Genomic DNA, 288,358 nt, shown 5'->3' on the forward strand with positions numbered 1-288,358 from the left:
GCATTATTTTACCCACTGGTCCCCCACAAATGTGATCCTTAACAATTTTCTCAACTGTCTTGCCAAGGATAGAGGTTAGGCTAACTGGCCTATAGTTACCTGGTTCCTCCTTTCTCCCCTTCTTGAAAATAAGGACAACATTGGCCTTTTTCCAGTTTTCAGAGACCTATCTCGAGCACCACAATTGCTCAAATAGTCATGCCAGTGGTTCTGCTATGACTCCATCTAAGTCCCTAAGTACCCTAGGATGAAGATCATCAGGGCCTGTTGACTTAAATATATCTAGCCCCTCCAAGTGCCCCTTTAGTAGGTCAGCGCTAACAGTTGGTGGTATCTCGCACTTACCTGAATTCCAATTGGGATGCATGCTTATATACATATCCAGGAACACAGATGCAAAGAAATCATTTAGGAGCTCCACCTTTGCCATCCTATCTGTTACCAGTTGCCCTAGTCCATCTTGAAGGGGCCCTATGTTAACCTGTGCTTTCTTTTTGCTTCCCATGAATTTAAAGTATGTCTTTTTGTTATCCTTAACGTTTGCTGCCAGCCTAAGCTCCGTATCCACTTCGGCTCTCCTCACTGCTTCCCTGCAAGCTCTCCTTCTTGGTGGCTGCCCCTTGCTTCCAGAGCCTGTAGGCCTCTCTTTTCCCTTCCAGGCGCTCCTGGATTTCCTTGCTCAACCAAGAGGGTTTCTTTGCTCTTTTGCCCCCTTTTAGTGTACTGGGATGGTCCCTTTCTGTGCCTGCAGGATCGGTTCCTTTCTGTGCCTGCAGGATCAGTCCCTTGAGAAATGTCCATCCTTCCTGGACCCCCATCTCTCCAATGCTTTTGCCACACAGTCCCTCCCTAACTAATCTCCTGAGTTTGTTGAAGTTGGCCTTTCTGAAGCCTAGCACTTCAGCCCTACTAGTCATTTTTCCAACATTTTGCCAAATAGTGAACTCTATTAATAGGTGGTCATGATCCCCTAGGTTACTTTGTAACTGCAGATCCCCCACCAAGTCATCCCCTGTGGCCACTGCCAAGTCTAGAAAGGCATTTCTCTTAGTGGGAACATTTATCTCCCGTGTTAGGTGAAGGTCCTGTAAGCAGGTTAGAAACTTACGCGAACGGGCAGGCCTGGCTGCCTCTTCCTCCCAGCAGATGTCTGGGAAGTTTAGGTCACCCATGACAACCAGGTCCTTTGAGTGCACTGCCTCTGAGAGCTGTCTCGAGAATTCTAGGTCTAACTCATTCCCCTGCTGTGGGGGTCTGTAATAGACCCCTACTATCAAGTCCCTTTGTCCCCAACACCCCTGTAATCTGACCCATAATACCTCAATTTGTCCTTCTTCTAGGCCCAATTAACTAATTTTCAGAGATCTCTGCTAGAATACATATCTGTATATTGACAGTTTCTCTACAGCTTTGCATTAGTATTAAAAGAAAGTGGAACTATCATTAAAAAACTGTACAGTATAAGGATCACATGGATGCTTTTTGATTGATGACTAGATGTTTAAATTTATTTCACCAGCATCAGAAAAGATTCACCCACATTTTTGTAAAAAATCCATTTTTATCAGAATTAAATAATCTAGTTTAACATAGGATCTAGTGTATTTTGTGTAATGTAATGTTCTAATTTCTCTATTCAAGATCAATAAAATAAACAAATAATAGAAAGGAGCAAACAATTGGAGGGTGTCTATAGGGAAGAAGTGGCCCAGAAGAGCTATTTTGCTTCACACTCCACATTACTTTTGTAATGGAATCTCTGTATAGCCAAACTTTTAAATTATTCAAACTAAAAGAAGTACTGATATCAAAGAAAGAAAGTTGTTGTTATTTAACATAGTTTGGGGATAAGCTATTAGAAAATAATTTTTATCTGAACTACATTCCTTTCATTATAAAGAGACCTCAGTGCAAAAGGTTTTCACTAGCATAAGCTACAAGGGCAAATAAAGCTTAATAAGTGATGATAACTTTATTTGAATTCAGTAACCTGAATTAAGTGAATTCAGTAACCTGAACAAACACTGAGCAGTCAGCTAAATGTCTGAGTATTTTAAAATGTAGTGATATTTTCTAAAATAACATGTTAGTTATGAGCATTTAATCTTGATCATTTATGACAGATGAGCCGAAGCAAGGTTTATTAGGAAAGTATCTTCCATGACTCTGGTTTCTTATGTTTACCAAACGCTTCTTGTCTCCATGGCAATGACTATTGTCTTCAGCAAAGACTGAAAGAGGTATTGGGAAACAGAATATCTAGGGGTCAATAGGTGGGAATGACTAAAAGTGCTGGCTCTGCTGTAATGATTTCCCAGGCTCCCAGGATCATACAACTGGCTAATTGAGGTCTCCTTGCATTTTACTGACTGTCTCACATGTTTTCAGCCTAGATAACAGAAGATTTTCATTTGTTTTTTTAAAGCAGTCTGAAATGTTTGCCCTCTGTTCTCCATGTAAATAGGGTTTTTTTACAAAATTGATACACATTTTTAAAATATAACACAGAGCTGACTTTTGTGATTGATAGCTGATCTGTTATGTCTGCCATCAAAGTGGGTTTATCCATGTTTTTGTGAAAACACTGATTTTGACACAGAATTCAGAAATCTAGGCTAATATATAAATGATGCAATTACGTCGGGTACCGTGACATTTACTGTGCACTAGGGAATATTCATTTATAGAAATGAAACAAATAGGGGTCAGCCACATCTGCATTTGCTCACACATGTTAAGACTCTGGATACTTTGATATTTTGCTCAAAGTTTTCTCAGCTGCTGCTGTTCTATGTGCAAAAATCTAGATGTTTACACATTTGACATATTTTGTTCAATTGTCATCAAGAGTCTCTATTTCTGTTGAATTATTTTGAATTTTGCTGCTTTTTGTTTGCATGCATCCTTAGAACTACCTTCCATTTCTGTCATTAATAAAAAAAGGTTATTTCTTGATTTCTAATGAGCCTAACTTACGAGCACTTATTACATTACCCTTTTTACCTGTAACTATGTTAACTCTATTTGATATTAAAAGAATATTTATATTAGGAAAAGTGATAATTTTGAAGCAGCATTCTACTTAATTGTTAAATTGTAGTTAATTAACAATCTGGTAAACTGTAGTTAATTTAATTTGTAAAAATACTATATATTTTAATATTTTCATTTTCAGCGATTTCATAGACTTCATAGACGTTAGCGCTGGCAGGGACTTCGGAAGATCATCAAGTCCAGCCCCCTGCACAAGGGGCAGGAAATCAGCTGGAGTCATAGGATCCCAGCAAGATACATATCCAAATTTCTCTAGAAGGTGTTCAACATAGGTGCTTGAACCACCTCCGATGGCAGGCTATTCCAGACCTTGGGGGCTCGGAGAGTAAAGAAATTCTTCCTTATGTCCAGCCTGAAATGGTCTTGAAGTAGTTTATAACCGTTTGACCTTGTCATCCCTTGTGGCGCTCTGGTGAACAATCATTTCCCCAGATCCTGGTGGTCACCATTGATAAATTTATAGGTGGCCATCAGATCACCCCTGAGCCTGCACTTTTCCAGGCTAAACAGCCCCATGGCTCTCAGCCTGTCATCGTAAGGTATGTTTTCCTGACCTCTGATTATGCATGTGGCTCTTCTCTGGACTCTCTCAAGCTTCTCCACATCCTTTTTGAATTGTGGGGCCCAAAACTGGACACAGTACTCCAGCTGTGGCCTCACCAAGGCCGAGTACAAGGGGAGAATGACGTCCTGGGATTTGCTCGAGAAGCATCTATGGATGCAAGCCAGCGTTTTGGTCGCTTTACTAGCCTCAGCATCACATTGCAGGCTCATGTTCATCTTGTGATCAATCATGACCCCCAAGTCCCTTTCATCTGTAATGCTAGCCAGCTTAGCACTGCTGAGCTTATAATGATGCTGCAGGTTTTTCTTCCCAAGGTGGAGAACCTTGCATTTATCGGGTTATTGCATTAAACACCATCAGGTTCTCATCCGCCCATTTCTTGAGCCTGTCAAGATGAGCCTGGATCGCCCTCCTGTCCTCAGGTGTGGATGCTTTACCCCAAGGTTTTGTATCTTCAGAATTTTTTTTCTTTATCCTAAATAAATTGCAATGAATAATAATTAGAGCTTTTGGACTTACTTACCTCTGAAAGGCACAATCACAATCAACATAGACTGCAGTCTTTTTTAATAACTTGTATGTTGCAATTTGTAGGCTGAAATACTGTAAGGCACTTTATTTGGGGTTGTGTTGAGATGAGAGGATTTAAGTTTTATTTAAGAGTCTCAAGGCCTGCTGAATAGGCATTTTAATCTGTCCTCTTAGCATAATCATTTGCTAATAGAAATGTTGAAAGCAGCATTACAATCTCATAGCTAGGAAAATACCTGATTATCAACATACAGACTTAAATGTATCAAATAACAAGTTTGCTGCATCCAGTTATCAAGGATTTGTTCTTGGTACTAAACAGAAAAAACAAAAAACTTGTCTGTGTATGCGGGGGTGGGGGGTCTTACCATGGGATAAATGACATGCATTGGCTGTCCTACTGACAGATCCTAGTGAAGATCAATGCATGAGGCCAATCATAGATTGGACCACAGCATTGACTTCACGTAGCTATGTCATTGTAGAAAACTACTGGTGCCTTGTCTCTACTAGGATTTTTTTTAGGTTAGTTAACATGTGTGATTTATTCCATGGCTAAAAAACCCTTCATCTGAAGTTAGTTCTGTCTGCAAACGCACAAAACAAACAGATGTTTCTATTCCCTCTGTTTTTGCAGTCACAGAGTCATCAATAACTTTGTGCATAGTAGGCAGTTAAAAATGTCATTCTCCCCTTGTACTCAGCCTTGGTGAGGCCTTATCTGGAGTACTGCGTCCAGTTTTGGGCCCCACAATTCAAAAAGGATGTGGAGAAGCTTGAGAGAGTCCAGAGAAGAGCCATGTGTATGATCAGAGGTCAGGAAAACAGACCTTACAACAACAGGCTGAGAGCCATGGGGCTGTTTAGCCTGGAAAAGCGCAGGCTCAGGGGAGATCTGATGGCCACCTATAAGTTTATCGGGGTGCTCACCAGGATCTGGGGAAATGATTGTTCACCAGAGCACCCCCAAGGGATGACAAGGCCGAACGGTCATAAACTATTACAAGACCATTTCAGGCTGGACATAAAGAATTTCTTTACTGTCCGAGCCCCCAAGGTCTGGAATAGCCTGCCATCGGAGGTGATTCAAGCACCTACATTGAACACCTTCAAGAACAAATTAGATGCTTATCTTGCTGGGATCCTATGACCCCAGCTGACTTCCTGCCCTTTGGGTGGGGGGCTGGACTCGATCTTCCAAGGTCCCTTCCAGCCCTAATGTCTATGAAATCTATGAAATGTATGTACTGTGACGCACTACCGAGCAGTATTTTTCAGCTGCTGCACAGTCAGCATCTTCCCAGTCTGTACCAATTTGACCATGTGGTAAAATTTCTTCCTGACCCCAAATATGGTAGGAACGTCTGAGTTTTAGTCCCACTAAAACCACTAGCACAGCCCACTCAAAATCCACACCCTTGGCTGCAGCCAACACTTAAAGCTTCTGAGGAAGGTGAAAGAAATCCAAAACATAAAGCCCCTGAAAGTCTAACAGCAGGAAAGGAAATAATATTCCTTCCTGGCCCCATGCAGCAACCATCAAAGCTGAGAAGAATGGGAAATACCCATAGCGAAGTGTAGGCATAGCTACTGTTAGATCATCCCCGACCACAGGCACTGACCTTTACTTTAGTCAGGGTGGGCATGATGGACATGTGGAAAGATGATGGACATGTGGAAAGTTTTACACATTTCAGGTGACAGCCCTCTTCATGAGGGGGCCAGAGCCCTCGGGCCCCTGTGTACTCGGCGCCTCTGTCCCTGACCAATGCTTATCCAAACTCTTGTTGAACACCTCCAGTGATGGAGATTCCACAACTTCCATAGACAGCCTATTCCACGGCCTCGCTGTTCTAACAGTGAAGAAGTTTTTTTCTGACATCCAATATAAATGTACTTTGCTGCAACTTCAAGCCATGGATCTGTGCCCTACTCTCTGCAGAAAGAAAGAAAAGGTGTTCTTTATTTGAAGACTGCTATCATGTCTCCTTTTAGGCATCTTTTCCACAAGGTCAACATACCTATTTCCTTCAACTTCTTGTATGGCTTACCTTTCAAACCTTTTATCATTTTTGAACCCCACCTCTGGACCCTCTCTAACTTCTCCACATTCTTTTAAAATGTGGAGCCCAAAACGGCACACAGTATTGTAAATGAGGTCTAACCAGTGCCCAGTAAAGAGGTACTATCCCCTCCCATGTCTTGCACCTGATGGTCCTATTGTGTTAGTGATGGGTGTGGGCAGTCAAGAATGGGTGAATTCTGGGACTGGGTTCCCAGACAATTGGAGAGCTCGAGATGCCAGGAGTCAGAAATGGAGCCAGGAGCCAAAGCTGGAGTCAGGATTTGCCAGAAGTGAGAACCAGAACCGAAAACCAAAACCAGAGTCAAATCAGAGACTCAGGAGACTGGCTATTCTGATTGACCCAACAGGACCAGCAGGGCTCATGGCACTATTCTCAACTTGCTGCAAGTAGCACTTGTTCCCCTGAAGCCTCAGGGGGATCAACTGTCCTGATTGAGGCCAGCTGGGCCCAGAGCTCTGATCTAGCCTCATTACATTTTTGATGCAGCCCAATACTACATTTGCTTTTTGTACATGTGTGCCACATGCATATTGACATGACATACAGGGCTGACACAGAAATCTAGCTGAATTTACATCTCAAGAGTTTCTCAACTGGTTTAGCTTAGGTGCTCCAAGAATGAAATCCAGAAATGCATCTTAAGCATCGTCAACTTAAGTTTCCTAATGTGTAGAACTGAAGTTTCTATCACCCTAGGAAGACAATCCAAAGAAACAGAGTTGGATACTCCTCTGCAGTTACTGGGGACATTTGGATCCCTCTCCAGAGGTGATCCACAAAAACATGCACATTGAACAGGAGTTGCCTGAACTAGCCAACTGGTGATCCTGTGAATCACTCCTTAACCTGTGATCCTCTCCTTAACCTAGGAGTGAGCCACAGGATCTCCAGCTCCTTTCTGATTTTAGGCACCTGAATTAGGGTTCCTTAATATATCTTCACACACTTGTGAACCAGAGCATGGAGTCTTCTTCTGAAGGGTAGCTAGGTGATCATATTTTTTCATAGCAGGTGCTAAGGCACTGGATGTGTAATATAACTGCCTGCAGTTTAGCCAGGCAGAGAAAGCTGATTATGAGACAATGCTCAAACAATTTAAGGAGTACTGCACTCCAAAAAAAAGAGAATTTTGAAAGATAACAGCTCTGCATTAGGTCACAAAAAGAGGGAGAATCCTTTGGGGAATTTGCAAAAGATCTCAGACTGCTTAATTAATCCTGTAATTTTTGGAAAAGTCTCAGTCTCCCTGATCAGAGATTAGATAGTACTAGGGATCAAAGTCATGCAGCTCAGGAAAATATTGCTAGAGGATCCTGATCTCAGGCTAGTAAAAGCAATAAACATGTGCAATGCAGTAGAGATCATCCCGTCTAGAATGAAGTCTTTGGAAAGAAAGCCAGATACCAAAATTGTTGACCGAGTAATAAAACCACCCAGAAAAGAACAGAAACAAAACAGATATTGCAAGGGGAGGCCTGATAAAAAAAATCAGGACAAGGTTAAGAATAGTAGCATAAAGAACTATGGTACCAATATAGACAATAGTTATGTCCTGCTTGTGGAAAACACTGCAACAAATGCAAAAAATCATGCCATTTTGCAAGAGTGTCCAGAGGAGAGGACTTCAGGCATAGAAAGGAACAGTGTGCAAATACTGTGCAATGAGGTGAATTGCAACACTGCAAGCAGTGATGAAGTGCTCTATATAAGAATTGTCCAAGATAAAATATCCTCAGAAGACTGGAATATCATGCTGGAAACAAATGGCACTCCTGTGACTTCTAAACTGGGCACTGATGCACAAATCAGTGTTATACCCAACTATATTGTAAAGGGCTTGAAAATGAAAGAAAGTATTGATGGCAAGCAGATAAGGCTCCAAGCTTACTGTGGGGAGCAGATTCCTCCTGTTGGCACAAGTAATCTGGAGATAAAAGAAATATGGTAATGAAAAAAAATCAGTTTGTAGTTGTGCCAGGAAAATATGTACCTATATTAGGTCTAAAGACTTGTCAGGCATTCGGTTTTACATTCAGTGAATATATACCGTAGAGGGGCACAATCAAATTGAAGGTAAGTTTCAAGATGTATTTGAGGGGCTTGGGAAGCTAAATAAATAATACAAGATTGAGCTGTCTGAACCCTATAGTCCTACAATACATGTTCCCAGAAAAATTCCTTTAACTCTCAGACAAAGCCTAAAAGCAGAACTAGAGCACAAAAAAGATCAAACTCTTCACCTTTGCCTGGACTCAGAAGAACATAATAAATGTGTAAAAAATGAACATAATCTCACTTCCACCAGGGAAGAAATCTTTGGAGAGATGGCACAAGCAACATATTTCTCCACAGAAGCATCAGCTGGGTTTTGGCACAATCCATTACAAGAAAATAGCACATTTTGCCCCTTCAATACTCCATATGGAAGATTCTGCTTTCACAGAAGGCCTTTTGGGTTATGATCAGCACCAGAATTATTTCATAAATACACGCAGCAAAGATTTGATAGCATTGAAGGTACCAAAATATGTATAAATGATATTTGAATATGGAAACAAGTGCAGGAAATGTCTACAGATGAAATAAGAACAACCTGCTGCACACCATGAAAGAATAGCAGAATAAACAGTCAGTAGCAAAGAAGACTAAAACATAGACCAAGCAAGACAACTTGGAGACTACAGCACAGACTGATCAAGACAATGCAGAAACTCATGTGATGCCTCACAGATCTGCAATGTTGTGAAAGGCACAGCAAATATACCCAGAGGGTGGTAGTGGATGGGTCCTTCTCAACCTGGAAGGACATGGGCAGTGGGGTCCTGCAGGGCTCGGTCCTCGGGCCCGCATTATTCAACATCTTCATCAGTGACTTGGACGAGGGGGTAAAAAGCACCCTGTTCAAATTTGCTGATGACACTAAGATGTGGGGGGACGTGGGCACACTAGAAGGAAGCAACAGACTGCAATCGGACCTAGACAGGTTACAAGGGTGGGCAGATGAGAATAGGATGGGTTTCAACACAGACAAGTGCAAGGTGATGCACCTCGGGAGGAACAACTGGCACCATACCTACAGGTTGGGGAACTCCCCTCTTGTCAGCACAGAGGCGGAAAGGGATCTGGGGGTCATCATTGACTCCAAGATGAACATGGGCCGGCAGTGTGGAGAGGCAGTCAGGAAGGCCAACCGCACCTTGTCACGCATCCACAGATGCATCTCGAGCAGATCCAAAGAGGTGATCCTCCCCCTCTATACGGCACTGGTCAGGCCGCAGCTGGAGTACTGTGTCCAGTTCTGGGCGCCACACTTCAAGAGGGATGTGGACAGCATGGAGAGGGTCCAGAGGAGGGCCACTCGCATGATCAGGGGACAACAGGGTAGGCCCTATGAGGAGAGGCTACAGGACTGGAACCTGTTCAGCCTCCAAAAGAGAAGGCTGAGGGGGGATCTAGTGGCCTGTTACAAACTAGTCAGAGGGGACCAGCAGGCATGGGGGGAGTCCCTGTTCCCCCGAGCACTGCCAGGAGTGACCAGGAATAACGGTCACAAGCTGGCGGAGGGTAGATTTAGGCTGGATATCAGGAGGCGCTACTTCATGGTCAGGGCGGCTAGGGTCTGGAACCAACTTCCAAGAGAAGTGGTGCAGGCTCCTACCCTGGGGGTTTTTAAGAGGAGGTTAGTTTTTAAGAGGAGGTCGTTTGACCCCAGTACTCTTTCCTGCCATGGCAGGGGGTCGGACTAGATGATCTACTCAGGTCCCTTCTGACCCTAGAAACTATGAAACTATTGAAGATTGTTAGTTCATTAAAAATGTGAATTATTATACATGTATTGCTATTGATTGAAATGGGTTGTGTTTTCTGCTTGGAAAGTGGAGATGTGATACCTCTAAGTCAGGGGCTGTCAACCAGGGGTACACAGACCCCTGGGGTACTTTGAAAGGCCATAGAGGGCACATATGGGCAGGCAGGCAGGCAGGGATGGAGCATGCCCCGGGACATGGCAGCGTGTCCCCCAGTGTGTTCCCATACTTTGCTTCTTACCAGGGGGAGGGAGAAGAAGAGGGGGAGGGGTGCATTGGGTGCTGCCAGCCCCACGCGGCACACCGCAGTGCCTCCTCCCCACACCTCAGCTCACTCTCTGTGCCCGCTTCCAGGAGCAGGGCCAGGGGGGACAAGGGCAGCAGTGCCCTCTGTGGGCTGCCTACATGCCAACCAGCCAGCCGGGGGGGTGGGGGTTCACACACAGCAGCTACCACTGCCACTAAACACCACACCACTTTCCTCTGGCCAGTTGCACATGCGACTCCATAGGCTACTGATGGACAGCGTGCAATTAGCTGGGTGCGAGGCCTGTCAGCAGCCTGAGGAGCCACACATGTGACCAGCCATGGGAAAGAGGTGTGAGGCATGGTGGCAGTGGTGTGGGCCGGTGGGTGGCAGTGGCTGTATGTGAGTCTCCTCTCCCCCATCCAGGTGGCTGTGTGTGTGTGGCCTGCAGAGGGGCACTGCTCCCCTTGCCCACCCCAGCCCTGCTCCTGGGAGTGGGCATAGAGACACATTCCCCCCACTTCCACCATCAGTCTCAATCTGGCCCCCTCCAGGCTCTTCCCTCTCCCCCCCAGTCCCCTCCCCCCACACACTTACCTCCTGGGGGGGGGAGCGTGTATCACTATGTGTTTCTGCATCATAGTATCATAGTAGCTAGAGTTGGAAGGGACCCAAACAGATCATCAAGTCCATCTCCTGCCTTGGGTAGAAACGGATGCTGGGGTCATATGACCACAGTCAGGTGTCTATCCAGCCTCCTCTTAAAGATCACCAAGGTAGAAGCGAGCACCAATTCCCTTGGAAGTTGGTTCCAGGCCCTAGCCGCCCTGACTGTAAAGTAATGCCACCTGATGTCTAGCCTGAACCTGCTGTCTACCAACTTGTGGCTGTTATTCCTAGTTACCCCATGTGGTGCCCAGGGAAACAGGGCATCTCCTATTCCCTGCTGATCCCCCCCGGTGACAGCCACCAGATCCCCCCTCAGCCTTCTCTTGCGGAGGCTGAACAGCTTCAGGTCCTTTAGTCTCTCCTCATATGGCCTGCCCTGCTGCCCCCTGAACATGTGAGTGGCCCCTCTGGACTCTCTCAATGCTAGGCACATCCCTCTTGAAGTGTGGTGCCCAGACCTGGACGCAGTACTCCAGCTGCGGCCTGACCAGTGCCGCATAGAGGGGGAAGATCACTTCCTTGGACCTGCTTGTGATGCAGCTGTGTGAGCACACATGCAGACACACATACATGCAGACACAGACACACACAAATACAGACACACACAAACACAGATACACACATGCAGACACAGACAGACTTACACGTAGATGCAGACACACACACACACATGCAGATGTAGCCTCCCAGGAGAAGGCTTTAACCACCAGGTTTATAGGTGGATCTAGAATTTTGTACAGATGATCACATGCATCATCACATATGAAACAACACATAGTTTTCTCTAGTTAAAAATAAAGTAGAAGCTTTAATGATATGCTAGGAACCTAGGGCTTTATTACTCAGGTTAAGATCGAAGAATAAACAAATATAGCTTTACTGGAATGATTTAAAATAAGCTGCAGGGCAGTGAACTAGGAACTTCACCACCAGAAGCAGTGAACAGACAGCAGAATTGTAGAAAAGGGACAGCTTGATTGATGGAAGGTCAAGGCCATTCAAAGGGAAAGAGGGTCATTAACACCTGTAGGATGAAAAGTTTAGAAGGGATCAGGTGGATTATTATTGGCCATAAAATCCATTGACTTCCTCAGCACTGCCAGACTAGGTGCAACCGCCAGGCAGTGGTTTTAAATTTTGGGTGGTGCAGGATCAAAGAAAAGTTGACCAGTGCAGCCCCCTTCACCCTGTTCCTGATCTGCTCCTGAATAGGCTATATTCTGGGACATGGCAGGAACTGCTGTTGAAGAGGGACCACAGTGCACCCAGGAATGCAAGAATCATTGGATCAGAGAGAGAGCAAGTATTTTATATTAATAGGCACAGGTTAAAAAAAGAAACAGAAATAGACCCGTGGATAGCCACCATGGGCAAAGTGTTTCTCTTACTTCACTATAAGAGGGAGCTGGAGCTTCATTTGTCTTTTTAATTTTATTTTTAAAACTGGTAGGTAATCTGTGAATGAACCAACAAAAGAAAGCATTCAAATACATGAGGAAAAAACAAAGTCAATTCATTGGTAATTAGATTTATTATACTTGCTATCCATTACCACCCCTTACAGGTTCTCTGGCAGACCAAGCCCCTGCAGTATAAACTTCCAGCTGAGATGTGCAAAAACATTCATGATAATTTGTGGAATAATATAAAAGCAATTAGTATGATATTTTGGATAAGAAACTGACAGCTTTTTCATAACCTACTATACCTACTCAGGTGCAAAACAGAATCTCTAAATGAGTCTAATTTTCTTACAGAAAGACTTGATTAAAACTGAATGAATTGCAGTGCCTTTCATTTATTATCTGACACCAAAAAAAGCACTGTAGGACTATGTTACCAGTTAACTCTCTTCTCTGCCAAAGCACTGAAACAAATTAAACCAAGCTCTGCTACATTACAAGTTTGCTGCAAAACTCTTTATGGTAAAGAATCTTTTTGTTAATGCTTTGTGGCAGCCAAGACAAATAGTAACTTGGGAATACTTTGCCAAAGACACAGAAAATCATTTCCTAATTGATCCATAATGTAATTATTTTCAGGATTGGAAGTCGAAGCCTTGTTTTCATAATGAATATGGGCCAGAAAATGACAGCTCTAGAATACAGTCCATAATCAACACAGTTAGCACCATAATAACTGAGCTAACTGGCTATGACTAAAATGCTTTTAATGATGACTCAGTTCTGACTTGGGCTTTTTTCTTTTAATTTGACATTCCCCATAAAGGTTACTCAATTTAAAAAAAACTTATGTTAAAACGTGGTGTTGAATATTAAAAGGCCAGAGGGCCTGGTTTATTGAAAGAGTTACCAATACACAAGAGAGTCTTGTATTACGTATACTTGACCTGGGAAATATGTGGGGTGGGTTTTTTTACCCGCTTTATAAAGTATGGTAGATACTCAGGAGATTTTTAAAGCTTTCTTTCTGCATGCACAAGCAAAGCCAATACTTCATTAAAAGTTTTTGGGTTCAATGCAGCACCAAAAGGGTACGCCCTGTTTAAATGTGCAAATCACACATATTCATCTGGGAAAACAGCAGCAAAAATGAGAGTGCATAAAATGGAGTTGTTGAACAACAGCCAGCCGTAGGCCTTTCTTCTGCAGTGAGACTACCCACAGGCTTGGGGGTCTTGGCTAGCAGATCCCAATTCAAGGTTGGGTCATTAAGGTTTTATGCAACTGTCCGGCATAGTTAGAACTAGCAATATTAACAAAGGCAATATTGGATCCGCCCCCTGTCCACAGTTAGTGAGCAAACATTGTATTTTTATACCTTCTACCAGTAGTGTCACTACAGGGCAATGACCATGGCACCAGCCCCAGGTAGTGACTTGTGGAGGGGGGGAGAAAGAACAGCCATAATGTGCTCATGGCCTGGTCATTGCTGCAAGTGGAAGCTTGGCTACAGCTGCTTGCCTGTGCACTGCTGCTACCCAGGGTGTAGTGCCCTTTACTGTTCATTAAATATAATACTTTTCCTCCCATGTTTTTATTTTACTTTATTTATGGCTACATTTTTTAAAGCACAAACATAGCAAGGAGCCTAAAAATGGGGTTCATAAAAGCCAGTAGGGAGTTACCTACTCTATCCAAAAGGATATGCTGAGCAGAGGAAAGGGGAGTGACTTAAGCCATCAAAGACCTAGGCAGCAAGAATAACCAGCAGCTGAACTGGGATTCTCATGATTTATATCAGTGACTTCCAACAAACCAGAAGTCAAGGGTTGTATAAGGATGAGATCTTTATCACTGTTAACTGTGCAAGCATGATTCACAAAATAAACCCAGAGATTTCACATAGGAATCCATAGTGCTAAAAACAATCTGACCTGCAGTGGTCTTCCTGAGTTCTTTGCAACAGAAAAATTGCTTTACTATTTCCTGTAGTTAAAAAACAAATGAAAGCTAAGAGCTAGGGACTACTTTCTGTTTAACCAGAGCCAAACTTAGGCATGGGTGAACCAAGCAGACAGAAAGGGGGCCTGAAAATGGTAATTATTTTCCATTGTCCGATTATTATTATCATTATCTCTGTCGAAGTGGGACCCAATATTAAAAGTTCACCCAGGGCCCACCAGGAGTCTAGGGAGTCTATTTGTGTCTAACAAAGAGTGCTTGGAGTCTGAACAGTTTGAGCACCACTCATCTATATTTTGAATTTAGGCCCCTAACCAGCAGCAAAATGCAGGTGTGGGGCAACTGAGACAGCAGCCCCAGATGCTGCCTTTTCAGGGAGATGCAAAAATAATCAACAACACAATGGCAACTAACTACACCGCTGTTATCAGTATGCACCCATGCATCTTGGCTGCGCTGGGCACAGAGCTGCTGTGTTATGCCTTTGTCCCTAACTCCTGCCTAACAATTACTTTTGGTGACTTTGTAAACACAGTTGTGGATTGAGGTCCTAGAACTTCCCCCAAAGTCACAAAAGAAGGACATGGCAAAGCTGAGACTCAGGTCTTCTAGATCCCAGGATACTGCTTCAACAATGAGGCCACCTGTAGGAAGGTGGTTTGCCTCTTCAAGAGCCAAGAAGCTAAGGCCAGCTAACCCTGTGTGATTCGCAGATCCAACTGGGAAAGGGTTAAGTCAATTTTATAAATAGTCAAGTTCAACTAGAGGAGAACCAAAGGATGCAAGAGTGTTCCTATGGCGGCTCATGGAGCAGAGCAAACAACAGTGTCCATGACCCTTCAATGAGCTTTGGTCAAGCTTATTTTTGCTTTGAAAATATAACTAGGCCTGAGAAAAAAAGGCTTAATCCAGACTCTGGGTGTGATGCCAGGTTTGTCCCAGTTTAGAGAGACAGGCCCACCAGTGCATATCATCATTCTATGACACTTGCTCCTAGACCTCTTGAAAGAGCTTGTTCTTATCTGATTGCAAAACACTGCTTTTCTTCCATTGCCACCAGCTTCATTTGACTGGCCCCTAACCATGATTGGGATCTCTGGGAGCTAGTCTAGTAGATGTGTTAAATAAAACACAACAGTGGGTCAGACTAGAAGCCTAAGCACCTTCACAGGGTAACAATATGGCATTTTTGGAATACAACTCTCTCTTCAGAAAAAAAAGGAAGTAGCAGCAGCAAATGCTACAGCCAAATGGTATTCAAGTTCTATTGCACATCATGTATTAGCTCTTCCCACCTGTGAATGGAAGGGATGATTGATAATCGTTCCTCGCTATGCTTTGAAGTAGATGGATATTAGAAATCTTCAAATCCTGCAAGTATATCAACCATCATTCATTTAATTAGCCCCACTCATCAATTATAGTCCATATCAAGTTCTCTCTTCTTCTGGGGTTTGTGTTGTGGTTATTCCAAATTGCTTTACCATATTCATTCTGCTTCACTAGGCCTACCCCACTGCATGTGCTATGACAAGCTAGAAGTGTTTCTGATGCATCTCCAGGGAAGCATTTATAGGGGGAAAGGGGAGCTTAATTTTTATTTCCTGTCAGAAAGCACTAACCAGAGCCTCTGGGTTTTCCTGTAAATTCCTGTTAGCACTTTCAAGATGAAATAGATTGCAAAGCTTTTCTCTGAGGCTTATGAAAGTGCTCATGTTTCAGGTATCACACAGCTCTGCTTGAAGAGATGTTTTGATAAGGAGAGACACAACCATCAAGATAAAAACCAAATGCCCCTCTAACTATTGCTACTGTGACACACTTAAAGGATGAAAGTCTTCACTGGGTGTTTACTCATACTTATCATCTTACTGCATAAAATAATAACATTGGGAAAAGGAAGTTTAAGAATTTCTGCAAACATATGCTTTCTTTTAAAATCACAAAACTATGAAACGTTTTGAACGCTCTGAAATTTCAGAATATTTGAAAATATTGTCTTGAAATAAGACTGCTCCTGACACCAGCATTTTGTCAGACTGCAAAATTTGCAAGGGATGGGAATCAACTCCCCAATAAACCCTGGTATTATTAAAAAGCAATAATTGGCCAGGTTTCAGAAATGTTATGGATCATCTGCAAGGTATCTGGAGTTAAAATAATTTGATTGAACAATGTTAGAAACTGAATACCTCTTTTTAAAAAAAAATAATACCACTTAATATCACTTGAGGGCAGCAGAGAGTGAGAATGGGTTTCACAAGAGTTTACACTTCTGATAGCGCTCAGGGGGAAATGAGCACAGAAAAGAAGAGACTCAGCTTTCTCTGCATCAAGATTTTGCATGACAGAGGCAAGTATGTGATGTCATCAAACAGAAATGTAACTTCCTCTGTATTAGTATACTGCTGCCCGGAAGGTATATCATTTATGACCACAGCAAAATATTGACACAGCAGTGAGACAGGTTTATCCAGATCCTTCACCAGAATCCCTACCTCTGTGGCAAGTAAGGCTCTGACTGCCCCGCTGAAAACTAGATCTACCTGCACACAACTATTTTAGATAACTACAATGCAAAAAAAAGAGAAGAGAGTTAAACTCTATACTCAAATCATAAAGTAGCAGCTTAACATTTCTAAAGAGTGCTACAAGCAAGATATATATATTGGTACTATATTTTAAAAAAGCAACTGTTTAGTTGGGAGAGATGCCAACATATTAGCATTTCTAACATCAGTCCCAGCTACACTGTTAGTCAAATAAAAGATTAACAAGAAATCTTGCTTGTCACTTATTCCCCAGGCCAACATCACTAAAACACTACGACTGCCTCTAAAGAGTGGCACTTTGAGAAATCTTGCATGGCTCAGAGGAAATAGTTTAAAATGTCCTAAAATTCCCTAATTTTAAATTATACCATCTGCCCAAAGGATACTGACATCTTCCCAAGTAATTCAAAAGCCCCAGGGCTAACATAAGCCACTCACTTGATTAAAAATTTTGCTCATTCAGTCAAGATGTTAAAACAATATCATGGGTAACTGTTTTTACTGATGTTCAATAGCATGGATTAGTCCGTCTGAGAGTTGCAAAAGGGAATATTTTGGCTTGGACCCAGAATATTTGTTGGGTTGTTCTGAACTGGTGCATTTACACTGGCCCTGATTCAGACAGAAGGTAAAATTCTCTAGACATTAGTGTTTGCCTTAATGTGCTGCAGTTGTTAAATGGAGCTTCTTGGTCAGAGGATGAGCTGTTGTGTACACCTAAATAATCAAACTCACCTCACTGTTAATGGACTCTGGAGGCTACAAATAAGGTGACCATAGCTCCTGCTTTGTAACACTAATTGTTACTGCACAGGTGATAGATACATCATTCATGGCAATTGATTCCTGATATGGTGCAGTGTCCCAGATTTTACATTGTCTCATATAATCACACCACATATGAAGGTCTTGTCAGTTATTCTGCAGAAATCAAGGTTCAGATGGCTCAGGACTGGCTGATGTTGAATCCCAACAATGGTATAATTAAGTGGACGTGAGTCAGAGGATATGTAAGAATAATAGCATGCCCCTTGACTTCCCAATGTCTGCAGTGGAGTTGTTTCAAATAATTATTTCAAGTAGTTGTTCTCAAGCTTTTTAGACTAAAGGCATCCTTCCAGGACTTTTCCAAATTAGTGGTGTCCCACTTCAAAAACCAGTTTATTTATTACAGTATAACTCTTCAGTGGCAAAGAACTCAGGAAGACCACAATAGGTCAGAATGTTCTCGACATTATGGACTGCTATTTGAAACGTCTCTGTTTGTCTTGTGAATCATGTGCAAGTGTTTGCATACCTAACAGTACTAATATTGTGTGGCACTCTGCATCACCCTTAAAAGATTCTTACAGCACCCTATGATGCTGTGGTACCTTGGTTGAAAATTGTTGATTTAGAGTCTAGGCCTAGCTCTTGATCAGAGATAGAGAGAATTGTGCCCAAACACAATTGTGCTGGATACCTGATGTTTTGGTCTGATGAGGCTTTTGAGGCAGTGTAATTTTCTTTAACTATAGGTGCAAAGCTGGAACTGAATGACTACATCACAGCATGTAACCCACTCATTGAACTATAACCTATCTTGGCTTGCAGAATGGCTACAGGCAGACTACAATGTCCTCAAATTTCCTCACCACTAGAATTTACTAAAGGAAACTTGCAAATTATTTTACTCAATAGATTGATCACAGAGAGCTTGCTGATTACTTCTGGTACTTTATACTCTGTCAGGCAGTATTGGTTAGCTATCATTGATCGCATAAGTGACATGATACTATTTTTTGGGTAAATCTGATTATCTTTGATTAGACCAACTGAAATAGTAAGAAAAAATCTTTTTTGCAAGCTTTCTTCAGGAAGAGGGAGCATCTGCAGTTGTTTTGTGCTCTTTCCGGATGAGATAAAAGCCAGCATGCAAGGATGCAGGTCAGTGAAAGCATAAATGTGTGGCAGTGAGGGTTACAGGGGTTGAAAGACAATGGGTGAACAACAGGTGGGGATGAGGGAGGGGGAAGAAAGGAAATGGTGACCTGGAGATGGAATAAAGCTGGTAAATTGTAGAGATGATACCTGGGATATCAAATGATGGGCATGTTATAATGTGCTATAAATCCAATGCTTATATTTAGTCCATGATTTTTTGTATCCAGGAGATTGATGAAGTGATGTTCGTAGGCTTGTCTGCAAAAAGTGTTTTGTAAATTCCCTTTGAGGATTAGACCTGAGATATTGGAGAGAGTGATTATCTTGTGAGAAATTTGCACCCACAGGTAATTGGGTATTTCTGTCTTTGATAGATTTTCAGCATGTGTTCATTCTAGTACACAGTTGTTGTCTGGTTTCTCCTACATATTTTCCATCAGAGCACTTAGTGCACTGGGTGAGATGTACTACATTTCTGGAGGTGCAGGTGTAAGATCCAGGAATGGCAGTGGTTCTGTTGTGGGCTGTGCTTATTGTGGGAGTGATGGAGATGTGGTGGCAGGTTTTACACTTCTTGTCTCAGCATGGTCTGAATCCACTGGGTGTGTTCTGGGCTGTAGGAAGTTTGCTTCTGGTGATGAGGTTGGTGAGGTTTGATGCCTGTTTAAAGGCTATTATGGTGATTCTGGGAGGATCTCTTTAACAACTGGGTCTTCTTCTAGTATGGGTTGCAATTGTTTGAGGATTTTTGTATATGCTCCAGGGAGGGACAGTATGTCATATAACTAATGGCGTGCAATTCATGGGGATATTTTTTTTGTACTGCAGCAATTCTTCACATGGTATCCAGGTGGCTCTTTCAAATGTGTGATCTCTCTCTCTGGAGAAGTGTCCTTGTTGAGTAAAAGCCCTTTTGAGATTTGTGAGATGATGACCACAGGTGTTCTCCTCAGTGCAAATTCATAGATTCATAAATTGTTAGGGGCTGCAAGGGACCTTGTAGATCATTGGGTCCAGTCCCCCTGCATTAGGCAAGAAAAGACAACTGGGGTCAAGTGACCCCAGAGAGGTGACTGTCCAGTCTCCTTTTGAAGATGTTCAGGGTAGGTGACTGCACCACCCCTGGAGGGAGTTTATTCCACAGTGTGGACACCCTGACTGTGAAGGAGTTTTTCCTGCAATCGAGCCTGAAGCGGCCTTCCAGGAGTTTGTATCCATTGCTCCTGGTCTTCTCCAGGGGTGCCCTGGTGAACAGCTGTTCGCCAAGTTCTTGGTGTACTCTTGTGATGTAGCAGTAAGTCACTACCAAGTCCCCTCTCAGCCTTCTCTTCTCTAGGCTGAATAGGCCCAAGTCCCTCAGCCTCTTCTCATAGGGCTTGTCTTGCAAGTCCCTGATCATACGGGTGGCTCTTCTCTGGACCCTTTCAAGTTTTTCCGTGTCCTTGTTGAAGTGCAGCGCCCAGAACTGGACTCAGTATCCAGCTGTGGTGTTATCTGCAAACTTAGCCAGTGAGCTTTTCACCCTCACATCCAAATCATTGATAAAGATGTTGAAAAGCACCAGTCCAAGCACAGACCCTTGAGGGACACCACTGGCCACATCTCAACAAGGACAACACAGATCCGTTCATGAAAACTCTCTGGGTCTTACCATGCAGCCAGTTTTCCACCCACTAAACTGTTGAGCAGTTAAGCCCACAATCTTCCAGTTTTTCCACAAGGATATAATGGGATACTAGATCAAAAGTCTTTTGGAAGTCTAGGTATATAATGTCAACCTTCTCTCCCATGTCCAGCTAGTGAGAGACCTGTTCGTAGAAGGAGATGAGCTTGGTAAGACAAGACCTACCTGAAATGAAGCCATGCTGGCTGTCATTCAGAATCTAACCCTCAATGAGCGCATCCCACATAGATTCTTTAATGAGTTTTCCCAGGATTTTCCCTGGGATGGAGGTTAGACTGATTGGACTATAGTTGCCCGGGTCCTCCCTCTTCCCCTTGTTGAAGATGAGCACAATGTTGGCCCTCTTCCAATCCTCAAGACTCTCCCCCGTGTGCCACGATTTCTGAAAGATTTTTGCCAGGCATTCTGCAATGACCTCAGCCAGCTCCATCAGCACTCTTGGGTAAAGTCCACCTGGTCCTGATGACTTATAAATGTCTAGCTTTTCTAGATGATATTGCACCAGCTCAGCATCCACAGTGGGAAGGCTATCATTCTCACCATGCCCCCTGTGATTCTTATCTATTCAGTGGTATCAGAGGGCTTAGCTGTATATTACAGCTCTCTTGGTGTGTTTAGAGTGATTGCTGGTTTGATGCAGATATGTATGTTGGTCCATGGATTTCTTGTATATGGTAGTTTGTATTTTACCATTCTGGATAGTGACCATAGTGTCTAAAAAGGAAATGTTGATACTGGAGTATTCCAGAAATGGTCTGATCAAGGGGTGATGATTGTTGAATTTCTCATGAAAAACAATCAGAGAGTGCAGGTTTTCAGTCCAAATGATGAAGATGTCATTGATATATCTTAAGTATAGCATGGATTTGATGGTTCAGTCCTTGCAGAATTCTTCTTCCAGGTGGCCCATAAAAAGGTTGGAATATTGTGGAGCCATTTTGGTGCCCATAACTGTGCCCATGGTCTGAAGGAAGTGTTGATTATTGAAAGTGAAGTTGTGTGTGAGGACAAAGTGTATACGTTCAGTAATATTTTTAGGTCTGTACTCTGAGTTGCAGTTTTTCTCTTGTAGATATGTAATACAGTCCTGGATGCCATCCTGGTGTGAGATGTTAGTATATAAGCTGGTGACATCCATGGTGGCTAGGAGGGTGTTGCTGGAAAGGTGGTCTGTATTCTGAAGTTTTCATAGAAAGTCTGTTGTGTGTTCGATAAAACTCGCTCTTTCTGTGACAAGAAGTTTTAGGATGCATTTGATGAAAACTGATATTTCCTCAATTGGGGTTACATGGTTGGATATGATAGGTCTGCCAGGGTTCCCTTGTTAGTGGATTTTAGGGAGTATGTAAAAAGTCCCTGGGTTGGGGGGGTGGGGGGGGTGGAGTCCTCTGCCTGAGGAAGGGTGTTTGTACCCAAAAGCTTGCAAATAATATTTTTCCAACTATTTTAGTTGGTCTTATAAAAGATATCAGATGCCTAACAAAGCAGACCTCTCTCAAATGTAGTGAGTCAATGGTTAGGCACAGATGACAAGGTGACTTAAACTTTAAAAACTTCGATCAAGGTGAGTAAATGAAAGCTGAAGACAGAGACTTTGCCCAGTAGAAGCAGAAAATATAATTTTTTTACAGAGGAAAAAAATGTCCCTTATTTGCCAGTTCTAGGAGGAAAAAACACATCTGGCAAAGAATTATTTGAAATGGTTTCAACCATCCACTTTATATATACCCCAGTTTGGTCATGGTAATAAGTTAGGCCCTGAAATTCAAAACTCATTATGTGTAATCTTTAAAAAAAGGAAAAAAGTGTCAGAGGATGACATTTTCAACAGCACTTACAGCAGTAAGGCACTGAGATGATCCATTGAATGTCAACAGGATCAGAATCCCTAAAGCACTAAGTTGCTTTCAAAACTCCTACATAATATTTATGCAGCACTTTGCTTCTGCACATGGTCATGTTATGCAACAGTAAAACTATGAGAGTTTTGTGACTGAAGTCAATGGGACAACATTATCATTTACTGTCTTGCAAAAATAAAATGATCTTGAAGTGCAAGCTTGAATTATTGAAAATCAAAAATCTAAATGAAAGAGGTGTCATTTTCTCCCACTTTAAGATTATTTTTCTACTTCAGTTTTTTTTCCCCCACTGCAAGTCAAGGAATCTGAACATATGCTTATTGTTATGACACTTTCTCAAGATTCCTTTTTTTTGGCTAGGCCTAAAGGCTAAGGATGTGGTAAATGTAATATTATCCTATTTCAAACATAATTAATAAAATTTGGGGGATTGTCAGTAATTTCTTAAATCTTCTTTTAATTTTACAATCTTTAACAATATATTTATTAGAGCTGAGGAAATCATATTTAATGAACTTACATTTTTTTTTAACTAATGCTATATATTTTCACATAAAATACCAATAAGCAATTGGGTTTTTGCAAAACTATTCATTGTTACTATCATTTTAAAGAATATGAATAAAGATTATAATTGATAGAATGAATAATTCATTATTTTGATTTTTTTAAATGATTTGGGTTGACTATAAATATTTACCACTCTAGCTAAGTCGCTTATCTGTGATAAATGAGGTAAGTCATGGAGCACTGTGTCCACTTTCATTTAGAATACTAGCATGGGTGAATTCAAAAGGGGGTTCCTGGAAATACTTCTGCATGTGACTTACAAATTTGCTTTAAGTAAACATTTTACTAGTACGGTTCAATCTGCTGCAAGAATAAAAAATGAATAGTAAAGAGGTAAGACCAAAGAGAATTAACTGAAAAATCTGACACAGTATTCAGGGAAACTTGTAAGTTGTTCTTTCAGCTCTGAATTCTTTTGAGCAAAAGACATTTTTCTATGCAAGAATTCACCTGTGTTGCTGTTAGGCAAAAATAAAATGCAGAAAGGACTGTTAGGTAGTGATGTTGATTTAAAAATACTGATGGGATATAAATAAGACAGCAGGGGAGACTTGTTGTCCAGCTCTGACCTGGAAAGAAATTTCTGCTGGAGCAATTGAGGTGGCAGTTATGCTATGAAAGCTATGTCTGCAGTGCCTCAAAGTGGATGAGATGTCAGATTCAATGTGGTTATCATTTAGCAATGGCAGGCATGCATGTTATATTTGCAGCAGGAGTCAACGTCTCTGCTGGATGTTTTGAAGACACTGAGATCCACGTGCCCCCCTCTCCCCCAAACTGTCTCTGGGCATGTAATATTCTATAATTTGTGTGGTGTAAAAGATGCCCACCAGGCCCCGTCTGAATGTCTTCCAGGTTGAAAGGAGATCTTCAGCACACTCAAGGCTGACATGAGTCATGTGGCCTAATCTGAGTGTCTGGGAGAGAGAGAAAGTAACAGAGACAAAAAAAAGCCATTTCATGGACTAGAATTACTGCACATAGGCACAAACCGGCTATAACATAATCAGATTCACTGAGACAGTAGCTATAGTGAGCACATAAACACCACTTACATCACTTCTGAAAATGGAGTATACTTTAGCCCTTTATAGACTAGGCAAAGGTTAATGGTTACCATTAAATAATATCAGGATAGCAAGTCATTATCCCAATGACTGCTACAGAGATTGTCTCCATGAACTAAGAATCACTTGTCTCTTATTTGAATGAATAGATGAGAGTTGGTTGAACAGATACTACAGTGGAATGGATAGCTGTTGTTTAGCTATAGCTAGTGCAGAGCCAGGGATAAGAAAATGCTCCCTGTGAAAAAATAAATTAAATTCTGTTCCTGAAGAGCTAGCTGATACTACCAAAGAGAGAAATATTCATAAGGAGAAATCTGAAATTATATTTAGAAAGTCACTGATCTTTCATTCCTTAATAACAATGGTTGAATCAGTTTGGATAAGCATTCAAAACCTGGAGCCTTTCAGACATCATTCAAATGTAGAAAGTCTACAAAACTTTGAGGCAGAACTTGCCAGAAGAGTCTCTCTTATGACACTTTGGGTATTCTCTGTTTCTGGATGAACTAATTCGGGTTCTATCTGATCTCAGGTCAAAAAAGTAAAAGTAATAAAAATGAAAGAAACCCTCCCCCACATATTTTGTACTGCCAAAAAACATTTCATTCAGGTCTAGAGTTTTAGGTCAAAGGTTAAGATCAACTCCTTGTTTTAGCAAAATGAGTTTACTTGCCTTTAGGATTAAGACAAGAAACTCATTAAACTAATCCTACTAAACTACAGCACCAGATCTGACAGCTTCTCTCTCTAATTTTTAACTATTGATTTTGTTCTCCCAGAGTAGACTCTCCTGGAATCCTATCTGATTGACTTCTACTAGGCTGAGAGAAGTAATTTCTTTCTCTTGGGCAAGAGGAACATCCTCAAATACAACTCTGTTCCCTCCACTTCTGTGATGCACGATGCTTCTATTTTCCTTCCTCATTTGTAATCTCAGCTGTGACCCCAAACCTTCCTTCTCCTTCCATATCTCCTATGTGTCTGTCAACATAGGAGCAACACTCCCTGTGTATACTACTGCCATTGAAATCCTTACCCAGTCCTTGCCTTGCAATTGTTTCCACTCCTCTGGAGTAAAACTTTGTGCCCAGCAACCACAGTGTCCAGGGGGCTGAGCTGACTTGCAGGACATGGGAAGTCTAGTGTATCTGCAGACCTTAAGTAATCTGCTACTTTCATTTGGCCCCAATGAAATGAGTAGTCTTGCTCCTATCTTTCTGATCACCACAACAGTCTGTACCTCCCTCCAATATAAATTACGGCATTAAAGAGATGGATGAAAGAAAGCTGACTGGCCATGTCACTTCATTTGCATTCCCACTAGCTGTCTGATGTACAATACAATCTCTTGGAGAGGGCACATTGCTACTTGTAGCCCCATTATTTATGTTGGGCACTAGCTGCTGATCTAATGGGAGCCAGTTCAGAGCTGGCCTTCTTCCCCAAGCAATCTTTCTCCTTCTTGTTCATCTAACATTAGTTCCTAATGATCACCTCGTTTTTTAGTATGGCAGTGTTTTACTATGCTGCTCCTGCTTTCTAGAGCAGCCATCTTGAATCTCTATTCCCAACTCAACCATTGTTATTAAGGAATGAAGGATCAATGACTTCCTAAATATAATTTCAGATTTTGAAATTTTCAGGTCTTTGAAAAGATTATGAAGGATCATATTCATGAGAGTCCAGTGGGAAAAATAATGCATCAGGGAAGCCAGCATGGATTTGTACCAGGTAGATCATGCCTGACCACACTGATTTCATCTTATGACAGGGTGACAAAACGCTTAGACTCAGGAGTTGAGATGGATGTGATTTTCTTGGATTTTAGCAAGAACTTTGATACATTATCTCATCCCATTCTCATAAATAAATTAATAGGCTGTAACATAGATGTTTACATGGTTTGGTGGGTGGCAGGTTGGCTTAGTGGTCCCACCCAGAGAATGGTAGTAGATGGGTTGGTATTGACCTGGAAGTATGTGGGTAGTGTGGTCCCGCAGGGTTTGGTCCTTGGACCTGTACTCTTCAATATCTTCATCAATGACTTGGATGCGGGTGTAAAGTGTACTTTGTCCAAGTTTGCAGAGGATACTAAATTGTTAGGTAAAGTGCACCCTCCACAGGGTAGGAAATGATTGCAGGCAGACCTGGACAGGTTAGAAAAGTGGGCAGATGAACATGAGTCGTCAGTGTGATGAAATCATCAGCAAAGCTAACCACACTTTATCATGCATCAGCAGATGCATGATAAATAGATCCAAGGAGGTGATACTTCCCCTCTATGCAGTATTGGTCAGACTGCAGTTGGGAGTACTGAATCCAGTTTTGGGTGCCGTACTTTAAGAAGGATGTTGATAGACTTGAGAGGGTCCAGAGAAGAGCCACTCATATGGTTAGGGGCTTACAAAACAAGCCCTATGAGGAGAGACTGAGGGACCTGGACCTCTTCAGCCTCCACAAGAGACGGCTGAGAGGTGATCTTGTGGCTGCCTACAAATTCATTAAAGGGATTCAGCAAGGGATTGGAGATGCTCTGTTTACCAGGGTGCAACTTGGGATAACAAGGAACAGTGGTCACAAACTGACAGAGAGCAGATCTAGGCTAGATATCAGGAAAAACCTCTTCATGATAAGAGTAGCCAAAATTTGCAATGGGCTTCCAAGGGAGGTGGTGCTCTCCCCTGCCTTGGGGTTCTTTAAGAGAAGGCTGGATAGGCATCTGGCTGGGGTCATCCGACACCAGCACTCTTTCCTGCCTCGGCAGGGGGTCAGACTTGATGATCTGTTGAGGTTCCTTCTGACCCTAGCATCTATGAATGTATTTTCAAATCTGATCTGAAGATGCACTGTTCCCTTGTTTAGACCTCCTCATTTCATTCTTTCTCTGCTCCTGTTTTTATTTAACTTTGGCCAGGTACAGACATTACAATTTTACTGATATAAGTGATCGGCAACTGGTGTGACCCACTACTCACAAATATGACCTGCTGCTCATCAGTTGGGAAGAACTGCTGGAGGATGTAGAAGTGGATGGCAACTTGGGCAGTGGTGACCACAAGATGATCAAGTTCAGGATCTTGACAAAAGGAAGAAAGGAGAGCAGCAGAGTATGGACCCTAGAATTCAGAAAACCAGACTTTGACTCCCCCAGGGAACTGATGGGCAGGATCCCCTGGGAGGCCAGTCTGATTGGGAGAAGAATCTAGGAAAGCTGGCTGTACTTTAAAGAAACCTTACTGGATTCAGGAACAAATCATCTCAATGTGCAAAAAGAATAGTAAATGTGGCAAGTGACTAGCTTGGCTTAGCAGAGAACTCTTCGATGAGCTTAAACATAAAAAAAGAAGCTTAAATACATGGAAGCTTGGACAGATGAGTAGGGAATAGTATAAGAGTATTGCTCATGATTGCAGGGATGAAATCAGGAAAGCCAAAGCATGATGGGGCTGGGGAACTCCCTTCTCATTAGCACAGAGGCAGAGAAGGATCTTGGAATCACTATTGATTCCAAGATGAACATGAGCTGCCAATGTGGGGACTCAGTCAAGAAGGCCAAACATACCTGGTCAAGCATCCATAGATACATCATGCAGGTCCAAGAAGGTGATCCTCCCCCTCTATGCGACATTGGTCAGGCTGCGGTTGGAGTACTGCATCCAGTTCTGGGTGCCACACTTCAGGAGGGATGTGACAGCATCAAAAGGGTCCAGAGGAGAGCCACTCGCATGATCAGGGAGCAGCAGGGCAGGCCCTACGAGGAGAGGCTATGGGACCTGAACCTGTTCAGCCTCCACAAAAGAAGGCTGAGAGGGGATCTGGTGGCCGTCTATAAAATTGCCAAGGGGGACTAGAAGGCAAGGGGAGAGTCCCTGTTCCTCTGAGCACTACCGGGGGTACCAAGGAACAATGGCCATAAGTTGACTGAGAGTAGATTCAGGCTAGATATCAGGAGGTGCTACTTCACTGTCAGGGTTGCTAGGAGCTGGAACCAACTTCCAAGGGAAGAGGTGCTTGCCCCTACCCTGGGAGTCTTCAAAAGGAGGCTAGACAGCCACCTAGATGGGGTCATTTGACCCCAGCATCCTTTCCTGCCCATGGCAGGGTGTCAGACTAGGTGATCTGCTTAGGTCCCTTCCGACCCTACCAACTATGAAACTATGATTGGAGTTGCAGCTAGCAAGGGACATTAAGAGTAACAAGAAGGGTTTCTACAAGTATGTTAGCAACAAGAAGAAGCTTAAGGAAAGTGTGGGTCCCATACCGAATGGGGGAGGTAACCTAGTGAGAGATGATGAGGTAAAGGCTGAAGTACTCAATGCCTTTTTTACCTCAATCTTCACAGCCAAAGTCAGCTCCCAGACTACTGCACTGCGCAGTGCAGTTTTGGGAGGTGAGAAGCTCTCAATGGTAAAAGAACAGGTTAGGGACTACTTAGAAAAGCTGGACATGTACAAGTCCATGGGGCTGGACTTGATGTATACGAGGGTGCTGAGGGAGTTGGCTGATGTGATTGCAGATCTGCTGGCCATTATCTTTGAAAACTCATGGTGATCAGGGGAGGTCCTGGAGGATTGGAAAAGAGCAAATATAGTGCCCAGGTTTAAGAAAGGGAAGAAAGAGGATCCAAGGGACTATAGACTGATGGATGAAAAAAATGATATTTAGAGAGTTACTTTTAGGAATTGACTTGTAGATAAAGTAGATATTACATGAGAACAACAGTCCAGGGGGACGGCAAGGGTTAATTGGTTTCTGAAAGCCTGTTTGTGGCAAAGTTTCCTTCAAGGCACACTGTGTCTGGAAGCAGCAGACACCGTGTCTAAGACAAATGGACAAGTGGGCATACACAGGCTGGGAAATTGAAGATATTTACTACAGTGTTCCCTGAAAACCCCAAAACAGAGATAAGGGACTCTGCTGTGCTGTCTAGGTCACAGTGAACAGCTGCAGAACCCTTGGGATTTCTGGTTTAGATGGATGGACAGTGGTAAATGCCCAAATTAAGACGTGTGAATGTGATAGATTTGGGAAACAAAGGAATATGTTGACAGAACAGAACATGGACAGTATGATGACCACAGGGAAACAAATCAACCATACCCAGGAATGAAGAGTCATCAGAGGGGAAAAAGAATACAAAAGGTGGGATTTCAGAGCAGCAAAGGGTGCACATGGGCTATACTACCAACGGGGGGGCTCAAACCTCAACCTCCAAGTTGATGATATCTGACATTCAATAAAGAAGCACAGGGTGAAGCTCACATACTGACCAGGCATACCCTTCCTCTGTGAATCCTAGGACTGAAAGATATAGAATTTTTTGCGGGGGAGGGAGGGGCAGTATTGCCTTGCCTGTGTTATTCTTATCTGCTATCACTGTATCAATAAAATTTGCCTATTATCGAATGGAGTTGTGGTCAGTCTGAGGGTTTGGGTCCACCCAGAATAAGGTATCTGGGTCATAAATCTAGTGTCAACACAGGCCAGTCAGCCTCACTTCAATTACTGGAAAAATCATGGAGCAGATCCTCAGGAAAGCCATTTATTGGCACTTGGAAGAGAAGAAAGTGATCTGGAACAGTTAGCATGGATTCACCAAGGGCAAATCATATTTGACCAACCTGACTCTGCCTTCTACAATGTAATGACTGGCTCTATGGATGCAGGGAAAGCAATGGACATGATATACCTCGGCTTTAGCAAGGCTTTTTATATGGTCTCCCACAGCATTCTTGCGAGCAAGCTAAGGAAGTATGGGCTGGATGAATGGACAGTAGGGTAGATAGAAATCTGGATGGAGCATCAGGCTCAGAGGGTAGTAATCAAAGGCTTGTGTCTAGTTGGCAGCCAGTATCAAGTGGAGTGCCCCAGGGGTCAATTCTGGGCCCAGTTTTGTTCAATATCTTCATTAACAATGTGGATGATGGGACAGAGCGCACCCTCAGCAAGTTCACAGATGACATCAAGTTGGGTGGAGCAGTAGATATGTTGGAGGGTAGGGTAAGCATTCAGAGTGACCTAGAGAAATTGGAGGATTGGGCCAAAAGAAATTTCATGAGGTTCAACAATGACAAGTTCAAAGATGGAAAATCCTATACTCTGCTACAGGCTTGTGATCAGGTGGTTAAGCAGCAGCTCAGCAGAAAAGGACCTGAGGGTTACAGTGGACACTAAGTTGGATATCAGTAAACAGTGTGCCCTTATTGCCAAGAAGGCTAACAGCATACTGGGCTGCATTAGTAGGAGTGCTGCCAGCAGAAAGAGAAAAGTAATTATTTCCCTCTGTTTAGCACTGGTGAGGCCACCTCTGGAGTACTGTGTCCAGTTTTGGGCCCTCCAGTATAGAAAGGATATGGACAAGGTGGAGACAATCCAGTGGATGGCAATAAAAATTGTTAGAGGGCTGAGGCACACACTTATGAGGAGAGGCTGAGGAAACTGGGCTTATTTAGTGTGTAGAAGAGAAGACTGAAGTGGGATTTGATAGCAGCCTTTAACTACCAGAAGGATGGATCCAAAGAGGATGGAGCTAGACTGCTCTCAGTGGTGGCAGATGACAGAACAAGGAGCAATGATCTCAAGCTGCAGCAGGGGAAGTTTAGGTTGGATATTAAGAAACACTTTCTCACTAGCAGGGGGTGAAGCACTGGAATTGATTTCCTAGAGAGGTGGTGGAACTTCCATCCTTGGAGGTTTTTAAGACCTGGCTAGACAAAGCCTTGGCTGGGATGATATAGTTGGGGATGGTCTTGCTTTGAGCAGGGGGTTCGACTAGATGAGCTCCTGAGATCCCTTCCAACCCTAATTTTCTATGATTCTAACTTGTAACAGAACAGAAGTTCAGCACACAAAGACTGGTTTAAAAATGGCAGAACCCAGTCTAAGATTTGCACCCCTCCACCAAAGGGTGAATGTGTGCTCTGTTTGCAACCAATATAAACTGTGTCACTTACAAAAAAGCATGTAACTTAGGTCAATTCCACCTCGGGTTTTTTGAATATCTGTACCTAGCTTCTGTTACATAACTCTATTATATGGTTTCTATGAAAGACATCACAAGGAGTAACATTTTATTTGACTCTGGGGACTTGCACTGGGATTCAAGGAGAGAAACACTGTTAAAAGAAGCAACAGATATCCCTGGGGTTCCCTAAGAAAAATCAAGCTAATAAACTTTTTGCACACTATTCTCTAGCACAGGTACTAATAAAGAATTTCCAGCACTGGAAAGTCACCATGGAGGAAGGTCACAATAGTAGGAAGTGCCAATTGCTTCATTAGGGGACCTGGAGTTGTCCAGTGAGACTTCAAAACCAGAGGGGCATGGCCAGGGAGAAGAAAAAACCTAGCTAATTTGAGAATCCTTGGAGTAAGTGTATCACCCAGCACCTTTTCTTGAAGGATGAATTAAAAATTAAAGTTGCTCTCTTCTGACTTAGCCCTTGGGGAGAAGAGCCCAGGGTTACATACCACCTTCTTTACATGGGAGCATCACCCATGTGTACCAGGGGGTGGAGTAAGCATCTCTTCATGCTGGTGGAGGTTTATCACATGCCAATTCTATACACTACTTAACAACTTCTATTGAAAGATTTTGAATTGTGTTTACCTGTCATGGAAGGGAACTCATTGTGTAACCACAGAAAACTGACTCTATATCTTTTGACTCTACACAAATCTGCAAGCAGAGAATAAAATGAACAGAAAATAAATACAGAATGACATTATCTTATTTAAAATAGATTTGATTACTAAAGCAGACCTCCTAAATAAGTTTCCATCAGTATTGTCTGCAAAACAAGCTTACAGGGAAGGTATATTTAGCACCACAATCATATTTAAATACCCCACAGAGTTTCCAAGGAATGCAAATAGCTTAAACCAGGAGACAGTTCCGGCCTGTCTGCCTTTTCTAGAGAAGGCTTCCCCAGTTTTATTACAGAAAAATTTAACCAGAGAATTTCCAAGTTCATTACTGCAAGAGAGGGTGACATTAAAAAGAAACACAGGTTCCCAGTATTTGGGGGGAAAAAATCTTTCTATGTTCTGTCTGGTTTCTTCACGAAAGAATTGTGAAATACCTTTGAGAATTACTAGCTGCTGGTTTAAGGCCCAGCATAATGAATTATACTTTGGATTAAGTATTTACCTTGCAGGGGGGAATAGAAACCTCCCACTGTTTCATAATGTAGCAGTCTGCCCACTGGCTAGCATAGTCTATGGAGAGCACATCATCCTGGTATTTTACTCTGTGATGACTCCCTCTGCAATATATAATCAAATTCAAAGGCCCTCACTGGATTGACCCAGTTTACCTGAAGAGTTGCCTCCTCCTACGTTATGACCATCCAAGGCAGCAACAATGTACTGGTCCAGTGGACCTCCCCATATTGGCAGAGACTGGGGAGGGCTGTAGTAAATAACTGACTGATAAACAAAAAACCTGGTTCATGGTGTCTCTCCATCCCACATTACAGTATGTCCAAATAAGATGTGCCTCTGACAGGCAGACTTCACCCTAGCAAGGCTGGAAGGGAAAGTGTGGCAAATTGGTAGGAGATCAGGGCACTTGTCACTGTTGGCCAGAAGAATGAAAGTGTGACCGCTGGTAGGCACACCACAATTTGAAGCTCATTTTGGGGTGTGGTGGAACAGGTTCAGAGTCTAAGGTGGGGATCACAACAGAAAGGGTGGGTACCAGCAGGGATAGAAGAAAGCAGGGGATTTAATGTGAATATAACATTTTCTCATTCATCATGGGAGATGTAATTCAACTGAAAAGGTAGAGGGATCCAGAAATTCAACTACCATGAGGCACAGTGGGAACTCAGGCTGACATGCAGATTTAATGTCACTCTGACTTGACAGGAGGAAGTGTTGAGACCTTTCCAAAGTCTAATTTTTTCAGGAACTTTTCATTTCATGAAAAGTTACCGTACTTCAACTTCGTGCCTCAGAATGTGATGAAAGCTAATATTGAAATATCAGGGGCTTTTCTGCAAGACAAAATTGCTATTTTTTCACCGTGCTACGGGTGTGGAGCATCAGTTGTCTGTACTGTTGGCAAAGGTGTAGGAGTGGTGGTTCTGTGACAGCTGCACAGTAGTAAGGGGGCTACTATTAATTAGAGAGAGTTAGCAGTAAAGGAGTATTTTTTAGAAGAGAGGAACAAAGAAAATCTGCCAGTCACCATAAAAATTTCAGCCTCCAGAAAATTAAGCATTTAGGGTAGAATTCTATTTCACTTAGTCCAATCGGGGGGGACCTTTTTGCCAGCCATGCCACAAATCAGCCTTGCACCCTCCCTGAGTGCCACTCTGAGCTCCTTCCCTTGCCCAATCTACTCCTCTGCTTCTTGTTCCCTGCCCTGTGCTCCCTGCCCAATCTGTTGCTCTCCTTTTGCTTCCTGTTTTATCTGCTGCTGTACTCCTTGTCTCCTCCCCAATCTGCCTCATGCCACATACAGAAGCTGCCTGTGCCACTTGTAGCATGCTTGCTGCAGGGTGCCCACCTCTGACAATCAGAAGCAGACAATCTAAGTGCATAACCAAAGAGCAGTTTAGGAATAATCCCGAGTTATATGTTTGTTGTGCAGGAGTGGCTCTGTTATCCCCTCTGGATGAACAAAAACTGCCGTTATAGAAACAGCATCATGCTCTACAGACATGCAGATGTCTCTCTAGTCCTATAATGGGGGCACCATTCTGCTCAGTACAGGTTATGGTTATTAGCTGATACATTTTCTGTTCCAATAGAAAGATTGCTGACCTGATATTCTGCTCTGTGAGAATGGTATAAAGAATCAGTGACCCAGGTCCTTTCCCCCTCCTCATGGGCAAAGGCTGCTGACTCAGTATGTATATCTTCCATTTGTTACCCTGAAACTGTTCTGCTTTCCAGCTTCTCTAGTTTCATAGATTTCATAGACTTTAGAGCTGGAAGGGACCTCGGAAGATCATCGAGTCCAGCCCCCTGCCCCAGGGGCAGGAAGTCAGCTAGGGTCAAAGGATCCCAGCAAGATAAGTATCCAAACATTTTTTAAATGAGTCCAGAGTAGGTGCTTGCACCACTTCTGGAGGGAATCTATTCCAGGCCTTGGGGGCTTGGACAGTAAAGAAGTTGTTCCTTATGTCCAGCCTAAAACGGTCTTGGAGGACTTTGTAACCATTGGACCGTGTCATCCCTTGGGGTGCTCTGGTGAACAGACATTCCCCCAGATCCTGATGCACACACCTTGTGTACTTATAGGTCTTCTGCTTCTGATGTCAGAGACAAGCCACCTTGGCTCAAGTCATCTAGACAAGGGCTGGAGGGACGTCAAGATATTTTTTAAAGTAACCTGAACCCTTATTGTAATGTGGACCCACCTAGGACCAGAAACTTAATGAGCTGCTGGAGCATCTGATGAGGAAGCACCAACAGAGCAAACACCCACCTCCCCAAGGCCAGAAGGCAGATACGTTTTTTTCTTAAAGAAGAAGTAACTTTTTGAAAGGTACTGCATGCAGTTAGAGAAATTAAGATCTTTCTTACATTACCTACAATGAATTTTGTCTATCAGGAGACCACAGTGTTTTTGGGCAGAGTGCCAAAAATACCCACAACTTCAATTTGTAAGATGTTGGAGTGCCAGGGGTAGATGGTGGGGGGAGCCACGAGGGGCCTCATCTTTGTTGTGGCAGTGCAGTCCCGGCCTTTTCCCCAAGGCACAAGTGCCAAGCAAAATGCCTTCATGTGTCATGCTTTGGCACATGTACTGGGGGGGTTGCCTATTCTTGTTGTATACCCTCAACCATCTCTCATATTTTTTCCATATCCCATTGCCACCTTCTTTCCTTCTGTCACCCCAGAATTTTGGATCTTACATTCATTCATTATTAAGATGTTCAAGAACATGTAAGGACAAGGTTTCTCAACACTGAGGTTCTCCAAACCTAATGAAGCTATAGAAATTCTTAACCCTTTTATAACAAAGCATCAGGAGTTCCACTATTAGGCTTGCTGATGCAAGAAAGTCCACAGCAGCCCTTTGACTAAAGTGCAGTATCTTCAGCCTGTTCATGACAGCACATAAGAGGGGTCTCTGATGCTGTACCCTCACCTCTTGCAGGAATGGAAGAAGCCCCAGTGTAAACCAGGACAATTCTGAGCTGAAGCTATCACTCAGGCTGCAACAGCTCAACATCACAACCTGGAAGGAATTTCCAGCCAGGGGCCTTGTGGGTTTCCCTTCCTTTTGCACTGCCTCACTAGTGCAAAATGAATAGACTAAGACATAATATTCCCCTATGTGTTGATTAGGGCCTTGAAATAATACTGGAAATGGGGGACATCACTGTTTTACCCCATGTGCGGGGGGGAAAAAAATCTGTCTAAGCTTCCTGAAAGCACTTCAAACTGTAAAGTAATTTATTATATCTATCTATAGTGCATAAGGATCAACTTAATTCTTTCCTCTCTAGACATTTCTATAAACTTCATGGAAGATTCATTTAGTCTCTTCCCATTATAGCTACACTTAAAGACTTTATATTTTCCAAATGTTTCAACTCAATGACTTTTCCAGAGCACTTAGCATTGAAGAAGGGCATTAAACTGCAAAGCTGATTTAATGGTGCCTCCTTTGATGTGCATTAATCAGAAATCAAGTTGTTTTAAGTGAGGGAAATGGCTAGGCCACCAAAAGAGCCACTTCATCGTAAAAGGAACAAACTCAGCAGGAAACTGAAGGGGGTTACTAGAGGCATTTTAGCTGAAATGCTGGGCAGCTATGGTTCTCAAGTTCTGCTCTGAGTTACAAATGACTGTTTTCTTAAGATTCATGGATTGTTAGGGGCTGGAAGGGACCTTGCATGATCATTGGGTCCAGCCCCCCTTCAGTAGGCAAGAAGACAACTGGGGATTGGGTGACCCCAGCAAGGTGACTGTCCACCTTCAATCCTCTTGAAGATTTCCAGGGTAGGAGACTGCACCACCTCTGGAGGGAGCTTATTCCACAGTCTAGACACCCTGACTGTGAAGGGGTTTTTCATAGAGTTGAGCCTGAACCCGTGTTCCAGTGGTTTGTATTCATTACTCCTGGTCTTCCCCATGGGTACCCTGGTGAAAAGTTGTTCCCTGGTTAGTCTGTAAGGTGCAATTAGCTCTGCAGTAAAGCCTCAGCACCTACACGTGCAGTACTATTAGGGAGTAAACTAATTAACTCCACCATAGGTTACCACCTGTAAACACAAGTACTATCTTGCGGCAGAGTTACTCACTCCACAGCAATGCATGTGTAAATGCTGATGGGGCTGGCTGGGGTAATAGACTTATTCTTACCACCAAGTACAGGCACCATCTAGTTTGCCCTTTTCATGAAGAGTCAATTAAGCCTTTAATATATTTTTGCACTAAAATCAGCAGCAGCAGGAGTGACTTCCCAATCCCTCAGGAGTTAATCTTTCTTTAAAGGAAATGTTCTGTGGACCCAGAATTGGGTTGTTGGCTTTTTTGTTTTGCAGTTTGAGGGTTTTTCTGAGGGAAGGATCATTTGTTTTGATTTTTTGGTGAGACTTTGGGGAACAAATGGTAGAAAAAGAGGGACTTTCCTGAGTCTTTTTGGGAAAGGAATGAGTTCTCTACTGACTTTATTGCATCAGGAATAAAAGGCAATAGAAAATACATAAAGGCTAAAATTTTCACAGGTGGATTCTTGGAAGGGAGGAGGTTGTATCCAATTATGGGTACCCCAACCAAGGGGACTTAGACCTGATTTTCACCTTGCACAGCACTAAGGGCCAGATTTTATTCCACCTATTAAGTGTCTAAGTAGACTTAAGTGTTTAAGTGGGATTCTATTTTACTCTGCTCAAGTCCTGAAAATCTATTAACAAATCTATTTTAACACACACTGTCCTTCTACCCATACGATTAAGTCACAGGAAAACAGTGAAAAGGAAGAAGACCCACATACTTTTTTTATTAACAGTTTTTCAGGGCTTGAGCAGGGCGGAGTAGAATCTCATTTAGGTGTCTAAATCCATTTACGTACCTAATAGATGGAATTGAATCAGTCCCTTCAGCTATTTTATTTCTCCCTGTCCACATTAAGCACAGCATACCTAATGGGGATTCACTGCTCAATTTACAGCTGTCTCCCATGTGTTCTTAGCCATGTTGATGGCTCCTGAATACGATGCACACAATACAGGCAAACAGAAGCTCTGAGATGACTTGAGTAAATGTAGTATCTATTTAAATGGCTCTTATCAACTTCTGGGTATCACAGTCAAAATAATTTTTTCTTTTTTTGTAGCAGACTGAAAATCATGCTGTTGAACACCAGCAGGAGAGGGGGATGCTGGCACTGGGCCAAATTCTAAGACATAGGATTGCCATGGGCTTGTTCAGGGATACAGCTTCATCCTTCCATCCTCATCCAAGTTTTCTGGAAAACCTGTGTATCAAATTCCCCAATTCCCCAAAGTTTGATGCATTTATCACTGTAAACTTCAGGAAGTTTTAGAAAAAGCTCCAAATGCAGAGAGTTTTATGTCAGGTTTCATACCCCAAACCACAGAAAAAATCCTTTCCTTTCAGTTGGCTGCTGTAAAGAGGCCCAGAAATTCTTTTTTCTATTCTTCTACTTATGATTGCAAAGGGAGGTAGCCATCTTTTATCGCTCTACTCACCTCATTTTTGGGTGCAATAACCTATAAACAAGATCCTCCAACAAGGAGTTTAGGGATTTCTTAGGAACTGTCTATGCTTGGTCATCCCTCAGCACCAAAGTATGGGGTCAGTAATAAAGCAGCAGCTGCAGTGAGTGTGCCCCAATTCACAAAGGTTCTCTATCATGGTAATACTGTGCATTGTCATATCCAAAATAAAGATGTAGTTTTACACAGACAGAATAATTTCATGCCTTAAATTGAGACACACAACTTCTTTTTTTAGGGATTCACACTAAAGAGAGGGCAGACAATTGTAAATAAGGAAAAGGATAGGTACGTGAAACTCTACCCCTTTCCATTACCTAAGCAGCATTTATACAGGTCCCTACAGCCCTGACTTTTGCATTGCTGATGGGTTGAGATTCCATGGCATAAACCCCTCCTTAGATAGTGACATATACATTAATTCCTAGTAAAAATTGGGTGTAAGCTACTGAATCCATGGAATTTTCTGCATTGCTTGCATTTTGCCATCATTTAAAAAAGGGCTGAACCTCAGGTATGAACTCTCTCCTTTTTCTTACTAAGGATTGTTGAAAGTATCCTTTTCCTGAGCTCCTTTGTTGCTACATTTTACTCCTTCAGCAGGGTCCTCATGTATTTTGGCCTTCTTAATTATGTGATATGCCTTTTAAAGATCCCTTAATCCTAATTTGAAATGTAATGGGATAGACAGGTTTAGTACTCACAAAAAGCCCATAAGATATGAGCATGGTTCCCTTTGAACATAAGGGTAATGAAGTAACTTATTTACGCATTGCAATTAATACAGATCGTTTTAATGCACTGCCTTAAGTCAGGGGCAAGTAAAGTATGGCCCGCAGGCCAGATCCAGCCTGCCAGGCCATTCTTTCTGGCCCCTGGGGAACCTAAGAAGTTTAGAAAATTAGTATTTATCTGCTCCTGGATGCTTGTCAAAGATGACAGGAGCCAGGGGCAGTAGGACCCAGGGGAAGATGGCAGGAGTCAAAAGAAAGGCCAGCCCAGCCCTGCCCCCCAGCCCCCTCCCATCCCTGCCTCCCCCCACCCAGAAGCCTCTGCCTGCAGCTGTTTTCCCTGCATGTGGCTGCTTCAGCACCATGTGGCCCCCAGCTGTATCGATGGACCACAAAGCATGGGGCCATGCTGGTATCCCAGAGCCAGAAGCCAGAGGGTGTGTGTGTGTGTGTCCATGCAATGAGGGGGCAGGGGAGACAGAGAGAGCAATGAGGAAAGGGGGGAAGAGAGAGAAAGAGAGAGAGAGAGAGAGAGAGAGAGTGTAGCAAGGGAAGCACACAATGTGTGTGTGTGTGTAATGAGTGAAGCATGCTGTGTCTGTGTCTCTGTGTATAGTGAGCAAAGCACACAGTGTATGTGTGTGCAATGAGGGAGGGAGAGGGAGAGTGTATGTGTCTTCATAGGGTGAGTCCCACAAGCACCCCCACCATATACCTGCACCCACACCCCCCTCACACTGCTATACACACAGACCCCCACACCCATACCTCCTCACACATCCCAGCCACCCTCCCCCTACACACAGTTCCCCACAAACCCCATACCCACCCACACTCCACATATCTACACACACTTACATGCTCCCTCACCCCACACCCACACCCCTATCCACCCCCACAAACACCCACAGCCTCCCCCACATATCCACACACCCACAGCCCCCATAAACCTATACCCACCCCCCATTCCTCCTATACCCCCACAGTATTCAAGAGTAAGACTTAATTTAAATCTACTGTGCAATCATCTCTATGTATACTACACAAACACATGTAAATCAGGACAAAAATATTTTTTGAAATCAAATTAATGAATGTAGATGTTTGATTTTTAGAATATAATTTGGTGTTTTTCTGGTTCTGATATGACAAAACCCCTTGCTGAAAGGAGTATTTCTGGGGGCAAAGGGAGGGGCTTCTGATGACAAAGACTGGGGGCTAGTGGGTGGGATCTGCTGTCCCAAAATGGCAACCAGGAGGCAGGGCACCTGTCAAGGGGTGGGGCTACCCATGCAGCTCTTGACAGCTTGCCAAGAGTGGCCCTCTGCCCAAAATAATTGCCATCCCCTGCCTTAAGTGTATCCAAGCATATCCTTCTACTAGTGGTCTTATCTAGATGACAGATAACAACTTGCATAGTAACCAAAGCAAGATTACCTTTAAAAGAGCTCAACACATTCAGAGATTCAAAATGCTAAGCCCACCATAAGACCAACAGTGATGTTTGATAGAGTAAAACAAACAGCATAAACATTTAAAGACAGACCTACTGAAGGGCCAAAGGCAAAGAATTAATGAGTGTGTGGGAAACATTGTGCTCAAGATGTGGATTGGCCAAACAGATGTTCTCAGATTGCACACAGGGAAAATGACCAGTTGGGTGTTGAAAGCATTCAAGCATTCCATTACTGAGCTCCAAAATGGCAGAAACTTATTTTTTATGCATTCACACAGATCGCAATGTGAATAGTGGATGTAGCAGGCATGCACAGTACTTAGTGTATAAATAGCTATGCTGTAAACATAGTTTTGCACAGAAACACCTAGGACTTAACCATTTAGGCAGACCAATCACACATTAAATTAAAAAAACACACATAAAACCCAACTAAAACACTTAAATACCTTCTTTAATCTGGACTCAGGAATAAGAGGATTCTTGTCCTCACAAGAGAGAGTGAGGAGGTTAACCTATTAACCACCTCACCTATGGTTTTAGAGTGGACTGGGTCTGGTGACTGCCCAGTGGTTAGGACAGGAGGATATTAGAAAGCTCTCAGATCCTTTCTCAGCAATAACTAAAACGAGAATCCCAGGGACTGTGGAAGAATGCAGTTCCAATGGGGTTAGTCATTTTCATGTAACAAAGCAGATAAAATTCTGATTTTTGCCAAAGCCCTTGCAAACTTAAGTCAGTGGGTTTCACAGAGCCCTAATGTCCAGCTATTTGGCTCATGGGATCTGTATGTTGTGGGCTGTTGTGAACAACAAATCCACTGTTTTGGGCCATTGTGCCCTCCCAGTTTATTAGGCTTTTCCTCCATTCCTGGGATTTGTACTCCCTTTTTGCTAATGCTGCAGACGCTAGGGACTCTTCTCTGTCTAAGTTCTGACCAAATGCACTTAATTTAAAACAAAAAGGACAAAGGAAGAAACAATTGTTCAAAGGCCAAACCAGTGACTGCTGATGATGCAAGAGCAGAATTCAGTTCCATGTGATTTTGAATATTTGAATCACAACTAACACATGAGGAGAGGCAACAGCTCTATGAGAAAAAAAACTGTCTGTGTGAACCAAAGAGGGTCAGCGAAGCCAGGTGCTGGCAGAGCATGGTTTGGGGGTGGGAGATCTGGGAAAAATAAAATTAGTCTCAAGTATCAACCTCCTTCCCCTTCTAGCCTCTCATGGCCAATTACCATCACATTGCAATCCCCTCATGGCTAATCTTTCATGCTTTAGCTGATTTATAGCACAGTGCTTCCCCACCCTCTGCAGGCTCAGTCTTTTTGCTAAGAACTCCCATCCAATATGTGGCAATGACCTGGTACTTTGTTCCAGGCTGATTTCAGTGTTAAGATGAAGTAGAAGGCAGGATAGATTTGCACCTTATAGATTAACCAAAGTATATCTATCTATCTATCTGTAGCACAAGCTTTCTGAAGCTCACCTCTCTCTCTTCATATCTAGCTATTTATGTAGATAGATATAGATATATATGAACCTCTTTACCTTTACAGAGCAAGAGGGAAAGAATGAGAGAAAGCAAGAGCAAGCAAGCAATCAGGTTTACAGGCATGGACAAAATTCATTCACTGTCCAATCTGTACATTGCTATTGGTGGTACTGTGCTAATGAAAGACTGTGATAATGTGATTAAGTAATCCAACACAGTGCACCTGAACAAGGAGTCATTAAGGTGACATGCAACTATTGTACCTCTTTGAAAACTGTTCACTCTCAAAATCTGTGTGCAAGGAAGAAGCCCACTTGTATGCACAAAGGTGGACATATCACTGCACACCTACTTACCTGGGTACAGAGAATATGCTTACACAGTTGTGCCTTCCAAATGAGTATTGGACCCCACAGATAGACATTCAGATGCCTAAACAATGCCTTCTTTGCATACACAAACACTTGACGTACTAACCTTCACTAGTAGCTCCATCTGTCTTCATTTATATTAAGCAAAATTAAATTTTATAGCCCATTCTCTGGAACTAGATTGCCCAATAGGTGCTTTAAGTGTAAAATGGCTGGAGGTCTACCTGCAAGTTTGAGAGACTTTGTTTGAACTTCTGGTCCTACTGAGGTCAACAGGAGTTTTGTACTGAGGTCAGTAGTTTTGCACTGATAGCAACAATGTCAGGATTTTACCCCTCTTTTTTCCAGTCCATATTGCCTGAGTTGCAGTCATCAGAAATATATGAGCCGGGGCACCGTCAGCTAGGTAAGAGATGGAGCTACTGACAGAGTGATCTTTAAGATGGTGTCTGAGCTTTCGAAATTACTTGTTCCCTCAGTCCAAAAAGTTCTCATTTTGTTGATGTGAAGGGCACATTTCAAGGTCTGTCTCTCTATTCCTGAGGTCTGGAAAGGATGGAAGGGGCAAAGATAAGAAACTGATATCTTGGGGAGAGGGGGTGTAGGCAGGGGTGTTGTGAGGCTTCATTGTTACTGCATTGGTAACCATTAACATATAGGTATGGACTAGCTGCCGGACTTTCGGTGAAATAGCTGTTGCCTGTAATGAGGAGGATACTGGGAGAAGATATAAGATGAATTTGCTGCTGCATTTATCTTAGTCATGAATGAACTGAGGTTTTAAAGAAATATCAGGGAAATACAGAGACTGGAACAGACACTTTTTTATATCCCTAAAAATCTAGACACATAAGCTCTCCTGTTATATCCCAAATAAAGCAAAATAGTTTGGCTTCTGCTTTGAATGATATTTAGGAACATTATGATATCATAACAGTTTAGCTCTGAACTGGGAGATAAATGGAAATGTGTGTTAATCACAAACTCTGGGATGACTGAATCATTTTTCCCCTGAAGTTATCAGTGTCGTTGTTACCCAATGCCAAAATTTTCAATAGGAAATAATTAAGGATAGGACTTGTAGTAACTCTCTAACTATAAACTGATGATAGCAGCAGAATTTTCTCATCTGCAGAAAGTTTTTATCTGCCAACTCCTGACACTTGGGGTTGATGAGTCACGCAGCTATGTGGGAATGAATTCTGCATAACGAGGAGCATGGCCTCCAATAAAGAGTCACAACTAACCAGGAGTGAGTCAGAGTGTTTACCTTTGGTCCAGCTGAGAGAGATAAATGTGCAGTAAAAACAGGCTTTTCTTTCTGCACCAAAAGTGCTTCCAGGAGACTTCAGTCTTTGTCCTTTTGCCTGTTCTCCAAAGCAGGTGTTTTTATGCTTGTACTAGAAAGCAAGAAGTAACTGCTTGCATTAGTGAAAGAGTTATTTTTGAAAGTCAAATAATCCAAAGTAGGTTGCACAAATACAGATCATTTCTTAGGAGTACCCATCCAATATTCAGTTCTTCTACATTCCTCAGCCAGTTTTCCCTTAATTGTGTCAGCTACATGCCTTTGGACACTTTCCTGCCATCACTTCAGACTACCTAAGAAAGCAAGAAGAAATAGATGATGGATATAACCTCTCTTTGGCTTCTGCTCCAGACTAATCACTTTGCCCTTAGATCTATGCAGCACAGGACAGAGACAGACATGTCTGACCCCCATCTCTTTCTTCCTGCCAGCAACTTCTCTCCTCTTTCACAGTGAATAAGCAGGGCCATATTCTTGTGAAACAGAATAAGTTGGACTAACTGTTGGAGTAACTGATTTTGTAGGGAAGCCAGTGCAGAGCCAGAGATGAGGCCTGAAAATCAGCTGATTTTTTGGTATCAGTCTGGAGACCCAGCAGAGCCAGTTGGAGACTCCCATGAGTTCCTGGGGTTAGGATCTATAATTACTAGACTGTGGGTCCTAACCCTGGAGCCACTATTGAACATATTGGACATGTCCAGACTAGCACGCATGTAAGGTGCATGTGCAACCATTTGTTGTGCTGCAAATTTGCAGCTTGGCACCAAAATCTGATACCAGGAACTCCCAGTATTAAAAAAAAATGGGGCAGAAGAAAGCAGCACAGAAGAAAGCAGCATACTTCAGGAGCGTGCATGGGCAGACGTGGAGATTCAGCCCTCCAGGGAGCCTGGTCTATCTCCCCTCCTCTAGTTGTCCTCTGGTTCCTTCAGAATGGCAGGAGTCAGGAGGAGCAAGAAAATGGCATTTCCCCAAAGCAGGTCAATTTGCCGCACACCAAACTGCACATGAAGGGGGTACGTGCAGTGACAAAAAGTAGCAGCACAAATTTGTGCCTCTAAGTTTGCTCCATGAATTAATTCCCATAATCAAGCATGGTGCATCCTACACTATTTTGACATCTTAGCTACAGCAGCTGTTGGACATCATAAAACACAGGGGATGGACATTGTGCGTTTGCCATGTGTCAAGGGTATGTCTTTAAAGCTGGAAGGTTTAATCAAGATATGGCCTTCCAAGAGAGTGGCAGGGATTAGATCAAAATGATGGGAGAACTATCTCTTATGAATTGTTTGGAAAAATAATTATCTGGGACAGAAAGTTTCCTTAAAGTGTGAGAATAGCATTTTCCTCACAACAGCGGTAGCTGTCTTGGGACATAATAGCACTTAGAAAAGCCAGCTGCAGGCACAACTAATCTGTGAAGAGAGAGAGGCAGTTAGCCGGGTTAGTCTGAAGTCAGGCAGAAGGCAGGGCAGGGTAGCACCTTACAGATTAACTCCTTCAGAAATGTATATGCTTTTGTAGGCAACCGACTACTCCATAAGGAGTGGTGTCTGATGAAACAGGCTGTTGCCTACAAAAGCTTATACATTTCTAATCAAATTAGTTTATAAAGTGTCATCCTGCTCTGCCATCTTCATTTCTAATCTGGCCATTCTGATGAATCTCGATGCCTGATTATACTCAATTGGCAAGCCCAATGTTTCTTCATGAAAGATGGCCTCAGAGCTGGTATCCATCTCTTCATGGTACTTGATCACAGAACTCTGGCCAGCTCTTCTGGAATACCCCTAGTGCAGCTGAGATCACCAGAATTTGTATCGTTATTATTACTAATGATCTAATTTGCAGGAGCATTCAAAAGCAAAGGTTCCAGTCTCCCAGAAACTGTACGCACATACAAACCAAAAAGCTTAGTTTCCCTTAGCACCAGCAAAATTAACCAGACCCTTTAATGAAATTTTGTGGTGGAGTTCTGCCTAGACACTAAAATGTATCAGTAAGACTCACAGACAATACTTGCAAAAGTACATTCCTGCATGGCTGTATCAGATACCAAATGAAAGTCACTCTGGCCCTTTTTTCTGAACAGGACCAAGAAAAGGTACCCTAATGATATTATTTCCCATATAACTCAACTCTTTGTGTCCATGCTCAGGATTTTTTTATTATTATTATTATTTTGGCTCAAGAAAGTCTATTTGTAGGATAGATGGATGATGATGAGGGGTATTTTTTGTTTGTTTTGGAGATAAAAGTTGCTAACAACTCCCTTATATCAGCTGCAAATAACTTCAGCATAACCCAGTTTAAAGAAATTAGACTTCTCATTACTTGTGTGCAATTGTCTCTCTACAAGAGGCTATGCCCCAAGGACACAAAGCACTGGAGGCAGCTGTGATGCTGTATGTTTTCTCAGGTATGTATGGAGGGAGGCAATATGTAAGACTTGGGCCACACAATGAATGAATGGTGAAGTCAGGAATAGACCACCAGAAACCTTGTTTTGTGGGCTTGAGCACCAGGAGGAGGAAATATTTCTGCATGTTTATATATATTTACAGAGGCCTTTTGGACATAAAATGGAAGAAACTGCCTCTCCCCATGCGTGCTCTACTTCTCATATCCCACCAAGCCTGAGTAACAAGAATGGAAGGGATGGGGAGGCACACGGCCAGGCTGCTTTCAAGCAAGGACAATAGGGAAACAACTGGATGCCTTTGGAGTGGATGAAGTCGACTTGCACGGACAGGATGTGGCACCTTCTGTCATGCGGTGACCAGTGCACAATAATACTGAAACTTTCTGCTGTATCATAGGAACATTAGAAGAGACCAGCCAGTCCAGAGTCCAATCCCCTGCCATGGCAGGCAACCACGTAACAGATACGCCTCTGTTGATATGTGAGGAAGACATGGCACCTTTCATCAGCAATTAGTTGTTTGGATTAAAAGCCAATTCCCAGTCGAGCTCTTCTTGCCCTGGTGATAGATTGCCTGGAATGAAAAGGTGGAACACTGCCCAGATGCTGAAATGAATTGACTCCTGAGGTTGGTGACAACTGTGTTGCTTGTGTATTCAAAAACCCCAGGCTTCAGCTAAAGCTTTTAAGGATTACCGACTGACTTACCACAGACTCATTGTGGTTTTTAACCCTCAACCCGGCACGTAACTGAAGAGGCCATCAGCTCAGAGAGACCATAGGAAGAAAATATCCCTTATGTATGCTGTTAGCTCAGTGGCTTTATCAGATACTGAAAGATGATGCATCACATACTACTGGGCTTCGTGTAGACAAAATGAGGGGCACGTGTGCATGCCACTTGTAAACAGGCTAAATGATTTTGTATCACTTTAATGGTGTCGGTGTTTGCACACCTTGGCAGCATATTGCACATTAATTCCAGCTGCTGTAGGAAATTCAGCAGCATGATGCACCATAAAAGACTTGGGGCACAGCAAACTAAAACTCCTCCGAGGAGTTTTAGTTTGCTTCCCCCACAGCTTCAAAGTGAAGCACCGGGCTTCGTGCAGCCCCACATCTCTGTAGGAAGCCCCGCAGGCAGCAGCCCGGGAAGCCAGGCTCCACCCAAGAAAAGTGACGAGCCTGATCTTTTTTTACTTTTTTCCCTCCAGGAGTCTGCCCGCATGCCTGAGCTGCATGGGGACCCAGCGCTTCCCTCCATGGCTGCGGTGCTCCCCGGGACCTGGGGAGGGGGCACTGCTGCTACAGGGGGAAGAACCCACCCCCGCCCCCGCCGAAGCCCAGGGACCACTCAGCTCACTGGCAGCTTGCCCTCCCCTCCCCGCCGGAGAGGCAGGTAAGTCAGCAGGGTGTGCGCACAACATGGGGGTTTAATCAGCCCTAAATTGAAGCAGCGTTTTTGAAAACCCACCACTTCAATTTAGGGCTCCCATTTCATTTACACGTGCACCTAGATACAATCTCTGAAATTATCTATCTAGTAAGAATATATTTGAGGAAGATACCAGTACTCATTAGGGAGCATTTTGGTCCTCCTTTTTAACTAAATTCCTGACAATAAACCACTGGATGAAAAACTTTGTATCCTGGTCTCATATAATAAGATCTGTGGTACAGCCCTAGATACTTTGACTGGTTTTCAGCTATGATATATAAATTTAGCTGTAGACCAAACTCACAGCTTGAAACTTCACCAGCATAATGACAGGGGATGTGATGTTGATGAAGAAGCCATCTTTTGAATTGGACTGAAATTCAATACGTTAACAACCACTTAATAAAGGTGCAGTAGTAGTGGTGGAGTTAACCCTGAAGTCTTGGCCAAAGTCCAGTTCTTGTAATGCTGTTTTATAGATTTCATATTTCCATTTGGATATAGGAATGTTCTTCATTCCTTGCTCTGTTCTGTAACAGCTGCTGTAGTCCAAGATAAACGTGGTATAATTATTCTTTTATATTCCATACTTGTGCCACAGGAAAGACCACTTTAGAGCAGATTGTGTGTAATGTGATTTGAAATCCTTAGATGTAAGATGGCTTGGGTTTCCACTGCTCAAAAATCATAAGTTTTAACAACAGGGCAATGTCTCCAAGTGATATAACCCACCTCCTGCTACAATTCCTGGATGTCTCTGATTTTTAAGGAGGGTAGTAAAACTTTTATTCCTATTGATCCTGTCTTACAAGGAGTTAACATGTCATTAAATCCCTCCTAGAGCTCCTAAATGCAGCTGCACTATTTTGTGGAAAAGAAGAAGAATTCCAAATCTAACGGACTAACTGAAAGAAGTCAGACATACTGCAATTAATTTCATTGCTCCTTGGAGAACATTTGAACCCTGGCCCATTTATCTTTTGGTTTTCAGATAAGGACTTGTGAGTATAATGTATAGACACCCAAGTTTCAGCATTCTGCTGAAACTTCTGAGGGGCCCCACATTTGGTCATGGCATGGTAGTTTCAAAGACAGGGGAGTGGATTTTTGCCCACCAACCTTGACTGATGTATGGTCCCCTAAGTCATTCATTGCCTTCTTTGGACACAAAAATAGCAGCCACTGCTCTCTCAGCTGTTGTGCCAGTGCCGGCAGCTTGTCTGTAACCATTGCCCTGGATGCCACTGATGCTCATAGTGCAGAGCTGCAGCTGCTGTTCCTACTGCTGACAGAAGCTCTTTCTACTTCAGACCATATCAGAGGGTGGATATCAGAGGAAAGGACTCTAAGGGGTCCTTTCCCCTCACTAGTGGCCAATTTCAGAAAGTGTCAGAGGCTGGGCCATTCTTCCCTCTGCCCTGCTGCTTCAGCTTCTATGTCCTTGGGTACTAAGTACCTAAATTCACTCCGGGCAGTAGTTTTTCTCCTTAAACCTGCATTAGCTCATAGGATTTAGAAATGGCAACCAAACTCTCCAACAGAGGTACCTGATTTTCCAAAACCAATATTATGTTGCTTACTGAGTTGTTTTGTGCATCAGGGTAGTTTCTAAATTAACTTACATAGTATGGCACGTACAAGCTGATGGGAAGTGTGCAATCCCTCTACTCCAGAATGAAGAATTATTTGATTTGCAGAAGTTAGGAACTCCACCATCTTCCCCAGCCAAAATTTTTGGTGTTTTTGAATGAAAAATAGTGTGTTTGTAAAAGAAAAATAATACCAGCCTGACCCAAAGCCAATTGAAGTCAATGAAAGGATTCAGTGACTTGGGATCAGACCCTAAGTTAGCAGAGGTACAAACAGCATTTACTTTACAGCCGGAATGTATAAACTCTGCAAGACCTCTGCTTAAACAGGCACCTGAAACAATCTCAAAGATTCAAAAAGCCACAATGACTAACTCCAAAGTTTTCCACCAGCTCTTATCAGTTTGTCTTGTGCACCAGATCTTTTCCAGACCGATGAGGGAAAAAAAACTAAAGGTTTCAAACCAACCCATATTTCAGCAATAGATTTCCCCTGCCCCCAAAAGTAAGACTTTTCAAGAAATAAAATACACCTCATTTTTCAAACTCCCATATCTTAGAAAAGCTTTGTCTGGTTAACCTCAAAATCTCTCCTCAAATTCTTTTCTCTTGAAACTTCAAAACATAAAGCATAATTTGGAAGATGCATGTACTCTTCGGAGAAGTGGAAAGGAGTGCATAGGAAAAATCAGGTTTACAATGAATATCAATCCCCTTTAGTACTGAAGGATGACAAGTAACTTCATGGATAAACTTCTGTCACACATCATGTTAATATAAAATGGATAGCTTTCTAAATTGAAACTTACTTTTTCCTGCATAGATACATTTTGGGCAATTCTATGGCAAGCAGCTGCTGCTTTCTTTTCTTCCATTTTCTTTCCTCTTCTTTTTTCTTGTCTTGATCTTACCATGAAAGATCATTAGCTTTTGAAAGGGCTAGCACAACGGTGGGGTTTTGACTTGCCCCAGGTGGTAGTGCAGAGAAAGGGAGCATCATTCTTCAGTATGTGGGTACAAGGTTTTGCCAGCTTTAGCTCAGAATTGCCTTTCCAGTCTGCTGATCTGATGTGGAAGGAAAACTGCCGGCAGGTGGTCAGGTCCAATACCACCTTCCTTCTCCTCGGAACAAAGACGCTCGCTGTTCCATTCTTGGCGCAGTCTGAAGTAGAGTCTCCCCCAGGTTGTTTCTAAGGCCTCATCCTTTACCCAAAGCCAGAAAAGTCTCAAAGTAGCCCTGATATTGGATTACTTAAGAGAACCTAACTTTATTATGATGTTCCTTCAGGGCATTTCATATAGTATTCATATAGCTTAAGCTGTCAAGATCAGTTAAATTTGCTTAAAATTGAAACAAGGGGCAGTAACAAAGGAATCTGCAACACACCTGGGGTTGTTTTGATTACAGTTCCCTTGCATTTGAGACTCACGTCTCATCCGATCTGCTGCAGAGTACATTTGTTAACCCTCCGAGTAAGATTCAAAAGCCTGTCTTTTTCATTGTTTGTGAAGGCTGTAAATAAGGATATTGACTGAAGTGGATATGCTTCTGAGCAGTTTTTTGTTCATATTGTGATTTTTACTTTAGGGTGTAGCTGCCTATCACCGTATCTTAAAAAAAATATGTACTTATTTCTAATGTTTTTGTCTTCTGTCTAGAGAAATCAAATGTCAGTCTAGAAATGGAATGTAATCCCACTGGGTAGAAGCTGCAATGACCAAATTAAATCTTTGCTTTGAAGATGAATCTTCAGTAAGTATACTCCTTTTTATAATGTTCAGCGTAAAATATATTAGTCTCCAGAATAATCGGAAAACACAACAGAAGTCATATTGGTGACGTATTGAAAAGACCTATCCCTAAGCACAGGAGTAACCAGTATAGGCAACGTCATAACCAACAACAGCTCATACCAAAACCAATAAATTGACTCTCACTGGATGTATATGAACTGATCAACATGAGCACACTAGAATTTAGTCTTGCCAAGCCCAAGGATTTCTCACGTACATCATGCAACTATCATCAGTTTGAGCTCTTTGATTACATTTCAGATGTGCATGATTTCTTCAAGGGGTGCAGTTAGCTTAAAAAGCATTTTCTTGATCATCAAGTTTCTCCCCTGTGTATCAATGCCTTAAGACTAGTCAAATGGAAGGAATTATAAAATCTAGTTCTTAGCAATTTAGACATCTTATTTACCTTCCCCCACCCACATTCATCATGCAATACTCGAGTTCAGTTTCTGCCTGCCACGTACTAGCAAAAACACTGTAAAGTTTGAGTACAGACACTTCAAGGAAATATATAAATCTGAAAAAAAAGGATTTTCATTGATTCTTTTTAGAAACAAATTAATCTACCGTTCATGCTGTGGTTAAGTAAAATGTGAATAGGTTACTGCCAACTGCTGTCAAACATGACAGTGCATATCAACTGTATTGAATTTACAACTCTAACTAAATTGACAATTTGGCTCAAAGCTTTAGTTTTGCCTTACCCAGGTAAAACTTCCATGAATGTCAATGATCAATGTGTCTGAATGAGGAATACAGGACTGAGTCCAAACTACTGCCTTTTGAAGACAGTGGTAACTTGCTCCTTAGGGAGTAAGGAGGGTGTTTGGCAAGTGCAGATCAGTCTAGCAAGCTCTCCGTCACGCTCTGCTGAAACCTTCAGCACAAAGAACATGTTGCGGAAGAAGATCCAAAACTCTGTTTAGGGTTCTTTGCACAACAAAGTCACTGAAAGTGTAATCTCAGCCCCAGCCATTAAGTGATGAAAAGTTATCAGAACAAGCACTGCAATAAAAGTATCCTAAAATTTCAGAAAATATATATGCAGATGTCCATTCAGAGTGATATCACACCACAATTTTTTTTTCAAAGAAGCACCATTGCTGTAATATAGCAAAGTGAAATATTAAGATGTGCAGCTTTTTTATTGTAAAATGGCATTCATTTTGAATGGATACTGAAAAAACAAACAAACGGTTTTTAGCTTTACAAAGTATACTATTAAGCAGGCCTCTAGTGTAGTAGTACCTTACATTTTAATATGAACAACATGGTTTTGGTATAATCAGCTGCTTAAACAACACTGGCATGGAACAAATTGTTTTGTAGTTATGGCAAAGCATATAAAAAGTTTAAATAAGAACACTCATTTGTAAATAACAAAGAAAAGTATTCCCTGGTTTGTGAATCTAGAAGGGGGAAGAAAGCACCTTTTGAATTATTTTAGTTCCCCCTTCCCACCACCTCTAAGTAGAGCTTGCGTTCTTCCATGGCCTAAGTGCCTCAAGTATGTTCACTTTAATTAAAATAGTTTTAATTTTCATGGGGTTCTTGAAGACCCTAATCAAAGAAAACACAGACACTCTTACTGAAATTCATATTCAGAGCTGGCTACATACAGCTGCAGAGGTACTCACTCTTTAATGACTGTTAGACTAGGGACAAAAATTACATATAAACCAGTATGCGATTGAAAACTTGTTCAAATCTGTAACACAACAGAAGTTCAGTGCACATAAACCACTTTCAAAATGGCCAAAACTGGTTTAAGATAAACCTGGATGGGTGTAGTATCAGAATTAACTGATTTAGGTTAAGTTTTATTGAACTTGTTACCCAGATCCCCTCCAGTTTCAAGTTACCTAACAGTCCCCCAGGATCCCAGGATGCTTTGCGCCTCCTCTACAAACTCCCTGTCACAGGGTAGGCGGGTTAGCTTTGGCCCAATCTGTCTGCTCCAGCAGAGCAGAGAGGCATGCTCTAGCACACCCTGGCTTCTGGCCTGAGCCACTGCAGGCATGTGGCTGCATTTTCAGAATCAAAAGTGAATGTCTGTTCACTTGCTTATCAGTTCAATCTATGCAGCTTAAACTAACCTGCGAAGAGTGAATCAATTCGGCCTCTGGCTTTTTGACTGTCTGTACATAGCCTTAAAATAGCTCAAAGTATTACACAACAGATGACTGCTCAAGGGAAGCTGAGGTAAAATGAGAGTGCAGACAAAAGTGACAATTTTTGCTTGATCTGGCCCCAGAAAGCAGTCTACAGTCGTGAACAAACACAAGTGCATGGCTGTAGACTTCTTTAGCAAAAATCGGAATAGAGCGTATTCTGTAACTGTAAAACAAAGTGTGTTCTGTAACGTGTGCCTCCCAGCCTGTTGCTATTTTCAGAATGGGAGGGGGTAAAAGTTTTCAGTTTGGTCTGAGGTTTTTACAGCCCATGCTGAAGGGTGGGGTGGGTGGATTGAAGCCCACCTGAGGTGGGAAGGCTCCAATCCACCCATCCCACCCTCCAGCGCTGGCTGGGGAACCCCAAGAACAAGTTCCCTCTGTTCCCTTTCCTCCCTCCCATTCTGAAAGCAGTGTCCAGGCTGGGAGGCAGTAGCGGTGTTGCTACAGGGACTGGGCTGCAGGCTCATAGCAAGCAACTGGAATCCCCAACTCCCAGACCGAACAGCCAACTTCTATTTGGTCCAAGGGATCATTTTAACTGAGAGCACTTCCTGGAAAGTGCTATGAGTTGCAATGGGGAGCTGCTCTTATGTCTGCGCCCTGAGTGTTCTAATGCACTTTTACTTATTGTTTTAACTTTTTCTCCTCCAGAAATCTTCTTCCCAGTTATCTGTTCATAACAGCACCCATATCATGCAAAGATCAGCTCTTTAGATGATTTTAAAATATTCTCTATAAAAAAAATTAACTGTGCTTTTTCCACTTCTTTACCTTTTCCCAGAAATGGGACCCTGCAAATAGACAGTGTTGTAGCTCCTATAAGAATACTGCAAAATATTTAAAGGCCTCCCCAGTAGTGCACGTCCATGTCGGTTTTTAGGCCCACAGTTTAAAATAAGAGAGAGAGAGAGAGAGAGAGAGATGAGTATCATTATTCTTCAAATTCCCATCTTCATTAGGCACAGCCCAACTTAGAATGTGCAGCTCATTTTGTATTAAAAATATACTTTGTTTATAGTATCCAGTCTTCATTTATAAATTTGATTTAGAACAAGATTTGCAGCATTGTTTGCCATAAAACTTGTGGTTGCAAACTCCGTGCTGTGGAACCAAATAGCACCAATTGAAGTAGTCCTTGCAGAAGGTATCTGAAAGAAGAAAAACAGAGGTTAGGCAGAATTACTAGTATACTGTATAAAGTACAGAATTATCCCTTCCTGGACCTGATTACTAGGCGTAAGAGAAAGAAAGCCTTAAAGGCACCTAAAAGAAAATGTCGATTTTCTTGCAAGAGAATCTAAAAGATTCACAAAGATTAGGGTTCAAAGGATATTTACATTGACTGAATCAGATCTCTTGCATAACACAGGCCATCAAACCTCACCCAGTAACCTCTGCATCAGGCCTATGACTTTTTGTGGAGCAGTAACAAGTTTTAGAAAGGCATTGGATCTTCATTTGAAGATTGGGGGCATTTGTACGTTTGTGCCGCAGTACCAGGTGCTTTTAAAAGCACCCAGAGCTGCAGCGCTGTATTTATATAAACAGGGAAACACAATGAAGGTGTTTTAGTTCAACAGAGCAGCACCGCCATTTTCTCCATGCTGACGCGCATTTCTCCATTTATACAATTGCACATGACACAGCTCCGTGTGTGTCAGCTCGCATGCAGAGCAGACTCAGTTAAATTAGCCTGCTCTGACGTGCTGGATCTCCGGTGCCTTGCAGCACAAAAAAGGATGTGTATAAATGCCCTAAATGTTAGAGAATCCACCATATCCCTTGGTCAATTGCTCCCATGGAGCAGTCAAGGCAAGCTCACAACCTCTGTTACATCCGGTGCATTCTGAATAAGCCTTTTCTTGTATAAAGCATAGCATGAGATCCAGAGTATCACCCTTCACATTACACAAGATGCCCTGCCATTAGGATTCTTTAACAAGTTATGATAAATTCCCTTCTTCTTTCAGAAAAAAATCCCTCCCAATTCATGAGGATGTTCCTCATCAGCAAAGTCTACATACTTGACAGAGGCCTGGGAAGTTGGTACAGTATTTCTGGAGTTCCCAGTTGTTCTGGGGTCTTGGGCTACATGTGGACCAAACTGAAAAGTTAGAGTCATCAGCAGTATCAAACAGTGAAGATGACAAGTCCTAGCATTGCTTTAGTGTTCAAAAAGACCCTTACAACTGACCAATTGAAAAATCTGCATGCTTTCTCTGCTCAGCCAATTTTTCCAATTTCTAGGCTTGTTCCCAATTTGCAAATCTAGGCTGCCCCCTGTAGGTGCTTTTGCTTGATAACAAGACTGAAATTGTAGTTAGAATAGCCCAAACTGTTCACCTAGCCACCACAGTGGATACTTTATTTTTCTCTACTGGGCAAAAAGAGGAGCTAAGGAAACCCAAAGTGGGAACTGAATAAAGTAATACATGTTTAGTTTCCACCCACATGGATGTGAGGGTAACCAGAAGAGTTTCTCTAATCCAAGTAGCTTTCCTTAAGTATATCTACTAAACAGCAGCCAGTAATAACTAATATTTTTATGCTTCAGATTTCCTTCCCATTCAGTTCTGATCTTGGCTATTTCCAGCCACTGGAAACTGGACCTTTTAAAGCACCGAGTTAGCACTGGGAAAAGACCTATTACAATTTTCCATAGTAGCTTATGGTCTTATCTCAGGGCTCTTCCTTTTGGGAGCTCCTCTTTGGTACTCTGTTCCCCACAAAAAATTCTGCTAATAAATTCTTCCCTTCACCCTTCCACACGGGCTGCATTTTCACTGTGTCATGACTATTATACTGCCAGATGTAGGATTTCCAGTTTGGATTGGCCATTGCTGGTTTTTTTATCACCATCTCATAACTCTAAAATGAATAGTCTCTAGAACACATTTGTACACAAGTCTCCATCCTACCCCGCCTTCATTATTATCCCTCCATTTTCCCCCCTCAAAAATTGTCAGTATAGACAGGGCTATACAGTGTAACTTTGGTTAACTGGAACTAATTTACCCTAAAGTCTGCCTAATTTCACACCAGCTATATTAAACTGCAAAACACCACTCAATTCATAGCCAAACATCTGTTTATTCAAATATTTTGGGTGTCTAGTTTATGAGGGTCCAGCTGTATATGAGCAACTGTCATGGGAATGGGAATGAATATATGATTCTGACAAAGATTCAGTTATGTAGGGTCTTGAACGTAGGAACGTGAGACAGGACCATTGTCAAGATGTCTTATTTTTAAGGGATAAACTTTGGTTAGAACAGGTTTCCCCTAGAAATATCTGAGAGGGGGAACCAGGATAGGAAGAGAAAAATGTTGTAAGGAGATCTTTATGAAGGTTCTCTTAAATCAGGGGTTGGCAACCTATGGCTTGCAGACCAGGTTTGGATCACAGACTTACTGAATCCAGCTCATGTGGCTTCCCCTGTGCTATGGTGAGGAGGAATGACGGTGGCTGTGACTGTGTCCTAGCACCTACCCACCCACCACTGATCCAAGTTGGGTCATTCCAGCTCACAGCCTGAAAACGTTGACAGCTGTTGCCTTAAATCATTGATTGGGTGAGAGAAGGGAAATGGGTCCCCTTGTAATAAGCTGTGATTCCACCTTCATAGTCCAGCAGTTCTCAAGATCCACAGATAACAAGGGCCATTTGCTAGCAAGCCCATGCTGCTACAGTAGCTATGGTTCCCTTTGCTCTGAGCATGGGACCACAGGTGGAAAAGAGAAGAGTCATTTGGTTCACAGACTCAATCTCACATACAGCCTGACATGGGATCTCATTGCAAATGTCTGAATTGACACACCAGCCTACTCCGCTGACAGGTACAGCAGCAGCATTAAGGGAAATGCAGAGCTCCAAGTTGGACAAGAATGCAGTCTTTGTAGTTACCTTTCTTTTCAGGAATGGGACAGAAGTTTGTGTTGCAGGCTTGGGAGGTGATAGGCTTCTGGTGCGGGGGACAGCCCATGGCTGGTCTGCCAGATGCCAGGCATTGCACAGACCGCACTTGCACACCACCACCACAGGTTGCTGTGCACTGTAAGGCAGAAAACAGTGAATGAGCTACACCTGTTGTATTCCCACCTGAGACAACACTGGTAAGCGTTTAAAGGAAGAATAGAAGGACCTGACATTGGGATGGAGTCTGTGATGACATACACAGGGGATCAGATTAGAGATCCTGAACAACTTGGCCAAAATTCAAATAGAAAAAGCAAAATTGTGTTACTTGCAAGATGAGGCTAACTATGTTCATTTTATGGGTGTAATTTTGCAGGCACAAGTTTTGTAGGAGCAAACTGTGCTCCCTTAAAGGAACCCAAAGCTGGAGGACTTTGCCACTTAAAAGCAGAGATGGAATTTGGGGATGAGATTTCCCTAAATGCACAACCAACAGAAATCTCAATGCCTTCCAATGGACCGATGCTACTACACTGTTTAGTTTTATTCACACAAGAATTATGACCAGTAGGGTCTGGATCACAGCTCCATGAATCTTTTGTGTTGGACATAATTTGGAAAGATTCAATTCAGTGAATCTTTCCTATTCAAAGCCTCTGATAAAGTGCTTAAATTCAAGAATGTCATTTAGTTCAATGATGCTAATAGGATGGGAGCATTTACAGTTTTTGTTTGTTTTACATACAACATGCACCCAAGTAAGACACACACCTTGATTTTGGAAGGCAAAATGTAGGAAAAAAAGATATTTTCCAGAGTCATGACTGAGAGAACTGATTGCTTGTAACAGGTCATTTGCCCTCAGTCAGCTAACTGGCTACTTCAAGCTACGGTGCCTTTCACAGCCTCTGCCAAATTGGCAGCAGCTTTTGACTGCTCAGCCAAAAAACTACTGCCAATTTGGCAGAGGCTGTGAGAGGGTTAAGCTGGATCCCACCCCTGTTGCTTGCTGGCTCAAAGAGAAGCAAGAGCATCTCCATGCTTCTCTTCTGGTAATGAAAATCTGCTTCCCCACTTAAGACAAACATCCCAATTTTGAAAGGCTATTCTTTGAGGGAAAGGTGCATGTAGTATGCAAGTAGATATTTAAGTTCTTTGTTGAATCGGAAACTAATTCCCATACAGCTAACTTTGTGCCTATATATGCATTCCAGTTTTTGCTGGGCAAAATGCTGTGCAGGTTGTTTCAGTTCCCTTGTAGATATTTCAGTGCTATGATAAATATATTAAGGGTGTGCAAAATGGGCCATATTCAATTCTGATTTGGCCTAAATCAGGGACAGTGATTCAATTTGTTGATTCAGATTACTGTCCGTGATTCAATTTGGCCAGATTCAAATCTGAAGATTTGAAGCTGATTCGGAGAATTAGTGATTTAGACATAGACACAGCTTTAAATGTTTTTTCTACATACCTCGAGGTACCAGCTGTGACTTGTGAATGCTGCAATGCTGGGGTGGATGGAGCGTCCCACAGGAGTGCGAGGGGGTCCCCCTGTGTGCTTGGTGGCAAACCTGGAAATGGACCAGAAGTACTTCTGGTCCATTTCCAGGTCCGCCAGGGAGCATGCGGGGGGGGGGGGTGGAAGAGGGTGCCCCCTCTGGCTTGCTCCCCCAGACGCAGGAGGCACCAGTAGCCGAGCTGGAGAGGCATGGGGAGGATGGGGCCCGGTGCGTTCCCCAGCAGACCCAGAAGCAGACCAGAACTGTTTCTGGTACACTTCTGGTTCTGCTGCCAAGAGGGCTGGAACACCCCACATGCTTCTGTGGGATGCTCACAGCAAACGTTTAGTACATTTTGAAAATGTATGAAAAATAACTGTGAATAATGTTTGTTAATTAAACTTGCTTGCAGCCTTGTTCTCAGATACTCACTGATCACAAGGCATGGAAGATTCAACTGGTGGATGGGAGTCCTCCTAAGGACAGGGGTGTTGCAGAAAGTTGCATTGATGACTCATTAAGGCTTTGATCTAAAGCCCACTGAAATCAAAGGCTTTGGATAAACCACTGTGTGCTACTCTTTCCTGAGTCAGTACTAAGCTGACACTTCAGCATAGTGCTTTGGTTACATGTTTGTTTACATAGTTATTTGTTACATAGTGCTTTGGTTTGCTAGAGTTGCTGTCTTTCAGATTTTCCATAAAGCTAATGACTTACCTACTCAAGGTTATTATGATTTTTTTTTTTAAAAGAGAGGAAGTTAACTCCTATGTCTTGGTCAAATTCCATCCAGATAACTACATTTTGATTACTGCACTTATATTCCTAGGGAATTTCAAACCCAGTTCCTGCCTTAAACAGCTCTGCAGTGGCTCTTCAGTCTTACATAGTTATTGCATCCCAGTTAAATGGTGTCAGATGGGAGTCTCACAGGGCTGTTGGGAGGCTCAGTTAACAAATGCTCACAGATGAACAGTGCTGGGTGAAAAAAATGAAAAAACGTCTGTTTATGGACCTTTTGATGCTGCTGGCTCACATCGATTCAACATGATCATAAAACCAGAACTATATGGCTAATCAAGTTCAACATGAAAATGTGCACAGAATCATGTGAAACCTAACCAAAGAGCTTATGAACAACAGGTAAAGCAAATAACAGAACTCAAATTAAAAGACACATATTGGATGATGTTTTGAAAAGCTTTGTATAGGCACCTGTTAACTCAGTCTAACAAAGCAAATACATATCTGAAAAAGAGATGTGGCAAGATGCAAGTAGTTTACTAAATGATAAATAACACCTGTCAAAGACTTAGCATAAATACCTTCTCCCTTTTCAGGTGATACTTAGCTTGGAGGTAAAAAGCATTTTTTTTCTTTTGGTAGTGTTAGAGCAGCGGTAGGCAATTATTTGGGCTGGAGGGCCCCTGAAGGAGTTTGGGTGAGCTGTTGTGGACTGGGGGAGGATGCTGACCCAACCCGACATGGCAGTGGGGAAGGCGAGGGGGAATTGATCCTAACTGGCCCCAGACCCATGCACCCTGCACCCATCACTGGGAGTGCTGAATGGAGAGGATGGGTGAGTGAGGTGTCCATGAAGCCAGCCTGGGCCCCTGCAGGCAGGGTGTCCTTGGCCTAGTGGATGTGATGGGGCTGCTAGCTGGAAGGGACTGGCATCTGGGAGTGGGAGCAGTGAGTGGAACCAAGGTTGGGATCGGGGGTAATAATATGGGGCAAGGGGCCAGGGCAGAGCTGCGATTCATTCCCTACACATACCTGCTATGGGCACCACTTCCATGGGGGAGCGGAATATAGCTCTGCTCTGGGACCAGCCCCAGCCCCACCCCGCTACCTGTCCTGCTCCCAGATGCTGGCCCCTATCTGCCCATGGCCCCATCCCATCCACCTGACCAAAGCATGCCCTACCCATGAGAGTCCCAGGCTGGTCTCCATCAAGACTCAACCTTCTCTTTCTGTTTAGTGCCCCCAGAGATGGGTGCCAGGCAGATAAGCCAGGGTGTCTGGGCAGCGGGGCTGGGTCTGATAGCAGTGGAGACACTGGCAGTGAGAGCTGGGCAGAGTGAACTGCTGCTGTGGGGGCTACTGGGAAGCCAAATCTGGCCACTGTGCTGATCCTGCCATGACACGTGCCATAACCCAGGTTACCCACATGGAACCCACCACAGGCCCTACAGAATTCCCTGGTGAGCCATGGGTCATATTTTGCCAATCCCTGTGATGCTATAGCCATGTGGTCCAGGAATTAAGCACAAGGCAAGGATTTCTAAGGGTGATGTCTTTTGCTGGACCAAGTGGGAATAGAGCTAGACAAGCTTTTGAATGCTTTGCCAATACTGGGAGATTAAGGCCCACCAAAAGGGAGAACGGTCATTATCACATTCTTGTTCTTCCAATAATCAGCTTCTTTTCTCCTGCTAATTGTTGCCTGCTACACCTGGGAATTTCTCTGCTGTCTCTTCCAACTGCTTTTGACTATGCCATGCTGTACTGGCTTTAACTCTTCAAAAGAGGAATGTCTCACATTTAAAAACTTGTCTAACTCTATCCCAACCATCAGAAATGTAGGGATGTGGAAGGGTGCTGGAGCAAAATGGAATTGGCAACTTCCAGTTGCAACTGCAATTATGAAAGTAAATGCATGGCTGCCACTTTTTTGTTGCCTCTTTCCTCCCAGGTCAGCACGCAGAATGGTTGCCTTTTTTGCCCCCCACTAGTTATGCCAACTATACAGTTGATCCAATAAAAGATATCACCCTAAGAAATCCTTTTCTTTTTGTCATTTTTACAGAAAAGAAATTGCAGGGCCCTAAAATTAAAACTTAGAAACCAAGATATTCATAAATTAAAACATTGTGACTAGCTGACTCCTCTATTTTTGTTTTGGTTTTTTGCAGGGAGGGTGGAGTTCTCCATAAGATGGGCTGGCCTTTTGAAATCTAAATAAAGCACTTCAGGTACAATCCAGAAGTAGAAACTGCAGGCATCTAAAAATGGTACTTACACAAAGTGAACGCAGTTCAGTCCAAAAAAATATATTGAAGAAACTCTGCCAAAGGTCACCAAATCCTGGAGGCACCTGAATTCTTTGATGCCTCCATTTAGGATTGCAAAATTCCATGGGCATGCATAGAACTGGCCCAGTCCAAGCAGCTTGTGTTTGACTCCTGTCCACTCTCCACTCTAAGTCAGAACAAAGATGGGAATGTACCTAGACACTCCCAATGTCCCTGGAGGGCCTGATCTGCTGGGTGTGCTCTCAGGATAGCATTCTATTCTTTCCTGGTCATCAAAATGGCCATATTTGATGCTTACACATCCAGGGGTATTCTATTCCCTGATATGTAGCCCTTCACACAAGGAGAATTACAGTCATGCCTAGTGAGTGTGTGCCGTAGCAGCTATAACCCTGGACAAGTAAGTTCCAAAAACACCCTATAAGTATTTTAAAAATGGCCACATAGATGACCAGGAAAAAATAGGCTCACTTAGGGTGGCATTCTTATTCATACAGGCAGCACTGCCATGCCATACCCACAGGCACATTTGTTTTAAAAGGTTGTCATCACTTTTTACGTGGCAGTCTAGTGGTTAGACTAGGCCTGGATTCAATGCCCTCTTCAGCCTGCTAGTGTTCAAAACTTTATCTTCTATCTCTGAGGAGAGTCCTCACCACCAGGCTACAGACTATATTGGGATGATGCTATTCTGCCCCCTTTCTCATCTAGTGGAGAAAGGAATGCAGAAATCATGAGGCCAGAAAGAAAACAAGGACTGTAGTTTAGCAGTGAGGTCTCTCTACTGGGACATGGTCAATTCTGGGTTCTTGTCTGCTCCATGGAACATTTATGTATTTTGCACTAAAGAGTCATTGCATAAAAGACCCAGAAATAATTCTGGGAGCAGGAACAAGAACCCAGATTTTAGCTGGGAATGGAGGGGAAGGGGGAGTATCCTAACCAGCAGGCTACAGATCCAGGCCTTCCAATTACCTGTTCTTCTCCTCGTTGAATGACTCTTGCATTCTTAGCTGCCTTGAACTTCTCTTCAGCTAGAAGGATGGCTCCATATACCCTTCTGTGTAATTTATTTGTAAGGAGAAACTCAAAAGGGGTGGGGGTGTAGCTCTCTATGTGAAGAAAAGCTACATGTCCCTGCAAGCTGATGTTGGTGACTGGCATGGACAGCTAGAGACCCTCTGGGTAAAAATTCATGGGGAATACGGCACAGGGAACACAACGTTGGGAGTCTACTACAGACCTCCCACTCAAAGTCCCAAGCTTGACCAGGAGTTCGCCCGGGAACTGACTGAGGCCGCTTGCTCCAGGACCTTGGTTGTCATGGGTGACTTCAATTACCCGGACATCTCGTGGGAAGATCACTCAGCAAAATCCGAGCGGTCGCAAAGCTTTCTCTCATGCATGGATGACCTCTACCTGACTCAAGAAGTCTATGGGCCAACGAGAGGCAAAGCGCTGCTCGACCTGGTACTGGCTACGGGGGACGACCTAATCGGCGACCTAGTGATTGATGGGAAGCTGGGTGACAGCAACCATGAGCTGATCACCTTCACCATCCGCCATAAAGCTGGCAAGTCAGTCAGCAACACAGAAGTCCTTGACTTCAGAAAAGCTGACTTTGACAAGCTCAAGGGGCTTGTCGGTCAGGCCCTTAGGGACCATGACCCCAGGGAGATGGGAGTTCAAGAAGAGTGGTTGCTTCTCAAGGAAGCAATCCTCAATGCACAAGCTAAATCTATTCCAACATGGAGGAAAGGCAGCAAGAAGGCACAGCAGCCCTCCTGGCTCTCCAGGGACCTAGTGGACCTCCTGCAGCTAAAAAGGAAAGCCTACAAAGGATGGAGGATGGGATTCACCTCCAAGGAGGATTATTCTGCACTGGTACGGTCCTGCAAGGAGCAAACCAGGAAAGCCAAGGCTGCAACTGAACTCTAACTAGCTTCAAGCATCAAGGACAACAAAAAGTGCTTTTTCAGATATGTGGGGAGCCGGAGGAAAAGCAAGGGCAACGTTGGACCCCTGCTAAACCAGATGGGGCAACTGACAACTGACGCCCAGGAAAAAGCCAACCTATTAAATAGGTACTTTGCGTCAGTCTTTCATCAGTCCCATGGGATGCCCATGCCTGCTATGGGACAGGGAGATCCGGGTGATGGGGATCCCCTACCCTCCATAAATGCTGACCTCATGAAGGAACATCTTGAGAAGCCGGATACCTTCAAGTCAGCCGGCCCTGACAATCTGCACCCCAGGGTACTCAAGGAGCTGGCGCTCTGGTGTAGTGCCTGAAGACTGGAAGAAGGCCAATGTGGTGCTGATCTTCAAGAAAGGGAGGAGAGTGGATCTGGCTAACTACAGGCCCATTAGCCTGACTTCTATCCTGGAGAAGATCTTAGAAAAGTTTATTAAGGAGGCCATCCTTGATGGACTGGCCCAGGCTAACATCCTAAGGGATAGTCAGCATGGGTTTGTTGCGGGTAGGTCTTGTTTGACCAATCTCATTTCCTTCTATGACCAGGTGACCCATCACCTGGACAAGGGAGAAGAGATTGATGTCATATAACTTGACTTCAAAAAAGCTTTTGATCTGGTATCCCACGATCACCTCTTGGCCAAACTGGAGAGTTGTGGCCTTGGCTCCACCACGATCCGCTGGCTGGGAAATTGGCTCCGTGGTCGGACCCAGAGGGTTGTAATTGATGGCAGTCACTCATCGTGGTGCCCTGTGACCAGTGGGGTCCCTCAAGGCTCTGTCCTGGGACCCATACTGTTCAACATCTTCATTAATGATGTGGACATTGGAGTCAGGAGTGGACTGGCCAAGTTCGCCGATGACACCAAACTTTGGGGCAAAGCATCCATACCAGAAGATAGGCGGGTGATCCAGGCTGACCTGGACAAGCTCAGCAAATGGGCAGACGAGAACCTCATGGTGTTTAACACCGAAAAATGCAAGGTTCTCCACCTTGGGAGGAAAAACCTGCAGCATCCTTATAGGCTCAGCAGTGCTACGTTGGATAGCACTACAGATGAAAGAGACTTGGGGGTCATCATTGACCACAAGATGAACATGAGCCTGTAATGCGATGCTGTGGCTAATAAAGCGACCAAAACTCTGGCTTGCATCCATAGATGCTTCTCGAGCAAATCCCGGGACGTCATTCTCCCCTTGTACTCGGCCTTGGTGAGGCCGCAGCTGGAGTACTGCGTCCAGTTTTGGGCTCCACAATTCAAAAAGGATGTGGAGAAGCTTGAGAGAGTCCAGAGGAGAGCCATGTGCATGATCAGAGGTCAGGAAAACAGATCTTACGATGATAGGCTGAGAGACATGGGACTCTTTAGCCTGGAAAAGCGCAGGCTCAGGGGTGATCTGATGGCGACCTATAAGTTTATCAGCGGTGACCACCAGGATCTGGGGAACATTTGTTCACCAGAGCGCCCCAAGGGATGACTAGGTCGAACGGTCACAAACTCCTGCAAGACCGTTTCAGGCTGGACATAAGGAAGAATTTCTTTACTGTCCGAGCCCCCATGGTCTGGAACAGTCTTCCAGCGAAGGTGGTTCAAGCACCTACATTGAACACCTTCAAGAGTAAATTGGATGCTTATCTTGCTGGGATCCTATGACCCCAGCTGACTTCCTGCCCTTTGGGCAGGGGGCTGGACTTGATGATCTCCTGAGGTCCCTTCCAGCCCTGATGTCTATGAAATCTATGAAAACGCATTTTTATATGCATGTACCACAGCACATGCAGTTGTATAAGCGGCAAAATGCACATCAGGGCACAGAAAATGGTGGTGGTCCACCTTTGAGCTAGAACACCTTGAAGGTGTTTTAGTTCAAAAGCACACCACCACCATTTTCTGCACGCTAATGTGCATTTCGCTGCTTATACAACTGCATGCGATACAGCACACTTGATTAATTGAGTTTGCTTGGACATGCCAGATCTCCAGCATGTCCAAGAAAGAAAATGTATGTATATAAATGCCTGTAGGCATTGGAGAATGAGTGTTTGAATCCCCTCAGAGTAGGGCGGCATCCCCAGAATACAGAACATCCCCTTGTGAGGGGCAGTCCCTGTCAGCCAATCTGTGATGAGGGGTGGTATCACTGCCTCCTTGGTCAATCAGCAGCAAGGAGTGGGGCCACCATAAAAAGGCCACCTCCCTGCCTCGTTGGAAATCCTACTGCTCTTGGCTGTGCACTGCTCTACCTCTAGGCACTGCCAACAGAATCATGAGAGCAAATGATTGACTCCTATTTCCACCAACTAACTGAAAAACAGAACTTTTTGCAGTCCATTCCTCATTCAGAAATGAACAGAGGACAAAGGGTTTAAATACAGGATGGTTGGGTATAAGCCGGACCAATGGCCACCCTGCCTCAGGCTGAGAGGGACCAAAACCCAGGTCTCCAACTTCTTGGGAGAGTGTTCTGACCACTAATCCAGCAGGGACAAATATAGGCAAAACCAACACTGCCACAGTGGATGTTAGGCAAGAATTTGATGCATAGCTGCTCAAAATCAGGCATTCCTGTTAATGCGCAGAAGTCTAATTTTAGGTGTCCTGGGAACTTTGTGGCCCAAAATAGAGACACCAAATATATGAAGGTGTCTCTAGGATTAGGGAGCTTCCGAGTAGGGGTTTCCTGGATTGCTTTTCTTGGACTTAGATGCTTATGAACAACCTGAGTACCATTTTAGTCACCACATGCCTCCGTGGATTTTACCTGACATACTTATTTTCTCAGTTATAGGAGTCAAACAGAATTGATTCAGCTGATTCACATCAAATCTCTCTGTGCTTTGTCCTGTGAATTTCAGGATTTCTTTAAATTCATCCTGAGAGTAAAAAAAATGTAAGGAAGCATGTTTGCTGTGCTGGTAAAATTATAAGTTCATTACAATGTCACTAGCATCTGCAGACTTTAAATGTACTTCTTCATGACTTAGCACTTAACATTTCAAACTAAAATATATATTTTTGCAAGGAAGTTATTGATGTACTATAATAGATGCAATTTTAAAAACCTCATAACTGTAACATTAATTCTGTTAGTTTATTGCCCCACCAACTGCTTGCTGATTTCACAGCATGCCCACATACAGTGCCAGTGCTCAGACCGTATCGAATCAACGGGAAAATAAGGGACTGTGGCAGGCCCCATGGGCCATGGTGCTGTGTGCCAGATCCAGTGCAAGGGGCCTGATCCCAGGATGTAGGTCCAGGGAGTGGTGATGCAGCATCCCATGGCCACAATCCTGGCACATGGAGCTTGGTGGGGGGAAGGGACAGGGGATGGAGTGGGGTTCCAGGGCCCGAAACCCAATATGCAGGACCAGGCAGAGGTGTCACATGGTCCAAGGCCCCAATCCATGCAAACGGGGGCAACGTGGTCTAGATCTGGGTGCACGTGCCTGATCCTAAGGGCATTGATCTGGCCTGTGGACTAGCCCCACTCATTTGTCCCGCAGGGCAAAAAGTTGAGCACCACTGCTTTATACCAATAGGCTCTGCCTCTAGCAGCTCCCATGCTTTTTCCCAGGTGTTACTATCTTGAGATTTTCTCATGCCTATATAGCAGAGAACTGTACAAACAAAACTGAACTTAGTGAAAGAATGATCCAACATTAAAGAAAAGCTGTAAAAGACTGGAGGACTTGGAAATCACCTGGGCTGCATGCAGCCATGTCACATACACCATAGAAATTGAGGTATGTTTTAAGCCAGGTCTGCCTGACTATTAACTGCAAAGGCAAGAGCAAGTCAAGGGCACGATAATACCCATGACTTGTCTCAGAACCTCTGCTTTTGACTCAGGAACACACAGTGGAGTGAACATAACCAATCTAATCTAAACTGGAACTATTTACTCTTTCTCCTCTACACATTTTTGTTTCCTGAGATAGCACACCATAGCTTAACATCTACAAACATAATATAGAGGAGACTGTGTTTGACTTACAAACTAAACCATGTAATAAAGGAAACGTGTCAAGGAGTAAAGTCAAGGACCAGATTCAATTTTACCTATTCAATATGCAAGTGGACTGAGATGCTAAAGTGAAATTCTACTTCACCCTGCTTGAGTCCCAGAAAAACCGTTAGCAGGTCTTCCTCCTCACTGTTTTTTTGTGACTCAGTTTTAAAGGTCAGAGGAGGGAGTGTTACCAAAGTAGAAGTGATATGGATAGTCAAGGATTCAAATAGGGTAGAACAGAATTACCTTTAGACACCCAAATCCACTTAGATCCCCAGTAGATGGAATAGAATCTGGGCCGTGGCTAACACAATGCAGTGCTTTGCTGCCTGAGAAGGAGGAGGAAAGAAGGGAACTGAGTGAAGCAAGGCCTTCAGGCTCTTATGTAATCTCACACCAAGGATTTGGATCTATAAAACAGAGAGTGTGTCTGCACTCCTGACCCCAATGGTCACTGTTTTGCAGATGGTTCCCAGCTTGCAATGCTATGTCTTGCACTTTGAAGAGCATGGGTCTGTACAGGCCTTCTCAAAAGGGAATATAAATTCATCCTGTCAGGTCTGTTGTAATTACAAAGGTCTCTGGTTCTGTGCCAGAAGTCAACCCCATTGTTGCAAGTGCTCATCCTTCATGCTTCTTGTCCCCAGAAGCTATCGATTCCCACTAAACTTTCACACAGACAACAAAAAGAACGGTTGGAATGAAATACGTCTTCTTACACTGCTCAGACTCTGATTTCACACCCTGTTTTCTGAGTGGTGAATCATTCAGACAGCCAGACAGGTGTTTGCACTTAACCAGTCACATCAACCTTAAATTAGCATGTGAACTATCTGAAACACAGCCACATACTCTACTCAACCACTTCAAGTTCATCTTAATACAGTGGTCCCCCTCAAAATAAAAGATAAAAAAGGCTGATCAAAAAACCTGCAGACCACATGGTATAACAAGAGATTTTAAACACTTTTAAGAATGACTTCTTAAGCATCACAAGCTGCTGGGCATCAAGCCATTATATCTTGACAACCTTCCACAGAATTGAGCTTAGAGTATCGAATGTAAGTGCCTATGGTGAACAACTCACTGAATTCTTACAACAAAATAATTTATAGTCTCTGAATCTGTTTTTAAAAATCTGTGTTAAATGGAGAAGTTTGCCAAAAGCTTTGTGACCACTTCATCAAGGCATGGAGACTCCATGTATCAAGTGTCTACAGGGTAGTGAAAGGCATGTAGATATATTTTACTCTTCTGTTAAGATGCAAAGAATGGTTCTAATTAACTCTGAATAAGAGGTTTCTCCTCCAAGATCTCTTAAGCTTTTATGAACACTTGGGCAGTCCTAAAGGCTGTTTTCTGAAAACAGAGGGGGAATTTTTCTGGGTAGGGACCATTTTTTCTTTTCTGTTTATAAAGAGCCAAGTGTAATTTTGAAGATAGTGGCAATATATCATAAATATCAATAATTCCCTTTCCAGTCATCCTAATCACTCTTTTCACCACAGACTATTGGGCTCAACTGTGCTCTCTCATATAGAAAATAATTCCCTCCATTTCAGGAATTACTAGATTGATTTCTTTAGCCTGTATGATGCACAACGCCATAGGAGATTATGACTTCATCTGTGACTTAAAATAGGTTCAAAAGTTAATACTATCATGTACCTGAGACCAAGGAGAGGAGTACCAGCTGCCTCGAGTATAACTCACTGCTGAGTATATAGGGTGCTTAGGACACACAGTTAAAATGCAGTCTTTTTCCAGATCCAAGTTTGGTTTTTGCAGGTGGGAGCACTTCTTTGGAGCAAGGTCTCGGTATTTTCCAGAGACATACTTTTCTGTACATTTTAATAACCGTCTCTGAATTCCTTTTCCACATGTCGCTGAGCACTAAAAGAAAGACACAGGAAGTGAGATGTTATGGCAGCCTGTTGACAATCTTATGTGGCAACTATAATTTTCTTACTCTCAAGAATATACAAGCAACAGCATTTTTTTCTGTGTAGCCTTAAGAGAAATATAAGTGTAGAGGACAGAACAAGGATTTGCAGTACCAAAACTTAATTTTTATTTTTGATAGTTTGTAGTTTTCATCTACTGTATGTTAATGAACCAGAATATTGACAACTTTCCATGGAGTATATTCTGCCAAACAGTTTTACATAAGAAAAAACCTTCCTTGGAATAACAGGAAGGAGAGAAAGGGAGCAGGGGGTTCTTCATATTATTTGAATATTAATAAACAAGTAATTAAAAATCAGTTCATAATGCCTCAAAAAGGGTTAGCTCTGTTTTAAAATACCTTTTTTTGCAAATATCTATCTATCTATCTATCTATCTAGATACATAGATAGATAGATAGCACAATATCTCTACACAGTGGTCACTGCCAAAACTCAGTATTTGCCAACATTCTATATAATAAGGATCTTTCATTTAAAGAATATGAAGTTTGCAAAGCCAAGAACTCAAAAGTTATAGAATACCAGATTTAAAGTTGTTTGTGCAACATCAGTTTGGCCCTCTTTGCTATATGCACCATAATACCATTTTTAGTTACGCAATCCCATACTATTTGTTTCCATAGGACTTATGACTTCTTCAGCGCATATGATAAATGGTTCTCATTGACTTGACTCAATATTTCATTTTAACTTCAGCATTCAGTGGCTCCTTTCTGCATGCCTCCCAAGCTTTGCAATGAGTATAGAACTATTTATGTCCCTGAGGGCTTTTCTATGACACTTATCATTTCAGAGTACAACACAAACACAAATCCAGGGTTTACTGCATTGGGACTGAAACCATTCTGCCAATACACTACTCTATCAGCAAAACCCCTACTACCTCATTCCTATTTCTATCTATCACATGGCACCACCATATACACATGCAGAGCTTCTCTCTGTCACAGTATTTGTACTGTACCCAAGCTCCATTTCCATTATTTCCATTTCCTTTCACCTATCCTAGGCTATTCTCTCTCATTCCTCCATACCCTATGTCTTAGTCTTTTTCTCTGTCCAACCTCCTACCCCTTCTGCATTGCAGTCTGTTTCCCCTTGCTCTTCCTCCAGCTGTCCTGCACCTGCATCTGGCACTACAGAGATCTCTAAAAGCCAAGAGGAGCAAATGCAGGGGAAGTCCTACTTAGCCTTGGTATGAAGTATGCTGAGTCTCTTTGAGCATATGGGCAGGTGTTCAAGCTGACTGCCACAAAAGATCTATGAAGTGGATGAAGCATCCATAGTGCACAGATTTGGATAACGTAATAGTCAAATGATAAAAAGCTTCACCTGGCCAATAGGTGATTTATGAACACTTACAACTTGAAGAAATTCAGACTGGAATTTTACAGAGACACCAAAAGGCATAGTCATGATGTCAGAGTGACCTTTCCCTGGCAAATTTCATATTCTGCTCCAAAATATACTGGAGAAACAATTACATTTGTCAGGAATTGATAACATGGGCAAAACAATTGATTTCTCTCATTTCATTCTTAGAAATGGCCACACTGGTTCTGCTGAAATTTTCCACAAAATTCAGCCAGAGGCAGACATTCAGCATGGAAAACTTCAGTTCAATCTGACACATTACAATCCTGAAAACAGGGTTACATAAGGAAAAGTGTTAGGCAATCATAGCTATAGGTGTTGTTATCAATGCTACCAAAGGCAATGCCCCAGTGAAACAGCCTTGTTTGTCAGATAGCACAGTGTGTTAATTACTGGGAAATGCTGATTTTCTAATGGTCACCACTGTATTTTCATTACCAGTAAACTTTCCTTATGGATCTTGCTTATATGCCTGTGTACTGCACTATGGAATACCAATTCCTGCAGACTCAACTCAGCCAAATTCTTTCAAAGTAGTGGCAATTTTGTCTATGAAAAATAGGATTCGGCACTGTGTAAATAAATAAATACTATAACATCATGATGATAATTCTTTGGAGGTTCCTTATGAATGTTTCAGTGTCCTTGTCACCAGTGTTGCACAGGGAAAGTGGGGGTGGGGGGAGAGGTTGTAGTTTCTTATCATGCTAGTACTAGCTAGCAATTGATTAGGGCAGGTCATTTACCACATATGCTTAAAAAAAAAAAAAAAAAAAATCAGTCCTCCTACAAATTTGAACTACACATTCTTTAAAAAAATTTTTACAAGGGCAATGAAATAGTATTACCTACCTCTGACCACATGGACACAAACCACTGCAGCTTCTTCTGTTTGTGGCAGCGCTTGAGGAGACAAGCTTCCTGAGTTTTTGGTTTCAGTTCTGTTGTACAAGCAGCATCAGCCAGAATCTGAGCCCGGGGAGAGGGATTTGTGCTCTTACAGACAACTGTTCTTTTCCTCCATCCTTTTCCACATGTTCGTGAACACTAGAGATGAGAAACAGGCCATATTTGCTTGTGATTATATTAACAAGTTAATTGTGAGGGAGTATGAGGATTAACATGGGCTCAGGGTGTGTCTACATGAGCTGCCCACTGCACAGTATGCAAGTACTAAATGACTGCGCAGTAACCAGCATTACGACCTAGTACCATCGCTGCATGGTTTTTGCCTGATGCTACTGCGTAGTAGCAATGAGCTACTATGCAGCACCATTGCCACACGGTTAGTGCTCAGCAACATTACTGCGCAGTAGCAACAAGCTATCACACAGTAGCTCGTTGCTACTGTGCCGTAGCATCGCCTGTAGATGTGCTCACAGAGACTTAACTTCCCCACTACCAAAACTGGTGTCTACAGCCATAACTGGGACACATAGGTGGGACATTTGGGAAAGCTTAGACTACAGCTAAGTGCATTATATTCTGTGCTTGCAGAAAGAGTCAGTCTCCAGGTGCCAAGTCCAGCAACTGGTGAGAGCAATAAATAAGCATGCATAATATTTTAAAAGACACTAGAACAAGCTGAAGATTTTTTTACACTTTAATTTCCAGTCAATTTTACATGGGATTGCTCAGATCCTATAGTGGTAGACAGCAGCATAAACCTAAGAAAGGATGGGAATAATACTTGATGGGAAAGGATGAAATAATATATGCTCCCACTGATCATGAAGCCAGTTATGGAAGAACTGCTAGCCTTGCTCCTCTTCAGGAGTAGGAACAAGGTCTTTACTCAGAGAAGTACAGATTATACTCAGAGAACTATATATCATATGTGACTATGAGTATAAGAGTAATCCATGTATAAATGTTTAATGCATTCAATCTTGGCATAGAACAGAGACAAAAACTCATTCTGTATATTCAAAAGTGATTAGCTAGTCCACAAGTACATTGCTAGCTGTACTACTCACCGCTCAAGTTAATCCTGTGTTCTTACCTCTGACCAGGGCCCCACACTCCAAGCAGGTGAACAGCTCTGAGTATTGCAAATCTGCCTGTTGACCGGAGCAGGCACTGGGCAGAAAGAATCTGACACGGGCTCTAGCTTGTAGCGGATTCTTTGCACACACCGTACTTGTCTGAGTTGCTCTCCTGATCCACAAGTCAGACTGCACTCACTCCAGTTGCCAACAGACCAACTAGAAAAAAGGTTTATTGAAATGTAATCAGCTAGTACCATCTCCATGTGTTAATTCATAAGTTGATTTTTTTCTTTAGTCTCTTGTCAGAAAGAAATTAAAAGAATTGAAAAGCAGGAATGGAATAAAACACTAAAAAAAAATAAGTACTCTGCAAAATCAAAAGAGCTGCAGGTGTTTGTCTTGTGATATTCAGGTTGATCTACAACAAATGAAGTGAGCATATGCTAGAGATGTTCCAAAAGCAGTATCTAAAACAGTGGTTCTCAACCTCGTTAGACTCAAGGCACCTCACTGAAAGTGCCAGCTCTTAGTTTTCATTCTTTTTTTGACTAAATAAACATGCCAGGGCAATTCTTTTGTTGCAAAGAACTCAGAATGTTTTTAACACTGTGGATTCCTATTTGAAGTCTCTGATTTATCTTGTGAAATCTGTTTGCACATCTAAATGTGCTGACATTGCAAGGCATCCTGAGACACCCTTGAAAGGATCTCAAGGCAATCCAGGTTGAGAATCACTGGTCTACAATCTTGGGAAATTTGACCTCAGCTGATTATGAACACACTCAGTGATCATTCTGGCTCACTCTCATTTGCTTTTTGGAAGTTTGTAACATCAGATTGTGGCACAGCACAGTAACTTCACTAATATTAGTCTCATCTGTGCAGTTCTAATCCATGTACAGTCTTTTCTTTTTCCATTAACTGTTTTTTTGGAATTCGAGGATGGCAGACCAGAATCACATTTAGGTAGCTGCGTCTACTTACTTGCCTAACAGATGAAATAAAATCTGGCCCTTTATGTTTTACATCAGTGATGGTTTTACTTCCTTCTGTTTTTCCTGTATTTAATCTGTTTCCCAAAGATTTCAACCTCTTCAAGCCTTTTCTGACCAAAAATCTAGTTTCATCCTTCTGTCACTACTATTTTAACCCATCCTAGCTATGCCAATCCCCTGCTTTCCACTGCCATTGGCTATACATCACCAATGTTCCCCTTTCCTAAATGGAAGACATTTGTATCTAGAATCTTGGATGGGCCAAAAAGACTCTTGGCCACAGAGTCAAAAGAATCCTGTCCATGAGGACTCCACTTCATAAACCAGTATAAATCAGCACAAGCGGCCTGATTGATAGGATACATTTCTGCATTGTCATACAATGCATTATGATGACCAGATGTGAAAAGTGGCAGAACATTTGCTGCCTCAGCTGCAGTTTTGCTTGGTTTTTATTAAGCCCACAGCAAATGGGCATGAACAAAGAGGAAAAAAAAAGTTAGCCAAGTATTACATCATTTTCAGAGTCTCTTGGCACCATGGAGCTTATCCCACACTACCAGTATTTTCATCAAATTAAGTCAACCATCAACAAGGAATTCCTGTTGTCTAAATCACCCCACCAGATAAACACTTCATGTTCTTCATTGTGTTTCATGCTAGCTTAGACAGGGATTTAATGTGGAGGCCTGCATTTCCTGTTACAACATTTTTATGCATCATTTCCCAATGGCTATTAGATGTTTTCAAATATAGTTAATTGCATGGCTTTCCTGTTCTCTTTTGATATTGATAATTTTTTTGCACTAAACAAAAATGTTTCCAGTATACTGTTTCCTTTAAAAATGAATACTCCGGATGTCAGTCTTTGATGTAGATGCAGTATTTTGTAACAAAGATGTGATGTTCACAGACACATCCTGCATTTATATATTTCAGAGAACATTATTAAAGCAGCAACACGTTAGAAGGTGGTATAAACGTGTTCTAACTGATAGAAACAACATCAATTTAGAGACTACATTTTATCTTCACTGATTCTCATCTTGAAGGAGAGTTTGCTCAGTTCACTGGCGAGTTTGATACTTAAGAAATACACACCCTTCCCTAATCATAATTAACACGGTTAAAATAGATGATCGCAATGCTACTACATTTGTATCAAACACAATCCCTATAATCCCCATAACTGCCTACACAGCCTACTAGGTCCATGACATGTAATACTCTTCACTGTATATGGGGGAATTCCTCACTGAAAAACATCCTATAGAATTTAATAGAGATCCAAAAGGTCTCTATTAAACAGATACTACTTCATTTAAACTAAAACATTTCGCAGGGACCAAACGACTGTGTAGAGACATTTTAATTAAGTTTATAGCATTTAACAAGGAATTATAGCCATAGATTGGCTTAAAAATTCCAAAAATAAGGACATAATTTCTACTAAACACTTAAGGGATTTCCCCAAGGATGTGCACCTGCAAATCACTGTTTTGAAACAGAATGCTTCACGTGCAAAGTCAATGACTTTATTTACTTTCACAGTATAAAACTTGGTTTTGCCGAATTGAAGTACAACAGACATGATGTTCCAAGTAGATGTCAGCAACTTAAATAACACATTTGTATGCCATTTCAGTCTTTTTAAAGAAACATACATAAACAAAAAAACCTGAAATTAGCCTGGGTTTCTTGTATTTGCAAAATAAGGGAGTTCTATCCAGTCATTTGAGAAAGCAAAATATTCATTTTTCCAGCAGTTTCAATTCTGAAGAGCTTTTGTTACTATAGGCCTCTTTAAGAGGGAAACAGGTGGAATTACTGTTCCTTGCCTTTGTGCCACCATAAAAAAAGCTTATAGTTTCACAAAGTAAAAGCAAATGGACATCCATACCTTGTTTCATACCACAAATGCCCAGATTTGTAGCCATGACACAAGGTAGTAATAATTTGTGCTGCTTTACTGTGGCAGACATCTATCTGGCGAGAAAGCACAGACAACCCAGAGCTGCCTTCATTCTCCAGCCACTCCGAGTAGGAGCCTGGGGGCTTGAAGGGCCTCATCTTGCGTAGAATATTGCACCCCAGTAATTTCTGCACAGACCTGGGCCCTTCAAGCCCTGAGGGAGGCTGCCAGGTTTCCCCTGCTCACCGGGATGTGCCCTCAGGATCTCCGGGGCATGTCTGGGTAAGCAGGGAAAGTCAGGCGAGCTCTCCCAGGGCAAAAGGGGCCCAATCTTGCAAAAAAAATAAAATAAATAAAATTCCTGGGGTACATAGAACCAGGCCCCTCAACCCCAGCAGAACACATCACCTATTGTCCTGCAGCATCAAGAGGAAGGACAACAGGTGATGTGTATTTTGCCCTATGAAGTGGATCAGCTGTGCCACGACACATCCCAGCACAGCTGATCCATTTCATTTGCTGATATCAATTACTAACCCATGGCAATTTCAGATGTTTTTTGTTATGGACAGTCTCAGTATCTTAACTCCATGTTTAAGATCCATGGGACACTGTCCCTTGGAAAATGTGACTCCTCTCTAAATAGAACCAGGCAATCCATAATACATCTAGCTTTTGCCAAAGGATTTCCTTTTCTGACACAGAATTAGGAAAAAAAAATACATGAATACTTTTTGCCAGACTAAATCAGAGCATTGGCCCATCTGATGCAACATCCTGCATTGGGCCTCAGAGTACAACTCATGCTTCAAAAAAAGAATGGCATGAAGTGTTACTGCTGAGGTATGCACGAGGTTCTGGTTCAAACAATATGTTCAGCAGCAGCTAACCCAACAGGGTTTGCTACCAGTTCAGTCGAGCACTCTCCTCGGAAATCTATTACTTTTATTTAAATGTACAGAAATTTGTGTGCATCACTGCAGCTGCCTTGCAGGGCTCCACATGCTGATAGATAGTTTTGTAAAAAGAAAAACTTGAAGGCTAACTGAGCAGCAGCACTGTGCACTGCCCCATAAGAGAGTGAGGTTTGAACTTAGAACTTTGTCTGAGTTGTGAATACGCTGAGAGCACTAGTCTAACTGAAGAAAGAAAATGGAATCTCCTCCAAGCCTCCTTGGTCAGAAGTTAGTGAGATTAAAGTAGAGGTAAAATGGAAGATTCAGTACTTTGCCATGAAAAAAGAGAATTCCCAGAGATAGAGAGGAACTTTCATTTGACTTAAGGTAATAATAGACCCATTTAGATTAGATAAGTTTTCAAGAATAGTGAGTTCAAGCAGTTTGAACATGAGAACATACTGAATTTAAAAAGAGTTAATGTACAGCGGTGGTCACCAACCACGGGATCGCGACTGACCAGTTGATCCCCGAGCCTCTTTAGGTTGATCCTGGGCTAGGGGGACAGCTGTGCATGTGTGCGTGCATGCATGTGCCCGCTGCTTCCAGCCCTAGCAGGTCAATCTGTGGGGGAGGAAAGGGGCAGGGGCCAGGTCAAGGCCTCTGTAGTGAGGGACTGACCTGTAGCTCAGCCAGGAGTAGGGTCCCAGCCCCACTGGGTTGTAGGAGGACTGAAACCCCAGGGGGACTCCTCCAGGAGCACAGGGGGCTCCCTCCCCATCTCTGCGGGGACAGAGGTGGCAGCTGTTGTGCCTCGAGCTGCATTGCAGCTGGCCACGTGCAGCTCAGCTCAGCAGCAGGGACTCCTGCAGCATTGTGCCCCTGCCCAGCCAGGTCTGGGACTCTCCGCCACCCAGGAGCACGTTTGGGGATTGGGGGGGGACTCCTGCCACTGGGCACTGCTCTGCTGTGTCCCCAGGGGCCCATGCCTCCCCACCTGTACTCCAGGACAGAGCAGCTGAGGGCTGCCTGCTGTGCCTGGAGCATGGGGGGGAGGCAGCATGGACTTCTAGAGCACAGGAAGGCAGGGCATGGGACCCTACGACCTCAGCTGGGCTGTTCCCAGCAGCGGGAGCCCCCCATGTGCCCCTGGGTGGCAGAGAATCCCAGACCAGGCCAGGCTGGGGCCTGACCCCAGGTCGCTGCTGCCTTTGGGCGGGCAGGGCAGGGATGGGGCAAGGTGCAGGGTGGATGGAGGGGGCGGGGTAGATCCTGGGGTGTTCTTTACCTCCAAAATGTGACCTTCACTATAAAAAGGTTGGAGACCACTGAGGTAGAGCAAAGTACCAGAACTACTCTCTGAACAGTAAGGTTTTTTAAATGCTACCAGGATAGGTCTTCAAGTCATGCTCTTCTCAATATCCAATATCTTACAATATTTAATAGTAAATAACCACAAGTACAACAGTATAGTTTCAATGATAGGTATAAACCAGAGTTTTGGACCGGGAGAAGTCACTACTTTCTCCTCTATCATCTAAAAAGGAAACATCTACATGATGCAGGCATTTAAGCTAGCATCTATAATGTTAAAATGTTGTTTCCTGCATGTATCTTCTTGTATAATTGCTTTACATGTTCAGTCACTTGAACCCCTTGCTACAGTTCAGCTTTAGTGATGCCAGATGGTAAGAGAAGAGATCATCAGCTGCAGGGATTTCCACTGCTGAACATTTAAAGAATAGCATATGATCCCAAATGCACATTTATGGTGGAGAATGTATACGATATTTTTCTGAAATAGAGATACCAATAATCCTACAATATTCACAAATACTCACAGAAATCCTAATGGGACAAACTACAAAAAGACTCAACATAGGGCCAAGAATAAGACTTGGGCAGAAATTGGGCTCCTAAGTCCCAAAACAGTAATCCTCAAAACCCCCACTGAACTGACACCTAACCCTGGACAGGCCTAAATGCCATAGTTGCCTCTGTTTCTGACATTAAAATTCCTGAGCATCTCAAATTCTGCTTGGCACAGGCCTAGAAGTGCATTTACTTGTGTAGATGAGTTAGGATTGAGGATTGAGCCATTAAAAAAGGCAGCAAAGAGGAGAGGACCTTTTGCACTAACTATTTTTCAAAGACTTGCAAAGAGTTGAATAGAATACTACCTTCTCCTCAAGTGCTATTGCCGTGTTCAAATTTGGGTCCAGAAATGGGCGCACACTCAATTACTAGCTTTAGAGAGGTCCTTGTTGGTGCATGGATCCATATATGTGGGCAAGCCAGCGGGTGTTTCATAGTTTGAAAGTTTCCTCCACATTCGCACATGGTGTTTCCATTGTTAGACTATCCTCACAGTTGCATGTTAATTTTAGTCTTACCAGCCCCTGTTCAGAGGCAGTTCAAACTTCTCCATGTTGGTTTTGATATTGATTGCAACTTCCTCCTGGGTCATCTTTAATCATAACTGCCACATTTTTATTCATGTGGCTGTTGGTGTTTCATCCAACAGCTGTTGTAGAAAAGAAACTTTTCTATGATTTTAGTGTACTGGGAACTGCAATGTGGCCATGTAGTGGGGGCCTCTTGTCTTCAATCTGCTTGGTGCATTCTATTTTGCTTGCTGCTGCTCACCGAATGTGGGAGAGCAGTAGTGATGTGGTAGGGAAATTCCAGCAAGTAGATGGCGACAACTGACATTTGTTGGTTTTAAGGCGCCCAGTACTGCAAGTGCAACTTTCATCTGGAACAGTGTCTAGCTTCTTTGCATGTGCCATTGTTCCCAGATCAGGCATGCATACTCAGCTGCCAAAGAACAAAATGCAAACATGGTAGTTTGTAAAGTTGGGTTGGCCACTCATTTGGAGTTGATGAGCTTCTTTAATATATTGTTCTGGGAACAAACTTTGCACTTTATCTTTTCTACATGTGCTTTATACTAAAGCATGCACTCTAGCATCACTCCCAAGCAGATGGGATTCAGACAGTGGGTGAGGGTTATTCCATTCCAGAGTACACTGATCCACTTATTAGTACCTTAGCTCTGAAGGTGGAAGAGACTAACCTGTGTTTTATTTGGATTCTCACAGAGATGATTTTTGATGCAACAGTCTGACAACCCATTGAGCACTGTCACGAGTGTGCCCTTGACTTGGGTAAAGTTCTTAACTTTGGTTGTGGTACATATTTTGTCTGCATATTTAAAACTTCTCATGCCTGGGTGAATTGGCTGATCATTGGTGTAGATGTTAAATAGTATAGTATAGTAGATGGCATATACTAGATGTTAAATAAATGGCCCCTTAAGTTAGGGCATTCCCTTGTTTTCACTGTCAGGTCTACTTCTTGAATAGTTCAACAAAGATTAGTCAATTTTTCAGCAAGGATAGTATTATTTGTAGCAGCTGTTAATCTTTCGTCACATATTTTTTCAAGGAACCTCCAGTGGTTTACAGTGTTATAAACTGCTGACAGGTCTATGAATATGGCACCAATAACCATTCCTTTTTTAAAAGCCACCTTTGATGTGCTGTGTGGTGTTTAGTACTTGACTGATGCAAAAACCAGCTTGCTCAGGGACTCGGTGCTTTTCAACAACTAGTGACAATCAATTTAAGATAAGGGGTTTGTAGAGTTTTAAAGGACAACACAGTAAGGTTATAGATCTGAAGTTCTTTGGAACTGAGGGAACTTTTCTCATTTTAGAAGCACTACAAGACATGCTTGTATTGTAATTGTATTTTATTCTATTGTATTGTAATATATGCTCTTATTGTGAGGAAATTAATATGTAGTTATACATATATTGTATAATTGGAATAGCCAGGCCCTTGTCATTGGTCCAAATGGTTTTATTTGTTCTATGAATATCATCAAGACCAGCAGCTTTTCCATCTTTAAAAGTGTTTATTGCAGTTGTTAATTCAGCCATTGTAAAATGTGTACCAAAGTTGTGAACCTCCTGTCTGTTTGTTTTTTTGGTCTTGATTCAAACCTTGGGTTGTTTATTTGGTGACCTACCATTTTCAGTAAGTTGATATGAGACCTGGTTTGTAGTGACATCGTAGCACTGTTCTTTCTCTTTTGTATCTTTCTTTGCATGTGCCACTGTTCTTTCTCTTTTGGTACATCATCCCAGAAAGGAACTGATGGGCAGGATCCCCTGGGAGGTCTTTCTGAGGGGGAAAGGAATCCAGGAGAGCTAGTTGTACTTTAAAGAAACCTCACTAAGGGTGCAGAAACAAACTATCATGATGCACAGGAAGACTAGCAAGTGTGGCAGAAGACCAGCTTGACTTAGGAGGGATCTCTTCAATGAACACAAAAAGAAAGCTTACAAGAAGTGAAAACTTGGACAAACAACTATAGAGGAGGATAAGAGTATTTCTTAGGCATGCAGGGATGAAAGCAGGAAGGCCAAAGTACAACTGGAGTTGCAGCTAGCAAGGGACATGAAAGAAAACAAGAAGGGTTTCTCCAAAGTGTGTCAGCAACAAGAGGATGATCAAGGAAAGTGTGGCTCCCTTACTGATAAGGAAGGCAACTTAGTGACAGATGACATGGAAAAGGCTGAAGTAATGCATTTTTAACTCAGTTTTCACAGGCAAGATCAGCTACCAGACTACTGCATCTGGCAGCACAGTTTGGGTAGGAGGTAAGCAGCCAACACTGGTGAAAGAACAGGTTAGGGACTATTTATAAAAACTGGATGTGTACAAGTCCATGGGGCTGGACATGATGTAACTGAGGGTGCTAAGGGAATTGGCCAATGTGATTGCAGAGCTGCTAGCCATTATCTTTGAAAAATCATAGTGACCAGAAGACGTCCTGGATGATCAGAAACAGGCATATATGGTGCCTATCTTTAAGAAAGGCAAGAAGGAGGATCTGAGGAACTGCACACTGGTCAGCCTCACCTCAGTTCCTAGAAAAATCATGGCACAGGTCCTCAAGGAATCAATTTCTAAGCACCTGAAGGAAAAAAAAGTGATCAAGAACAGTCAGAATGGATTGACCAGGGCAAATCATCCCTGACCAGCCTGATTGCCTTCTATGATAAAATGACTGGCTCTGTGGATGCAGGGAGAGGGTGGATGTGATGTACCTTGATTTTAGCAAGGCTTGTGATATGGTCTCCCACAACATTTCTGCAAGCAAGCTAAGGATGTACGGGTTGGATGAATGGACTGTAAAGTGGACAGAAAACTAGCTGGATCACTGGGCTCAAAGGGTAGTAATCAGTGGCTCGATGTCTAGTTCTCAGCCAGTATTAAGTGGAGTGCCCCAAGTCTGCTCTGGGCCTGACTTTGTTCAAGATAGGATGGAGTGCACCCTCAGAAAGTTCACAGATGACACCATTGGGGTGGAGCAGGAGATATACTGGAGGGGAGGGCTAGGATTCAGAGCAACTTAGACAATTTCAAGGATTGGACCAAAAGAAATCTCATGAGGTTCAATAAGGACAAGTGCAAAGTCCTGCACTTAGGAACAATTTGATGCACACTAGGCACAGGCTGGGGACTGACTGGCTAAGCAACAGCTATGCAGAAAAGGACCTAGGAGTTACAGCTGACAATAAGCCAAATATGAGCCAACAGCGTGCCCTTGTTGTGAAAAAGTCTAACAGCACACTGGGCTACATTAGTAAGAGTGTTGCCAGCAGACTGAGGAAAGTGATTGTTCCCTTCTATTCAGCACTGCTGAGGCCACATCTGGAGAAATGTACCCCCAGTGCCCCCAGTACGGAAAGGATGTGGACAAATTGGAGAGTCCAGAAGACGGCAATGAAAATAGTTAGAAGACTGGGGCACGTGACTCATAAGGAGAGGCTGAGGCAACTGGGTTTATTTAGTGTGGAAAAGAGCAGTGGAGGGGGATTTGATAGCAGCCTTAACTACCTGAAGGGTGGTTCCAAAGAAGATGGAGCTGGACTGTCCTCTGTAGTGGCAAATGATAGAACAAGGAACAATGGTCTCAAGTTGCAGCAAGGGAAGTTTAGGTTAGATATTAGGAAATACTCTCTCACTAGGGGGCAGTGAAGCACTGGAAAAAGTTACCTAAAGAGGTGGCGGAACCTCCATCATAGAAGGTTTTTAAGACCCAGCTAGACAAAGCCTTGGCTGGGATGATCTAGTTGGAGATAGTCCTCCTTTGAGCAGGGGATTGGACTAGATGACCTCCTGAGGTCTCTTCCAACCCTAATTGTCTACAATGCTATGGTTGTCCATGCCCTTTTGCTATTTATTATTCATTATATCCATATTTTCAATGGGGGTCACAGCAGGAGCATTCATGTTATAGCCCCTGTCAGATTCCTCCAATCTGCAAATACTGCTACACACTTATCAACCTCAGTCAAAGCAAAGAATACTACCTCAATCCATTTAGATGCCTAATACATTAAATGGAATCTAAGCCTTGGCCTCTACAACTAGGGATAGATGTTACACATTAACTGGTTTAAGTGATCAGAATCTAGTTTAAATCTGTAACAGAACTGAAGTTCAGTGCACATAATCTGTTTCAAAATGGCTGAAACTGGTTTAAGATAAACCTGGTTCAACGTAGTATCAGACTTAACTGATTTGGGTCAAACCAGTTCATGAAACTTCTGTTCCAGTTCTGTCTTCCTGGTTCAAGTTAAACCATAGTCCCCCAGCATCCCAGGATGCTTTGAAGTCCCGAGATGGTCTGTGCTATCTGCTCCAGAAATCAGGGTTGGCCTTGTCCCTCTGCCCTCTAGCTGAAGGAGTGAGGGCTGGCTGACAAGGGGGTGGGGGTGGGAAACCTGACTGGCAACTGCAGCTGGGTCTGATGGTGGAGAAAGTGGTGCAGCCTCTGCTGGACTTTTTCCCATGGGAGGGGGTGGGGAGTAGAAACCCTAGGAGGGACTGCCCACCTTGGCAAACCCTGGCTGGGATCTGGGGCCAGGAAGGGGGTATAAACCCTCTTTTCCTGGCTCAGTGCACTGGCTCCAGGCCAGGGCATCCTGCTTTCTGCTTGAGTGGAGAGCAAGGCAGGGGGGAGGCAACAGCCCGGGAGGGACTATTCCCCTGCCCCCCAAAACAAACCCCAGCTGACAGACAGCCTGATGGCTCCAGGGAAAGAGCCAGGTCCACCTGCTCATCCAGCCGAGTAGGGGCAGTGTATGTGTGTGCCTGACTGGGGATGGAGGTGGCAGTAGTGACCCAAGAGTGGCAGAGAGTGAGAGCAAGCCCCATGCCCGTAGGCAGCATGAGGCACCTGCAGCTGGTGGAGGAGGTGGCATGGGACAGCCTATGCATGAAGCAGCTCTGCAGCATCAGGAGGCTGAAGAGGAAAAGCAAGATGCATGCCTCGAGGGTCCTGGAGGCCCTGGTGTGCATGGGCAGGGGCTGGCTGGGGAGTGGCATGGAGGCAATGCTGCTGGAGCTGCAGGCAGGTGCCTTGGCAGCCAGAGTGTCCACACAAGATGAGCCCTTTGTGCCTGTGACTGCCCTGTCTGGCTTTGTGCCCATTGTCTCCAAGCTGGCCTGGGCAGCCCCTGACAAAAAGGGCTCATCCTGTGCTGCCAGTCTGGCCACCAAGGTGCCCACCTGCAGCTGCAGTGGCATTGCTTCCATGTCATTGCCTGGCCATCCACTGCCTGTGCACACCAGAGCCCCCAGGTCCCTTGGGGCATGCACCTTGCTCTTGATACCACAGAGCTGCTTCATGCACAGGCTGCCCCACACCACTTCCCCCACCAGTTGTAGGTTCCTTATGCTGCTGGCTTGGTGTGGAGCTCACTCTTGCTCTCTGCCACTCTCTGGTTGCTGCTGTTCCCCCCACCCCCAGCCAGGCACACACATACACCCCCTCAGCCACCCTGCTGGATTAGCAGAAGGATCCAGCTCTTCCCCTGGAGCCATCAGGCTGTCAGCCAAGGTTTGCCTGGGGAGGTGATCAGCCCTTCCCAGGCTGTTGTCTTTCCCCCTCATGCCTCATGCCCTGATTGAGCCCTGCAGTAGACCAAACAGCTGTTGGCCAATGCCTGGGAGCACACCCACATGCACACCATCAGCACTGCCTTCGAGGCATTCCAGAAGCAGGTACAGTGCCCATGCATGCACACAGACACGTGCGGGGACACACGCCCACACACACATACACCCCTCCAGACCGACACTTGGACACACATGCACACACAGACATACATGTACACAAACCCTTCCACACCCACGCATGGACATATGTGCAAACACACACACTCCATCCCACGTGCAAATACACACACATGCACGTACACACACACACACACGCGCGCACACACATACACCCATGCCTCCCACACACACACACACACACATGCACCCCCTATGCTCCCCCCTCACACATACTCTCTGCACAAACACCCCCCATACCTCCCCTGCAGACACACAGCCCTCACATCCCCTCCGCATTAAATGACATGCGGGCAGCGCATTCCCCACAGCCCATGTCCCCCTGCTTCCCTTCTACTCCCACCCCCACCCAATTCTTCACTTTAAAGCAGAAAGTAAAGTGGGTCCAAGCAGCTGCCCAACCCCTTCCCAGGGAGGTTTGCAGCCCAGGCTTTGTGGGCTGCCCCTGCAAGAGAACTGCATGTTCCTCTCCTCTCATCTTTGCCAGCCTCAAGCTTCCCTATGCCTATGCAAGGCTGATAACACAGTGCTGATGAGACAGAGGCTGAGCCTGGCTGCCTCAGGGCACCCAGATAGCAGGCTGAAAATGACTTTCCTCACACTTCCCTCTTCAGCCAAAAGGTCACCAGAGAGTCTGGGTGCAAGATTTAGCACTGCAGTGGCTAGCAGCAGTCATTCAGCTGGGAGGGAAGGGGAAGAACAGAGGTGGCAGATTTTGCTGGGAAGGGCAGCTAGTGCTGTGATAGCTGATGCTCTGGGAGCCAGGCTGGGGTCTCATGCAGGCCACAGTGGGGGGTTTAAAGCACCCCTCTCCCTGGCGTCAGCATGCTAGCCCCAGGCTGGGGCCTGGCCATACTACATCTACCCAAGCAGGGAGGGGTGGGGAAAGCCTTGAAGTTTCAGGCCCTCCCCCTTGGCAGCAGCTGGCAGGCTGGTGCTCTAGCACCATGGCTAGACACAAGTATGGATGAATCAGGTGCCCAGACACAAAGAGGGCCTGAAAATGGTAAATGTTTTGTCCGATTATCATTGTTATTATCTCTGCTGAAGGGAGGCTCAATACTAAAAGTTTGCCTGAGCCTGCCATGAGTCTAGGTATGGTGCTGTCTAGTGCCCCTTGGCTTCTGGCCTGAGCCACTGCAGGCATGTGGCTGCGTTTCCTGAATCAAAAGTGAATGTCTGTCACTTGCTTCTCAGTTTAATCCCTGCATCTTCGACTAACTTGCAAAGACTGAATCAATTCAGCCTTGGGCTTTTTGACAATCTGTGCTTAGCCCACAGGACTACACAGCTTGAAAAATGTTCAATTCCCAAGTCCTTATCAGGATTCAGGAACTGGACATTCCTCTACCTGTCTCCTGAGGGTCTCTTAAAACCTGCCTACCAGCTGGAACCCTTCTTTTTTTTTTTAAACAAACACAGCTAAAGAAGAAAGTGGTTGCTCTCCCCACATTTCAGGTGCTTTAAACATTGATGTATCCAAGCTATGAGAGAGAGAGAAGTTCAAATACTCTTCTGTCTGCAGAGCTTCAAACTCGCTTTTCCATGAAAACGCCCTAACAACCAATTTATAGGCTGTTACGGGGGTGATACCCTTTCAAGTCTCTCTGCTGAATACGTTCCACTTTGCATCAGAGAACTCAAGATGAATTTGGCCAGAGAGAAGGAGAGCACAAACATGCTTTGTTGTCCAGCTTAATGAGAGAGAGGAAATCCTTGGTTCAGCTGGATCATGGATTTTATTAAATATAAACAAACAAACTCATGAAAGCAAGGACTAGAGTCCAGGACTTCACTTCTTTTAACCACAAAGCTGGAGATCCATGTTTACTCTCCCTTTCTCTCTGGACCACGGCAGATTAACATTACCTGCAAGGTGGAACAGTTTCAGACAATGGGCTTGGAAGTACCCAGGCTCCCCACTGCAGTAGCCTGGGGACAGAGGGGGTTAAATCAATCTTCCTGGGATGTAGGAGATGCAAGCTGAAATCCCCTCAGACAGAGGAGGAGATTGTTCCAAAGTCTCCCATACCCTGGGAGAGTGTGCTACCCACTGAAATGCTCCAAAAGGGGGGGGGGGTGTCAGCCAGCAGGGCCACTATGTTTGAAAAGACAAGAGTGACCCCTCTCTGTTTTGAAAGAAACAGCTAAAGCACTTACCTTGAGGAGAAAGCTCCATGCTAAAAATCCCAGATGGATGGAGATGCCTTCTCATATTACTGAGTAAAGTGCAGAAGCCCCAGAAGGTAAAGCGCAGAAGCCCTGTCCTTAACATTTCCCCGCTGGCTCAGCCCTCACTTTGTTTCTTTTGTTGTGGATCCCAGTGGGTTTCAGAGCTATTTCACTGTGACTTATGTTGGAGGCTTTTAACTTGGCCAAATAAAGGCACATTTTCAAGGAGATGCCAAAAATACATCCTTCCAGCTAGAGCATCCCCCTGCAATTTCAAGTGCTCACAATTTCAAGTGCCTTCACCAAAGCTTGTAAGTGACAGTGTCTCGGCAAAATGGCTGCAATTTTTTCTAGCCAGTGCATTTCCTTCTAACTTTACAGAGAGAAATGGCATTAATATAGTTTTGATGAAACTTTCAAAACAAAAATTCAGCCTGAGGCAAACCTACAGCAACATCACAAACACCTCAGAAGAGGTTCCTCTTATAGCATGGGTTAGGTCACCTTAACTATAGATTGTGTGCACAGTAATGCATAGCCCCCTTAGAGCATCTTTCTTCAGAATAAGTCAAAATGCATACACAAAGGAAGTCAGTATGCTCACTGATTCTCTCCCAGAGGCCCACAAAATGGTACAGTGGTTCCCCAAAGCTTGTCTATATCCCTCCCAACTATATGGCTGGTCAAATAAAAGATATCCCCCATAAAAATCCTTGCCTCTCATTTTTCTGAACCAACACTACAGCTGCACTGTCATTTTACAGATGGGGACACTGAGGAAGAGACAAAAGAAGCAACTTCTCTCAAAATTGCCCAGCTGCCTGAGAGAACAGCTGGGCTGAGAACCAGGCCTCCAGAAGGCAGCACCGCTTCTCTCTCAATAAGGACAAATGTAAAATGAGCAGTGTAAACAGGCTTCCATTTCTATTTACAGTCTATAATGTAGGACAGGGACAGAAGGCTCCAGTGTTGCTTAACATTCAATGTTTACTTTCTGGGGATAGAATTATATTTAAATTAATGTCATTTGCCTTTTGCATCCCATGCATAGTAGCATTTCACATGATCTTTCTGTCCCTTTTTGTTTTTAAACATTCCCTACAGTAAAATGAGAAGAGAGGCTGATTTATAGGCAGAGCAAAATGTTCTCCTCTACACCTAGGTAAAATATCAGCTGACAAACAACACATTTGCATGTTACGTTATATTAAAATGTTAAAACATTCCTTTCCATTTCCAGAATTATTATTTATATTTCAGGGATATGCCAAATGTCCTAGGAGCTGTAAAAATATGTTCCCACCCAAAAGACTTTATAATATAATGGCAAAAACAGAGAAAGTATGGGGGAAAAGGAGTAAATGTGTATGTGAAAGAGGAAGAGTGATGTCTGGGACACAAATCTTATGATACACCTAACTTAGTCAGCATATTCAAATATTCATACCTCTGCACTAAATGAAAAAGCTACATCCTAAATCCACTGTACACATGGCTACTCATTTGTAATATTAAAGAAAAAAGATCTAATAAAATATGTATGTGCTTGAAATACAGCAAATTCTAAACAGTAGGCAATAATACAAACTATAGTAGGAAAGGTAGAAAGAGACTGCACAGAATTTCAAAGCCTCATTTTAGATACATTCCTAACTTCTGACTAGTAAAGCAGCAAAGGAAGAAACTAAGCCTTAAATGCCCATTCATTTTAATTTGCATAGGTCAGGAGTAATGCATTTCAAGTCAATGGTATTGGTTGTAGCCATGTTGGTCTAAGGACACAGGTAGACAAGGTTCTTTGGGTAAACATGGTATCTTTTATTAGACAAACTAAATAGTTGGAAAATTGTTCTTTGCAAGCTTTCAGGTGCAAAAGGGTGTTTGTGCCTGAAAGCTTGCAAAGAACAATTTTCCAAATATATAGCTGGTTTAATAAAAACTGTCACATTTACCCAAAGAACTTTGTCTGAAGGCAATGGAATCATTACACTGATATACAAAAACAAAGGATGAGGCCCACTGTGTTTAATACTCACACATGTATTTTGTTTCAAAGTCCTCCTAAACAGCTACAGTTAAGAACTGCAGAAGGAAATACAGATAGACTGGCAGGGACTTTACAACTATATTTTCCTGTGTTTTCTGTTTGGACAGATGTTTCACTCACTAGCTACACAAGCAGGAGGCAGACTGCTCCGATATCTGCTGGCACACTTCTTCCTCTAGTCCTGGTGCCTGACAACAAGCTTCAGACCTCAGCTCAGAATGCAGAGCAGGTTGATGACAGCTGATTGGCAAGCAGTGGCAGCGTGGAAAGAAAGAAATTAGCAACAGCAAGCCAAGCCCTAACCGAGTGAACCTCAAATGTCCCAGTCAGCACTTCTGGATGAACATTTTTGCAGCTCCTCTCTTAGCCAGTTGAATGAATGTTACACTGCTTTCTTGCACTCATAATAACAAGCTGGGGCTTGGAAAGAACCAAACACAGCAAAAGTTTACTGTCTAAATATTGTGATGAGGTTAATTTTAGTGTGACAAACAAAGACAATCTGCTGCAGGACATCAGATCTGAAGCAGAACAAAGTGTCAGTGTTAATTTTACTATTTTTTGGCAAGAAACTATTTTTAACAGATTTTCTTGTCTCAGAATTCTGTTGTCAACTTGGATTTAATGTAATTACATTTATAAGGTCGAGAAAATTCAGTCGTGTGCAAGGCGAGCTAAATACAGAAGCCAATCTCAGACTTCTTCAAAATATAACCCCCCCTGTCTTAGTTCTGATGACTCGTCTGGTCAGGATTACGATGTACAAGAGACATACACATGTCGCTCTTACTTTTCTAATATTATTACTTCAACTGTCAAAATGTAGGTGAGAAACTGTAAAAAATTAACAATAAATTGTTAGATAATAATTAACTTCCTTAGGCAAAACCTGGATGTCTTGCTATGAATGCAGATATAAGCTCAAGGTGTGCTCCAAATCTGTACTGAAGACCAACACCAACTAAACCGGCAGTAAGTGGAAACCCACTCTTTCAGGCTGTAGGCTACAAAAACAGGTTTGCTTTCACCAGGATATATCAATCACCCATCTAGGCTTGTGTGGGTAGTAGGCAACTGTAACTCCTTCTGGATCATGGCATATGCACGAGAGGTTCCCAGGACATTTGACATGTATTCCTAGGCAGGAGTATGGAGGAGTGGAGACTGCCCAGACCTTCCATCCCCACTTTAGATCACTGAGACAAAATCTAAAGGCCAGTCTGACTCTGTATGTTCAGTGCAGAGACAGCTGTCATTATATGCACATCTAGAAATCAAGCCCAGGTCTCCCGTATGGCAGACAGGGATACTATCACTAAGTCACAACAGCAGGTAGGTTTGTGTGGACATTCGAACAAAATATACTAACATTCATAGAGAAAACCATTCTTAATTATTCCCTGCTGAGGTTTTCTTGTTTATTTGTACTGTAATAAATTTACATATATTTTTTCAGGCTTGGACAAAGACAATTCAGCTATTAGCTTCCCCCATTATGGCCTCATATTATAATTACAGACAAAACCCTATTTCACTTTACATATTGAAATGACAGTTTTTTAGCTGTGCGAGTGCCCCACATGTCAGGGTGCCTGTACACAAGTGGGGAGGTGGCTCCAACACAGTGAAACTACAGTGTATCAAAGCGTGGTAATTACCATGCTCCAGCAGCCTCCTGCAGCTCATGTATCAGTGTCTCGGCATTTTAAAATGGTGGTGGGGGCCCTTGAACTAAAGCTTGTTGAATGAACTTTAGTTCAAGTGCCCCTGCCACCATTTTAAAGCATGGGGATGCTGATACACAAGACACTGAAGTGCTTTAATTAGAGGAGCTATCTGAGCTGCTTCAATTAAAGCGCACCCCCTCCCCTTGCCCCTTCCAGAGTACATGTACAAGTGCCCTCAGTGTGTGCATGTTTATGTATGCAATAAATAGATACAGAGATGGACAGAGTTAACAACATGCTGAATATGCATTTTACATACCACTGCACCCAATCAGAAACACATAACTTCCATGTGAGAGGAGGAAGAAGCCATGTTTGAAAAAGGACTGTGCAAGTAAGGCAAGTTATTCCCTTGCAATCCCTTTGTTCAAAAGAACTGTATTATGTAATGAGGAAGCTACTTTTAAAAATCACAGACATGCAGGCTCCTTTCAGAACGGTAGTCTGCATTCCCATGTCTGTCCAGCACACCTGCAGTGAATAACAACAAACATGTTGGCGATGGAGGAAGGAAACTGGGAATGTGCAGCAGAATGAGGAGTTGTTCATTATTTCCAGGGGTTTAGAAAGACACTGCTACCTATCCTTCCCAATCCCCACTGCTCAGTGGGACAAAGTAATGACATTGGAGACAAAGTATTGAGGGAAGAGATAGCATGTAGACAATGTACAGGGAGGAACAGAAATAGAAGTAGCCGTCTCTAACAGAGCAGATATTATGATGCCTCTGTTGTTTACCATACAATGGACTGAGAGAGTCTGATTGACTGATGATTATTTCAGCCATACGGTGCCTTATTTAATTACATCCAAGACAAGGTTTTTCCTCCCAATCAACATGGGCAAAAATGCTCCTGGTGTTACATTTGCATACAAGGTAACCTCACTACACACATTATCTATCATTAAACTGCTGCCAAAAGTGATTAAATGCAGCCACCATTGAGCATGACTATAAAATGTATCAACCATATTGTGAAAATATACTGATAGGAACCTACCACAAGGCTAGGTTACTGCAGCCCACCTGAAAACAATATTTGGTAGTGCCCATTGTGCTCAGTTCCCACCAGTGCTGACCTTCTCTTACAATTATAGTGAACCACTTCATTTAAGACATTTCAACTTCCTCTTCACTCCCACAGCTGAGCTGTGCCGTTCTTTCCCATTACCAAAACTCTTGTTTCTTCACCACTCTTAAATATCTGGCAAACATCACCAAACCAGGCCTAAACAGTTCACCTAGAATATTCCCCCCCACACCTCAGCCTGTCACATATAATTAGTGTGCCTCCATAGACGGTAAATGGCAGGGGGCATGGTGGGCATGTGCCCCCTCCCCCAAGATCGGCCACCACTGACACCAACAGGCGGTCCCCGCTCGATGCCTACTATTGACACTGATGCGCGGTCCCCACTTGCCACTTGTCGCCAACACCAATGCCAGTGGCTGCGGGCGGTCCCCACTCACCACCACCAATGGCTGCAGGTGGTCCCTGTTTGCTGCCATGGTGCCCCCCACTCCGCAGTCTTGGGAGGCACCAGTTGTTTATGTGTGGCTCCACCCGCCATGAGGTGGAGCCAGACCAGGTTGTCCTGCATCTCCTCATCTGCATATACATTTTTGGAGGGTTCCCAGGAGTCATGACAAGAACATCTGGTTTCAGTCGTGAGTGGGGGCTAATTAGCACATTAATCCTTCGCATAAGGTATCTGGAGTGCGCGTGCATACTGAGCAGTAGGGCTGTGTGAAACAGCATCATTCTGTTTCAACTTCTGTTTCACTGTTTAGAATAACAGTATTTCGTTTTGTTGTTTTGTTTCATTTTAGGGCACTGTTCCATTTCATTTCATCAAAACTGCTTCGCTGTTTCAACGCTTTTCCACGTTTCGCCCATAGGCTATAATGGGGAATCATGAAAATGCCTGTAAGTTTGTCATTTCTTGCCTGATTCAGATGAGAATTGCAGGAGTGGTAGCCCCTTCTGAGGGCATACAGCCTGCCACTTTTCAAGGATATGGATGCAGGGGTTTCTAGGAAATTACACCTCAGTCTGCAAAACTGGTATTACTTGCTAGCAGTGGCAGCCTGCTGTCATCCTGTGCATAGATCCAGGGGCCCGCACCCCCCAGAAGGGCTGCAGGACTCTGCCAGACTCCTCCCAGGGGGCGTGAGACCCCAGACCTGTGTGTGGGATGACAGCATGCTGCTGCTGCTGGCTAGGTCCAGTGTCAGCACTAGTCTTCCTGGTACTCAGCACGGGCTATGCCCAGTGCCAGTCCCAGCTGGCAGCAGCAACCTGTTGTCATCCCACATCATCCGGGGGTCCATGCCCCCTGGGAAGAGCTGGGGAAAGTGATCAGGGAGGTGGGGGAAAGATTGGGTAACTGGGGAATCCAACTGGGAATCCCCCACCTCCCGGTTCAATTCCCCAGCCCCTGGTTTGATTCCCCAAGCTCTCTGATAATTTCCCCAGCTCTTCCCAGGGGGCATGAGCTCCCAGATCTGTGTGCTGAATTTCAATGGCAGTGTGCTGAAACCCCACACACAGATGGCCCATGCCCCCCGGGAAGAGCTGGGGAAGCAATCAGAGACCTGGGGGAAACAATCAGAGAGAATCAAACAGGGAGCTAGCTGTCAATATCAGAGAGCAGTCCTTCCCTGCCACTTCCCCCTCCCTCTTCTTAGTTTGTTTAGCTGCTGCAAGCCCAGTTTCAAAACTTTTGAAATGTTTCAAGTGCCTTTGTTTCATTTTGAAGGTGTTTCAAAGCCTTTTGTTTCATTTCAATTTCAGTGTTTTGAGCTTGAAACTCATCGAAACAGCTCTGAAATGAAACACCTGTTGAAAGTTTGCACACCCCTACTGAGCAGTGCTAAGCTGTGGCATCACCATGGCTTGAAACATTGGTAACTCTACTGCAGCCCAGCCCAATTAACTAAATAATAAATCATGAACCTTTTGTTTTGGATTAATATCATGCATAGATAATTACCTGGCAAGGGACACACCATGACCACAATGGTGCCAGGGTACTCTGACTGAGGTAATGCAATTAAAATAGCACTGTGTAGTACAAAGTTGCACCCTTGTCTACCTACATACAGGACTTCCTATGAAAGCCTCATAGTTAGCTTCCCACTGGCCAGCTTCCAGTGGGAGGATCTCAGCTACATGCCAACTTTATAATTTTATGGAAATGGGAAACTCCTTCCTAGCTTGCTTCTGTGGCCATACGGCTGAGCGCAAGCAAAACTCAGTGGTATCCGAACCCCAAGCTTCTAGGCTTGGGCTTGCTTGTAGGATGCTGCCAAAGGATTTGGAAGTATCTGAAGCACCAGGCTGGGGTGGAGGATGCTTGCCAGTAGCACGGACACATATGGTTCTTGCATAATTCAAATGGATTTGGACCTGATTTGGCTAATTTGATGTGGGAGACAAAAACATTTCCTTAAAAAAAAAAGTTTGTACTATACATAAGTAGGTACACAAGTGCTGCTTGAAAGCGTGTTTATGGAATACCTGTGCTAAAACTTGCAGCAGTTCAAAAAAGGTAAAATGCATCAATCCTGGATGAACAAAGTCTATGGATACTCATAGTAATTTGCCTTTTTGCCAATTACTATAGGCATGTTTATTTCAAAATCAGTGTTTTCAAACTTGCCCCTCACTTCCATGTGCTCGGGAGAGCATGGTGCAAAAGCAAGGGGAAGCGGGGGAAGGGGCTCCAGGGGGATAAAGTTGTGGGGAAAGAGGGCAAGGTGGCCACCAACCCCCCCCTCCCCCTCCAGATATAGTGGGAGGGGAAAAATTCAAAGCAAACCTCCAACAATTAAATTCTATACCTGGAAAATTATAACAACTTTATAAATTTTCTATATAAGAGTCTAATTATTGGAGGATTATATTATAATCAGGGTCAACTTATATTTGAGTAAATAAAGTATATCACAGTAACAACTTAAGTAGAAACATAAGAGCTTTGTAACCCTGAAGAAACTAAATATATATCGATGAAGACCTTAACTAAAGGAAGAACCAGAAGTTAATGTTTTTACAAAAACAGTAATAGAAAGAAACAATATTTAATAATTATGCAGTGTGAAGAATATAAAAACTATCACCTTACCAACCCAAATTCTGGTGTTATAACATGGAATCAAAGTTGGAGAGTTAGTATCACAAACTACACCTTGCATTCTACACAGGAAAGGAACACATGTCAATGGTAGATAGTTGAATGCTCTACAATCAAATAAACTAACCCAATATTAAACATCTATTTGAGGTCCATCTTGCCAAAAATAATTTTCATTTGATCACTTCTAAACATCTACAGTACTACTAGATATTTGCAGCCTAACTGTAAGATAAACTCACACGTCAAGCTTATTTTAAAAATAAAACTTAGAGTGTTTCCTGGTTGCTAAGTTAAAAAAAGTCTATGGTGTAAAATTCCTTCTTAACAAGGACAGTGCTGCTGATAAGTCTGAATGTATCAAGCTTACATATACTTCTGTTTTTCATTTTAATCCATCTTCCTCTTTCTTAAGGTAATTACAAATCATTTCAAATTCTTTTACAGAGTATATAACATGACCTAATTTCTGGACTTCAGTATAAGAAACTATAGAATGCTGCATATTTTTGCTTCTTCTCATTTTTAATTCTTATTTTTTTAATGTGCTACAAATATGAGCATATCTTTTATTTCGCCCAGATCACGTTAGAAATATTTCCCACTTATCTCTACCTAGAGAGAAGGAAGCAGAAGAGTTAATGCACCCTACTATAGTTCCAGACTCAAGCTGATGGTCATTGCCCCGTTGATCCAACTGTAAGTGGGCAACTGGTCATCTGGGGATGGGGAGCCAAAGGTAGCTGGACAGGATGTTAGGCACATCACTCTTGTATGCTCCTAGCTAAAGAAACTTGTGTGTCTTAACCACATTAGGCTGAAAGATGACAAGTCTTTGAGGCAAGTTTGGGTGAGGGATGGGAGAAGGGGAAGCAGTGATTATAGAGATAGAAGAAAAGACCCAAATACTGTGATTTAAGAAAATTTCAAACATCAAGCAAGAAAATCTAAAAATGTTGATACAAAGATACCCATATGTGTGTGAAACCTATACCCTATTTTCCAAACAATTTAAGCATTTTCTATCTATGTGGTTAATGCATCTACTTTTGTAATACACCAACACCTGACCCTTAAGACTGAGTCACAAAAAAGCAGTGAAGAGGAGGTGGAGAATCCACCCACCTTCTGTCTTAACAGTTTTCAATAGACTTGAGCACAATGGAATAGAATCACACTTTAGCACCGAAGTCCACTTATTCATCCTATGGTTGACATGGAATCTGACCCTAATTATTTTTCTAACAGGACTTGCTTTTCAGACCTGCCCTCTATTTTTGTAGACATTTTTCTACCTCCAAGTAATTATGTCTGCAGACAGTTGTGTGAATTCTCTTCTCTCTTTTTTTAATCTATTGCCAAGGAAGTGTAGGAGCAGAAATGGAGGCCTGAAAAAGAATCCCTCTATTACCTAGTCCCTACTGAGTCAACTGGTTATGAACCTTTATTCGTTGCTCATGGAGGCCATCTTCAACTTTTTTTTTTTGTGACACTGCCAAACCATGTCTACAGCCAAACTCCATACTGATGACGTACAATTCATGCCTTAGTCTTTTCTATGAGTTGCCATAATTTCTTTCACACTCCTGGATTGTTCCTTTTTTCCCCTCTCACATTAAATTCACTAATGCATATCATTTTCTCCTGATGTAACTCAATAATTGCCCTTTTACATGTCATATACTACAGATACAATTTGTATGCTAATACCTTAATACTCTGGAGTCCTATGTACCCTGGACCTGGTACAGGAGATCACTTAAGCACAGGAATGTTCCCACTGAAGTCAAGGGGAAAGACCTTCTGCTTAAGGTTCAGCAAAGCACTAATGAATGTGCTTAACTGGATATAGGATAGTTTTATGCTGTTGTATTTTTTCCCTTCAATTCTAGCAGACATTTTGGGGAAGAGACAAGTGAACTGGCTTCATGACAAAATCCGTCACTGTAAAATAACTAGTAACAGCAGTAAGATAAATAAACTATTATCATTCATTAGAATGTAATAACAATGATTTTTTTTTTATCAGTCTGCAAGTGCAATGTAATATAAATACAGCCATTTGGGCGTAATGAGTTTCACATATGATCAGCCATCAAACAGCCAACTTTGCTGTATTGCAGCTTCATATTTATAGACTTCATACGCTGGCTCAGCTGGTTTAAATGTTGAAAGTGGGCCTGAAGCCAAACACTGCAGGGTGTATAGTAATGTCTTCTAAGATATCAGATGCAAAACATTGAAAAAGTGTCTGGATAGTTTAGACAGCATTATGATGTCTTTTTTAACTTAAGAAAGTGCACAGGGATGATGTAAGATACTATATGTGTACACATGCTCATGATATAATAGTTTACATATTCCAAGCATTTGCTCTGATTGCAAAACTATATAGGTATGAGGAGGTTAAATCCCTAAATTACCTAGAGGTGTTCCCAGGGGAGCAAGAGCAAAACACAGGCATGTGAAAATACCTAAAGATGTCATTTCCCAGGATGTTCAACCCAATCAGTTACAATCAGGTCTCATCTTAAATGTTGCAAGTATTCAGTGCACCTAATCCGAATGCTTTACTTATTCTCGCAGCACTGCAACTGTTCACCCCTTTGTTCAGTTTAATTTACAAGAACTTGCAAAGCTTTACTGGGTAGTATCTTTCATTGGATGAACTGTATAATTGGAAGGCAGGTAGGGGTGACACCTTAAAGACCAACTCGTTCAGCAAGGCATATGCTTTCTTAGGCAACAGACTACCCTTTTTCATCACATGGTATGAATGTTGTTTATGAAAGCTTATGACCCTGTGAAACAGTTAATTTGTAAGATGCCACCTTGCCCTGCCTTCTGTCTGACTTCAGACCAACACAGACAGCTACCTCTCAGTTGAGCGAACTCTTTAACGAGTTTTCCTCAGGAAGGTTACCTTGTGCCCAAAAAGTTGTCTAATGTCTCTCTCAGCTATGTAGTTGGTCCAATATAAAATATCACCCTCCAAAAAATTAAACTATAACATATCTCTAATACTATCAGAGCAACTAAAGGCCAGAGCATGTACAGTGGAAGCCTAAGAATGACTCCAAGAAATATTGTTCTACTCTTCCCATGTACAGAAACTGCATTTTGGTTGAAGGGGACCCTTACATTATCTCCTGATTTTGTATCTAAGCAAGCCACCACTGCAATTGTGTAGGTAAACTCAGCACCAGTACAGCTGTGTCAAGCATGAATTCTGCTGAAAGAGAACTGCATGGAGGCAGGGGCAGTGCATTGGTGTAATTGCACCCCACTTTGATTCCTCCTTCACTTTAAAACCAACCACTGGGGGGTGGGGGAGAGTGCTTAGAGTTTGCAGTAAAGAAAACTGAAAGTGTTTAAAATGTCTACTCCCTGTTCCAAGGCAGGAGAGATTTAGTACTTCTCAGTGAAAAGGTTTTTAATATTCTTAGGGTCAGAAGGGACCTAAACAGAGCATCAGGTCTGACCCCCTGCCCCAGGCAGGAATGGGTGCTGGGGTCATATCACCCCAGCCAAATATCTGTCCAGCCTCCTTTTGAAGACCCCCAAGGTAGGAAAGAGTACTACCTCGCCTGGGAGCCCATTCCAGAGCCTGGCAGTCCTAACTATAAAGTAATGTCTCCTGATGTCCTGCCTGAACCTTCTCTCTAACAATTTGTGGTCATTATTCCTAGTAACCCCAGGTAGTGCCCAGGGGAACAGAGCCTCCCTCAATTCCCGCTGGTCCCCCCAGGTGAGTTTGTAAGTGGCCACTAGAACCCACCTCAGCCTTCTCTTGTGGAGGCTGAATAGGTTCAGGCCCCTTAGCCTCTCTTCGTAAGGCCTGCCCTGCTGCCCCCGATCATGCGAGTGGCCCTCCTCTGGACCCTCTCCATGCTGTCCACATCCCTTTTGAAGTACAGCACCCAGAACTGGATGCAGTACACCAACTGTGACCTGACCAATGCCACATAGTGGGGAAGGATCACCTCCCTGGACCTGCTTGTGATGCATCTATAGATGCACAACAAGGCGCGGTTAGCCTTGCTGACCGCTTCCTTGCATTGGTGGCTCATGTCTATCCTGGAGTCAACAATGACTCCAAGATCCCTTTCTGCCACTGTGTTGACAAGAAGGGTGTTCCCCAGCATGCCCACCTTACCCCACAACTTGTCAGCGAATTTAGACAGTGTGCATTCCACATCCAGATCGCTGATAAAGATGTTGAACAGTACAGGCCCCAGGACTGAGCCCTGGGCGACTCCACTGTCCACATCCCTTCAAGTCGAAAACAACCCATCCACCTCCACTCTCTGGGTGTGACCATCTAGCCAATTTGCCACCTATCTGACTGTGTAGGCATCAATGGTGCAGTCTCTTAGTTTTTTAAAAAGCATGTGGTGGGAAACCATGTTAAAGGCCTTCCTAAGGTCCAGGAAGATGACATCCACCCCAACACCCTTGTCCAGGGACTTTGTGACCTGATCATAAAAGAAACGAGGTTAGTCAGGCAGGACCTGCCCTCAGTGAACCCATGTTGGTTGCCCCTGAGCATTACCTCCTCTGCTGGGCCCTTGCAGATGTGCTCAATAATTTTCTCAAACGTCTTCCAAAGGACCGAGGTAAGACTGACTGGCCTGTAATTGCTGGGGTCCTCCTTTCTATACCTTTGGTTGCAGTAAAACAGAACGTGATGGGATCAAATAGGTCAATGGTGACAAGAAAGACATTTCCCTCCCAGTAATATTTCACTCAATGAGTGAAGTAACCAAAAGATGCTCTATAAAAAAGAGATAGTCCCGATTACCTATCAGTGGCACTGGGAGAAGGGCTAGCCTTACACCACTATTTACTCCCTGGGGTTTCATTATCCAAAATCACCATTATTCATAGGAAAATGAGCACTACAACATGCAATTGCCAAACTCACTCATTTAGTCTGTAAGCCCTAAGGCCCTTGTAAACAATGACCTTTCATACATTAGCAGCTCATCTTACTTAAATGGGACCATTTGGGTAAATTAAGTTATTTAAGTAAGGCAGTCTTTTTAGGATCAAGGCCTACATTTATGAAGTAACAACCTTGCCTTTGGCATTCGTTATATATTCTTTTCCATATGTTATAGGCAAGATTTTAAAAGAAAAACAGTAGAGTCAAAGTGAACAAACTAAAATATGCATTCAAATACAAGGAGTCTTTCCTTCATTTAAACTACATAACAACATAAGAACTGCCATATACTCAGTCAGCCCAAAGGTCCATCTTGCCCAGTATAATGTGTCACACAATAGCAGAGAATGGATGCTGAAAGACATAACGAACAGTATATAACCAGGGTTTTTGCCCATTCTTTTCCCAGTTGCAGCCTCCAGCATTTAAGGTTGAGGAAGTTCTACTTCAGTTCTAACTGATGCACCTTTCCTCCAAGAATTTCTCCAATACCTTTTTGAATCTGGTTCACCTGTCAGCTTCCACATCTTGTGGCAATGAGTACCATAATGTAATGACATGCTATGTGAAAAAGAACTTTCTTTTGTTGGTTATACACTTGTTACCTACTGGTTTCATTTTGTGACCCCTAGTTTTTGTCCTGAGCATCAGTAAATAATAAATCCCTATTTACTTTCTCCTTACAAGTTAGTATTTTGCAAACCCTTATCAAGTCCCCGCTCAAGTGTCCCTTTTCTAAACTGAACAGGCCTAGCCTCTTTAGTTTGCTTTCATATGGAGACTCCTCCATATCACTAATTATGCTTATTCCCTTCTTGGTACCTTCTCTAGTTCTTCTATATCCTTTTTGAGGTCTGAGGATGAAAACTGGGCACAGCATTCAAGGTATGAATACACAATGGATTTATAAAGCAGCCTGCCTCACCCAACGCTGCTCTGGGTCGGTTAGACAGTGCAGGTGGCAGGGGGAATCTGGAGGGGCTGGGAGCCGAGTGTGCAGAGGTTTCCCCTACGCCCAGCTCCCAGACCCTCTGGTTTTTAAATCACTACCCAAGTTGAGCTGCAGGGGTACAAGGGGAAGCTGGAGGGGCTGGGAGGCTTCCACCCATGCCAGCTTTTAAAACTACCACCCTCACCACTCAGCTGAGTGGTGGGGTAAGCAGGGGGAAATGGCTGCAGCCCAGAGCTGGGCTTGCAAGCCTGATTCCCAGCTAGCCTGGCTTTTCAGTTGTGCAGCTGGTAAGCAGGGGGCAAACTCGTTGCCCTCAACTCCAGTGCCCAGGAACCAAGCAGAGGGCACCAGTATGGAAAACTCCCTTCCTGACTGACACTAAGAACTCAGGTGTGAGGAGCAGGCAAGGAACAGTGTATGCATGTACTTGCATAATGGAAAGAAACCATTGTTCACAATTTGTTCGGTTTTTTCAAGTATGCTTTGTGGAAATCATTATTAAACAGGAAATAAACAGTTCATAGCCCAAGATTTGGAACTTATTTTCTCTGCATAGCTTGTCTAAATGAGACTGGCCCTATAAGCTAGCTAACATTTATATTTCATACATAAAGCAAAGCAGATATTTACTGAAAGCAAGCTGCAGAGGAACTGCTTTATTAAGGAAGGTGAGGGAAATCAAAAGCATAGTAAAACGACAATTGGGAGGTCATGCATTTCAGAAACGAGCTATGAAAGTACTTTATCCCAGGCTGAAACAAGAGTCTGAGAACTGGAATCCCAGTAAGATGGCCACTCTATTATGGTTTGCCTGGTCTCATCATGATATGGAAGTGAGTCTAGGTTGGAGAAAAGAGTACAGGAAATAGGTTGCTGGCTTATATCCATCCCCTAGAAAGAGACTCAGGATTGCCAACACCTCATTATTTAGCTAAAATATTCTTGCTGTCAGAAGCCTTTCAGACATTTTAAAACTATTTTCATCTTAGAACAAGAATCCTGAACTGAAAACATTCCACACCCTACTACAGAGATTGATGACCTAGTAGGATTTCATTAGTCTAATGATTCCACATTTGATAAAAATCCAACATTGTCAGCCTTCCACACTGTCAGCATTGAAAGACATGCACATAAAGAAGGTTTAGAGTTTCTAAACTGCCCAGCAGTTTTTATATTTCATTTAAATTAAAAACAAATATACTCTTGCTTATAGCACCCAAAGACTTCTCTCTTGAAATCTTGCTTCAAACTTTCAGCAGCAACTACTCATGACGCATATGCCTTGAATCATGCCTTTTCAAGTGTATTAATACTATATGCATTTCAGAGTGGGTTAATTACATCCTGTAGCACTTTTTGTGAGTTTAACTACTTTTTTCACTGAGATTATTAGCCATGCACTTGTGAGCTTTATCCTACTCTCCCCTCCCAATAACAGGAGCTTGTCATTGACCTCAAGAGGGTGAGACCCATTCTTAAGGCAATATAACAAATAACTGTGGACATTTTCAGTTTTCTTTTTAAAGTCTTCAGCTAAGAATTCTCACAATAAACTTCAGACATTTTGATAAGAACAACATGTGTGTGTTTTGAAAATGAAGCTTGACTTAAATTAAACTGAACAAAGGAAAAATAATTTAGAAAACACTATTGAGTATTCCCATATTTCTCTCAGGAAAAAATATACTTCTTCCCTAAACAGCATTCTTTGTTAAATATTCTGAAGGTATTCTCAGACAGGGGCAATGCATTTCATTGCTGCTGTTTGAGCTTTTAAAACCTTGCCTTCCACAATCCAGGAATAAACTAAGAGTCTTTGTTTAATATTGTGACTATAAAAGTCACTCTAACAGACTGTTTCCCTTGGAGCTGCACAAAGAGGAACCTTCCAGGCAACGATCACTCTTTGCTTACCCACCACGACTTGAGAGATGGATCTACTGCCTCTGCAGCATTGTCCTCTCTTGCTTCAGAGGCAAATGTGTGATGGAAAGACTGGTACAGGGGGGATTCTAACAACTCCCATGCAGAATCTACTCCAAAATTAACACAACAAAAGGAATTATTCTCTTCACAATAGGATTCTTCCACTATGCTTCCTGGAATGAATACTGACTGGAAACAATTGGATCTTAAACTCTTCCGGTACAAACTGATGCCCAAACCTTAAATGAAAAGCACACACTCACTTGTGCACCCATGGAGAACCTGAAAGCTTCAGGGGGGTCTGTTTAGATGCAGAAAAAACTACCAATAGAGGAACAGAATCTTACATTTCTGCAGCTGTGTTATAATATTGACATATTAGGAAACCAGCTAATCTTTTCTCCCAAATTTTGCTAGAGTTGTTACAGGAGTCCCAGGTAACCACTTTTTATCTCTACTTCAGATTATGAATACTGTAGAGATATATTGGTCATGGAAAGACTTATTTATATGAACTGTAATAAAAACAATCCATATTCTGTAATTTGACTATTCATTGATTTCAATACCCAGGAAGCCACACTGCCTCAACTTATTTTTTCTACAATAGTAACCCACTATGTATTCTTCCCTGACTGTGTTGTGTTCCAGTAACAACCTTTCATGGTTGTCTTGGAAGCAGTAGCTTCCTGATGCATAATCATTATTAATGATAGCTTCATACCTATCTCTTCCTCTTTTTTTTCTTAAGACACTTAAAGCAGTGCAATTGATAGCAGTATTTGCTGTTCATAGATAGTTTCATAGATGTTAGGGTCCTCAGTAGGTCATTGAATCCAATACCCTGCCTTGGGCAGGAAAGAGCACTGGGGTCAGACAACCCCAGCTAAGTGCTTGTCCAGTCTCCTCTTGAAGGCCCCCAGGGTAGGGGAAAGCACCACCTCCCTTGGAAGCCCATTCCAGATTCTGGCAACCCTTACTATGAAGAAGTTCTTCCTAATGTCCAACCTAAATCTGCTCTCTGTCAATTTGTGGCCATTGTTTCTAGTTACTCCAGGGGGTCTCCTAGTAAATAGACCATCTCTTATTCCCTGCTGCCCTCCCCTGATGAATTTATAAGCAGTCAGAAGATCACCTCTCAGCCTTCTCTTGTGAAGGCTGAGAGATCTAGGTCCCTCAGTCTCTCCTCGTAGGGCCTTGCCTGAAGGCCTCGGACCATACGAGCGGCCTCCTCTGAACCCTCTCAAGATTCTCCTCATTCCTCTACAAGTGTGGTGCCCAAAACTGGATGCAGTACTCCAAGTGCAGCCTGACCAGGGCTGTATAAAGGGGAAACATCACCTTCCTGGACCTGTTCATCATGCAACTGGTAATGCATGATAAAGTGGGGTTAGCCTTGTTGATCACTTCGTCACATTAACAACTCGTGTTCATCTTGGAGTCAGCTATGACTCCAAAATCCCTTTCTCCTGCTGTGCTACTGAGAAGGTCATCCCCCAGCCTGTAAGTGTGTTGGTGGTTCTTTTTGCCCAGGTGCAGCCCCTTTCCACTTGCCTTTTTTGAACTGCATCCTATTTCAATCTGCCCACTTTTCCAACAGGTCCAGATCCACCTGGATCCATTCCCTACCCTTGGTGTGTTAACTCTGCCCCATAATTTGGTATCATCTGCAAACTTGGACAGGGTGCTCTCTCTGCCCTTGTCCAAGTCACTGATGAAGACATTATTAGTACCGATCCAAGGACTGAGCCTTGCGGGACTCCACGGCCCTCATCTTTCCAGGTCAATATCAACCCATTCACCACTACTCTCTGGATGTGACCCCTAAGCCAGTTTGCCACCCACCCACTCATGTAATCATCTACATCACAGCCTGCCAGTTTACTTAAGAAAACACAATGAAATACCATATCAAAGGCCTTCTTAAAGTCTAGGTAGGTGACATCTACCTTGATTCCTGCGTCTAAGCATTTTGTGACCTGGTCATAAAAAGAAACAAGGTTAGTCGAGCAGGATCTACCTGCAGTGAACCCGTGCTGATTTACTTTCAGCATTATTTTCTCTGCTGGGCTCCCACAAATGTGTTCCTTAATGATTTTTTCCAGAGTTTTCCCAAGGATGGAGGTGAGACTACCTGGCCTATAGTATCCCAGTTCCCCCCTCCTCCCCTTCTTGAAAATAGGGACCACATTGGCCCTTTTCCAGTCCTCTGGGACCTGACTGGAGCACCATGAGTGCTCGAAAAACTGTGCCAGTGGCTCTGCTATGACACTGGCCAATTCCTTCAGCATCCTTGGATGAAGTTCATCAGGGCCCACTCATTTGAACACATCCAGCCCCTCCTCCAAGTGTCCTTTCACTAGGTCTGTGCTAACAGTTGGTACACTGGTGTCCCTCCTGTGTCTGTCTATGATCCAACTGGGAGATTTGTCTTGGTCTGTGTCTAGGAACACAGATGCAAAGAACTTATTGAAGAGCTCAGCTTTGTCCACTCTCTCTGTCACCAGTTGCCTGAGTTTGTCCTGTAGTGGTCCTATGCTACCCTGTGCCTTACTTTTGCTCCCTATATACCTCAAGAAGGGCTTCTTGCTGTCCTTAATTCTTGTTGCCAGCCTAAGTTCTAATTCTGCTTTGGCCTTCTGAGCTGATTCCCTGCTAGTGTGAAGCAAGGAGGTATACTTCTCCTTGGTAGCTACCCCCTGTTTCCACAGCCTATATACCTCTTTCTTTGCCCTTAGGCTTTCCTGGACTTCCCTGTTCAGCCAAGAGGGCTTCTTGGCTCCTTTGCCCCCTTTTATGCACAATGGGATTGCTTCTTCCTGCACCCGTAGGATAGCTCCCTTGAGGAATGACCACCCCTCCTGGACCCCCATTTCACCAATGCTCTTGAGCTTTAAAGCCTCATTAACTAATCTCTTAAGCACACTGAAGTTAGTCTTTCTGAAGTCTAGCACTTCAGCCCTGCTGGTTAGTTTACCCACCCTTCGTCAGATAGTGAATTCAGTCAATCTATGGTCTCTATCCCCTTGACCTGGTGGGGAATCAGCAGGTACATCCCCTGTAGCTAACACCAAGTCCAGCAAGGCATTTTCCCTAATGGGATCGTATACCTCCTGCATTAGGTGGAGGTCCTGTATGCAGGTTAAGAACCTATGTGAGCGGTTATGTGTTCCCTGCCCCAGAATCTGAGTCTACTATAGATCACCTTAAATTACCTCCAGCTGATACAGAACATTTCTAAATAAAAAAACTGTTTACATGACTGAAGTTAGAGGAGGAAGATAGCCAACTTGACTAATCACCAGACAACTTGACAAGCAAGAGAAGAAGAAAAATGATATTTGCTGCAACTATAACTTAGATTATAACAAAACATTTAAAAAGCTAAATACTTATAATGTGTTTCCTTTACCTCTAAGAATGTGGTGATAACCTATAAGAGAGGAAGCATTTAGGATGGTGAAATAGGCTGTAAATTGGATGAAATTAAAGAAAGAAACAAAACACATAAACCCGAAGCTGAGACTTTGAAGAAATTCAGTTGTAAATTAATTTGTCAAAAACATGGAAACTCTCATTTAAAACCAGAATAGACAAAACCTTTGGATACATGTGACAGCAAATACTTTCTATGACTCAGTAACATGAGAGAGCGTGTCAAGAGCAGATATGACGAAACGAATAAAAAAGTGACAAAGGCTCACATGATAACCTGCAACTGCAGTGGATGAACTCAATAAGCTAGATGTTGCCTTCCAGCCTTCTTTTCCTATGCTTCTTAACTTGTTTTTTCCACTTAGATATTTTATTACTGGGCAATAATCACTACCCAGTATGCTGTTTTAGAGTGGAATGCATACAGCAAGTTTCATCATCACTAAAAAAGGGTGAAAACATACTATATACTTGTGCAGAAAAAGCATTTTAATTTAGTGACATTAATTCTTAATTTAGAAGATTGCTCAAAGTTATTCAAGTTTTTCCTGAACTAGCTCATACTTAAAAAATTAAAAGAGATGGCTGCTACAATTTCATTTTTTTATTTACCTTCAAATATCAGAAATTATGCAGTTCAGTATGTGCAATACAACAGCATATGTTATTAAACACGAGTATTTAAAATAAGTTTGCTCATTACCTGGGAGGGCAAGCTGCCATTTTACAAGGGATGACTCCAGTCACTGGCCGGCTCTTAGGGCTGCAAAGAGATTTATCCACTTGCACGTGCATATCTCTGTAACATCCTTCCTTTGTTGTCATCTGACCTGTATTGAAGGGAAAACAAATTAAATCATACAAGTCCAAAGAAAAATATTACTAGAAATTATAGGTGATGCTGTTGGTCAGTCTTTGGAGTTATGCTAGGAGAACTTGGGATTAAAGCAGAAAAAAAAATTCTTAAACCACCATTTAAGTTTTCTGTGAGGAAAGATGTTATTCTGTGCACACTATGCACTAGTTATTATCTCCTTCTCAAAATTACAGCGCTGCTATAGCACCAGTTCTTAAAAATGCATCAGAGAAATTAACAGAGTGCGGAAAAATATTTGTAATGTACTCAGTATACTTAACAGCACCCAGATAAGCATTTAGTTAGCCATGTCTGAAGTTAGGCAGAAGGTAGAGTTGAGGTGCATCTTAAAGACTAACTGGAAGAGTCTAACTGCCTAAGATTTCATGAACAGGTCACTGATCAGATGCTATGGAAGGACATGCAGAGAGCAGGCTATCAGACAGAAGGGCTAAATATAGGAAGTCAAAAACCCTGAGGCTGAATCAATTCAATCTAGGCAGCTTCCTCTAAGCTGCATAGGTAAAACTGATAACCAACTGAACTAACATTCAGTTTTCAATTAGGAAAGGCAGGGGGGAAGCCTGCACTGACCCTGGCCAGAAGGTGGAGGGTTCTACAGCATATCCCCCAGTCTGCTGGCCATTGCCAGCCCAGCCAAGTGTCCCCAAGCCCCTTCCGCCCCCCCCACAGGGGGTTAAGAAGCCCCCTGTCTGGGTGCTGGTCCACCGTGGGGGAGCCTCCTCCTCAGGAGGTTTCCCCCAGCCTGGGTTCCCATCCCAGGCTGCCCAAGGGAACTCCCCATTCCCCATTCTCCCCTTCCCAGCCACTGATTGCTTCAAACACTGCCCCAGGAGAGAGGGAGAAGACCTCCAGGCCAGGTGCCTGCCCATGCAGCCCATCATGGGGCCACCAGGGAGCCTCTGCCTTGTGGAGTTTCCCCTACCCCAGCCCATGGTTCCCCAGCCCCAGGCAGCCCCAGGGAGCTGAGGAAAATTCTTCCCCACCCCAATCCCAACCCCTTGCCTTAGCTGCTACAAGTCTCAGGGATATCCCAGGGAATGGAGGGAAATTACTCTGCTCCTCTGCATTAGTTTTGCCCCAGATTCATAGCAGTTAAGGCAAAAGTGGCTGTGGAGGAGCAGGAGAATCTCTCTCCTCTTCCTAAAGCTGCCTGAGACTCACAGTGGCTAAGGCAAGTAGCAGTGTGGTTTGAGAGGGGAAGAATTCCCTGGGTCTGCACCGGGCTGGGGGACTCTGGGCTAGGGGGAGAGGGGGGGCAGAGTCTTCCAAGGCAGGGGCTCCCTGGTGCCCCTATGATGGGCTGCACGGGCAGGCACCTGGCCCCCTCTCTCCTGTGGCAGTCACTAGGGTAATCAGCAGCTGGGAAGGGGGAGAGGAGAGGGCTGCCAGGGTCTGAAAAGTCCCTGCCACTGGGGCCTTCCCTCCCCTCACATGCTCGGTTCCCCTTCCCTCCCCCACCCCATCCATATGGACTGACAGACACAGGCAGGAAGCAGGCTAAGGAGCAGAGGGGTGAGGCAGTACCTGCTCCACTGGGGCAGACAGCATAGCCCTGGGCTGCAAAGCATCCTGGGATGCTGGGGGACTGTGAGTTAACTTGAACCAGGAAAAGAACTAGGACAGAAGTTCCACAAACCGGGTTGACATAAATTAGTCAAGTCTGGTAGTACATCCAGCCAGGTTTATCTTCAACCAGTTTTGGACATTTTGAAAGCGGTTTATGTGCACTGAACTTCTGTTCTCTTACAAGTTTAAACCAGTTTCTGATCACTTAAACCAGTTTATGTGTAACTTCTGTCACTAGCCAAGGAGTGATTTAAATACAGAAGAAGGCAGGATAGATTTGCACATTATAGAATAACTAAATCAGAAATGCATAAGCTTTCATAAGCAGGGGATTGCTTCATTGGATACAAAAGACAGGGAAGCAGGGGTGAGGGGAAGGAAGGACAGGGGACAGTGCTAAGAGACAGAGGGGGTTATTGTTTAAATTCTGTTCTGCTATATTGTAAAATTTTTCCCAACTGCCACATAGATTGTAGGCTATCTGAATAAATGTATTTCTTTTCCTCTATTTTCCTACTATGGTTATCTTACATAAGACCAGTGTTAGATTAAACTCACTAGAATAGGATACTCAAATTAAGGTTGCACACTGGCAAATTTCAAAGACTTAGTCTAAATGGCAGAAGTTAACCTTTACATTAGATCCAATCCCAATGTAAAAGATCCCCACAAAGTTCTCCATTCCTCAACACTAGGCAAGTACCCTACACCAGATGACGGTAACAACCAAGAAGTTATACTGTGAAAACCTAATGATTATTCAATTTATCTTCCATTTTACTACATACTGTAGTATCTCAGCAGCTTTGGAAGTACTCATAGGAGTAGAGTGGGCAACAGAAGATGCATAGCCCTGCCCAAAGCAGGAAGTCTAGACTCTCCAATATAAATGCAGAAAGAAGTACTAATCATCAGCAACCCACTGGGACACAGGTCAGGATGGAGAGGGGGTGGGGGGGAAACAGGTCATAGTTAAGTCTCATTCTTATTATTTTTATTGAGAACTGTGATGGAAACTCACTATATCCTATTGGTTAGTATTGTTTTCTTATGATAAATCCACCCTTCAATTATGATGCTAACATAGGAACAACCTGAAGAAATATAAAAGTATATCAGTCATCATTCCTTATCTTTTATGCATGTGATTAATGCTAAATGAACTACTCATTAATGATAACTTTCAGAGGATGTCTTTAACTCTTTTGTCCTATTGTTAGCTGAAGAATTATGACAGAATACCATTTCATCTAGTGGAATGAGCGTCTCACAGGAACATGGGGGGCTCCCCAGCATGCTGGGCAGCAGACCTGGAAGTGGACCAGAAGCACTTCTGATCCACTTCTAGGTCTGGCAGGGAGCACACTGGACCCCACCTCCCCCGAGCCTCACCCCAGCTCAGCAACTGGTGCCTCTTGGATCTTTGGGGGAGGATCTGGGGTCCCCCTGCAGCCAATTACCAAGCCAAGGGGATGAGGAGTGGCCCCCCCCAGTGCACTCAATGGCGGACCCAGAAGTGGACCGGAAGTACAGGAAACCCTTGTTATTCGCAGATTCAAATATTCATGGTGCACTGCACCAACAGGGTGGGTCAGGGCGAGAGCCACCGCAGCTCCCTCTGGTGCTGCACTGAGCTCCTGCCTCTGTGTAAACAGGCACAAAGCACTGCGCAGAGCATGGGAGGGCAGAGCCGGGGAGAGCGGAGCAGAGAGCAGAGCCAAGTGGGTGGAGAGCAAGCACTGGTGATGGGTAGGAAGACAGCAGTGGCAGCAGCATCTTCTCCCCCAGAGGCAGCTGCTGTGGGGGAGCCCTGTGCTTCCAGCTTCTCATGGGGGTGGGGAGAAGGGGGCATCTGTGGGGCCTGATGGGGATCCCCGTCAGTACTCGCGGATTTTGCCATTGGCAGCGATCTCCAGAATGGATCCCCTGCAAATGGCAAGGGTCTCCTGTACTTCTGGTCCACTTCTGGGTTCACCACCGAGCACATGGAGGGCACCACCTGAGCTCCTGTGAAACACTCCATCCGCCCCAGCATCGCAGCATTCACAAGCCCCTCCTGGTACCTCGAGCTGTATAGAAAAAACATTTAAAACTGTGTCTATAGCTGATTCGCTGATTCTCCAAATCAGCAGATTCAGATTCGGCTGAATCAAATTGGGGACAGTAATCCAAATCAACTAATTGAATCACTGTCCCTGAATCGGGCCAAAACCAAATCTGAATCAAATACAGCCCATTTCACAAACCCCTAGTTAATACCATTTCTCGCCTGCAGAGCTGACTTGCCACTACACGGCTGGTGAGCAGCAACATGCCTAGGAGCCAGAATGCCTGTGGTCTCTCCCTGTTTGGTTGAGGGAGGGAGGAGAAAGGCTAAGAATGATGCATCCTAGGTAGGCTAGAGGACTGCAAATTTTATGTCTGTGGAGCAGACTGAAGTTATCCGAGCATGAACTAGGTACTATGGCCCAGAGTTAACCCCCACCTGAAGTGGTGCATCTTTGAGATACTCAGAGGGCACTTAGCACAAGTTAACGAGCATTGAAGTACAGCTGCTCACTTTTAAAGTGCCCTCAGTATGTTCTAAGTATAACGAGTTAACTCACCCACAGAGTTGCTCCCAAGGTGCACTTTGATTGTCCACTGCATGAAACAGATTCTTCCCTTAATATTAAGGAACTGATTTTACTCTATGTTTTCTCTAGAGTCAGAATTGATCACTTGGAAAATTCATCACAAAAGCTCCAATATAACTCCCTTAGTCCCACAGACCTTTTGCAAATTGTTTTCCTTCTAGTGTTATATCCAAGTGCTCAAGCGCTCAGAGCTCAGAACTGATACAACAAAATGTTGCTGATACAAAAACATTATTGTAGTGATGTTCTATCCATGACAGTGACTTAGGGAAGGGCATTTTGTTCTCCAAAAGTCTGTCTAACATGTCTTCCAACTATGCAGTTGGTTCAGTACAAGATATCACCCATAAAGTTGTACTTTATTCAAAAACATTGTCTGCTAAGAAAAGAATCAGGCTGAAATTCAGCATGTTTCTTCTCATAAAAATGACTTGCAAAGGCAAAGGTTCATGAATACAGGAAAATGTTTTTAAAGATGGCCTTTAAGGCCAAACAGACAAAAAGGCTCTCTTCTCTTTGTCCTTTTATTTGTCCACATACTTTCTAACTTAATGAGTATATTGAAAAACTTGATTGTTGGCCTTGAAAAAATAATTTTCTGAATACAGATAGTTTCTGAATCTGCCACTGAAAACTACTCTGTTCATTTGGATTATATTATTATTGCATATTTCTTTTGGCCTGCCCTGTCACTCAAAAACCAGCTGATTCAATGCCTAATTCGCCTTCTGCCTCCAACATCTGCCCATGAATTTTCCTTCATATAGAGAGATCTGGTGTCTTAGTTCATTATACAATACAATGTATACTGTGCCTCCTGCTAAACTACTAATGAACTTTATTGATCAGCCCATCAATTTATTTGTAAAATAAGACTCAAGTAGTTCAGAAACCTAAAAAAGATAAAAGCAGTGTACAGGTAAACCAGAAGAATTAATCTTAGAATTAACTTCAGCACTATTCATCTTGGAGGAATTGTTTTGGAGCCTTTTATTTATGCGCATTGAGGGGAACTGCAGCTATGGGTTGCTGGAAAAATATCTCCCTGGATTACTCTATATCAGTGATTCTCAACCCTGGTGCTACAGCACCCTGGGGTGGCTTAAAATTATTTCAAGGGTGCTTCAGGGTGCCCTGCAATGTCAGCACTGCTAGGTGTGCAAATATGATTCACAAGATAATTCCAGAAATTTCCAATAGGAATGGATTCATATTGTTAAGAACATTCTGACCTGTCAAAAACATTGCTATATTAATGAGTGAAAATTAAAAGTTGGTATTTTTCCAGGGATGCCTCTAGTCCAGAAAGGCCCAGAGCAACTGTTTGGTATTGTGTATTTTCCAAGACTCAAACTTGGCCAGGTTGTGATGTTAACATCCTCAGGTTTTTTTATATCAACAAGAGTATATAACAGATAACTCAAATGTTCTTCTCCGTTATTATCCATTATACATTCCTTCCTGTTAGTATTATACTTCATTCAGGCTTGTATGCTATAGTCACACATTCAGTATTTTAGCTCTGTATTAGTTTAAAGTTTACTTTGAGTAGAATGCATCTATTTTGCACCTTCAATTTACTTTTGTTGTTATATTTTTTTACTTCATATCCTTAACCTTTCCTCACTTTTCAAATGAAAATGCATAGTCAGATTGAGAAACTGAATGTACTGACCCGACTCATTTGTTCATTTTCACATCTTCCACAGAACTCTTTTCTGTTCATATTGTTTTGACCAGTTTCAAGATGTTACCTTGAAACCTTGTCAGGTTTCAGGAAAGCATGCATACACATGTAAATGTGTGTGTTCATTTTAATGATGAGGAAATGGAAATGTTGACTAAACCAAGAGTTCCAGTGCTAGACCAAGAGTTGCATTCTAGACCAAGAGTTCCAGTGCTGTCCAATCATTGTGTAGTCTGGAATACTTTGAGATCTTTAAATGAGACATACATCCAAATGCAGATGGATTAATCTCATCACTGTGCTTACTTGGAAGAAATGATTAAGTAAAAAATTATTTTGACAACTAACATGGTGTTTAGTGCATTTAATCCATTTGGGGACATCTAACATTAATTTTGGATCATTACAAGTTTATCATAAACACACACTATTTTTTATAGCAATAATTATTTAAAATAATTTTAAATGTACAAGCTGTGAATGCTTTTATAGCAATAGAGCATCCCAGACTGTTGTTAAGGTCAAAGCGAATGGGAAGTATAGGGGAGAACATGAAAGAAATCCTGTGTTCCAGTCCACAAGATGGTAGCAAAGCTCCTCTATGATTATTAAATCTGATTGGAGAAATAGTGGAGGGACCCTCATTCTGTTGGAATAAGCATTATAGAATATGCCATTTTCACCAGAATTTTTTTTTCAGAAGAAAAGCAAGACATTTTTTTCCCCCACTGAATTCAAAGTGTGCCTTTTAAATAGTTCTGTAAGGAACTTTTTTCATGTCTCCCTTTAAATGACTCTTCACTTAAAATCTTTAACATTCTGTATTGTAACATGATGGAAAATAAAAACTTAAAAATAGAAACAACACACTTTTGCTTCATTCAAGGAAAAGTGTCTCAAATTTTTCAGTGTACTTTGCCTAAGTGTCTCAAACAAAAAATTGTTTTCTCTGTTTTTTTCCTTTATGGAGAATTCTAAGATTTTTAGTTTTCATTCCTACTCAGAACAAAACCCCATTTTAAAATCTCAAAATTGCCCACTGGCCAGAATCTTCATCTTCCTCAGAGCAATAGTGAGAAGGGTGGCAGGTATAAAATGGTAAGTCTTTGCTCTATGATTCCAAAGGTGTGAGCTCAAGTCCTGCTTGCATCATAGGCTGCCCCTGCTGTAAACAGGTGTTGTAAGTGGGCGGAGGAATCTGTGGCAGCTCAGTCTGATACCCACAAAAATGGTACGTCTTAACTACATGATCTCAACGGGCTGATGAGCCCTGGTGAATCGCTTACCTTTGCAGCCCTGAAGTTTCAGCACAAAATCACAACAATTCCAGGATGGAAGAAGTGGCCACTCTGCTGTCCTACTCACAGACCCACTGGATACATGCACAAACCACATAATTGGCAAGACAAAATTCTACAATAGGCAAGGAATTAAAACATCCAGTATGAGGTTTCAGCATGCATATGCAATAGGGCTGTGCAAAGCTTCAGTCCCTGATGCGATTTGGTGGAGATTTGGCCAGATTTGGTGACAATCTCTGAATCTGAATTGAATCAAGAGACCCTTTAATCTCTCCAAATTGAATTGGAACCCTCCAAATCGATTCAGAGAGATTTGGAAAGATTCCGCGATTCAGATATAGATACAGCTTTAAATGAGTTTTCTACATACCTCAAGGCACTAGGTGTCTCATGAATGCTGAGGTGATGGGGATGGAGTGTCCCACAAGAGCACAGGGTGGTCCCCAGTGTGCTTGGCAGCAGACCCAGATGTGGACCAGAAGCACTTTCTGTCCACTTCCGGGTCCGCTGGGGAGCGCCCCAGGCCCATGCCACCCCCACCCCCAATTCCTGGTCTGCTGCCGAGTGTACTAGGGAGCCCCCTGTGCTCCTGTGAGATGTTCCATCCGCTCCACCATCATAGCATTTAAGAGCCACCTGGTACCTTGAGGTATGTAGAAAAAACATCTAATCATGGTAACCACTTGGAATTGTGATGGTTATACCAAGAGGAACCAAAAGAGAGAGAGCAAGGAGAGAGAGAGAGAGAATTTTCTAAATATAAAGGAAACAACTCATACAATTAAAAACTGTTACAGTTTGACAAGAATGCCAAATTCAGTTCAAAGGAAATAGCTCGTATTAAAGCTGACACTGATTCACATTAAACTTTGAAAGACCACAAGAAATTACCTATATCTGTTTTATGACACCATCTCCTACTATAATAATGCTTCAGTCTTGAATTAAGGGAGAGCTGTTCACTGAAAATAATGACCTGAAATTATCTACAACAGGGAAATATTTCAGGTGCAAGTTCCAATGTATAACAATAATGTTCTTTTTCCAAGATCAAACCTAAGTATGTTACTTTTGCACATGAGATAAAGTGAACTGAATACTAACTCCATTTTGTTTCATCTATTCACCTGAAAATGTAGGAATTATTTGAATGTACATTTAACAAAGTTGTTACAAAGTGCACAATTAGGCAAGGTACACTGAATATTTCTGTTTCCTTGAATACATGTTTTTCATCATACAGAAAGAATGATTTTTCTTAAGTACAAAATAATCAGCACAATAATAAACTTACTTTCATGGCTGAAAGCTTTATAAACAAATACTGTACATATTTCCTTGAATCTAAGATAACTCTGAATTTAAGATGACCTCCCAATAATTAGAATCTACATGTGCAAAATGTATAAATTTGTTATAATTTTTAAGATATAGAACCTAATTATCAGAGGTGTGTCTTAATTCTTCCCCCTCCCATTGCTACAGCAGGGAACATAGTGACTAGGGTAGGGGCAGGGTTAGGTGGCCCCTTTGCTCTCTGCCCTATTTTAATGTCAGACCCTGCTTGGGCTCTGTTTCCTTTCTGAGCATCTGGAAGTGAGAAACAAAGTTTGAAATGCAAGGGACTGAAAAACAGACTTCTGAGCCACACTTTTGTACCTACTTATACATAGTACAGACTATTCGTGATATTAGTCCAAATCCAAAAGACTCATGATTTATCACACAGTTCATTGGCCTGAGCCCCAACAGGGTCAACAGAGTTTCAACCCAGGGTGACCCCACAGACCAGCAATGCTCAGTATGTGTGTGTACTCCAGATACCGCCCCACTCCCACCCCAGCCATAAGGGATCTACATGTTAGGAACCCCCCACTCATGACTAGAACCAGGTATTATTGTCACAAGTCCTGGAATCTTCCAAAAATGTATATGAGGCATGGGGCTGCCTGGTCTGGCTCCACCTCATGGAGGGTGGGATCACACCAATCACACGCAACAGAGCGAAAGAGGGAGCAATACAGCTTCTCATCTACACTGATGTTGGGTGATGTTTGCTACACATTTAAAACTAGTGAAGAAACAGGAATCAATGGAAATGGGAAAAAAGGTGCTGCTCAGCTGTGGGAGTGAAGAGGAAGTTGAAATGTATTCAACATAATGGCTTGCCATGACGGCCAAGATCAAGTGATCAGCTGAGAGTCTGATGAATGCCTTAAGGGCAGAGAAAGAGATCAATGGGGCATCAGCATGGCAGGAGTGGAGGAGGGAAACCTAAAACAATGACAGGTGGCTGATAACCAGAAGGTGGAAAAAGACATGAAGAGTGGAAACAAAGGTCTGGAGACAGAGGGAGAACAGGTAAAAGGTATAAAAGCAGATAGAAAGGAAGAAAGTGAAGATGAAGGCAGGAACAACAACAAAGATAGCAACAGAGGCAGCAGCAAAGAGGGTGGCAGGGCGAGAGACAAAGCCAGAGGGAGGACAGACACAGAGGAGAATGAGAGACCATGTGGGAGCAGCTGGAGATGGAACATCGGGAGCACGACAAAAGCTCAGCCCACCAGGAATGGCATGGCAGGAAGTTCCTGAAGAGACATTGCATGACGCTGGTTGAGAATGGAGACTATGAGGAGGTCAACATTAACTGCTGATGGGGTACAGAAGAGATTGATGATGAACAAACAGATATGATTTTGTAGAAAAGGTACTGTTTGAGATATTGGGGATGCAGGCAGAACACATCACCAGCATGACTGCTTTCTTCAACTGAAAGACAAGGCAACTGGCTTATTGGAACGAAAAAGGGTATGACAAATTTTGGGAGAAATATGTAGAGGAAAGCAGGGAGGGAGAAATTAAAAGAGTTAAAGTTTGTAGCAGCAGAACAGTCAAGGGAAAGAGTGATGATTGTCCAAATGTATACGGATATATTAGAGGTGAAAAACAGAAAGGTGTCTGGAACAATATTTGCAAAGAGTTCTGTGGGTAGAGAAAATGAGAGACAAACATGGTATTTGGATTGGGTTTTAGAGGGCTCAAACTTTTGAAACCAAATGAGTGGAGCTCAGGTGGCATGGTGGTCCAGATTCCATACCATAGGCAACCAAAGCAGTGTAGCAGACATGGAAAGGAAGGGCGCCTGGTTGCACTGTCCCCCTACAGTGTGTTACAGTTGTGAAGTGATGAGGCGCAAAATAGCAGAGTGTCAGGAGCTCATAAAATGCACTGTTTGTTGTGGGGAGGAACACTTGTATCATAGGTGCCCAACAGCTTTTGCAACCAAGGTCATAAGAACCACAAGGATCAGAAAGGGAGAAGAAGGGGGAGAGGCTGAGACAGAAATTGTACAGGAGACTCCTCAAGGGGCGGGGTGGGAAACAGAAGTGGAGGAAAGTGAAATCTCTGTAATAAAGGCTGCATGAGACAGAACAAGACAAAATGGAAGGAGAGGGAAGAAACAAAAGATCAAACGACATGAAGCTGGGGGAGAGGAAAAAGGAAGAAACCAAGCAGACAACAGAAGTGAAGGTGGAACAAGGAAAAGACCCAGAGAGACAGGCAGTGAAAAAGAAGAAAGTGCAGGGCTAGAAAGCCAGGAAAAAGAAACCTGGTAAAGAGGGAGGCAAGTCAGAGTTAGAACTGGAGAGCAGCTTCCTCCTATTAACTCCCTGGGGCTCCAGCCCTGAGTGGAGAGGAGGAAGCAGCAGGGAGGTATGAAAACAGGAGGTTTCCTAGCTGCAAAAGTGATCAGGCAGCTTGCAAAAGCAACAGGCATGTGAAAGGTGGGGGGAAGAAAGAGGAGGAGCAGAGTCAACCATGATGATCTGTGGCACAGACGATACCTAAAGGAACAGGCATACTCAGTTTAACATAAGCACAATTGGACTGATTATAGCATTAGTTAATACCAAAAGTATCTTTTACACTGTAGGGGGACAGTGCAACCAGGCGCCCTTCCTTTCCATGTCTGCTACACTGCTTTGGTTGCCTATGGTATATTACCAAGCTTTGAGTATGAGGAAAAGTCTCCAGAAGATGAAAACCAAGTATATGCATTACCAGGTAGAAAGATTTCCAAAGTGATCAGAGATATACTGTCCCACATCCAAGAGAACATAACAAACATAGTTATAGCAAACCTAGATTTAGGAAAAGTATATAACAAAGTGGATCATGATTTCATATTCAAACTTCTAGGAAAAATGGGGCTCCCCAAGAAATGTACATCTTGGATAAGGTTATTCTTAGGGACCTACCGAAATCACGACTGCACGATTTTTATAGAAACCGTGATATTGGGAGGGCTCCACAAAAAAGTGCGGGCTCCATGCTTTTGGCCAGCTTACTGCACAGAAAACTTACCAACAAGCAGAGAAGCCCTGCAGTCTTGTAGCACTGTTGGGGAAGGCAGAGTGGGGAGGGCAAGGGACAGGGGGGCTGAAGGGGTCAGGAAGGAGGCAGGGAGGGCAAGGCTTCTTGCAGCAGTGAGCAGGACAAGCAGTCCCACCCCAGGGCCACAGACCACATACAGAGCATTCACCATGGTGAACCTGCAGCACATCATTCAATAAAACCCATCACAGGACAAAGAGGCTGTCACCACCTTTGGAGGGAAGAAAGGGGAAGAGGACGGCAAGTCAGGCACGACCTGCAAATTGCCAACCTTTCATAACTTTACTGGGTTCACCATAACGAACACTTTTTATGTGGCCTGTGGCTCCAAGGCAGGGCTGCTCATCCTGCTCACTGCTGCAAGCAGCCAAGCCCCCCCCCCAAATGCTTCAAGACTACAGGGCTTCTCTCCTTGATGGTAAGTTTGGGGGGGTGGGGGGAGCAGTTTGCAGCGAGCCACCACTTAGAGATGGTCCAAAACCATGGCTTAATTACCCTGATTAAGACCAGGGAAGCCATTAATCCACACTTAATAATGCATGGATTAGTGGTTTCTCTGGGCTTAATCAGGGTAATTAAACTGTGATTCTGGGCTGTCTGGTAATCTGCAGGGAGCAGCAGGACTGCCAGGGCCCCTCAGCCAGAGGCGTGTGGGGGGTCACACAATATTCAGCCAACAAAAATGGTGGCTGGGCCCAAGATCTGCCTGTGATATTGGCCTGTCACCTTCTGAAATTGAACATACCCCTCGTTATTGTATAGCAGGGGTGGGCAATTATTTGCACCCAAGGGCAACATAGGGAGTATTCATGAGCTGTCATGGGCTGGGTTAGCACCCCCTCCTCAAGCAACAACTCACCAAAGCTCTCTATGGGACTGTGGGTGAGTGGGGAGCAGTGTTCAAGCATGGGGAGGTGAGGCTGGGATCATATGGCCCTTTCTTCTAGGGTGCAGGTTATATGTGGAGAGGGGTGTGTATGGGGAAGGGTGGGGGAGCATGTGCATGTGTCTGTGGAGCAGGGGGGCTGCCCGGGCACTAGGTCCTGGGAGCCTGCTGTGGGTGAGGGAAGGGGGGCAAGGGCACACGCAGCAGAGCTCACCCGGGCAGCGTTGTCCACGCTGCCCCACATGTGAAGTGCTGTGGGGGACTGATCCCTACCTGCTGCACTGGGGCAGCCCACGCCATGCTCCCACTGGTGCCCACAACCAGTACTCTGCTTTCCCTCCTTCTCCTGCTCCTGCCACACTGTGCCATACCACTCCTGGTGGGCACATGGGGCTCTGACTCCAGCTCCCAGGAAGGTGGATAGGAGCTCAAACTGGAGCCCTGTCCACTGGGGTAGAAGCTGCCTTGATGAAACTGCTCACCTGGAGTGGTGCAGCATAGCAGGGGAAGGATCAGGATGAGGAGCCACTGCTGGAGGTGGGGGGCACAGAGCAGCATCCAACTACAGCTATACCAGGAACTGCATTCTGGAAGCTGAATGCACTGGCCAGGGCCAGGCTGTGGGTGCCAGCAGGAGCCCAGCACAGGCTGCCTGGGCACGAGTGGGAGGGGCATGGCCCCATGTGGAGTGCCATGGGGACAGCTGCAGGCCAGATCCTGTCACCTGTCTGTTGTACATAAAAGCAGAGAGTCAAATCCAAATTAATGGACATCTAAGCAGGGCCCTTAAAATCCATACAGGAGAGAGAGGCAAGGGTGCTCCCTGTCACCACTACTATTTGCATGCAGCATGGAACTGTTAGTGCAAAGAGTAAGAATAGACAAGGTCATAAGCAGAGTAAAGATACCAGGAGGGGGGAGACATAAAATGCATATTATATGTTAAAATGCATATTTTATATAGCTCTTGAATTTCTCCTTCTCTGAAAGCTTAAAATAATGGTATCTGGGAAGTAAAATACTAATGCAAGTAAGTCCTTTAGACACGTGGTATAAGCTGATCTAAACAAAAACATCTTCTGATAAAATTAAAATATCCAGGGCTGTAAAAAACAGACCAACTTGAATGACGGATAAAACTTAACAAAATTTCTTACAGACATAATTTATACTAAAGAAAACTCCAAGATACAATTTTGGAAAGTTTGTTCCAAATCAAATATAATTTTTCTTTTTGTAAGTTATGCCAGCCAACCCAGGCTTCTTGTACTGTTTGATCAAGTTACTTAATGACCTCCTTATTTTTGGAAAAGAAATGAAAAATTTAATTTTTTCCACCTCTGTGCTTAGCTCAATTTATAAATCAAATGCTGAAGCTGAATTTCTAACCTCATAAATTACCCTTTATTTAGAAGCTGTCCAGCATTTAATAGGAAAGGGTCACAGCCTGTGCAATTAATTGTAAATATGATTTTATTTGGGAATACATTACCTTCACCACATGACACTGAGCACTCAGAACGGATGATGGCCCACGTATAATTAGATTTTGGAGCAACCTTTTTTTCACTCTCCAATTTAGGAATAGCATATTCCCAGATAATTCCTGGGTTTCTTCCTTGGAAGAGAAGCTGGAAAAAAGAAAGAAACCCAATAGTGAATATGTCATTTTCTCCAAGTCCTTTTGTACTCTGCATTCTTGAACTGTTTGAGTCACACGTAAGGCTACAAAATTTTGTCACAACAATCACATAGGTCAAGAAAACTTCAAATATGAAGATGCTCTATGACTTATGGTGCACTCTACCACTCAGCCAGAAGATAATACATAGACTCAGGAGAGATGAGGCTCAGCCAAGGAAGTTGACCTATAGCAGCATCTCCAAAACAGGGCTCTACTTACCTCAAATGGGTCACAGCATTTGCACGTGAGGTTTACATCCCATTTGAAATTCAACTGAAAAGTAAAATTTGTAACTGGAAGTGGGTTCGTGTGCTTAGAAGTGAGATTGCCAACAGCCTACCCCTGCCCTATAAGAAGGGATAAGGGAAGTAACCCTCCAACTGACAGAACTAAATAAGTTTAATATTCAGTCGTTGTGAGTGAGCAGCTGGCCTGGCTAGCAACCTTCCTGTGAATATTGGTTTTGCTTGTTTTTTAAACTTTTCTCCTGCACCACTGCCATGGAATTTGCTGACAATAACTCTGCCAAACTCATGGATTTAGTCATGGTTGATGCATGAGCTTCACTAAATGTTTTTCATTACTGTCAGTGATTCTGCAGCTCACAAGATTCAGTGTGAGATTCTTTATAGTGGGGACCTGCAAAGTCAACTTCATGCCAAGTATCATGAAGCACAATAAAACTAACATGGAGGAAATCAGCTCTTATATGAGAGTACACAATTCATCCTTCTCATTAGAATATCCTAGAGGCAAATGAAGACCATTAGACACGATTTTTTTTTAAATGGGTATCTACAGTTTGGCTTCCAAGCCCACATTTAGGCATGTGACTAAACTGGCTGATTTTCAGAGCTATTTGCTTAGTAGCTGTGCTGAATTTAGTGGAACTTTTTGAGACTTTAATACTTTGGGAAATTTATGCCCCTCAATATGGATTTAAGATCACTTTAGATCTTTACCCCAGAATCCGTTGAATGATCAGCTACTGGCTGCATTTGCTAACATCAGACATGATGTACTGAAGGTATTCTCTAATATATCATTGCTGGTATTTTTAATTTCACAACAAGCCTGAACTAAGCAATATCTAAAAGCTTAAAATCCCTGTACAGAAAAATCAAAAAATTGGCACAGGATTAGAACTGGAAATTATCCCATATTGGAAGTTAATAAGGAAGGACAGAGTTGCTGGCTATTCTGTGTTATGGGAGGTAAGCACTGTTCCCTTCCCCCCACCCCCAAAGGATCTTTTTATGCAAGGCCCATTAGACAACCAGCAGAATCATACAGTTAAGGTCAGCTAGTTTCAGAGAGTTGGTGTTGCCAAACATTTATATGAGAGAGCATAAATTGTAAACACCACATGAAGCTCCATTTCTGTGAACCAAGTAAAAATGGTGATAAGTCATGCTTTCATTACAGTAGTTGATATATTCCCTTATGGGGTAACTGGCAGATAATTCTTAATTTGACACTGGTTACATAGTAGGGGTTCAGCAGTGAATATAGCTAGACAAATGCATGAAGGATTTAGTAACCAGGGTCCTCTCTGTCATTAACAGATTTAGCCTTACAGCAGCCCTTGAAAACTGGGATGGGGAACTGAAATGCAGAGAAATTAATAGCAAAATCTCATTTGATTAGATAGCTGCCTAAACAAGAGTTAATACAGGTAAAATACATAAAAAGACCAGAAGCAGGGACTGAACCAAGGTCTCCTCCTCCAGTCAGACTGTTCTACAGACTGGTGTTTAAGGCATTCTGGGAAACAGAATACATGAATTTGGATCTCCTCAGGCTGACAAGGGCCTTGTGCCCAGGTCTCCCAATTCTTGGGTGAGTGTTATACTCACTCGTCATACACAGAAAGGTGTGCACTGTCACCACCAGCCTACCTGCAGAAATAGGAATAGGTGCTCTAGATCAGAAGTGATCAGAAGCACTGAATGTGCAGCCTCAGTCAGGTACCTGATCTCCGGAGGATGGGGCTTTCACACAAAACCCTGGGCTTATAGATTCCTACTGGCTACCTCAGCTCCACCAGGCTGTCCAAATTTCCCCTTGCTGATGTCTACCTCTCTCTATTGTGCACATATGGTGCCTAACCCTGTCCATCTGGATTGCAAATTCATTCCATCGATCTCCATATTCCAAACCTAGCAGTTTGCCTATGGGTCCACTTAGGTGCATGACATTGAGATCATTCCTAAGCTTTTAGTCCAATGAGGATGAGTATCCATTGGGTATGATATCCAAGTGGACTCAACAGTGTACTGGATTTGGAGTATACCTGCAAACCAAGATGGGCAGGGCAGGCTCAGGCTAAGGTTCAGCCTGGCCAGAAACACCATTGGTACTATGTGACAGACAAACCATAAAGTCTCTCCACTGGCTGTGCTGGAATCCTTGGCACCCAGGCCTGATCCAAGTTGATTGTCTGCCTCAGGTATGGTACCTAAGCTATTCCAAAGCTTAAATATAGGTGTCTGTCTATAAGACCAAACTGGACTTTCCTTAAGTGGACATCCCCAAGTCACACAGGAAGCCTAGGGCAGATACAGGAACTCCAAGATCAGGTCCCAAGTCAAGGTCCAGCAAATGACCTAGAGAATCACCTTATGCTCCCTGCAGTCTCCAAAAATATACTACTGGCAGAGACAGTATGCTAAGTTCAATGGGTCACTGATTTGTTGTATTATGGCAGGTCTTACACTGCATCCTTAAGTAGTCAAAGCAGCAAAGGTGAATTGATGATTCCTGCAGAAGCAAAGGCAACTGCCCTTGACACTGTTCTGGGTTACTTTCCTGTGAAAACTATTAAGGACATAGGTGAGGGATGAAGCAGTGTTTTGTGCACAGATACATAAAGGGCCTGAAGATCAAGTTTGGGAAAGGTAGTAACTACAGTAAGCTTCAGTACACTTGACAGTAGCAAAGCAAATAAAAGGAGGAGGAGAAGGGGAAGCTCCTGTTTTTCCTGACTTGGAACTAATTTATACAATATACACAGTGAGAGTCAGAGGATGTGTCTACACATTCATTAATGTGCTTTAGGTCATGCACATTAAATTTAGTACCTTCAGGTATTTTTACACATGTTCCTGATGTGGCACCAGGCACTTTTAATTACTGAGCCTAACTGAAACCACCCAGTGCCATGTCAGGAACACACATACATCAGCAGTGCAGCACGCCTCTGTGCTGAGAAAATGGTGGCCGTGCACTATGAACTAAAGCACAGAGCACATTTTCTCAGCACAGAGATGTGTTGCACTGCTGATGTATGTGACATTCAAGGCTGCCAGAACACATCAATTTATGTGCTCCAGCAGACTTAATTAATCAAATCTGCTCTGATGGGCTGAATTTCTGGCACATCAAAACAGGCTTCCCACATGTGTTTAAGTGCCCTCCATTGTGAAATACTAGGAAAAGGCACATTAGCTTATTTTAATGCACATTAGCTAAGGAGCATGTTTTTTTGTAACACTTTAATGCACATTAAAATAGGCTAATGCACATTAAATTGCATGTGTAGATATGCCCAGTTTCAAGCAAAGATCACATCATAATTTTGGCCCTTCTGTATTTAGCAGTCTTCACAACCTTGTTTGCAGCTGTGTGGTCTAGAAATTTTGAGATGGTATTTCACAGACCTGCAACAGCTGGCTTGAGGAAATTGTAAGGGATCTCTCAGCACAGATATCCCTGTGGTGCACAACAGTCTTGGAATTCTGGTACCAATATTGCAATTTTGAAACACATTTATGCATGTTTGGAGGATATAGTGTTTATCTCCATAATACAGAAGTTTGCCTTATCTTCCCATTTATGGAAATTGATTTTTTTTTTCACATATGGTAGACATGCTCAAATCTGAACATCTCTACATTTACAACAGGAATCAAATGCTTTTCCCAGTTACCAAATCAAACACACAAGCAAGGCTATAGTAGTGTTCCTTGACTTCTGATCCTGTTTACAAGGCAGTTATGGACTGACAAAGAATGACTTTGATGAAGAAGGCTAATTTTTTTGTTTTTTTCTGAAGAGCTTGGTCTGATATTAGTCCAACAGTCTGACCAAACATAAAATGCAATCCCTGGGGGAAGGACAGCTATTATCTAGTAGAAACTGACTACTAACTTAGCATGCTGGCACTCTTGTTTGGTGTTGAAAAGACAACAGTCAAGAAGGCCATGGTGCAAGTGTCAGGCTTTGGCATCCCAATGGAATGAATCATTATTTTTAACAACAGCCCCAATTGCAATGGAACTATTGATAGAAAACACTTATCCATTTTTCTGCCTGTAATGAAATGACAATGAGTCTAAGTATCACAAAGGCTATCATTCCATTATGATGTAATCTCTGCATTTTAGATGCATTCTTAAGCCACATGAACAAAGTAATACATGAAAAACCATTGTCACAATGTCCACAGGGAAGCAGAACAGGGATTATCACACATCACACACACAGATGTACATTACGATTAGCCTTTGCTTACACAGCTCATTTAATCTCCATCACTCCCAAGAGGATACTAACACATGGTTTTTATTCAACAATGTCAGTTAACAGCATACAAAGGTGAAGCTTTTGACTGGTATTTTAATTTAAAATTAGTTCAAGGTACAGTAGTCAAATTTGTACTTCTACTGTAATACCTCCATGGTAACACACACATGCAAATCAAAACATCTTCTCTCAGAAAATCCTATTCTAATTTTTCACCCTTCTCAAATTATGCTAAGGAAATGTATTAATAGCATTTATCATTTACACAAATGGAAAAGAGAGAAGAACAACGTACAGGATATAATAGTTCTCTTTAGGCTTACAGATATTCACCCTAAAAACTCTTCAGAAAAAAACCCCAAACATACCTCTATTATTACCGTTTCATTCGTAGGTCCTGCAGCAGTTAAGGTCTCTGGTTGATTATATGGTCTCCGGTAGTCAAATACCGTGCCCGAAAACTTGTATCGGCCAGGCCAGTCCACAGTCCAGTAGCCATTAAGATAGTATTTTTTATATGGATTACGAACAGAAATATAGGAAGTAGAGACATTCATTTCATGAACACGAATACTCTGAGCTCCTGCAGGAATAGTGACTACTATGTAATAGTCTAGATAAAAGGTAAGAGAAAGAGAAAATAAGAACATCACCTTCACCTAAGCACACTTATGCATGTTTCACTGTGCCACAATTTAATCAAGATCGAAGGGCCTATTCATGGGTAGTCAAGTTAGTTAAATGCCTACTTATCTGGAAGACTAGGGTGTTAGCAAACCAGTAAAAGGATAGGAGAATAAGGAGGAATACCATCACACATGCTGTAGAGCGCATCCAAAATTGTTAGATCAGAAAGACATTTGATTTGCAAGGGAACCCTTTATTTTTGCAAAACAAATTTTAAAAAGTAATTGGACCAAAATGGATATAGTTTTCACACAATTCTTAAAATACTTAAAACAATTATTAGTAGAATAAATGATCTATACACCCCACTGACAAAAAACCCAAAATGAAGGCAGCCACTAATAAAATAGAAAACTAAATAAGAAATATAGTGCAATAGTGAATAATATTCTTGTTCTCTCAGTGATTTTAGACTTCCAATGGTCCCTCTGTAGTAGGGCTTACTTAATATGAAGTGCTATTAATCTTCACAATACTCACCATTTGAATAGTGCTGTTTGATGTACTGTCCCCTATAAATTTTGCAACTTGAGTTGTTTCCTTTGCATACCCCACAAGCATCTTTTACAGCATTAGAACCCAGGACATTATCACATCCAACTGCCTGAAAAATAAGGTACATTCAATTATGCAAAAGTCTGAACAACACAAAATCAGTGATCATTCTTCAAAAAGTGTACAGGGAAAAGTAAAGTATGAACTCTTCAATGCACTGTATAGAACATCCTGTCTTATCTTTGAAGGAATTCATATCTATAACGGTAAGCACTAAGATTCAATGAAGATTGCTTAAAACATATCAGCTTCACCTAAAACTTAAATAAAGTTGCATCCCCCTCCAGAAGTGTTATGAGTCTCACAACCAGCCTGATCTTGAACATCTCCTTCAGGTGAAAATAATCTTTTCCTTCCTCTGGTAGGAGGGAGGTGCTCAGTAGCTCAAAGGATCGGGTCAATATGCATATAGCATTCCACTGCTGCATGCAGGATTTATGGCCAATGTAAAAACAGCACCTTTCTTTCATTGCACTTCTGTCTGAGGATGAAGGCCTGCAGAGCATGTCTAGAGGTTCCTTAATTACATCTGAATGTTCTTTTGACCAAATATGAATATGGTCAAAAAAATCCATAAAATAAAAAAAATCATCATCATAAAATCAGACATGCTACTAACATCTAGTAACCTATAATAAAACCAATATATTTTCAAAGGGTTTTCTCCTTTTAGCACCTGGGGATTAGTAAAGGCACTATCAATATTAATGAATAGATGGTGCATGTCTTAGCCACTTTTGACCACTTGGTCACAAACACAGGGCACCTATATACATGCAGAGAGGCTGCTCTGATCTGTCATATTTACAATGTGTTGGACCAGACTCAATCATGTCTGCTGGAGCATGGTGGTTACTGCACTCAAGCAGCCTACAACATCACATGTATCAGCATCCCTGCACTGAAAAATGGCAGTGGGGGCTCTTTAACTAAAGGTCATTTGATGAGCTTTAGTTAAAGCACCCCTGCCACCATTTTTCAGTGCAGGGGTGCTGATACACATGATGTTCCAGGTGTTTTAATTAGAGTGGCTAATTAAAGTGCTCCCCCCCATCCCACCCCCTGCCCCCAGGAGCATGTCTATAGTTCCAAAGTGAATGGGAATACATTCTCATCAATGTGACCAAAGGTTGCACAATCTCTCCCTACATAAAGGATGACTGAGAATTATCACTGTCATTTACTTTGTTCTATTAGTAATCTAAGAACACCAATATCTTAGTTATCTGCAAAACAGAAGTACCTTTGTTTCATTATTACCTCACAAGTCCCATCTATACACACATTAGGGCTATCCTCTGAACATGGTGTCCCATCTTTTACTTTGTTTGATAGAGAAAAGAAGAAATCGTACCCTTCAGCAATACAGTAGAGTTTACACAAATCTTGATCTAAAATTCAAAAACAAAACAAACTACACATTACAAGGATAATTGTTTTATTTTTCTTTATGACCACTGCTGTTTAGAAACAATATATATAAAAATAGAGATAAACAGTCAAGAGTTTTAAGCATGCCATATAGCTAACAAAAGCCATGTTTTTGGAAATAAAAGGAAAAAAATGCTCCGTTATTTTATTTTATTTACCATCAGTTTTAAAATTAAGTAACTGATGGAATTGCCATTCATTACATTTGTAAAATCACTGAACTATATTTTGGACAAGGACCAAGGATGGTACTTTTATATGGTAGAAATAGGGCTTGTTTTAAGCAATACTTAATTTTGATTGGATGTTCATTGGAACGACGAAGCAAAGTCATGAAAACGTTTGTCACGGACTGTGATATGTCACAGCACAGCTGACTGAGCTCCATGGTTGATGTCTGCTTCCAGCAGGCTCTCAGCTTCATATGTGCTGATAAATATACTTCAATTGCTTACTGCATTAACAGAATACTGATTGTAATTGTACCCTCCTTCCTATTTGTTCTTTTAAATTTAAGTGTTGAACTGGCATTACTATATTGCTGAAAGACTATCTTACTGGTATAGAGCTTCCCTAACGGATTACATTAATTACTTTATTAATAAAAATCCTTGATGTCTAAACAATTTTATTTTCTTTTAGAATCAGGAACAGTTTAGTTTAAAATCACTCCATATCACAAGATCCTTTTTGCTCTCTTTCCTCTAAAAGAACACAAAATGCGTTCTCTCATGTCACTAAAAATAATTTCCCACTTCCTAAAATCTATGGCTAGGGACAGAAATTACACATAAACCACTGTAAGTGATTGGGAACTGGTTCAAATCTGTAAACACAACAGAAGTTCAGTATACGCAAGCCACTTTTGAAATGGTTGATTAATATTTTAAGGTAAACCTGGATGGATGTAGTATTAGACTTAACTGATTTAGCTTAAATCTCTTTATTGAACTTCTGTCCCAGATCCCCTCCAGAGTGCAGTTAACTTTCAACCCCCAGCATCCCAGGATGGTTTGCAACCCCCTCATAAACCTGCCCTTGCAGGGTGGCTGACCTAGCCTTGGCCCAAGCTGTTAGCTCTAACAGAACAGGGAGGCGTGTTCTAGATACTCCCCACTTCTGGCCTTAGTCGCTGCAGGCATTTCCAGAATCAAAAGTCAATGTTTGGTCACCTGCTTATTGGTTCAATCTATGCAGTTTAGACTAACTTGCAAAGATTGAATTGATTCAGCCTTGGGCTTTTTGACTGTCTGTAATTAGCTTATGACACAATCTAATAAGACAGCGGGGACAGAACACAGTGATAAGCATGACATCTCTGATTCAACTATGTTGTTTTACTGAGTACACAATAAGATGGGGAAGTGTGTTAATGAAGGGACAAGATATCAGGTACAGTCTGAAGGAACAAGACATTTAATGCATGGAAAGTTACTGTCTTTTGATAATTGAAGGTTGAACTTGCTGGCTACTCAATACTCATTATAAACAGAATTTTCATATTAATATGTCTGAATGATCTCATTTCAATATCAGCACACAGCAAATACAACATCTGTCAGTGTCGTTTATGTTGCAGAAACTTGACACAGAGCAAAGTTTAATTCAGTTTACAGATACAATGCAGAAGTAAGGACTGAAGTATGCCAGCAAACTGATACAACTATGATTGTGTTGAAGCCATTAACTTATCGAAAAATTACACTTCATTTTGGTACACTCAAAATTTGACCCTACTTTTATACATGGAAATGCATTCCTGCTTTTCTTGTAAAGCATATTATCTGTACAAATGGTGAAGAATTCTCGACTAAATTTTCTACGGTAGTACTATCTTGCCATACATGAAAAACAGAGACAGAGCCAGAGAGAAAGTAAAAAAGACTCAGTTTCGATCTGTGTGAAATAAAGCATGTATGAGATTTACCTCCCACTTGAGTATAAGGTTTCCATTTGTAGTACCATCCCCTAAATTGCTTGCTATTAAATTCAGCACACTGGATGGCTCTGAAGTCAACGCTGTTTTTAGGGCAGTTCTGACTGTTGCAAATCTTCAACACACGAGTCGAGCCCTCACAGAACTTTCCTCCATGGGATGGCCTGAAACATTAATACAAATAATAATACCACAGAAAGCATCCATTAACAGTTTAGATTAATATTATGCTTCCATTTTCAATATTATACTACTTTTAAGTATAAAACTTTTTTTGGCAAAAAACCAAAAAACTGCTTATTAACAAATGTATTTGTGTTTTCTATATGCATATCCTCTTCAAAGCTATTCTAGGTGGCTGTAATATGTTGTTTTGCTGTTGTTTATTTGGTTTGGTTTTTACTGAAAGTTAAGTGTCTGCCAAAGACTGGACTACACATATAAGTTTGAACCTAGACACATGTTGGAGCACTAAATTGTGCCAACTGTTCATATTCATTGCAGGTGTCTTTTCAGAAGGATGATCAAAATAACAAATGCTCAGTGTAGAGGCCAGCTCATACTCCTTGAATGACTATAATAAACTTTAAGTGCATGTTAAATCTAAGTACTTTCTATGGCCCTTGATGCACTTTCGTATGGATTGCATGTTATTCTCACAGGTGCATTCCCCAAGGGCAGTTGTATGTAATTGCAGATCTGTGAGATTATACATAACTTAAATTCTACATATATTATCTCCTACTGAGTGCCATTTACAACTAACTCAAGAGGCTTTCTCCAGCTACAAGACAAATTGTAGTATGCACTGATTGAATTAAAGCAGGTGTGGAATATCTGAATATCTAAAAATCTGTATAAAAATGTAACAGGAGTTTGTGCAAAATAAATATATCATAAAAGTTTGATGGGGAAGGGGAGAAAAGGAGCATCTCTCTAATAAAAGTTGTTGCAACCCCCCATTATACACGAGAGCTTAAAAACATCTTGCATAACAGAACAGCAATCTTAAAATTTACATATTTAAATTGTGTTAGTGAATTAATGCTCATGAAAGTAAAAGAGGGCCTGCATCACAAGGGCTGAGTTGCATATATTTTGCATCAGGAGACTCTCCTAAAGTAACATTGGGATTCTGAAAACCCAAGTTCTGCTCTAGGTTATGGAGTGAAATGTGCTATAGTATTTACAGATATTAATTTATCTTTGTGTATCAATCTACTAAACATGGTTTGCAATAAAAGTCAGATAAATTAGAAGGGATTGGAGTGTTGTTGTATGATAGTCCAGGAAACATGAGGCAAGAGGTTTTTGTGATATCTTTTACTGGACTAACTGGAGTTGGGAGAGAAGTTTTACAAGCTTGCAGACACCTGAGGAAGGGCAGTGCATGCCCAAAAGCTTATCAAACTTCTCTCTCAACTATACAGTTGGTCCAGTAAAAGATATCACAAAAACCCCTTGCCGCATATAAATGAAATAAAAAGACAGATTAAAATAGTAAAATAAAATACTATACAATAGAAGAAACATCAGACAATGGCCCACAACTTAGCCCTGCCTACTGAAGACCTGCCCAAATACAATGTTTTCAGAAGCTATCCAGGCCCAGAGGTTCCTAGAAATGTGACAAAAGCATATTTTACCAATCTGATGGGAAACCTGGGACAGGTTTTTTTAATGGACTGTCCCAGAAAGACCAGGAGATATGTCACCTTAAGCACTGCAGTAGTCTGTCCTTGAGGGTATGAAAGCCTGGATGATGGTAATCAAACCCAAATCTGAAAGAAAGGATCACAGTCTTCTAACCAAATGGAGTTGGTGAAAGGTGCTCATAGTCATCACTGCAGCCTGGAAATCCAAGTGGAGAAAAGGAACAAGGAAGATGACAAGGATGTGAACCTGAGTGATAAGGGAAGCTAAGCCCCAACAAATGATAGTTGCCCCATCCTTATCACTTCCAAGCTGTGATGTGTGCCAACTACCACAGGTGTCTGGATTCAGTTTAACTGGTTCATGAACATCCAATCCCCAACTGCAGCCAGGCACTGGTAAGGACAGAGACTACAGCAGGCCTGGGCAGGAGGAAAAGGAGAGAGAGCGAGCTGTGTGTCATCACAATCTTACCCAGTGGCTTCAGATATCCACTGGACAGGAGGAGCAACAAAATGGAGAACCCCACAGAACAGGTCCCAAAGGGAGGATTAGCAATTACCCATCACCGTGCTCTGGGACTTCCAGAGGGAAACTAATTCAGTCCCATGAATACCCACAGGGTCATGTAAATGTGTCAACTGTATCAAAGGCTGGTGAAAGATCTAGCAAAGTCAACAGGGTACAGCTTTTCCTCACAACCCCTAACTGAAGATCAAACAATGCCGCACGTCATCTCTGTACTACATTCAGGACAGCCAGAATGATGTGGGACCAGGAATCCAGTAGTGTCAGATGCACCTGTAGTTGTCAGGCAAGCATGCATTCAATGACCTTCACCAAAAAGGGGAGACTGGAGGAGTGATAGTTGGTTGGGAGTCAGCATCAAGACATGTTTGTTTGTTTTTTTAAGTAAGGTCTGGAAATCACATATTTATGAACACCCAAAGGGAAGCACTGACAAGCACCACCAGAAGTGGTCCTGATCTCTCCCAGCTAGCTTTTATAAACATGGGTCCCGTTCAAACAGCTACCCTATTCCTGCCCCATGAACAGGTGACAACAATTAAAATTGATCCACATATACCAGACGAGACTGAACTTCCCAAACCCCAAACTGACTCTGCAGCTAAACTGGTGGTCCCCGAGGTGGGCTAGATACAAGCAGCTTTGTTTGCAAAGCGAGTGGCAAACTTGCCACAGCAGACTGTAGATGACTTGCTTTCTGGGCAGAGACAACCTGGTTTAACTAGGACATTAACCACCCAGAACCATTCTGCTGTATGGCACTTTGCAGACGTAAATGCAGTGAAGAAAAACTTCTTCACTACCACCATTGACACAACATAGTCTTTCAGAAATGAACTCTCCTGCAATTGGTCAGCTTCAACATGGATTGAAAGCTACCTGAGCTCTAACCACCTACCCCCTCACTTCAGACAGCTCAGAGCCCTGCACAACAGAGGAGTCTGTGCCATAGAAGAAACGGGAATGGCCACTTTAAATTAATGTCATCATATCTTCTGTTAGTGTCGAAACATTACTACTAGCTCTCATTAACCTGCTCTCTTCCACTTATGTTCCTCCAGCAGCCTGTTCCTTTCTCCTAGCTTTCCTCCTCCTGTGTTCCTTCTACTCCTTCCTTTTTTGCCTTCATTTCAGTAAGTTTACTTCCTTCTTTGTCTCCACACTGCCTGAGCACCAGCAGGAGAAGTTTAATAATCATAAATGTCCCCCTCAATGGAGATTACTAGGGTTTTGCAAAGCTTTGGTCCCTGATTCAATATAGCAAAAATTCAGCCTCATTTGGTGGCTGAATCTCCAAATCTGAATCGAATTAAAGGACTCTTTCATCTCCCCAAATACAATCAGAACCCTCTGAATCAATTCAGAGAGATTCGGCAATTCAGACATAGACACAGCTTTAAAGGTTTTTTCTACATACCTCTAGGTAGCAGGGGGTTCATCAATGCTGCAATGCTGGGGCGCACAGAGCATCCCACAGGAGCTCCCCAGTGTGCCTGGCAGCAGACTGAGAAGTGGGTCAGAAGCACTTCAGTCCACTTCTGCATCTGCTGGGGACTGTGCTGGGGGGTTCCCCCATCCCCTCGCCCAGCTCAGTGACTGATGCCTCAGATGCAGAAGCAGACTGAAAGTACTTCCGGTCCACTTCTGAGTTCACCACTGAGCATGTGGGGCATCCTGTGGGGAGCTCCAACCACCCCAGCATCATAGCGTTCATGAGCTGCACTGGTGCCTCAAGGTATGTAGAAAAAACATTTAAAGCTGTGTGTATGTCCGAATCACTGATTCTCCGAATCAGCATTGAATCTTCAGACTGGGTTTCAACTGAATCGAATCAAGGATAGTAATCCGAAGCAACAAATCAAATCACTGTCCCCAATTCAGTCTGAATCAAATAGGACCCACTTCACACACCCCTAGAGATCACATCCAGGATTTGATGATGCAAATAAAGGGCTACCAGTAAGGATATGCCTGATCTCCTCACGATTGCAGAGGTCCATAGGAAAGACAGAGGGCCTAGGTGTGGGACAGGAGGCTGGCCCAACCTGCACCCATCTTAAGAGGCTGGGCCGGCTGGTTTCACGGCAATGAAACTGGAGTTTTTCTGGGGGCAGGTCTGGGCAAAATGTTCCACTTCTCCATAGTAGGCAAAGACCCCCAGAATAGAAGTGCACCCTTTCTTCAGGCGAGTCTTCTGCTAGTTGCCTCAACCTGCCCGGGTGGCACAGATAGCAATATAGATTTTTTTCTAGATTCCAGGGCAGTGCTGCAGACTGGGGTGAGTCCCACTTCTCTTGCTGACAGTCAGTCAGGCAAACTTCAGTCTCTGAACTAAGATTGATGTGTTGCTGGAAGCTCAACCTGGGCTAATTCATCTTTGAATTAGCCCCACCACTGGCAAAAGTGGAAATGTTGTGCAGCCTCATTCTACTGTGCCCTCCAGCCAGGCACCTGCATTCTGTGGCATGGCTAGACACAGGACAGTGGCCTTCTTTCAAAGGCTGGAGGGCCCACTCTCCTGTGTGCACGTGAGTCGGGTCATTGAAGAACCTAGCTATCATCCCAATAAAGGCTTCAGATCTGATAACGGAGTGGCCTGGGGCCTCCAAAAGCAGGGTTGTCCAGGTCAGGAAGGCTGATTACCAGCCCCACTCTGGCTGTGTCTGAAACATATACTTGCGGATGCAGCCTGAAGGCTAGGTAGCATTGATTTATAAAGTAGACCCTTGTAGGTCCCCAAAACCTACAGGAGTCACCATAAAACAGCCATCCTAGTAGGTAGAGCTGGGAGTGGGACCAGGGATTACAAAAGTAGGAGTCAGGAGCCAAATACCAAGCCAGGGTCAACATCAGGGAATCAGAAGCCTAGTTACCAAATCCAGGGAACAATCCACATGGCAAAGACCAAAAGCAGAGCTAAACTGGGCTCAGGAGCCAGGAAACAGATCTGCAGGGAAATCCAAAGCCAAGAGCAGGTCAGGAACCAAGAAAGTCAGACATCCACTGGAACAGGGGCTGCTCGCAGACTGGAGAGCAGTAGGCTGTGCAGCAAGGCTCAGGTGCTGGAGGAACTGCTTAAAAGCATCCCCACAACCAATCAAAGGGAAGGGCCTGGAGTGTAGCTAGCCTTGATTAGTTGTAACGGGGTTCACTCCACTTAACAAGGGCTGTAGGGTAGAAACCTGACTGTGCTTTGCTGAGCTGCCCCAAGGTATAAGGCAAGAGCCTTTCAGTTTTAAACATGAATTCAGACAAGCTTAGTTTCTCTGTCAGTTTCTGCAACTCAGATCAAATGGAAGAACTTTCTTTTGACCTTCATTTAATCTAAATTCAGTTATGCCACAGCTAAAATTTATTTTTTCCATTGATTACCATACTGTCAGCAGGTCACTTACCCTGCTTCCTTACCTATGCCTGTCAGCTCTGGTTTAGGCTTTCAAACAGTTTTATTCCTCTCAGAAAGGCTTTGCAACCATAATAAAAAAAAAAAAATCAATCAAACCAGGATAAACAAAACAAAACAAAACAAACATCTGTTGTCTTCCTTCATACAATAAAAGGGGAGTTTTCTGGCTGTGTGCTTCACCCCCTCTAACACTCCCTTCATGATTTCTTGAGCCTCCTGGTAGCTGCAACTTCCTTAGCAGGTTTATCAGTTCCAGCCGCCCCAGCCAAGCAGACTATTACAGACTGACCAGCTGCAGCTGGGTTCCAGGCTCTTGAGAGCTGATCCTGTCCTTAAACATACCTAAACAGAACTTTCAGAAGTACACTTGAACCTTCACCAGTTTTGTTGTTTGTGATTAAACCAGGTGCCATTTTTTCAGCCATTTTTTCAGCAAAAAAAAAAAAATATTTGCAAAAAAAAGGCTGGAAATGCTTGCAAATTCAGGTCAAATTTGTTGAATAACTTGGTCTGAATAACTTGGTCTGAAACCAAAATGAAAAAAAAAAAAATAAATGCCCAAAGGAACAAGGTCAGCCGCCTGCTCAAGACAAAACATTTGGGCTGTCCTAGATGCCGTTCATAAAACAATTGGAAAAGACACCATGTTGTTAACTTCCAAACACTATATTTCTGTGGTTAAGCACTCTCAGCCTGCTTCAGAGTTTTGAATTTTGATCTTCTACCTCCCATTATATTGCCCTAACCACCAGGCTACAGGAAATCCTCAGGAAATCCCTAGCTATTTATTTCCAAATTTCCTTTACTGTCATTTAAAAGGCTTGAACTTTTTTCAATTTGCCAAAAATCTGGAAAAAATCCAATTTCAGGTTGACTTGACTAGTTCTAATTAACACAAATTCATTTACTTTAAATAATGAAGCCAGACATCTTCTCCTGTACTCCTTTCACAGACTTCCAAATCCCCATTGTATTAATTTATCTGACTTTGATTTGGTCAGGACTGTTTAATATACCAGAACAGAAACTTTTGTAGTAAAGGTTAATATTTGAGTTATGGCCTGTCAACATACCATAAAAACATTTAACAAAGACTACTCACAATTCTAAAAACATTACTAGAATCTATACGTGTTTTCTGCTCAATGTAATTAATAAATTAAGAATATGTATCTATTCACCTTGGATTAGTGCACTGTCGCTCTCTACGAGATATGCCTCCTCCACAGGTCCTAGAACAAGGTGACCAACTGGACCAGTCTGACCAATGCCCATGGGTTGGCTTGGGTCCTTCGTCACCATATTTGACACACTGTCCACCACGACACCACTACAACATTCAAGATTTGGGCATTAGGTTTGTTATGGTCACTGCTTGTAACTTCAATGCACAAACTATTTTTTATCAATTTAAAAAGGCTTACAAAGCTTCATACATACTAAAGACAACATGAAGTAAATTCTGCCCTGGATGATGTCCTTTGCATCTCCACTGAAGTTACTAAAGAAGACATACCAGGAACATGCCAGGGTATAATATGGTCTTTTATATAGATTTCATAAGATTTTTTAAGGATATTTATATCAGTAATACTTAATATTCTCATTTATTTTCCAAGCCTACAGATGATTTGAAGCACTGCAAAATATAACAAGAATCACAGAAATCTCATGTAGGGATCCGAAATACTGAGATAAAAATTTGAACACTTAACTTGTTCATAGTAAATTATTAGTTTTATTGTAAACACTTGATCATGAGGCATGAAAAATCCTGTTAGAAAAACTTTTTTGTGAAACTCCCCTAAAATAAGAACATATAATTTTTTTCAGTTCAGTACCTTGTACATACAGATCTATTTTTTCATGCTTTCATTCTACAACACCTAGGCTAGGGACAGACATTCAAAAGGCCAGAGCCTGAACTGATTCAATCTTTGCAGGTTAGTCTAAACTGCCTAGATTGAATCAGTTTGCAACTGCACAGATGTCCCCTCTGGACTGAGGAAATGCAGGCATATGCCTGAAGCGGCTCAGGCTAGAAGTCAGGGGGTGCTAGAGCAGCTCTCTCCTCCCTCCCACAATGCTGAGCTTGGAGGGGAGGGAGCTGTCATGTGGCCAGGCCCTTGCAGGAAGCTCTGATTAGGGAAGGGTTTAAACCCCTACTCTGGCCAGACCCCAGCCCTGGGCTAGCACTCTGAGGCAAAGAATGTGTGTGCAGTGCATGCATCTGTTGATTATACTGAGCTTTTCAATCTCTCTCTCCCTGGTTCTTCATACTGTCTGCAAACCTGACAGGTGAGGAAGCTAGCAGGGGGCTAATGACACAGCATTTATCAGCCCATCAACAAAACAAAAGCCTCTCTCATTAGTTCTAGTTCTTCTTAAACAGCTCTTTCCAAGGAAAAGAATGGAGGGATGTTACCAGTTGACCTGTTCATTATCTCCAAAAAGGCCTAAGTGGACACTATTCTGTCTGCCTGTCACAGTGAAATTGGAGACACACAAATGCACACACCTGTAGGCATTAGCTAGCATACCACATGCCTAGGGTCTGTAGGGCTGGGGTCCATTCTGTGGGAGATGGGAGGGAGGGATTGGGGAATCCCTGCTTGACCTGTGAGCAGCAAGCAGAGAGAGGGGTGGGGAGAGGCTGAAGCCAAGTAGAACTTGCTGTGCCTGCAGTCTCTGCTGGAGCTCTGGCTGGGGAGCAGAGGGGCACAGCCCAGGGCTGCAAAGCCCAGGGGATACTGGGGGACTCTGGTTTAACTTAAACCAGGAAGGGGTCTGGGACTGACTTTACATAAACCGGTCTGATACTACATTCAACCAGGTTTATTTTAAACCAGTTTCAGCCATTTTGAAATGGGTTCATGTGCACTGAACTTATGTTCTGCTACAGATTTAAACCAGCTTCTGATCACTTACCCTGGTCTATGTGGAATGTATGTCCCTAGCTCTAGTATCTAAGGTAGTAGAATTCTGAAAGTGTAAGGTCACACAATTTTTCCTGGAGATGAAACAATTTATCCTAAATTTCACTTATGTGTCCCTCAATCTTCACTTGAGGTCTTATCCCACAATTTCCTAAACAACATGCTTCAAAATGGTTCAGTAATCTTTAAGTCACAGAAAGACAGGTCTCATTACTTCTGTCATCCTTACATGATAGGTTATTTTGTAAATACCTTATAACACTTCAATTGTTGAAAAAAAGACTTACTTTTGAAGAAAAGAAACTGGCTTTACTTACGTCATGTTTGATCTTTAAATATTTAAACTGTGAAAAATTCAATTTAAGGACATTGCTAATTCATGTTTTATAATGTAAAAGTAACCTTACATAAATCAACAAGAAAAAGTATACTAAAAAAAATCTTTAAATGACCCTCATGTAGAACAGTAAATTTAGCTTAGCTTCCCTTTGATGTTCTGTGCTTCTGATAAACACTAAATGGCTCAGACTGTTAAAGCAGTTTCAATTAAACTTTTCAGAATTTGATAACTGGTGCTTGCTGCCTTGACGCATTTGATTTCTGATAGTGTCTTTTTAAAGTCCTGACAGGCAGTAAATTCAAGTTCAAAATGATATTTAAACTTCTGGGTGTGAATTATACAGGTTTATGCAGTATACAAACAACTGTTGTTTAATGCTATAAACCTCCGTTGAAGCCAGTGCTGAAGCCATCTCCTCTGGCAGAAGTTCCATGAGAATGTCATTGGTCTGGAAGCCACAAGAGACTCATTTAGTATCTGTCCAATTTAGGTACAGAGCAACTCAATTGATTTATTTGGGATTACCCTGGTATAATTTAGGGCTGAGTCACACACACTACTTCCAGGAGCAGAGGAGGAAGGTAACTTCTATTCCATACTTTCACAGGGCACACTGTATGTGCCATTTGTACCAGTTCTGTTTTTAGCTTGCCATATGTGGATCTGCGCTGCTGGTATAGGGGTCTTTGAAAAAATGCTGTATATTACCTCTAGAACTCTTAGGTTTTGCCCAGGTACTCCTGTTTTAAACTACAAATCTTCTTAATACTTCATTAAAAAGATCTCCTACAAATTGACTCTTCACCAATATTTATCTCATTTTAATTTCCAAAACATGGATGTTAGATTTGACTAAGCTTAATAGTTCTTTATCCTGTATGCAATTACAATGATTCCTTCAGGGCTACTCACAGATTAAGCAAGTACGGGTCTCTGAGGGAAAGCAGCCTACCTACAGAAGATCAATTAATAACAGTGTTCACACAGAATATGATGTATAATTTCCTTCATTACAAAGCAACTGCATGTGTTCTTCTCATTAGATTTTGTTATGGTTAGGGATTAATTCAGTTAATATCTTCTTGCATTATGAAAATGATCTTTTGGCCAAAGCACCTTTATACGTTGTAAGCTGGAGAATGCAGAGACACAAAAGTAAACTGACCATATGACATCTGGTTTACATTAAGGTAATGTACTTGAGATTAATTGTTTCTGTGTGTTATTCATGGAAAAGAACACTCAACTTCTCTTCTGTCTGTCAACCATGATTATATCCATTTAACCAGAAAGCATATGTTGGCTTTGATGTTAAGAGTTTATATACTATCTGTCTGCATTTACCTTGAAAAATGTTCAGTATATGATACCTTTAAAATTTGGAGCCACTTAGGCTGCAACCAGGTTTTGGTAAAAAGGCTATTACAAAAACTTGAGCAGAACTAAAGGTGCTCTAACTATGAAGAATGAATGAATGCACAAGCAAGTGGAGCAAGTGAGAGAGCTCTGGCATAGGCCACAGAACGGGGTGGGCCACCCGGGCCTTAGCCCGGCCAACTTTTAACATGTTAATTTATATAACCCACAAATGTGCAATTGTCATTCCGGTTAAAACTGTATAGCTATTTTTTAAATTAAGCTAAATTAACATGCTAAAAGTTGGTCAGGCCACGGCCCAGGTGGCTCACCCCGTTCCACGGCCTATGAGCTCTGGTAATCTCTGGTTAAGTTCCCAAACCTTGGCCTGTGCATTCCAAAAAAAACACAGCAACAACTTACAAAAAGTTAATTTGCCCTGCATTGCTCCCAACATTGCTTCAGCACCCTTAAACCAAATTTCAGGGTAAGATGCTCTTTTTTGAGGTACAAGCTCATTGATCACAAATAGACTTATCTACAGGGAATAACAATTAACTCACATGGATGAGATTTTACAGAAATAAGGCCTGTGATTGAATAATTCACTCACCCCCTACCAATGGAACCAGTAGAGTTTGATATATAAATCCATTGTAAACCTGTAGGCCTCAAGCAATCTTAATTATAAAAGAGGAGGAATTAAAAACCTGAAAAAGACTGTCATTAATAATTGGTGTCATCAAAAGAAATAATGGCATATTTTTCCCTCCGTTAAAAAAAAAAAACAACAACAACAACTTTCCATTGTTAATCCAATTTGCAGGGGGAAAGGTAAAGCCATGTGTTAACTGTGCTCAGAAAATTGCTATTTGGCAATCCATAAAAATGCCAAAATCCATCTAAATTTTATTTCTGAATCTGTTATAGATTAAACTTATACATTCCTTATATTTTTATAAATGGAAATAAATGTGATGGTTTTTTATTTTATGTGAAGCAAAGACTTAAAAAATGCTGAGAAATAAATCTCAATAGCCACTTTCAGTGAAAAATAAAGTAAATGCCTTCCCAATCATAAGTATAATTGAACTGGATTAAGAATTTGTTCCTGATACCTGAATATATAAAAAATAAAACAAGTCACAGCAAGCAAATTTGTCATAGCTTTTGATGAGTTTGGGTGATAAAGGGAGCTTTTGACATAAGCAGAGAAAGGTAGTTAGCCATGTTATGACATCTGACAGTCTAGTAGAACATTCTGATAAAAAAAAGAAACTATGCACAAAAAATATAGTCCATATTAAATGTAGTTCACAGTAAATGAATTAAAAACAAGTGAACTGATATATCACCAAAAAAAATAATAAAGAAAATTGTAAGTGGGAAATCAGTATCCAAAGGAGCTGTTTCTAATGAGGTCATTCAGGGATGTGTTCTCAGCTCATTGCTAATATTAACACTCTGGGGGGAAAAATACTAGTAAAGTTTGCAGACACAAAGACTAGTGAGGTCTTAAATAATATTAACAACAACTAAAACAATAAACTGTCCAAACTGATTTGCCCCACTTGGTAAAATGTATACATCCAGCAAGAGGAGCCTTGGGTACTGCGTTTCTAGTCTGAAGGTAGACAAGGAGTATTTCTTCCTTCCCACTGGCAAAATATGAACTGTAGAGGTGTGTTGTTTCCAAGCACTTCTCTTTGGTACCCACAGTTTACAGTATTAAATAAAATATGTAGGGGGATAAATAGCTTTCCAGCTAAAAAAAATGTCAGGGAATCATATTTTGGAGAGATGAAGGCTGCAGATATATTGTCATTAATATGCAGTACATACATACACACGGACACACACACATTTTAATAAGCAGCATTACTTTTGCTAAAGTGTCCACATGATTCATCCTTACCATGTCGTGCCCACACATAGTGCCTTCAGCAGCTGGCATAAATTTGGTTTCACATTTTCTGCCAACACGGTGGCACCACAAAGCCTTACAAATGTCCTAATGAAGAGAAACATAAAAACTTTTACATATGTAAATACAATATAAGCAATGGAAAATGTCCAAAGGTGGCCTTAAAAAATAAAGCTAAAAAAACCCCCAAAAATATAACATTTGGTAGTTTAAAAAAAAATGAACAAAAGACCATTTTTCTTACCCATTACCTGGACCTTAAAAAAATAATTCTCCAAATCAATTTGTGCCCATATTTAAAATTAAATATCTATCTCTATTTCCCACTTAAACTGAATTGGTCTTCTACTGTGGCTGTTTTCATGAATAAAGCATGAATATGCACAAAAGTGGGGGGAGGGAGCAGGACATTCAATTTTTGAACTCCTCAAATAGAAATTCCAGTACACTGATTAGAATACACTGATTAGAATCTTACAGTGGTCTCCAATGATTTCTGCTAAACCAGTATGTTGGACATGCATACAATTTATATTAATCATTGATTCCAAAACCTGTTCAACAATATAAAGGGAAGAAGAAGACTGCATGGATGAGGAAAGCCATTACAAATACAATCCATTAATGCATTAGCATTCTTAAAACACAAGAGGTACAACAACGTTATTCTACACAAAGAAATACTTACAAAAATGGCTAGGTAAAGAGAAAACTACATAATCTGTGATACTCTGTGAAATGTTCCCAAAGTAAGCAATGTAGAAGAATGTCTCCCTTGCCACTGGGTCCATTCATGGATTGAGGTATTAAATTAAAACCCCATCAACTCCTGTATTGCCTCATTGTAGCTGCCAAATGACTGGATCACTTGTTCAGAGACTGTGGCTGAGAGCACTATAATGTATCGCACTACAGATTGCCAAGAGGAGACCAGAGTGCAGTGTGTGACACATTCTCAAAGACTGCCACCTTTTATTCCTAATTCAGAGATAGGGGCAAATGGAAACAGCGGGCTGGTGAAAAGTTTAAATAGCTAAGTATATTAGAGAGACATACATGCTGCCTTCATTTTGTTACATTTAACATCACCATTTGGCAGATTTTATAAATCTATTATAAACAGGCACAAAGGTAATATATCTATTACCTTTGTAATATATATATTATAGTTTTCTTCTATAATATATATATGGAATATATACATTACAAGTCAGTTTTCTTCTATAATATATATATTCCATATATATATTGCACTGAGACATTCAACATGAAAATCCCATTTTTACCCCAAAAATGTTGTAATTAGTAGTTATAACATTAACTTGGTGAAAAAGGATGAAAACATTTAGATTTTTTTACATCTCAAGAACCACCAATGCACAGTAGTAAAGATCATCCTTGAATCAAAGGACTGCCAACAATGGCATCTGATGATACACTGTAGGTGGCAGTGTCACTTCTCGCTAGCACCCACACAGAGGTAGCAGCTCTGCAGGCAGACCCCACAGGGCACATCTACAAGATGCAGATTAATATGCTGAGTAAGAAAACATAACTGTATACATGTACGCAGCAATTAAGGTGCAGTAGACTAATTTACTTTACTGCTAATAACTTTTCTCTCTACCAGCAAGCAGGAGGGAATACAGTCCGATGTTAACCCTTTCATAGCCACTCTAAAAGTAGCACCAGGATTTGGCAAATTTTACTCCAAAACAAAGATATGGGGATAGGGATGGGCCTACTGCAGAGGTTGATGCCCTGGTGTCCCCTGTAAGTGGGCATCTGGAGCTGCTGCACCAGTTCCTTCAATGGTCATTAATCTACTACTATCACTTTCTCTTTTTCTGATAGTGTTTTAACAAACCAACAGGAGAACCAGGAGGGGGACTGAAGGGGGGAGGGGTGCAGTCCTCTTAACAGACTAAAAGAAATTAAGAACACCCAAAGCTATATGCTATAGTGTGTCCAAATGTTAAGAAAATACTTTATTTAAAGGAAAATTATAGTGTTTCTAAGAAAAGAAACAAAAAATGAGTTTTATAGATTACTTAAAAGCATTAAGTTCTTGGGATGGCAGAATGGGACCAGAAAATGCCTTATAGGAATCCCCACATAAAAACCCGCAACGTTAAGTCTTGCCTCTCTGTCAGTCAGTTATGGCTCAGTGGGAGCATCTACACAATGTGCTATGTCACCATATGGTGCACTATGGCAATATAGCAATCACATGGGTCTACGTGTGATTGCCGGCTACATTGCCATACCTGTGCGCTCCCTGCTGATAGCATGCTGCTACAACCATGTAGTGGGGAAATCTTCCCATGAGTCACAGGTACGGCACAGTAACAATGTTGCCACATGGGTCAGTGGGTATAGACATGCCCATCGACAAGCAACACAAGCAACAAAAATAAAAACAACTGGCTAATGATATCTCCAGTTATATTTTGTTCAGATAACTCCTACAAAACATCCAATTTTGTAGACAATCAGCTAACAGAAAATAAAAGATGTGAGTGGCATCAGGCTTTTATACTCTCTCACACCCAAGAAATACAGCAAGGCAGGCAGGCACACTCTCAGAACAGTAGACGTTAGTATTTTACACCAACGCTGGAACCAGCTCCTCTGCATTAGGCTTTTCTACAGAAGATATGTTTTTATTTAATCCATTTATTTCAAGTCAGTTTTCTTCTGAAGCACATTTGAACTACACTGCTCTTTGAAGAAAACATTGTTGCTCTTCAGGGAATTTCATATTAGTTAATTATGAGTTATTTAACTTCCATAACTCATTCTTAAGTATTGCTGAATTCTGATGAAGGTTTCTAGAGAAACAAAGAATTGCCCAAAATGTTCCCCAGGGTGATATTTAGGAACTTTGTCTAACTTGAGATGTAACTAGTTGAGCAAGTGAGAGTTTAACTATTTAACTAGCATACCCAGGTTCACACGTCCACTCCTGTAGATAGAAGGAATTCAATGAAACACAACAGAAGCAAAGACATGCTATGGCTGATGACAACATTTCTGAAACCAAAGTCTAAAAAAGAACTTGCATGTATGCTTCTTATGATTTCTTGAATCATGAAGATACTTTAACTCCAAAATTCCTCATTTATCTCTGAGGACAGTTTAACTTCATGCAATGCAAAGGACACAGCTCAAGTATAATGCTCTAATAACAGCTCTAACAGCCTTGCAAGTATTCTAAGCTCTAACAGCTTTGCAAGTAGATAAATGGCAGACATCTCAAATTACAAACTGAAAATGGACCTCAAGGAGTGGGTAAGTGACAATATCATTAGTTTACCCTGGAAGCGAGGGAGGCAAGGGATGGCAATATCTTTTACTAAACCCACCATATTCTTGGGAAAGGTCATATACAAGCTTTCATATACAGCATGTGCTTCCTTAGGTTTGGGAGAGAACCAGAGGCAAACTAAATACAAGATAAAACAATGACTACCACATATACAATCAAACAAACCTGAAGTATTGTACTGAGATATGTAAATAAAAACATAGTGAGTAAAGTCAAGCACATGTGAAACAAATTAAATGTTAACTGAATATGCACTGTGGTAGTTTAGCAATCTTACTATTCACCCTCTGATCTCACCTGCAACCTGATGTTGGTGACCAGGGTGGATGACTGGAGACCCTCTGGGTTAAAATCCATGGGGAACATGGCACAGGGGACACAACAGTGGGAGTCTACTGCAGACCTCCCACCCAAAGTCAGGAGCTTAACAAGGAATTTGCCCAGGAACTGGCTGAGGCCGCATGCTCTAGGATCATGGTTGTCATGGGTGACTTCAATTACCCAGACATCTCATGGGAAGATCACTCAGCAAAATCCGAGTGGTCATAAAGTGGTCATCCATCTCATGCATGGATGACCTCTACCTGACTCAAGAAGTCTACGGGCCAACGAGAGGTAAAGCACTGCTCGACCTGGCACTGACTACTGGGGATGACCTAATTGGTGACCTAGTGATCAATGGGAAGCTGGGTGACAGCAACCACGAGCTGATCACCTTCACCATCCACCATAAAGCTGGCAAGTCAGTCAGCAACACGGAAGTCCTTGACTTCAAGAAAGCCAACTTTGGCAAGCTCAGGAGGCTTGTCAGTGAGGCTCTAAGGGACCACGACCCCAGGGGGAGGGGATTTCAGGAAGAGCGGTTGCTCCTCAAGGAAGTGATCCTCAATGCACAAGCTAATTCCATTCCATCTCGGAGGAAAAGCAGCAAGAGGGCACAGCAGGCCCCCTGGCTCTCCAGGGATCTAGCAGACATCCTGAGGCTAAAAAGAAAGGCCTACAAAGGATGGACGATGAGATTCACCTCGAAGGAGGATTATTCTGCACTGGTACGGTCCTGCAAGAAGTGAACCAGGAAAGCCAAGGCTGCAACTGAACTCCAACTAACTTTGAGCATCAAGGACAATAAAAAGTCCTTTTTCAGATATGTGAGGAACCAGTGGAAAAGCAAGGGCAACATTGGACCCCTGCTGAACCAGATGGGACAACAGACAACTGACGCCCAGGAAAAAGCCAACCTACTAAATGGGTACTTTGCATCAGTCTTTCATCAGTCCCATGGAAAGCCCAGGCCCACTATGGGACAGGAAGGTCTGCGTGAGGGAGATCCCCTGCCCTCCATCAATGCTGACCTTGTGAAGGAACACCTTGAGGGGCTGGATACCTTCAAGCAGCCGGCTCTGACAATCTACACCCCAGGGTACTCAAGGAGCTGGCGAGCGTCATAGCCCAGCCCCTGGCACAGATCTTTGAAAACTCCTGGCACTCTGGTGTAGTGCCAAAGACTGGAAGAAGGCCAATGTGGTGCCAATCTTCAAGAAAGGGAGGAAAGAGGATCCAGCAAACTATAGGCCCATCAGTGTGACTTCTATCCCGGAGAAGATCTTAGAAAAATTTATTAAAGAGGCCATCCTTATTGGACTGGCCGACGCCAACATCCTGAGGTATAGCCAGCACAGGTTTGTTGCGGGTAGGTCTTGCTTGACCAATCTCATTTCTTTCTATGACCAGGTGACCTATCACCTGGACAAGGGAGAAGAGATGGATGTCATATATCTTAACTTCAAAAAAGCCTTTGATCTGGTGTCCCATAATCACCTCTTGGCAAAACTGGCCAATTGTGGCCTTGGGTCCACCATGATCTGCTGGCTGAGAAATTGGCTCCATGGTTGGACCTAGAGGGTAGTAATTGATGGAGGTCACTCATCATGGTGCCCTGTGACCAGTTCCCCAAAGCTCTGTCCTTGGACCCATATTGTTCAACATCTTCATTAATGGAATGGAATGGACATTGGAATCAGAAGCAGACTGGCCAAGTTCACCGATGACACCAAACTTTGGGGCAAAGCATCCACGCCAGAAGACAGGAGGGTGATCCAGGCTGACCTGGACAGGCTCAGCAAATGGGTGGATGAGAACATGATGGTGTTTAACACTGAAAAATGCAAAGTTCTCCGCCTTGGGAAGAAAAACCTGCATCATCCTTATAGGCTCAGCAATGGCTAGCAATGGCTAGCCTACTAGCTAGCACTACAGAAGAAAGAGACTTGGGGGTCATCATTGACCACAAATGAACATGAGCCTTCAATGTGATGCTGCGGCTAGTAAAGCGGCCAAAATGCTGGCTTGCATCCATAGATGCTTCTCAAGCAAATCCCGGGACGTCATTCTCCCCTTGTACTCGGCCTTGGTGAGGCCACAGCTGGAGTACTGCATCCAGTTTTGGGCTCCACAATTTAAAAAGGATGTGGAGAAGCTTGAGAGAGTCCAGAGAAGAGCCATGCACATGATCAGAGGTCAGGAAAACAGACCGTATGACGACAGGCTGAGAGCCATGGGGCTCTTTAGCCTAGAAAAGCACAGACTCGGGGGTGATCTGATGGCCACCTATAAGTTTATCGGGGGTGACCACCAGTATCTGAGGGAACGTTTGTTCACCAGCGTGCCCCAAGGGATGACTAGGTCGAACAGTTATAAACTACTACAAGACCATTTCAATCTGGACATAAGGAAGAATTTCTTTACTGTCCGAGCCCCCAAGGTCTGGAACAGCCTGCCATCGGAGGTGGTTCAAGCACCTATGTTGAACACCTTCAAGAGTAAATTGGATGCTTATCTTGCTGGGATCCTATGACCCCAGCTGACTTCCTGCCCTTTGGGCAGGGAGCTGGACTCGATGATCTTCAGAGGTCCCTTCCAGCCCTAATATCTATGAAAACTATGAAATCTCTCTTTATAATATAATGTACTTCTAGCAAGGAAATAGTACAGGAGATAAATAGATGCTTTTTAGAGTATTTCATGGTAACGTGCAATTAATGTAGTAATTTGGAACTGTGCAGGTATGTATTTGAGAAGGAAGGGTCAGATCTACATTGAAGAGGTTTAGGGCTATGAAGTGCAGTTTTGCAACAGCATCCGTACAACTTGGTTGATCAAATTTCAATACAGTTCTGGCAGTTCACATTCTAATCTTTGGGGTCAGGCCATTAGAAAGTGTTGACAAAGCAGGATAAGTACTAGATAAGTATGCCAGAGTGCTTGTAGGGGTTGAATATTTACCCATGGAAGAAGGTTGTCAAAGCCTACATTTACACTCACCAACAGGTTTTTGCAGCTACTAAAGAGTTCAATCTACAAGAAAAGCCTGTATTTACTGACGGTTGCTCTGCTCTTCACATAGATTCTAAAATTCTGTAGATTATTCTAGTGCTGGTATACACTGAGAAACTTGCAGAACTTCTTATCTTGTTGTGTTTGAAGAAAATCATGAAGAGAAATAACGGTAATTTTAGTTTATATGCAAAACAGGTTGCAAACAGAAAAGGCTTCATACCCCACAGAGCCAACAAACTGATTTCTAATAATGGCATAATTATTATAAATATCATTGTAGATATAGAATATAATTGTAAATATTTTTGTAAAATTATTTTGCAACTGCATAAAATATGTTTATCAACTAAAAACACAAAGCGGTCTAAAACTTAAGTGCAAATCTTTTAAACCAAATGAGACTGAGCACTGCCTTCCACACACATGATCTTGGTTGTGACTAAAGCAAGCTGGTATCATGAGACTTTGGCACTAAGCACTAGTAATACACTAAAATAGAAGCAGCGAGGCCTTGAGTTAGATAAAGATGGATTATGTTTTCTCTCCTAGGAAAAGAAAAATGTTTACTTCTGCATTGAATTCAACTGCCTTGGAAGTTAAGAAAGCCAAATTAACACATACAGTGCCCGCCTACATGTGTACATTTACTGCGCAGTAACCAAAATTACTGTGCAGTGTGGAAGCGCATCTACACATGCACACTCATACTGCACAGTAAATATGGCAACTCACTGGCCTATTCCTGTTTACTGCACAGTAAACTTAAGCCGACATAAATTCACATCTGTGGGTGTGTCTACATGTGTAAATTTCCAAAACAAATCTGATTTCCAAGGGAAAAAGCAGAAACACACTCTTGTTTTCACTTGTCCCACAGAAGCTCTTAACACAGATAAAGGGCCATAGGCTAGAGGCTGCTCTGTGCAAACACAGGTGCCTTCCCTAAGCCCCAGTAAATTCAGCAGGACTCCTTTCACCTGCAGATGTCTTCCCATGTATACACAGCAGATCACAACCTTTGTCAATACAGCTTTCCAATGTTTGCAGGAAGTAATGTTCATATATTAAGGAGAAAGAGTTTGATTTCTTTTTAAGCTGAAGAGTTTAGCTTCAGTGCTTAAAAACAAAAACAAACAAATAAAAAATCCCACCAAAACTCCTCTTGATTAATTCAATAGTTTCTAAAAGTGTATCCTAAAAGTCTCCCAAAATTCAACATAGGCTAGGTACAGACATTGCACATAAACTGGTATAAGTGATCAGAAACCGGTCTAAACCTGTAACAGAACAGAAATCCAGTGATCATCAGATTGGTTTCAAAAAGGCAGAACCCAGTCTAAGATAGACCTAGATGGATGTAGCATTAGACTTAATCAGTTTACATTGCAGTAGTTTATTGAACTTCTGTCCCAGATCCCATAGCAAATCACCTTAGTTCACTGTCCTTTGACATCCCAGGTGCCCCTCGCAGGCCAATGTGCTAGTCTTGGCTGGAGTTCATCTACTCCAGGCTGTCACAGATAGGATCCAGAAAAGCCTCTGTCTCCTGCTTGTGAGGCTGAGCAGATTGTGGGGGACACACATTGGCCAATCAGAGGTGGCTGGCTGCAGAATTCGCTAGCACCCTGCTGTGAGCACCCCCCATCTGCTGGCCTTGGCCACTGGCAGGCCACCTCTGTGCCCTGCACCCACCTCCCTCTCCCTCCCCCGCCAGGGCCAACATGAGTTGTTTGTTCATGAACTAATTTAGGGCACTTAGACAAAGCAGCAAAAGTTAGTGCAAATTTGCCTAGCCTTACAGGTGAGACCAAAAAAACCCAACAACTTCGTACAAGGTGAAATTTGAGAGGGTTGTGAATAATGTAGCACAAGAAACTATAATAAAAGTGAAGCTGCAACCTCAACTGCAGCATCTATTAGTTACAGCAGGGCATGCACATGTGGAGATCTCAAATTTGAAGCCACTGTAAAGGGATGCAATCAGCAGCCTTTGCTCCTCAACAATGTTACCAAACAGAGATTCCCTGCAGTGTTGTACTCTTGTCAATCCAGCCTTTCCAAGAGCGGTGCCTCATCCCACCAAGAATATCCATCCAGCTCCTTTGACTTAGGAAATGAAAGCTTCACACAAAGCATGGCGTTGATGACTTTGGAAAGAAAGAGAAGGCACTCTGGGCACCTATACATATGCCCAACACCTGCTCCAACGTGTGCTAATTAGCACGTGTTGGAGCAGACTTGATTAACTGAGTCTGCTTCAGCAGGCTCAGCATCATATATATTCAGCCTCTCTAAGTTTCAAAATGGCAGCAGGGGCACTTCAATTAAAACTCATTGAGTTCTAGTGAAACCATCCCCATTGCCATTTTGAAACACAGGACACCGAATACACAAGACACTGTGGGCACTTTAATTAGAGCAGTTTCCAAGAGCCAATCTAAATAAAGTGCACCCCCTTACCCCCCCCCAAGCATGTGTAAAGATGCCCTCCAGTACCCACTTACCCTTTTATCTCTCTGCCTGTTATTTTCATCTTTTAACATTCAGGAGTTGCCTACTATTTTGGCTTAACACACGCAGAAGTGCAGCTCTATCTCCCAATGACATGCTGAGAGAAATAATCCTCTTGCTCTTTCCAAAGGAGGTGAGAAGCAGTGCCTAGCTTTTATACGCTTATTTGGAGATTTATAGCTGGTTCATAAAGGTGAGGTCAGCTTTGCACTATAAAGTCACTATTCCAGAAGTCACTTTAAAATGTACCTTCTTTCCCAGTTTACAGAAACATAACATTTGCAGCCTTGCATACAGAACAGGAACAAGCTGCAAATTACTAGAGTTAAAAAAGTATCACATTTCCATTCCATAGGAAATTTATATTACAAATGATAATTCTGGCTAGGGAAAACAAAGATTACATCTCTTGTCTCTGAGGAGCTGGTTACCAAGGCAGAGAAAATGTTTCTGCCAACAGTGCAGTTCCAGAATATAAATGTTTGCCTACAAAAGCAGAAGACAAAAACTAAGTCATAGAATGGTATGTGCATACCTGATATCACAGATAAACCCTGTTTCCTATATGTGTGCTCTGGGTTCCCCTTTCTGGGAAGGCTGGGCTACATTTTATTCTAGTATCTTGTGTGGAAAGGAGGATAACTTTCTAAGAAGGGAAGTATTTTATTTTCAAGGTAAATTTTAGGAAAACTCAAAATGTGGTGTTTCCAATCAGCATATGGTTAAACATTATAAGCTCTTGTTTGTGGAATATATTCATTCTTGCATACTTGAGGATATTTCCATGGTACATTATACAACAATAATTGCTATGAAAGTAAAGGATTTCAGTAAAACTTTTTGGATTAGAATTCCACCTGCTGGGTGTCTAAGTGGAAATTAAGGGTATTTTAACATGTGATCTAAGGGTGGTGGTGGTGGGAGAGGCTCTTTAATTAGAATGGCTACAAGACAGCTTTAATTAAAGCACCCGTAGTGTCTCATTTATCAGCATCCCTGCGATTCTAAATAGCAGCGGGGGTGCTTTAACTAAAGCACTCCTGTCACCATTTTGAAGCATGGGGATACTGATACACAAAATGTGGAGGCTGCTAGAAGTGTGCTAATTAGCATGCCCCAGCAGACTTGATTCATCAAGTTTGCTCTAATGTACATTATTCACAAGCCAGTAATTACAGCATGTCGGAGAAGCCTGCCCACACTTCTACAGGCACCATCGGCACCTAAGAGTGATTCTATTCCATGAGGTTCAAGTCCCTGAAAATCCATTGATGTATCTAATTTTATGATGGTCTTAAGGGCGGGATAAGAGTGTGAGTCAAAACAGCAGCAAGGAGAAGGATGACCCAGCTATCTTTTTTATTAACTTTTTGTTCACTTCATCTCTATTTTGATTTTTTTCTAGCTCCACAGTACTATTGTTATATGCTGCTGTATAGCTAGAAGCCAGTCAACTTCATCTAGTTCTACAAATCATACCTTGTTTATGCTGGAGGAGGAACCCCGCTTTCCAAAGGTTCTCATTTTCATTTGGCTCTTTCCCTGAAATGATGAAATCTAAACTGCTGAGCATCTTTTTCAATTTCCTCTTTCCCATATCTTCCCTCCACACTTTTCCCTTTGCTTGTTGTTAGCCCTTGCTATGTTTTGTCTTAATTAGATTGTGAGCTGTCAACAGTTGGGAACTCTCTGTTTAATTTATCTACAGTATGTTGATATATAGATGAGTCTCAAAAGAATGAGAACAAATTTGAAACATAGCCTCCCATTGTTACAAGACTTATGGTGGCTTAGGGAAAACAGCTGGACTAATTATAAACACATTTGTGCTACTCTTTTTCAATGACTATATCATGTACCTTACTAGACTGTACTTTTTCTGCATGCATTGCTTGAGCTGTATGGAAGCCTTCTATAATACCCTCTCTAATGCATTTTGCCTTCATGTACTGCCAATAGACATTCCTTATTTAACAAATCAGTCTCTTGCCTTAACCTTGTCTACTGATTCCTTAAACAAGGGAACAATTTTGCTTTGTTGCTGTTTTTCATTTTAACAAGTTCTTGACACATGGCGAGTTCATCCTTCTCTTCCCTGTACTTTCTTTTGCAGCAAATAGTTTAAAAAGCAAACTTTAAGACAGAATCACACAGTGAAAAAATATTTGCAGAGGAGGTAAAACTCTGGGTGAATGTAGTACAAAACATTTCATAACAATCACTTGCCTTTTTAAAATCCAGCATACACAGCTTGGCCTTCTCCCCAAACTGCCATTTGCACTGTGTGTTGGCATCATACAACTCTCCTGGCAGCTTTTCAGGATATTTGTATTCATTCACTGATGTAGGCTGATCAGCAAGGCATGTGGCTTGAGCAGTGCTGCAACATACAGATGAGGCAAGAGGGAATTAGCATTTGCCAGATGCACTTTATAAATTCTGTTTAAATAATGTTGGCTGAGATCTTTGAGGAGTACTTAAAAAAAGTTGGGTTCCTAGCTTACACTAGAAACCCATGGAAGTTAGCACCTCACTCATTTGTACACCCTAGTAAATTCATTCCACCCTTTTTTTCCTATGCTATAGGGAGGTAAGTTTTCATGCAGTTTAAATATTTCTTTTGAGACACAATGCTACATATAAATTAAATATGGAAGAGTAACCATATTTATGACATCCAGTTTATCAGATTTTCTTTTAATTATTGCAAATATTTCTAATGCACTGGAAAAACACCCACAATACTTCACAAACTTCTCAGCAAAGGTAAACTGCTTGGTCACCATTTTCATAGTTTCATGGTTGTTAGGGGCTGGAAGGGACCTTCCAGATCACTGGGTCCATCCCCCCCTGCACTTGGGTAGGAAAGACTGCTGGGGTCAGATAACCCCAGCAAGATGGGCTGCAAGACGTTTTTTGAAGATTGTCAGGGTTGATGGCTGTGCCACCTCTGCCTGTTCCAAACCCTTGGTGCAGGCTTGTGAATTTTTCTTATGTCTAGCCTGAAGCAATCTTCAATTAGTTTGTGCCCATTATTTCTTATCCTCCCCTGGGGAGCTTGGTGAATAACTAGATGATCCCCCAAACCCTGATGTATGCCCCTAATATATTTATAGGCAGCCACCAAGTCCCCCTGAGTCTTCTCTTTTCCAGGCTGAACAATCCCAAGTCCCTCAGCCTCTCCTCATATGTCTTGGTCTCCTGACCTCTAATCATGTGTATGGCCCTCCTTTGAATGTTAATCATATTCTAAAATGATATTTTGGAGTGCTGTGTATACACTTAGAAGGACACTGTTACCTTGGACCGTTTTTGTCAGCCTCACCTTCCTCTGAATGTAACTTCGTTTTCCAATCCCACAGAGACCAAGCTGCAGGTCTGTTGTATGCATCTAAGCTTGAACATTTATGCCCTAGTTATTCCTATAATTAAGTTCCAAGCATTCTTCCTAATGCATCATAGATGTTTTAGATAGCATCCTCCAGGTTCTTTATTTCTGTGTGGGAGCATCTACACATTGCTGTGCTTTAGTACTTCCTTTTGGCATGATTGCTATGTCACCATAGTGCACTGTATGGCATAGCGCATTGCCATGTCGCCATAGGTCGACATGTAGACATGTCCTGTGATTCCTAAACAGCTCCTAGGCAATGTATTAGCTACCCTTCTCTGGTTTCCATTGCTATCCCTGGGTTTTTCTTTCTCTTTGCCAGCTTCCTCTGTATGCTGAACATGACTGCTTGGTAGGTCCTTTCCTCATGGCACCAGATCTTACCTGTTGAGGCTGCTTGCTTGTGTGCCAGAATCTCACCTGGATCCTGTGCTTGTGTGCAGGCAAGGGGTTATCTCCCTGCTTCCAAGCTTCTTGTTTTAGGTGCAACACTCAGCTGCTTTCTTCCTATGAGGGGTTTTGCCCTCTGTCTGAGCCAGTTCTGATTTTAGGTCATCCCCATATAAAACTGCTTTCTTCTACCCTGTTCCTAGTTTGGAGAGTAATATTTCCCTTATCACAGAACAAACTCATCCCAGCCCCGGTATCCTCTGACTTTCAAAAACCCATGTAGTAATTAAAAAGGCATATCTACTTTTGACAAGGAATTCTTACCTCCTTTCCTAGCTTCACTTCACAAAAGCTTGTGCTACATACAACAATCTACTTTGGTTAGTCTACTCTGGTTAACCTGAAAAGTGTGGATCTAACTTGTCTTCCACATTACAGTTATCGTCGCACAGACCATTTGCACAAATATGTCTGTAAACCATTTTGTGGGCCCTATTATCTGAACACAAAAGTGCAAAAATTTCCCACAACAAAGTATCCTATAAGGTATTGAGAAACAGGTATTGGAAGTCTCTCATCCTCATATCAAGGGACTGCCAAGAACAATAGAGAAACATCAACTTTCAGCCCTACTTTCCTATGACTCTCTGATCACCCAGGAAATGTCATTCATGTCTCTCTTTGAGAGAATTATTCTGGCGCATATCCACGAGGGGCCAGCAGGGGAGATTATGCTTAGGGGCATAACCAGTACAGGCCTCAGCATAGCTGTGATGACTCCCAGGGGCATGAACATGTTCACGTCCAGACATAATCCACCAGAACTTCCAGCAATAATAGACCCACTCTCTCTTGAACTCCTAAATATCTGCAGAAGTGTTTTACCTGGAAGAAGGCATTTCTTGCACGCATGGAAAAGTATATTTTAAAGCTAAAAATCTGGGACCTGTACAGATGCTCTTCACTCTACTTTCAAAGATCCTCCCAGTAATAAATAAAGTATCTGTAGGTCGGAAAGACACTTGACTAAAGTTTAAATTTTGGACCAAGTCCCCAGGGGCTAGATCCAAATTGACCTTGTAGAGCCTCCCCACAGGACATTACAAATGTAGTTGTGTTGACCTAGAAGACTGATCCAAATCAGTGGGGTAAGGTGCCTGCCTAGGCTTCCTGGACAGTGAGTGAGGAGGCCTACATACTATCCAATGGCAATACAGAGTATCAGGTGCTGTGTAAGGAGGTGAATAAATAGGACTTGCCAGGCAGGAGAGCATGTCTGAACTCCTACTCCCCCTCAGAGTTCTCAGTGCTGTCTGTACAAATCCATAGTGGCCAAAGCAGGGGTGCCTGCCTGACAGCAGAAGCAAATTCAGTAGTGCAGAAATTCTTCCTCAGTTCTGACCACACCAGGTGGCGCTGCCCATCTTCTGCCCAATAGCCAAATAGTTATTTCCTAATCAAGACACCACTGCCAAATTTAGAGGGAAGTACCCCTAGCACCGGGCCACGTTATTCTGAGGAGGTGCATTCCCCCCACCCGCTACTTGAAGCCGGGCTGTCAGGAGCCAAGGGTGCAGCATTCATGGGGCCAGAAGGACAGCAAGTCAGAGATAGTGAGAGTCTATGGCCCTGTGAAGAAGATGCTCCCATGGGAGTGGGGAGTTCTTGATTTCTGACAGGTTACTTCTGTTTTTCAGCCAATAACTTTCTAATGAAAAAATGTATAAATATTGTAAACCTAGCAGCAGGCATCTGAACCCAAAATTTCCCAAGCTGGATTCCTTAACCACTGGGCCACAGAGTCACACTCCCTTTTGCTTGCTTTCCCCTCTCATCCCAAGAATCTTGCACTCTTGATGGCCCAGTGCCTCAGTTTCATCAGCAAGGGTGTCTATACACCTCTACTTCATAATCTGGAGTCCTTTTTTAAATACATAGGGGGCAAAAAGAAGGTACCAGGTAACGTGAGGCCCCTGCAAGACACCCTAGGAAATCTGGTCATCACACCAGACGACAAAGCAAACCTATTTAACAATTTCTTTGCCTCCATTTTCCTGAGCAGGGACCAGATCAGCCCCCGCACTGGGTCCCCCCCAGGGCCCAGGGGAGGCACACCTAAGCCAAGGGTCAGTGAGGATCTAGTCAGGGAACTTCTGGAGGGACCAGATGTATTTAAATCAGCTGGTCTGGACGATCTCCACCCCTGAGTGCTGAGGGAATTAGCTGAGGTTATTGCGGGACCCCTGGCACAGCTTTATGAGCACTCGTGGGGCTCTGGTGTGGTGCCAGAGGACTGGAAGAGGGCCAACATGGTTCCCATCTTCAAAAAGGGGAAGAAGGAGGACCCGGGAAACTATAGGCCAGTTAGTCTTACCTCGATCCCGAGTAAGCTTTTTGAGACAATTATCCTGGCACACATCCACAAGGAGCCAGCAGGGGAGATTATGCTTAGGGACAAGCAACACATCAGAGGCAGGTCCTGTCAGACCAACCTGATGGCCTTCCACAACCAGGTCACAAAATCCTTAGATGCAGGGGTAGCAGTGGACATAGTCTTTCTGGACTTTCAGAAGGCCTTCGACACTGTCTCTCACCCCGTTCTCATTAAAAAACTGGGAGACTGTGGTGTCGACACCTACACAGTCAAATGGGTCGCTAACTGGCTGGAAGACCGCACCTAGAGAGTGGTGGTGGATGGGTCATTTTCAGCCTGCAGAGATGTGGGCAGTGGGGTCCCCCAGGGCTCAGTCCTCGGGCCCACACTGTTCAACATCTTCATCAGTGATTTGGATGAGGGGGTAAAAAGCACCCTGTTCAAATTTGCTGATGACACTAAGATGTGGGGGGATGTGGGCATGCTAGAAGGGAGGAATAGGCTGCAATCAGATCTAGACAGGTTACAGGGTGGGCAGATGAGAACAGGATGGGTTTCAACACTCACAAGTGCAGGGTGATGCACCTGGGGAGGAAGAACCAGCAGCATACCTACAGGCTGGGGAATTCCCTTCTTGTCAGTGAAGAGGCAGAAAAGGATCTTGGAGTCATTATTGATGCCAGGATGAACATGGGCCAACAGTGCGGTCAGGAAGGCCAACCACACCTTGTCATGCATCCACAGATGCATCTCAAGCAGGTCCAAAGAGGTGATCCTCCCCCTCTACGCAACACTGGTCAGGCCAAAGCTGGAGTACTGTGTCCAGCTCTGGGCACCGCACTTCAAGAGGGATGTGGACAACATGGAGAGGGTCCAGAGGAGGGCCACCTACATAATCAGGGGGCAGCAGGGCAGGCCATATGAGGAGAGGCTATGGGACCTGAACCTGTTCAGCCTCCACGAGAGAAGGCTGAGGGGGGATCTAGTGGCCTGTTACAAACTAGTCAGAGGGGACCAGCAGGCACTGGGGGAGTCCCTGCTCCCCCAAGCACTACCAGGAGTGACTAGAAATAACGGTCACAAGCTGACAGAGGGTAGATTCAGGCTAGACATCAGGAGGCGCTACTTCACGGTCAGGGTGGCTAGGATCTGGAACCAACTTCCAAGAGAAGTGGCGCAGGCTCCTACCCTGGGGGTCTTTAAGAGGAGGCTGGATGAACACCTTGCTGGGGTCATTTGACCCCAATACTCTTTCCTGCCATGGCAGGGGGTCGGACTTGATGATCTGCTCAGGTCCTTCTGACCCTACCAACTATGAAACTATCTACTGGTTAGGGAACTCTTCTAGGAAGTGAAAGATGTGGATTTAAGTCTCCTGAGGCAGAGGTGGGCCAATAACCCAGGCCTCCCACTTCCAGGGCACTAAGTGAAGAGGCTGCTGATGCCACCACCATGACTATTTTTGTAATGAACTGAAGCTGGTGTGAACTGTAATGAAGCTGGTGTGAAACAGTTGCTAAGCTTGCTTTATGCTCTGTCACTAACTAAAGACTCGGGGACTTAGATATATGCCAGCCTCCTTCCACACAGATTATGATTACAAAGGATGTTAGATGGGAGTTAGGTACCTAGATGGCTAACCTGGGTTGCTTCTGAGTGTACACAACAGCTTAGGTCTCAGCACCTAACAATCATTTCTAGCCAAAATGAAGATGCCTAATGAATCTAGTTACCTAAGCAGTTTTGTAGCTGTTTGAGTGGGGTTACTTTGGATTGCTTTTTTTGGCTTAAGATGCCAACAATCTGGAACCACTTCTAGATTACTACCAACTTCTTTTTCACTATATCCACCAGTAAAACCATCCATATAAACACTATATACATGATTATTGAGGAAATAAACAAAAATATGCATATGCACAAAAACAGAAACACAGAAGTTGAAGCATGGGAAAAATACCAGACCTTTCCAAACTGTGGATGCTGAGCAGGGTAGGACCCAGAGAGTTTTCATGAATGGGTTTGTGTTGTCCTGCTGCAAAGTGGCCAGTGGTCTCCCCCAGGGGTCTGTGCTTGGACTGGTGCTTTTCAACATCTTTATCAATTATTTGGATGGGGGAATGAAAAGCTCTCCAGTCAAGTTCACGGACAACACCAAGTTATGGGGCAGTGTGGTCATGTCAGAAGATAGGCTGCAGATACAGGAGGACCTAGACAGGCTTGAGAGTTGGGCAGACTGAAACCAGATGAAGTTTAACACTTCCAAGTGTTAGGTGCTCCATCTGAGGGCAAACAACCCTCAACATACATACAGGCTCGGTGGTGACAGCTTGACTTGCACCACGGCCAAAAGGGACCAGGGGTAATGATTGACCATCGTATGAATATGACCTGTCAGTGCCAGACAGTGGTCAGCGGAGCAAATAACATGCTGGTATGCATCAACCAATGCATCTTGTGTAAAACTAAGGAAGTGATACTCCTGCTGTAGCCAGCACTGGTGCGACCCCAGTTGGAGTAGTGTGTCCAGTTCTGGGTGCCGCACTTCAATAAGTACATGAAAAAACTTGAGAGGGTCCAGAAAAGAGCCACCCATATGATCAGGGACTTGCAAAGCAAGCTATACAAGGAAAGGCTGAGGGACCTGGGCCTCTTTAGCCTAAAGAAGAGAAGGCTGAGAGGGGACTTGATAGCAACTTACTGCTATATCAGAGGAGTGTATCAGGAGCTCAGTGAATAACTGTTCACAAGGGCACCCTGGGGAAGAGCAGGACCAATGGATACAAACTCCTGGAAAGCCGCTTCAGGCTTAATACCAGGGAAAACTCCTTCATAGCCAGGGTGTCCAGACTGTGGAACAAACTCCCTCCACAGGTGGTGCAGTCACCTGCCCTGGAGGTTTTCAAGAGAAGACTAGACAGTTATCTCACTGGGGTCACCTAACACCAGTTGTCTTCCTGCCTAGGGTGGGGAAGCTGGACCCAATGATCTGCAAGGTCCCTTCCTGCCCCTAACAATCTATTAAACTGAATTTTTTAAAAAAATCTTAAATTAACCTAAACGTAAGGCTTCGGTTAAATCCAAGTTAACAGCTTCCAGTACATGAATTAACATTTGACAGCCTCTGTCTCAGGAAAACCACTGTTGTCAAACATTACTGGTTGAGAGTGTGCAGAAGACTAGATTGTGCTTGGCAAAGGGATATATTTTGCATTTAACTTTTTGGTTCCATCAACTGCTCTACTGCAAGTAACTGAATCTGTATCTAAATTCACACATTTTAAGTAGCTGAAAAGTAAGTAAAACATTTCCTGTGAATGTGAGACCATATCTTAATGCTTCTAAAATTAAATAGCCATGCTTCCTAATTTAAGGGCCATAGGCACCAATAAGACGGATTGAGAAGAGATTTTTTACTATTAATATAGTGCAAAAGGAAATTATATGTTAATCCTGTTGCGGAGTCTACTACACTCCTAAATTTAGTATCATATAATACCTGTCTAATTATAGGACTCTTTTTGAAGCATCTGAACCAATTCTGGAGCCCAAGACAGTTGAGAAGTAAAATGGACCTGTCCTTCCATCAAGGTAACTGTAAGGTTCACTTGCCATGTTAATAAATCCAGACTTGTCCCTTAGCTACTTGCATGCAGCTCTCATTGGGAGTTACTGACTATGTAGAATTTGGAGTGTAACCAACTATTTTGAACCAGTCAAAGTTTTGCTCTGTGGAAAGGGCCTGTTTTTTTTAGAATCTGCAGCAAGAAGTTCTGTTTGAAAGTTGTTAACATGCTTACAGATAATTGTAGCACAGTATTATTACGAACAAAATGCCAGCCTCGCAATGGAAGATTTAGAAGAATGCATTTCTTATAGGAGCAAAACTGTATTAAAACTTTTCACTTCATGGGGAAATAAGTGGGTTTTTACCTCTCAAGTTATTCTAACAATTTCCTCCAGGAGAAAAGTTACTTGCAACTTTTAACTCTTCCACAGCAGTAACAGCTGCATTTTCCAAAGAGGTGTGTTATTTAAAAATAATGAAATTCAAGAGAATATGAAAAGAGACCGGAGTACTGTAAGGAGTCATATGTAAGAAGGAGGGCCCTGTGGTGCAAAGTGCTGGATACAGACAGGACAAAAAAGATGGGTCTGTTCCAAAGAGCTTAGAATGAAACCATCGGGGGAAAAAACGAAACAGATGGATTCAGACGGACAGAAAAGTTTGAGGCCACCATGAGACATTAGCGAGACAGGAAAAGGTCAGAGCATAGTGGCAGCCCAAGTGTTGTCAAGGTTTTTGGAAGGTCTCACAGCAAAGGAGAATTTTAACACAAGTTTGGGAGGACAGTAATGAGGCAGCTTTACAGATGTTTCTGGGCAGCTCCACCAAGGCATAAAAGGCAGCATGGTGCTCATTTGAAAAATCTAGCAAGAAGATGGTGAAGGTTGGCAGCATCTTTCTTATGGAATTCCCTATGAAACTCCATAATGCTCAGGTTAGATACTCGGGTGGGATTACCCCTACATATTTCCAGCTGACATTATAAATAAAGCTTTCAAAGCCTTCAGGATGCCACTGAGTTTTCCTGAATTCCTCACACTGTTCTTTTAGAAAAGTACTACCTATATCTTATTTTCTAACTGCTGAGTTAGTTGTGCCTCACCTATCAAAGCAGGGCTGGGTGTAGCATAACAAGATCCACAGCATTCAGATAAATGCAGATAACAGCTGTCTAATACTGCTGTAATCAGGACACCTTAGTAAATATGAGAGAGTGCTGATTTTATGATAGCAAATAGTTTACCAAAGTTGCATAAACAAACAATATGAAAAAAAGATTTCCCTGTACCTGATTTGTGTTGGAGATATTTAATAATTAAGCAGGTGGACTCTGAAGGTGATCTTATCACTTTATATCCCCTATTTGAATCAGCCACTACAAGTTTGCTAAAAATAGTTTCCTAAAAATCTAATCTGAGCAAATGAACAGTTACAGTTGTTAGCGCTAAAGAGCCATACAATTTTTTAACACAAACTCCCTGCCAAGCAACTCACATTCTGGCACAGAAAATGCCGTACATCATCTGTTGGCACCAGCCACATTATGAAGGTCTTCTCTCATTCAAGTGAGAATGAAACAATTAGACAGTCACAAATGCTCCCTGCTTCTTCATGAAAAGTGGAAGGAATATTTACGGTAAAGAATCAGCCATTGTCGTCTTTTAGCTGACTTAACGGGTATCTCCATCACCCTCATGGTACACTTCCTGCCTAGAGCATATGTACTAATACCCTGACTATAGAGTATAAAGCTAAGGTTTAGAGGAACACAAGACAGAATACATAATGACTATGCCTGCACAGCTGTACCTTTAAAGTTTTATTCTTGCCTGGGTGGCTTAGAACAGGGGCGAGCAATTATTTTGGGCAGAGGGTCACTTACTGAGTTTTGGCAAACCATCGAGGGCCGCATGACAGGCAACCCAGGGCAGATAAATATTAATTTTCTAAATTTTTTAGGGGCCCCGCAGGCTGGATAGAATGGCCTGGCGGGCTACATCTGGCCCCTGGGATGCATTTTGCCCACCCCTGGCTTAGAATATCGAACAGGACAATGCACATTTTAAAAAACACCAGTCTCTCTACAAATGGTCCCAAATATTATGTTAAGTATTCTAGTATTTACAGTTCAGGTGGCAAACTTTTGTAGCAGTAAAGTAACTATTAACAAGGGTGAAAGCCAAATTTGTCCTTGTATCTGGAATCCTAGGAGAACAACAACAAGCTTTTAGCTAGCCATTCATTTAAGCATAAATAACTGAGTCAATCAACATTTTTTCAAAGGCTCCTTAAGGTCCAACAGTGTATAAAATATCTAGAAAAGCAGAATTGAAAAGTGCAAAACTGCCAGTGCCCGTCACAGCTGTTCCTTCTAAACTTGCATTCTACGGGTTTTAAGCTATGAGTCTCTTGACAATCTCTTTTCCCCAAAGACAAAAATCACCCCTTACAAAATGCATGACAAATCTGCATGAAAAAATCTTCATCTCAGACATTTGGATTTCTAATGGTATCTGAAATTCACATAGGATCATATAAATGATCTATGCTATAAACTTTTATTCATGGTCATCATACCACAGTAATATAGAATGTATTAGTTCAATATATCAAAAGACTACAAGACTTTATAACTACTTGCTTTACTTCTATAAACAATGATATGCACTGAGTTTCTAACCCACTAACTAGAGATTCTAGGGAAAAAAAATGACAGTCTTACCGGATCACTCACTTGGGGATAGATCCTATGTCATCTCTATACACCTAAGTGAAATGTATGTAGCTATGTAAATGCCCTTCTGACACACACACCCAGTTTGGGCATCAGTGTAGCTATACTTGCCCTATGGATCCCTTCAAAGCATGCCCCATATACTGAACTCTGAATAGCTGCCCTCAGGGAACAGAAGATCCTAGGCATGAGGGTGGAGGCAGAGAACCCCCCAGCTATTACCCCAAAGCCTAGTAGTTAGGGCACTTCCCTGGGAGCAAGAGGCTGAGTTTCAGGTCCCCCTCACTCAAAGTGAGTTTGAACCTGCATCTTCTGCTTCCCAGAAAAGTGCTATAACCAGCAAACATTGTCCAGGCCTCTCTCTAGCCCTTCTTTTGAAGCTAGTCATTTACTTCTTCTCCTCCTACACTCCACTCACAAGTAGGAATGCACACAAAATCCCAGTCTGTCACTGATACTAATCAAATCCAAACTACCAAGAGCCCAAAGTTACCATTACATAAGCTACACCATTGCTATTTAGGCATGTAAAGCTGAAAGAGGATTTAGCCCTTAATCATTCTGGTAACAAATCTATCCTAACTTTTCCCTCTTCATCTGCTTGCTTCTACCATGGTCAGCTCCAGGTTGTGAGTAGCTTGAATACATTTCCTTCAAACCTGAAATCAGTCCAACTACAAAAATCAGCCTTGGCAAGCCAGGAGTTTCCAGGTCACTTAGAACAAAGTTGCTGTGCCAAGCAGCAGCACCTTCGAATATACCACACTTCACCATGTGAGCTGCATCCTGAAACAGGAAAAGTATGGTTGTGCTTGCATGGGGCAGGTTAATTAGCACTGCTGAGTGACGGCACCAATTAGCCTTTCTCCAAGCTCATTACCTTACACTCAGCATGGCCCAAATGCAGATACTGCACTGCCTTCTGAACTAAAGCAGTATAAGTTTGAAGGGGTTGCTGCCTAGCATGAGGAGTCTGCCATGCACACATGACTTTAGCCTCAAGTTAGGCTAAGGACATAACCTTCCACAGAGCAGACAGTCCTTAAGGTTTGGCTACTCAGTGGAGCACAAGAGACAAATATTCTATGCAAGGACTAAGGACATTTTCACACTCTGCACTTAAGGACCTGAAGGAAAATTTCTCTTGGGAATGAGAATTGTCTCACGCTGGTATTTAAGGATGGTCGACAAGGAAGAAAAGAGTATGGTGTATAATCCCAAAAGACAGCGCACAGGGGGTGCATCTACATGTGCATTAATTTGCCTTTTCTAATGTGCATTAAATTTAGTACCTCCAAGGTGAGGTACTAAATTTATGTGCATTAGGCTGCACTAATGCACAGTAGCACATTAGCACACTTTTTTAGTGATACTTAATGCACAGTAAACTATTTTACTGTGCATTAGCCTAATGTCATTTTTTTTACATGACACTTTAACATGCAGTAGATTATTTTACTGTGCATTAAAGTGCATGTGTAGACGTGCCTAGTGTGTCCTACTCCTCAAGTCCAAAGAGCTCAGAGAGAGATCCTACCTCCTGAAAAACAGTAAGTTCCATTGGTTTCTCTAGACTGCTGAGCCACAAAACAATTCTCACCGCTTAGGTGAGTAGTTAAATGTCAGTTTGACCTACGTGCTTCATCCTTTTGTGAGATATTAGGAAAACTACATTTCAAGCTTTAGCCAAGACAGTGAGGCTGCCAATTCTTCCAGTATACGATTCAATGGTGAAGTATAAGATACGCTGAGGGCACATACCTTAAAAATTTGTACAGATACTGACGACTGCAAGCTGACCACGAGAATACCCCATTGTGTCCTGCTAAGGTAGGTGACATGATATTACCTTCAGACTTTTTGCACATGTTTCCTTCTCCATCATGGATCATGCCAAAGCTGCAAGAGATAAGACACACTCACCATAAAATGAACCATATAAGAACTGAGTACCTGCACATTCATGTGTGTAACAAGATACTCATTTACTATTTTTTCCACAAGATCACTATCCTATGCAGTGCACAGAATGGCTCTGCAGAAGGAATGAATGGAGGGTCATGCAGTGAAAGAAGGTCTCTTGTGTTTTTTGCAGGAGGTAGAACATGAAGAGCACATGAAGCAAAATGGTGCAGAAAGAGGAAGTTTGGTCTCATGGTTTAATCATAAAGAAGTAGGGCTGGAAGGGACCTCAGCAGGTCATCTAGTCCAACCCCCTGCCTGAGGCAGGATTATCTCTATCCAAGCCATTCTATACAAATCCAGTGTCTAACCTGTTAGCAAAGCTACACAAATAGAATGTTTCCCTCGAGAAGTGGATTCTGATTCTATTACTGCTTCTGCCATAGGGTTTTGTGTGCTGTTAGCAACAGACTTAGGCCACATTTTTCATCCACTGCCTAAGAACTTCAGAACTGTGTCCAGAGATAGCAATAACAATCATTTAAAATTATGGTTAAACACAAATCAACATCAACGGCCCATGGAGCTGTGACAGTTTGTGAGACATCAAGCAAGAAACCAGGTACATGCCCCAAAGCTGGCAGACATGAGATGATGAAGCTATACAAGGTACTAAAAACTGTGTTGCTTTGGCCAGGCCACTTTTACTGGAATTGCCAAAGGCTGGCTTTAGCAATTCTGAATGAACTTCAGTGTACAATGAGAACCATGGTTTAGTGCTTTGATTGAGTGGGGGCAGACTACTTGTAATAAGTTACCAGTCCAAACCTAACCTCACAGCTCTTGAGCCTTAAAAACTTTTATTTAATTAAATTGCTGACACATAAATAAAAACGTCTCTAAACTCGGTAAAATAAATGCACAGAACCTTCTTGTAATGCGTTCACACTTACTTATGGCCAGATTCGTGAGCAATAGTAAAAGCTAGTCCAAGCCCAGTGTCTTCATTAACAGTGCAGCTGCGATATTTACTACACATTCCACTAATTGGTGCAAATCCTATTGAACAGAAGAATGAAATGTATATTATTACATATTTAGATCACAAGATTTTGGTTTGCTACCATTATAGCTTTAAAAGTCACTTTGGTAAATATGTAATGGTTCCTCTAGAATGGTGCAGACAGAAATACAGCTCCCCAGTATAACTTATGGTGTTTCACAGAAAGCACTGTGAGTTAGACCAACTTTCCCAGCCCAACAGATGTTCACTGTTGGGTCACAAGGGTGTGGAAATTGAGCTCCAATTTGGAGCCAATCCAGCAAGAGAGGCTGCATGTCTGTAGCCTTGTCCTCTAGCTCTGCACACATCTTCCCCTCCCCACCAGCCTCTGGTACTGTCTGCAGGCTGGGAGGGAGGAGAAGGGAAGGGAAGAGAGGGAACTTGGGTTGGTGTTTGCCCAGCCTATACTGGAGGGGGGAGAGGGGTGGAATGGAGCCCCGCAAGACATTACAGTCTATACCGGTAACAGGACAGAAGTTCAGAACACAAAACTGGCCTATGCCCGTAACAGAACAGAAGCTCTGCACATACAGACTGGTTTAAAAATGAGGGAATCCTGTCTAAGACGTGCACTCCCCACCCCCCACCCCCAGGTAGAACGTACATTCTATTTTTCTATGAACAACATAAGCTATATGGGCAAAAAGACTCTTGCCAGTATAAGCTGTATCTATCGGGGGTGGGGGGGGTTTGCTTGTATAGATATGTCAATCAAGGATAAAATATTTTCCCACCCAAGCAATGATCTATGGCATCAAAACTCTGTATTGTAGACCCATGTGTCCCAATACCCACTGGGACAGTTTATCTTTAACAGCCTGTACTAGCAACCAATTGCATTTCACCCTCATTGCTGGATTGGTTGTTCTGTAAGGGCACAATAACATGTTCTCTAACAGATTTCCAGGAAAAAAATATATGTCTTTGTTTTTCATGAATATGGTGTTAAAGACCTGCCAGTGAAAGTATAGGATCTTGTATATCCTGTGCTTCAGAGATGCATATATGAATGTGGCCAAAATTATATATCTTCATAAAACTAGAACATTTCATTACAACACAATTGTAAAAAAAAGAAAAAAAATGCCCCACTGCTTCCCTCATCACAGTGGCACCTGAATCTTTTTGTCAAGGCTGGAAACAGGCTAAGAAATAAGTACTCAAGATTTACTCCTAAGGTGGCAATATAAAGGCACCGGTAAAACTTACAAGCACCCTAAAAATTTTAGAGCTTAACAAATACACACTCCATAGTGCTACCTCTTCTCTCCAAAAATCTTTTTCTTGTGAATTTCAACACAGCTAAAATAGTGTTCAAACATGATTATATCAACCTCAACAGCTTCTACAAGAATGTGTTCCAAGTTCTCAGCTGAGCTATCAAGCCAGGTTCAAGATGTAGTGCATGAATAAAAATACAGATTTAAGTACTTGTCCATGACTTTGAGCTATAAAATGGGTCAGGGCTGACACCCCTGTGATTGTTGATGACTCGACAGCAATGACTCACCTAATGTGTCACATGGCTCATTCTTCCAAGAACATATATCGAGGCCAGTCAGTAGAACAGCATGGTCATGGCGACTTCCATCTTTCCCCACCAGCCCAGACTGCCACTGACAGAAACTACTCAGTGTATGGTCGGCATGGTGACTAATCACAAGCCCTGGCTGCTCAAAGAGATGGAGAGATTGTTAAAAACATTTGAAAGACTCCTATACATTAACCTTTTTTTCCTGGTATCAAGAGACTCATACTTGGGTGAAGCAGCAGGAGACAGGAAAACATGGCGTAACACAATGCACTGCAACCTCCTGCCTATGTGGTCTTGGGTTTCAGATCTCAAGTTAGAACTAATCTCATTTTTTACTTCATTGGAGCACATCACAAAACATCATGCAGTCAGCAATAATCCAGGACAACCTTTACATTTTGTTCAAGAGATTTTCCCAAACCAGGAAAATAGTGGTAGTGAGTATCAAAACTAAGGAGTAGCAGCAGAAGGGAGCAAAGGCTTAAACGTCATCTGCTCATGACAAACTTGAATTGAAGTACTATTGTGAGTATCAACTGACTCACAATTAACTATAGGGAAAAAACTATACAGAAGTACAACTGATTGAAAAAGAGGAAATATTTTTGAAAAAACCAGAAGTCATTTCACTCTGACAGTTTTGAAAAAGAACAGTTTTTATCAACATTTTTCAATGATATCAGTTTTCAGTTGTTCTTCTCCCTTCCTTCCCTATGTTCACCCCTCTGCAATGTTTTTCTCCTTTTCCCCTTCTCCTTTCCACCGTTTAAAAATTTTTTCACAAAAAATTCAAAAATACAAGACATTCATGAAGTATTTTGATTCAAGGAAAACACTATCATTGTGTCTATGTTAAATTCTAAAAGGATCTAAAGTAGTATATCATGTAATTCAGGTGTCTACAAAGTTTACCTTTACTTCAAAGTCACGTAAAGCTGATCTAAATACTAGGCATTTTAAATTTAGATAGGGCAGCATACTATGCATGCTTGTGCTAGTAATTTCAAGGAAAATTATATTAATTAAAGTTAACACAGGTGTATGATCAAAAGATAGACCCTCTTTCTCTTTTCAAGTTGGACAGGTTCCAAATGAGAAAAGTTTTAAAATACGAAATAATTAAGGTGCCACTTAAGAAGTGCTGATTGATCAGCAACTAAATATGAAGTGACATTAAAATAATAACTGTGTGCTCTACTTCAGTCATAATGATTAAGAACTAAAACAGAGAGACCCAGGGGAAAAGAGTAGAGAGGTTAAAGTTCCTGTAAGTACACTATTTACTGCAAAGTATTGAAGAGGTTTCTTAGATATTCAGCTTCAAAAGAGGTAATACTGAATTAACATAAGCCTTTTAGCACTCGTTTCAGTCATAAAAAAAAAGTCACTCTTTTGCAAGATTTCACATCATTTTCCAAAAAAACAGAGGGAAACAGATGCCATCAAGGTGAGAATGGAATCTTATTATTTTCATTCTGGTTTTTAGTTATCTTTAAAAAGTTAAACCATTTTTCCTGGGCTAACCTCAAAGCTTAGAGTATCCTGTAGTGTGTGTGTGGGGGGGGTACCCTAAGAGACTGATGCCCCCTCCCCACCCACCCACCCCCATTTAGGGCAATCTGCCCTGCTCTTTCCTCCCATACCTTTGATGTCAAATGAATTGATGAAAAAATGCAGGAGGCTTACCATTTGTGGCCCTGGTGTTCTGGGCTAATTATACAGCTCCAAACTATCCCTATGCCATGTCCTATGCCTTGCAGATAGTGTCCAAATTTACTACTACTCCCCTAGACTCTTACTGGGCTGTACTCAGCCTCTGGCTGACACAGGCCTCAGGTCCCTCTAGGTGGACCTTGGCCCCTTAATGGACTGCGCTCTAACTCATCTCTGGGCTTCACACTCACTCTGACCCCTTACTGGGCTACACACACACACACACACACACACACACACACACACACACACACTGGGCCTTTCACCCCTCAGGCCTCAGGTCCTTCTTAGTGGACCTTGTCTGCAGGCCTTTCTCCTCTATGGGGTGACCCACAAGGCCATGGGGGCTGAGGCTTTACAGCACCCCATCCTCTCCTTTCACTGGAGAAGAATAGGTGTGGCATTTCCTGGGGGCTGCCCTGCCACAGCAGTCCCACTATACCATCCAACCCCAGTAGGGTGTAGTTTTGGGACTTACCCAGGAACAACAGGAACCTCCTCCATCCCCATAGTTCCTACCCTAACCTCCAGGTCTTATAGGAGTTGCAGTGGGGCAGAGGGTGGAGTAGAGCCAGGCAGGCCTTGCTGCTGCTACCCCTGGGTCCTTCCACCAGCTCCTTTTCAGTCCTGCTGCTGCTGGTTCGTTGTCAGCTTAGACAGGCAGCCACAGACATATAATAATAAATTTTATAATTTTTAAAGGTGCCCGCAGGATGGATACAATGTGCTGGTGGGCTGCATCTGGCCTGCAGGCTGTATTTTGCCTGCCCCTGCTCTAGAAAGTGGGGTTGCCCTCTGTGGAGTAGGGGTCTACGAAGCTTCAGTCTCTGATTTGATTCAGAGAAGATTCAGACCAATTCGGAGGCTGAATCATGGAATCCAAATCAAATCAGGAGACCAAAAAAACCCCCTGAATCTATTCAGAGCCTCTGGGTATGAAACGTACTCTGTTTAAGTTTGTGGACAATACTAAACTGTGGGGTGAAGTGCACACTCCAGAGGGTAGGGAACAATTGCAGGAAGACCTGGACAGGTTAGAAAAGTGGGTAGTACACAATAGGATGCAGTACAACAAGGACAAGTGCAGAGTGCTGCACCTAGAGCGCAAAAATATCCAGCACACCTACTGGCTCAGAAGTGACCCTCTCAGCAGCACAGAGGTGGAAAGGGATTTTGGAGTCATTGTGGACTCCAGGATGTACATGAGTCGTCAGTGTGATGAAATCATCATGTGATGAAAGCTATCATGCATCTTTATCATGCATCAGCAGGGAGGTGATACTTCCCCTCTATGTGACATTGGTCAGACCGCAGTTAGAGTACTGCATCTTGTTTTGGGCGCCGTACTTCAAGAAGGATGTTGATAGACTAGAGAGGGTCCAGAGGAGGGCCACTCATATGGTTAGGGTCATACAGGACAAGCCCTATGTGGAGAGACTGAGGGACCTAGACCTAGACCTCTTCAGCCTCTGCAGGAGAAGGCTGAGAGGTGATCTTGTGGCTGCCTACAAATTCATTAGGGGATTGGAGATGCTCTTTCACCAGGGTGCCTCTTGGGGTAATGAGGAACAATGGTCACAAACTGACAGAGAGCAGATTTAGGCTGGATATCAGAAAAAACCTCCTCCTGATAAGGGTGGCCAAAATTTGGAATGGGCTTCCAAGGGAGGTGGTGCTCTCCCCTACCTTGGGGGTCTTCAAGAGAAGGCTGGATAGGCATCTGGCTGGGGTCATCTGACCCCAGCACTCTTTCCTGCCTACGCAGGAGGTCGAACTCGATGATCTGTTGAGGTCCATTCTGACCCTAGCATCTATTAATCTATGAATCGATTAAAAAAAGATTTGGAAAAACATTCGGAAGGCAATCTTTCAGGGGAACAGAAACTGAGAAGAGGAAGGGAAAATGGGGTAGGAAAGACAGTAGCTGGCCAGTGACTGTGATCTTTCCCTGAGTCCCCTCCAATCACAGTGCTCTGGGGGAGGGATGTATAAATAGCACATAAGCCTCTGTCTGCAGCCTTTCTGTCCCTTTCGTGAGCTGTTTCTGCCTGAGCACTTGGAAGGCCCCCTGCTGGTTTCACACACACCAAGTCACACATCACAAGTTTTGCTTGTCAGCACATTGAGGTGCAGTTTCTCAGAAACCCCTGCACCTATCTCCTTGAAACGTAACAGGCTTCATGCCTTCAGAAGGGGTTCCATCCCTGCTGTTGTAATCCAAATCTGCCAAAACATGACAAAGTTATAGTTCTTTCAGTGATTCTCCACTATAGTCTATGACTGAATCTTCAAATCTCTCCAAATCAGTGCCGAATCTTCTGAAGCTGATTTGGCCAAATTGATTCGGGACAGTGATCCAAATCTCTGAATCAAATCACTGTCTTCCAAATCAGCCAAATTTGAATTGAATACTTCCCTATTTGCACAGGCCTACTATGGAGATACCACAAAGTGTTAAAAAGATATGAACTTGTTCAACATCAACATAGAAAGCTGGGAGGAGTGCACAGAACCCTGCCTAATCCAGAAGGAACATCTGGTACTGGGTACAGGTCAACATGAAGCAGCTTTGATTCAGATGGAAGCAAAGCGAGAAAGAAGAAAACAGCGTGCTGTATATTTGGACACCAACTCAGACAACATATGGATCTGTGAAACTTGTAACAAGCTGTATCATTTCTAATTGGGCTTGTCAGCCACAAACAAATTCATCAGACATGTGACTAGACCTCTTATGTGTACACCATGGTCCAGAGGATTGACACACACATACACAGACACAGCGCACACACACAAGCTGTTTTCAGATGTGAAAAAATAACAAAAAAACCCAGCGCTTTAGTTTCAGATCGGCACACCCCCACACCAAGCACAGCACAAGCTCAGAAGAGGCACCACATTAATTTAATCCAGTTTGCCCGACATCTGTATAGATCACGTGATTCAGTTGGGCTTTCTGGAGCTTTTATCTAATAGTTGATTGAACCAGTTTTAGATTTTAAAGTGCCAAAACACCCTGTTGAAGCACCAGATCTATACAGACGCTGGGGAGTCAGGCCAAACTACCACGCCTCCTCTTCCAGTAAAGCTCTGGGTTTTTTTGGTTCTTTTGTTTTACATTTGTCAGCACCCATACGGAATAGTATGTGTGTGTGCTGAGCATGGGGGGGAGGTCTTTCTCCTTCTATATTATTAATGCTGTATTGATTATTTTAAGCCATATTTAATAAATATATGTATATAATTTTTATTTTATTTTTTTATTTTTATTTTTTAATTTTTTAATAAAAACGCAGTGCACATAATCTCATCTCCTCTTTTGCTTCTTTACTAATCAAATTGATAGGCAAGTTACCAATTGATACCTCCAGAAGCAAAATATTTATATTAATTGTACAGCAACCATATATTTTCTGTACAGCAACCAAAAAGTCATACCATACATTTATCCAAGTGGGGGAAAGAGAAAGAAGCCAAAAAGTCCACTATGTTAATAAAAAGGAAACATTAAGATTATATATAAATTTTCTTCAGGAGAAAAGAAAAGTTTTGGTCCTACCTGCTCATCTTCCAGAAGTATCAGACCAACAACTGCAATATTTATATTACCTCCTATTGTTCCATCTTTAAACAATGCAGACACCTACAATATTAACAACAAATCAATTGAAGTATTAGTTAAATTTTAATGTCTGCTTTAAGCCAGAATTTTAGCATAGTTCGAATCTATTCCAGCTGATATATTTATATAATAATGTTATCACACTGTAGCATAACTAGCGGTGGGTGAGTGGAGCAATAGTTCTATACACTGATTAAGAGGAAACACAAGGATGACTGTCCCACACAGCCTAGGGCAAAAAAATTGCTTGTTATACCTCTATTATCATCATTATATCTACTGATAGATGGTTATAAACATGAATTCTCAAGGGCAAGATAACATTCGTTTTAAAGATCAGGTACATTTAAAAAAAGTAATCTGTTTAAATTAACAAAAATGAATTTGATTCCAAATAGATGAAACTGTGGATTAAAATCTATTAACTTTCTAAAATGAATAGTCTCCTCAATTTGCCTTATCAAATGTAGCACAGGTATCAGAACAAAGTTCTAACCTCCAAAAAGCAACAGCTGCCCAATAAACAGATGGTCTAACCCTGTATTACAACTCTTATCTTTTATAAGAGAAAAATGTGTCGTGATTCATAAACAGCACTACAGGTTAATTTTTACTGCCACTTTCTGCCAGATTTAATGGTCTGCTGGGTAAACAACTGTAACAGTACAAAATGAGTAATCAGTAGTTGCTGTTTCATGCCCATTCACTCTGATAGGATTTTTATGGCTCATAAACAACAAACTGGGAACTGATGTAAGAATGGCAAATACTAAAAATAGCATATTATGAAAGGTTTAATTACCCAGTTGGCCTCAACAAGAAGTGCTATCCTACCATATTGAGTATAGTCAAGACGTAGGTAGTAATGTTTTCATGGCCATGGTTTTGCATCATCTTTTTGTCAACTACCACTAGAGTCTCCACATTCAATTCTTTATTCCTGTGGGCCTTTGGAAGGGACCGCTTGTTTCGTACTGGATACTTATATTCATCTGGTAAGATGTAAATATCTTCTTCTGGAGGCTTAGGCATATCTGTGAAAGGAAACAAAGGAGAGATAGGGAAGACAGAAAGCTTCATACGACAGAAGTAAGCCAAAAAAAAAAAATTAAAGCATTTATGTTTATATGCAACCAACTAATGGGCATATACTGCCATTTCATCACATCTTGGTCTATGAAATCAAAGGAATAAATGGCAAAGGAAGAGCACAGACAATTCTGCAAAGAACTGGAATCAAGTTACATTCTGTATTCAGTCCCCTGCTGAATGCCAAATGTTGTAGAAGTATCTTTGTGCAAACTCCTCGGGATTTGTTCTTTAGCATACTTAAATGTTCGAAGGCAAACAATGTTTTCTTTCTTCCAGCTCTTATGAACAGATGTACTAATTTAACATAACTTTGTATTCATCACTGATTTGTTATAATAGAACAGCATACTGAATTAGCTGGAAAAAAATCAGAAGCTGCAGAAAACTCAGATTACTCAAATAAATACAGTCATTATATGATTGGAAATTAAATATGGCTTGTTTAAATAACTGCATTATGCCAGTATACACTGGCTACCTGTATGTAGCTCAAATATAAAACACTCTGTCCTCTCATGACTAGCAGTAATTAAAATTAAAGAAAGTTTACAACAATGGCTTCTCAATGGCTCTTGTCAAATATAGGTGTTCCCTTCCCCCGGGATCCTGGTATCAGGAGCATGCAGGAGGCCAACTTATGAGAAATATGCTCCAAGCAGAAGAATCAGTATGACTACATGTAGGAAATCAATAGAGCTACACAATTCTTCCACTGTCTCATAGCCCCAGATCATAATCTATTATTAATGACTGAGACACTGGGCCATCATGTCCTACAATCAGATTTTTGTATGAGCTTTCACCTTTTCCTCAGCCTTTTAGAACTACCAATTCAATTAGAAAAAATAACATGGAAAAGCTGCAGGAGAGTGCCAGGTGTAAAAAGACATTAATAAGCTAACAATCTGGCAAGGGAAAATTCACTATATTATTAAGACATGTCCCTGACTAATTAGAATATTCATAACAATTATTATTACAAAGGTACAATTTTCCCCTTCTTGTGACTGGTACTAACAATATATCAGAAGCAAATCCCTTTGCCCAACACACAGCCTTTGGGAATTCTAGGTCCAAAGCTGAATTTTGCAACTCGAATTGTATCCAAATCCTGGATGTAACTGCAATTTAGCCCTACCTCTAGCTGTTACCTGAAATAATTTGCTTTGCTTTTAAAAGCACAGAGAACAGCAATAAAAACATGTGGTAGGTTAACAATAACTCAAAAAATGTGAATGTATATGGAAAAAATGTCCTTACATACATTTCTTGCGCCTCCCACAAAAGTGCTGTTTTTGCAGTCGCCCATGCGTGTGATGGCGCTGATTTTCTTGAAAATATGTGTTGTGATTTTCCAGTTCCCTTTGTCTCTCAATCACAGTTACCTCATTATTGTTGGGTACTTGGGTTTCTATAGATCTCTTGTACAACATGTGGGAGCGGTGTCCATCCGGTGCAGAATAGTTATGCTTTAGTGCTATATGTGGAGGTAGTGGTTTCAAGAAGTAATCTGCTTCTTGGGTTCTTATCAAACCTGACTAGAGAAATGACAACAACAAAAAATGAATTTCAAGGCATGTGTTTTTATTAACATGTCATTTTTCCCCACACCAGTCATTTTTCCCCACACCAGTTTCCAAATAGTATTTCTTCATTTTACTCCACACAGCTTTTTTCAGAGATGCATGAGATGCAACATTAAACAGATGCAGTCTGAAGAAGATCCTATCACTTTCCACTCTCCATCAATAGGAAAAAAAGTATCCCTTACAAAAAGGCAATACAAAGTCTTTGTATTTACTTGCCATAATACAATTAAACAAAATTAGTACAGTGTTATTTGGAACAGAGACAGGGATCATGAGAAAATGAAGCAATATTTTAACTTGGGAATGAATATGCAAGCTAATATAAAAAGAAGTAAATCTAAAAGATAAGACCATCAAAGGGAAAAACTTCAGAAACTATAATGATGCTGAAGTGGCATTGATTATAGACAGCCAGTTCAGATCTGAACTTGCAATAGAATAAATCTGCAAATAGGGTCTGTGCAACTTTGGGTAGTATATATAAATTCATTTTTTGACAGAGGAAGAAAGTAACAGTTCTTCTATTTATGGCCCTGGCTGCTTTGCACCTGAACACAGAGCTTGGGATATGATACTTAAATATGTAGCAAGAGACTAAGAAAAGAGTTGGATGTACCATGAGAGAAATAATAGAGAACTGCAAGATCTGACCCTAGAAGCAGGATTAAGAGAGTCATTATGAATAAGTTAGCAAGGAAACAGCTAAGAGTAGAACTGACAATGCACAGGGAGAAAGAAAATTCAGTGTTGTATATCAAAATATAACTAGGACGAGTAGAATGGAACTGAGAGGAATACAATGAAGGTTGAGTATCAGGAGAAACTTGCAGTGTGCTAGATCGAGTCTGTGGACAAGTCAACAGAGAAGTGGTGATAACCTCCTCATCTGAGACATTTTAAAAGTAAACTGGACAAAGCCTGAAGAAGTATACTGCTAGGAATAATCTGATCATGGCAGAAAAAGATATTAGATGATCTAATTGGTCTTTACCATCTCTGTGATTCTCTGTTTCCTAATGTAGCCCAGATAACTTGGGTATATACTCCCCTTCTCCTATTGAAGGGGATTGTTAGCTTGCAGATGTGCTGTGGGGGAACTGCAGACTGCTCAGTTTCCCTCCATCCCTGTAGAACCAGGCCAGGACAGTCAGGGGACTTAACGATATACACATTTATTTACATTAAATTGTCACAAGGGAAAGGAACATGAATATGAACATATGTACAATGTATATATTTATAAGATATCTAACCAGTAACATAAACAATACCTTCTGGGTAAATGACATAAAACCTTATACCAGTGCTCCAGATACAGGTAAGTCACAGGTAAGTATCTGATCTGAAACAGATAAACCCCAAAGATAAACTCAATCCTGAGGGGAAACCCCAATGCCCTTGGGCTTTTGCCAAGCCCTACAAAGAAGCTGGTAACTTTAGGGGGGTCCACTCAGTGGGACCTCCCCTTTCAGGAGCCCTTAACTAACCAGGGAGTGGGATTCCCTTCCCCTGTGGGAATCCTCTTTTCCCTGCAACTCATGGCACCCAGGCCTGGAGGGTGGTCCTCATCCTTTGTGCCAGGCTGCTCTCTTGCCTGCAGTGGGCTTCGGGGGGGGGGGGGGTCGCTGTTCCCTGGAACAGTGCTCCGCTATGCAGGACCTCTGGGGCCTCTGGCTTGGCCTTGTCTGCTGGCTCAGTAGCCTGAGCACCATCTGGCTTCCTGGACTCAACCTTTTGCTATGGGTCAGAGGCCTGGGCTGCCTCGTGCAGCACCAGGCTCGGTCCGCTCCATGCAGCCCCTCCTGCACCAAGCTCCCAGCCTTGTTCTGGGGGTTGAGGACCTGAGCCGCCCAAGCTCTCCAAAGGTCCTACTCCATGCACCGGCCTGTGCACCGTGTCTCAGGCCACACACAAGAGGCTGCAGGCCTGAGCCGCCTCACACAGCTCCCAGGGTCTGGACGCCGTGTGCCGTGCTGCACACCGAGAGCCTGACCTCTTGAGCCGTCTGCTGTTCCCTGCTGAAGAAAGTCTTCAGGGCGCTTCTGGGCTACTGCTTCACCCTGCTGAGCAGCTCTCCTCAGCTCTTCTAACCCCACTCTTCTCTCTTCTCTGTCCCGAACGTGCTCTCCTCATGCTGGGCACACAGCTCTTTTTATACGCTCCAGGGCTCCGCCCCGATGTCTTCCAGACCTGAGTGTTGCAGTCTTCAATCAGGTTCAGGGTTGGGAGGGGGACTCCTCTCCCCCTCTCCTCAGGAAAGGGGCATGACTGAACTCCTCTTGCTGCCTCCTGATTGGAGGATGAGCTCCACCAATCAAAACAGCAAGATTTCAAGCCCGGGACTCAACCCAAACTCCAAAATGCAAGCCTGCTATACTAATATAAAGCCATATGCTCCCACACCTCTTGCCCAAAAACCTGTAACAGCTTGCTATAATAATTTGTACCCTAACAACAAACACAAGCTAAAACTTCCTACTTGTTATGTTATTTACTGCCCTACAACACAAAAGTGATTCCACAATGAAAATCCACTAAACACATGCAAATCTGCAGAGAAGAGGAATTGGCAGAAGGAGAGGGAAGAGGAGTGGGGGGGATGGGTTCCACCTAAAAAATATGTGGAAGTCAAAGAACTAGATAATATGACTGTCCAAAACACAGTTACCTAGATGGTTAATTAAGCTTTATATTTACAAAATATTGCACCTTCCAATAGCAATAATACTGGAGTAATAGAAATGGAATCAAATTAAGTGGTATAAAATGCAAGGCCATGAACTGAAGGACAAAGTAAAAACTTCTGTTAGAAACTGGGTGCATCTACATGTGAAATTAAGGTGAAGCAATAAACTGTGGAGCTGTTTGAGCTGGAGTAAACTGCTCCAGGGTCAACATCTACACATATGCCCAAGACAGTAGCAATTCAAGCCAGAGTGGAGCAGACCCAGCGTGGCAGGGGTCATAGGGCATCAGCCCTGTGCTCCCAGTAGTAGTGTCAGACTTTGGACGGATTGGCTGGGGTACAAGGATGCTGTACCTGTGGAGTCAGGTACCTAGTGGCAGACAGGAGTCTGGCCTCCATCCGGTCACTGTCTACATGTGCATGTCAGCGCAGTTAATTACTCTGCTGTAAGATAGCAGCAGAGTTAATTAGTTTACTGCACCCTGATACTAATGCACATGTAGTAAAGCACATATGTAGATACACCCATTGAGAGCTCCTCAGTTGCAAACAACTGAAGTGGTGCAGATGCTGGGTATACCAGATGATCAAAGAATATTACAGGTTAACTATGAGCTGCCAATAGGTTGCAGCTGCTAACAGGAAAATGTGGTCCTAGGATTAATAGAACTTGACAGGATGCTATTAGTGCCATTTGTACAAGGCACCTATGAGACCTCATTTGGAATACTGTATATGGTTCTGGTCACCTCCATTCAAGAGAGATGAGATCAATCTAAAACAGGTGCAAAGAAAGGTCATTTGGGGGGTAAAAAGTAGACCATCCTGTAAGAGGAGTCAAAGATCTTAGTATGTTTAATCTAACAAAACAAAGGTTGAAGGGGGATAAATAAATCAGGGGAGTGGCATACAACTGTAATAATGATGTTGACATATCAGAAGGTTCCTAACCAGAGCAATGAAGTTCTGAAACAGCTTTCTTTACCTGGCATGGTGTGGGCAGAAAACCTAGCTTTTTACAAGATGCCATATAAGAAACTCATGGAAGGGGTTGTATGGTATCGCACCTGCCATAGCAGGGGACTGAATTTGACAGCCCAGAAGGTTGCTTCTAGTCCTACATTCCTTTAATCCAACTGTGTCAGCTGATGGCTAAGTACAAAGGGCCATATTAAGGGTGGGTAGGTTTAATTCAGATTTTAAGCAGCTTAAAAAGTATTTTGCTGACATTCACAACTATTCAGCTTTTCTTAAAAAGAAAATCTATTCAACAGGTGTTTACACCCCCTCTGATACTGGCAGGTCACTTCCGTGGCAGATGGAGGCTGCTCAACCTCCAAGCTGGATCCTTGCACTGAGCTGGCAAAATGAAGTGACCTCACTGTCCACAGAATGGCTGATACTTTTTTAAGAACAAGTAAAGGTGATAACTTCAATGAAACAGGTAAACACCCTACTGTCTTGTTAGCTCAGCTCATCAGGTAATGACTTGGGATGGTGACTGCTAAGTCAGGCCCTAGACACCTCCATAATTACCCTGTACCCAGATGCCTGACATTGTCACATCTTGCGGTGGCTGGATAAAATGCAATAGGGTCTTGCAAATCAGGCAAGCTGAACCTTTTGAACATTATTCAACACAGATTATTTGTGTTACACACTGAGTGCCAGAATGAGTGTGGTTTTGTTGGGGGGGTTTTGGTGGGGGAGGTAGGGAGAGGGTTGGCCCCCAGCCATGTTGCAGGCTAGGAATGAACATGATGTGCCGAACACGATGACCCTTCAAAGCACAAGTAGGAAAAGGACACATATAAAATCTGTCTGGTTTTCAAACCAGTCAGTCAGTCACCTCTGTGTGAATGCTGGCAGCAATCATTTTCACGTGTCAGTTTTCCAGTCGTCCTTGCTTTTGAAAGGTATCCTAGGAATGCTAACCATAGTCAGCAAGGCTGATAACAGAGAAGACCTGAATTCCTCTGTGCCACGAGGCAACAACTAGCCCCACCATTCCCATCTGTCTTGGGCTGTTTTTTGCTTTTTCTCTTTGTTGTTAAGACCTATATGATTTTCCTTTCTGAGTAGTGATCAGGGAGAGATGTAGCCAGCCAGCCATTCCTTCCCCTGCCCAACAACAGGAATGTCTGTCATAGCAAATGCTCCAGCTTCATTTCTAGCACATCCCCAGATATTTTCATCCATTTTTCTAGATAACTTTAGAGGCAAGAGTGAATCTCAGCATCTGTTATAAATTCATTTAACTAAATACCTAGCACTTTTCTAAGATATTTGCTCTTAAAGGCATGCAAATATGTTATTTAATCTCCAACTGGCCAAACAGGACACCAGGAATTTAGGAACAGGTCACATCCCTCCTTATCCTTTTCTCAGCCTCAGGATAAAAAAAAAGGAGGTAGCCAAAAGGAAGGGAAACTCCATAGGATGTCATGGGAGAGTTCCCTGGATCATTTGACTGTGAAGAAAGAAGGGAGAAATGAAGTCCATGGAAGAAGTGTCTATAGATCCCATGGAAACCACAAAGCTTCATAGTAATCCCATATCTTTCACACTTCCCCTTTTTCTTCTTCTCAGGGTTGGAAAGTATATCACAGCTAGTATACACAAGGGCAAAATTGTAATTCATTCTCTTGATGCACCACTCTTTTTTTGTTGACTCCTTTGCAGCATTTGGAATTGGGGACTCGTCTCCTTCTCCAGGTCCTACCCGCACACATGGGATTGACACAATGCTCTTTAGAGTTCGGAGAAAAACAGGGAGATGTGGGTAGAACCTATATGCAGAGAGCCTGTCCCTGCATAGATGTCCAGGAAAGCGGTGGATTTTTATGAATTTTTGTTTCCTTTCCTTACCACCCCTGCAACATGTTAAGCCACACTCCAAAGCAGAGAAGCACTACAGCTGCTTGAAAAACCTCTGCCCCTTCATGCTTGAATTTTGTCATGTGAATGAAGTGAGGGACCCAGTAAGTACCTTTGAGTGTGTGTAGAATCTGACATGTCACTGCCCTTCTCCTTCCCGGAAAGCTTAAAACCCTCCTAATTTAGACCATCCTTGTAAGTCTGTCACCCTGGAGATTGGTACCCCTGCTACCAAGGAAGTCATCAGAGCCACGCTGTTCCCTTTCTCCATGTAGGTTGCTCCAATGTTCCACCAAACCAAGCCTTTCCCTGCCCTACAGAACATGGCATCCAGAGTTCAGTTACTTCTGTAAAACACATCTGAAAAGCAGGGTAAAATCAGCCCACAGTGAGCTCTGGGTTGCTGCATCCTGAGTGCTACTGGTACCTGAGCTAGCTAGTCTAAAACTTGCTTGAGAGCTACACTGCAGTCTCTGCCATTCCTGAGTTTGCAATAGTAGTTTGGAGGGGGGAGGGAGGGGGGGTCTGGTATATGAACAGCACAGGGTATTCTTGTTACAACAAAGAAGTAAGTGACACCACAGTGCATAACCAAGTGTTTTAAAGCAGTAGCCCTGAGGAGAAAAAGAAAAGTGTAAATGGGACAAGTTTCTAATTTCACCCTGACAATGCTCCCTTTTACTCTGACATCCAATGTACAGAACCATGTGAGCATGAACAAACATGTACGCACACAAAAATACAATAGTTAAAAAATTTACCAGGCACTTATTTGCCAAAATCAGATATGTAAATAGGGGACCAACTGTTCAGCCATTAGCACCAACTCCTATGTCTTCTCTTTTGACCCTGCTTTGGGTCACAATCTTTCATATCAGCCTCCAAGTAATATGTGTCTGGTAAATCTCTAGTGCCCCCAGCTAAACTTTCTCTAGCTGCTGCAGGAAATAAGCATGATATGCACCCATCCCACTTCTCACAGAATTTGTATACAGTTGCCATTAACAACAGGCAACTGAGATTTTCAAATTCTCCTTAAGTCATTTTTCTAAACAATACAATGCATGCATAGTTATAAGACAGATAAGTAAACAGCACAAGTTGGGACTTACAGACACTTTGATGTAATCTGAAAATAAAAGCTGCACTTCACATTTATGGTTCTGTCTCTAACACTAACCACAGAAAGTCTAAAAATATTCTCTCTATAATGTGCCACCTACTCCTTATCATTAGGCCATTTTATTTTGATTCACAGAGTAGTCGTACTACATGCACTTGCCTCACAGCATAACCCTGCATGCCTCTGTGCACCATCAGAAAGAAATACCCTGGATAATAAAAAACACCATGCTTTTTTAAAGAAGAAAAAAGCACTTTGAGTAATTGAGCCTTTTCAGCAAGTAATAACAAACTATGAAAAGTCATGTCTCAGTTCAATTGCCCCATTCTGGGAGTGTGACATTTTATTGGAACTAAAAGAAATTCCCCTTGAAAGTACTGACCACACAGCTAAGTGATATTAACCATATACAAAGTTAAAAAGAAACACGGATGACAGAAAACCTATGTGGAGGGGTTCCTAAACCCTAAGAAAAAGAGGATCTGTAACTAAAAACCTTAATGAAACCTTGTAAAGGTATAAACAAACAACATTCACAGTAAAAGGAAAAATGAGTGCATTCAGTTTAATGTCAGTTTAATCTATAGATTACTAGGGTTATTAATTTCTGATTGATCTGTAACTGAGTTGTAAACAATTTAGGGAAATATAATTAATTTAAAGAAATCCAGTTAAACAGCTCTCTCTTATGTTGTGATACGTTTTCACAGGTGTTGTTATATAAAATTTATACTCTTATATTTTAGGCCTAAATTCCCTTTAATAAAGAAATGATCTGAAATACAGTTCTGCTATGGGAACTGTAGAATACATAGAACTGAACGAAATGATCCAAGGATTCCTCCTTTGGTAAGTATAATACATTAGCAGTTCTCAGTCTGGTTTGTATAAATAATGACCAGAGCTCTTGGTTTTCTCTGATTTAAAAAATCCCTAATTTGGGGGTTACAAAAGTAACCCAAAATCCACATTTTTCCATGATCAAAATGAAATACCACTATTATAAATATATATATATATATATTAGTGGTTTCATTTTGATCATGGAAAAATGTGGATTTGGGTTACTTTTTTTAACCCCAAAATTGGGGATTTTTTTTTAATCAGAGAAAGCCAGGATCCCTGATAATGACTATCAAAACTCTAAACATCTGTTCAAATTTAAAATCTAATTCAGTGCTGCATACAGTCTATCAGGCTAGAAAAATAAGAGACTTGTAAGTAATAAATTGTAACTTTGTTCTCACTGCATGGCTGAAAACATCTTTGCCCTTTAGCCAAATCTAGAAAAAAAGTATGAGTTTGATGAAGCATAAAGCAAAGCAGGACAGAGCAACAAACATGCAACTCACATGACAAATAAAATATGTTAAGGGAAGAAACAAACAGAAGTCAAACAAACAAGTCTTCAATATCCTTCATGAATGCTCAGAATGATCCCTCATTTGGTTCACGATTTCAGTCAGGTCACCAGACAGCAGGGGTTACTGTTTTATCCAATCACAGTTTGCATGATGTAGATTGGGATGATATCAATATCTGGTTTCATAATCAAGGCTGAAGAACAGTGGCTATAAATTGTAAGGGTGAACCTTTTCTTGGTAAAGGAAAGAACTTAAATTGATCAGTTTCAATAGATTTTAAACTTTTCTCTAAGATAATGTTTTCAGGCTAGAAAGGAAACCTTCCAAACATGAGGCAAATGGCATCCAAAGTAATGGTATCTTCCTAAATCCACAGCCAAATTCTTTCCTATTCAGTTAAGTTTCTTATATTCAGCTCACCACAGCACACCCACCTCCACCCCCGATGCTGTTTTCCTAGCATAATAGAGACTGGCCCTAAAAAAACTGACTTCAGCAAAGTGATGATAAAATATTCACTATAACAAAGAGGACTCACATTTTCACCTTAAAGAGTTAATCATCCTATCAAGGCGTTGGTGTGCCAATATAATCACAATGCAGCTAGTAAATTTTTGAAGTGAAATTATAGTCTAATCACATACACCAGGGGAGGTGAACCTGCAGTATTAATATCACAGGTGGCACTGGCAGCCCATGTGTGGGGCATGCAGCAGGTCGGGGAGGGAACAGGCAGCACAGTGGCAGATAGAGCAGGAAACTAGGTTTGTGCAAAGCAGCTAGTATTTGCTTTGGATTTGGCTGATTCAGGGGACAGTGATTCAATTTGGTGATTCGAAACCATTCGTGGTAAGCAATTAAGCTTCAGTTTCAGGCCATTGAGCAATCTGCGGGGAGAGACAGGACTGCCAAGGCCCCTTGGCCAATCAGAGGCATGAAGGTGGCCCTGCTATGCTCTGCCTGTGAAAACAGCAGCTGGCCCCCGTGTTCTGCCTGCAAAACTGGCCAGCCACGTCCTCAAGTTTGGTAGACCCCTACTCATTAAACACATACAAGATGATGTTGTACATCTACACCAAGACAATCACCTTTTCCTCAGACCTTACTTGTCAGGTCCATCTATGTTAGAAACTCCTGGCTTACCTGTCTGGAGTCTGGCTCAGCTTTCCCCTAACCCAAGGGTGGGCAATTACTTTGACTGGAGAGCCACTTAATAAACTTTGGGGACCTGTCAAGGTCTGTCTCTCTGTCTCTCTCCCTCCTCTCTCTCTCTGTCTCTTCTCTTTCTGTCTGTCTCTCTCTTCTTTCTGTCTCTCTCTTCCCCTTCCACTCCTTCCAGAACCAGTCACAGATGTACTTCACCACAGTGGATGCATGGCAGCATCAGCTATGGATGCTGTCAGTAGGTTCAAGACCCCAGACACAGAACTTGCCAGCAGCATCCACAGCTGATGCCACCAACCACCTGCTGATGCCTGATGCTGCTGGGTGGAAGCAGTGCCACCTGCCTGCCTAGCACCAGGCAGTGACCAGAGCCACTTGCTGTCCACAGGCCAGATCCATTTAGTCGGTAGCCGTCCACCCATGGGCTGGATCAAATCTGTTGGTAGGCAGGACCCAGCCCATGGGCAGTATTTTGCTCACCTTTGCCCTAACGTATCTGTTCCATGCACTGGGTTCACTTCTTAAAATAGGAGCAAAGAAATATGATGTCATTGGGATAACGGAGACCTGGTGGTACTCCACCCATGACTGGACCACGGGTATAGAGGGCTATACCCTATACAGGAGAGATCGTATTGACAAAAGGGGCGGGGGTGTAGCTCTCTATGTGAAGGAAAGCTACATGTCCCTGCAAGCTGATGTTGGCTACTGGCATGGACAGCTAGAGACCCTCTGGGTAAAAATTCGTGGGGAATTCGGCACAGGGGACACAACGGTGGGAGTCTACTACAGACCTCCCACTCAAAGTCCTGAGCTTGACCAGGAGTTCGCCCGGGAACTGACTGAGGCCGCTTGCTCCAGGACCTTGGTTGTCATGGGTGACTTCAATTACCCGGACATCTTGTGGGAAGATCACTCAGCTAAATCTGAGCGGGCGCAAAGCTTTCTCTCATGCGTGGATGACCTCTACCTGACTCAAGAAGTCTACGGGCCAACGAGAGGCAAAGCGCTGCTTGACCTGGTACTGGCTACGGGGGACGACCTAATCGGCGACCTAGTGATCGATGGGAAGCTGGGTGACAGCGACCACGAGCTGATCACCTTCACCATCCGCCGTAAAGCTGGCAAGTCAGTCAGCAACACAGAAGTCCTTGACTTCAGAAAAGCTGACTTTGACAAGCTCAAGAGGCTAGTCGGTCAGGCCCTCAGGGACCATGACCCCAGGGAGAAGGGAGTTCAAGAAGAGTGGTTGCTTCTCAAGGAAGCGATCCTCAGTGCACAAGCTAAATCTATTCCAACACAGAGGAAAGGCAGCAAGAAGGCACAGCAGCCCCCCTGGCTCTCCAGAGACCTAGCGGACCTACTGTGGCTAAAAAGGAAAGCCTACAAAGGATGGAGGACGGGATTCACCTCCAAGGAGGATTACTCCGCGCTGGTCCGGTCCTGCAGGGACCAAACCAGGAGGGCCAAGGCTGCAACTGAACTCCAACTAGCTTCAGGCATCAAGGACAACAGAAAGTCCTTTTTCAGATATGTGGGGAGCCGGAGGAAAAGCAAGGGCAATGCTGGACCCCTGCTAAACCAGATGGGGCAACTGACAACTGACGCCCAGGAAAAAGCCAACCTATTAAATAGGTACTTTGCGTCAGTCTTTCATCAGTCACACGGGATGCCCATGTCTGCTATGGGACAGGGAAATCTGGGTGAGGGGAATCCCCTACCGTCCATCAATGCTGACCTCATGAAGGAACACCTTGAGAAGCTGGATACCTTCAAGTCAGCTGGCCCTGACAACCTGCACCCCAGGGTACTCAAGGAGCTGGCGAGCGTCATAGCCCAGCCCCTGGCACGGATCTTTGAAAACTCCTGGCGCTCTGGTGTAGTGCCCGAAGACTGGAAGACGGCCAATGTGGTGCCGATCTTCAAGAAAGGGAGGAGAGTGGATCTGGCTAACTACAGGCCCATTAGCCTGACTTCTATCCTGGGGAAGATCTTAGAAAAGTTTATTAAGGAGGCCATCCTTGAGGGACTAGCCCAGGCTAACATTCTAAGGGACAGCCAGCATGGGTTTCTTGCGGTAGGTCTTGTTTGACCAATCTCATTTCCTTCTATGACCAGGTGACCTATCACCTGGACAAGGGAGAAGAGATTGATGTCATATATCTTGACTTCAAAAAAGCTTTTGATCTGGTATCCCATGATCACCTCTTGGCCGAACTGCCCAGTTGTGGCCTTGGGTCCACCACGATCCGCTGGCTGGGAAATTGGCTTCGTGGTCGGACCCAGAGGGTTGTGATTGATGGCAGTCGCTCATCATGGTGCCCTGTAACCAGTGGGGTCCCTCAAGGCTCTGTCCTGGGACCCATACTGTTCAACATCTTCATTAATGATGTGGACATTGGAGTCAGGAGTGGACTGGCCAAGTTCGCCGATGACACCAAACTTTGGGGCAAAGCATCCACGCCAGAAGATAGGCGGGTGATCCAGGCTGACCTGGACAAGCTCAGCAAATGGGCAGACGAGAACCTCATGGTGTTTAACACCGAAAAATGCAAGGTTCTCCACCTTGGGAGGAAAAACCTGCAGCACCCTTATAGGCTCGGCAGTGCTACGTTGGTCAGCACTACAGAAGAAAAAGACTTGGGGGTCATCATTGACCAGAAGATGAACATGAGCCTCCAATGCGATGCTGCAGCTAGTAAAGAGATCAAAATGCTGGCGTGCATCCATAGATGCTTCTCGAGCAAATCCCAGGACGTCATTCTCCCCTTGTACTCGGCCTTGGTGAGGCCGCAGCTGGAGTACTGCGTCCAGTTTTGGGCTCCACAATTCAAAAAGGATGTGGAGAAGCTTGAGAGAGTCCAGAGGAGAGCCACGCGCATGATCAGAGGTCAGGAAAACAGATCTTACGATGACAGGCTGAGAGCCATGGGACTCTTTAGCCTGGAAAAGCGCAGGCTTAGGGGTGATCTGATGGCCACCTATAAGTTTATCAGGGGTGACCACCAGGATCTGGGGGAACGTTTGTTCACCACAGCGCCCCAAGGGATGACGAGGTCGAACGGTCACAAACTCCTGCAAGACCGTTTCAGGCTGGACATAAGGAGGAATTTCTTTACTGTCGGAGCCCACAAGGTCTGGAACAGTCTGCCAGCAGAGGTGGTTCAAGCACCTACATTGAACACCTTCAAGAGTAAATTGGATGCTTATCTTGCTGGGATCCTATGACCCCAGCTGACTTCCTGCCCTTTGGGCAGGGGGCTGGACTCGATGATCTCCCGAGGTCCCTTCCAGCCCTAATGTCTATGAAATCTATGAAATCAATAAGTCTCCCATGCTATGCTCAGAGGAGGATTTTATTGGTATAGAAGGAAGGCTTGGGGTACAATACAGGATAAAGCAATATCAAAGAATAACCTTAGAGCAAACAGTGTGGCCTGGTAGCCATTGATTATGCAACTGCTGTACTGCAAGCTATATATCTAAATACATCTCAAGTAGCTTACTCACAAGTATCATCCAGAGGTTGGTTGCTTTTTTCTAGAGGCAGGCAGTTTCTCCAGTTTCAAGTGAGAGAGGGAGAGGGTGTTCAGCTGCTCTTCCTTTCTCCTGAGGAGCCCTAGGGCTCCATCATGGAAGCTGTCTCCCTGTTTTTCAGCATGGCTCTCTCCAGCATGGCTCTCCTCCTTCCTCATGGGGACTCCTTTTATCCTCTGTTGTGACCTCATCACTAAGGTCCCACCAGCAGCAGCCCCACTGAAGCCTGGTGCTTTCAAATGACCTCACCTTCCCAGTCTAATCAGGCAGGTGTTATTTGATGCCAACCAATCAGTTTAGAAAGCAACACTGGTCAAGCCCCTTCCTCCAAAACATGAGGTCAGTGCCCAGACAATAGGTTTGGAGTAACCCGGCAACTAGGTTGATGGACAAGTGAGAGAACTGGTCACCTGATCCATAAGGGCAGAAAACTTGAGACAAAGGGAGCAGGTTCCCTCCTCCCTCAGGAATGTATCTGGCTCAGGTTACAGTTCAGGATTACCTGAAGCAGGTTTTGGGGAGGGCAGCCTGCCCACTGCAGTGACCATGGTAACCAAATTGACAGACAGGTAATAGAACAATGACAAGAAGAAACCCAAAGATGGGTTTGGGAAGATGTTGGCAAGGCATTTTGCCACAAAAGGTACATCTAGTCAGTATGCAAGCTTCACCCTGAAGTGCTCTCTTGAATGTCAGATGTCAGCAGCCTGGAGGTTGAGGGCCAAGTGCCAATCCCCCACCGCCTCACAGTGGAGTGGGTGAGATGGCTGGTGGTGTGCCTTTATCCATGGTGGCCTTAGGTTTCCCCCTCAGGGACTCTTTGCTGCTCTGAAGTTCCTCCTTTTGTAGCCCATTCGTCTTCTGATGACTCTTCATCTCTGGGCATTGCTGATTGGTATCCCTGTGGTTGTCATATTGTCCACATTCTGTCCTGTCAGCTTATTCCTTTGTTTCACAAACCCATCACATGCACACATCTTGATTTGATTATTTACCCGTCTCCTAATTTGGGCTGTCCACCAAAGCCAGAAATCCCAAGGGCTCTGCAGTTGGCCACTGTGATGTAGTGCCAGTGTTGCAGAGTCTCTTATATCTGTTTGGGTACACTGTTCAAGTTATGGAACAGTGTGATACATGTCTTCAGTTTTCCAGTCCATGTGTCTGCAGGCTTCAGACACAGTGGGCCTCAAAGGAAACTTTGTCACAAACAGGCTTTTAGAAACCCATTAACCATTGTTGTTCCCCTGGACCATTGTTCTAATGCATATCTACTTTACTTACAAGCAAATTTCCAAAAGCAAACCTCTAAATATAATTTTCTAGTCATCACTGAGGAGAGATGATGTCTCTGAGATGTTTGGGTTGCTCACTGATGCTAGTCAGGATGATGCCTGCTTCACATAAACAGCTGCTGCTTCCCTCCTGTTTGCATGATCTCCACATCATGCTGCACTGCCAGGACAGTAGTCCCTAAAGGCAGGCAGCAACCCACAACCAGGGTCATTGTACTTACTTTCATTCTATAGTAAAGATGGCAGATTCCTCTACTCAGTGGGAACTATAATTTTATGTACCAGAGGGCTGTATGGTACATAGGAATGGTAATTGTTTAATGCTATGAATTTTGAAACAAAGTAACTTCACTTGAAATACTTATTTAGAAAGCATTTTGAAGGGCTGGGTGAGTGTTTTGTCCCCTCTGCTGCATAAGTGCTTGTGCTTGTGTGTGTTAGTTATACTGCTTCCCTACAGCAGCACTGAATTCTGTATAGAGCCAGATCTGCTAGGAGTATGTGAATACCTTTATGAGTGTTATATATAACTTGTTACATTTTCAGGGGGATTGCAAGAGGGAACAACAGATCAGCAGGCTAAGAAGACTTTCTGAATAAACAAGTGTTATCATTTTCTAAGTTTAACTCCTTGCTCTTTTGAGAATAACAGAGGATTGAAACTATCTGCAAGGACTGGCAAGGGAATACCTTGTTTAGGAATCCTACTGGCACTTTGTTATGAGTCAGGTGCTGAGCTCCTCAGTCCTGTGAAGAGTGAGGGGCATTTGGTCATATTTGGTAGTGGACCTTTAGGCCTTGGTGAAGTTTAATGTAAAAATGTGAGGTGCCTATGGCATCGGGCAATCTGCATGCTTAAGTAGCAACTGAATGTGTATTTGTGGATTGGAAATTTAAGGCTTCAGTACCTGTGTCCCATTTCAAACCTTTGCATCCTTCTATGGGTCTGGATGTTAATCCTATGACTTGGCATTAAGGTGCATTGACCAAGCAGGATCATGCATGAAACTCCTGGTCTGTGTCTACATGAGATGTTGACTGTGCAGTAGCTCGTTACTACTGAGCAGTAGCATCATGTGGCATGGAGTGTGACAAAATGCTACTGCACAGTAGTAACAAGCTACTGTGCAGTCAGTGTCACCTAAAAGAATCACCGGCACAGTAATTCCAGTAATGTGCATTTAGTACTTGCATAATCAGTGCCTCATATAGACGTGGCCCCTGTGTCTGATTACAGGAATTCAGAGTTGGCTTTGTTTTTAGCCCCTTCTTTTGGTAATAATAATTGTTCATGGTTGTAAATTGTCTTTTGGTTGTTTTTTAGGATTTATTTTTAACGGCTGATTTGTTACAAAGTCTTAAGGTCATGTTGCAGCCGACTCTGCAGAGACGCATGTGAAATGGGGTCAGATGCTTTTTCCCCATGGAGAGATGGGCTACAACATTGCTAAGAAAAGCAGGCAATCCTTTCTCAGAGGGAATGGTGTTGCTTTAACAGTCATTGCCATGCATATTGCACCCTCAACAGATAGCTGGTCACACTCTCCAGGGCCTCTGTCTGAAAATGTATTTTGCATTTTCCTGGGTAAACCTTTTGTCCCAGACCCTACAGGGCTAAGTACCCACAGTCAAAAAGCCCAAGGCTCAATTGATTCATACTTTGCAGGTCAGTCTAAGCTGTGAAGAAACATTCATTTTGATTCTGGAAATGCAGCTACATGCCTGCAGTAGCCCAGGCCAGAAGCTGGGGGGCGATAGAGCATGCCTCCCTGCTCAGCTGGAGCAGACAGCTTGGACTAAAGCTAACCCACTGTGGCAAAGTGGGGCTGCCTGCCTAGCCGCAGTGCTAGGTTCCCCACTCTCCTGCCATGCCTTGTTGGTAATTAATATGATGTTAATTAGGCAGGAGGCTACCCATTTCTGCCCCAATGCCAGGGGGTGCTATCTGTGGCTCCGTACCTCCCCTACACTGCAGGCCATGCCTCACAGATGGCATCCAGATGTTACAGTGCTCCCAGCCTATAGCCAGACCAAGCTTAGGCCGCACTGTCAGGCCTCAGTCACACATGCATTCATGCTGTCCTCCTCTCACTAGGGCCTCTTACACTCCACCGTCTCTCACAGGGTCTCTTTCATCCATCAACAACTTATTCTGCCTTGGTCCCTCTTGGAGTGGGCCCCTTAGGCCATAGGCTTAGCTAGTCCATTCTTTGGGTGGCAAACATACCATCTTTTGGGCCTCTTCTCACTTCACTGGGGCTCATCTCCACCCCCTTTCTGGGGCTACTCCTCACCAGGGCATTCTTCTCCAACACCACAACTGGTGTTCCAGGGTCTCACAGGGACTCTCACTACCCCGCTGGAGCAGCATGTCTTTGTGCTACTCATCTCTGCCACCACCCTCACTCAAGGCTCCACTCTCTGCCCCTCTTCACTCATGGCCATGGGGCTTCCCTTCCCAGTGGGCTCAGGTGGCCACAGCCATGCCTGGCCCCAACTCTCCCTCCTTGGGGTATTGTACCCCACAGGGCTCAGGTTGCCTCAGATGTGCCTAGCCCCCACTCTCTGCCCCCCTCACTTGGGGCCATGGGGCTTTGCTCCCCAGTGGGCTCAGATGGCCGTAGCTGTGCCTGGCCCCAACTACATTTGCTTTGGGTTCTATCCCCACACAGGGCTCAGGTGGCTACAGCCATGCCTGGCTCCAACTCTCTCCTATGTTACATAAACCCATGCAAAGATGAGGGCTAGGGTTAAGGCACCCCTACCCATCTTTCACCAGGGTGGCATTTCCTGGGGGCTCCCACACCACTGAGAGCCCCACCAGGCCACCCACTTCCAGCAGGGTGCAGTTTTAGGTCATGCCCAGGACCAGGAGCCTCCTAACCATACCCTACAGCTCCTGCCCTTACCTTCAGGATCATAGCTTCAGCCAGGCAATGTTGCTGCCTGATTAGCCAGCTGGCAGGGAACTGAACTGGTTTTATAGGCAGCCAGGGATCTAAAATGGCTGCCTCAATCAAGCACCTGCTGGCTGCTTGACTCTGGTTTTAAAGTGGCAGGCACCCACAGTGCCCTGCCACACATCTTCCCCCTTTAAATGGTACCAGGGAAAGGTTTCCCCTGCTGCTTCTCCAAAACAGGCTCCCTTGGAGCCTGTGAGAGCCCTCAAGTGGCGAGCACCCACAAAGGTGCTCTGCCACACACCTCTCCCCTTAAAATGAGATCTGGGGGGCTTCCCTGCTGGGCTCTGCCCCAGCCTACTGCAGCCCCTTCCACATGGCGAGCACCGCAAAGGTGCTCCGCCACACACACACACACCTTGTGTGGGGATTTGTGGGGGATGTGCAAAACATCCTGGGATGTGGGTGGGCTGTGAGCTAACTTGAATCTGGAGGGAATCTGGGACAGAAGTTCAATAAACCAATTTAACCTAAATCAGGTAAGTCTGATGCTACATCCATCCAGGTTTATCTTAAACTGGTTTTGGCCATTTTGAAAGTGGTTTATGTGCACTGAACACTGTTGTGTTACAGATTTGAACTGGTTTCCAATCACTTATACTGGTTTACGTGTAATTTTTGTGTGCGTTTCAATGCAGCTTGGAGGGGTTGTGTGTGTGTGTGTGTAAATGGCTGTATCACTTCTGTTTTGATCTGGGTCAAAACCCAGAAAAATCAAAACCACCTCAAATAAGACATCTCTCTCCAGCCTCTGGGACTGTAGGCTTTTTTTCTGATGCGCCTGCTGCTACATGGCGTCTAACCCACACTTACCATAAGACTACACCTTAAAGATATGATCTAGTCAAGCATAGTGGAGAAGGATCTCCTCTGAAGGCATGAGTCCATCATAAATAGTTTGGGAAGGCCTGCCTACGTCACTGAGTCTGGTTTTCTGCTGTTGCATGTACCATATTATCTAACGTCACTTGTAAATTGATTGAGCCCCATATTAACAGTGGGTTTCTATTTGCCAGCACTACTCAAACTGGATGGTTGTTTTGAAAACCTAATGGGTAGAAACCACTGTTTAATTTCCATTTTAAACTTATTGATGAGTCTTTTAAACTTATTTGTTCTTGTGTTGTCATTGATCAAAAATTTAAGTAGCTCTTTTTTCCTTTATGGTATTTTCTCATCTAAATGCAGTTATAAACATCACGATATTCCCACTTAGCCTCTGTGTAGCTAGATTTAAAAAAAACTGAATTCTTTTAGTATCCTCTCATAAGAGACATTCTACATTTCCTTGATAATCCTAATAATTGTTCTCTGCATCTGTGTCGGTTAGAGTCACTTACTTCTTGAGGATAGGTGACTGGAATGGTACACAGAATGCCAAATGAGGTGTCACCAGTGCCTTTTATGATATCACTAATACTTCCCTATTTTTAATGGTAATACTTCTCCTGGTGCATCCTGTTAGGATTACAAAATGTTGCTGGAGACAAGTTGATCCATATTGCATGTTAGCTCATTTTTCCCTGCATGTCTATATTTGTAATTATCCTTTCCTTCAAGACCTGTTCTAAAGCCCTGCATACTGAGATCAGACTTTTAGGCCTATAATTGTCTGGATCACATTTTTTCCCATGGTCTTAAATATAAGCACATTTGCTACTGTCCAGTGATATGGTGCCACCCAGACTCAGTTCTAAGCAAGCTGAAGTATAAAGGAATCTGATTGACACACATCATCTGACTTTCATTTTCAGATAAAAAGTAATCACTTGGAGAAATCCATCCAGAAATGTAGCTTAGTGGTAACTTTTAAATTAGAAGCAGAATAAATGTCTCCTAGAAATATGAAATTTGGGAACTTTAAAACTCTTATTTAGTCTGGTATATTTCCATATCAGCAAATAGGGTAAGTTGAATTTCCTAGTGTGTTAAGCAAAAGTATAATAAGATCCCTTAAAAGGTGTGAAAGCAGCCAAGTGTATGATTTGAGGCAGCTGCCCCATACAGCTAGCTGATTAGTTATACTTTTGAATTTAGAGCATGAACTAACCTAAAATCCTTGATATGGTGTGAAAATGAAATCGGTCTCAGAGGATTTTCTTTGGAATTTCTCTACTATTAAAGCAATGAGTTAAGTAATTTCATATGCTATTAAATAGCTTTTTGAATCTCTTGGAGAAAAAAAAGTTGCCATGTCTCTGTTTGTGTCCAAAACATAATGTCTCCTTGACTAACTCTCAGCTATCACAGAATTTCAAGCAGCTGGATGGTCAGTCAAGCAGAAAATAAAATAAGTGGTCATAATAATAAAAAAGAATAATTCCCATGCAGATTGCTGCACCCCTTCCCTATCAATATGTGAAAATTATTGTGATGTTAGCTATGGCTTCAAGAAAATGGCTGCTGAATTATTGTCAGATTTTTTTCTTGTGACACTATATAAAATTAAACATTGTTTCAAGGGGACCTTCTTAAAGGATATAAAAGAAAATTAGTTTTTTTTCCTATTGAACAGGTTTGCATGGGAATTAGATCACGACTTGTTTAGGCAATCAACACAAAATAGTGCAGAAGAAATGTCACATCTTTTTTCCAATAGCATATGATGTTTCCTATTTTATTAAACTATATAAAACAAATACTGTAAGTTCCTGTAAAGATCTCAAATTTAGGTGTGTTCCCCTCCCCACCCCAGTACTCTATAAAGCATCTCACATCTCTGTTAGGACCTCATGCCAAGTTTCAAATTTAAGGGTATGTCTATATCTCTATGAAGCAACACTAATGGTTATCCTCAACAACATCTTTTTGTTATAAAAGCCTCCCATCTGTCTTAATCATCTTGCAGTTCTGTACATGCAAAACACACAAAAAAAGACAAGAAGTATGCAGGCTGAGTCCTAGAAGAGCTTCACGGAAAGGGGACAGGAAATTCAAGCTGAGTACTTTTAGGAATCATGTATGTTACTTTTTTCTTCTTCTGTGCTGTTTCCATTACAGGAAAGCACCAGAGATGCGATCTAGGTAGATTTTCATAGATTTCATAGACATTAGGGCTGGAAGGGACCTCGGGAGATCATCGAGTCCAGCCCCCTGCCCAAAGGGCAGGAAGTCAGCTGGGGTCATAGGATCCCAGCAAGATAAGCATCCAATTTACCCTTGAAGGTGTTCAATGTAGGTGCTTAAACCACCTCCGCTGGCAGACTGTTCCAGACCTTGTGCCAGACCTTGTGGGCTCCGACAGTAAAGAAATTCTTTCTTATGTCCAGCCTGAAACGGTCTTGCAGGAGTTTGTGACCGTTCGACCTCGTCATCCCTTGGGGCGCTGTGGTGAACAGATGTTCCCCCAGATCCTGGTGGTCACCCCTGATAAACTTATAGGTGGCCATCAGATCACCCCTGAGCCTGCGCTTTTCCAGGCTAAAGAGTCCCATGGCTCTCAGCCTGTCATCGTAAGATCTGTTTTCCTGACCTCTGATCATGCGCGTGGCTCTCCTCTGGACTCTCTCAAGCTTCTCCACAACCTTTTTGAATTGTGGAGCCCAAAACTGGACGCAGTACTCCAGCTGCGGCCTCACCAAGGCCAAGTACAAGGGGAGAATGACGTCCTGGGATTTGCTCGAGAAGCATCTATGGATGCACGCCAGCATTTTGGTCTCTTTACTAGCTGCAGCATCGCATTGGAGACTCATGTTCATCTTCTGGTCAATGATGACCCCCAAGTCTTTTTCTTCTGTAGTGCTGACCAACGTAGCACTGCCGAGCCTATAAGGGTGCTGCAGGTTTTTCCTCCCAAGGTGGAGAACCTTGCATTTTTCGGTGTTAAACACCATCAGGTTCTCATCTGCCCATTTGCTGAGCTTGTCCAGGTCAGCCTGGATCACCCGCCTATCTTCTGGCGTGGATGCTTTGCCCCAAAGTTTGGTGTCATCGGCGAACTTGGCCAGTCCACTCCTAACTCCAATGTCCACATCATTAATGAAGATGTTGAACAGTATGGGTCCCAGGACAGAGCCTTGAGGGACCCCACTGGTTACAGGGCACCATGATGAGCGACTGCCATCAATCACAACCCTCTGGGTCCGACCACGAAGCCAATTTCCCAGCCAGCGGATCGTGGTGGACCTAAGGCCACAACTGGGCAGTTCGGCCAAGAGGTGATCATGGGATACCAGATCAAAAGCTTTTTTGAAGTCAAGATATATGACATCAATCTCTTCTCCCTTGTCCAGGTGATAGGTCACCTGGTCATAGAAGGAAATGAGATTGGTCAAACAAGACCTACCTGCAACAAACCCGTGCTGGCTGTCCCTTAGAATGTTAGCCTGGGCCAGTCCCTCAAGGATGGCCTCCTTAATAAACTTTTCTAAGATCTTCCCCAGGATAGAAGTCAGGCTAATGGGCCTGTAGTTAGCCGGATCCACTCTCCTCCCTTTCTTGAAGATCGGCACCACATTGGCCGTCTTTCAGTCTTCGGGCACTACACCAGAGCACCAGGAGTTTTCAAAGATCCGTGCCAGGGGCTGGGCTATGACACTCGCCAGCTCCTTGAGTACCCTGGGGTGCAGGTTGTCAGGGCCAGCTGACTTGAAGGTATCCAGCTTCTCAAGGTGTTCCTTCACGAGGTCAGCATTGAGAGAGGGACTGGATTATACCTTGATGCCCCCTTGGTCCAGCTGACTAAGGGAGGCTGCTTTTTGTGCTTCAGGCTAAAGGAAGCACCCCGAGTTTTATAGCAGTAGGTTGAGCACCCTCTAGGACTACAAGGCTTGTGTTTCCTAGGGGCCACAGGGACAAGAACAGTCCAGACCCTGGGTGGTGGCAGCAATACCCCCAGGCTCGTGGGCATGCTCCAGAAAGCGGATCAGCTGGACATGAGGCACCTCTGGGGAGGCACTCGGAGCTGGGTAAGTGGTTGGGTGCAATGAGGTGGGTGGCTCAGCATAGGAGCAGCCCCCTACTGGCCTGCCACACCTTTCCTCTGTGACAGCCCTAGGACTGGTAGATATAGAATTGTTTGCCTTGCCTCCATTACCTTTATCTGCTATCACTATATATGAATAAAATTTGCCTATTATTGACTGGAGAAGTCATGGTCAGTCTGAGAGTTTGCATCCTCTTGGAATGCAGTATCTGGGTCATAAACCCAGTGCCAGCACTCAACAGACAGAGAGGCTATCATCTTTTTGTCCTGATAGGGAACAGTCTATCTTCCTGCTAGTGTAGAGCTCTTGAGACAGACAGCAGGAGGTCTGTCTGTGCCTGCAGAAGCTTGGAAGAAAATCTTAAAATGCTAGAGAGGGTTTTGCCTCTGAGGCCTGACCTTCAGATTCACAGAAGGAGCCAAGTGAACCCATCATAAAGCAGTTCCTATCTTTTTCTTCTCCATTGGGAAAAATAGCGCAGCCATCCTCTAATATACAGAAGTATTTCCAAACTCAGTCATTCAGACAAAAAGGACCTCTATTTTGCAAATACTGCCCAATGAATTATGCATCTAAAAAGCTACCAGGATAATAAAACATGACCTTGCATATATGAAATGTCCCATAACATTAAAATGTCTTTCATGAGTGAAGGCCAAGGAGTGAGGTTGAGAACACAGATAGGAAGTGTACTTGCAACCCACATTCTTAAATCCAAATGATCTTCAGCTCCCGTGACAACACTATCTGGAAGACTTGTACACTCAAGAGCAGTTCATCAGTTATCAGGAAGATGCATGTATAAGTTACCCAGCAGACCTCTTTTGTGCAAATCCCTTCTATAGTCAGAACAGAAACATGCAATACAACGTGACAGTTAAAAGAGAAAAAAGCAGTAATGTGTACTGTCTAGCAGTATTTAGTGGGGAACAAACTTACAGGGGATGGAACCTAACTTTGTAGTCACACCACTAACATCTTTTTCTCCTTCACAGAAAAAAGAGACCAGACATATTGCAGAGTATATTAGTACTGCAATATGTGAACTATTAGAGAAGACTGGAAGTGGGAAAGTATTAGTTCTGCTGAGGACAATGCCAGAAGTATGAAAGCAGTTTGGGACTCATAATGGACAAGTATCCACATTTTACAGCAGTAGGAAGTGTTTTCTATGACCTAAACCTGTTTAATGACTTCATGAAATTAAGTACACTGGAAGGAATCTCTAAAAAAGGAAAAGTAGTTATCCAACATGTGAAAACTATTCATACTGTAGATTCAGGGTTTAAAAAAGCAGCATAAAGAAAAGCTTGGTAAAATAGTAACACTGGAACCTTTTGCCAAAACAGGATGATGATTAGTGTATGTGGTCATATCATTTGAAAGCTTATGAAGAAATAAAAAAGCTCTTCAAGAAACAGGAATGACTCAAGTTATTAAAGAGACATAGCTAGCCATATTTATCCAAAGTCAAGAAGAAGGCAGAGTAGATTTGTATCTTACAGAGCAACCGATAGATAGATAGATAACAAGACTGCTTTATCTGATTTGGATACAGCAACTGCAGAAGAAACTGGCTGTTGAATCTTCAGACCATCCTGCAGGTGAACCAAACATGTATATACTCACTAGTTAGTCTAAGGTACAAAATGACCCTGCCTTCTACTTGAAGCTGTTAATGAAGATTCAATAGCCAAACTCTTCTGCAAGCACTGTATCCAAACCAGATCTAAAGCACTGTTGTTAGAACTTCCTCAATTGACGGCCAGGATAGATCCTCAAAAGCAACTGTCTTTAAAGATGCCTGAAAAGGCATCTCCACTCACAAGTCAGGAATTTTGCAAACCTCCAGACCCAAGGTTCAAGGTAACAACAGTAACAATGATAGCAGTTACAGAATCTGACTGAATTACTAAACAACTAACACATTTAGCATTAGATATTGGAAAGTACTTTCACATATCACAGAATACAGAACCTGTTCCCAGATTTGGCCCAGGAGTGCTATCTAGGAATCCCTTAAGTACACCGCTCCTATGTGGTAGCAAAGCCTTTGTGCAACAGAACCTGTAATTCTTCTTGCTTATCCTCCAGTTCAGTGGCAGAGGCTTCATTTTTTTAGCTCAACATCTTAGTTGTTAGGGCACTCACTCCAGGAAAGGGAAGACCCAGATTCTAGACCCCCTCACCCAGGGGCTTATGGCCCACCAGGTTAGGTATTACCCAGTTGCATTTACACTCCTTAAAGCTGTCCCCCATCCCAAGCAAAGAGAGGGAGATAGGTGGGACCAGGAGGAAGAAGCCAGCCAGAAGATGTGTAGCTTGGCAAGAGGAATGCTGCTTTTGCAGGAGGGAACTCTGGGTTCTAATCTGCACCTCTGCTCCCAATGAACAGAAATCTAATTCCACCATGAGGCTCCATTGATTTTAGCCAATGAATATTAAATACAAGGTACAGTGGATCAGCTTTCCAAGGAGTGCAGGAGAGGGGGCTGGATAATGTCTAGCCTGTGGCCTGCTGGTTAGAATACTTTGTTGAGAAGCAGTGGATGTAAATTCAAACTCCCTCTAGATTTTTGCCCAGTTCCAATTCTGAGACTTACACTTGCTCAGGTACATACACATAAAGCTGCACACGAATCCAGCCAGATCATGCTCGATAGCTGGGTGAACACTTGATGCTCTGTGGCAAATGTACAATTGTGTGTAAGTGCCACAAATGGTAGTTACAAAGCTGAGTAAGTGTCGTTTAGGCATATAAAGTGATCTAGCCCAAGAGTCTCCATTGTGCTATAACTGATGCAGATCATCAAATTTAATTTTTCGGAATGTGCTGAACTTAGTGTTTAACAGGTAACACTCGGAAGACAAAAGATGCCTAAAGACAGGGCATGCACTGCCCTGGAGCTAGATATATCTTTATACAACGTATTACTTGGAAAAGATTTTCCAAAGCCTTAATCTCCAAAGCAAGGTGTCAGGTAAAACAACATACTGTATAATGGTTATTTTCTTGTGGTACACACACAGGCCTGATCCTATCCTACTTAATTCAGTGCCTATATGGATGTCGATTCTTATGAGTGATCTTACTCAAGTTCCAGGAAAAATTGCTGATATGCCTGCTTCTGTAATACCATCACTTTAGCCTAAGATTATGTGCAAGAAGTCAGGAGCAGCAGGAAGACTCAGCCACCCACTATTTGAACACAGTGATATAGGATCACTTAGGCGCATAATAGATGGAATAGGATTCAGGCCCTTACAATTTAATCCAACTCCTATTAGAGTCAAAGGTAGTCTTTCAACCTATTTTAAAGGGAGTTGGATCAGGCCCTTAATACTTATTACATCTCAACAGGATTTCTGAGTGTCTCAAGGGGAAAATAATGGTAACTGAGAAACTGGTTCTTTAAGGCTCATTCCCACTGCTATATTTATAACCATTTGAGTGTTCTGAATACAAGCACTTACTGTCTGAGGGTCATCTAATCTTTAAAATACGGCTATGTGCTGTTGGTGGTCTTAACAGTTTGAGTTTCTCCTGAGCAATTGGACTTTGAAAGGTTGTAGCTTGCATTCTGGAATAATTGCTTTACAGAACTTAGCTGGAAAATCTTTCAATTTACTTCTCACAACTGTTATTTATAAATTAACTTTTATGGCACTACCAGGAGAAAACATTTTCTGCACAAACTAATGTTAACGTTATTTCTAAATGTTACATTATAGTCTGCTTTAATACTACCTTTAACCTTTGCTCTATATCACACACATGATCTTTAAGATGGCACAGTTCCCATGCATACCTCTACAGATTCATATAACAACTAATACATTGTAAGCATTGTTATCTTATCTTCATCTAATGATACACTTCCAGGTTCCACAAGCTCTTAATTGCAGAAATCTGAGCTCTATAAAGCTCCTGCTTCCTTGTCCTTCTTTCAGGTGAAACTACTTGCTTTTAAAAAGTACAGACCAACTAGGGTTCCCTACACCTTCCCTTCCAAAAACAAATCTTGTAAAACAGCCACCTTGGTAAGGGACTGGCCCAATCACCTGGGATCATGGTTTTTTTCTGTTTAAAAATTGCAAATTCTCTGATAATAATCCAGCATTCTCTGATTAAAATATCCAAAATCCATGCATGGCAAGAAGGATATTGAGACGCTTGAGAGAGTCCAGAGAGCAACATGCATGATCAGAGAGCAAGAGAACAGGCCTTATGAAGAGAGGCTGAGAGCCACGGGGCTCTTCAACCTGGAAAAGCGCAGGTTCAGGGGGGACCTGGTGGCTGCCTATAAGTACATAAGGGGTGTGCATCAGGATCTGGGTAAACATCTGTTCACCAGAGCACCCCAAGGTAAAACAAGGACCAGCAGTTATAAACTCCTCCAAGACTGTTTCAGGCTGGACATAAGAAAAATTTTCTTTACTGTCCGAGGCCCCAAGACCTGGAACAGACTCCCTCCAGCAGTGGTACAGGCACCTACTCTGGACTCTTTCAAGAAACATTTGGATGTTTATCTTGCTGGGATCCTTTGACCCTAGCTGACTTCCTGACCCTGGCACAGGGGACTGGATTTGATGATCTTCGAGGTCCCTTCCAGACCTAATGTCTACGAATCTATGAATGATTCAATGTCTAGTTGGCAGCCAATATCAAGTGGAGTGCTCCAGGAGTTGGTCCTCGGGCCAGCTTTGTTCAATATCTTCAACAATGATCTAGAAAATGGGATGGACTGCACCCTCAGCTAGTTTGATGATGACACCAAGCTTCAGGGAGCAGTAGATATGCTGGAGGGTAGGGCAAGTATTCAGAAACCTAGAGTAACTGGAGGATTGGACCAAAAGAAATGTCATGAAGTTCAAAAAGTGCAAGGTCCCACTCTTAGGACGGAACAATCCCATGCATTGGTAGAGACTGGGGACTGGGGGCTAATGAGGAGCTCTGCAGAAAAGGATCTGGGGGTTATGATGACCAGTACACTGAATATGAGACAACAGTGTGCCCTTCTTGCCAAGAAGGCTAACAGCATACTGGGCTGCATTAGTAGGAGTGTTGCCAGCAGATCGAGAGCAGTGATTATCTCCCTCTACTCGGCACTGGCAAGGCCACATCTGAAGTACTATGTCCAGTTTTGGTGCCCCCCAGTAGAGAAAGGATGTGGACAAAGTGGAGATAGTTCTCCATAGGACAATGAAAATAGGGGGCTGGTGCACATGATTCATGAGAAGAGGCTGAGGAAACTGGGGCTATTTAGTCTGGAGAAGAGAGGACTGAGGCTGGACATAAAAATTTAATAACAGCCTTCAGCTACCTGAATGGTGGTCCCAAAGAGGATGGAGCTAGAGCTTAACTGTTCTCAGTGGAGACAGATGACACAACAAAGAGTAATGGTCTCAAGTTTCAGCAAGGGAAGATATTAGATATCAGGAAAAATCTTTCTTACTGGGAGGGTAGTAAAGCACTGTCAGAAGCTACCCAGAGAGGTCCATCCTTGGAGGTTTTTAAAACTTGGGTAGACAAAGGCTTGGCTGAGATGATGGGGATAGCTGGGGCTGGTCCTGCTTTGAGCAGGGGCTTGGACTACATGGCTTCCTGAGGTCTCTTCCAACCCTAATTTTCTATGATTCTATGACTTCTCACAAGTTGGGTCAACCAAACTATTTCCTCTCCAAAAGAAAAAAACACAGACATGCATGAAACTCAGTCCTCCTAAGTGCTTTGAATTCTATTCTAATTTTATGTGACTGTGGTGCACCCCCTCCACCTGGCCCACTTTACCTCCTGCGTCTGGCCCCTATCATCTGTTCCCCCTTACCCTCAGCCACCCCTCATGCCTCTGCCTGCCCACCTGTTCCCTGTCCCCAGTGCCTGCCCCACCCCTGCCTTACAACTCCCCCCCAGTCTGCCCCACTCTCCTGCATTGCCTGCTTCCCCCACCCCTTCTGGATGACAGTTCTGTCTCCAGCTCCCAGGTCAGAGAAGCTGGAGCTGGAACCAGAGGTAAGCAGCATGTGGGGCAAGCTTTATGGACATCCCTGCACACTCCTCCACTGCCTGCCTCACATTCACCTTTTCCTTCACACTCCCTGCACTGCATGTCTCCTCCCTGCCACATAAGCCACCCTGGCCGGGGGCAGTTAGCAGCTCAGATCTGGCTTTGACCCTGAGCCCAGGGCTGCAGCTGGAGTAGAGCCACTGCCTATCTCAAACTGGCATTCAAATCTAAGACAAGACTCCCCTCCCTTGTCAATTGGCAACAGAGAAAAACCTCATCTTGGGTTCAAGAAAATGTGGTAAATGAAGTCAATAGCAGGCCATGTCACTAAAAACACTTACTAACACCTCAGTCTTGAAATGTTGTTTTAGATTACCTTATTCTGTTCAATAGTAAAGCCTTTCTCTGTGCATGCAGTTGGGTTCAAATAAATTTCTAGAAATGTTAAGATACAGGAGTACAACCCTCCCCCCAAAAAAGAAAATCATTAAAAAAATACATAGATACATTAAAGAATACCTCTTCACAAACAAAAACCTTGTAACACTATAAACGTAAGACAAAAACAAAAATGACTTGTTTAAGAATCAGATCATATGTGCTACTACAACTACAACTATGTCTGTAAAGAAGGCAAAGGCTGACAATTTAATCTTCATAAAAATTCTTCAGTTTGAAAAGTAACATACCATATATATACGCTTCAATGGTGAAATTAAAAATATGTTTTTCTTTTCAATTGTGCATACATTATGAACAAAGAATACTCATTCTGTAATGATGTCAGGAGAGAAATCCATCACAAAACTAAAAAGTCTTTAGTAGACATTGCTGATACTTTTTTTCCCATTTAGGGATCATAAATTTTAAAGCACAGTCAATGAGGGCTCTTGGGCATTTATCAAATCTTACACTCAGTATATTTAAAGTTGAGAGATAAAAGGAAAAACAACATTCTGAAACCTCTTTATTCATATTCTAGACTCTAAGACTGTCATATTTCCTTCTGCTTTGTAAATGGTTCCTCCCCCACCACCACCATTTTTAATCTTCAACCTCTCCCCTGCACAGATTCTTCATTGGTATGGACAGGGCTTAGTAAAATGAATACAGGATTGTTATTACTTGTGCAATGAGCACCTAAGGAGAAATGTTATTCTATCCCTCACCCCATATCTATTATTTGAGTATAATTACCTTTATTTTCAATTAAAGGGGGTAATCCATTAAATATTATTTTCCAGTAAGTATAGAGTGAACAATAAACAATGCTGGCTAAATTACTTTTAACATATCTACATTTGCTGAAAGCAATTAGCAACAAACAAAGGAACTTGCTGGAGATATTTCCATATATGTCTTTATTCCAATGCACACTTCCAAAAAAAAGAGTAGAGTAAGGGAAAGTTCAGTGCACAGAACCAGGAGCTATTATCTTATTCATTCAGTGTTAGGGTACTGGTTTTAAAAGGATCCACTAAGTTAAAGTGTGTTACAATATTGAAACCCTGAGCTTTTGCTAACAATCAGACACAAGGCTTTACAGGGCGTCTGCTATCTCAGATGTTTGCAGTAGATCCAAAGGGAGCTGGATTACGCTCCGTCTGCTTCAGATCTGGAAATAGTAAACAGAAGATCCTGGCAAAGCCCCCAAAATACTGTGGCAAATGTGAGGATCAGCAGCCTTAAGAAGGAACACCCAGGGGAAACAAAATAATGGTTAAAGCTATATGATAAAACTGAAGTTTCCTATAAGGAGAAAAGAAGTCAACCAGTATTATCCACAGCCAAGTACTAAGAGCACTATAGTGTATATTAAGTACAGACCCCAAGGCCCTACGTGGAAGAACTAACTTATGTGAACCCAACTTTCACTTAAGATACCACAGGGTAGAATGTACCAGATTATCCAACATCAAGGTGATCCTTTAGAAAGTAACTGAGAGAGAAAATAGCTCAAAATATTAAGAATTTGGAATCTCAGCATCAACAAAAATTGATCATGTAGTAGGGACCCAGCCAGGCCCTGCACTTACTGAGGCGATGGCAGCCAGAATGCCCCACAGTCTGTGGACCCCTGCACTGTCCCCACAAAGAGTGGCAAGCCTTCAAGCTGACAGCATAGATAGTGGGCAACACGCTCCCCATTGCCCTGTCCCTCAGGCAGGGCTGAGAGCTGAACACCAGAATCCACCTGGGCCCAGAGCCCAGCCTGGGAGGAGAACAAGCAGTTGGCCTACTTGGCACTTCCTAGAGGCTGGAGGCTGCAGCTGCAGGCAATGATGAGCTCCCACAAGGGCTCTCAGCACTTGGCAGAGGCCACAGGGCACATTGGGGTAGGCAGGGTCCAGGTTTTCCCAGGCCATCCTGGAATTTCCTTTATAGGGCAATGCCAACCCCAGAGATAGGGAAGCACTGTCATAGGACCATGTCACTTCCCTCCACCAGAGCCAAGGGCATCTAACCTGAGGCCAGCTTGACCCCAACTCCCTGAGCAGGATCCTAACCAGCCTGCATACACTGGAGGGCAGATACCCACAGGGACTTCATAGGGGTTTGTAATACCCATGGCCCCAAGCTACCTGAAGGGTTTGGCTCAACAATTTTTCAGACACCTGTTTGAACTAGGCTTACAACAGGAGGCAAACCCTGAAGATCTTCAATTCCCATGCAGCAGAGCACTGGGATGTCTCTGCTCCTTTAAGAGAACAACCAGCCTAAGAGGTTGCTTGCAGGTGTCGGGGGGAGCTAATGAGGGACTCACCTGATCAGAAGAGGGCTCAGGCTTGAGCTATATAAGCCCAGAGCCTACATGGGTCAGGCAGTCTCTTTCCCAGCAGCTACAAGGTAAGGAGCTCCTGGCTGCAGGGCTCCTAAGGGGACCTTGATGGAGCTAAACAACTCTGCAGGCCTGGGAACAGAGGCACATTCCCTGGGCAGAGAAAAGCTGGTGTACAGGCAAGTGGCCTTTGTTTTTGATGTTAGCCCCTAGAGGAATTGAGATGCCTACCAGTGTTCCATGTTACCAGGGAAGGGCTGAGCCAGGACCAGAGGGTCTGAGAGCTAAGGGGACCGAGTATATAGGCTAGGGTATAGCCCCGGGCTGGAAGGTATACCCGCTGGAAGATAAAGAAAGTTGACTCTCATAAAGGGGCAGAGGGCTGCTTCTGTTGTATGTTTATGTTATAGCCCAGGAGCATATGGCTTATGTCACTGCTTAATCCAGTGGTTTGGGTTGGAACTGTGAGGGGAAACTAAAGAGGTCCCATTAGTGGCCTAGAGGCATGCAACTGCCTTGAGCCATGCCATGGGCAAGCTTGAGACCCAACCTGTTGTTCAGCCCAGAGAGGGGCAAAGTGTAGGAGCACAAAGAGGTAAGGGCCAGAGGCCCAGTGCTCAAGAGAGGCACAGCCACAAAAGGGCCAGGGCCCAGTGTCTGAAAGTAATAGATTGAAGCTAGTGCCTCAAAGCCAGGTCCGATGCAGCAGGCCTAGGCTAGAAGGCCTAGCGAGATTAAAAGGATGGAGGCCAAGGAGGCTGAGGCCCCAACAGAAGGAGCAATGTTATCATAACACCTGTGAGGCATGGGACACGGTTTAGGGAAGGATTTGGAGCCACTCAATTAGCCCTAAAGGCTTGAGGCGCCCCGGGTGGCACAGCTATGGAGTGAGGCCCAGTAAGGGGCCTGAGGACCAGTGAGGCCTAGTGAGGTGTCAGAGAATCCCAACAGGAGTTTGGAGAAACTGGGACCACTCAAAGGCCTGTGGGCAGCCTCCCTTTTTTATTATTATACCATCAAGGCATGGCAGGAGAGACAGAAAGGCACTCCAGAGGCAGAGGAGGCATGGGTGCAGAGCCACCAGGGGGTGTCATAGCCATCCCTGGGACCTCAATATGTTACACTCCTGAAGAGAAGTCAGCTGAATACTGCAAGGTCAAGGTGAGGCCTGAAGCAGACACAGCAATTTACATCGTATTGGTTTATTTGTTTCTACACAGCTGAGATGCCGTTGGCTGCAAACCCTCACATAATCCCAGGATTCAACCAACTCATGTCAGTCCCAAGCCACATGGTTGTCTTTTCCCAATGGACCTTTCTGCCCATCATGTGAAGTCAGGCACCTAGGAAGGCCAGGCACCTATCCCAATCTTCAGTGGAACACGTGAATGGAAATGGGTGGGGTGTAGGGGAGGCAAAGCTCCACAGAATATTGCAAGACACTAACACCTGTACCCATCTCAGTGAGCTCCATACCACCTCCTGATATCTTATATATTTATATCAAGTTGTGGCAGATGGCATATAGAAATAAGGGGACAAAATGCCCATTGAAAGTGCAGCACCCAGGCCCACCCTGATGTAGCCCTTTGACTCGGGTCCCACTACAGTCATCATGCATCCCTAACATTTACTGTCTCTCTCCTTCTCATTGCACTAGGCTTGTTGTTCATCATGTTCACTGCTTGCAAAACACAAGCTGTGGTCAGGCAATTTCTCTCCATTTTTTTACCTCCCCCCTCCTCCATATCACTGCTCATATGTGCCACATATAAATCAAAACAATGACAAAAATAGTTTAATATATTCATATTAGTCTCTAAAAATAATTGTCCTTGCTTTATCTGGTCATTTTCACATTTTTTTAAATTTAGTTGCCTTCTTTCTACCATTTTCCAGTTTCATCACCACCTTCTCCTTGATACCCTAACCTCATCAGAGCTAAATGAACATTTAACATCTTCTATAACTACCTGATAAAGGAAAGAAGGTTCCAAGTTATCCACTGAAGGAGTACTGCCACTTTGAAACAGATACTGTAGAAAATTCAACAGAGCATTACCTTTACCAAAGTAACTATATATAACATTAAAATAAGCCACGTAACTTTTGTGTTGGGTTGTGTAGGTCAAGCAAGATAGATTCTGGTAAAATGGAAAAAAAAGTTTAGCAAAAAGAGTCTATCAAACACAAACAGATAATTCAGTCTTCTAGCCTGGAAGGCAGAGCCCAACCCTGATGTAGATCAGTAATTATATTAGTTCAGTGGAGTACTCTTAACTTGCATACACATGAGATCAGGAACAGGGCTGTAAAATGAGGCATCTGTTCAAGGATATATATTTTTAGTTATGTATAAAACAGACTGCTTGGTGGATAGGACAGTGCTGAAACAACTCATTTACTTATTTGGGGATCCTGGTTTTCTCTCTTCAAAAAATTGCAAATTATCTGATAAAATATTGCAAATTCTCTGACTTAAAAAAAATCACGTTTTTCCACAATTAAAATGAAACACTGCTAAATATACATAGATATCAGCTAAACACAATTTTATATATATACATATATTTTCAATTTTAAAGGAATTTGGAAGCCCACCAACTGCTTATTATGAACATTGTCATGGTTCCCCGCTACCTTTCATTCATTTTACTATAAAGGAAGCAATCAGTTTCACTTTTTTAATTGTATTTCTCCCATTAGAAAATGTCTCATCAAATTGTAGGAAAAGTGATACAGTTGAACCTATTTCATTACTCTATATTCTTCAGAGGATGAGGGCACTTCCCTGCTTAGGACACTTAACTACTTGTGTATTGAAGGAAAAATATACATGGGAGTGCATAGTTATTGTAACTTTTCTCCTGCAAGCTGCCCTGAGCCTTTGTCCAGAATGGTGGTATGTAAAACTAATAACCAGGGATCTGGGTTTTCCATTCACCACAGAAAAACATGGTAAAACATGGATTTTCTTATTTTAAGGAGAAAAACATGGCTTTTCTCTGAAATCAGTGGGTTTTCCCTTCAGGATGCCAGAGTTCCAGCCTGCAAGGGGCTGGGGGGGAGGGAGGAGGGGATCAGGCAGTGGACACCATGTGCAAGTGCATGGAGGTTGTTTCTCCATTTGGAGCAGGTTGGTAAAGGACTTGCATTTTCCTTATGTTTAGAGTTAGGCTAATACTCCTGTAAACTTCCAAGAATACACTAAGAATGTTTTGGAGGTCCATTTCAGATTTAGCAATGACAGCATTGTCATCCACATAACGGAGCTCCATTATGGATGTTGTCATGGTCTTTGTTTTGGACTTGAGTCTGTTGAGGTTGAAGAGTCTTCCATCTATCCTATACACAATTTCAATTCCAGGTGGGAGCTTTGTGTCAATGGGGTACATTATGGTAGCGATGACGATGGAAAAGAAAGTTGGAATGATGACGCAACCTTGGTTCACTCCAGCTTTCACCTCAAATGATTCTGTTTGATTCCCATTGCTGAGAACCTTTGTTGACACGTTGTCATGGAGATGTCTCAGAACACTGATGAACTTGTTTGGGCAGCCAATTTTGGACAGGATTTTCCATAGGGCTTTACTGTTTACAGAGTCGAAGACTTTAGAGAGGTTGATGAAGGGCAAATAGGTTGATTTTGCTCACAACACTTCTCCTGGATTTGACATGCTGTAAAGATCATGTCCACAATTCCTCGAGATGTTCTGAAGTCACTTTGAGATTCTGAAAGAATTTCTTCTGCAAGTGGGAGCAGGCAGTTAGCGAGGATACGGGCGATGATTTTCTCAGCAGTGGCCAACAATGAGATGCCTTGGTAGTTTCCGCAGTCAGCTCTGTCTCCCTTCTTGAAAACAGTAACAATCAAGGCATTGCTTAGGTCAGCTGGGATTTCTTCCTTGTTCCAGATTTTAAGGATGAGGACATGAAGCTGACACTTTAGTTGTTCTTCTCCTCCTCTGAAAATTGCTGCACATATTCTGTCAACACCAGCTGCCTTGTTATTCTTCATTTTCCTGATGGCATTCTCGACCTCTGCTGGGATAGGTGGCAAACTGAGGTCTTCTCTGATTGCTTTTTGTGGAAAGTTGTTGATCTTAGCTTCATTGAAAACTGAGTCACAATTCAGAAGATCCTAGAAACGTTCTTTCCAGCGAGCGTTGATGGATTTGCTGCCTTTCAGGAGTGTTGTTCTATCCTTTGATTTTAGAGGATTAAGGCCTTGAGTGCTAGGGCCGTAGAAAGCTTTGGCAGCACTGAAGAAGCCATGAGTGTCACAGATGTCAGCAAAATGTTGGATATCTTTTGATTTCTAAATCCACCACTCATTCTTCAGTTCTCGTGTTCTCTTCACCTCTGATTTTGGTTGTTGGAGTGCATTTTTCTTGATGGCAGATTTGATGTCATTCTGCTAGGCACAGAAAGCTTTCCATTTCCTGTCGATGGGACCTTGAATTTTAGTATCATTTTCATCAAACCAGTCTTGATGTTTCCTGGTCTTGTATCCTATGGTATTTTCACAGGATGAGAGAACAACTGTCTTGAGTCCCATCCAGTACTCCTCGACTCCTTCTGGTGCTCTGTTGGTAGCGTCTCATTCAGGAGTTGCTGGAATTCTCTCTGCTTGAGTGGGTCCTTCAAGCACTTGATGTTTAACTTGCGCCTGATCCGTTTCCTTTGCATTCTTTGTTTAGGAACAATCCTGATGGATATGCAGGAATGGATGAGGCGTTGGTCAGTCCAACAGTCATCAGTGCTAGTCATGGCTCTCATAATCAGGACATCCTGCCAATCACAAGTCTGAACAATCATGTAGTCAATCAAATCCCAGGGTTTTGATCTAGGGTGTTTCCAGGATGTTTTGAACTTGTTCCTTTGATGGAACAGGATATTTTTGAGGACAAGTCCATGTTCTGTGCACTGTGTCAGGACAAGGATCCTGTTAGCATTTGAATTTCCAACATCTTCTTTTCCAATAGTACAATTCCAAAGTTTTGAGTCTCTTCCCACTCTGGCATTAAAATCTCCAGAAGCATGATCTTATCTTCCCTTGGGATATTTGAGAGGATGGTGTCAGGCTGTGAATAGAAGTTCTCCTTCATGATCTCATCAGTATTGAGAGTTGAGGCATATGCACTCACAATTGTCACCTGATGTTTTTTAGCGAGTTTCAGACAGAGAGTTATGAGGCATTCATTAATGCCAATTGGGAATTCTGAGAGTTGGTTCACAAGTTTGTTTTTGACGGCGAAACCAACTCCATGTGTCTGTGGCTCGTCTTCTGCTCTCCCTCTCCAAAAGAAGGTGTATCCTTCACCCTCTTCTTTCAGATGTCCTTCTCCAGCACATCAAGTTTCAGATAGGGCAGCAATGTTGATGTTGAACTTCCTCAGTTCACGAGAGATGATTGCTGTCCTTCACTCATGGCAATCACTATTTGTGTAGTCCATTAAGGTTTGTACGTTCCAGGTTCCAAAAATCATTTTTGTTTCTTTGTGATCATATAGAAACAATCCCACTGGATGTGGTTATCCAATCAGGACCTGATCGAGACAGACTATGTTTGGGGCACCTTTTCTAGCCCACTCCGCATGTGGGGTGAGCAGAGTGGATCCTAAATAGGACTGCTCAGTTGTGGGTGCAGCTGCCAAACTGCTCTTACTGCCTCTGTCCACGAACAGGTCAGCTGAAGCAAACACCCACCACCTACGTACCAGTCCATAAATAGGAACTTCCAGATTTCACAGTCCTGTCCCCGTTGCCACTTCCTGCTTGCCATAGGACTTTCCTGTTGTGCAGAGGAGATTTATAATTCCCATAAGGAAGATGCCTTTGTGTGACTTCTTTTAGCGTGAGGATGTTGTCACAGGCCAACAAACACATGGTCCTTGGCAGATAGGAATCTAAGTCCAATGACATGAAATCCAAAATGATTGGAGACCCCTGATCTGCTGCAGCCTTCATCTGCCTTCACAGCCACTGAAAAGGGGGTTACACTTTTCTTCTGCCTGGCCTGTTGTTGAGATCTTCTTGGATCGCTCTTAGTCAAGAACTTCTCCCTCAACCTTGCCACTGTGGATGACCCTACCAGGAACATGAAGCTCCCAACAGCCTTGCTCTCAGGATCATTGGAATATGCAAGCCTCTCAACCACTACAAGGTGGCAATCCCCAGAGAGGCCATAAGAATTAAAAGGCTATGCAAAGCACCTTGCTTCCCCCACCACCCCAAGCACATGAGGCAGAGTGAGCACTGCTACCCCAGTGCCTTGACACCACATTACCTCTCACTGCCACTCAGACTGGCTCTATTCTCACTGGGCAGAGTGAGCCAATCTGAGTGCTCTTTAGCATCCCCTTCTATTAGGTGGAGCAGTAGCAGTGACAGATAATGTAAAGGGATGCACCCATGGTCAATGGGATCTGTGATGGAGGAAGAAAAGGAGGAAAAGTTTGGGGCTCATCCCAAGTCATGGTGTTAGTCCCACCCAGTGCAATTGCTCATCCGTAACTGTGACTCAGCCTAGTAGAAGCCTAAAGACTGATAAATCAATTCTAGCATCATACCCCCCAAGAAGGCAGCTTTAGGGACTGAACATGGGTTAAAAGAAAGATGGTTGGTTACCTGCATTCCCATGCGTTTGACCTGGTTAAAAATGCAGGTACTAACCTTCAATTACTATTACCTGAATGCTTAAAGAAGGATTTCACCCATATGTATTATCATTCATTTGGTATCACAAATTAGTTTTCAACATGTTCACAGCAACTCAATAGCTGAATCATATCAATGCTACTCAAGCTAAATGTCATGCTGTCCAGTGATGGAGCTGGACATGGGCAGGTCTAGGATTTTGAAAAGGGGGTGCAGATGATATGGTGCATCCACCCATATACTACAACACATTCTTCTGCAGTTAAAAAGAAATTAGATATTTTACTGATATGCTAGGGACCTAGGGCTATATTATTCTATTTAAAATTGAAGTAAAAACAAACATAAATATATTGGAATGTTCATTTATTTGTTATTAGATATAAAAGGCACAACAAACTAGGCAAAATAATCAAAAGATGCTGTTTTATTAGTCCTGTAATCATTAGAGATAAATGTTCATCTCTTTTTCAGATTCATAAAACAGAATCTAGTCTTCCTGAGCACCTGGGCACTGTATCTAGTACATCACTAAAAGTTTTCTCCACACCTGAGTTAATGTTCACCTAAGCTAATGTTTTTAGCTAAAGTTAAAATGAGTCTGCAACATGCAAATAGGACCTACATTATTGGCAGCAGATAACAGACAGAAGAATTGCTAAAGAAAGGATAGCTCAATTAGTGGAACATCAAGACCATTAAAAAGGAGAGAGGGTTGTTAACAGATGTGGAATGAAGTGTTTAAAAGGATTCAGATAGATAATACTGAGCCATAAAGTCAACTTGAGTCTCTTACTGCTCCCCAAACAGAAATGCAGCTGCTGCTGACCAGCAGTTAGTTTTAAACTTTTGGTGGACCAGGAATCAAAGAGGGGTGCAAATGCACCGCTACACCCCCTACCCCCTCCAAAACCCACCCCTGGAGCTGAAACAGAATTATCATAAGATGAATCACCACATCTTCCTTTCCCTGCTTTTCTTGTAGTTACTATTTTAGTCAGTATCTGTAGACTCCCACTAGGTCAAATAAAATCTAGACTGCCAAATACTCTCTGGCAACACTGTTTTATTCACAATGAATAATTGTATACCCAGGCTTTAACAACATGGCACTGTTCTTTGGCAGTTTCAGCTCACACAGGCCATATGGGATACTAATGAGTATATATTCCCAGTGTCTTACTAAGAAACTCTTACAGCACTCTTTTAATGCTAATCCAAGACAATGAAATTCTTCAGCGAAAAACATAAACTCAACAACTGAGGTTCCTCCATTCTCAGACACATGACACCAATAACTCTACTTGCCCCAAAAGCAATTGACTTCGATTTCAACTTGCATATAATGTGTTCAAGTGTTCTTAAACAATCATTTTCTATCTGAAGAAGCATAAACAATTTTAAAATGCCTATCACTTTTGCACCCACAAAGTGAGCATTTTAATCTACATGAAATTCAATGTTGCAGTCAAAAAACAACTGAATTCCAAATTAACAAAATCAAACAAAACCAGATTTGCCTAACCTTTTAGTAGTAAGTGACTGTCATACTTTCATTCTCCCAAACAGTAAATTTGCTAGAAGTTTATTTCAATATGTACATTATTTCCTCATTTAAACCAAGCTTCCAAAAGAAGCATTTTTGTTTTTAAAACTAAAACAGGGAGGCATATGGATAAGGAAAAGAAAAATACAATGTATTGCCTGCCATCTACTCTGAACATGGTACAAAATTAATTCAGGCATAGATCATAACTCACACTTGTAAAAGAGAGAAAAGGGAGCTGTTTGGTGACACTTAAACTTTCATTATTACTCTGAACAATGTAAGGTTTCTGATCCAGCCAACCTACTGGGATAAATAGATTTTAAAATACATTTAATAAAAAAAGTCTTGAGAATCCTCTTCATTCTGTTGGCTGAGAACCAAACCAATGGGTGCTTTCTGATTTACTACATTCCTGGAGCCCAGAGGCACAAAAAGAATTAAAAAGACTGCATCTAGGTACCTGAGTCTAAAATTTCAATCCCCAAAACTTTCACTCACCTGCTTCCTCACCTTGGAGGTGTCTTAAATCGAAAGGTATCTCAGATTTTGGCCACTATCACTTCTCCTCCTAGAAGTTGTTCTACTCCTACTCCAGCCAGCTTCTAAAAGGAAAGTGACCCCGACCCCAACTCTGCTTGTGGGGCAACAGGAACAAGGGCTTACCTTCTACAAAAGTCTCTAATCAGGGAATGCCAAATAAAGGGAGGCACCTCTCCATCATATCAGCATTATGGCACCTAAGGCACCTAAATCCTCACCTTCCCTGGAACTTCAGACCCTTGTCTTCAGAGTTACCTTTTGGCCAGGTTTAAGTGGCTTCCTGTTCAGCAAATTCATTGTTACTCTATTCTGAAGTGCCTAATTCTCCCCATGCAGTGTACAAGGAGCCTAGATGCCTTACCCAGAACTGAGGATTCAACTATGGCCAGATACAGATATTAGGCTTTTACCGGTATAAGTGATAGTAAACCAGTCTATTCCCATAACAGAAGTTCAGTACACAAATCCAGACTATACCATAACAGAACAGTTCAGCACAAATAGACTAGTTTAAAAATGGCAAACCCAATCTAAGATTTGTGCCCTCCTCCCAGCCCACATCAAAAGGTGAACATGAGTTCTGTTTGCTACCAATCTAAACTACAGTGCCTACAGAAAACCATGTAATTTAGACTGATTCTGCCTTGGGCATTTTAAATAACTGTACCTAGCCTATGTGACTGGATACCTAGAAAGCAATCCAGCGGCTATGGGGGCTCATACACATGATGCTGCGGCAATGCTACAGCACTCTTATTAGAATGCAGCACACACTCAATTAATGAAGTCTGCTCCAACACATTCTAATTAGAACACGTCAGAGCACGTGTATAGGCACCAATAAGCTACATCTAGACATGCGCGGCCATTTGGTATGTGGTGCCACAGATCCATTTGTGGTGCTACACAGTGCACATTCAGGCATTTTCTATGCTGCAACCTTGCAACATAGGAGTGGGGGGTTGATTCCTAGAGATTCAGAGGTCAAAAAAAAGTAGGCTGGCGCATTTGGAGGCAGCACACGCTATCCAAACCTGGAGCCTGGCCAACCGGAGCCACACCCCAACTGCCAGCCACCCTCCAAGCTGCAGGAGCAATATGACTGCAGCTTCCCCAGCCCCCAGGACCCTAGGTAAGGCTGCTGGGGCCAGGATAGTTGATGGCCCCAGCCTCCCTTATCCCACCCAAGGTATCCTGGTGCACAGCACAGGCATTCTCTGGGGACAACTAGCAGTGCCACTGCTGGTTGTCTCTGGGGAACCAAATGTCTGTGCTTGTCTGGACATGGCAATAGTGCTTACATCCTTTTATGGATCTGGACCTGGCTTGCTTCTGTGCAACAACGAATGTGCTACACCCAGCACTGAGAATGGTTTTGTTCTTAGAGCTTTGTTCAGCTGCTACTTCCCTATGGAGACTTTAATTTGTCTAAGAAAATTCCTCAGTGTTTATTGATTACTGTTTCAAGCTCTAGAAATTTTAAGTTGACATAAATAGTAGAATTTTGATGACCTATTTAAAGTACAATAGCAAGGCACAGAGTAGCAGATTCAAATTATTTGCAATAGATTCTAATTCTCAGAAGCAGAAATGCATAAATTTGCTAAGGCAGCACTATGAGCTTATTGCCTCCCCTATGAAAATGCCCATTTAGTAAGGTGGTGACAAAGACAGCTATTCAAACTGCGAAAAATCTCTTAAAGAAAACTAATAAGATCAAAGTCTAGCTCTGTTCAAAACAAAAAAGGTACCCACAAAAGGAATGGCTTCCTCAGAACAGACACTGTTGAGGCACATGAGTAAGGAAGGATTTTGTACAATTTAAGCATTCCAAAAAGTAAACTTAAGGAAGTACCAGATTTTTTTCCCCTAGCAGCCTGATCAGACCAAATGTGAGTGAAGTGCTCAAGCCTATTAACATAAGTGTTTCCTGCTGCTTTTATACTGCAGCCATCATGGAATTATTTTAAATGAAATTGCAAGATCCTCTCCCTCCAGATACCGATTTTCAGGTTTAATGCTAATGTCTTTACACTTTTCCTTCCCAACATTCCATTTATTTCTTCACTTAAGTGAGCTGATTTATCACTAAAGTAAATAGATAAGAGGATGGAGTTAGATACTTCCTATAATTACCACAGAGAAAGTGGGTCTCCAGGTATGATTTAACTGGAAAGGTACTGAGATTTTGCAGACATCCTCAGTAAAGCTTTCCTGCATAAAGGGGACAGTATGGACCAAGACACAAATTCCCAAGACTGGAAATGGGTTACCGAGACTGGGACAGAAAATTCAGAGTTAACATAAACCTCCAGTATGATTATTTACATAAAACACAATAGTACCAAGTAACATTGTAATATATCCTAATTTTCACAGGCACAAATGCACTGTGACACAAATATACCTGGAGAATACATAATCATCCTCTAATGCAGTATTTGGTCATATAGAATTGTTCTCTTCAAATAATTCATCCTTTCCTCTTACGTTTATTAGTTGAAATTTAGTTAAGGTAAGTCACGCTGAAGGAGATATGGTCTGGTGGCTTGGGCACCAACCTGAGATTTAGCTGACTAGGATTCAGTCTCCTTCATGACCTTGCTCAAGGGATGCAAGAGCCAGATTTTTAAAGATATTTATGCAGATGAGGATGCAAATAGGTACCCCCTGTGGGATTTTCAGAAATATCCTGGCAGGTCTCAGCTCCCTTAAGTGCAATTTTATTCCACTTTCTTCAAGTCCATGAAAATCTATTAATGCACACCATCACCTTACCTTTAACACTGAGTCATAAAAAAGCAGCAAGGAGGAGGGATCCCCTCCAACCTCTTAGATTAACTGTTTTTCAAGCAGAGAAGAAGAGAATCACACTCAGGTGCCTAAATCCAGTTATGCACCTAATACGTGGTATAGAATCTGGCCCCAAATTCCCAGGGATACAGACTGAGAGGAATTAGAGTGCTTCTGAAAATCCCAGAAGTTGGGGTGAGGAGGTGGGGGAGATGAATTTAACATGTTAACCAATATATGTTAAAATCCTAGGGTGCCCTTACTCGTGCTTTTGGGTGGGCAGGGAGAGGGGTTCATTGTGTCTCTTGGGGGCCACTTTAATTAAAACACATGCAGCATCTTGTGTATTTAGCATCCCACATTTCAAAATAGTGGCAGGGGCATTTTAACTAAAGCTTGTTTGAGGAGTTTTCGTTAAAGCACCTCCACCAGCATTTTGAAGCACAGGATGCTTTATATAGGATGCTTTCTAACTGGAATGCTCAGCAGACTCAATTAATTGAGTATGCTCCAACATCTTCTAAGCAGAATGTGTAGGGGCACATGTAAAAGTGCCTCTAGTTTACACAAGGAAAGCTTCAGTCTTAATGTGCATTTGCAAGTCAAGATAAACCCAAGATTTCCCCATATTATGGAATGAAAAACCACCACTATTCCTAGGGTACACATGGCCGGTGGAAAAAAATTCTTCTCAGTCTAGTTCCCAACAAACAGATGAAATATCATATCATTAGTATGGAAATGGTATAAAAATAAGATGATGGAACATCATGTAAGGAAAAAGCAGAAATTAGCAGAGCAGTCTGTCAACCATATACTAATGCAAGAAGTTTCAGCATGAAGAATGGGAAGGCTTAGTACACACAATTACAATCTAATTGAGATAACTGAGATTAGGTGGGACAACTCACACAACAGGAATATTGATGTGGATGGGTATAGCTTGCTCAGGAAGGGCAGAAAGGATGAGGTATTAGGACCTTGATGAATGAGACAGTGGGTACATCAACACGTGCAATTAATGTACAGAAAGTAAGCTTTCCAGGAGAGCATGTCTACATCTGCACCAATCTGGAGCAAATTTGCTCCTGCTCTAGAGCAGTTCAGTGCAGGGATACTCCTGCTCTGCTCTCCTGTCACATGGCAGCCCAGGGGGGCTCTAGGCTCCCCTCTGTGCCAGCTCCAGCCTAGCAGGGGACAATCAGGCCTGGACTCCAGGAGGGTGGGGGGCAGCTGTTTCCCATCCCATGCCCCAAAGCTGGGAAAGTGTCCCCTCCCCCTCAGCTGTTTCCCAGCCCCCTGCTCTGACCAGCCAATGTGGCAGCTGGCAGAAAGCCCCCAGCTGGGCAGGAGAGCTCCCCACCAACCCCTAGGTGAGCAGGAAAGCAAGAGCTAACCAGTCCCAGAGCTGCTCAGTAGGGCTGTGCAAGACTTCGAACATAGCTTCAGATCCAGAGAAGCTTCAGACACTTTGGCGTCCAAACCAGCATGTCCGGATCAAAGTGCTGGCTTCTTTAGGCCTTCCGAAGCAGTTTGGAGCTTCCAAAGTGCTTTGGAAAAGCTTTGGAGTCGCTTCGGAGATCCAGCCATAGGGTATAATAGGGAAAAAATTAAATATCTATAACTTCGTTGTTTTTTGTTTGATTTGGATGACACTTGTAGGGATTGTAGCCTCTGCTGGGAGCATGAATTATGCCATGTTTCAAGAAGATCAATGCAGGGGCTTGGGGGGAACTGCACCCCAAATTCTTGAAAGAAAAACAAGAATATCAGTGCAGGGGCTTGGGGGGAACTACACCCCAAATTATTGAAAGCAAACCTCATGTCACGTCTGTGTGTTACAATACAGGGGGGTGAAACCTCCAGGGGTGGTGGCTCCTGAAGAGGCCACAAAGATTGCCAAGTTTCAAGAAGATCGGTGAAGGGGCTTGGGGGAAACTGTACCACAAGCTGTGGACAAGCAAAACTCATGACGTGGGTGACACTGTGTGTGAAAGCACAGCAGGGTGAAAGCTGCAGGGATGGTGGCCCCTGCTGCAGCCATGAAGCCTGCCAGCTGTCATGGAGATAGGTGCAGCTGGCGGATGAAGCTGCAGTGGACACAGATCATCATACACCAGGACCCCTGGCTGGAGTATACATCAAGTCAATCTGGACACAGTTGGGCATGATGGTATTCCTGCACACTGCTGACAGGCAAAACTCATGACATGGGTGTTTGTGCAACTGTGTCTGTCTTGAGGCATGGGAGACAGTAGGGCAGGCCTGGCTGCTAAGCTACTGTGTTACCAGTTACCAGTCAATCATGATTCACTCAGGGTCCAGCTCAATACACAGTACCTAGCTAATATAACCAGTTAATTACCATCAATTAACACCTACAAAACCAGAGACTAAAGAAAGGAAAGAATCAATACAGACAATCAACTGGCCCAAGACAAGAGACAGTCAGTTGCACAAGCACCCATGGCACGAGTTTTGCCTGCCAGCAGCTAGAGGTGCAGGGCCCCAGAACCCCCTGCACAGATCTCCTTGACAGCTATCAGGCTTTGTGGGCACAGCAGGAGCCACCATCCCTCACCAGGGGCTACCATCCCTGCAGTTTTCACCCCCCTGTGGTGTAACACGCAGACGTGACATGAGTTTTGCTTTCAAGAATTTGGAGCACAGTTTCCCCCAAACCCATGCACCAATCTTCTTGAAACTTGACAAACTTCACACTCTTAGCAGAGACTACCACCCCTACAAGTTTCATCCAAATCAGACAAAAAACAACCAAGTTATAGATATTTCATTGATTCCCCATTATACCCTATGGCCGGATCTCCTTCGGAGTTGCTTCAGCTGGATCGAAGCAGAAACCTAGTCCAGAGCTCCAGATCCAAAGCCAAATTAGATTGCTTCCAACTTGCACAGACCTACTGCTCAGCTCCCCACTCCTGTGAGGGGCCGGGAGCCCTGCAGTGCCAGGACAGCAGGAGGAAGAGGCGAACCCTGCGGGGAGACAGGAGCTCAGCAGTGCCAGGTCCGGGCTCCAGCTGGTGTGGCTGACTAGGACCAAAATGTTCCTGGTCAGTGTCTACACATGCTCTATTTACAGGTTCTGTGCAGTAAAGTCTCTTGTGTAGACAAACCCAGGGTGTGTTAAATCTCTGCAATATTAAAGTTAGAATGTGTTCCAAGCAGTCTCATGGTAATGTCTCCTATGATCTCTAACATACACACAGATTGCTGAGTCCCAGCCTTGGGACTCTCTGGGGCTGAAGGCAGTCAGCTTTCAACTTGAACCTGTAGGAACTGAACAAGTAAAAGATCCAGGATCCTTCCTCCTGACATGCATGGCTTTCTTTGTCCCACTTGGAGACATGATGCAGCAGAGGGATCCCTGGCTGATATCACATACAGCTGGGTGAGGACTGCAAATTGTTCATATTATCTTTGTGAAGCAGTCTGACAATAGCTGAACATGTTTACTTAATATGATATGGAGATATGCCTTACAACTTTTTGTGCAACTGCTACAATGTGAGCGCACTTAGCATGTATTAAAAATGTGAATGACCACGTGTTCTACCAGTAAAAAGTGCTAAGTGTAATATGGGACACGGCCTTTATTCTGCATTCTGAAGATACTTAGAATTTGATCTAAAACAAAGTGGGAGATTAACCTTTTGAAAGGCTCTGGGATAAGGCAGGGCTATCCAACCGATGGCCCATGAAAGCTTAACATGTGCCTTTCACCTCTCCTAGCTCCTAACCAGCCACTGTTCCCTCTATAGGTCCAGCTGCTGGTGTAGCCAGAGTGGTAGGTGCTGCCTGTGCACACAGTACAGATATGGGATGGGGTGAGATGCAGTCCAGGGACCCAAGGCTGCACTAGCATAGCCCCTAGCTGCTTACAAGTTAGACAGCCCTGGGTTAACATAAAGGGGAACACCATGAGGACAATACCATACATCAGGATAAAGAACTGGCTAAGGTTGTTTGTTTTTTTTAATTACTAACAGAACTATCCAGACAATCCACAGGGCTTGGTGGTTATGTGAGACTTCAGTTTCAGTGATATCTGATGGGACAGCAACAGCTGCATACAGATAGATCGGCAACTTCTTGGATTGTTAGGAGACAAGTTTTTGGTACAACCCAACCAGCGCTGGGGAAAATCCATCTCAGTCTGCTGCTCATGAATGGGAAGAATTGGTTGAGAATGCGAAGATGGACAGCAACTTGGATGACAGTAAATATAAAATAACAAAGTTCTTATCCTAAGGCAAGGAAAAAAGGAGAACAATCAGAATAGAAACATTGGACTTCAGACAAGCAACTTTCACAAACTTAGAGAACTGGCAGCAGAAACCCCTAAAAGGCACATCTTAGGGAAAAATGGGGAGGAGATTTGGTTGTTTCTTATAGAGAGAATATTAAACACACAAGAGCAGGCTATCTTAATGTGAGGGAGGTGTAGCAAGATGCCTGCCTAGCTAAATAACAGGCTCTTCAATTACTTAGAAATTAAAAAGAACCTTACAGAGAACCTTAAAAAAACCTTACCTTGCTGGGGTCATTTGACCCCGGTACTCTTTCCTGCCATTGCAGGGGGTCAGACTTGATGATCTGCTCAGGTCCCCTCCGACCCTAACAACTATGCAACTATGAAACTGTATTTGTACTTAACCTTAGTGACACATTTAAGAGAATAATACAGAAATATAGCAACAAAAGAGCCTTTTTTTAACATCAACCTTCACAAAAAGGGCAGCTATCAGCTGAAAATAGTTAACAAGGATAGAGCCTAAAGAAGAAAAAAAAATTGAAGATAATTTTGATAAGCTAGATGCTTTCAAATCAATAGGTCTGGATAATCCTAGTGCAGTCAAGGATGAAGTTATTATACAGAGAGTGCATCCACACATGCACTTTACTACATAGTAGACTAATTTTCTACAGTGTAAAAAACCAAAGTCTACATGTACAATGCTATTAGTCCTCAGCAAACTAGTTTTCACTGCCATAAGATAGCACTGTCAGGGACACATGTAAACACTGACCCAGGCATACATTGTACCCGGTCAGAACAGGCAACAAGGGGCCAGACTCCTTTCTGCTGCCCAGACACAGGGCTCCACACACTGGGGCACTCTCATGTCCCAGGCAGCCCCTCTGCCACCTGACACCACCTCCAAGAATCCAAGACTGAACCCCCATCCGCAAGCCAGCCTGGGGCTGCTCCATACTGGCTCAAACTGTTGCGGTCCTGGGCACAGCATCTGCTTGTGCGCCCTGGACTGCAGCAGTTTGAGCATCTACACGTGCCATTAAGGTGCCATGATAATCTCTAGTGCAAACTACACTCAGCTTAATGGCATGTGTAGATGTACCCAAAAATGAACTTATCTTCAAAAATTCCTGAATCCTGTGTGAAGTCCCAGAAGACTAGAAAGAGGGAAAAACTCTCTTTCATCTTTTTTTCTTAAGGAAAAAAGGGTGTGGGGAAGGGGGCAGGGAAGGGAGAAGGACCCAAGGAACTGCAGAACAGACAGTTTAATTTCAATTCCTAAAAAGATACTGGAGCATAATTATAAAGAAATCAGTTTGTAAGCCCCTAGAAGAAAACAAGGAGATAAAGAATAGTCAGCATGGATTTGTCAAGAGCAATTCATGCCTACTCAACCCAGTTTTCTCCAATGACAAGTAGAAAGGCCTTGTGAATAGCAGGGGAGAGGGAGCAGTGATGTGATATACCTGTTTTAGTAGGTTTTTTACTCTGTCTCCAATGATGTTTTTAAATGTAAGCTAAGGAAATCGTCTAGATGACACTACATAAGATACCCCTAAGTTGGTTACATAACTGAATGGAGAACTATTCTCAAAGAGCAGTTATTAACAGCTCAATTTTAAATTGGGAGGGGGTATTATATGGACATTTTTCAAAGGTTTGTCCTGGATCCAAATTGCCCTAGGTCCAATATTGTTTGGTATTTTCATTTAAGGGAAAGAAGTAAGTGTACACTTAGTAAATTTGTTGGTGGCACCAGTTGGGACGAGGGGAAGATAGCAGATACTTCCTAGTCTAGAATTAGGAATTAAATTAGAAAAAGGTATGAAATAAATAGCATGAATTCAGTAAGGGGAAGTTCAAAATCCTGTATGTAGAATGCAAAAATGCAAAATAGGAAACAATTGGTTAAACCATTGCACCGCAGAAAAGGACATGGGATTTATATTGAATAGGAATCAACAATACAATACTGGAGGGAGAGGGATGAGGGGAGTATAATCCAAACAGCATTCAAAAAGATTATATTGATAAGTTGTGGAATCCCACTGATGGAAAGTTTAAGTGCATATTGAATAATCATTTGTCTGAGATAGTTAAGAAACATATGAGTCTACCTTAAGTACAAAAGTTGGACTAGATGACCTCTTGAGGTACCATTTGATGCAGCCAGTTTAGGTTTACACATCTTACTTTAAGCTACCTAAACTTAACCCGGGAGTGGCATGTTCAGGTGTTTGCCACTCCCAAGAGTGACATGCACAGCCCCCACTTGTGGTGAGGGGCTGGCAGGTTTGCAGGGTGGGCTGCTAAGTCAAGGGTGGGTTGCCCAGTCCAAAGGAGATAGTCAGGGGACTAAAAGTAGCCTGGTCAGGGTCAAGGGGTAGGAACAGCACAGTCCTGGGGCTGGGGCAAGTAGCTGCACTTTCCCAGCCTTGGGGCTGTGTTATGAATGCATATGGGCATTTGCCAGGTCAGCCTTTAATAGATCTAAACTTACTTCTTCTTCTAGGTGAACCACCATAAATCAGGTGCACCACTGTTTGGGCAATTTAAGCCATAGTTAGGCTGATCTCAATGTAACACTTGTACATACCCCTGAAATCCCATCCAGTCCTATTTTCCAATGTTTTTATGATGACTTACATAATTAGTTGTGAAAGTTTTTTTAAGTGTGAATCCTTATGACAGGAACTGACACTAAATTTTTGTCTGATCTCGGTATCTGAATCTTTTTGTAAACTTCACTAACAAAACGTTAATATTTTTCATTGCAATAACTATCCTGTGTTCTTTCAAAACAGCCCTAGTTAACAGTAAGCATGCCTTCTAGGTCTTTACTTACCAAGCCTTTGCATGTTGAAAGTGCTACTGATGAGTTCTTGTGCGATCGTAAGAAACCTTGATAAAAACAAAAGTCCTGTGGTGGGTAAGATTGTACTGATTTAGTTCCACTCTTCCCCAGTGTCTGTATTATAAATCCCGGTGCCATTAGGTTTTTAGAAGTCTTAAGATCCATGTGGAAGTCATGACCAAATCCATGGAGTCGTAGATGAAGAGAGTCAATTTCTGTATTTGTAGTTGACCTCTTTCTTCTTTCGTGATGTGTGATTTCATGTGTTATGTAATCCCCATTCTGATCTACTTCATATGCTTTCACAATTTCATATTCTGTAATGAACATATATGCCAGAATTAGCATATTGAAAGGAAAAGCTATCATTAGGACATACAATATTGTTTCAGCTTAAAACAATAGGAACTACTATACATAACAAAATCTTTTTAAAAGTAATAATATACTGTGTACCCAACTTAATCAATACAAGACATATTCAGTACCTAAATATTTTAAATATGCCCTTAACTTTTCCCACAACAAGAACAAAATTTAAGGTCAATGCTCTCATATTTGCATTTATTGACACGGATTCATACTTAGATGCCCTACTGCAGACTGCTATACAGGGGCAGATCCAGAAGGGGTGCAGTGGTATAGCTGCACATTCCCCTTTTTGACTGCACCATGCCTTTTTTTTTTTATTTCCCCAAGACAAGTAAGAATCCTTCATCATCCTCTCCATCTTCCCTTCTAATCCTGCATAATTACTGCTAAAATAGTTTATCACTGTAAAAATAAATCTTCTAGAAATTAACAGGAATGATCTCATATAACTAATCCAAGAGCAAGAGAGCAAAAAATACTGCCACAAACTCATGCTGTAATCGTAACTGAAAGAAATATAAAAGTATTGAAATTAATACGTGCTATTAACATATCTACCCAAATCAAACTCTGAATTTAAGATCACCCCCCAACAATCCGATTCTAAATATGGAAAATTTATAAATTAGTTATAATTTTCCATGTATAGAATTGAATTATTGGAGGGTCATCCTAAATCCATCCCCCTCACCGCTGCAGCAGTGCTAAGTTCTGCTAAGTTTAATTGAAAATGTTTAACTTAACTGGAGAACTAATTCAAGTTCAGATGTATTCCAAAGGCAACAGCAAAGGATTTCTTTCCAGTCAAAATACACTCACTGGTTGGCATTACCATGAAAGACAGGCATGGGGCCAGATACTATTTCACCTACCAGGCACCTAAGTGGATGTAGGAATCTAAGATGATTCTATTTGACCCTGTTCAGATCTCTAATGATGATCCATTAATGTAGTGGTGCTTAACCTTTAGCCCATGAAGCCATGTTTTCTGGTCTGTGGGTCTCCCCACAAATCCAAAAATTTGGTGGTGGGGAGTAGTAGCAGCATTAATTGCCATTGCTCTGAGGTCAAATTTCTAGACTCATTGGGAGCCTCATAGCCTTCATGTTGGAATTACATGGTCCTGTGTGGTGGACTACACCAGTGCATGGTGGGGCCACCATGTGGGGTCAAACCAGCATGCAGCCAAATCCAGCTCAAGGGGTCAGGGCAGCATGCCAGATCACACGTGTAGATTGACACTGCTTTGGATCCAGCCCATGGACAGGACCTGCACCACTCATCTAGCCCATGAGGCCAGAAGGTTAAGCCCCACTACATTAATTCATCTAATTGTAAAATGCCATCACTTCACCCTTAAGACTTGGTGATAAAAAAGAAGTGAAGTGGAGGAAAACAACCACCCACTCACCTTTTGTATTAAACTTTGTTCAGAGATGCAAAAAGGGTAAAACAGAATCACAAAATCCACTCATGTACCCAATCGGTGGAATAGAATCTGGCTCAGTGTCCAAACTACTAAAATTTCAGATTTTAAAACTGAAGATATTCATGGACATCATACATACAGGACAACATGGCTAGATTTTTTTTGGAGGCCAAAATATTTCTTGGACACATTCTGAACTAAAGCTTCATTGAAAGTATAGAAGAAATGAGATGGACGTGGCCTTGATGACAAGGACTGCCAATAGCTCAGAGGACAGTTTCAGTATTACAAAACAAAACCTATAGGAAAACTTGAATGTATTTTTAAGCCAGTGGCTCCCAAACTGTGATCCATGGACTGTCAGTAGACTGGGAAGCCATAGATCAGCAATTTGCCCATAGATTGTTCACCAGGTCCCAACCAGTATTTTCAGTTAAAAAGTTGAGTATTAAGGGTTGTTAGTGATTTACAAGAAATATTGAGAGTTGATCATAGTCCATTTTTCTACTGTCAGGAACAAAGAAAAAATGTATTTTTTAGTACTTCCCAGTGATGCAAGTGTTCTGCACTTTATCTGTTTGGTGTAATTGGGTTGCTGAACAAACTAGACATGAGTTTCCAGCTGTCAACTCTATTTCAAGTGTTAAAAAAAGTGTTCTTAAAGGCACCACTGAGGGCGCGTCCAGACAAGCGCAGTCATACAGTATGTGGCGCCTTAAACATGTTTGCAGTGCCACATACCACACAGTCTGGTCTTCTCCGCGCTCCAAGGACATGCTGCCCAAGCGTGCACTGCATCAGGCTTTTTTCCCCACATTTTTTTTTTGACCCCTGAATATCCAGGGGTCAAAAAGAATGCAAGAAAAGAAAACTGGCGCAGCGTATGCTCAGGCAGCATGCGCTGCTAAAAAGCGGAGCTGGGACATCTGAAGCCGCACTGCAGCTGCTGGCCAGGGTCGGCCCGGCAGGATCTCTGTGGCTGCAACCCCGGGAGGTCCCAGGACTCCAGGTAAGGCTGCTGGGGCCAGTGCTGTGATGGCCCCAGCCTCTCCTACTGCCACCCCAGCGAAAGTGCCAGGCGCCAAAGTGTGTGTCACAGACATTCCCTGGGGACAAGTAGCTGTGGCGCAAGGTGCACTGCTGCTAGTTGTCCCTGGGCAACCAGACATCCACGCATGTCTGGATGTGTCCTGAACATGCAGCACTACATAAAAGATTTGTCACCACAGGCAATACTGACTTGGGGAACTTGGCTAAATATAGCTTTACTTTATGCCTGGTATTTTGAGGCTCTAAAATTAACATTACCTGCAGTTTTGTTGCCAGCAAGGCAGCCTCCATTTGTGCTGTATAAAATGGCTTTTGGCTGCTTTACAGTCAGGAAGGATCTTGCAATAACTGAAGCATACTTTTCTGCTTTTTCAAAGGTGATCAAAAAACTTGAGGTGTTTTTCACCCTCTTTAATTTGGTCAAGGGGGAAAGTGAACTGAAAGGCCCTACAACTCAACTCTGCTCCACGTGACAGGGGCCAACACATGAAAGACAAGCCATAAAGACTTTTGAAGAGGAATGCGGAATATAAAACTCTGAAGAGTTACTTGGACAGCACTAGTCTGAAACTACAGAAGAAGCAATAGCTATACTAGCTCCTGTTTTCAAGTTTGACCTACCAAATTCTATGGACCCTGAGAGATCTCTCTCAGGGCCCAAACTCATCCTGATTAAGAATGCCACAAATTAACCCTGGAAACTTGGAGAAAATACTAATTACATATTGTGAATCATGTTATTATGCATGCAAGTAAAAGGACATAATATAGGCATATCCTAAAATGTGCATAAATGTGTTCTGGACAAAATGTTTAATCGTTACTGGCCGATTATGATTTTTATATCTAAATGTTTTGGGGTATTTTTCAAGTTTATGTAAGTTTAGGAGATAATATAATGACATTTAAAGTGCATATTACTATTGCTTTAAGTTAATATTTCACCATTTTTAGGGCAAAAATGCACACACATTTTAAAGGGGTGAGTGGTGTTCATATAAATTCTATGTTCAGTGACAAAGCAAACTGTGCTGGTTGGAATCTCTGCCATTCAAACACTTCCTCTTTTCCTCCCCGTCAATTCCATGTCCTCAGCACTCCCCCAACTTATGCAAGCATTCACAGCTGTCAGAAGTTGAGCATGCTTTTCCTAGCCTCCAAAAGTAAGAAATGAGCATCTTCTATTTCTCCTTCCTGCTCATATTCTATATCTTTGGAGAATAACTTATGCCTTTAATGGCTTGTAAGAATGTTTTTACATTTAATAAGGGAGAAGTGTATATTAAAGAAAAGTTTCTTAATTATTAAACTAATTAAAGTTAACTTTGTAACCACAGTTTAAGGGCACAGTAAATGTATGTGTAATTATTAACTGGCATTTAACAAACTTGGAAAGTTAAGAATGCAATGCATTATCAACTCCATAGCTTGAATCTGTTTGTTTTGAAAACCTTCCGTTTTCAAACTCTGGTAAAGATTTTGATAATTCAATTTTAATTTAAATAAAGCACTATTTTATATAGTATGCAACAGAACAGGAAGACTGTTACGTATTTTTTTTCTTTTTGAAGATCTTAAGGCAGGGGTTTCCAATGTGCAGCCTGAAAGCCAGATCTGGCCCACAGAGCCATATGATCCAACCCACAGATCTCTGGGCCAAACCCATGCACTGCATGGGGCTGAACTAGCCATGTGCCCTGCACCTGGCACAGTCAGTCAGATCAGGATGCGTGCAGCGTGTAGCACTCCACTGAACCCACGTTGCATGCTGGCTCTGGTCCAGCAGGGTGCCACATGCAGCATGAACCTTGTGCTCATCCCCTGTGCTGAATGCAGGACATGCAACCAGTCCAGCTCTATAGACCATGTGCAGCACACACCAGCCCTAGGGCCCACTGTGCATGCAGCACATGGGGCTGGCAGGAAACACACATTGCAGGCTGGACCCAACACTATACATGGTACAGGGGTGCAGGGCATGAGCTGTATGTGCTGCCCAGGACTGACTCCCTATGCAGTGTCTGCAGTCCTGGGTCCATGCCAAGCCCTGCATGCAGTGTACACCCCATGCCATGCATGCCATGTGCACAGTGAAGCCTGGGGCCAGAGCATGCTGCATACAGGTGGACCTGGCACCAGGGGCATTGCACAGGGGTCTGTCCCAATCCAGGCTGCAGACTAGCCCAGCAACCCTTATCTAAACCATGTGCCACGTAAGTTTGACACCTCCTAGCTTAGGGGAAATAAATATTTTAAATAGGTGGTTAAGGACATGTCAGCCTCTGTCATTTAAAGTTTGACTTGTCCCGGCTATAAGTTCTCAAACTATTATGTAATGGGAAAATAGACAACACTTTCAGTTACCCGGTTACTTCGATCTATAAGCCTGCTTTCTCCAGTGCAGCTATCCACTACTGATAATACTCACTTTCAACATCAATTTCTCACTCGGAACCAAGAGACAGCAAGAGTTGGCTGACTTGGTTGCTTTCATGTTGCCTTCTCCACACCACCTCATGCATTTTTGCAGATTGTTGGCCTTGTAACGGTATCAGTTTGACAGCAATGGTGAGGTAATGATAGAAGTGAAACCACATTACTAGAAACAGGTATTTGGCTTTTTAATTGTCTTTAAAAAATGCAAAACATGACTCAACTGTTTCAGACCAAATATAAAACAGTTCAGGCCACATTCTCAAATCAGTCAGATTTGGAACATACTTGTTTGAAGCGCTCTCTTCAGTGGTGTTTTATTTCCTGCTTCCTTTTTCCTCCAATCCATAAATGTTTCTGAAGAATTAATCTCTGTAGCTATCTACCCAAACCTTACTGCACAGTCATATTAAGCCATCATGACTCATTAAAGGAGAATGGAAACTATGATGCACTCAAAGTGACAGAAACAGAAATCAAAGTAAATCATTCTGTGTTAGTCTAACTGTTCAACTTTTTTTTATTTAAATAAGGATTAACTTGATTATGAAGAGACACCTCTTCTAGAATGGGCAAGAGGTGTGGGTGCTTCTCATTATTCTTGCTTTCTATTGTTTCTCAGAGTAGAAGAGGGTCTATTGCTGCTTGCGGTTGTTGACAACAAGAAACTTTCCTTGAGTCATGAAAAATGGGCTCAGTACCTTGGAATACCAATGCATAGTTATTTTTAAAAACAAGCATGAATTCATATAAAGCAAGCTAGGTTCTTTGGGTAAATCTGATACCATTTTTTAGACCAATTAAACAGTTGGGAAAAAATCTTCCTTGCAAGCTGTCAGGTACAAACACCCTTCGTCAGGCAGAAGGAGCATCTACAGTTATTTTGTGCTCTCCTCGATGGGATGGAAACCTGTATACAAGAATGTAGGTCACTGAAAATGCAAATACCTGGTAGTGAGGATCAGAGGGGGTGAGAGACAATGTGTTCACTACAAATATTTATGTTCCAAAGACTATCACTGTAGCATTAGCTGATGGGATTTGTTTTATTGGTCAGCATTAAATACATTATTACCGCATGCCACCATATGGGCACCTTGAAGACCTACAAGGATCAACCTGCATGGATCCCAATGTAAGGCTGGAGCCAAAGGCAGCCAAACTTACCACATCCCTGTGGATATTGTGCATCCATTTTCTGAGCAGCTATGATCCCCATACAGATTACTTCTACCAAGAACACAAATAGGCTGCCCACAAGGAAGGTACCAAGGAACGGGTAGAAAATGAGTTGTATATTTGCCATTACTGAATCTGAAGCACATACACCTAAAGGTGAAGGCTAGACCACCTAATTTTTGTACCTCAGACTTGAATACCTAACCATTATTAAGTGTTCCTGCAGCCAGTGACCTCTATGACTAAGTACAGACACTCAGAAAGCCTGAGGTTAGTCTGAACTGCATAGATTGAACAGATAAGTAAGTAAACAGACATTCACTTTTGATTCTGGAAATGCAGCCACATGCCTGCAGTGGCCCAGGCCAGAAGTTTGGGGGGTACTAGACCATACCTCCCTGCTTGGCTGGAGCAGACAACTTGGGCCAATGCCAGCCAGCCTACCCTGTGAAGTTGGGGTTTGCATAGGAGGTGTTAAGCATCCTGGGAAGCTGGGGGCCTATGAGTTAACTTGAAGCTAGAGGGAATTTGGGAGAGAAGTTCAATAAACCCATTTTACCTAACTTAATAAAGTCTGATATTGCATCCATCCATCCAGGTTTATCTTAAACCAGTTTTAGCCATTTTGAAAGTGATTTATGTGCATTGAACTTCTGTTGTGTTACATATTTGAACTGGTTTCCAAACACTTATACTAGTTTGTGTCATTTCTGTCCCTAGCCCATGGGCCTGGGGGAAAGTAATAATCAAGACTGCAAAAAAAAAAAAAAAAGACTTCTGCTATGTGTACCACTTTTACTCATGATTTTATGCTACGGGCCTATGAGCACAGGTCAGTGTGATTTTGTCAGTGCATTTGTTATTGCTTGACATCAGCTGGAAAATTCCCAGACTCAAAGCTGAGCACATGCTGAAGTGTTTTGCTGGACAGGGTCCTAGGGGAGGACTGTCTAGTTAGCTTTCCCTCAGTTTCTTCTCATGGGCAGACATAAACAATAGCAACCCCCAAATCTAATCACAATTTATCTCCAGTGGGGGAGGTGGAGGAGAGTAGAAAAAGAGAAAGGATTTATTATTATTTTTAAGTACTTTGGAAGCACTTGCATATGTTAGACATAAAGTAATAAGCAGATGGATTAGACTGAAACTTTTTGAAGTCACACTAATGAAATCTAACTGAATTTCCAAATATTTCATAGCATCATAAAAAGGAGAAAGTGTCTGTGTATTGAAGCAATATTTCCAACTTTTGCAAAAAAATTATCAATAAAATATGAAACGAAATATTTTACTATCAGTTTTGACCCCAACCTTTAAACTTCTATACGATTTTACGGGCTTGATCCAAAGCCCACTGAAGTTTGTGGGGGGGTCATTCTATTAGGTGCTGGACCAGACCATAAAGGCAGCAAGTCTAGGGACCTTTATCTTCTGAAGTCAGTGATTTAAGATAGGTTATCTCAGTGTAGATATAGCCATAATTTTCTAGCCTCATATGATGAGATGGAGTTGTGGTTATTGTGCATTTGAGGGAAACCTAGTTAGCATCTTCCCGTGATAGATCATTACTTACATTATAGCCAAGAAACCAGTGTTCTAAAATTATTACAGAACCTGGATATTTAGTTGACCTACTCAGAAATGCTAAAGCTAACATTTATGAGTGGAGGGAAAGGAAAGCTTGAGGGAAAAATTATTAGCTCTTACTTAGTTTGTCCTTTTCTGAACTGCCACTTTGTTGCTAAGATAATGTTATACAACAGAAAAGAAACTGCTAGCATTTCGTTGAGTAAGAACCCCTGGAAACACCAGGTGCTGTCCACGTGCTACAGTCTGCAACTAGATCTGTCTCAGTGAATATAGGCACCTGCGAAGAAACCCCAGCGGTCTCCACATACAGAGAGATGTGCCTAGCCAGGTTCAGTTCACTGATCTGTTTATTTCCCTGCCAGAAATAATCCACAGCTTTATCAAGTCATGTACAGTGTCTGTAACTGTATGCTTCATCACTAGACTTGTATCCATAACTGTGATGTTTTTCCTTTCTTTTTCAAGTACTTAACAGGATGGATTACATACTTTTTAAAAATAGCATCACCAAATGAGTACTGCTTTTATTGTGTTTAATCATATATTTTAAAATCATTATCAAATACAACAACCATTTGAGCAGAATACAAAAGTTTACATCTGTTTAACAATCAAGCCATTATTAAGAATGCAGATTTCATGCATGACCATCTAGATACTTTTTGCTTGCTGTGGACTAAATTGAAATGTGTGCATGTACAGGCTTTATAACTTGGATGACAAGCAGTTTGCTCTGGAATCTTTCAAAATTTTTAAATGTACTGCAGAGAGCTAGTACTAAGACAGCTCTGCAATACAGATGCATGAGTAAATAGTTTAATAAACATAAGAAAGAGAAACCGCAAACTTTTTCCAAAAGCAGTTAAACTATAGAATAAACTTGGAATTAACACCACTGACTAAACACAGCCAATTCATCTGGTGAGACCAATCTTTTTCCCACTGAAGTCAAGCACAGTGTTTCCAATAAATGTTATGAATACACAGGTAAGAATTAATTTATCTAGGACAGTATTTGCATTTAGCGCCCTCTAGTGTTCTCTCCCTGTCTCTGTCATGCAAGGTTTCCTTTAATAAATTTTTATGACACTATTACACTATGGAAGAGTTCCAGGAGAGGGTTAAGCATGTGGATGTTTTATGTGCATAATAAACAGTGTAATTTCCTTTTTTTACATATTGAACAAAATCTAAATATGTTTTGACTGCCACAACAACGAGCATTACTAACATTCAATTTTGACACCTAAATGTAAGTGCCTATAAGGCAACAACTGAGATAAAACAGTGAGCTTGCTGATGATTAATAGCCTATCATCATTTAGTGAGAACTGGCAGAGAACATCTTGTCATTTAATTGGCGTATATGTACATGACATTTCCACAATATTCAATGCTCATGATTATATGTTTTTATATTATGAGGCAATAATTCTGGACTGGAAGAGGGCCAGCAGCAAGCTTATCCATTTAGAATGCTGTATTATGATCATGGAAGAAATGGTGACTGATGATCACTGCAGCTGAAGAATGCACTCAGGTTTGAGAACTAGACCAAAGACAATTTCAGAAGGGTGGAGTACCATCTGTCTTGAGCAAATCCAAGAGAGAGTCAATTGCCATTTTCCCTGTTTTTAAACTAGATAGGTAAGTGGATAGACAGGCAGATTAGATAGGTAGATTAGACAGGTAGATAGTTTTAAAAGGGAAAAATGCCAATACCTACACACACACACACACACATATCCCTGAATCTGGAACACCACAATAACCAAAAAACTCCGTATGTATCAGGAAAAGGAATTGTAGCTTTTAGTTTGACACTTTGCTGTGCTGCAGTTTGAGTCTAGGTGGACAACACAGCTTGCACACCAGAACTCCCTGTATGTTGGACGTACACCTCTGAAATTTTGAATGAGGTACCCAGTCAATGAATTTCTTAGTTCATAAATTCCTAGCAGATCAAGAACACATGATCTTATACTTCAACAAGCAACCTTGTTATAGTTATAGGAAAAGCTGCACTCTTCTTCCCTTTCCTTATGTTCCACGCAACTATCCTGATAGAACTGGACACCTGCGATGATGCTTTCTTTAAAAAAATGTACAACAAAAAATGCAGCAGCAAATCTCAGGGGATGAAATGCAAGAGCACATTAAAGGAAAGCAGGGGGGGATCTGCTATTGGCGGTAGATCACTTACAGAGAAAAACTTACCGCTTGCAATAACCTTACAATGACAGTCCTGCCTATTTCCCAGGGCTGGCAAAATTTACGAGCTGCTGAGTTCCCGGATTAGGCTTACAAACTCTCAGTGACTTACCACTGTTTTCCACGAAGCCCGACAGCTCCACGCGGGGGTAGTTTTGGCTTCCAGGAGCTCCAGCTGGTGGGTCCCCGGCATACACAGGTGCGCTCTGGAAAGGATTGGCAAAGGGGCCTTGAGGCAAGTGGAAAGAGAGAGGCTTGAAGAAGGAAAGGAAAGGACAAAGGAAAGGAAAAGGACAGGACAGGTCAGGACAAAGGAAAGGGCAAGAAAAGGAAAGGGAAGGAAAAGGACAGGAATTAAAAATGGGAAGGAAAAGGACAGGACAGGAAAGACGCCCCCCCCCCCAAAAAAAAGCCAAAAGAAGCCCCAGATGCGAAGGGCCCTGGTGCCAGGGCCAAGGCAGAGGGTCCCAGTGGAAGCACCTACCCTGCTCCCCATTTCAAAGAGCAGCAGGAGCAGGCGGCACAGCAGCGCGCAGCCCGGCTTCATGCTGCCGCAGTCCCGCGTGGCCGAGGCGCCCCCGGGCGGTCCCGCGCGCCGGGCCGTGCTGGCTGCGGGGGTCGGCGGGGCGCTCCCGGCCCCGGGCAGCGGCGGCGGCGGCGAGCGGGGGCTGGCGGCGCTGCGAGAGGAGCCGCGGCGGAGGCTCCTTCTGCCCGAGGAGGAGGAGACAGGGCTTGGAGGAAGCCTCCGCGGGGTCAGCGGCTGGAGGCAGCTGCACTTGCTGGAGGGGAAGAGCTGCGGGGCTGGCCAGGTGCATCCCCCTCCTTGCACCTTCCCGGCCCGCCCCCCGCGCGCCCCGCCCAGGGGCAGCACCTGCCGCCCGCGCTGCCCCGGCTCTCCTCACGCTGCCAGCGCTGGGCGGCGGGGGGGCGAGACCCGCAGGTTATCCTGGGACGCTGCTCCTGCTGCTTTGGGGATGGGTTGACCCCCTACCTGCCCCCAATATGAGGGGGCTTCACTTTGGCTGTGGACTGACCTCCATCCGGGAGGTGGAAATTGCTTCCCCAGGCTTATTCCCAGAAGTGGTGGCCTGAGGGCTGTTGGGGCCCTGGGCAAGAGAGTCATTTGGAGTCCCTTAGAGGTATGTCCCAGGGAAATATACAGCCCACCACAGGTGTATCGTGGATCTTTTTAATATTCTTGGGGAGAATTAGATAAATAGTCAAGCTTTAAAATGCAAATAGAGCCACTTCCCTGCAAAAACATCACCTCCCCCCAAAAAAACCCCAAAATTTGGGCCCCCTAAAGCGTGGGGCCCCAGGCAGTCGCCCAGTTTGCCCTCCCCTAAGGCCACTACTGTTCCCAGTTCCTTGTTCTCAATTCCTTACCCCCAGTTCCTGGTTCATCCTGGTTATCCCAATTCCTTGTTCCTGGTTCACCTAAAGAGCTTTTTGCCCCACGATCCCAACCTAATCCTAACCCCTGGTTCGAGGCCATGTACCTGGTCCACGATATTGTTTTGTTTTCCATTTTCATTCATAAATACCCATTTCTGATGAACTCTGTAGCACGTCTCATTGGGAAACAACCTTTTACTGTGAAAAGATTCGCTTTGGAAAAGGAACCGGGAACCCAAACTAAAGAACTGGGAACCAGGAATAAGGAATTGGGGATAAGCAGGGTTTAAATTATGCTTTGACTCTTGCAAAAAACAAAAATTGGGCTGCCTATCAGGATGCTCTAATAAAATCTGAGACCCTCCAGATTATGATTTTCATGTCTTATAAGGAGAGTCTTGTCTCTTATGGAGGGGCTCAGCCCCCTTCCCTCCCCCCACCCCCCAAGCTCCCCTGTAATCTGAACCCTGGGAATAAGGAACTAATTTCAGCCTTGTCCTCCATCCCTCATGTTAAAACAAGGAGTGGATGTTATAATGAATCCCCCACCTTCACTGAGAGACTGCATAGGATTGGTTTTTAAGTGCTGTCCTCATTTGTACCTCTGGGAGGACTCAAATCCACTGCCTCTACTGCCAGTAGTAATCCTTTGAATGGGAAGCCTAGTCTCACTCCTTGAATCCAGCAACAGAGCTGGAAGGAATAACTAACGCTGGCTAATACCTGCCATCTTGCTCTAGACAGGTGATTCTCAGCCAGAATGCCGTGGTACCCTGGGGTGTCTTGAAATCCTTTCAGGAGTGCCCCAGGAGGCCACACAATGTTAGCGCTGCTAATTGTGCAAGCATGATTCCTGAGATACACCGAGAGAGTACAAATAGGAATCTGGAGTGTTCAAAACATCCTGCCCTGTTGTGGTCTTTCCAAGTTCTTTGCAACAGGAAAATGGCTCTAGTATTTTTTTTGTAGTCAAGAACTGAGTGAAAACCAAGAGCTGGCATTTTCTGATGGGTGCCTTGAGACTAAGGGGGGGACTTTCGAGTCTAAACAGGTTGAGAACCACTTGCTGATATCAGTACAGAACAATGGTTTTTGTTAGTCAGCTGCCTTGTATGATTTTCTGCATCAAAGACCTCTGATAAAAGTGTAACAATCACAACATTTTTGGTTTTTTGTAAAAAAAGTTTATATGGTTTGGAGTTAAATGTCTGCATAGTTGTAATACCTTTCAGTAATAATTTTTGATTTTTAGGAAGATGCACAGTATTGTGTTGATACAGTTAGATGTGTGGAAATAATATTTTGGATGTCGACACATTTCAAAAAAAGAAATGAAGGCTGAAAGTTGTTATTTCTCCAACACTCCTCTAAATATGCTAGTTTCAGAAATTATGTCAATCTTATGTCAGTGGTTTCTGGCAGTGTCCCCCCAGTGAGTCTCAGAAGCCTACTCAAACTGCTGTGCTAATAGAACAATTTGTTTGTGGAAGTATGTGCAATATCTGAACTGAGAGAAGAACTGAAGGAAGGGTGATGTCAGGATTAAAAAACAAGCACACACCAAAATAAGAAGATAAAATAAGAAGTAAATCAACACAAGGGAAATTTTCAAGCAGGAATAGCTACCTTGGTAAATCTACGTAAACTCATCTGTGCTGCTTTTAAACCTATGAAACCTTGGCATGCTGACACCTGCTGGCAAAACCTGAAAAAATAGATTCAAAGTATTAGAATACAATTACAGGTAAAACATGGAAACATCAGCATAAGGGGAATGTTGCAGATGATATTTTTAAAATACAGGGATTTAACATTGTTGTTTTGAAAGACTGGGACCATCTGGGGAAATTTGCCTGTGCAATTTAGCAATTCTGCGTGTGGTTATCAACACTGCAGCATGGGGAGAAGCTACAATTTTGAAAAGGGAGGTGCAGATGGTGAGGTGCATTATCATCACGTATAAAATATCACATATTTGTCTCCAGTTAAAAATAAACCAGAAGCTTTACTAATATGCTATGGGTCTAGGGTTGTATTATTCAGTTTAAATTCGAAGCAAAAACAAATACAACTTCATTAGAATGAACACATTGCAGGGCTGTGAAATAGCAGGACCAGCTAACACACAAATTGCAGAACAAAAAGTAACTTTACTGATGGAACATCAAGACTATTAAAAAGGAGAGATGGTTGGTAACATTTGGGGAATTATGAGTTTAGAAGGAATCAGGTAGATTATAATGAGGCATGAAGTCAATTGACTCCCTCAGCACTGCTGCTGCCACTGCCAGGCAATTGGTTTTAAACTCTAGGTAGAGCTGGACTCAAAGAGGGGTGCAAGTGCAACCCCGCTGTTCTGTAGGTCTCTGCACAAAGCCACTGATCCCATTCTGTATTTGCAGACCTTTCCCTTTCCCACTATCTTTTCACATCTTGGTTGAGCTGACACTGTAAAGGGTGGCAGCACAGACATGAAAACAAAAAATCTTTAAATAATGACGGTCCTCTGTTCACATACAAACACCCTGGACAGTAACTATCTCCTACCTAAGAGGAATGGGTTGTCCAAAGGAACTTTGGTAACTTAGTCACCTGGCAAGTCCTGCTGCACACCTTTGAGGTGCCTGTCCCCCAGTGTTAAGTGCAAATGTGAGTTACAATGTATATGGAATTACAGGCTGCCTACTCACTTCATGGGGAGAGATAAGTGTCATGGAAAGGCAGTCGATTACCAACCCTCCCACCACCCATGTGAAGCGGGGAGATGCCTAGAGCTAACCAATAGGAAATGTGAAACACAGGTGTTCATCTGAAATCCAACTGCTACTCTAGAGCTCAGGTGCCTGACTCAGGGCTGCAAGCAGGTACCTCCATCCATTCAGGATTCACTACACAGGACCCCACTCTGGAAGGTAGGCACTGACATCAATTTTTTGAAACAACAGAGCAGAGTTCACTGATTTCTTTTGTAGTAAGGCAGGAGGAGTAAGAGATGGTGGCACCAGTCTTTTATTATAATAGCCTGATGGTTAGAGACCTGGCCCAGGATGTGGGAGATTTGGCCTACAGGCATTTCTCAAACTTGGAGAGGTTTCAAACCCACATTTCTCAACTCCAAGGAGAATGTTCAAAGGTTAGGGTGAGTGGGAGCACAATCTCCTTCAAACTACTAGACTACAGAGTCATGGTCCCTCTCTCACCCACTCTTCCTAACACTATGAATTTGGCAGTCCCTACCAAAGCTATACCACTGTGCAGCAAGGTGAATCCCTTACCTGGACTAGCCAATAGCCTGGTCTTAAAGACACTGTGCTGAGAGGTGGAAAATATGGTTTTGAACCTTATTACACTGTCCCAGGACTTGATCCCAGGCTTCCCACCTCCTGGATGAGTGCTCTAATCACCAAGTTACCGCATAAAAACTAGACATTGGCCTTACAACCACTTCCTCCTCTGTAAGTGTTATTAAAAAGCTACATAACTGCATATTGTGAGGGGGTCTGATCTTGTTGAGGTTTGTTAAGCTTACTCTGAGCATGCCTACTACATCATGTCAGAGAGAACCTAGGCTTTGCTCTGCTTGATTTTTGGATCCTAATGGTACCTAGATGCAACATAGTCATCTTGCTTTTTAGGCTAGAGCAGTTCTGTGCAGGCTCAGAAGCAGACAAAGAAGGCATTGAGGTCAAACAGGAAGCCTTTAATAAGTTAAGGCACCTCTTTGGTTAGGTAACTACTGAAGTGGCAGAGTTGGTTTGTTTGTTGTTGTTTTTTAAACCAGTTTTTGACACAGTGCCCAGAGTCCTGCTGGGCCCAGATTCTGTTTTAGGTTTTCGGGTGGGTGGGGGGTCTTCAAATTTAGCCCTCAGTCTTCCTGCATTTCTTTGTTTTAGGTCTCTGGATTTGATAGCAAATCTTTGGTTTAGTCTTTGATACTAAAGGGACACATTTAATACCTAAACTGAGAGTGAACTAACCTTTCAGCCAGAAAATGTGTCTTTTCAGAACTGGGTGAAGGTACATTGGCAGGGCAACATGCTAAAAACTCATATGATTGCATGACCTGACTTTTTGCACTTCTCCCAAAGCACAATCTGAAAAACATTTAAACTTGCAATTGACAGCAGAGGACCCGTGAACAAATTTAAATTGTTCAAAACCAGGAACTGAGTTCCAAAGCAGAACTTAATCCAAACCATATGAACTCATCATTTCCACATCGTCATTTTTCTTAGAAAGCAAAAGGTGTCTATTATCACAATCCTATACCCTGATAAATTGAGAGTTCAATGCCAAAACAAGTAGTTTGGGAATCAACCCCTGGGAAAACAGTTTTGGAAAAAAGCAAGGAATGAAAGTGGGAAACCTGGTTGTTCATTAGCCACCAACTATATAGAACAGCTGTAATCAAGACTGAAATTTCTGCTTCTAAGGGCGAAACCTTGATTTTTAAGACCACTAAGGGAAAACTGCATTGCAGAAAATCTAACTACTTTTGCAAGAGAGTAAATCATTACTTTAAAATATCTTTAAAAGCAGAATCAGAGGGAGCTGCTGAGTCAAATAGAAACTGAGAAACCAGCTCACTACTTTGTATGCATGAGAAATGGTATGCTGTAAAGCAAGTTTGATTTTTGTTTTTATTTACCCATACCATTTTTTTAAAAAGTTTTGCAAGTATTCCCAACTGTTTTGTGATTAAAATGTAGACCCAAATATCCTATGGTATGATAAAGTTAGAGTTTGAAGCCAAGATAGATTTTTAAAGATTTGTCCCTTGGGAAGATAATTTTGGAAAAAAGCCACAAAATGAAAGTGAGGAGCCTGGGCAACAGGCAAATTAACTCACTGACCATTAAAGAAAGAAATGTAGTTCTTCTTGTAGACAATAAAAACAGCCCTGTGATGAAAAAAAAAGAAACAGATTAATGATATATTTGTTCATTTTTATTTTTTTTTAGAAATCTTTCTTTACTGATAATAGGCAAGGAATGCAAAGTCTTGGATCAGTTTTTTAAAAGCCTATTTATTATGGGAACTATGCTTCTTTGAGAATTGCCATTATGAATAGCCTGTCTTTGGAAAAATGAGCTCCATAACCCAACAGTAAAAAACAATGTCTATTGGAGCCACTTACCTTTTTATCCTTGTTCACTTTGTTCAGATGATAAAGAGGGTGCAGAGGGTCCACCACACTGCAGATCTTTGGACTAGGCATTATTAGGAGCGTGGAAAATCTGGAGAGTTACATGTGGGTTGGTTATACTTAGATAATATTAAGAGTTTTCTGTATAACTTAAATGCAATGCAAAGCTTAGACTCCTCTGGATGCGACTGAAACAGTGAAACACACTGGCTAACAGTCTGTTTGATGTGAGAGAGGAATTTGGTACATCGTGATGGGGCCACCTTGCACAAGAGCTAAGGGCTAGGCAGGATCTCACAAACACTCCAGGCTGCTGCTGCTGAGGATGAACATAATACTTTTTGTCTTTATAATGCAGTGTATAGAAAGGTCTCAGTTGGAATCAGGGCCCCAGAGTGGTCACTGAACTCACAGTGATGATTAAATCAATGTAGATACAAAAAGTTTCACAGGTCAAGTACATTGTCAGCTGAGTTTTATAATATGACATGAAAAATCACTGCAGTAAACTACTCTCTGGAATGATTTTTTTTTAGCATGCTAGGGAATTTCTTCATGTAACAAAGGAGGCAGATATAATAGCAATATTAAAGCACAAAAACCAAGCTGCTGTGTGGTTTCCAGCGTCCAGTCTGACTTCTCAGGGCAGATTTGAAAATGCGTCTAATGGCTCTTGCCAAAAAAGCAGAAAACTTTTCCCTGAGCCAGTATGCCTTGATAAACCAGGCTTCATCCATAGAAATGGATGATAGTTTCTGGCAACTCTTGGGAGTATTTTATGACAGGGGCGACATGTAGGGGTTGCACACGGGTGCATGTGCACTGCCTGAGTGTGGCAGTGCACCCCCTGGAAAAAGGTGCCCTGCGGGCGGTCACCACTCACCACCATTTGCAGGCAGTCCATGATCACCCCTGGCTGCTGCCAACACTGCTGGCAGCGCCTGTGGGTGGTCACCAACTCCTGGTGGGCACTCACCACCCCCCTCCCCAACCACTGACAGTGCCAGCAGCATCTGCGGGAGCTCTGCATTTACCGCTGCCAGGCTCCCACTGCCACTGCCGTGGTCCTGGCACCATCAGCACAGCCGTGCACCCCCCAGCCACCGTGGGCACACGCCATTCATGGTTTATGATATACACAGTAAAACCCATCAATCCTTGAATGCTTTTTATAAAATAGAATGGCTACTTCTACAAATATCACTGTAGGGGATTGGTTTTGGAGTCAACTGGAAAATTTGGATAAATGTATCTCATGTGTCTCCTTTACTTAGGATAAGAATAAATGAACACCTCAAGTTTTCAGTTACTAAGAGGAATCAGGCAAGGTGTCATCTGTTCTACTAGTTGTTTGCTTTCTTCATTACCCAGGCTTAAACATACAGGTTCCCCTCACTTTATGCAGGTTCTGTATGTGTGAATTCACTCTTATGCAATAACCCTTTTTATACCAAAAATTCATTATATGTGAGGTAAATTCATTCTTATGGGATCAGTGTGGTGGAAGCCTGCAGTCAGCTGCTTTGTGTGGTGCATTGTGAGAGAGACGCACACCAAAATAGTCTCTTATGTGGATCTGTGCTCTTTGCTCATTGTCTGCGACACTTGTTTGTGTAGTTGCCATCCCCGTTATGATAGTGCCCTGTGCATGTGTGTACTGTCTGCTGTTGGTGTGTGCCAAAATTGTCTTGTAAAAGTGGTAGAAATAAGTCTGGGGTTCAGTACACTCGAGGGCTTGGAAAGTATCCCTATTTGTTACATTGCAAAGCGGGTTCCCTTCATGCGAATTTGAGTTATGCTCCATTTTCCAGGAAAAAACATGTACAACATAAAGCAAGGGAAACGTGTATGTTAGTAACATGATAGCAAGGGAAACCTGTATGTTAATAACATAGTGTATAGTCCTGCTGCACAGTCTTGGTGTATGCGCACTGACAAATCCTGTCATAGTGTATACAGCCAAAGCCCAAAATGGACAATTGGAGAGCTAAAAACTGCCATTTAGAAACACGCACACACACACACACAAATTCTGTCTGAGGTGACTTTTCTGAAAGAGCTCAAATGCGGACTCAAGAAGAAGACATGGAAATGATTTAAAAGTTTTTACCAGTCCGGGTAAAAGATTAGATCTACTCTTCCAGGGTGGGTAGCTGGGGTGGCAGGAAAGGGGAGAGGGGGAAGAAACAGTGGGGAGTACTGTTTAACAGATCTCTGCACTAAAAATTACTGTTCATTGAAGTAAAAATTGCAGTACATTTACATTTAGAGGAGGCATCTATAATAACCACTTACTGCAGTTGCCTAATTAGCTCCACAGTAAAACATCTCTGTCTACACATGCAGAGCTATTGGGCTGGAATAAATTAATTAACTCTGCCATAGCTTAGTACTGCCAGACGCAAGTACTATCCTATGGGAGAGTTACTTACCCTGTTGCAACCCATGTGGAAAAGGTGATGGGGCTAGCTGGTGCACAAGGGTATTACAGTGTGGCAGCTGCCTGCCAACTAGCCTTGAACTGTAGCATCCCCAGGTGACTACCCTAGCCAGCCCCTCCGCAGCACACTGCGCTTGGGGGGAGCAGCTCTGGCCTGGCATCTGGGGCTGACCCTCTTTCAGCTGGGGCTGCACTGCCTTGGCTCAATGTGCTGCAGTCCTGAACACACGTATACATGCTGCACCCAGAAGCAATAAACTCCGGCACAAAATGCACTGGAGTTTATTGTGTCATGCTAATTGCAAGTGTGGATGCATCCAGAAGAGTTGAAACTTGACAGAAACAATTCTGCACTGAGAATCTACAAAGTGAGAAAGAAGGTAATTTGACAAAGGAATTGAGCCTAAACCTATGATAGTAAGATTTTGCTGCTAACCTACATACATTTTGTTTATTTGATATTTTGGCCTTAGTATATTTAAGACTAATCTTTTTCTACTTCAAATATAAAAACTTCTGTAAAAAAATGAATATTTCATTATTTGGTTTGAAATGCTTTACTTCTATTGTCTTACCATTCATATACCATTTTCATTTAAATATTAACCACCCTATTCTAATTTATAGTAACTTATTCTCTTCAGTATTGATTCTGGTGGAAGAGGCTCCCCAAATCTCCCTTGGTTCCTGCAAAACCCCGGGGGGGGGAGGGCCAAAGTAAGTAGAGTGACTCAAACAGCTGAAACTCTAACCATCAAGAGATTTAAAATTCAAAGTTATTATCTTAACTATCGCCAAAAATATCATAGCTGGTGTAGATCACAGAACTTATCACGTACAAATAAGATTCCATGCAACAGTGAGAAATGCTGAAATCTGTTTAGCCTCTGTGCATGTCCAATGTGAACTAAATGTATCTAGAGCATTTCTTGACTAGATTTAAACCAGTTGTGCTCAACCGCCAGCCCAGGCAAAGGCCTATGGCACTCCCCATGGGTCCAATAATTCGGCAGTGGAGGGAAGGGCAGAGCCATAGCCATTAATACTGCCACTGCTCCCCTGACACTACATTTCTGGACCCATGGGAAGCCCTGCAGGTCAGATGACAAAGGCCTGCATGCAGGCTTGTGCTGGTATGCAGGGTCACTTGACTGGATCTGGCACTCAGGGTCTGGCTAGCTTCCAGAGTTGCTCCACAGCTGGATAGTGAGCAGGGTTGGGCTAGCACACCATACCATGCCTCTAGACCAACCCTGCACACTGAACCCTAGGCTACATCCCGCCCATGGACAGGCCCCACACCACTCATCCTGCCCACAGGGCCAGAACACTGAGCATCAGTGATGTAGACCAAATTTGTGGCAGTTGTGTATGTGAAAAGTTAATGAAGGCCAGGTTTCTTACCAATTCTGGAGGGGAGGAGAGTATATATGGAGAGACTGAGGAGGATAGAAAGTGGCAAAATGAAAGGTTACTAAGAAAAATGGTTTTCTGTCCATTCAGTTTGATGATTTACATGGGCAGTCTAACCTAATACATGGTTGCATTTTTCTTTTTAATAGTTTAATTGATGCATAAGCTCCTAGAGTTAATGTATGTGCTAGAAATTACAATGAAGAAAATAAGTCACTCTCTCCAGTGGAAGAAATTAAAGAAAACTCCATAGGACAGCTCCTTAGCTAATATAAATGAATCAAGAGGGAAAGAATGAAGTTTCTTTTTATTGTACTTTATTTTAGAAGTTAATAACAATAGTAAAATATATTAAACAAAAAACATCCTCATACAGCATCTTAATTGTAATAAAAAGCACCCCAAAATTATTTTAGAAATGCTAATATTTCTAAGGAGACTGAATGAACCAAGGAAATTTTACTCTGTAGCAAAAGAACAAGACCGATAAGAGTCACAGGAGAGACATGAATGTTTTCCATATGGGAAAAGGCCCTTTTGGGACTAACTGGAGGTTTAAAGCACTGATAGTAGAGGACTGGGTGAAGTTAATATATAGAAGGTTTTTTGTGGCTTTGTTAGTTGCAGTAGTTGATATATGATTAAACAAATTTAGGTCTCCAGCTGAGACAAACATAAAAGCTGATTTTTTTCACCTGTTAAATAGAAATAAATCATAATTTATTAACTGGAAAATTAGTTAATGAGCATGGTCACTCATGGATAATGTCACTTCCTTGTCTTTACATTGGCAAACAACACTGAGTTTCAAGCCCTACCGCATAAAAGAAAACTCCATAACTTTATAATAGTTTGTTCAGTAAATAATTTTTTTCCATCTACTTCAGCACGACAACATATCCTTAAATAACTTGCAAGTGCTAGGACACCAGCTTGTATAGCATATATGGAATACAAGTAGTCACATATTTTAAAGTGTATTGGACCATAAATAAAAGAATTCAGTGCCAGATTTTAGCATAACAAATTATTTTAAAATATAATTGTAAATCATCTTGATTTAAAGACTTAAAAGACATTGAGACTCCATTGTGACCCCTTATAAATTATTTGAATGGTTAATTATTGTCACAACTTAGAGAGGTTGTAGAATATCCATCCTTAGAAATGTCAGAGCAGGTAGGGGGAAAAAACACTTGGATTGGATGGTTTAGACAGGGATCATCTTGCTTTGAGCATGGGACTGGATTACATGACCTACTGAGATACATTCCAGCCCTACACTTCTACAATTCTATAATAATTCCTAAAAATCTGCCTTATTGCTAGTCTGAATTTGTCTAGCATTAGACTGCAACCATTGGAGCTTTGCTTAGTACACTGAAGAGTCCTTTTCATCAGAAATTTTATCTTAATGGTATGTTACAATAGACAGAAATCAAGACATCTCCTAACCATAATTTTGGTAAGAGTCAAATCATGTTGGTAGCTCTCTTCTGAATCCTTCCCAATTTTTGAAGTATGGACTCCAAAACTGGAAGCAGTACTGTTACAGTTTTAGCCCTTTGTAATAGTTTGAATGCAATGATGTGTACAGAGATGCTTTCAGGGGCTGCTTGTAAGGACACCCTGCCTTACCTGCACTCAGATCAGCTGCATTCTAGGAGTAGGATCAGGCTTTAAAGCACCAGTACAACTGGGTCTTGAGGTCTGACTGCTGTCCAGAAAAAACAACCGACCTTGGAGTTCAGCTTTTGATTTGTTTTATTATTCAATAGCAGAATAAAGGTCTTGTCTACATGTATAATTTAGACACAATAGAGGGGTGAGGACAGTGAAAGCATTCAGTCTATGGGCCAGAACCTATACTACCTACTGGGCATCTAACATGAAGTTATATGTTACACTTAGACTATACTAAATCTGTGGACTGTTAAGCAATGTTAAAGTTCAACTGGTCACAGCATATTCTCACATTAAGAGTTGATACCATTTCTTGCCTGCACAGCTCTGGCTTGCCACTAGATTGCCAGTAGCAGGGGCATGGCTCAGGACACCTGGCCTCTACTTTAGCAATGCAGCCCCTACAAAAAGACACTGCCAACACTGTTGGCAATGCCTGTGGGTGGTTGCCGCTCACCACCTCACCGCTGACATCACTGGCAGCGTCTGTGGGTGGTCTGTGATCCCTGTTGGCCACCCCATTGGCCAGCAGCGTCTGTGGGAGCTCCCCTGCCTACCGCTGCCGCACTCCCACTGCTGCTGTGCCCCCCAGCCGCTGGGAGCACACGTTGTTCATGGCTCCATGGGGAAAGGAGGTAGGGGAAAGGGAGAGGTGCATCTTAGGATGCTGGAGGACTACAAATTGCTCATTTCATCGCCATAGAGCAGGCCAGAGTTACCTTAACATAAGCTAGTTAGCGTGACCCAAAGTTAACCCTCACCTAAAATGGTGTAACTTTGAGATGCTCAGAAAGTACTTAGCACAAATTAATGAGCTTTAATGTGTGGATGGTCATGTTAAGTGCCTTTAATATGGTCTAAGTAACATGTGTAAATGTACCTTACGTGGATTTATGTGCTCAGTTCAAGTGAAGAAGATCCATTAGTACATCTACTTTTGTAACATATCATTATCTGACCTTTAAGATGGAGTTAAAAAAAAAAGTGCAGTGAGGAGAAGGACTCGCCTTTTGCACGTATTGTTTTTCAGGGACTTGAGCAGGTGAAATAAAAAATGCACAGAGGCTAAGTCCACTTATGTACGTAATAGGTGGAATCTCACCCTTGGACTCCACATTTTAACAGTTTCCCATATTTAATAATACATCACTTTTTTATCAGTTCATTTAATCTAAAAAACAAGTTTTGGAACATTAATACTATGGTTTGCTTAGATATTTAAGGAAATCTCTGTATTTGTCAGGAAGCTGGCATTTCATGGCCTGAAATCACACATGGGATGAAATTCTGAAAATCTCATCGGAAAGCTTGAGGAGGCCCATCCATTTCAACTCCCACATTGCTACTTAGTCTCTTCCAGCTGAAATTAATGTAGGATCTGGTACAGTGTAAAATTAAGTGAATGACTTAAACGTAGATGACAGATGTGACAGAAACTAAAAAAATAAAACCAGCAAAAAATTGTTTTCGTCATCTTCACAAAGAAAAATATATTGATGCAGTATGTAGCCAAGTTGACCTGTTATCAATTCCCCAGGCACAAAGTTAAAGAGATAAATGATAAAACGTCATAGTAGGTAATCCTACATCAAATACATTAACTATGGGGATGAGATAGCAAAAAAAAAAAAAAGCTTTTCACATGGTGAAACAGTTGAGCACGGTAGAATAGAATTGGGCATAGGCATTGAAGTCCACTTATGTGACTAAAAGGTGGAATAAAATCTGGCCCTGAAACTCCTTGGCTTGGATTTCAACCAAACCCAGTTCTCGCACCTGTGGCATGTAATGAGGTATGTGACAAATGCAAATAGACTACTTAAGCAGGCCCCCAACCTGCTCTTGCCCTGAACATCTATGCAAGATAAGTGAAGTTGTAGCCTGGTGAATCATGTTACACAAGGGGTTTTCAAAGTAACCTTTGGCACTTGTAGAGCCTCATCAGAGCCCCCTGAAGTCAGTGGAAAGGCTCCTGCTGACTTCAGCCGGTTTTGGATCATAGAATTAGTTCTTTGGATCAGTAATTTTCCAGACAAATACCTCAAAAATGTTTTGGGGAAATTCGGCATCCCAGCTAACTGTGTAAAACAAACATTGTTTTTGTTACTGGATTTGTTGGTTCATGTGTTCAGAACAAGCAGAAAAAACTGCCACAAAAAAGTCTGTGTAATATTCATAGAAGTATTTTTCATGCATGAAAATCTAGCCTAACTAAATAAAAATTCAGTCTACACACAAAAGATTTTGTTATAACTTTTAAAAGTCAGACACTGATTATATCTAAAACAATTTCTTTTAATTAATATAAAAACTATTCACTGCCATCACTATTGACTTCAGCAATGTCATAATGACCCCAAAGGTAATAATTTGCCAATATTGTCAGATGCTAAGCCAATGGCTGAGTTGAACTGAATAGCAAACTCCCTATATTGACTCCAGTGTTGATGCTTACAGTCCGCCTGTACACCGGTTTACAACTTCCTTTCTCTTAGGTCTGGCCATGTTTAGCCATAATTGCCTAGAAGGGAACATTCAGTTGCATTTTCAAGACTGCGCTTTTTCTTTCTTTTGCCTAATGCTGCAAGAATCAAGAGATTCGGTGGTAAACCTGGAAGACCAAGCCAAAACAACCAATACATTGGGTCTCCATTGTGTATCAGACTACCAGGTGCATGGGATACAAGGGGGAGCAAGGTCTTCCTCTTGTGGCATCACAATAGACTTACTTTATGGTTCTAGCCACAGGAAAGAGGAGCAGAGGCAGCTTACCCAGTATACTCTTCATGAATACAGGGGATTAGACATAGCCATAGCATAGGCATAACTCTGTCCCTTTTTTCTTCTTCATTCTGGATCTCCATGCACTCATGTTAAAATTGCTGATTGAGTACAAGAGGGAGTATGCAGCCCTTTGAACAGGGCTACAGCCAAGCCCACCCTCCTTAGAAAGAGGAGACTTAATTACTCCCTAATTTAACCTGGACTGGTACGTCTTATGTCACAAGTGAGCCTAGTGGAATGTAGACCAGTGATGACAAAAACAGGCTCCTGTCCCAATTCTCCACAGAGGAAGAGTTGTAATGTTGAAGACCCTGGAACACGTGCTTCTTTCATTTTAAATGTATCATCTCCTATAGCACAACCTGCCAAGGTATGAAGATGTCTGGGAGGCAGGCCCCTCTCCCATCTCCCCTTGTTTCTTTTATCAATCATCTATTCACACTTTATGGAATAACCACATTTACTCTAGAAAGAGGTATAATAGAACTGTTTCCCATCCTTCCCAGCCTCCCCCAGGAAAACCCATGCACAATTGACCTCCATGGGCAAATTCTGCCCTGAGTTATACCCATTACACATTTAGTCCTCTGAAGTCATCTTGCAGCTGCTTCCTCTCCTCTTTCATTACAGTCTGTGTGCTTTCTTCATACATGGGGCCAAATTCTGCTCCCACTTAAATGGGTGCAATTTCCACTGACATCAGCAACATTTTCACCCACACAACTAAAAAGACTTGTTTGACTTTAAGAAATCTCAGACAAATGAATGAGTTGAGTAGGAAAAGTTCAGAATCTTTTTTTATCTATTCATTTTTTTCAGTGGTCTTGCCATCTATTACACGTCAACTCTGTATAATTGTGCTTAATTTTGAAGAATTACTCTTTAAGTTGTCACATAACACGGGATACATTCCTTGCCCTCTTTATTGGAAGTTTTACAATTGTCTGATTGTAATGATGAAACTAAGAAAGAGACTAAGCTATGACTTTTTCAAAGGCTTACAACGTCTTTGCTTCTTTTCTTTTTCAAGTTGCCTTTAATAAGTAGCCCAAAGAATGGTATATCTTTCTAGGAAACTGCTAAAATCTGGATTACACTTTTTAATATAAATTAAACCCAAGTAATAAGGCACAGCTTCTTTTCCAAAGGTCAAAAAAGACTCTAAAGAAAACCTGTAGGAGTGTGCAAAATTATGATACAGAATTGTCATATTAGTCAGGTAAAAATCGGAAGGGAGGATTGATGCTATTAAGAGCAGCAGCATTGTGCAAACCAGTAACGTACAAAAATTACACAATAGCCCAAAAACCATTGCCTCAGTAATGCTTGCAAGATCTTTATTATTCTGCAAGAATGTGTGTCCTGCCCCATGAAGGAGAGGCTGAGAAGGCAACCGAATAAGAAAAAAAAATCATACTGTTCAATACAAATTATTAATTTCAGTATCACTTTTGAGGAATCAAAGAGTTGGAACTCTGCTGAGCATGCAGACAAATAAAGTCCACTTGTTTGAACTCTTATTTATCAAGCAGAATGCCACAAATCTACTTTCCTCACCTGTCAAATCCCTTGAGGCAGCTAATTACTTTTTAGTAAAAAGTCAAAGGTGAAAGAGGAGCTGAAGAACAGTTCAGTGACTTGGCTTTAAAAAAAACAGAACAAAGAATAAAAATTGTACATAATGTAGTAGCTTTATAAGTGATCAGATCTTCAGACCATATAACAACGTTTTATTTCTCTCCTTGGGCACACACCATATAATCACCACAGTTCTTAGTATTTCTGAAATGGTGGTACAGGTTTGTTTTGGAAAATGTATAAACCAGATTCTGTTTTAGCTATTAGGCATGTAAGTGACCATAGGCACCTAAGTGTGAATCTATTACACCCTACTCAAGTCCCTGAAAAACAGTTAATGCAGATGACGAGGTCCTCCTCCTCCGAGAGGTAGTTACCAAGTACTTACCTCCTGCATAAGAACTGCTGCAGCTAGTGCAAGTGCAAGCTCCCTGGACAAGTCTATGGGCAGTGATAACAGTGTAGGCTCCTCATACTACCATTCTGATGCCTTCTCCACCCAAATCAGTGCCCACAGCTCCTGTCCTGCTCACTGACCCCTAACTGCATGACTGATTTTCCCCATTCTTTGCTCCCAACTTTCCTTCTGTTTAGGATACAGGTATCATTCAACAGTTCTTCTTGGGTCATCCCTAAGATATGAGCTTTAAAAGATAACTAGATATTAAATGTCCTCCTAATATCACTTTTCCATGTCATCAGTTGTCAGAGATTGTGAGAGACCATGAATGAGAGGTAGTCCAGGCAACACTTTCCATTAAGATGTATCCCACACAAAACATTTGAAGCATTATAAAATATGAGATTGGAAAAGAGAGCTCTATTTATAATAGTTTAAAAGATGAATTTACATGGACCTTGCTATGGATATTAAATTTAAGTAGATTAAAACCTTTTAACATATTTTATATTTGGTCTCAGTGCAAGTGGGAAATAACCTCATTTATAATGATGCCATAGTTTTCTATAAGGTTATTTGTGGCCATCAAAAGTTTAAAAACACAGGCTAATCCCAGAGTCCAATTTAATATGGACTAAACTAGGACATGACGATTCCTGTTCCTGATATATATTGAGATTGAACTAATCGTGACCACAGGCTGTGTAGTGAAGGGAAAACAATGCCAATCTGTAACCTGATATGTGTTGAGTGAAAGTCTAAGGCCATGTGTAGACAAAATGAGAGATGTGTGCACACAACACTTTAAAGTGGGCTAAATGCTTTTGTACCACTTTAATGGTGTTGTTGTTTGCACACATCAGCAGCATATTGCCCGTTAATTACAGCTGCTGTAGAAAATTTGGTGGTGTAATGTGCCTTAAATGATTTGGGGTGTAGCAAACTAAAAGTCCACTGAGGAGTTTTAATTTGCTGCTCCTACAGCCATGAAGCAAAGTACTGGGCTCTGTGTAGCTCCACAGCTGTGCAGGAAGCCTTGCAGGCAGGCTGGCAGCAGCCCGGGAAGGCAGACTCTGCCCAAGAAAAGCGGCGAGCCTGATCTTTTCTTTTTTTTCCACCCCCTGCCTGCCTGCCTGAGCTGCACTGGGGCCCAGTGCTTCCCTCCACAGTTGCAGTGCCCCCCGCAAAGGTAGCTCTCTTAGGCATGTCTTCCCAAGGAAAAAAATGGAACATAAACACTCACATCAGCCTTAGAACATAAAGGTTTTAGTAGTACAATGTTCTGGCATTTCGTTAATCAAATTGTTAGAGAGCAGATGGAAATAAATGACAGTGAATTTGTCATGGTAGCAAAAGGTGACTTAGGCCTACCTTTGCGATGTTAATTCTTAAAGACTCAGGTCAATAGAAAGCACCAGAAACTGGCAAAGATGATATTTCATTCAAGTGTACTTCAGTCCATACTAAAACTAACTACAGGTATATCAAGGTGGCTTCAGTTCATCTGTGCTACTTAAGTGGCACTCAAAATTATTGGTGGAGGTCACCAAAGCCAGAGGAAATAGCAGACGTTTATGTGGATTTCCTCATTAAAATACTGAAAAGAACCCACTGGGAAGAAATGCAGTCTTCTGGGTGGAAACTTTGGGGGGGCTGCTTGAATTGGAAAAGTCAATGTTTTGGTACAAAATGAGAGCTATCACAGGATGAGAGATTGATGGCATTGGTTGTTCTGCTTATAGTGTACAAACCGGGCAAACTGCTGCTGACTTGCTGCTGATTAATGTGGAATGCAAAAACATTTACTTGCGTGTACATCATCCAAGTGGAGACATTGAACAAATTTTACAAGTTAACCCAAATGTGCTATAAGGAAGTGCAAGGGAGTATCCATAAAAAGCTGACCACAGTGTTGTGGTTGCTACAAACTTCCTCATGCAAGTGTATACTTTCCATGGCACATGTATGAGGTGTTTTGAGAAACAGGCCCTCATGAAAAAATATAGGGTTCTCTCCTGAGTCCTCTTGAGGCAAACTCTGAACTGTACACTTACGAAAAAGTACTTCCCATTTGATGCTTCCAGATAAACTTACCTCTTGATGGCAGTGCTCTCTGCCATGAATTGTCCTAAATTAACTCCTTTCCACATTCTCCCAGAGTCTCCAAGCGGAATAGCAATCAGTGAGCCATTGGCAAGACACCTCAAAATGAATGAAAATCTCACACTAAATCATTCTAACCTGTATTCTGGGTTATCTTTATGTGGAACCACTGCATGATAGAAAGCATCTCCCTTGCTAACACCATCTGAATAGAAGACAAGACAAGACAAATCTCATTGTGTTGATGCTTAAAATGAAATTTCAAACACTCAGGTTTTGAGTCTTATGAGACTTTCATGGGTGATACAGTTAATCTTCTCTGTGAAAGTATTCATCTGTTTTGCTAAAATGCATAATATGATCTTTTAAAAACTAAGAGACACACAACATTAAACTGCACCAAATGTATGATATGTCCTGGAAGTTTCTGTGGTTAATTTTAGTGGAGTCACCTGAGAGCCAGAGCAGGGCAACTTAGAAGACAGGTATGTCCTGTAACCATTTCTGAAAGTTTCCATCAGGGTCAAACAGTTCCATACCTTTACCATACAGAGTTGAATCAAATGAAGCTCAAGGAGGCAGTGGGAGGGGATTATGAAGGGAAAGTTGACGACTGTTGTTATTCTGGAGGGTTTTTTAAATATATATATATATATATATATATATACACACACACACATATATTTGATAAAAAAGAAGCTGAAACATGCCATCTTGTAAATTTTCTCTAACTCAAAACGGCACCCAATTCCATTATTGTCCAAGTGTCTGAAGCTAGTAAGAAGGTCATCATATCCCTACAGTTCAGCTACCTGTGGAAATGAGGTGACCATCATAAAAGTATCTGCACCTCTTATCGTCATCCATGAACATGAAGCCAGGCTCACTGGTGAAAGGGTGGTTATGCTATGATTCATACTGCTAGACAGGCCCCTGCTAGGACACAGGGACCATGAAGACCAGTGAAGCCTCTCCTGAAAGGTGCACATGGCAAATACAGAAAGCAGGAGGCTGATTTAGGGACTGGGGACAGGGAAGATCAAGGAGATGGGAGTTGGAGAAAATCAGACAGCAACTCCATTCTTTGAGGCAGAACAAGGGCATGGGATGTCCTCTAGGCAGCTGACAGAAGGACAGTGTTGCAGGTGCATTCAAGGCTAGATTTTCATCCTTTGAAGCTTGCATACACTAGGTTCTACATATTCAAAACTCCAGCATTTCCCAGATTCACTGGTGTCGAACATATTGTGGCATTTGGAGCTGTCTCATAATTTTTGAAGGCATGAGGCTAAATACTACAAATCTGGGATTTGGAGAGAGCCCCGTAATCTTGCTGCTGACTAACACAGAGCCAAAGGAGGTATCTATTGTGAAAGTTAGATCCTAGATTCTTGCTGGAAAGCAAGAAGACAGTCACCTGTCAGCTCATGAACTTGCTGCAGGGGTCTTCGCTGTACTACTGCCAAAGAGATTCCGAAGTGTTTGGATGGGAACCAAAGCTACCATTATCCTAAGGTTCTGGAAAAAGCAATGAGGCATTTTTGTTGTGCTCCAGAGACTAAGAAATCCTGTCCTGTAAAGAATGCAGAAATTTTTAGTGCCATCTTAGATTTTCAGGTTCCAAAAATAAAGCAACTTGGGGAACATTCCAGTATGGTTTCCCCCTGCTTTCATGAGCAATTCCCCCCGCCCCACAACTTGAGGCAATTCCCTCACCCATGTAAAAATAGGCAAAATCTGTTTGTACCTTCTCCAGACAAGCCATGATGATATTAGGTATGCCTGGATGCTAAATTATATTAGCAATAATATGGGGGTTTTTTTTAAATTCCACTTAACACATCTCCATGTATACAAGCCTAAACAAAACATGAGGCAGATTACTTAAAAAAACCCTGTTTGTTCTTCTTCCTTGAAAATATATCTCAAAAAACAAAATTCAAGGTTAAGGAGAGAATGCTTAAAGATAGTGGAGAAGGGAAAGTTACAAAACAATACATTTAAACCCTCTTTTTATCTGTTGGGGTTTTTTTAGACATTGTTTTCTCTCCAAAACTAGGCATTGCATTATTTACCTAATGGTCTAAAAGAAGACATTACAACATCTGGAATGAAACTGAGACATTAGAAAGTTTTTCCTCATTTTGATGTAAAGAGTCATAATAGTTCAAATATAAATATTTATCTTACATCCTAATTAGTTAATAAAACAAAAAAGTAACATCTATAGTTAAGTTCTCTCACACCTAGGGAAAATATAACAAAGATGTATTACAGCTCCAATGTAATACTTTCAAACTCTGGAGGACAGACAAAGCAAAAATAGTCCTTGCTCTAGACCAATGTTAAAAGCAAACAAACCACTTGTGGAATCATTTTTTTTTGCATCTTTCCAAGAGTCCTCCAGAAGCTCAGTATCCTTATTTATTGTGGACAAAATCCAATAGTTGCTCTGAATCAGCATTTATTTTTGAATATCTAATTGAAAAGGTCTATGCCAGGATTTAGACAGATATTAATAATCCAGTATGCTGCAGCTGGGATTTCCAATGGGAAAGATTAATGGGAGCTGGGTGCCTAGAAAACTCTTCAGTTTCTCTGAAAATCCCAGCCAAGCATAGTAGCTGTCAAAACTGTTGCCACTACAAAAAAAAAAATCCTATCGCTGTAAACACATGTTCTCAGGATGTGCCTGTTACCAAATGCAATAACCACAGCCATTTTTGTAGAACGCATGGCTGTTGATAGTGACCGTCTTTTATACAATGAAAGTGGTGGGCATGCTCATGCAAATTTAGTGCCTCCTTCTCTCTGAAGGGATTCAAATCCACCTCTAGGCTAGGCTAGGCAGTAGCACCCACCAGGGTGGGCTATTGTGCAAGAAGAAAATGCAAGATTCATAGGACCAAAAGAGGACTCAGGAGGAGGCATGCATCATTTGCAAACCTACTGATTAGGGTACTAACCTTAAAAAAAAAAAAGGCGGGGGGCAAGGGGGAAGGAGTCCTGATTCCAGTCCCTGCTCCAAGGTCCACTTAAGGTAAAAAGCATAAAAATCTAGGCAAAAGATCTAGTTTATATTAAAGGATTTAGATGATGGGGTCACCACAAGGGGCAGCAAGAGGGTAGGAGGGTTAGCATGAGTCAGTGAATGCAAGGTTGTGAATTCCCATGATTTTACCACAACTCTTGAAAGTCTTCTTATATGAGGTCTCATGACTGCAAAATAATTCCTAATTCAAATGGATGCTATAGCCTAATACTGTAAAGCCAGCTAGACGGGCCAGCATCTCCCTACATTCCCTCTCCAGGTACAGGTGAGGCTGCCCATAGACACAGTTGCCACATCCCAGTGTCGTCGGTGAGACAAGCTGGGCCCACAGGCATAGGTGGTGAAGCCTGGGGGGTCTTAGCCCCCTCAAACTAATTTCATGGTAGCCAGCAATAGGAGCAGCACCACAGCACCGCTTAGCATGCAACCAGGCCAGTGCCCCACACGCGCTCAGCTTCCTGCCGCGGAGGAGGAAGAGACTAACCACATCGTACCATGCAGGGCACGATGGGAGTTGTAGTTCTCATGCTGATGCCCCCCCCAAATAATATTTTCTCCCACAAATGAACCTGCTGCCACTCCAAGGTTCCCAGGGTTATCAGGAAATGTGGAAGCTGAGAAGCAGCAGAGATCCCATAAAAAGTACATGGAGGGGGAAGAAGAAGGGGAGAGGATTCAGAGGTTGTAGGGAATGAGCGACAGCAGTCTTACAAGCTTATTGTTTTACAGCTTTCTGTGATTCCCACCCACCCAAATGCGTGGGGCTGGCAATCCTGTGGGAAGGACATTGCAGTGGTACACCTTCAGCCTTGAGTCTGGGCCTGGATCAGTTGTGTCTGTTAGAAGACCTTGAGCAAGAGATCCTTCCCTTCTCTTCACGTTCCCCATATAGAAAAAGGGGGCTGATGCTATCTGTGTCTCTCCTAAAACCTGCTGAGATGTACAAATGAAAAACTGCTGTGTGAGAATGAAGGATTATTTCAAGCACGTTACTTTCGGTGCCCCACAGGAGAAGAGCCTCTATCCTTTTGCAGGCATGGAGTGAGAGTAATCCCAGTTGAAGTACTGTCAAATGGTCTGATAAAGTGCTATTGAAAGAGGCGGAATGCAAGTCCATTTCAAGCTTTTCAACATTTTATACTTCATTTAACGTCTCTCAATGTTAGTGACGTCTCTAGCTTTTTTGGCTCATTTCTTTCTTTGAAGGGTACTGTTACATATTATTTCTGGGTTAGACATTTCATCTGCTAGTCAGTGAAGCGCTCAATCTCCTATAAATCTTTTAAGATGTAACAGGAAAATAAAAGCCAAGGCAAAAGATTAATTTAGCGAGCGTTTTGCAGCATTAAGTGACCTCTTAACTAGAGCTTTGGTTCTGTTTCTGTAGTGAGCGTTACACTTCAACTGTTATATTAATAATACTGACAATCACTATTAATAATAGTCATCATGGTGTAGGTCTTCATGCCTGGCACCCAGCAGGTATTCATCATACTGCAGAGCAGGCTAGAAGTATATCCAGATGCCAGTGGGAGCAAATTTGATTTTTTTCTCCACCAGTAGTTTAAAGAAGACTGTTACTACAATTTTGTTTGAGGGTCAGCTAATAACTGAACTCTCATCATTCTACCCCCAAGCATCCTGGATCTCGTGTGGCCTGCTGACAAAGTAAGCTTTGTATGCCACACAAGCAAAGTCCCATAACAGTCATTATGTGTTTCCTTCACTGGGTTTTGTCAAGTTATCTGCTATTCTTGTTGGACAGGTCATAATTACTTTTTCAGGGGAAAGGGTTATTTTAAATCTTTTTTTTTTAAAGGGGGAGAGAGGTGCTATCTCAGGGGACCCTCCCCATGTTTTATTTAAAAACCTGAATGAAATCTTGGTTCCACTTAAGTAAATGGGAAAATTCACATTGGTTCTGATGGAGCCAAAAAATTCACCCACTGCCTCCATTTCTTGCTGCAAACTTTTGGGAATAGGCAAAGAAAGGCCTGATTTCTCAAAGCAGGTTCTCAGCTGCTTAGATCTGCTATGGCTGAGGTGTCTTGGGGCATGTACAGAAGCAAAACTTCAAGTACCTGAGAAACATTGATGTCAAAAACTGACATATAACTGTAGCATTCAGACACGTCTGTTCAGCTGCAGCTCAACCCAAGAAATTTTCAGACTTGAAATTTTGAGCTTAAGTGCTTAATTTCCTGTGCTCCCTGCTTTACTTTAGTTAACTATGTATTTTAGGTAACTATGTCCTTTAGAATATGAGCCACATGGCCTTGACCACTCTGAATTCTTTTTATAATATCATTTTTGGAGACATGTGGGTAGAAATGAATGTCAAAATTTCTCTCTCTTTAATTGCATATATGCATAGTGTATAATTTTATATATCTGAGACCCAAAGAATGCTAGGAAGTGTTTGCCCATTAAAGATAAATTAAAAAGCAGTTTGCATTAGCTGCAAAAGGCGGAGCATTAACGTCTCATACTACTGGCAAACAAACACAAAGATCAGGCTCATTCAGTAGAGGATCCAGGAATGGGGCAAAGCGGGTGAGGATCCCGCTTGGGCTGTGCCACGCATGTGCACTGAGCTCTGAGCTCATTCCCTACTCAGCCCAAACTCCTGCTAGAGCTCTGCATGAGCAGTGAGCTCTTAGCTCATCAGGGCTAGGAACAAAAGTTACACATACACTGGTTTAAGTGATCAGAAACTGGTTTAAACCTGTAACAGAACAGAAATTCAGTGAAATTCAGTGTACATAAACCACTTCAAAATGGCCCAAACTGGTTTAAGATAAACCTGGTTGAACATTGCATCAGACTTAACTGATTCTGGTCAAATCAGTTTACGGAACTTTTGTTCCAGATTCCTTCCTGGTTTAAGTTAACTCACAGTCCCCCAGCATCCCAGGATGCTTTGCATCCCTAAGCTGAGCTGGGCTGTCTCCTCCAGCAGAGCAGGGTTCACCCCATCCCTCTCCTCCCTAGCCAAAGCACTATCACTGCTCCAGCTGGCTGAGAAGGGGGTGGGGATTGGAAACCCGACTCCGGAGTGCCCCCTAGGTGCTCAAGTCACAGGAGTGGGGGGCATAGCTTGTGGACAAGGGGGGTTTTAATCCCCGCACCATCCCATCTCCCATCAGCATGGGACCCCAGCCAGGGTCTGCCTGGCTTTCCCCCCATTGGCCACTCAAGTAGTGAATGTGGGGCATGGCCAGACCCCACCCCTGGGACTGAGGCAAAGCAGGGAGGAATGGGGGGAATCACAGAGAAGCAGGGACGGCAGAGACCTCCAGAGATCCTCTAGTGTTTCGGCCAGCCCCTGCCTGAGCCCTGGCCAAACCCTCCTATATAAGATTTCCTCACAGGTCCCACAGCCTGCCAGAGGGGCTCTGTACTGCTGAGGGAAAAAAGCCAACAAGGGCTTTCTGCAGCCAGTTTCTCCACCTCAAGCCCCTGCCCCACAGCAGAGCCCAGCACTGTTCCCTTCTAGCCCTGAGCCCAGGGCAGAACTACACAGAGTTCCCACGCAACCCCCGGGCCCCCGGCCCTATAGCAGGGGAAGGGATAGCAGGGGAAGGGGAGGAGGAAGATAGCTCTGCCTCCCGCAGCGGCTCCATGACAACCCAGCCAGACCTGGGTGTGGGGAACCAGGAGCAAACCGGGCACAGAGCTCCTGCAGCCCCAGCCTGAGTCACAGCCAGCTGGGAAGAGCTTGCTCCCATGGTCCAGCCTGGCCTGGGCTGGCCCCCCCCACCTGCCCACCTTACCTAGGACTGGGGCTGGGGCTGGAACTGCGGAGCTGAACCGGGCCAGCTACAGGCACTGCTGAGAGCAGTGACAGAGGATGAAGGCTGCTGATGTTTCCCTGCCACTTCCCTCCCCGATTCTCATTGAATTCAGGAGCGGGTGAAAAAGAGGAGGCAAGCAGTAGTGGCAGTACTTGACCCTGGGTTCCAGAGCCTTGCAAAAATGGAGGCTTTGGGTGGTCCTCATGCTGAAAGCTAGGAGTGGATGCAGTGGTGCAGTTGTACCCCTCTTTGATTCCTGCTCCACCCAAAGTTTAAAACAAACTGCCTGGCAGTGGCAGTGGCAATTCTATTCAGGCAGCAGTGAGGGAATCATGTGACTTCATAGCTCATTGTAATCTCTCTGATTCCTTCCAAACTCTTCATTCTAGAGGTGTTAATGACCCTCTCTCCTTTCTCATGTTCTTGATGTTCAACTAATCAAACTAGCCTTTTTTCTGTATTTGTTGTCTCTTAGGACCAGCTATTTCAGAGCCCTGCAGATGGTTTTTAGCTCTAGATAAAAACATTAATTCTAATTTGGAAATAACTTGCAGTGAAGCATTGGATGCACTGTCAAAGATGTTCATGGCAGCTAGATTTTCTTTTATGAATCTGAAAGAGAGAAGTCCATTTAATTCTAATGAAGAACTAAAGAAACAACATCTTTTGATTCTTTTTGCCTAGGTTGTTGTGGTTTTTTTTATATATACAATATACTATACAGCAAATTAATACATATTCCAGTACATTATATTTGTTTCTGCCCTGATCTTAACTAAATAATATAGCCCTAGGCCACTAGCTTGTTACTGATCCTTCTAGTTTCTTTTTAACTTGACAAAAATATGTTGTGGTATATATGATGATGCCCCACACCATCGGCACCCCCTTTTCAAAATCCTAGATTCACCCATGCTGGGAGTTCAGGTGTGACACAGCCAAAGGGGGCCACGTGTGACTATGTCACCACAACCTCTCTGGTTCTGATCTTGGGCACATTCAAAGTTAATGAATAGTATATTGTACATCAACTTCAGCAGGGGAAGCATCCTTTACATTATCCAGTATGTTCCATGTCAGGAGACAGATTCACCAGCCAATATCCCTGCTCAAGCCTATTTACCCAGGGGTCTCCAACATTTTTAAGTAGATCACCTTTGGCATTTAAAAGCAACCCAAGATCTACTGTGTGCCACTGCCACCTCACCCCCCACTCTACCCCACCCAGCAGCTAAGTCTGTGGGGAGGGAAGGAGGGCCAGAGCAAGGCAAAGGAAGAAAAAATTGGGGGGAGGGCACGCCTCCCTAGCAGGTAAATTCCACCCAGTCAGGACCCCACTCAATTTATCCCTGCTCCTGCCTCTGCAGCACTGTCCCTCACCACAGGGGCCTTGATTTAACCCCCGCCCCTTCCCTCCCCCGCGGACTGGCCTGCTGGGCTGGGGCATGTGTATGCATGCACACGGGCATTCAGCCCCCCACTCCAGCCTCGGATCGACTCCAAGAGGCTCCGAGATCTACTGGTGGACCGAGATCCACTGGTTGGTGACCACTGCTTTAAACTCTCCATGATCCACTAATGAGATTTCTTAATGTCAAGCCAGAATTTTCTTCATTTACAAAGCAGCTTAATCCATCCCACTATATCAATAAAACATTTTGCAACTTAAATGCACAAGATCTCATTTACAGGACAATGTACCCAGGGTGGATTCAGAAAGCGGAGTACAGGAGGAGCTTCCCATGCTGCAGGAGTGGCTACACCCCTGCTCCCAGCCTTCACCCCCACCCACAGATGTGGGTAGACCATGTTGTGGGATCCTCTGGGGACTTAAAAAAAAAAAAGTACCAAAGCATGAAAAAATCCCCACTATTCCCCTCTGAGCTCAAAGGCACAACCCCTCTCCTCTCCTTCCTCCATCCTTCTCCTCCACCTGCTACCATGGTTTTCCATGCTGTTCCAGGGGTGGGGAAAGCTTCAAAGCCACTATCCTTAGAAAAGTTTATTAAGGAGGCCATCCTTGATGGACTAGCCCAGGCTAACATCCTAAGGGATAGCCAGCACGGGTTTGTTGCAGGTAGGTCTTGTTTGATCAATCTCATTTCCTTCTATGACGAGGTGACCTATCACCTGGACGAGGGAGAAGAGATTGATGTCATATATCTTGACTTCAAAAAAGCTTTTGATCTGGTATCCCATGATCACCTCTTGGCCGAACTGCCCAGTTGTGGCCTTGGGTCCACCACGATCCGCTGGCTGGGAAATTGGCTTCGTGGTCGGACCCAGAGGGTTGTGATTGATGGCAGTCACTCATTGTGGTGCCCTGTAACCAGTGGGGTCCCTCAAGGCTCTGTCCTTGGAGCCATACTGTTCAACATCTTCATTAATGATGTGGACATTGGAGTCAGGAGTGGACTGGCCAAGTTCACCGATGACACCAAACTTTGGGGCAAAGCATCCACGCCAGAAGATAGGCGGGTGATCCAGGCTGACCTGGACAAGCTCAGCAAATGGGCAGACAAGAACCTCATGGTGTTTAACACCGAAAAATGCAAGGCTCTCCACCTTGGGAGGAAAAACCTGCAGCATCCTTATAGGCTCGGCAGTGCTACGTTGGATAGCACTACAGAAGAAAGAGACTTGGGGGTCATCATTGACCACAAGATGAACATGAGCCTGCAATGCGATGCTGCGGCTAATAAAGCGACCAAAACGCTGGCTTGCATCCATAGATGCTTCTCGAGCAAATCCCGGGACGTCATTATCCCCTTGTACTCAGCCTTGGTGAGGCCGCAGCTGGAGTACTGCGTCCAGTTTTGGGCTCCACAATTCAAAAAGGATGTGGAGAAGCTTGAGAGAGTCCAGAGGAGAGCCACGCGCATGATCAGAGGTCAGGAAAACAGATCTTACGATGACAGGCTGAGAGACATGGGACTCTTTAGCCTGGAAAAGCGTAGGCTCAGGGGTGATCTGATGGCCACCTATAAGTTTATCAGGGGTGACCACCAGGATCTGGGGGAACGTTTGTTCACCAGAGCGCCCCAAGGAATGACTAGGTCGAACAGTCACAAACTCCTGCAAGACCGTTTCAGGCTGGACATAAGGAAGAATTTCTTTACTGTCCGAGCCCCCAAGGTCTGGAACAGTCTGCCAGTGGAGGTGGTTCAAGCACCTACATTGAACACCTTCAAGAGTAAACTGGATGCTTATCTTGCTGGGATCCTATGACCCCAGCTGACTTCCTGCCCTTTGGGCAGGGGGCTGGACTTGATGATCTCCCGAGGTCCCTTCCAGCCCTGATGTCTATGAAATCTATTAAATCTATTAAATCCTGCTGCTGCTACTGCTGCTATTCCCTGCCAAGTTCCTTGGGAGCAGGCATGGGGAGGGGGAACCCAGCTGAGCCTATTCCCCACACAGCCTGGCTGGAGCTGGCAGGAACAGCTTTGAGCTTCTGCAACTCCTGGGACAGTAGGGAAGCAGCAGCAACAGACAAGGCAGGGGATATGCCTTTCAACAAAAATGGAAGGGCAGAGTGGGGAAGGCAGAATTTTTAATGCTTGGAGACTTTTAAAAAATGGTCCATAATGACTCCTGTGGTACAGTTCAGTCCAAAAAGGGGAGTGCAGTGAAACCACATCACTGCACCCCTTCTAAATCCACCCCTAAATTACATTAACATTGCCCAGTCTCGTGCCCCTCCTAAGCACTCTTTCTATGGCCTCCAAATTATCAATTATTATTCACACGCTAGTCGCAGAGCTTATTTTAAACTCACAAAAGTATTTACAATGGATGGAAATGACGTATCTTAAATAAGAAATGTCTAAGGATTAGGAGTCCCTAAATTTCTCACCCAGTACTAGCATAAGATGCATCAGTGTTGAACCAGTATTCACCCAAAGAACCTTGTCTGCCTCAGTATTGAACTGCATTTTTCACAATTAGGACAACACATAAGCACATCGTTATTTGTAATTTGAAGTTTAAAGGATCTGATTCTGATTCTTCTTATGCTAAAATAATGCTCATAGGTACATCCAAGGGGATGTGGCAGTATGGTGACACTCCCTTCAGCTCTGTGGTGCATGTGCAGTGAGTGCCCTGAGCTCACTGGTTTGTCAGCACAGCTCCTCCCAGAGCTGCGCATTTGCCATGAGCTCTATGAGCTAATCAGATAATCAGCACAGGCTCTGGCCATATTCTCTACATTCATGCATCTGTGCAGCCCAGTGAGTAAGCACCATCACCACCTTTGTATGGCTATACATCCTTCCCCTACTCCCAATCACCCCTCTCTTGGATCCACCAAGATAACTCTTAATTTAATGGAATGACTCCTGGTTTATTCACTAGCTGAATGGCACAGGATCTGGTCAGAGCCCCTGCTTTCTTATGGCTCTAGAGCCCAGGGAATGAGTATTACTGCCATTCACCCTCCTCTGCCACTGAGTTCACCCTTTTCCCCTGCTGCTGAACTCAGTGGCAGAGAAGGGTGAATGGCAGTAATTCAGCTGGTGAGCTCAGGTACAGCTCCATCAGGAGCTGTGCCGACATGTCAGGGAGCTTGGAGAGCTCACTGCACATGCTCCACACAACCAAAGCAGGTATGGCTATACATCCTTCCTCTACCCACAGTCACCCCTCTTTTGGATCCAGCACAATAACTCTTAATTTAATGGAATGACTCCCAGTTTATTCACTAGCAAGTTTCATCCTGACCCTGAACTTTGCAGCCAGCCATTACATGTAGTGGTAGTCTTATCTTGCTAAGAATGGTGTCTCATTCTGGTCACCATGTCCCAGAAAAGAAAGGTTTTAAAGTTTCTCATTACCTTGAACCCAATTCCCCTCTCAAATGCTACTTTTCTCAAAGGTTTCATAGACTCCTTTGCAGCTTCCATTATTTATACTACCAAAGCCACTACAGTAATCTGCATTGATCACTATCACAACCATGGCACTTTACAAGTTGAATTATTTTTCAAGTATTAATAATGTATAATTTCTCTCTCCCCATTCCCCATGGATTTTATTTAACTATGCAACAGATGAGTTTAACAAGCTTTGTAAGTGGCCATTCTGGTGCATTCAACAAGGAAGTTGCACAGTTTTGAGCCAGCTGCTGAAAAACTTCTGTGTTCACACCTCTTGTTCTCTTTTTCCAGCCCTTCTAGTAATAATTAGGCTAACCTGATCAGACCTGAACACTAATGTGCTGGAAATAGACCCCCATGTTAAAACTACTACACCAAATTGAAAGGAGTGTTGTCCAAACCTAATGGCATTTATCTTCTCTCTATTCAGTGTTGTCTCTGCCAAAGATGACTTCCCTCTGGGTCTTATAAAGACCCTCTTGTGAAGAGCAGACTTTTTGCCCAAATCAGTTTGTACCAAATGCCAGGAACCTAAAAAGCAGGTAGAAAGGATATCCCGTAATATCTCTACAAGGTCAGTGCAATGTTCCCATTTCAAACAATGAACATGATTCCTTCCTATTCATATACTTAGTATATATTTCGAGAAGAACTTGTTAATAAGTCCAGTGAAGCATGCTTAATATAAGACTGTTTGCCAAACAGTGCTGCCTTCCTCTCTGGTAAGGGTTATAAGAAAGCATGTGTTTAAATAACAAAACAAATGAACAGGTTCACAGCTTCCTTACCCACTCTCTTCTGAAAGCAAACATAATCCCAGCAGATGGTATTTATCAGGGTCTGGGAGAGAATATTATAGCAGCCCCTTATTAAAATATTGGCAGGGCATCACAGGAATTGAAATAATGTGTGACCAATCTCTGGTAATCAGCACCACTTGAATTCAAACACTCCAACAAAACCATTCTCTGTCAATCCATAATGAAAAAAAGCGAGAGAAAAAGAAAAGCCAAAGACTCGTTTAGCCAGGTAAACCATGATCCACTGGAGGACACTTGAACTGGAAGAGGCTAAAACTAAGCAAGTTATTTATAGGTAAGGATTTGCTCACTTATGTTTTATCCACTACTGTAGTGGGTTGCCTGCTTAGGGCTTTTTCAGCCAGGCTTTTGTCCCTTCCCAGAGCATTTCTCAACAAGCTTCGGTAATATCTAGTCTTTTAAATCTGCTGGCCTTTGTTTCCTTGAGTGTCTCAGTGTACCTGGGAATATATCATCTTTTAGCACAATAAAGCAAGTAAACAAAAAACATTATTGTCCTGGACACTGCAAGGGGTCAGCTGTGGCTCCAGCCTTCCCACTGTAGGCTTGCCCAGAAATCTCCTGTCTCTGGTGCTTCTCCTTGCACTTCCTCTGGTTCTGCCTCCTGGGGGGGTGGGTTGTGTAATGTGAATGTAAAATGTGTAAAAGCAGCAGGAACCAGGGGACAGTCTGCAGAGCTGTGCTGACTATTAATTTGGACTGCAACTCCCAGAAACCCCCAGGGACTGGGGGGGCAAGGGAAAAAGGAAGAAGAAAATTGAGGCTGGAGTAATGGGAAGAGAATAGTGTGCATGTGGAACCTGGTCAGCTGTACACAGAGGAGTGCACAGTGGAGCTGGAGATCTCACTGACTCAGTCAGCTGGGACTGTGGACTAAAGGCAGCAGACTCGGACCTTGGGGCAGCTGCAGGCTGCTGTTTGAGAACTTTGGGCATTTTTACACATGCAAGTGCCACAGTGCCGGGTGCTTTGAAAATCACCCAGTGCTGCGACACATACATACAGTTGTATAAGTGGCAAAATGCATGTCAGCGTGCAGAAAATGGCAGCAGTCCACTTTTGAACTAAAACACGTCAAAAGTGATTTAGTTCAAAAGCGCATTGCCACCATTTTCTCCGTGCTGACACACATTTTGCTACTGATACAATTGCAAGCAACGCAGTGTGGCACGCGTCAGCTCACGTGCAGAGCAGACTCGATTAACTGAGTCTGCTCCAGTGTGCCAGATGTCCGGCACATGGCAGCATGAAAAAGTATGCATATAAATGCCCTTTAGAAACTAAAGGCTGGTTTGGAGACACCTCCAGAGGTGTTGGGGGGGGTGGAGTGGAAATTAAGGTGCTGAGTGTATGTTACCATAGTGCTTATGTTTATCTTTTGCCTGTTCCTTTCCCTTGGCCCATTAGCTTGTGACCCTAACCCCTTTGATTTTCTGTATAAAAGTGGAAGCTCCCCCTTGCTGCTTAGGCCAGTTTCTGCTGCCATGCTGCAGGTTTGGCACATTCGATTCTCAGCAAGCCACTCCCTCATTAGCCTTCACATAGCTGTAGCCCCTCAGCCAGGCTAGGTGACAGGCAACCTTCTTACAACCACCTAAATCAAAACTCCCCAAACCAATAGTGATGACTGGAAAAGTGGGGAGATCGCAGAAATAAGAAAGAAGTTGGACAGCTCAGCTATATAGATGTGAAGGGTATGGACACTTTCAAGAGCCAGCAGGCCTTTGGGAGCACCATGGGAAGCAACCTCAGTGCCCTTCTAAAGCTCCATTGGGACAGCCCCAAACTAGACCTTTTAAAAACTGATGGAAATAAGTTACAAACCCATGGACATATTCTGTTCTACCTATTAGACATTTAACTGTGCCACTTATTAGGCACCACCTATAAGTGGACTTAGGCACTTAACTATGATCCATAGTTTCATAGTTGGTAGGGTCGGAAGGGACCTGAGCAGATTATCGAGTCCGACCCCCTGCCATGGCAGGAAAGAGTACTGGGGTCCTATGACCCCAGCTAGGTGATTATCTAGACTCCTTTTGAAGACCCCCAGGGTAGGAGCCAGCACCACTTCCCTTGGAAGTTGGTTCCAGATCCTAGCTGCCCTAACTGTGGAAGGAAAGGTGGAGGAGTAGCACTCTACATCAAGGAGGAATATACTTCCTCGTCAATTAGCAAGGGGGTAGAGGGGGGGCACTCTGAGGTGCTCTGGGTTAGAGTAAAAGGCAGTCCAGGGGATAGAGACTTAACGGTGGGAGTCTACTATAGACCTCCCAACCAGGGAGAAGAGCTCGACCAGGAATTCTTAGGTCAGCTCACAGAGGCAGTGAGGGCTAAGGATGTGGTCATCATGGGGGACCTGAACTTCCCAGACATCTGCTGGGAAGAGCAGTCAGCCAAGTCTGACCGCTCACGTCGGTTCTTAGCCAGAGTGCAGGACCTCCATCTAACCCAGGAGGTGCACAGCCCCACCAGGGGAGACGCCTTGTTGGACCTGGTGCTGGCCACGGGTGATGACCTGGTGAGGGGGCTGCGGGTGATGGGCCACCTGGAAGACAGTGATCATCGCTTACTGGAATTCACCATCCAGCGTAAGGTGGCAAAGGGCTGCAGCAAGGCAACAGCCCTAGACTTTAGGAGGGCTGACTTCAACAAGCTAAGGAGGATCGTTGGGGAAGCGCTGAGGACCCAGAGGGGAAGGGAGCCAGATGTCCAAGGTGAGTGGTTGCTCCTTAAGGAGACGATCCTCCATGCCCAAAGGGAGGTAATCCCAACAAGGGTCAAAGGGAGCAGGAGGGCACATAAACCCCCATGGCTCACTAGAAGCATCCGGGAATGTCTCCTTGCTAAAAGGGAGGCATACACCCAATGGAGGGATGGGGTCATCACCAAGAAGGACTATGTTACAGTCGCCCGAGGATGTAGGGGGGCAGTCAGGAAGGCCAAGGCAGAGATGGAGATAGGACTAGCTTCCCGGATTAAGGACAATAAGAAGTCCTTCTTCAAATACATAGGGGGTAAAAAGAGGGTCCCGGGTAATGTGGGGCCCCTGCAGGACACGATGGGCAACTTAGTCGTCATGCCAGATGACAAAGCTAACATATTTAACAATTTCTTTGCCTCTGTCTTCCTAAGTAGGGACCAGTTCATCCACCTCCCTGCTGGGCCCCCCTCGGGCCCCGGGAGAGACACGCCTGGGCCAGAGGTTAGCGAGGAGTTAGTTAGGGTACTTCTGGAGAGGCTGGACGTGTTCAAGTCCGCTGGTCCGGACGATCTTCACCCTAGGGTTCTACAGGAACTGGCCGAGGTCATTGCGGGACCCCTGGCGCGGCTCTATGAGCACTCGTGGTGCTCTGGTGAGGTGCCGGAGGACTGGAAGAGGGCCTATGTGGTCCCTATCTTCAAAAAGGGAAAAAAAGAGGACCCGGGAAATTACAAGCCAGTTAGTCTTACCTCAATCCCGGGTAAGCTCTTTGAAAAAATTATCCTGGCACACATCCAGGAGGGCCTTGCGGGGGAATGCATGCTCAGGGGCAACCAACATGGGTTCATCAGTGGCAGGTCTTGTCAGACCAACCTGGTGGCCTTTTACGATCAGGTCACCAAATCATTAGACGCAGGGGTTGCTGTGGATGTAGTCTTTCTGGACTTCCGGAAGGCTTTCGACACTGTCTCTCACCCTGTCCTCATCAAAAAGCTGGGAGACTGTGGTATCGATGCCCACACGGTCAAATGGGTCGCTAACTGGTTGGAGGGCCGCACCCAGAGGGTGGTAGTGGATGGGTTCTTCTCGACCTGGAAGGACGTGGGCAGTGGGGTTCCACAGGGCTCGGTCCTCGGGCCCGCACTGTTCAACATCTTCATCAGTGACTTGGATGAGGGGGTAGAAAGCACCCTGTTCAAGTTTGCTGATGACACTAAGATGTGGGGGGATGTGGGTGCACTAGAAGGGTGCAATAGGCTACAAGCTGACCTTGACAGGTTGCAACAGTGGGCGGATGAGAATAGGATGGGGTTTAACACTGATAAGTGCAAGGTGTTGCACATGGGGAGGAAGAACCGGCACCACACTTACAGGTTGGGGAACTCCCCTCTTGCCAGCACGGAGACGGAAAAGGATCTTGGAGTCGTCATTGACTCCACGATGAACATGGGCCGGCAGTGTGGGGAGGCAGTCAAGAAGGCCAACCGTACCCTGTCATGCATCCATAGATGCATCTCGAGCAGGTCCAGGGAGGTGATCCTCCCCCTCTATGCGGCACTGGTCAGGCCACAGCTGGAGTACTGCGTCCAGTTCTGGGCGCCACACTTCAAGAGGGACGTGGACGATATGGAAAGAGTCCAGAGGAGGGCCACTCGTATGATCAGGGGTCAGCAGGGCAGGCCTTATGAGGAGAGGCTACGGGACCTGAACCTGTTTAGCCTCCACAAGAGAAGGTTAAGGGGGGACCTTGTGGCCTGCTACAAACTGGTCAGGGGGGATCAGCAGGTATTGGGGGAGTCCCTGTTCCCCCGTGTGCTGCCAGGAGTGACCAGGAATAACGGTCACAAGCTGGCGGAGGGTAGGTTTAGATTAGATATTAGGAGGCGCTACTTCACAGTCAGGGCGGCTAGGGCCTGTAACCGGCTTCCAGGGGAAGTGGTGCAGGCTCCTAGCCTGGGAATTTTTAAAAGGAAGTTAGATGAGCACCTTGCCGGGGTCATCTGACCCCAGTGCTCTTTCCTGCCAAGGCAGGGGGTCGGACTAGATGATCTACCTAGGTCCCTTCCGACTCTAGCTACTATGAAACTATGAAACTGTGAAGTGGTGCTTCCTGATGTCCAGCCCAAACTTACTCTCAATCAACTTGTGGCTATTATTCCTGGTTACTCCTGGCAGTGCTCGGGGGAACAGGGACTCTCCCATTCCCCGCTGGTCCCCCCCAATAAGTTTGTAGACAGCCACCAGATCCCCCCTCAGCCTTCCCTCATGGAGGCTGAACAGGTTCAGGTCCCTTAGCCTCTCCTCATAGGGCCTGACCTGCTGCCCCCTGATCATGCGAGTGGCCCTCCTCTGGACCCTCTCTATGTTGTCCACATCCTTCTTAAAGTGCAGCACCCAGAACTGGACACAGTACTCCAGCTGCGGCCTGACCAATGTCACAGAGGGGGAGGATCACTTCCTCGGACCTGCTCGTGATGCATCTGTGGATGATGCATGACAAGGTGCAGTTGGCCTTCCTGACCGCATCCCCACATTGGCAGCCCATGTTCATCTTGGAATCAATAGTGACTCCAAGATCCCTTCCTGCCTCTGCACTGATGAGAAGGGAGTTCCCCAGCCTGTAGGTATGCTGCTGTTTGTTCCTCCCCAGGTGCATCACCTTGCACTTGTCAGTGTCGAATCCCATCCTATTCTCATCCACCCAGCCCTGTAACCTGTTCAGATCTAGTTGTACCCTGTCCCTCCCTTCTAGTGTGCCCACCTCTCCCCACATCTTAATGTCATCCATGAATTTGAACAAGGGGCTTTTCACCCCCTCATCCAAGTTGCTGATGAAGAACAGTGCGGGCCCGAGGACCAAGCCCTGGGGGACCCCACTGCCCACATCCCTCCAGCTCGAAAATGACCTATCCACCACCACTCTCTGGTGGAGCCAGTCTGCGACCCATACAACTGTGTAGGCATCAATGCCACAGTCACCTAATTTTTTAATGAGAATGGGGTGAGAGACAGTGTCGAAGGCCTTCCTAAAGTCCACCGTGACACCTGCGTCTAAGGATTTTGTGACCTGGTCATAGAAGGCAACCAGGTTGGTCTGACAGGACCTGCTCCTAATGAACCCGTGTTGGTTGCCCCTAAGCATGATCCCCCCTGCTGGTCCCTCGCAGATGTGCTCCTGGATAATTTTCTCAAACAGCTTCCCTAGGACCAAGGTAAGACTAATGGGCCTATAGTTACCTGGGTCCTTCTTCCTCCTCTTTTTGAAAATGAGAATCACACTGGACCTTTTCCAGTCCTCTGGCACCTGGCCAGAGCACCATGAGTGCTCGTAAAGCTGTGCCAGGGGTCCCGCAATGACCTCTGCCAGTTCCCTCAGCCCCTGGGGTGGAGAGCATCTGGACCTGCTGACTTGAACATGTCCAGCCCCACCAAAAGTTCCCTCACTGACCCTACACCTGGCTGTGCCTTTCCAGAGTCCATCCAGAATCCCGGCGGGTGTGATGTCTAGGTCCCTGCTCAGGAAAATGGAGGCGAAGAATTTGTTAAAGAGGTCAGCTTTACCATCTGGTGCAAACACCAAATTGCCAAGGGTGTTCTGCAGGGGCCCCATGTTACCCAGTGCTTTCTTTTTATTCCCTATATATTTAAAAAAGGATGTCTTGTTATCTTTGATCCTGAACACTAGTCCTAGTTCTGTATCTGTCTTAGCCTTCCTAACAGCCCCCCTACAGTCTCGAGCAATGGAGGTATAATCCTCCTTGGTGATGGCCCCTCCCTTCCACCAGGCGTCCTATTCTATCTTGAATGAGTCCCTGAAAAAACAGTGTGTCTTCCTTCCCCTGGCTGCTTTTATTTTAGGATTCTTTCAGGATGGTTTTATTTTATCAATCTTAAGGGTAGGATGATAGTGAGCTATAAAATTAAATGCATTATTGAATTAATAGATTACTTTACTAAACAAGTATACCTGTCACAGTCATGTTTGGTGAATGTTAGAAATAGTAAGCCTTTTGGATTAAGATGAACCCATTTTATTATCCTTTACCCTATATGAAGGAGGACAGCTCATAAAAATCAGTTATTTATCTTGGCTTGGCATCAGGTTGGGCAAATATTGGTCATCAGATTAGAGGAAGCATGGGCAAGCTGCTCATACCTATAGTTTGTTCCTGATGTGTGCCATTTAAAATGTCAATATTGCTGTAACAAAGACCTACTTGAGAGTCAAAGAGGAAAAACAAACTTCCTGTAAAACAAGTGTTCTAATAAAGGGGCGTGCACAGAGCAGTATCAGAGGTCCTTTGGTAGGCTTTACCAACTGCCTGCTGAAAACAGCTTCTGAACGCAGCTCAAGAGAATCCGCTGGGTCTCAAGAGTTGAAAGATAGGAAAACAACACACAGCCATTGCTAGAAAAGACTTGATGTTCCAAACAGTCAAGACCAAACAAAAATTACAGTTTAGCAGCCACTGCTTTTAATAAAGGTCAAGACTCAATAATGCTTTTTTCCTTTTAGTCAAAATACTCAATGTCTTCCAAAAGCCCCTTCCCTGGTAAGAAATGCAAAACTCTAGAACTCTTGGTTCATATCTGATACCTTGTATTGGACCAACTAAGAAATCACAAAAAAAAAATTTTTTTTCTGCAAGTTTTTGGGCACAGAGAAAATTAAAGATGGTAAAAAGTCCCCATAGGTAGAAAACAAAATTATTTTTTGCACAGAGGAAGCTGAAGGTGGAAGTCTGTTCCTCTGAGTCCATGAGAGTATCTTTGTGAGTCGCTCTTTGATGTGCAGATCAGGCAGGATTCCTTCCCTGGTGGTATCAGATGGCAGACAGGAAGGGAGGTGTAGAAATCTTTCTTGCTCAGCACTGAAGTTTAAATCCATGATCGGCTAAAATTCGGCATCTTCCATGTTTCAGGGATGTATTTGCTAGCCGTGTTGGTCTGAGACAAAAAGAAATGCAAAACTCTAGAACTCTTGGTTTAGAGACGTTACCTTTTATTAGACCAACCTTCCCTGGTAAAGCATGCCTCTTGTTTATATGCACCATTCCTTTAAAAAAAAGTTCTTCCTACTTCTCACAGGAAGAGTATTTCACGTACAAGTCATTTAGAGACATTCTCTATGATCTTTTTGGTGGATGTGTAGTACACAGTACAATTGAAGCACAGTAAATTGAAGCACAGTAAAGAATGGTACAATTTTCAAAGCATCATACAAAAAACCTCAACAATTATTTCTTTCTAGTCACCAATATATGTTTTATCCACTAGAATGCTTTGCTTGTGTATCCCATTACTTTTCCATAGTGTGTTTCAGCTCTGTGTTTTTAGTATCCAACATTGCTGATACTGACAGACAGTGTGAAAAATAAAAAGAATGTCTTAAAGCCACCAGTTTGTTCTGATTCCAGACCTGCCTGTCTCCCTTCCATCTTTGAATTTATTAGCAAATGGTTACTTGACCCTCTCTGGCTCTGTAGTTTACGCCAGCCTAGCTCTGTTCTGTGTCCTGCCCCACCTCTCCTCCAGCCACCCCCCTAGACATTTCTTTTAGCTGCATGCAAATCTCTCCCTCTGCATCTAGTCTCTCTTTCCCCCTCCCCCCTCTATTTTGGTTAAGACCAAATCTCAGTAGCTCTATACAGGAACAGATAAACAAAATATATGCATTGTGACAGTATTACTTGACTACTGCTATAATCCCATGGTAATTATATAGAAGAAAATATCTGAAAGGCCTTTGTTCTTTTGTAAACTTCATGGATGTTTATACTGGGTTTGGTTCACCATGTAAAATATTCTGCATAAAGTCAGTTTTTAAGAGGTCTTGATGGAGCGTTTGGGGTACTGTACAGAACGTGTAGCAAATGCAGAGAAGAAACAACAGTTTTGTAGCATAATGAAGCATCCTACCTAATGTACTGTACTTTTTGACTTTTCTCAGGAAATAGTAAACAACAAACCTGAGGACTACTGAAGTGCTCAGAAACACCCACACATATGTAAAGATTCTGTCCTTCACTTATCTTGGTCACCGATTAACTCGCTATTCTCAACACCCAGTGTTTCAAAATCATGAGTCAGGCCTCAAAAAAAATGAGATTAAGAATGCGTGGTCGTTTTTCATTGCCTTTTCTTCTCTGAACCTTGAGAATGTCCCCTGCTCATGTAACCACACTTTTCTTTGCAAACTTCAAGGCCAGAAATGTTGTGTTTGTTTGTTTGCTTGTTTTAAAAAAAGAGTGAGAAAGAAAGCTGAGATTCCCATATAATTGCTTCCCCCTGGGAGTTGGAGCTATAAGAAAAATATAATATATCATGGGACCTTTGATAAAATTGCTTGAGTTGGCAACATTGTTAACTACTTAAAATTAAAAAAAAAAGCCTCAGGAATTGTAAAGCAAATCCTTTCTTTGCACTCAAATGCATTTGGCAATCCAAGATTTCAGGAAGAATAGGCCTAACGTAGGATAGAAACAATGCATGAAGAAGCACCCCCTTGTCCTGTTCCCACCCCTCCAAAGCAGTGAGGTGGGAAAGAAAAAATACTAAGGACAATTTCAGTATAGGTTTGACAGCTGACACAAATGCAATGATCTTTAGGTAAGACCAGGAAAACAAGTACTTTTGAGCCCATATAGCACATATTTTATAAAAAGATGTTTGAATCCTCCCCTGCCACCCCAAGTTTTCAAGCACTCAAAACTGCTGCTATGTACCCCATAGTTTGGGGATGTTCAGATTCTCTGAAAAACACACACACACAGGACTAAAAGCATATATTTATAAACAGAATGGAAAGGCTAACTTGTATGTACTCATTATCCTAAAGTAATTTATCATGAAATAGAAAATATACGCATTTGGTATGGAATAAATTAAGTTACTGTGTAATTTTTGTTTTACTTAAATGGCTATGACTGGGTGTTATTACTATTCATCATCACTGCCATAAGATGCCTTTCATATTTATAAAATATCTCACAAACTGAGAATATTTTGCACATGTGCTCAGAATATTTTTAGTATCTCTTTCCAATTAGTTGTCTGTCCATTTATCTGTGCTAGTATTCCATCCTAAATACTGTATTTTCTTATGTACAATACATGACTGAATAAGAATGCACCTTACTTTTGAAAGACAGGATGAATAAAATAATACCTTTCCTTGAAAATACTGATTAGTACAGTACTTTCCCAGGGAAGAGAAAGGCACCAAGGGAGCAAAACATTGTGGTTGCTCAGGGGTAGAGAGAATACAGTTGCACCACACTTTGATTCCTGCTCCACCCAAATTTTAAAACCAACTGCCTGGCAATAGCAGCAGCATTTCTAGTCAGGAAACAGTGAGGGAGTTACTTGATTTCGTGGCTAGGGAGAGAAATTACATATAAACCGGTTTAAGTGATCAGAAACTGGTTTAAACCTGTAACAGAACAGAAGTTCAGTGTACATAAACCACTTTCAAAATGGCCAAAACTGGTTTAAGATAAACCTGGTTGAATATAGCATCAGGTTTAACTATGGGCAACTGGTGCCATCCAAGTCTGGGGGGCACCAATGGGGCACGACCAGGGCGGGATTCCCCCAGTGGCCAGCCAGTGACTGGGAGTGGGGTCCCCCAGCGACCAGTTGCCAAGCATGCCAGCAGCACGGTAGTGGCAGAAGTGCTGGCGCTTCCACCACTGACGTGCCACTGATGGAGCCAATTTTAGGGAGGGCACTACTGCTCTCCATACCCCTCATAACAGCTGAAGTGTTCACTGTCAAGTGGGGTTCCAGCATTTTTGGAGGGGGGGGCATGTGCCCCCCCCCCCCGCTGTACCCCCTCCTAGGCATTTCTGAAGGGCTAAACTGATTTAGGTCAAACCGGGTTATGGAAGTTCTGTCCCAGATCCCTTCCTGGTCCAAGTTAATTCATAGTCCCCCCACATCCCAGGATGCTTTGCAGCCCTGGGCTGGGCTGGGCTGAGCTGGGCTGGGTTGGGCTCTCTGCTCCAGTAGAGCAGGGTTAGCCCTACCCCTCTGCTCCCTAGTGAGAGCACTATCACTGCTCTGGCTTCCTGAGAAAGGATGGGGGTGGGAAACTCGGCTTGGGATGGCAACTGGGTCTGCATGCTGGAGGCAGAGCAGACCCTCACAGGCTTTTCCTTCACTCACCACTAGAGCACAGTGGGGTGGCCAGCCCCAAGGCTAGGCCAGAAAAATGAGGCAGGGGGAGGGGGATTTAAGTCCCCTCCCCCACCAGCACAGGACCCCCCACTGGGGTCTGCCTGGCAGGGACAGAACAGCCCCTGACAAGGTTTTCCCCCTGGTTGTCACTAGAACAGAGGGGGCAGGGGCATGGCCAGATGCCAGACCCAGGTCAGCACGCTGAGACAGAGGAGTGAGAGAGAGGGTTAAACCTCGCAACCTTCCCTCTGCTTCAGCATGCCAGCTCAGGGCCATGCGTCCCCCCCCACCCCCACACACACACCCACCCCCCATCCCCTCCAGTGAAGAGCAGGAAAAAGCCTGGCAAGAGCTGCTGCACCTCTGGCAAGCAGACCCTGGCTGGGATCCCCTGCTGGTGGGAGAGGGGGTTTAAACCCCCCTCCCTCCCTGCCTTCCACTGCAGCATGCCAGCCACTGGAGTGGTGAAGAGAGCAAAGCCAGGCTAGGTTGTGGCCAGGCCTCCCCCCTTACAGTGGGGACAAAGGGAAAAAGCCTAGCAGGGGCTGCTTCCCCCTTCCTCCCCACCCCGGGACACCCTGGCCAGGGTCCATGCAGGCCAAGGTCGGGGTTTAAACCCCCTGTGAATCTTACTCAGTGAGCCTGCCAAGGCCTTGCTATGCTTCCCCCCCAGCTTGATAGGGAAGAGAGAAAAGCCTGGAGGACTTTTCTCCCAGCTTCCCTCCACCCTTCTGGCCACTGCTGAAGGGAAGGAAGGGCTCACTCTAGCACCCCCCAGCTTCTAGCCTCAGCCACTGCAGGCATTTGGCTACATTTGTGGAATCAAAAGTGAATGTCTGTTCACTTGCTTCTCAGTTCAATCTATGCAGTTTAAACTAACCTGCAAAGATTGACTTGATTCAGTCTTGGGCTTTTTGATTGTCTGTACTTAGCCTATGGCTCATTATAATCTATTTGATTCCTGCTAGCTCTTCCTTCCACAGGTATTAACAACCCTCTCTCTCTTTTTAATGGTATTTTGTCCCACTAATTAAGTGGTCTTTTCTTCTGCCATTCTGCCAGCTACTAGTGCCTCTAGGTAATAGAGCTATTTCACAGCATTGCAAGTGCTTTCAGCAAGAGTTAAAAACAGTTAATTCAGGTATGAAATAATTTTCAGAGAAGCACTGGATGCACTGTCAAGCTGCTCAAGAAGGCTTATGTTTTATGAATCTGAAAGACATATGTAGATTTAATTCTAAAGAAACAACATATTTTGATTTTACTAGTTTGTTGTGTTTGTATACATAACAAAGGATATAGCAAATTAATGCATATTCCAATAAAGTTATATTTGTTTTTGCTTCAGTTTTAAACAATAATATAGCCCTAGGCCCCTAGCATATTAGTAAGCACTCTAGTTTCTTTTTAATGGGAGAAAAAATATATATATACACATTTTGTTACATGTGATTAATCATGCATTACACTATCTGCACTCTCCTTTTCAAAATCATTAATTTGCCCATGGCTATTCTGTTAATCCCCTAGCTACAGGATGCTACCAATGCTGCTGACTGAGCAAAACTGCCTAGCCCCTTTTCTCTTCTTGAGCTAAGAGTGGGCAGCATCTGTCAGGTCAGCTGAGGGCCCACCCAGCACATTCAGCAAAAGCCTCTGCCCCAGCAGCCCAGTGCTCAGCTCTGGTTTAGAAATATTACCCAAGGCTGAGTTCTGCTGTCAGCAATAGCTTCTGCAGCAGCCTGAGGCTTTGCCAGGGGAAAAGAGAAGGTGGCCTACCACCAGCAGCTAGAGAGCTTGGTAGGCTCACTGTGTTTCCCCCTAAGGCACATGTGCATCATTACTATATTTTTTCCCCAGACAAAGACTCCTACAGAAGATGCTGCTATTACCATATTTCCTTGCTTATAAGCATGCACTCCAATTTCCAGCAGCTGATTTTTGGAAAACAAGATGTATGTTGCATGTAAGGCAATGCTGAGTGAGTGGAAATCCAAAACTGGTGTTGAAGCATGCCATTTCTTAATAGTTCTTGTCATTCTTCTGAACTCCCACCATGGCTCCACTCCCACACACACCCTCTCACTTTGTGCTGATAGTATGTACACCATTTAAAATCCACACAACTGGGTCAGATTTGTCCAACAAACTGCCGGACAAATCTTAAACATTTGTCTTGTCTTACAATCTCTTTTTTTAACCTTGTTGCCAAGAGCGATAGAAACATATGGTCTTTAAGTGGTGAACAAGCTAACGCTTAGGAAACTCAGAGCGCTTTCAATTTTGGGCACAAATAGTTGTCCAAGGTCCTTCAGATAGGTAGTATCTACACCACAGTTACTGTATTATAGTTTTTCCTACTATTCAGATATGCTCCAGAGCTTTTCTAGGACTGCATACCCCACACTGACTGAGCCACTCACTGTGACACTGCAGTGTGGTATGCAGACACGCATTAGAATGTACTGCAGGTTTCCTCATAAGATACAGATGCCTCTTCTTGTAAACCTATCTGTATCTATAAGCAAAGAGAAAGGAAAGGGAGTCATTAGCATTCCCCTAGAGGACTTCCTGAGCTCAGTGCCAGCAGCATACATCTAAGTTTAAAAGACATTGCAGAAAGAATCAGGCTAAGAGGTCAGCAGCAGTAAGCTGAGCTTCATATCTGAAAGATCAGCAATTTCTACACTCAGGTCAGACTGCTGCCAGAGTTTGAGTGCAATGAATTACAGCAGGGGTTGTCAATCAGGGGTACACATAACCCTGGGGGTACTTAAGAAGGCCCTAGGGGGCATTATGGGCAAGTGGGGATGGAGCTCCACCATGCATCATCCCACACTGCTGCACAGGTGCTGCCCACCCAGATGTGGGGGGCGGGGGAAGCTTGCATGCAGCGTGTCACCCATTCCCTCACTCCCCTCCCCGCCCCCGCTTGACGGCCAGGGGTACACTGCTCTGCATCTGGCCGCCTGGGGGTATAATGATCGAAAAAGGCTGAAAACCCCTGGATTACAGTATAGATGGAGTGGTGGTTGTGGTAAGAGTTGGAGGACAACCTGAAGGTCAGTCCTAAGTATCTGTGTAGACACAGCCATAGAACTCCAAAGAGTAGGCTTACTTGGTTAAAAACTGGGTTCAGGCCTTGGGAATAGCTCCCAAATCATTATCTTATTAAACCTTAGATAATCTCAGGAAAACTGCCAGAGGAATTAGTTTAGCACTCTTGCAACCAAAGGCCACCTAGTGGCTAGCCCTCAAGGTTAAGGACACTAGAACTGTTCAGACAATGAGCATCCAAAGGGAGGCACAACCAATAATAACAGATTTTCCTTTTAAAGGGTGCAATCTCTTTGCAGATTTGCTGAAGAGGCAATACAGGCCTTTGCTGATTGTGGAGCAGCACTTCCTTTCTTAAGGAATGTGGAGTACCTGGGAGGAGGGGGAAAAAAAGGCAGCATAAGCTTCAGCAACAGGACAACCCAGCACATCAGCATCTTCCAGACATGTTACAAATCCTAGAGAAGATAAATCTCAGCTTCTGTGTCAGCTTCATTTTCACAGCTACCTTTGCTTTCAAAGCTGTCTACATGATTACTTGAGAGCACATCGCTCTTCCCCCACAAGTCTGCTGGTCTCCCTTTAAGGACTATTTATCTCACTCCCTCAGTACCTAGAAATGGATCACCACAGGGCACTGCATATTAGGTGCTGTGCAGTTGGGGTGCATCATACAGTTTTCACCTCTACCCTGCTCCCTCCCACCCATGCTCCCTTGTATTTAGGGACTCTTCTCATAAGTTGTGCTTCTGAGTTTCCATTTCAGTGGGGAGCCATAGAGGATGTACCTATACAATAACCAGGGAAAGATATTTTACTCCTATTCACACTTTACCAAAAAAGCCTGACACTTTTACTGAACAATACCTTTATCAAGCTGAACAACGCCTTTTTCAAAAAAGGTAGTGCCACATGGTTTTCCTTGTCATTATCTCTTCTTCAGGGGCAGTGTATCATTTGTCACAATCAAGAGTGAAGGGCACTTACTTCCACTATCCTTAAAGCCACAGGAAGTATCTGAGACTTGTCAATACAGACTGCTAATTGTTAGGTGATCTAGCCTAGTGGTTAGTCACTAGAACTATGGGTGTAGTTCAGTCTGGGTTCCTAAGGAAGGGGGTCCAGAGGAGCCTGGCATCAGAACTAGAGGTATAGTTCAAATCATAACAGTCCAAGAGCCAAACCAGAGTCAAGAGACAGAGCCAGGATACAGCAAGGGTTAAATGAGGGCCAGAGCCAGAAGTCAAACCAGAAACAAGAACAAACACTAGAATCAGGATATGCTAAAAGTCCTACCAGAATCACAGGCTGGAGCCAGAGCCAGGGTTTGAACAAGACAGCCAGGAACAAAATATTTTGTTTCTGCCCAAACAAGGATACAGCAGGCTGTCCTAGCTTTTAAGCTAGGTACAGACATTCAAAAAGCCCAAGCCAGAATTGGTCTAAGTTACGCAGTCTTCTGTAAGGGCATTTTACTTTAGAACGATAGCACATTCACCATTTGGGGAGAGGGAAGAGGGGAGAATGTCTTAGACAGGTTTCCATCATTTTTTAATCAGTCTGTATGTGCCAAACTTCTGTTACAGGTGCAGACCAGTTTCCAATCACTTATACTAGTAAAAGTATACCTAGCCTTAAAAGCTGGAGTAGGTGTGGCTGGTTGCCTGTGGCTTCAAAGGACTGGCTCCCCTGATAGCTTTATTCAGATCAGATGGGACCAAGGCACTGCTCTGGCCTTTTTCCAGTTGTGCCTGTTCAGCACATATATATTGCCCTGCCTTCCTGATTGAGACTGACTAGTTCTTAAATTATGCTCTGGCCTTGTTACACTACTTCCAGTTCATCACACTACCCGTTGACCTCTCATCAGCTGGAAGGGTTTGCACTGCTAATTACAGAATGTATTGCAGTAGTTGCAGCTCAGCTCAGAAGAGGAGTCTTAGGACAGGGGGCTGATCTGAGCTAGTCTAAATAATCAGTTGTGTAGCACATGCACTAGATTCTGTCTTTGTTTAGTCAGGTAGGGTTATAAACAAAGACACATTGATTGCGACTCCTGTGCCAAGAACTGAGTTCATTAGAGTGATTTGATTTGAAGACAGTAGTTTATTTACTTCAAAGATCAACACATTCTAGTTCTTGGCAACAACCTTAAGTCTCAGCCAAGGACAAAAGTGAGGAGAAGCCTACAGCTGTTGAAGTGCATGACATCCTGCTTGTTTGTGACTACACATGCCATACTGTGGAAGTTGAGGGCTCCTTGTGACAGCTCAGGCTTGTAGAACTGTACACTGTCCCACTCACTCTGATCCTGCTTATCCCTTGCAGGTCCAGCCTGCCATACCTTTGAGCTTAAAGAAAATATCCCAAAGGGAAAAGTAGTACTGGGAAGTAGAGTGCTGTTTCTTAACGCATTTCCAACAGCTGCCTGGCCTCTTGGCAGGGCTCCATCATCCCTATATCCTGCCCTTAGCACACTAGCTTTTTAGCGCATGATTTCCTAGTCCCTGTCCATGCTTAGAGCACTCGCACAGTCCTGGGAATGTTTTCCCAAAATACACCCCTTTGCAGATTAAGATCCATTCCCCAACAGTGGGGCTGAGTCATTCATAAGCTCTTTGTCAGTCCAAAGGGGAGCTTACTTGTTTTCAGATTCACAGAAAAGTCTCTTCATACATGCTAGGACCTGCCTCCTTTTCCTTACTCACAGTTCAGAACAGTCCTGGAGCTTCATCTCAGCTCCACTCTGATTTGAGAGTCCTCCAATCCGATCCTGCAGCCAGCACACTCAGCCTTCCCACTGACTACGGGTTCTGTCCTTGTTTCAGGGGGAGCCCTGCCTCATCACAGGAATAAATACTTCTAATTAGCCCTTCTCTTCTTTCTCCCTCTGGGCCCCAAACCAAGCTTGTATCACTACCCGAGTGAGGTTTGTGTAAACTTTCAGATCCCAAGGCCTCATGCCAGCTCTCGCTCAGGTAAGCTCCACTGCTGGGGAACTCTTCTGCCATCCCCATACACTTCCCAGCTGGGTCTGGTAATCGCTGCACCTCTGCACTGCTGCACAAGCTTTTGCTCCTGCAACTCTCCCCTTTCTGGGGAAAGCTCTCACTTGGCTCCCACACTGTCATACAGGTTGGTGCCAGGAGCCTACCTGGCTGCTACTCTTTTACCCTTTCCTCCTCTCAGGACAGGGTATAACTTCAACATGCCACAACGAGCCCTGCAGCTTTCAGCCCCGGAGCCCTGGCACTGATCCGATGGGATCTGCAGCCAGTATCAACTTGCCATGTGTCAGAAAATGAGTTCTCTCATGCCCACTGGGTACATGTGTCCCTGCTGAATCTCTGCATCCACACCCAGACTTAGGCTCACCAGGAGCTCTGCACACAAAACCCTGAACCACACCAGCACCTGCCCGTTCCCAACCTCCCAGCCTAAAACCAGGCACCATGCACACATACATACATACACATACCACTGTCCCACACTTAAAAAAAAAAAAAAAAAAATCAGTGACCAGAGAGACAGCCCTTTTCACCCCCAAGAAGAGGCCACAGGCAGGCACAAACATCCCCCTTTCCCCTGCCAGCATCATGCTCAGCCCCAGACTTACAACACAAACCTCCAGGACTGATGGCTTCCTCACTGCTCGGGGCCTCTACAGTCTTGGCTGCCCCAAAATTGAAAAAGAAAAAAAAGACCAAGTTCCCCCTCCTCACAGACACTCTGAGTGCTCTGATTGAAGCACGGGCCTAAAATCCAGGGTTTGGGGTGGCATGCCAAAACCCATGATGAGCCCTGCAGCTTTTGGCCTACATTTTGGCTGCAGAAACCAATTAGAGATTGATTTGTATCCTGCTCATACGGCATTCTTCTTAGACTAGGGGAAAACCCTGACTGTGGTTGCAAGGGAGCTTATTATTTCCTTCTAGTAAAAGAGGCTTCCCTCCTGAAGATAGGGAGCTTGCCTTGAGGGAAAATGAATACAAGCACCATGGGTTGTTAAGGTGGACACTACAAATAATCCTTTGAGAACTACATAATTTGTCCATCGTGCCAGGCACTCCTGATGATTCTGGTTCTTGAGGACAATACCACAGCCACTCTATACCTCTCTTGACAGGGAGATATTAGAGCCACCTGTATGTCAGGAGGCTGTACAGTTGTGGAACTTTTTGTATTCAGAGAAGCATTCCTCTCAACCTCTTATTTTCCAGAATTACTCATACTTTTGTAAACCATTTCAGCAGTAAGTTTAGGGAGGCTTTTAGAGCTGACGTAGTAAGATTCATTTTTAACAAATGGGGTGACCCCATCAAAGTCTATCTTGTGGCAAAACACAAAAAAAATTTTCATACCTTTTATCTTAGGGTGGGGCCGAGTCCATGCTCTGAGTATTTAGAGCTTCTGCGTGCATCCATGCATTTCCTAGTGGTTCAAAGGTCCCTCAAAAAATTAAACAAGTTCACACCAAGATTGTAATAGCATCAGCGTGGCCAAGACAGTACTGATTCTGTCCCTCAAGTGCCATCAGTTCAACTGCTCTCACATTTTCACTAGCCTGAGGCATAGTATCTCAAGATCTCAGTAGGTTGCCACACAGCCCACTTAACCTTAATCCCATGGCCTAACGGCTGAATATTTAAACCCCTTGACACACACCAAGAATGAAAGCAGTGAAAAGCTAGAAGCAGATTTTGCCATTGGGCAAAATGGATGTTCCCGCTTGTCCCCCATCATGCAGGCACCCAATGCCAGAGAAGGGGAAATTTGTCCACTGCCCTGCACCTCCTTGCCGAGACCCATGCTGACCCATCCCTCTGGGTAAAGCACAGGTTAGTGTGGGTTCTGGCAAGAATCTCTTCTCAGCCAGAATGGAGAAGTATACTGTAATGGTCCACACCTGCAGGGAACAAACTAGAAAAGCCAAGGCTGCAACTGAACTCCATCTGGCTACACAAATCAAGGACAATAAAAAGTCCTTCTTCAGATATGTGGGGAGTCAAAAGAAAAACAAGGGCAACATTGGACGCCTGCTAAACTAGCTGGGACAGCTGACTGTCAACTCCCAGGATAAAGCCAATCTGCTTAATGATTACTATGCGCCAGTTTTTCACTCTCCCAAGGGGACCACCCTACCAAACATGATGCAGGATGACCAGAATGAGGATGAATATATGCCCCTCTTGAGAGGCTGGACCCCCATAAATCAGCTGATCCAGGTAGGTGCACCCAAGAGTGCTAAAGGAACTGGCAGAAATCATAGCACAGTCACTGGCAAGGATATTCGAGAACTCGTGGGGAAAGTACATGAAGATTGGAAAAGGGCCAATGTGGTGCTCATGTTCAAGAAAGGGAAGATAGAAGACCTGGGAAACTATAGGCCAATCAGTTTGACTTCAATCCCTGTGAAGATTTTGGAAAAAAATATCAAAAAAACCATTCTTGACAGGCTAACAGAAGGCAACACTCTGAGGGATAACCAGCACGGGTTTGTTGCGGGTAGGTCTTGCTTGACCAATCTTATTTTCTTCTATGACCAGGTGACATATCACCTGGACAAAAGGGAAGAGGTTAATGTCATATATTTAGACTTTAAAAAGCCTTTGACCTGGTGTTCCATGATGTCCTCATGGAAAAATTGGGCAACTGTGACCTCAGCTATTCCACAGTCTGATGGCTGTGGTCAGACCCAGAGAGTGATAGTTGACAGAACCGAATCAACATGGTGCTCGGTGACTAGTGGTGTCCCCCAAGGCTCTGTTTCTCAGACCTGTACTCTTTCATGTCTTCATAAACAATCTGGACGCTGGTGTCAAAAGCAGACTGACCCAGTTCGCTGATGACACCAAAATTTGGGGAAGAGTGTCCACACTTCAGAATAGGCTGGAGATCTAGGCCAACCTTGATAGGCTTGCAAGGTGGGCAGATGAAAACCTGATGGCATTTAATATGGAGAAATGCAAGGTGCTCCACCTCGAGAATAAAAACCTGCATCATACTTATCGGCTCAGCAATACTACACTCACTAGCACCATGACCGAAAGACACTTCAGGGTCATGACTGACCACAAGATGAATATGAGCCACCAGTGAGATACTGCAGCTGGCAATGTGAATAAATCTCTGGCTTGCATCTACTGATGCATCTCAAGCAAGACCCAGGATGTCATCTTCCTACTGTACTCAGCCTTGGTGAGGTTGCAGCTGGAGTACTGCATCCAGTTCTAGGCTCCACAATTTAGGAAGGACGTGGAGAAGCTTGAAAGTCCAGACGAAAGCCACATGCATGATCAGAGGGCAAGAGAACAGGCTTTATGAAGAAACGTCGCACAGGTGGTGTTCTCGTTGATCCTCCCAGTCTCGGGGTATGGGCTGAGGAGGGAGAGGAGGATCCACATAGTCAAACAAAGACTGCGGCACTGGTGTTATCGGGAAGGCTTTGGCTTCCATGACCACAGCCCACTCTTTGGCGAGAGAGGCAGCGAGCTGCTGGGAAAAGATGGCCTCCACCTCTCTCCCCGGGGAGGAGGCTCTTCTCAGCCAGGCTGGCTGACCTGCTCCACTGGGCTTTAAACTAAGCCTGTTGGAGGAATGGGGGGACTACCACCGCTGCTGGCTTGCTGAGCAACCCTTGCAAAGCCAGCAGGCCAAGGCACTTAAGGGAGACCACCCCTGCCCGAGCCCTGGTACAATCTGTAGGCAAGGCAAGAGCCCCCAAGGGCACACTTGCCTGCCTGTACACAAATGTCAGGAGCTTGGGGAACAAGCAGGAGGAGCTCACCCTCCTGCTCAATGCAAATAATTATGATGTCATAGGGATAATGGAGACCTGGTGGGACTCCACCCATGACTGGACCACAGGTATTGATGGCTATACCCTGTACAGGAGAGACTGTGTAGATAAAAGAGGCAGGGGTGTAGCTCTCTATGTTAAGGAAAGCTACACATCCCTGCAAGCTGATCTTGGTGACCAGGGTGGACAACTGGAGACCCTCTCGGTTAAAATCCATGGGGAACATGGAACAGGGAATACAACGGTGGGAGTCTACTACAGACCTCCCACTCAAAGTCCTGAGCTTGACCAGGAGTTCGCCCAGGAACTGGCTGAGGCCGCATGCTCCAGGGCCATGGTTGTCATGGGTGACTTCAATTACCAAGACATCTCATGGGAGGATCGCTCAGCAAAATCCAAATGGTCATAAAGCTTCCTCTCGTGCATGGAACACCTACCTGACTCAAGAAGTCTATGGGCCAATGAGAGGCAAAGCGCTGCT

At 43.2% G+C, this 288,358-nt stretch overlaps 1 protein-coding gene across 1 annotated transcript; it reads right to left on the minus strand.

The window, feature by feature from the left end:
* Positions 1–51,441: 51,441 nt before the first annotated feature.
* Positions 51,442–236,480, minus strand: ADAMTS16 (ADAM metallopeptidase with thrombospondin type 1 motif 16). Its single transcript, XM_090039162.1, has 23 exons — positions 236,138–236,480; positions 235,766–235,859; positions 225,381–225,706; positions 175,678–175,951; positions 174,156–174,355; positions 173,259–173,342; positions 167,963–168,122; positions 166,343–166,448; positions 165,249–165,386; positions 153,257–153,410; positions 141,847–141,942; positions 136,481–136,629; positions 129,704–129,876; positions 127,606–127,736; positions 126,271–126,394; positions 125,472–125,716; positions 120,388–120,526; positions 106,248–106,374; positions 72,259–72,460; positions 71,109–71,303; positions 68,584–68,808; positions 56,378–56,525; positions 51,442–53,621 (listed from the first exon to the last, which is right to left on the minus strand). Exons 1-23 carry the CDS (start codon positions 236,198–236,200, stop codon positions 53,506–53,508), a joined length of 3,669 nt encoding a protein of 1,222 aa, XP_089895288.1. The 5' UTR covers positions 236,201–236,480; the 3' UTR covers positions 51,442–53,505.
* Positions 236,481–288,358: the final 51,878 nt, after the last annotated feature.

Source organism: Crocodylus siamensis, chromosome 3, assembly GCF_052110815.1.
Source record: "Crocodylus siamensis isolate JL-2025a chromosome 3, ASM5211081v1, whole genome shotgun sequence".
In the NCBI taxonomy this organism is placed as follows: Eukaryota; Metazoa; Chordata; order Crocodylia; family Crocodylidae; genus Crocodylus; species Crocodylus siamensis.

What these genes read in the sequence shown, in the direction of transcription:
- ADAMTS16 (XM_090039162.1), bottom strand. Translation starts at nt 236,200, where the DNA reads ATGAAGCCGGGCTGCGCGCTGCTGTGCCGCCTGCTCCTGCTGCTCTTT. An exon ending in TTGTGGGAGGCGCAAGAAAT is followed by an intron (nt 174,356 to 175,677) that starts GTATGTAAGGAC and finishes TTCCTTTCACAG; the next exon opens with ATATGCCTAAGCCTCCAGAA. An exon ending in CAAACAGCACTATTCAAATG is followed by an intron (nt 125,717 to 126,270) that starts GTGAGTATTGTG and finishes CCTTTTATCTAG; the next exon opens with ACTATTACATAGTAGTCACT.